The following is a 264,946-nucleotide window of genomic DNA, read 5'->3' on the forward strand; positions in this document are numbered from 1 at the left end:
TCCCATCATAACATGTAGGAAGCTGCACTGATATCCTCTTGATCGTTTTGATGCCTAATGATCGCATTTGATGCCTATAATGCCTAATGATCTCTTTTGAACGCAAATGATCACTTCCACAAATGTAACAAGCTGTGATGGCTTTTGAATGCTTTTAAGCATATTGATGGCCCCTGCAGTAGAAGAATCATGATGTTAATTGAGCGCTTAATTGACAAAGAGCACCGTTTTTGCAATCAAGACTCATTCCAAGTTACACCGTTTGATGTCAAACTGTTTGGAGTGCAATTGAATGCAGACTTGATGTCAAAATGTTCTGGTAGGAAAGGTGCTTGAGTGGGTGCAGAGAAATTTTACCAGAATGGTTCTCAGAATAGCAGTGAGGGGTGGGGGTGTGGGGTGTATGTGGTGGGGGGGTGGGGAGAGGAAGGCTTAGTTACAAGGTTAGGTTGGAAAGGCTGGGGATGTTCTCCTTGGAGCAAAGGAGATTGAGGGGAGATTTGATAGAGGTGTACAAGATTATGACAGGCAGGCAAGGAAAGATAAGGTAGACATAGGAAAACTCTTCCCATTAGGTGATGATACAAGGAGGAGAGGACACAGATTTAAGATTTTAGGCAAGAAATGCAGGGTGAATATGAGGAAGAAATTTTTTATGCAGCAGGTGGTAAGGACCTGGAACTTGCTGCCCACAGAGCGGTGAAAGCAAAAACAATCAATGATTTCAATAAGTAATTGGATTGTCACTTGAATAAATAAACTTGCAGGGCTGCAGGCTTCGAGTGGGGCTGACTGGATTGTTCCATGGAGAGCTATCATGGGCTTGATGAGCCAAATGGCCTCCTTTTGTGCTGTGATTGAATCTATGGACTGGATTTTTGCGGAGTTGGAAAGACTCCGCAGACTGTTAAAAACCCAGATGAGGAAGTCCCGCCTCCATTTCTGACAGGTCACATATTGCTGGCAGGGGGAAGCTAAGAGGAATGGGTGTGATTCACACTGGCGTAAACCCAAACTCAGCAGGGCCACTTGAAATTAGTGCTGAGACCTCATTTTGGCTATTGCAAGAGCCTTAACCCACAGTGTGAGAGTCACGAAGTGTTGGAGTAGACATAAATGATCTTGAAGGGTAGATAAGGTCTGGTTAAGTGTCATGATCTGAAGTTTTTCATGATCTGACTGCAACAGTCAGTGAGAGCTAAAAAGAAAACACTCTGTTAGACTGCTTTGATTGACAGGCCATCGGGTGTAGGTTAGAAAAAAGTACAACCTGGTCATCCAGTTTCAATGGAGTTCTTTGTTGACATTTCCTCAAGAACCATCATTATATCATTGGGAATATTTGGCTGTTTTTCAAAAGCGACAATTATCTCAGCAGGGGCTCTGAGTTCACAGTTTGATTGACAGTTTAAAGATGCTAGTAAAAGATCAACTGTCTTTGATATGGAGTCTGAACAGAAGTTGTTTTTATAAGAGATTAAACACTTGAGAGATTCAAGTGCTTTGAATGGAGTTCTTGAATGGGAGTTTTTTCACTATCGAGTGTGTATGGGTCAAAGTGGTATTAGATTATTGGAGGGTTTTTTTTCATCTCTACATGGCTCCTGAGGTCTGTCTGTGGTGGATACTGATTGAGTGGCTATGGAGGTGGCATAGGGATATGAGGGGTGGCTGGGGGCATGGTTTGATATGAAGGTGGCATGAAGGGTATGAGGGGGCATGGAGGATGGGTAGGGGATTTGGGGTTGAGGGGTAAGGGCTAGAGGGCCTAACAGCATCTAAAAGAATTGGAACAAAGTCCCAAAGAAATGGGGTGGGCCTTCGAAGCAGCCTTCATAAGCATTTGCCTGACCCCATGTCTGCATAGGATCTGTTTCCGAGGTCGGCTGGCCCGACTCTATCCTGGCCCTGCTTCCCGAGAGCAAAAATTGGACCTAATGCCAAACCAGAAACTACAGAAGTAGCTAAACAAAATGCATGAATTGGGCACAAATAGAAGATGAAACATAATGCAGACAAGTGGGGGTATTGCATGTCGGAAGGAAAAATGTGAAACACGCATACTTCTTTTCATTGAAATAGCTGTGGTTGAAGTCAAAAGAGATCTTGGGTTTTCGTAAACTCTATTTTCAACAAATGCTGAACTGGAATTAACAGCAATTAAAATGTTGAACGCCATAGTTAAAACAGTAGATGACAAATCGGAAGAAGCTGTGATCAAATTGTATTGTACTATGGTCAGGCCACATTTTAAGGACCATTTCAGGTTCTCATTGCCAGGAAACAGGAAGGCCTGAAGTGCTGGATGCAGTGCAGAAAACAGCCACGATGCTGATAACAGAAATAGCTCGCATATACATAGCTCCTTTCATGATCTTAGGGTGTGCCAAAGTGCTTCACAGTCAATGAAGTACTTCTGAAATGTAGACACTGTTTCAATGTAAGAAACATCTTAACCACAGTAGGATCCCACAACAGCAATGTGATAATGGCCAGATGATCTGTTTTAGTGACGTTAGTTGAGGAATAAATATTGGCCAAGATACCATGATTATTGATCCCTGAATTAAAAGGAAAGAACATAAGAAATAGGAGCAGGAACAGGCCGTACAACCCCTCAAGCCTGTTCCACCATTGAATGCTGACCTTCAGCTGCAACTCTGCTTTCTCACCTAATCCCCATATCTCTTGATTCCCTCAGGGTCCAAAAATCTATCAATCTCTGTTTTGAACATACTCAACAACAGAGCATCCAAAGTCCTCTGGGGTACAGAATTCCAAAAAATCACAAACCTCGAGAAGAAATTTCTCCTCATCTCTGTCCTAAATGGCCGACCTCTTATCCTGAGACTATGATCCATAGCTCTATACTCTCCAGCCAAGGGAAACAGTTTCACTGCATTTAATCTATCAAGTCGCCTCAGAATGTTATCTTTCAATGAGATTACCTTTCATTCTTCTAAACTCCAGAGAATATAGGCCTATTCTACTCAATTTTTCCTCATAGGACAATCCTCTCATCGCAGGAATCATTCTGGGCAATGGTACGCAATGTCAGATCGAATGATGGTTTTGTGCCACTGCCCAAGACAAGTTTCTACCTGCTGTGCCTTCCTCACAGCTTACTTTCCCATCCAGCTTTTATATTGTCAACAAACTTTGTCCTCAGTCCTTCGCCAGAGTCAACATAGATTGTAAGTGCTTGAAGCCCCAGCACTGATCTTTGCAGCATGTCACTAGCAACCACCTACCAATTTGAAAATTACCCATTCATTCTTATATTCTGCTTTCTGTTATGTAACCAATTCTCTATCCATGCTTATACATTACTACCAAAACTATGAGCCCTTCTCTTCTGTAACAAGCTGTTTGGCACCTTATCAAATGCCTTTTGAAAATCCAAATATACTATGTCCACTGGCTCCCCTTTATCTACCCTGCTACTTACATCCTCAGAAAACTCTAATTGATATTTCAAACAAGATTTCCCTTTCATAAAATCATTCTACTCCGCCTAACTATATTTTGTTTCTAAATGCGTTTTCTTTAGGGCTGTTTCAGGCTAACTGGCCTATGGTTCCCTATTTTCTCTCTCTCTCCTTTCTTGAATAGGCTTGTTACATTTGATAATTTCCAATCCGCTGGGACTGTTCCAGAATCCAGGAAATTATAGAAGGTCACAACCAGTGTAGCTGCCATCTTTGCAGTCACCTCTTTTAGAACTCTAAGATGTAGGCCATCATATCCAAGGGATTTGTCAGTGTCTAGTTCCATTAATTTCTGCAGTACTTGTTCATTACTAATATTAGTTACTTTGTTTCTCATTCTCTTTAGACCTTTGGTTCACCATTATTTCTGGTATGTTTTTTGTGTCTTCTAGCAGGAAGACAGATACAAAATATGCAATATTTCTGCTATTTCCTTAAACCTCCTTTTAATTTCTCCTGTCTCAGCCTCTGAGGGACTCACACTTATTTCTCTCTTGCTCTTTACATACCTGTAGGAGCTCTTACAGTATGTTTTTCACATGTCTTTCTATTTATTACTCTCATTATATTTTCTCCCTCTCTGTCAAGTTTTTGATCATCCTTTGTGAGTTTCTAAACTCTACCAATCTCCAGGTTCACTATTCTTCTTGGCAATAATATAAGCTTCTTCTTTTAATCTAATACCATTCTTAACTTCTTAGTTAGCTAAGGATGTGTCATTTTTCCTGTGAATTTTAATTTCTTAATGGAAAGTACATTTGTTGAAAATTATGAAATATTTATTTAAATGTTCACTATTACTTATCTAACACCAAACCTTTCAAGTTGATTTCCAAATCTATCTTACCCAAGTCACCTCTCATTCCTATGTAATTAGCTTTACTTAAGCTCAGTACTCTGGTTTCAGACATAAGTACATCACTCTCAAAGACAGTATGAAGTCCTATCATACTATGGTTATTCTTCGTCAGAAGGTTCCTTACTATGAGATCACTCATTAACCCTGTCTTATTACACAAGACAAGATTCAAAATAGACTTCCCTAGTTGGTTCCATAACATATTGTGCTACGAAACTTCGTAAATGCACTCCATGAGGTTTTTCTCCAAATTACTTTTGTCAATTTGATTTGTCCAGTCTAAAAATTAAAGTCATTTCAATTATTGGATTCTCTTTGTTACAAGCTCTTCTTATTTCTTGATTAAATACCATGTAGCTCCTGTTCGAGGGAGGGGAGCTATAAACTACCCCCATCAATGTTCTCTGCCCCTTGTAATTTCTTATTTTCTGCTAGACTGATTCTATTTTCTCATCTTCTGAGCCAAGATCTGTTTTCACCACTGTCCTTATGTCATCCTTTATTACCCTTCTCCTATTTTCATTTTGTCTATATTTTCAAAATGTACCCTGGAATATTTAGTTCCCACCCTTGGCAATATGCAACAATGTCTTTGTAATGGCAATTAAATTGAACCCATTTATTTCTATTTGTGCCATTAATTTGCCTATCTTGTTGCAAATATTTTTGCACTCGATGAAGTGTCTTTAATTTTAACTTCTAATCATTTTGCCTTCATTTAGCCGTATTCACTGCTAAAATCTCTGTCCCTCCCTGTCACACTCCACTTATCTTTACCCAAATCATTAAATGGCTCTATGGACTTGAATGTTCTCTTTAAATTCATAGATTTTCTCTCACCTGAGTCCTCCCCCAATTTTTTATTTTAATGCCCCGTAAAAGCTGAAGAGCTTTGGGCTTTTTATCCTGGAAACAAGGTGCCTGAGAGGTGACCATATTGTGGTATATAAGGATGAAAGTAGTATGGAAAAAGTTCAAATGGAATATTGCTTTAAATTACAAAGTGGCAGAAGGACAAGAGCTCACTGGCTTAAATTAATAAAAGGTAACTTTAGGACTAATAACAGGAAGTTCAACTTTATGTGGAGAATGATCAATAATTTGAATAGAGAATACTGAAGGTGAAAACCCTGGGATCATTTAAGAAACAACTTAGATGCAGCAATGGTGCAGTGTGGTGTTGCTTTGGATGATGTATTAAGATGAGTCAAATGGTGATCCTCATCTGTAAGCATCTTGTGAATGTTGCTAATCACTCTTATGTCAGGGTAACAAGGCCCCATGTTGCTCAGCCATATAGAATAAACCTTCTCTTTACTGGTAGATGCAACAATTTTACTAGCACTTTCTGGTATGGGGCCATCTTCCTAGGTTTTTTTGGAGGGAGGGGAAAAGTAGTTTTAAAAGGTGTCAGTCTTGTCTTCATTCAAAATCCACTCCAAAGACTTGACCTTGTAATCCTGGCTGACATTTAGTACAGGACTAAGGGGTTGCTACAATGTTGGAGGTGCTACACTTGGCCGGGGTATACTGCGCCTGTTGACGTTGAGCGTGTTCAGTGGTGTGAGCGGACAATATGGTGAGAAGGCCAAAGATTGGTTTCATGACATCATGAAACCAGTTTGTGATCGTCCGCTCAGCCTGCTGATGGCAGGCCTTGTTCCCTGTCATCGGATGTAGGGAACCTCATTGTAATACATCAGCACATCATTATAAGGCCAGCCTGCCGGACTCATTCCCCCACCTCGATTGGAGGGAAAACGCGCCAGTGCAGAACACTTCTTGACAACTGTGACATGCAAAAGCCAGGGCTTACTGCCAGGGCCTTGCTCACATCACGGACATCCGAGGAGCAGGAGATGCCGGAGCACGACAACAATGGGATCCTGGAGGAATGTCCACGGCATGCTAGGTGGATTCTCATGGACATAGCTCTGTCGTGAAGCAGCTCATGTAAGTTGGAAAGTCACCGTTGATGGTCAAGGGGGTGGGAGAGGAAGGTCTCGGATTGATTGGGTGAGGAAGCGGTGTTTGGGAGGGTGAGGTTGGAAGTGGGGAATGAAGGTGTCAGGGAGGTGAGGTTGGGGGTGGGGGGAACGAAGGTGTCGGGGGGGGTGAGGTTGGGAGGGGGGAGGGAGTACGGGGACTGGGGGGTAAAGGGGGAGAAAATGCGAACCGGGGAGGTAGGTGTACGGGGGTTGGAAGGTGTAAGGGAAGGTGTTTGGAAGGGGGAAGGAGTGTGGAGAGGGGAAGGAGTGCAGGAGCAGGAAGGAGTGTAGAGAGGCGGAGGGCTCCAGGGGGTGGAAGGAGTGTGGCAAGGGGAGGAAGTAAGGATGGAGGAAGAAGTAAGGGTGGAGGAAGGAGTCAGAAAGGGGAAGGAGTAAAGCTGGAGGAAGAAGTGAGGGTGTTTGAGGGAGTCAGGAAGGGGAAAGGAGTAAGGCTGGAGGAAGAAGTAAGACTGGAGGAAGAGGTAAGGCTGGAGGAAGAAGTTGGGAGGTGGGAAGGACTAAGGGTGGCGGAAGAAGTAAGGGTGTCTGAGGAAGTCAGAAAAATGGTAGGACTAAACAGGGGGGGGGAGGAGTCCGGAGGTGTGGGAGGACTAAGGGCTGGGGGGAAGGGCTTCCGGAGCGGAAGAGTTCTGGGGGAGGAAGGGGTTCGGAGGGGGGAAGGGGTTCAGAGGGGGGAATGGGTTCTGCGGGAGGGGAAAGAGGTCCAGAGGGAAGGGGAAGGGGTCCGGGGGAGGGAAAGGGGTCCAGAGGGAGGGGGAAGGGGTCCGGAGGGGGTGGTGGCGATGTCCAGGTGAATGTGCAAGGGAGGGGTCTGATGGGTCCATGTCTGTCTCCTGGGCAGCAAACTGAGAGTGGGCGTGGCATGACGGAGTGGTGAGAATGACTGAGGGCAGAGTGACACAGTAGGGTGGGAGGGTGACGGTTCGATTGTAATGGTAGAAGGGACAGCGAGAGTAGTTGGTGGGGACTTGGAGGCAGACACGGACTCTGGAGCTGGGAAGGAGGAGGTCGAGGAGGTGAATGTGGATGAGGTAGGATTTTCGGGAAGGAAGAGATTGTGCACGTTCACCTGGACATCCCCGAAGGAAAGGGGTTGTGGCTGGTGGGTCACGGAGGGGAGGTTGAAGGTGATGCCAGGGGGCTCAACTGTGATGGGGGAAAAGAAATTGGTGACTGGGGGAAGGGAACAGACGGGGGAGTGCATGAAAAACCGAATCGAGACCATGCTGTCCGAATCAAAAGTAAAACGACAGTTGTGGTGGGCGAGATCAGGTGCTGTGCAGGAGTGTGATCTTTGGGTGAAGATGCAGGTCAGCTCAGATAGACAACTGAAAGCGAACCCCAGCAGGCAGCATTCAAAATGCTCAGGACATTGAGGCGAGTGTGACACATGAAGGATCCACATGCATGGAAGAGTGCTTGCATGAGGCTCCAAAAGGCCCTGCCACACACACACACTTCTCCCTCCAGGATCACTCATTGGCCAGCTGCTCCCTCTGTGGTGACAGAGGATAAGGTTGAGGGGCTCACAGGCAAAGGGGACTCAGAGGACAGCTTCTGAGATTCCTGAGTGGATGACCCGGGGGTGTCTAGCTGCTGCACCTCCTCCCTTCAGGTGCCTGGGGGCCCTGGCCTGACTCCTTAAGGGGAAGGAGCACCTGGAGGGACATCAAGGTGTCCCATTTCTCCCTCATCTTGGCGTTCTGCTGGACCAGGATCTCCATGGAGTCCACCATGCTCCCCATGGAGACCTCCATAAGGGCACATGTGGGCACCACTTCATCAGAGGGCAGGCGGACACACTCCTCTGACTCGCATGTCACTTGAGGGCTTCCAACAGCTCTGCATGATATTCCCATACCTTCGACTGACTCTCCAGGATGAGTTGAAAGGCCGAATCTAGAGGCCGGTATCTAACTCGGACTTCACAGATGCCTGATCCCCAGCAGTCCTCTGAGTGCCGGGGAGCTCGGCTGAACCTGCCTTCTGCTGTTGCAGACATGCGTCTGTGTGGTGACCACCAAATTGTGAACCCAAGCCTGTTCTATTTCTAGGCCCCACCAAGGTGTATGTATCTGTGCTGACACAGGGTGTGGGTAAGCGCTGTGACAGGTCTTCCATGCTGCTTATTTCCAGCTCTTCAATGGAGGAGGTGTCTGCTTGGCTGGAGGTGAGGATGTGGATGGAGCTGAGGGAATGGCTGGCTGAGGGTGTCAGTCACTTGACAGAACTCCCTGTAAACCAAAGTACAGATAAGTTGTGCATGGCAGCAGAGTCAAAAGCAGGAGAGAGAGCGCTCACAGTTGCATTGAGAGCGGGATGATGTGGTGCAGGATCCTTACGAAAGTGTTCACTGCCGACTTCACCATCTCCACAAGAACGGTCCATGTCCTCACCATTCAGTGCAATGGCACACTCCTCAAACTGACTGAGTGGGTTAATGTGGGCCACTTCACCCCTGGTCTGGGACCTCTTCCTACTGATGTAAGCAGGCTTCTCCTGCATGAAAATAGATGGAGAGGGTGTAAGCAGGACACATGGCACTGCGTGGAATGTTTGTATGATAAGCAGAGCCATGGATAAGATGAGGACAAGAGCACGAGAGGGTATGAGCCTGATGGAGATGTGAGGGTGTGTGTGAGAGTTAGTGGTGTTGTCTCTTGAGGTGTGAGATCCCTGTGGATGTGTGATGGGTTTGTGAGTGTGTGAGTTGAGAGCGATGAGAAGAGTAAATTACCCTGGCGGAATGGATGAGACCATTCATGCTGTAACGGCACTGGGTGGCTGTCCTTTTTTGCAGGGCATTGGCACTGACCGCTGCTGCCACTGCCTCCCAAGCTGGATTAGTAAGGTTGTTGTCCATCCTGTGGCCAGAGGGGTGGGTACAGGACATCACGGCGAGCCTCCGCTGTGTCCAAAAGACACTCAAGGGTCGCATCATTGAACCCTGGGGGCTGCAGTCTTTTTTCCTTTCAGGGCCATGTCTTCCTTGCAGCAGCCATGGATTGGAAGCACTGAGAAGTGTGCGCGCAGCTGCACTTTAAATATGGCGCCCAGTGTGCTCAAGCGGCGAGGTGATGGCATGGCAGGCAAATGAGAGCTCACCCACCATGGAAACAGCTTGTTTCCTGGGAATGCATAATGAATGCGGCAGGTTTGGGACGATACGGTGTGAAAAGTCATTTTACCCGCTCGCTACTGCACTTAGTGCAAATCTGGGATGGTCCGTCCCTTAATTCGGATGAGTTGTTAAACCAGGGCTCTCTTTGCCCTATTGCGTAAAACTTGGAACTATTGTGAACTGTGTGGAGGACAGTGATAGATATCAAAAGGACATAGACAGGCTGGTGGAATGCGCAGACAAGTGGCAGATGCTGCAGAGAAATATAAGGTGATGCATTTTGGTAGGGCAAAAGAGGGGAGACAATATAAAATAAAGGATACAATTCTAAAGGAGTTGCAGGAGTAGAGAGACCTGGGGTGTATGTACACAAACCATTGAAGGTGATAGGGCAGGTTGAGAAAGTGATTAACAAGGCATATCCTGGTCTTTGTAAATACGAGGCATAAAGTACAAAAGCAAGAAAGTTATGGTGAACCTTGATAAGACATTAGTTCGGCCTCAACTGGAGTATTGTGTCCACATTTTGGCACCACACTTTAGGATGGATATCAATGCATTAGACAGACTGCTCTGTCTTTCTGATCTTTTGCATTAAAGTGGCATGAATGAGTCAACTGTCCTTCCACACCACTGTAATGATTGGGAGGCTTCAGTCTCTTGCTGAGCTTACATCTGGCTACTGGTTGACAGGTTTATCAACTTCAGTCTATTCTTGGTCACAGGTTACATACTCACTTGCATATAATCATGCATAGGCTGTGCTAATATCTCACAGCAGAACTTCACCTCCAATCGTCTTTGAATCCCCTTGCCATCGGACCATGGCCCCACTCTGCTGAGACCGTGTGGTAGTTGACATGCAATGCCCATTCCACTTTTAAAAAAATTACACATAGGCATCCTTCCCAAAAAAGGAGAGAGAGGATGCAGAAAAGATTTACGAGAATGGTTCCAGGGCTGAGGAACTTCAGTTATGTGGTTAAATGCAGAAGCTAGGCTGTTCTCCTTAGCGCAGTGCTTCCCATACTATTTTCCAATGTGACCCCATTTTAACATTTGAAAATTAATGTTACCCTGACATCAACAAAAGCAAAACAGCAATAAAGCAGCATAGTCACATTCAGTATATAATTATTAAAATTTGTGTATTATAGATCAGCATCTGAAAATCTGTGTATTTAAAGTACTTTGTAAAAATGTTATTATTTTATGTACTCAATAGTCCATTATCTCACTTGAGCTGCTCTAGCTAATGGATTTTGATGCGGAGTCAGCGAATGCTACTGACATTCACATTTACATTCAGCAGGCCATCTCGAAAGCACTGATTTTAATGTGAATCAAGTCAATAAACTTTTAATTTTGTGCTGAGAATTTCAAATGACACAAAATAATATTTATAGCCCCAGAGGCTGCAATTTTATTGTGGGTTCTGTTGCACACAATGCAGCTTTAAAATAAAATAGATTTAATTTACAAGGTAAGTGACTTAACTGAATGTGGAGCCATGCTCCTTCCAGTCTGGGGCTGGGCTTTATGAGGAAAGTGAGTGCTCTGAACAGGCATAGAACATAACATACACAGTTACTGGCCACTGAGGCTTCAGCCAAGCTCTCCACTTTCCCTGGTGACAGAAGACTCAGTGACGCCCCTCTCCTCTGCAGCCCCTGCACATTGTAATCAGCCCCTCTCCTCCCCACCCCACACACACACATACACACCCCACAACCACCTCCCCACCACACACACACATACACACACACACTGCAATCAACCCTTCTCTCTCTGCCCCCTGGCCCCCACATACCAACAGATCAGCCAGCTAGTGGCAGCCAGCAGAGAGGCACGGCAGCTCTGGTAGCCCAATCCCCAGCCCAAGCCCAAGCTCCTGTGTGCCCATTTTTAAATGCTTTTGAGAAGAAAAACTATCCTGAGACCGAGAGATGAGTGGGCAAGGGCAGGGCTGGATACCTTCTGGGCTTCAATGCAGGGCTGTCACGGAAAGGAGGAGCCTGTGACCCCAAACGCACTTTGCTTGACCTCAAATAGGGACGTGATGCAAAGTTTGGAACAAATGCCTTAGAGAACCTAGAACAAAAAAAAAGTTAAAACTGAGAAATAAGAATACTGGTCCGAACTGGTCTTGTATCCCTTAAAATGGAACACCAGTAAAAACTGAGAAATAAGATCCGAACTGGTTTTTTCCTTCTGGGAAGGTTGAGAGGAGCTCGATAGAACTGTTCAAAATCATGGGGTGGGGGTCTAGATACTACTGTGGAGAGCAGGGAGAAACTGTTCCCACTGGCAGAAGGGTCGATAACCAGAGGATTTAGGCTGATGGCAAAAAAACCAACCGTGATATGAGGAAAATCTTTTTAGGCAGTGAGTGGTTATGATGTGGAATGCACTGCCTGAGAGTGAGAGGCAGGTACAATGGTGAATTTCAAAAAGGAATTGGATAATAACTGAAGAGAAAAAAATTGCAGAGCTGCAGGAAAAAAGTAGAGAGTGGGACTAGCTGAACTGCTCCTGCACAGAGCTGGCACGGACACGCCAAGCCAAATGGCCTCCTTCTGTGCTGTAACCATTCTATGATTCTATAAAAGATACCCTGCACTATTCAAAGAGCCAGAGAATTCTCTTCATGTCCTATTTAGCAATTACTTTTCAAACAATACTACAAAAATAATTATCTGTTCAATACTTTATTGCTATTTGTGTGACCTCATTGCCTGCAAATTAGCTGCAGTGCTTCCTACATTAAATGTACTTAATTAGCTATGAAGCACTTTGAAATGTCCTGCGGTCATGAAAGGCACTATATAAATGCAATTTCTATCTTTAAAAGTTGTATACTTTGCTATTTAAAAAACATTTCAACTATTTATTTTCTCTCTGTATCCCTGAGGACTTGCAGCAGAGTCTGTAACTGCTCATCTAGTAGTCCAGGGAGAAGCAAGACTGCTTGGAAACTCTTTCGAGTTACCAACAGTCACAGATTGCAACTCGTTCGAGTACAATCACAGTTCTTGGTTTCCGGGAGTGGGACATGAACCCACAACCCTCTGATTCAAAGGCAAGGGTGCTATGAACTGAGCCACAGCTGACACCTCCAGACTGCTTGGAAAGGTGAACTGATGGCAGCTGCCTAAGTAGGTCACTTTTGAATTATACAGCAATTAATACCACACGCAAGGGAGGAAAAGGGAGATGCACTGCAGTAACTCACCAAGGCTCCTTAGACAGCACCTTCTAAATCCATGACTACGACCATCTAGAAGGACAAGGACAAGGGCACCACCACCTGGAAGTTCCCCTCCAAGCCTCTCACCATCCTGACTTGGAAATATATTGCTGTTCCTTCACTGTCGCTGGGTCAAAATGCTGGAACTTCCTCCCTAACACCACATGGACCGCATGGTTCAAGAAGGCAGCTCATCACAATCTTCTCAAGTGCATTTAGAGCTGGGCAATAAATGCTGGCTTAGCCAGTGAAGCCCACAATTTTTTTTATTTATTCATGGGATGTGGGTTGGGTTGATCCCCTGGCTAATGGTAGAGTGGGGGATATGCTGGGCCATGAGGTTACAGATTGTGTTTGAGTACAATTCTGCTGCTACTGATGGCCCACAGTGCATCATGGATGCCCAGTCTTCAGTTGCTAGATCTGTTCGAAATCTCTCCCATGTAGCACGGCGATAGTGCCAAACAACATGAAGGAGGGTATCCTCAATATGAAGACGGGACTTTGTCTCCACAATGACTGTGCGGTGGTCACTCATACCGATACTGTCATGGACAGATGCACCTGCGGCAGGTAGGTTGGTGAGGATGAGGTCAAGTATGTTTTCCCCTCTTATTGGTTCCCTCACCACCTGGCGCAGAACCAGTCTAGCGGCTATGTCCTTTAGGAGTCGGCCAGCTCGGTCAGTAGTGGTGCTATCGAGCCACTCTTGGTGGTGGATATTGAAGTCCCCCACCCAAAGTACATTCTGCGCCCTTGCCACCCTCAGTTCTTCCTTCAAGTGGTGTTCAACATGGAGGAGCACTGATTCATCGGCTGAGGGAGGGTGGTATGTGGTAATCAGCAGAAGGTTTCCTTGCCCATGTTTGATCTGATGCCTTGAGACTTCATGAGGTCCAGAGTCGATGTTGAGGACTCCCAGGGCAACTCCCTCCTGACTGTATACCACTGTGCCGCTACCTCTGTCTTGCTGGTTGGACAGGACATACCCAGGGATGGTGATTGTGCCTGGGACATTATCTGTAAGGTATGATCCCGTGAGGATGGCTATGTCAGGCTGTTGCTTGACCCATCCATGAGATAGCTCTCCCAATTTTGGCACTAGCCGCCAGATATTAGTAAGGAGGACTTTGTAAGGTCGACAGGACTGAGATTGCCGGTCAATGCCGGGTGGCCCGTCTGGTTTCATTCCTTTTTTGTGACTTTGTAGCGGTTTGTTACAACTGAGTGACTTGCTAGGCCATTTCAGAGGGCATTTAAGAGTCAACCACATTGCTGTGGGTCTGGAGTCACGTGTAGGCCAGACCAGACCTGCTGCAGATGCATCTATCCATGACAGTAGCGGTAGGAGTGACCACCGCATAGTCATTGTGGAGACAAAGTCCCGCCTTCACATTCAGGATTGTGTTGTGTGGCACTACCACCGTGCTAAATGGGATAGATCTAGCAACTCAAGACTGGGCATCCATGAGGTGCTGTGGGCCATCAGCAGCAGCAGAATTGTACTCGAACACAATCTGTAACCTCATGGCCCGGCATATCCCCACTCTACCATTAGCCGGGTTCAGTGAAGAGTGCAGGAGGGCATGCCAGGAGCAGCACCAGGCATGCCTAAAAGTGAGGTGTCAACCTACTGAAGCTATAACACAGGACTACTTGTGTGCCAAACAGCATAAGCAGCAAGTGATAGACAGGGCGATCACACAACCAACAGATCAGATCTAAGCTCTGCAGTCCTGCTGTATCTAGTCATGAATGGTGGTGGATAATTAAACAACTCACTGGAGGAGCAGGCTCTACAAATATCCCCATCCTCAATGTTGGAGGAGCCCAACACATCAATGCAAAAGATAAGGCTGAAGCATTTGCTACAATCTTCAGCCAGAAGTGCCAAGTAGATGATCCATCTCGGCCTCCTCCGGAGGTCCCCAGCATCACAGATACCAGTCTTCAGTCAATTTGATTCACTCCACGTGATAACAAGAAAAGGCTGAAGGCATTGAATACTGCAAAGACTATGGGCCCTGACAATATTCCAGCAATAGTACTGAAGACTTGTGCTCCAGAACTTGCTGCGCCCCTAGCCAAGCTGTTGCAGTACAGCTACAACACTGCCATCTACCCGGCTATGTGGAAAATTGCCCAGGTGTGTCCTGTACACAAAAAACAGGACAAATCCAACCCAGCCAATTACCACCCCATCAGTCTACTCTCCATCATCAGTTAAGTAATGGAAGGGGTCATCAACAGTGCTATCAAGCGGCACTTGCTTAGCAATAACCTGCTCACTGACACCCAGTTTGGGTTTTGCCAGGGCCACTCAGCTCTTGACCTCATTACAGCCTTGGTTGAAACATGGACAAAAGAGCTGAGCTCCCAAGGTGAGGTGAGAGTGACTGCCCTTGACATCAAGGCAGCATTTGACAGAGTTTGGCATCAAGGAGCCCGAGCAAAACTTCTGCAGGACAATGTGGGAAGCAGGGGGAAAACTCTCTGCTGGTTGGAGTCATACCTAGCACAAAGGAAGATGGCTGTGGTTGTTGGAGGTCAGTCATCTCAGCTCCAGGACATCACTACAGGAGTCCCTTAGAGTCCTCAGCTGGTTCATCAATGACCAGGTAAGGATGGCAGATTTCCTTCCCTAAAGGGCATTAGTGAACCAGATGGGTTTTTACAACAATTGACAATAGTTTCATGGTCATCAGATTTTTGTAGAATTCAAATTCCACTGTCTGCTGTGGTGGGATTTGAACCCAGGTCCCCAGAGCATTACCCTGGGCCTCTGAATCACTAGTCCAGTGACAATACCATTACACCATTGCCCATTCATCCTGTGAATGAATAAAAAAAACAGTAAAAATACAAATGGAGAAAGAAGAAATGGAGGAAGAAGAAACTTAAGAGGCCACCTTCACGGTATATAAAGCAAAGAGAACAATATTGCAACAGGAAAAAAACTGAAGTGCATGCCAGAACAGCCAGACACCTGAGGCATGTTTGAGTCAATAGACAGTAGCACTGAAGAATAACATAAAAAGAGACAAGATACACTTGTTTGAGCAAGGATGAAACTGAGATGAAGCTTAAGGAGCCTGTACAGGCCCAACATTGCCAGATTTGTTGTAATCGGGATAAGGAAACATGGAATTTATACTAGGGAAAGTGTGATAAAAATATATTTCTTGCCTCAAATTCAATTTTTTGACTGTACACACTCATAGCAGACATTTGTTTTTTGTTTGGGCCCACATTATTGGTTTACCATGTTAACCATTTATTTATACTATTGTCAGAGATAGACCACATTGTTCTGCACAAGTAGTTCATCATGCTGTTTGAGGTGTTGTTCTGTTCAATTTTCTCAGCGTGGCACTTAGCCAGACACGTAACGAGAAACACTTCTGTTCACAGTTTCAATCCACAGACTGGGGTATTGTCTTTGACAACTCACATAAATAAATTGGCAGCTCACAACCAGTTTAGAATGAGAGACAGCACTCAATTTTGGAACTCACAGTTAACAGCCAATAGGTTGTATTTTAAAAGCCCGAATCAGCTTTGCAAGGAAGAGTTCTGACAGAGGATGTTTACAAAAACTAGTTTGCTGTAGAGAAAAAGAAAGCTGTGTCTTTGTTGAATGGGATGTGGGGAAATACAGTCTCATTGTATTAACCTGTATACATATACCTCATATAAATAAACCACTTATTGGCTCAAAGCTTCAACAATAACAATTTGTTTTAGCATCTTTTGATTTAATAAAATGTCCCAAGGCACTTCACAGGAGCACAATGAAGTAATATTTGACATCAAGCCACATGAGGTGATATTAGGCAGCTGGCCAGAAGCTTGATCAAAGAGGTGGGTTTTAGGGAGTGCTTAAAGGAGAAAAGAGAGATAGAAAGGTGGAGCCTCATATGGAAGGAATTCGAGAGTTAAGGGCCCAGGCAACTGAAGTCCACCAATGATGGAGTAATTATCATCAGAGATGCTCAAGAGGCCAGAATTAGAGAAGCACAGATATCCTAGAGGATTGTAGGACTGGGGTTAATTACAGAGATAAAGAAGGGGTGAGGCCATGGTGGGATTTGAAAACAAGGGTAAGAATTTTTAAATTGAGGCATTGCTTCACCAGGAGCCAATATACATCAGCGAGAACAGGGGGGTGATGGGTGAACAGGTATGATGCAAGTAAAGTCATGGGCAACATGGTTTTGAATGACCTCAAGTTTACAGAGCTTTGAATGTTGGAGGCTGGCCAGGAGTGCATTGGAATAGTCAAGTCTAGACGTAACAAAGGCATGGATAAGGATTTCAGCAGAAGATGAACTGAGGCGAGGACAGAGTTAGGTAATGTTACAGAGATATAAATGGGCTGTCTTAGTGTTGGTGCTGATATGTGATTGGAAGCTCATCCTGAGGTCAAATATAACACCAAGTTTGTGAACAGTCTGGTTCAGTTTCTGAAATTTGCCAGGGAGAGGGATGCAGTCGGTAGCTAGGGAACAGAGTTGTGGCAGGGACTGAAGACAATAGTTTTGTCTTCCCAATGTTTAATAGGAGGAAATTTCTGCCATCCAGTGCTGGATGTCAGACAAAGAATCTGTTAAGTTAGTAACAGAGGAGGAATTGGGAAAGGTGACTGTGAGGTAGAGCTAAGTGTCATCAGCATACATGTGAAAATTACTGCTGTATTTTCAGATGATGTCATCAAGGAGCAGCATGTAGATAAAAAATAGGAGAAGGCCAAGGATAGATCCTTCAGGGACACGAGAGATAGCAGTGTGGCAGCAGGAAAGAAGGCATTGATGATATTCTGGCTATGATATAGATAGATAATAATGGAATCAGGTTGGTGCAGTCCCACCCAGCTGGACAACAGTGGAAAGACGTTTGAGGAAAATTATGTGGTCAACAATGTCAAAGCTGCAAGAGGTTGAGAAGGATGTGGAGGGAAAGTTTACCCCTGTGGCAGGGCAGAAACCTGATTGAAGGGATTCAAACATGAAGTTCCTGTAAAGATGGGCATGGATTTGGAAGGCAACAACACCTTCTCAAATTTTGGAGAGGGAAGGGAGGTTGGAGTTTGTAAGAACAGTGGGGTCAAGGGTTGGTTTATTGAGTAGAGGGGATAGCAGCTTTAACGGAGAGAGTGACAGCACTTTAAGAGAGAGAACCATTGAAATATCAGCTAAAATGGAGATTCACTGATGAGTGTGTATTCTGTACCACAATTTGAAAAAAGAGGAGAGCTCATGTAGCAGCACATGATAGATTTCACAAGGGTTTTCCCTTACAATACAATTGATTGGATCAACATGGGTGAACATTTATCCAAGCCGGGCCACCAGCCATGAACTTGAATGGATGACAAGAATCGGTGAAAATGGGCATGTAAGAATTTGGGAGGGGAAGCAACAGGTGCAGCAAAGTCAGACTTTTGGGCATGCTCCCAGCCCCCATTCATTGAGATTGACTGGTGGTGGAGAAATACAGAGCACTTCAAACCCCAGTACCACTAAGTCTAATCCTGGAGGAGGCTCAACGGGAAACTGAGAACTCTCGGATGCGTGCAACATGTTCTCTCCTTTTGCACAATAATTCAAATTAGGTTAAATGAACCAATTTAGCCTGAGATAGACAATAATTCTCTCCCATTCATCCATCTTTGACACCAAACAATATAACATTGCTGCTCGAGAACTGGAAGGCTCTGGTGTGCTGTGAACAACAAGTCAATTAAATGTTTATTTCCTAAGCCCAGCGGTATCACTCAAGGAAAACCCAATAAAGAATATGGTGGGTTAGGTGAAATAGAGGCATCTGTGACAGACTTGATCTTCTTTAGTATCATGGCTCAATAAGACAAAACAGCCAAGTTGAGATGCTACGCAAACTGGGAATTAACTCTTCTGTTCTTTCCTCAACACTGCATTGTAATTAGAAGCCACCAGTAATTCAGCCATACTGGCATGTTCTTCCTATGTTCACTGCTTGATAGCCTATTAAATGCTGAAATTTTGGTTTCCTGATGATGGTTTGAGTTTAAGGGATTAAGTCTACAGCGTTTCAGTGGTGGCTCAGGACTCATCCTGTCCGATGGTGGGAACTTCTTTTCCATACATTAGCATCGCATGAATACTTGTTAAATTACAACTTTTCTAAATTAAGTCCTACCTTCAAGATTGAGTCAGCAGTGAATGGGAAACTTGTGCCACCTGACTTACGACTGCTTAAAGGTGACATGCACCAGGTGAGGTGGTCCATTTGGATTTGAGGTGAGCAGTTGTCTTTGTTGAACTCTGCTGTAAAGGGGTTGAGCACAGGATAGTCATTGATCTGGACTGTTGACAGCAGCAAGGGCAAAGGGGGTGTTGCGGGTGAGATCAGGGCATGAAAGGGTGCAACATTGGTGCTTGTAAGGGCAGGAGTGGGTCAGGGCCTGAATGGGAGCAACATAAAGGCACTGGCATGTTGGGTAATGGGTGGGAGAACAAATGTTTAATTTAGTTTTGTAAAAAATCTCTATAGCCTTGGTGGACTTATTACTACTGAATTCAGGGCATGCATCGCGAAATAATATATAAATTGTTAAATCATTGTGACCACGTGATCAAGTTTCCCTCGTGGATTTGATCTGCCTGGCACACATCATCTGCTGCATCATAACAATGTTCCAATGCATCTGCTGCCCTTGTCCTTCTAGGTGGAAGAGGTCACAGGTTTGGGAGGTGCTGTTGAAGGAGCCTTGGTGAGTTGCTGCAGTGCATCTTGTAGCTGGTACACACTGTTGCTACTGTACATCATTGGTGGAGGGAGTGATTGTTAAAGGTGGTGAATGGGGTGCCAATCAAGCGGGCTCCATTGCCCTTATGGTGTCAAGCTTCTTGAGTGTTGTTGGAGCTGTATTCATCCAGGCAAGTGGAAAGTATTCCGTCACATTCCTGACTTGTGCCTTGTAGACGGTAGACAGGCTTTGGGGAGTCAGGAGGTGAGTTACCCTCTGCAGAATTCCCAGCCTCTGACCTGCTGTTGTGGCCACAGTATTTATATGGCTGATCTAGTTCAGTTTCTGGTCAATAGAAACCCCCAGGATGTTGATATTGTGGGACTCAGCAATGGTGATTTTTTTTTTTATTCATTCATGGGATGTGGGCATCATTGGCTATGCCAGCATTTATTGCCTATCCCCAATTGCCTTTGAGAAGGTAGTGGTGTGCTGCCTTCTTGAATCTTTGCAGCCCATGTGTTGTTGGAGCACCCATAATGCTGTTAGGAAAGGAGTTCCAGGATTTTGACCCAGCGACAGTGAAAAAACAGCGATATAATTCCAAGTCATGATGGTGTGACTTGGAGCAGAACTTCCGTTTAGTGGTGTTCCCATGCATCTGCTGCCCTTGTGCTTCTAGGTGGTAGAGGTCGTGGGTTTGGAAGGTTCTGTCGAAGGAGCCTTGGTGAGTTGTTGCAGTGCATCTTGTAGATGGTACATACTGTTGCCACTGTGCATCGGTGGTGGAGGGAGTGAATGTTGAAGGTGGTGCAAAGCAAGTGGACTGCTTTGTCCAGGATGGTGTCGAGCTTCTTGAGTATTGTTTGAGTGTCACTCATCCAGGCAAATGGAGAGTATTCCATCATGCTCTTTACTTGTGCCTTCTAGGTAGGTGGTGGACAGGCTTTGGAGAGTCAGGAGGTGAGTTACTCTCCACAGGATTCCAGCCTCTGACATGCTCTTGCAGCCACAGTATTTATGTGGCTGGTCCAGTTCAGTTTCTGGTCAATGGTAACCCAAGGATGTTGATAGTTGGGGATTCAGTGATGGTAATGCCATTGAACATAAAGGGGAGATGGTTAGATTCTCTCTTGTTGGAGATAGTCATTGCCTGGCACTTGTGTGGCGCGAATGTTACTTGCCACTTATCAGCTCAAGCCTGAATACTTTCCAGGTCTTGCTGCATATGGACACAGAGTGCTTCAGCATCTGAGGAGTTGCAAATAGTGCTGAACATTGTGCAATCATCTGTGAACATCCCCACTTCTGACCTTATGATGGAGGGTGAGTCATTGATGAAACAGCTGAAGATGGTTGGGCCTAGGACAATACCATGAGGAACTCCTGCAGTGATATCCCAGGGGTGAGATGACCTCCAACAACCACAACCATATTCTTTTCTGCGAGGTATGACTCCAACCAGTGGAGAGTTTTCCCCTTGATTCCTATTGACTTCAGTTTTGATAGGGCTCCTTGATGCCACACTCAGTGAAACGCTGCCTTGATGTTAAGGGCAGTCACTCTCACCTCACTTCTTTCATTCAGCTCTTTTGTCCATGTTTGAAACAAGGCTGTAATGAGATCAGGACCTCAGTAGCCCTGAAAGGACCCAAACTGAGCATCATTGAGCAGGTTATTGCTGAGTAAGTGCTGCGTGATGCACTGTTGATGACACTTTCTATCACTTGGCTGATGATTGAGAGTAGACTAATGGGCAGTAATTGGCCAGATTGGACCTGTCCTACTTATTGTGGACAGGATATACCAGGGCAATTTTCCACAATGCCGGGTAGATGCCAGTGTTGTGGCTATACTGCAACAGCTTGGCTAGGTGCACAGTTTGTTCTGGAGCAGAAGTCTACAGTACTATTGCCAGACTGTTATCAGGGCCCATATTGTTTGCAGTATCCAGTGCCTTCAGCTGTTTCTTGATATCGCATGGAGTGAATCGATTTGGCTGAAGACTGGCATCTGTAATGCTGGTTCATTCATCTTTTGTGGGACCAACCCAAAGGTGTGCCACAGCCCTCTGGAATTCAATTCAATTCTCCTCAGTGCTCCAGTTATTTCTCTGAGCTAAGATTCTATGGGGTCCTTCCATTAATCTTCTTGACTATGCGCCTCTCCACATTTTCTTTGACAGTCCTCATGACTGCGGATGCCTCAGTTCCTTGTTCGGGTTGCCGGCAGATACTTAGATGTCTTCACACAGCTTTCCAAGTTAATTCTGCCGACTGCTTTTTGCTACAAAAGTCAGTGAGGACCACTGTAGATTTCTTCCACAAGCTGCAAGCTACAGCAAATTTTCCAGCTGCTTTTCCCTCATGAAATTTATACTTAGAGCCCCACCCAGATTCCACGTGGTGAATTGGAAACCCTATTTCCAACACTGATCAGACAAAAAATGCACACTTACCTTCCTTCAATATTTCTCAGCGATCTTCCATGGAGGATCTTTCACATCCAACCTAGTGCAGCAAACCTCGTAGGGAGCAGCACAGAGAACCCTAGCAGAAGCCATGCCCCTTTTTATGGCAACAGTTGCCATATTCTGGTAAGTGAAGTGTTTAAATATACCAAAGCTGCTTTGAAAACATCTATGGATAGGAGGTAGTGTGTAAGGTAAATGGGTAAAGGGGTATGATGAGTGAGGTAAGTGAATAGGATGGTAGGTGGTTCGGGTGGCAGGTGGGTAGATGGGTAAGGTAGGCAAGGTGCAGGTAGGTGACGTGGGTATGGGGTGAGGTGGGTAGGATGGTGGGTGGGTGAGGTGGGTAGGTGGCAGGAGGGTATGGTGGAATATGGGTGAAGTGGATAGGGTGGCAGGTGGTGAGTGGGTAGGTGGGTCGGGGTGAGTCAGTTCAGGTCAAGGGCTAGTCAGGTAGGGTTGGGGGGAATCAGGGGTCAGTCAGGTGCTGGGTGCTAGTCAGGTCAAGTGGTGAGGGCTAGTCAGATCAGGTCAGAGGCTAGTCAGGTTGAATCGATGCGGGTGGAAATTGGATGATGGGGAGTAGTCAGGTCAGGTTGGCAGGGAGTTGGCAGGTCAGAAGGGTAGTCGGGGGTAGTCAGGCGGGACTGTGTGGATGATTGGGGGGAATCAGTTGTATAGTTACTCAGGTATCAGGCTGTTTTTTCTTGCCGAACATTTCCTAGGTAACTATCAAGGTAACAAAGTCAGAACTGTCTGAGGTCTCCAACTCTAACTCAGAATTGGAGATATTTTTGGAGGGTACCAGGGAGCTGGAGAATTGTCCATCAGAAGTTTAAACTTCCTGGGCAATTCCTATGGACTCATTGCATTGGGACTTCCAAGGGATCCCGCGGCATATCTTCTGGGGTACGTCCAGTCTCCAACTATCCAGAGACCAGAAGGCCTGGCTGCTTGAAGTGCAGGCCTAACTGACTAACATTTATTTTCTTTGGCTCTCCAACTCAGTTAGGTGCAGTCTACACAAGGCCAAATCTGCAAGTGCCTCTGTCTATCCCCAAACTGAACTGCTTGCTTTGTTCAGCAAACACAAACAGATAATTTAAACCATAGAATCTTCTAAACAAGGCTCCACCCTGAATCACTATTTCTATGGCAATGTGGCATGCTTTAGGATGGTTCAAACAGAAATGCAAATTAATTACTTTATATTCAATACAAACTTTTTGATTCTGTAACCCATATGAAGAATGTATATCTCTAATGGAGTTTTATGACCCTCCTTCCCAGAACTGCTAGCTTTTAGCTTCTTTAATGGAGATAATGATAGATGTAGTGGCTCTACTAAGAGATCCAGAAATGGATCACCCATTGTTTAAGTTTTATTTCATTATCAATGACCTTGTAAGATAAATACATGCTAATTAAAAATAGGTTTTTTGTTTGATTTATCAAGGAACTATCATATTTTTCCTAATATTATTGTGGGATACTTTAAAGCAGTCGTGTGTGTGTGTGTGTGTGTATGGTTCTGTGTGTGTGGCTAATTTAATTAAACTAGAGACGGTTAGACTGCAAGGTTTAAATTATCAAAGAAGTGAGGTATAAAACAGGCATTTGAAGTGGAGATGAGTAAGCTGGGTTGAGGTCTCAGCAGGTACAGTGTGAATGGAACTTGCATTTTTAAATAAGTGCGGAAGTGCTTGATTTTCAAAGGGACAGGGAAAATGTTTACATTTGGCAAGATAAATAAGGCAAGGTTATTATGTTCACAACAAAAACAAAAATACCTGGAAAAACTCAGTAGGTCTGGCAGCATCTACGGAGAGGAGCACAGTTAACGTTTTGAGTCCGAATGACCCTTCAACAGAACTAAGTAAAAATAGAAGAGAGGTGAAATATAAGCTGGTTTAAGGGAGGGGTGGGACAAGGAAGAGCTGGACAGAGGGCCATCGATAGGTGGAGATAACCAAAAGACGTCACAGACAAAAGGACAAGGAGGTTTTGAAGGTGGTGATATTATTTAAAGAATGTGCTAATTGAGGGTAGAAAGCAGGACAAGCAAGGTACAGATAGCCCTAATGGGGGTGGGGTGGGGGGGAAGGGATCGAAATAGGCTAAAAGGTAGAGATAAAACAATGGATGGAAATACACTTAAAAATAATGGAAGTAGGTGGGGAAAGAAAAATCTATATAAATTATTGGAAAAAACAAAAAGGAAGGGGAAAATCAGAAAGGGGGTGGGGATGGAGGAGAGAGTTCATGATCTAAAATTGTTGAACCCAATATTCAGTCTGGAAGGCTGTAAAGTGCCTAGTCGGAAGATGAGGTACTGTTCCTCCAGTTTGCGTTGAGCTTCACTGGAACAATGCAGCAAGCCAAGGACGGACATGTGGGCATGAGAGCAGGGTGGAGTGTTGAAATGGCAAGCGACAGGGAGGTCTGGGTAATGCTTGCGGACAGACCGAAGGTGTTCTGCAAAGCGGTCACCCAGTCAGCGTTTGGTCTCTCCAATGTAGAGGAGACCGCATTGGGAGCAACGAATGCAGTAGGCTAAGTTGAGGTAAGTGCAAGCGAAATGCTGCTTCACTTGAAAGGAGTGTTTGGGCCCTTGGATGGTGAGGAGAGAGGAAGTAAATGGGCAGGTGTTACACCTTCTGCGGTTGCATGGGAAGGTGCCGTGGGAGGGGGTTGAGGTGTACAGGGTGATGGAGGAGTGGACCAGGGTGTCCGAGAGGGAACGATCCCTGCGGAATGCCCCAGGGGTGGGGTGAAGGGAAGATGTGTTTGGTGGTGGCATCATGCTGGAGTTGGCGGAAATGGCGGAGGATGATCCTTTGAATGCGGAGGCTGGTGGGGTGATAAGTGAGGACAAGGGGAACCCTATCATGTATTTGGGAGGGAGAAGAAGGTATGAGGGTGGATGTGCGGGAGATGGGCTGGACACGGTTGAGGGCCCTGTCAACCATCGTGGGTGGAAGACCTCAGTTAAGGAAGAAGAAGGACATGTCAGAGGAACTGTTTTTGAAAGTGGCATCATCAGAACAGATGCGACGGAGGCCAAGGAATTGAGAGAATGGGATGGAGTCCTTACAGGAAGTGGAGTGTGAGGAGCTGTAGTCGAGGTAGCTGTGGGAGTCGGTAGGCTTGTAATGGATATTGGTGGACAGTCTATCACCAGAAATTGAGACAGAGAGGTCAAGGAAGGGAAGGGAAGTGTCAGAGATGGACCATGTGAAAATGATGGAGGGGTGGAGATTGGAAGCAAAATTAATAAATTTTTCCAGGTCCAGACGAGAACATGAAGCAGCACCGAAGTAATCATCGATGTACCGGAGAAAGAGTTGTGGGAGGGGGCCGGAGTAGGACTGAAACAACCAATGTTCTACATACCCCATAAAGAGACAGGCATAGCTGGGGCCCATGCGGGTACCCATAGCCACACCTTTTATTTGGAGGAAGTGAGAGGAGTTTAAGGAGAAATTGTTCAGTGTGAGAACAAGTTCAGCCAGACGGAGGAGAGTAGTGGTGGATGGGGATTGTTCAGGCCTCTGTTCGAGGAAGAAGCGGAGAGCCATCAGACCATCCCGGTGGGGGATGGAGGTGTAGAGGGATTGGACGTCCATGGTGAAGAGGAGGCGGTTGGGGCCAGGGAACTGGAAATTGTTGATGTGACGTAAGGTGTCAGAGGAATCACGGATGTAGGTGGGAAGGGACTGGACAAGGGGAGAGAGAAGGGAGTCAAGATAGCGAGAAATGAGTTCCGTGGGGCAGGAACAGGCTGACACGATCGGTCTGCCGGTACAGTCCTGTTTGTGGATTTTGGGTAGGAGGTAGAAGCGGGCTGTCCGAGGTTGGGAGACTATCAGGTTGGAAGCTGAGGAAGGAAGATCTCCAGAGGAGATGAGGTCAGTGACAGTCCTAGAAACAATGGCTTGATGTTCAGTGGTGGGGTCATGGTCCAGGGAGAGGTAGGAGGAAGTGTCTACGAGTTGATGATCAGCCTCTGCGAGGTAGAGGTCAGTGCGCCAGACAACAACAGCACCACCTTTGTCAGCGGGTTTGATGACAATGTCAGGATTGGACCTGAGAGAACGGAGTGCAGCAAGTTCAGAGGGAGACAAGTTAGAGTGGATGAGAGGAGCAGAGAAATTGAGACGACTAATGTCACGCCGACAGTTCTCAATGAAAAGATCAAGCGAAGGTAAGAATACAGAGGGAGGGGTCCAGGTGGAGGGAGAATATTGGAGGTGGGTAAAAGGATCCGTTGAACAGGGAGAGGACTCCTGCCCAAAGAAGTGAGCACGGAGACGAAGGCGGCGGAAGAAGAGTTCAGCATCATGCCGAGCCCAAAATTCATTGAGGTGAGGGCATAAGGGTATGAAACTAAGTCCTTTCCTGAGCACAAGGTTATTACGTTAATTTTTCCCAAAAGTGCTGGGCATAATGAGAATATGAAAGATTTTTATATTCTGGGAAAAGTAAGTTCTAAAGACAAGGGGAAACAATGGGATTTACAGATCAAAAAGGGAGAAATATATTTAAAGAAAGATGGTAAGCTGTGTGAGGGGTAGCCATGTGAGATGTTGAAAGGTGCATCATGTGAAACAGACTGGTGGGAAAAGCCGTTAGCCACCCTGAAGAAGTTTTCTGTTCCAGTAACCAAAGTTGTGTTAAAAGCCTTTGGAAGTCCATTGTCCAGTGGGTGCTTGTGGTAATATTGCTGGATGACTTTATAAATTTGTAATCTATTTGGACTGTTGCCTTAATGGGGGTGTGTAGTTGGGAGTCTGGTTAAGTAGAAATTTTGGAAACTGTTATAACTGTGTAACTGTAATCTTGAGTGTGTTCAAGTTTTTTTTTCTTTTAGTAATAAGTGTTTTAATTTAATCTTTAAAATCTCTAAAGGTGATAGCGGATTCATTACTTCTGACTACAGTGCACCAGCCTTCTCGTAATAAATACAAATTGCAAAATCATTGTGACAGTGTGGCCAAGTTTTCCTTGTGGATTTGGTCAGCCTGGAAAATACCACCTGCCATATCAAAACAAAACTGGAGGCTCTTTGCAGGATTTTTAAAACTCCTTGATTGGGTTGGATTTGTTGAATCTTAAGGCTACAAGTACGAGGAGAACATTGAACTCAAGTGTTGAGGGATTTTAAAGTGGTTAAACTGCAAATATGACTTTAACAATTGCTAAGACTTTTCTGGGAGTAGAAAATGTAATCCTGATTAAAAAGTAACTAAGGCACAGTTAATGGAATTGGCGGATAAATTGCAGTTAGCATTAACTGCAGGGACATAGAAAGTGGATACAATTGAAGTAATAGTGCAGCATTTGAAATTGGAAGGGTTACCTGAAACTAGTGAGTCACAGCTGGAGGTCGTGAGATTTCAGTTACAAAGGAAGAAGCTTGAACTTGAACAATCAATGGAAATGAAAAAAACTTGAATTAGGAGAAAAGGAAAAGGAAAAAGAGAGAGCATTTCAAAGAGAAATGGAAATGAGAAAACTTGACCTTCAGATAGGTGAATTAGCAATGGAGGAAAGAGAAAAGGAAGGGGAAAGAGAATATCAACTTAAAAGGCTGGAAGTTAAAAAAGAGACTTCAGATGATAAGGAAAGTTCTGATGTGGAAACCTAGAACTTAGTGGGAAGATGTTTAAATTTGAACAGCCTCTTCCGAAATTTGAGGAAAGGGATGTAGAGGTGTTCTTTATTTCATTTGAGAAGATAACTAAGCAAATGAAATGCCACAAGACATCTGGACATTGCTTTTGCAGGCTATGTAGGTAATTAGAGCTCATGAGGCATATACATCGCTGTCAGAAGAAGTATCAATAGATTATGAGGCAGTGAAAAAGGCTATTTTGAGTGCATATGATTGGTTCCTGAGGCATAAAAGCAGAAATTTCGGAATGTGAGGAAACAGCCTGGTCAGACTTATATTGAGTTTGAGAGAGTAAAACAAAGTTATTTTGACTAGTGGATATGGGCTTTAAAGGTAGAGATAACGTATGCAGCTTTTAGAGAAGTAATGCTTTTGGAAGAATTTAAAGATTCAATTCCTTTGGTGGTGAGAACTCATGTGGAAGAACAGAGGGTTAAAATGGCTAGGCAAGCAGCAGAGATAGCTGATGATTATGAACTAGTCCATAGATTTAAATCTTTTCTCCATCACCCTTGTAAATCTGAGAAGGATAGAAAGTGGGAAGGTGAAAGGAAGGCAGGTTGTCAGGGAAGAGAAGGAGCAGTTGGAAATTTTCAGGAAGTTTCTCCTCAGGCCAAAAAGGGAAGTGCTGAGGATAGAAATGACACTCAAAGACTTAAATGTTTTCACTGTAACAAGGTGGGACACACAAAGTCAATGTGTGGAGGTTACACAGAAAGCCTATTGCAGTGATTGGAAGCAGAAAAGTTCTGGAAATAGAAGTATTGTGGGTTCTGAGATCCAGAAGCAGAAAAAAAACAGTGGTTTATGTATAGGTGGAGCAGGAAGAATCAGTGATAGGTAAAGAAGTGGGAATGTGTTCACAATTTACCCAAGGGAGTTTAGAAGGGCAGGTTACAGAAATGTTTAAATATTTTGTGTGTGAAGGGAAAGTCTTTCCATATGTATAAGGTAGAGCAGGCAAAGATATTAAAATTTTAAGGGGCAGAGGGGCTGGTCAGTCCTTAATGTTATGGGATAGTGCTATTTGTTGTCCAGAGGGAGCATTGCAGAAAAGAGTGGTAATAAGTGAAATTCATGGAGATGCTAAACCTATTCCATCATGGAAGGTGAATTTAAAGAGTAAGTTGAAAACAGGTGAGGTGATTGTCAGAGTAGTGGAAAAATTGCCCATTGTGGGGGTTCAATTTATCTTAGGTAATGATATAGCTGGGTCACAGATGTTGACGATGCTTACTGTAATCGAGCAGCCTATGGAGATGCATTCAACAGAGCTGTTACAGAAAGAGTATCCTGGACTCTTTCCAGATTATGTAGTAATGAGATCACAAACTCAAAGGTTGAAACAGGAAGAGTAGGAATTTAAAAGGCAGGGGAGGGATGCTGACATCCAATTAACTGGGTCTGTCTTTGAAAACATTGTACAGGAAGAGTAGGTTGAAGAGAATGAGGCAGAAGTGATTAGCTCAGTGATATTGGTAGAGTTACAGCAGAAAGATCCACAAATAAAGAAGTTATATCAGATAGCTTATTCAGAAATAGAGGCAGAATGTGTTCCAGAATGTTATTACCTTAAAGGTAAGGTGTTAATGAGGAAATAGAGACCATCTATTATTCCAGCAAATGAGAATTGGGTGGTAGAACATCAAATAATATCATCTGGATACAGAAATGAAATATTGAGAGTAGCTCATGAAATTCCAATAGCTAGACATTTAGGAATTAGGAAAGCTCAGGCGAAAATACAAAAACATTTTTATTGGCCTGGATTGCAATTGGATATAGTCAAATTCTGTAGATCACGTCACACATGTCAGGTGACAGAGTAACCTTAATCAGTGATTAAAATTGCACCTTTAATTCCCATTCAAACATTTGAGGAACCTTTCACCAGGGTCCTGATTGATTGTGTAGGCCCCTCCCTAAGACCAAAAGTAGTACTTGCTGACAATCATGGATGTGTCTATAAGATTTCTGAAAACGATACCATTACGAAAGCAAAGAGAATTGTAGAGGAGTTGACCAAATTCTTTACAAGATATGGGTTACCAAAAGAAATACAGTTGGATCAGGGCTCAAATTTCATGTCACAGCTGTTTAAGGAAGTAATGAACAACCTGGGGGATAAAACAGTTTAAGTCATCAGCTTATCACCCTGAATCACAAGATGCTTTACAGAGGTGGCATCAAACTTTAAAAAGTATGATGAGAGCTAATAGTCAAAGCTACCACAGGACTGGGATTGGGGGATTCCATTCTTCTTATTTGCTATTAGGGATGCTCCTAATGAATCCACAGGATGTATTCCTTTTGAATTAGTCTATGGTCATGAAGTAAGGGGACGACTAAAGTCAATTCAGGAGAAACTAGTGGGTCAGAATTCAGAAACTACTCTCCTGGACTATATGACAAATTCAGAGAAAGATTAAACAGAGCATGTGAGTTAGCTAAGGAGCACTTAAAGATATCACAGCAGGTGATGAAGGCAAAGACAGATAAGAGGGCAAAAGCTCATAGTTTTGTTGCTGGGGAAGAGGTGTTAGTTTTGTTACCAGTGTCAGGTGAACCATTAAAGGCAAGGCTTAGTGGGCCTTATAGGATTGAAAAGAGACTGAGTGAAGTAAATTATTTAATAAATACTCCAGATAGAAAAAAGAAGCGGAGGTTGTGTCATGTAAATATGCTTATAAAGTACTTTGATAGGGAAAATAACCAAAAGAAGGTATTAGTAGTGGTAGATAAGGAGAAAAAAGTAGAAATGAAGGAGTCTGAAATTGACTTTCCTCTAATCAAATTGGACACTGAGCGGGTACTTAAAAAATTAGATGTAATATTGAGTTACCTTCCAGACAAGTGTCAAAGTGATTTGGAAAAGCTATTGCAGTCACACAAAGTTATTTGTGGGAATAAGCTGGGGAAAACAAATTTAGCTACAGATGTGGATGTGGGAGATTCAGTTTCAATAATGCAACATCCTTAAAGATTAAATCCAGTAAAATTGGCTCAAATGCAAAAAGAAATCAAATTCATGATTCAGAATGACATCATAGAGTCTAGTTGCAGTAACCTGAGTCTACCTATTGCGATGGTACCAAAACCAGAAAATTGCAAAATCATTGTGATAGTGTGGCCAAATTTCCCTTGTGGATTTGGTCAGCCTGGCAAATACTACCTGTCATATCGTAACAGATTTACTTTTACATTAGGGTTGTATATCAGTTTCTTAATCAGGCTTTTCCATTAATCTTACATTTTACACTTTAATCTTAAACCTAAAAACCATATTCTAAAACATATGAATTATGTCTAAGGCATGAGTCTGGGAAGAGTGTCCTCTGCAGTCACCATCGCCGTGAAGCAGTCTGGGAAGAGTGTCCTCTGCAGTCACTGTCGCCGTGAAGCAGTCTGAGAAGAGTGTCCTCTGCAGTCACCGTCGCCGTGAAGCAGTCTGAGAAGAGTGTCCTCTGCAGTCACTGTCGCCATGAAGCAGTCTGAGAAAAGTGTCCTCTGCAGTCACTGTCGCCGTGAAGCAGCCTGGGAAGAGTGTCCTCTGCAGTCACTGTCGCCGTGAAGCAGCCTGGGAAGAGTGTCCTCTGCAGTCACTGTTGCCGTGAAGCAGTCTGAGAAGACTGTCCTCTGCAGTCACTATCGCCGAGTGAAAAAAAAACAAAGAGTGAAATCACAAGAAAACCATAAGTTCATTGGTTGGTAAGTAACTGCTAGTTTGAACTACCTATTCTAAGTTGATTTCAAATTAAAGGTGACTACTGGGGCCCGGGATCGGAGGCCTAACACTTCAGTTTCAACTCAGCAGAGAGAGCGAGTTCCAATTGATTTTAAAAAGTGTATTTTGGATCTCTATTCTAACTTGCTTTCAGATTAAAGGTAAATAGGAGAAATATTTTACAGATTGATAAACTAAAGACCAGTAGGAACTTTAAAAACAAATTGAAAAACTAATTAAATAAAATAGAGATGCAGGGCCAGGCGATGTGTTGTAGCTGCATGATGTGAGAGCTGGTGGACCCCATTGTGGTTCCTAGTGACCACATCTGTAGCAAATGTTGGTTGCTTGAGCAACTCCGGCTCAGAGTTGATGAGCTGGAGTCTGAGCTTCGGACACTGCGACACATCAGGGAGGGGGAGAGTTACCTGGACGCTGTGTTTCAGGAGACAGTCACACCTCTTAGATTAACTACCTTAAATTTGGCCAGTGGTCAGGGACAGGAGGGTGTGGCTATGAGTGAGGCAGGTAGAGGGATCCAGGAAGTAGCACTACAGGAGCCTCAGCTCTTGCCCTTATCCAACAGGTACGAGATTCTTGCTCCCTGTGTGGACGACAGCGGGGACTGTAGGGAGGATGAGCAAACTGACCATAGCACCATGGTATAGGGAGCCATTCAAGTGGGGGGAGAAAAGGAGAAGGTAGTTGTAATCGGGGATAGTATAGTTAGGGGAATAGATACTGTTCTCTGTAGCCAGGATCAAGAGTCCCGAAGGCTGTGTTGCCTACCTGGTGCCAGGGTTAAGTATATTTCATCTGGGCTGCAGAGGAACTTGGAGTGGGAGGGGAAAGATCCAGTTGTCGTGGTCCACGTAGGTACCAACAATATAGGTAGAACGAGGAAAGAGGTTCTGCTGAGGGAACACAAGCAGCTAGGGACTAAATTAAAAAGCAGAACTAAAAAGGTAATAATCTCTGGATTACTATCCGAGCCACGAGCCAATTGGCACAGGGTCAATAAGATTAAAGAGGTAAATGCGTGGCTCAAAGATTGGTGTGGGAGAAATGGGTTCAAATTCATGGGACATTGGCACCAGTACTGGTGAAAGAGGGAGCTATTCCGTTCGGATGAGCTCCACTTGAATCAGGCTGGGACCAGTGCCCTGGTGAATTGCATAACTAGGGTTGTAGATAGGGCTTTAAACTAAATAGTGGGGCGGAGGTTTCAGTTGCATGGAAATATAAAAAATCAAAGTTTAAGGAGAAGGTGAGAGTGCGGGTTAGTGACGAGGCTGATTGTTACCAAAAAGTGAAAGGAAGGGACAGAGTGTGTGAACGCCATATTGCACCAAAGAATCATATAAGAGTAGGGAAAATTGACAATAAGGCAAACTTAAAGGCTTTGTATCTGAATGCGCGTAGCATTCGGAATAAAACTAATGAGTTAACAGCGCAAATAGAGATAAATAGGTATGATTTGGTGGCGATTACTGAGACGTGGTTACAGGGAGAACAGTTTTGGGAGCTGAATATCCAAGGGTACTCAGTGTTTCGGAAGGATAGGCAGGAAGGAAAAGGAGGTGGTGTAGCTTTGTTAGTAAAGCGAGAGATCAGTGCTATAGTGAGTAATGATATAGGCACTGGAGAGCAAGGCGTAGAGTCAGTCTGGGTAGAAATAAGAAATAGCAAGGGAAAGAAGTCCCTGGTGGGAGTAATCTATAGGTCCCCAAACAGTAGTTCAGCAGTAGTGCACAGTATAAACCAGGAAATACTGGGAGCATGTAAGAAAGGCACAGCAATAATCATGGGTGATTTTAATATGCATATAGACTGGACTAATCAAATTGGCAAGGGTAGCCTCAAGGGAGAGTTCATAGAGATTGTTTCTTGGAACAATATGTTGTGGAACCAACCAGGGAGCAGGTTATTCTGGATTTGGTTTTGTGTAATGAAATGGGATTATTTAATGATCTCATAGTAAAGGATCCTCTAAGGAAGAGTGATCATAGCATACTAGAATTTCAAGTTCAGTTTGAGAGCGAGAAACTTGAGTCCCACACTAGTGTTCTGGAGTTAAACAAAGGTAACTACATAGGCATGAGGGCAGATTTCGCCCCAGTGGACTGGGCAGGAAGACTGCAAGGTAGGACAGTTGATGATCAGTAGCAGATATTTAAGGAGATATTCAGTTCCTCCCAAGTAAAATATATTCCAAAGAGGAAGAAAGATGGTAAGAGGGGGAAAAAGCATCCATGGCTAAGCAAGGAAGTTAAAGATAACATAAAGGCAAAAACTAAGGCATACCAAATTGCAAAGGTCAGTGGCAGGCTGGAAGATTGGGAAACTTTTAAAGATCAACAAAGGGTTACTAAAAAAATAATAAAAAGAGCCAAGGTAAATTATAAAAGAAAACTAGCGCAAAATGTAAAAACTGATAGCAAAAGCTTCTAAAAGTATATAAAAGGAGAGTAGCTAAAGTGAACATTGATCCCTTGGAGGATGAGACTGGGGAGTTAATAGTGGGGAATGCAGAAATGGCAGAGACATTTAATTAATATTTTGCCTCAGTTTTCATGGTGGAGGACACTAGTACCACCCCAATAGTAACAGGTAGTGCAGAGGGTATAGAGAAAAAGGAACTTAGAACAATCACCATCACTAGAGAAAAAGTACTGAGCAAACTATTGGGATTAAAGGGTGACAAGTCCCCAGGACTTGATGGCCAACATCCCAGGGTCTTAAAGGAAATGGCAGCGGAGATAGTGGATGCATTGGCTATAATATTCCAAAATTCCCTGGATTCTGGAAAGGTTCCAGTGGATTGGAAAAATGCTAATATAATGCCCTTATTCAAAAAGGGGGAGAGGCAGAAAGTAGGAAACTATAGACCAGTTAGTTTAATGTCTGTTGTTGAGAAATTGTTGGAATCCATTATGAAGGAAGTAGTAACGGGGCATTTGGAAAGTCAAAATGCAATTCATCAGAGTCAGCATGGTTTTATGAAGAGTAAATCGTGTTTGACTAATTTGCTAGAGTTCTTTGAAGATGTGACAAGCAAAGTGGATAATGGGGATCCTGTAGATATAGTATATCTGGATTTCCAGAAGGCCTTTGATAAGGTGCCACACAAAAGATTAATACACGAGATAAGATCACATGGAATTAGGGGTAATACACTAGCTTGGATAGAGGATTGGCTAACCAAAAGAAAGCAGAGTCGGGATAAATGGGTCTTTTTCTGGATGGCAAGCTGTAATTAGTGGAGTGCCACAGGGTTCGGTCCTTGGGCCCCAACTATTTACAATCTAGATTAATGACTTGGATTCAAGCTAAATTTGCAGATGACATCAAAATAGGTGGGAAAGTAAGTTGCAATGAAGAAATAAGAAATTTACAAATGGATATGGACAGGTTAGGTGAATGGGCCAAAATCTGACAGATGGAGTTTAACGTGGTTAAGTGTGAGGTTATCCATTTTGGTCGGAAGAATAAAAAGGCGACTTATTATTTAAGTGGAGAGAAACTTCAGAATGCTTCAGTGCAGGGAGATCTGGGTGTCCTCATGCATGAATTGCTGAAAGCTAGTATGCAGGTACAGCAGGTAATAAGGAAGGCAAATGGAATTTTCACATTTATTGCTAAAGGAATAGAGTATAAAAATAGGGAAGTGTTGTTGCAACTGCACAAGGCATTGGTGAGACTGCACCTGGAGTACTGGGCAGTTTTGGTCCCCTTACTTGAGGAAGGATGTAGTTGTATTGGAGACGGTTCAGAGGAGGTTCACTAGATTAATTCCAGAGAAGGGGGGCTTGTCTTATGAAGAGAGATTAAGCAGTTTAGGCCTATACTCGCTAGAGTTTAGAAGGATGAGAGGAGATCTAATTGAGGTATATAAGATGCTAAAGGGGATAGACACAGTAGACGTGGAGCAGATGTTTCCCCTTGTGGGGCATTCTAGAATGAGAGGCCATAGTTTTAGGCTAAGGGATGGTAGATTTAAATCAGAGATGAGGAGGAATTACTTTTCTCAAAGGGTCGTGAATCTGTGGAATTCACTACCTCAGAGTGCAGTGGATGCCGGGACGCTGAATAAATTTGAGGAGATAGACAGATTTTTAATTAGTAACAGGTTGAAAGGTTATGGGGAGAGGGTGGGAAATTGGAGTTGAGGCCGAAATGAGATCAGCCATGATCGTATTGAATGGCGGGGCAGGCTCCAGGGACTGAATTGCTTACTCCTGCTCCTAGAACCATAGAACCATAGAAAAGTTACAGCACAGAAGGAGGCCATTCAGCCCATCTTGTCCATGCCAGCCCGAGGACACCCAGGTGCCCTTTCTAATCCCACCTTCCTGCACCTGGCCCATAGCCCTGCAGCTTACAGCACTTTAGGTGTAGATCCAGGTTCTTTTTAAAAGAGTTTAAAGTTTCTGCCTCTACCACCAACTTGGGCAGCGAATTCCAGACACCCACTACCCTCTGCGTAAAAAAGTTCTTCCTCATGTCCCCCCTACACCTTCTGCCACTTATCTTGAATCTATGTCCTCTGGTTCTAGAATTCTCCATCAAGGGAAACAATTTTATCCTGTCCACTCTATCTATTCCCCATATAATTGTGTACACCTCAATCAAGTCACCTCTCAGCCTTCTTTGTTCTCAGAAAATAACCCCAACCTATCCAATCTCTCCTTGTAGCTACACTTTTCTAACCCTGGCAACATTCTTGTAAACCTCCTCTGCACTCTCTCCAGAGCTATTACGTCCTTCCTGTAATGTGGTGACCAGAACTGCACACAATACTCAAGTTGTGGCCTCACCAGTGTTTGAAACAATTCCAACATTATATCATTACTTTTATATTCTATACCTCTGCCAATGAAGGAGAGCATTCCATATGCCTTCTTTACAACCTTGTCTACTTGAACTGCTGCCTTTAAGGACCTGTGTACTTGTACGCCAAGACCTCTCACTTCATCTACCCTCTTAGTATATTCCCATTTATTTTGTAATCCCTGTAACTGTTGGACCTCCCTAAATGTATGACCTCACACTTCTCTATGTTATAATCCATCTGCCACTTTACCGCCCACTCCGCCAACCCATCTATATCGTTTTGGAGATTATGGCTATCCTCTACACTATCCACTACTCGGCCAATCTTCGTGTCATCTGCAAATTTCCCCACGTTCACGTCCAAATCGTTAATATATAACACAAACAGCAAGGGCCCCAACACCGAGCCCTGTAGAAAACCACTTGAGACAACTTTCCATTCGCAAGGGCATCCATCAACCATTACCCTTTGTTTCCTGTTACAAAGCCAACCTTTTATCCAGTTTGCCACGTTACCCTGAATCCCATGGGCTTTTACTTTCCTGACCAATCTGCCATGTGGGACCTTGTCAAATGCCTTGCTAAAATCCATGTACACAACATCCACTGCACTACCTTCATCAACCCTTCTTGTCACTTCCTCAAAGAATTCAATCAAATTTGTGAGGCAAGACCTTCTTTTAACCATGCTGACCATCCCTGACTAGTCCATGCCTTTTGACATGACATTAATCCTATCTCTCAGGATTGATTCTACTAATTTGCTCACCACCGATGTAAGACTAACTGGCCTATAATTGTTTGGCATTTCCTTTTATCCCTTTTTAAACAATGGAACTACGTTTGCATTTCTCCAGTCCTCTGGTACCTCCCCTGTATCTAGTGAAGATTGGAAAATCATCCTCAGAGCATCTGCTATCTCCTCCCTGACTTCCTTCAGCAGCCTCGGAAACAATCCATCTGGCCCTGGTGACTTATCAACTTTCAAGGATTTCAACCCTTCGAGTACTTCCTCTCTCTTTATTTCTATCCCATCCAATATCTTGCAGTGTTCCTCCTGGACTACTATATCTACATCCTCCCTTTCCTTTGTAAACATGGAGACAAAATATTCGTTCAAAACCCTTCCCACAGCCTCTGCATCTACACACAAGTTTCCATCTTCATCTCTGATAGGTCCCACTTTTTCCTTAACTAACCTTTTAACATTAATGTATTGGTAAAACATCTTTGGGTTATCTTTAACTTTACTTGCTAATCTTTTTTCATGCCCTCTCTTTGATTTCCTTATTTCCTGTTTTACTTCGTCCCTGCACTTCCTATATTCATCAAGGCTATTTGCAGTGCTTAGTTCTTTGTGCCTATTGTACGCTTTCCTTTTCTGTTTGATCTTCCCCTGTATTCCTCTAGACAACCAGGGAGGTCTAGATTTGGCAGTACCACTCTTATCTTTGTAGGGGACATGTCTACTTTGTACAATTAGGATCTCGCTTTTTAGTGCTTCCCACTGGTTTTCCACTGTTTTATCCTCCAGCAGTGCTGTCCAGTCCACCTCAGCCAAGTCCCTTCTCATTTCTGCAAAATTTGTCTTCTTATGTTCTTATGAACTAGCTATTTTACAACACTTGCAATTTCAAGTACATTTTTATTTGTCTTATGGCATTTCAAGCATACCTGCCCTGCATGTGGCAGAGTTTGCAGATCACACATTGGATTTATTAGCCATCTCAGAACCCATCAAACCGGATTGGAAGTAAATCATCCATAATCCCAAGGGACTGTCTAAGAAAAGAAGGTGTCACCATTCCTTCATTGTCACTGAAATAAAGAACTTGCATTTATATAATGTCCTTAGCAAGCTTAGGATGTTCTGAAGCACTTCACAGCCAATGAAGTACTTTGGAAGTGTAATAGTTGTAGTGCAGGGAAATGCACTATCAGTATGCCAACAGCAAGACCAAGATTTGGAATTCATTATCTAACACCATCATAAAGATGTTTTTTACCCTGACCACTGTCTGAGCTTGAACCAGTCTGTTAGCAATCTCAGCATCCTATTTGACCCCGAGCTGAGCTTCTGATCCCAGCTGTCTCCATAACAAAGACCACCTACTTTCACATTTGTGATATTCCTGTGCAAAACCAAAAATACCTGGAAAAACTCAGCAGGTCTGACAGCATCTGCGGAGAGGAACACAGTTAACATTTCGAGTCTGTATGACTCTTCAACAGAACTAAGGAAAAATAGAGAAGAGGTGAAATATAAGCTGGTTTAAGGGGGGGTGGGACAGGTAGAGCTGGATAGAGGGCCAGTGATAGGTGGAGATAACCAAAAGATGTCATAGACAAAAAGACAAAGAGGTGTTGAAGGTGGTGATATTATCTAAGGAATGTGATAATAGGTGACAATAAGGGTAGAAAGCAGGACGAGCAAGGTACACATAGCCCTAGTGGGGGTGGGGTGGGGGGAAGGGATCGAAATAGGCTAAAAGGTAGAGATAAAACAATGGATGGAAATACATTTAAAAATAATGGAAATAGGTGGGAAAAGAAAAATCTATATAAATTATTGGAAAAAAGGGGAATCGGAAAGAGGGTGGGGATGGAGGACAGAGTTCATGATCTAAAATTGTTGAACTCAATATTCAGTCCGGAAGGCTGTAAAGTGCCTAGTCGGAAGATGAGGTGCTGTTCCTCCAGTTTGCGTTGAGCTTCACTGGAACAATGCAGCAGGCCAAGGACGGACATGTGGGCATTATTATTACGATATTCCTGTGTCTGCCCTTGCCTTAGCCTATCTACTGCTGAAACCTTCATCCATGCCTTTGTTACCTCCACACTCAACAATTCCAATGCATTCTTGGTTAGTATCAGGAAGATATAATAATTTCCATAATGTTATTAGATTTATTGTAAAATAGAGTAATAGTGGGATGTGTCTATGTGTGTGTCTATGTGTATGTGTGACTTAATTGAATTAGAGGCATATAATCTGTGTGCTTTGATGTAAGAAGAGAAGTTAGGTTTGAAATGTTAATTAGGTAAACATGGAGAAGTTTAAAAACATAGGTGTCAAGGGAACATTTGCATTTTTAAACAAACTATAGTGGCTTGAATTCAAAGGAAGGGGTGTAATGTATACATTGCCAGCAGAAGTAGTAAGAAATAGTGTGTTTATTTATTTTTCCCAAAGATAACTGGTGAAATTGGTACTAGGATAGATTTTTTATTAGTAGAGGTAAAATTCAAAAGACATAATGAAACAATGGGAATTTGCATTCAAATAGGAAAATATGTATCAAGGGGAGAAGACTGTAAGGAAGGCAGTTTAAGACCTTATCTTTGACCAAGCTTTTGATCACCTGTCCTTATTTCCTTATGTGGTTTGGTGTCAAATTGTATCTGTTACCACTCCTGTGAAATGCCTTGGGATGTTTTAACTACATTAAAATCACTATGTAAATACATTTTTAAAATTTCTTTCATGGGACTTAGCTAAACTAGGCCAACCTTTGTATTGCCCATCCCCTATTGCCCTTGACAGGCTGGTGGTAAGCTGCCTTCTTGAACTGCTGGAATCCATGTGGTGTAGGTACACTCACAGTGCTATTTGTTAGTTTATTTCTTGAAACATTGATGAAATTAACATTGATGAAACTTACCAGTTCCTCAAGGCAAAGCGTATTCAGATTATGTTAAGAATGTAAACTAACTTGAAACTAATCTGCACTTGTCCCTATCCCACCATTCTCAATCAGGAGTGCATGGCCCTCTATGGGTTCAGGGGCGACCAATGTGTACACAAAAATAATTATTTTTGCACCAATGAAAAATAGTGCCACCCATTCTGAAATTGGCACAGCCCCACAGTATGCAAGTGGTATAATGAGGTCACTAAAAAGTGGTGGTTGGAAGCTATCAGCGGCAGTACAATATTTAAAAGGTGAGCTGTGATAAAACAATACATGAAGGTGAAGGACACACCTGGAGATAGACAGTGGCATATAGGGATAGTCCTAGCAACTCACCTGGAGAAAGTAAGGCTACAACTTCTAGGAAAGTCTCAGTTCCCCTCTGGAAAGGATAATGTTGACAGTTAATTGGATGAGTTGCACTCTGGCTCTCCCGCCTTCCCTGCCCCTGTGGATCTGGCCTCTACCTCAGGCTGTATCTTCCCCTGTCAAGACTCTGGCCGTGCTATTTAGACATCTGCAGCCTGCTGATCTGATAATTTGTGAGGCAGGAGGCTGAGCTGGAAACTCATTGCACAGGTCATCCTTAGGGCTGGGAATTAATGTGATGCAGGTTCACAATATGACTTATCAAAGCATCCCCTTTGTAAGAAAGTTAAAAGCAAATTACTGAAAAAGTACACATACTGGAAAGCAGCAAGTCAGTCTGTAGTATAAGAGTACTTGGCATAGCAAAGGTTTATATGGGACTGGGAAACAGTACCACCCACAGTGTGAAGTAAAGAGACACATGACCTGAGACTAGGGGCAGAATTTTCTGGATGGCGGGGGGGTGGAGCGGGAGCGGACCTGATTGCCACTCACGATTGGGTCTGCGCCACCATTTTATGCTGATGGGCCAATTAAGGCCCGGCCAGCGTACTTCACGACTCCCATGCATAGGGGAAGTGGGCGAGGGTGCTCAGTCCGCCGGGTCCAATGGTGACCCGGCGGCCTGTATAAAGGAAAGCCTGGCAGCCTTGGAAAGGCTGCTCGCAATAGCTGGACGAAGGGCCCTGCAGAGGGGCAATGGAGGTTATGCAAGTCCAGAGGGTAGGCCATCAGGGCAGGCCAGGCCAGAGGGTAGGGTGTGGGGCCAGTGTGCCACCTCGTTTTTCCAATGATTGCCTTGCTCCCCTCCACGAGGAGGTGGCAGCACGGTGGGAGATACTGATTCCCCAGGACGAGAGGAGGAGGTCCCCCAACATGACGAAACGTGCCTGGGGGGGAGGTGGTGAGCTCCTGCGATGTGGTGCGGGCACACCTGGGTCCAGTGTCGCAAGTGCTTCTATGGCTTGTTGCGCTCTGGGTGAGGACAATGTTGGCATTGGTCACTTAACCCAGCAGGCAGGCTTTCCCCCCTGCTGCCCTCCCCGCCCCCAAGTCTGAGTGTAGTGACTGCATTGAATCATTGACGGCATGTGTCCTTTGTAGATACTGCCTATGCCGACGTCAGCCTGAGAGGGTGATGAAGAGATGGGTTCTGTGCCTGCAGCATGTGGTACAATGAGACCCACATGACTGTTTTGGGGGCAGCCTGGAGAAGCTGCACCTAGGCACTGTGCTTAAACTGCAGGACATGTCCAAGTCAAGGTGATGACATGCTGGGAGGGAAGCTTCAAGGTGGCAATCTGCTGCCCTCTGTGCTCCACATGCTTGTGCCTCCTTGCTATGGAAGGATATACTGTGTGATGCCTAATGTGATGTAGGCAGCATGTGGCCAAGGCGGGTGTGGGAGTGTGGGGAACAGGCCTAGCACCTTTGTGTGAGTGTTTGGCAGCAGCGGGGTGAGGAGGCACTGGAGCCCTGATATGTCCCACTCTGGTTGGGGTGGGCCGTGTGCGAAGCGAGTCCATGTGCAATTTTCACAAATCAATGCTCTTCTCTCATTTTCAGGAGAATAATGCTCATAACGCGGCAGAGTGTGCGAGGACTAGTGGCGGCCAGGTGCAGTTAGTCATTCTCAGCTGGTTTGAGCAGGAGACCCTGGATCTGGAGAGGCACCATGCGTCCAGATCCACTGGTGTCGGTGAGGCTGGGGTGCCACGGCCAAGTATGTATGCCCAGCAGTGAGGTCAGCATTGTTCTCCCAACAGCCATGGCAGTGCTGAATGTTAAGTGAATTAATTTTGCAACATGGCTTGACCATTGCTTATGGAAGGATGAGCGCATAATGATCCGGGGGACAGGGATGCACATTGTCATTGTCTCCACGTTAACTGATCCAATGTCCTTGTTCTTCCTTTCAGCATCAGCAGAGCAGGGCCGGGAGGAGGAGCAGGAGGGGACCCTCTCACACCTGAGGGCCTTGAAGTCTCACCAGCGTCACACCATCTCTGCCAGGCAGGCATCAGTGCAGATACTAGGTGGGAGTTAGAACATAGACTAGTGTCCCAGGGCACAGTGGTGAGGGCACTTCACAGTCGCTGGAGGAGCTGGCAGAGGCAGAGAGTGCCCATGGCGCCAGCAGTCGGAGGACTGCAGGGGACTAGGCACAAGCTCAGTCGGTGCCTGATGATGTGCCTCTGGGGTCATCTACAATGCAGCAGGGGCATGAAATGTGGCCAGGTGTGCGGGAGCATCTGGGGGAGATACATGAGGCTATGCTTGGCCTGGTCTCCATGGTGGAGGAGTCCACGTGGACGATTGCCGAAGTAATGAGCCACATGTCCGAGCATCATGCGTCCCCCATGGAGAGAGCGGCAACTCTTGTGGAGAGACTCCTCCAGGAGACCCATCAGGGCCTGGGGATGCGCTCCTATCAGCAAGCGCTCACATCGACATTGACCTCAGCTGGTCAGTGACAGTGTGGGAGATGGTGTGGGCACCAAGCTTCCCAGCTTGGTACCCATCCATCCACGGTGAGCAGGGAGATCCGAAGGGACCAGGCAGCAGCTGCATGTCGTCTCTGCGGGCACTTCTCAGGGCACTCCAGGTGAGGGCGGCAGCTTCTCTGCCCCTCTCCCGGTGACCGTAGCATCCGGTGAGGCTGCGATGGCTGGGGAACTAGCAGCTCCCTCCCAGGCGGGGCCAGCACAGGCTCCACAGGCCGGAGGTCGACCGCCAAGGTTATCAAGGCCAACAGGACAGCAGAGTCAGCAGGCTGTCTCAGATGCCACTCCCAGCGATGGGACAGCACCCAGACATCACACCCGGAAATGTAAGCATAAGGCACCTTAGGCACACCACAGGTTTATCACTGGTGCTTTTGTGTTGGTCCAAGATGAGGGCTTGATGATTTGCTTTGAATTAGAACACCCTTGTCATTTTGTTTCATTAAGTTTCTTTGCCTGTGATATTAAATTCAGACATGTGACCATTGCTGGGGGTGCCTCTTTTTTTCTGCATGTGTTTGGTTTCCAAAAATGTTAGGAATGCTTTGTGGGACAGTCAGCTTTATTTATAAGGCCCTTAGTTACTGTTCCTAATCTGACAGATTTTGAACTTAGGTGTCGAGTTTGGAGCCTACAGCCCAGGCTTGTCCTGGAGGTCCATCTGTGGTGTGCTAGCTGAAGGTTTGTTGGATTAAAGCCTCCCAGGTATCCCTGCCTCCCTGTAGTATGCCCAGGTCAACGTCTACCCCCTCAGCATTTCCCTGTGCATGCTTATCCTCGGACTCACTGCTGGGCTCATCGTGTGCAGCCGCAGCCACTGAGTCAACATCTTCATCATCCACAGTGTCCCCCCCTTTCCAGCACAAGATTGTGGAGAGCGCAGCATGCAACCACTATCAGCGACACACAATCTGGGGGGTACAGGAGTGCACTTCCTGAGCGGTCCAGGCATCGGAAGTGCATCTTGAGAAGATCAATGGTTCTCTCCACCACAGCCCTTGTGGAGGCATGGCTCCTATTGTACCGCTGCTCAGCTTCTGTTCTTGGATGGTGGAGAGGTGTCATGAGCCACCTTCTGAGGGGATAGCCCTTGTCACCCAGCAGCCATCCATCAAGCCGGGCCGGAGCACTGAAGAGCCCCAGCACCTGGGAGTGTCTGAGGATGTAGGCGTCGTGGGAGCTGCCTGAGTACCTTGCAGAGACTTGTAGAATCAGCATCCTGTGATCACACACTATCCACACGTTCATGGAGTGGAAGCCCTTACTGTTGACGAAGGCACCGGGCTCACCTGCTGGCGACTTGATGGCCACATGTGCGCAGTCTATTGCACCCTGGATGCTGGGGAAGCCAGCAATGGCCGCGAAGCCTCTGGATCGCTGTGTCTGACTTGCCTGGTCCCAATGGTAGTGGATGAAGGCCAATGCATGCCTAAACAGAGCATCTGTAACCTGCTTGACACAAGTGTGGACAGCTGATTGAGAGACACTGCAAAGATCACCCACCGAGCCCTGGAAGGAGCCAGAGGCATAGAAGTTGAGGGCAGCTGTGACCTTTAGAGCCACTGGCATGGGGTGTCCACCCACACAGTTAGCGGAGATCTCAGGCCCATCGTCTGACAGATATAGTTGACTGTCTCTCTTGAGAGACAGAGCCTCCTTCGGCACTGCACCTCAGACATATTGAGGTAGCTGCTTTGCCGCCTGTATACCCTGACAGCAGGATAGTGACGTCTTCTGCGGCCCCTTCTGTCTTGGTCTGCCTCTTGGTCCTGCGCCCCTTGTGCCTGCACTTGTCCTTCCAAAGGTGGCTCTCCTGGAGGCTGAATGTGCACTCCTGGCCTCCTCCCCTTTCTAGCCCTCCCTTCCTCCTCAGAGGAGGTGCCTCCAGTGGAGAGTTCAGCTCCCATTCCCAGGCTATGGGAAGGCTTCCTGAAACCTGCAGGCCCAAAAAAAAAATTCCTCAGTGCAGAGTGCTGACCTGAGGGTTAAGAGACCAGACAATGCAGCTGGTATGTGTTTTGAAGTATTGCAGATCACACAGGCAAGTTTCAAAAACTTTGAAAAATCAATACTTGAGAGAGCACACTCGTGACCCCAGTGAGCCCTCTTATCCTGCCCGTGGATGAGGTTTTATACAAATGTGTCCTACTTGCCTGCCCCTTGCGCTCATGCGCCAACCCGAAGGTTGCACGAGCGCCAAAAATTGGCGTCGATTGGTGAGTCAAGTGCCTTAAGTGGACCGTTAATTGATGGCAGGCGCGAAGTGGATATCATTGCGCGCCGCCCAACAAAATATGGTGATGGCGTGCGGTGATGTCGGGACGCTCGCCTGACATCGCTGCGCGTCATTTTACACATGGATGTGTGGGGCTCGCCCCCGCACGCCAATGGGAAAATTCTGCCCTCGAGAGAGTTGTGGACTGGACATAAACTTGTGTAGATGCAAGCATGGAGTTAGCTCATAGCTTGGGCTGTACCCTGTATTTATGTACATAGTTATGTGTTATCAATAAACAGTTAATGTTCAACCATACAAGACTCAGAACCTCTTCATAATTCCTGCTGAACGTACATTAACAGAAAGAGTTGGGATTTCTGATCCTTTGTACACACACCAGGGGTATCTGATACTTTGCTTGTCCATGTGGGGTTATCCGAATGATATGTTCGTCCACTTGAGATGTAATGTGCCTTATTCACCTTTTGGCTGAGGGCTGGGATATTTTTTAACAAATATTTTGATACCTGAGATGTGGGCAAGGCTGGTGTTCATGTCCAAACCTAATCGGTGTGGGTTTAATAAATATTGAAAACATAGAAATTAACATTTACGGTGTAATTGAGTTACTTTAGCGGAAGCAAGATAAGTTACAAAGAACTGGAAAAATTGTAAGCACACAAATTAAATATCGGATGTGGATACATTTCTAATTTGACCACCAACTTCAGAGAAACAAAACCCACAGAGCAATGATACAGAACTCCCTTCATCAAGTTTAACCTAAGGGTCTGAAGAACACTGAAGAGGTGGGGGTGTGAATAAACGTATAGCCACAATAACCCCGTAAAGTTAAGGAAATATGAAGATAGGTGTTTGAATTGTGTTTTTATCTATACTGGAAGTGGAGATATACCTCAACCACAGGGTGTAATTTGTCCAAAAGTAGTGTCCAACGAATCTTTGAAACCCTCCAAATTACAGAAACATTAAATGATCAACCATGAAACATATAAGGTCAAGCAAAATACTGTAACTGTTGGAAATCTGAAATAAATACAGAACTGGTCGTTGATCTGAAACGTTTCCCTCTCCACAGATGCTGTCAGACTGAATATTTTCAGCATTTTGTTTTTATTTAAGCTCAAGCAATGTTTGTTCTTGTAATTGTATAACTAATTTTCTATACAGAAGAAAAAATTACTTGTGTTACAGGGAATCTTGTGAATTTTGATAAGGCAGGAGGCTGAGCTTCTGATTGTCCTGTGACTGCCCCACACAAACTGACAGGGGTCGGCACCGTCAACTGGCCCTCGGGAGCTGAGGCAAAGTGAAGCATCCCTCTCATCGCCTGACAGATTAACGACCCCAAAACCTTGGATCTTCCCTACCTTAGTCACGGAGGCTGATTCGGAACTGAGCCGCCGAAGGTTTCCTCAGAACATTTTGTTGAAGACTGAGATCAACTGCAGCGGGTTTTGAATTCGCGATTTCCGCGCCGTTTGTCTCTCTCCCCGACCTGTCTGCCTGGGCCTGAAAGCCGGCGCGATGGATTCGGACAAAGAGCCGCCGGCTAAACCTCCTGCGTCGGCAGCAGCCGCCCCGGCCGAGCCGCCCCAAGCCGGAGAGGCGGTCGTGCCCCTGGCTTCCTCTGATGATGCGGCCGGACAGCCGGGGCCCAGCAGCGGGGAGACGGAAGCAGAGGCGGCGGAGGAGGAGGAGGAGGAGGATGAGAGACAGGACCCCCTCGGGGAGAAGGCGGCGGCGGAGCCGAGGGAAGGCGGCGCCGAGGATGAAGAAGATGAGGAAGGAGACGCTGTCCAACAGGCCAAGAGGCTGCGGGTGGAGCCGATCAGAGACAAAAAGGACAAGAAGCAGAAGGTGGACGAGGACGAAATCCAGAAGATGCAGTGAGTGCGCGCGGAACGGCCCCTAGCGACCGGCGCCCCAGAAACCAGGGCCCCTAGCGACCGGCGCCCCAGAAACCAGGGCCCCTAGCGACCGGCGCCCCAGAAACCAGGGCCCCTGGCGACCGGCGCCCCAGAAACCAGGGCCCCTGGCGACCGGCGCCCCAGAAACCAGGGCCCCTGGCGACCGGCGCCCCAGAAACCAGGGCCCCTGGCGACCGGCGCCCCAGAAAAGAGGGCCCCAGGCGACCGGCGCCCCGGTGACCCAGGGCCCCTGGCGACCGGCGCCCCGGTGACCCAGGGCCCCTGGCGACCGGCGCCCCGGTGACCCAGGGCCCCTGGCGACCGGCGCCCCGGTGACCCAGGGCCCCTGGCGACCGGCGCCCCGGTGACCCAGGGCCCCTGGCGACCGGCGCCCCGGTGACCCAGGGCCCCTGGCGACCGGCGCCCCGGTGACCCAGGGCCCCTGGCGACCGGCGCCCCGGTGACCCAGGGCCCCTGGCGACCGGCGCCCCGGTGACCCAGGGCCCCTGGCGACCGGCGCCCCGGTGACCCAGGGCCCCTGGCGACCGGCGCCCCGGTGACCCAGGGCCCCTGGCGACCGGTGCCTCAGGACCCAGGACCCTCGGAACCAGTGCTCTCAGCAGCCATAGTTGAGTTTCTGGATCCTGGGCAGTTTGAATGGATCAATCATTCCCAACCACCCACGTTGATGATGAGGAAATTTTATAACCTCTGAGCATCGTAGTCACTCAGTTACTCAAAAAATTAACTGAATTAATATCACAGGGACAAACCTTCACCAGAATCCCACCAAAATGTTAATGCCACTTTCTTTCTCTCACCCCTTTCTATTTTTTTTGACTCGTTACTACTGACTCTGTCCTAAATATACTTTTGGGGAGCAGGAACAGTGGGTCAGAAGATATGTACCGCTCCTGAGGATCCTATTCCACTTATCCAGTCGGCCTGCACCAAATCCATTTGAAAGCTGCTACAAATTGGGTTAGGGTAGGGAAGAGGATCAGAAATCACCTGGCATATCAAAGCCAATCACGATTCTCAAGCTGTACCTGCAGGAACCTTGGTCAATATTTCCCCTTCCTATTCCTCCAGGTACAAGTGTGTTAAATTATAATATGCACTTCCATGAAGCTTCGTCTTGATGGTGGTGTGAGCAATCAGTGTAATGGCATGTTATGTACTTGCACTACAATGTAGCATAGATAGTCCTTGAAATATTGACTCCATCACTATAATATTGGAGAACTCTAATGGATTGAATACAAACAGAATTAAAGAGAATGAAAGTCTCCACGGACAGTTTTAGTCTGCAGTGAAAATGTAAAAATATCCCTAATTCTTAACTACAGTAAAATAAAAAAACTCTTCAATGTTACAAAGTGCTAATAAAGTTGTAACTCAGGTTTCAAATGGCATCCATTAACAAGTTAAGTTTTAGTGCAATGTCATGAGATTTGATGGTCTCCAAACTTCTTTTTTTAATCTCAATAATTCAATACTTATCATTTTATCTAATCCAAATTTCTTCTTACTTCGTCATGGGAGGCTAGCACCATATTGCCTGACCATGACACTTTTGGGAACTATATTATCGGAGGAGTGGTCTACATATTCAGCAGAAAGTATGTTGACGCTTAATCTCAGGATTTGAATCAGTTTCCTCAGGCTTAGAATCAGCTACCAGAAATTGAACATAATGTAGTTGACTCACTGTTTAAATTGATGTTAATCAATAGAACTGAAGGATCCTGTAAGTGAAATTGAATGTCTGTTGCCTGCTAGCTCATTGTTGGCATTTAGTCATGCTAGAGAGGAAACATCTTCATGGCAGCACAACAAGAGATCCTGAATTCAACTTGGGGAATCTCATACATAAATTCTGTGCTGTGATAAAAACAAAAAGCTAAAAGCTACTGTGGATGCTGGAAATCCAAAACAAAAACAGAATTACCTGGAAAAACTCAGCAGGTCTGGCAGCATCGGTGGAGAAGAAATCAGTTAACGTTTCGAGTCTTCACGACCCTTCAGCAGAACTGAAGCATAGTTAGGAGAAAGGTGAAATATAAGCTGGTTTAAGGTGGGTTGGGGGGGGTGGGCGGAGAGAAGTGGAGGGTGTGGTGATTGTGGAGATAAGCAAGCAGTGATAGGAGCAGATAATCAAAAGATGTCACAGACAAAAGGATCAAAGAGGTGTTGAAGGTGGTGATATTGTCTAAGAAAAGTGCTAATTAAGAATGGAAGACAGGACACTCAAGGTACAGCTCTAGTGGGGGTGGGGTGTAAAGACTAACAAAGTTTTAGTTTTAGATTTAAAAATAATGGAAATAGGTGGGAAAAGAAGAATCTATATAAATTATTGAAAAAAAAGGGAGGGGGGAGAGACGGGGTGGTCCACTCCTCCATCACCCCCTACTCCTCAACCCCCACCTATGGCACCTCCCCATGCCCACGCAGAAGATGCAACACCTGCCCCTTCACTTCCTCTCTCCTCACCGTCCAAGGGCCCAAACACTCCTTTCAAGTGAAGCAGCATTTCACTTGCATTTCCCCTAACTTAGTCTACTGCATTCGTTGCTCCCAATGCGGTCTCCTCTACATTGGAGAGACCAAACGCAAACTGGGCGACCGCTTTGCAGAACACCTGCGGTCTGTCCGCAAGAAAGACCCAAACCTCCCTGTCGCTTGCCATTTTAACACTCCACCCTGTTCTCTTGCCCACATGTCTGTCCTTGGCTTGCTGCATTGTTCCAGTGAAGCCCAACGCAAACTGGAGGAACAGCACCTCATCTTCCGACTAGGCACTTTACAGCCTTCCGGGCTGAATATTGAATTCAACAACTTTAGATCTTAAACTCCCCCTCCCCCCATCCCCACCCCGTCTCTCCCCCCTCCCTTTTTTTTCAATAATTTATATAGATTGTTCTTTTTCCACCTATTTCCATTATTTTTAAATCTAAAACTAAAACTTTGTTAGTCTTTCCACCCCATCCCCACTAGAGCTGTACCTTGAGTGTCCTGTCTTCCATTCTTAATTAGCACTTTTCTTAGACAATATCACCACCTTCAACACCTCTTTGATCCTTTTGTCTGTGACATCTTTTGATTATCTGCTCCTATCACTGCTTGCTTATCTCCACAATCACCACACCCTCCACTTCTCTCTCTCCCCCACCCCCCCCGCCACCTTAAACCAGCTTATATTTCACCTTTCTCCTAACTATGCTTCAGTTCTGCCGAAGGGTTGTGAAGACTCGAAACGTTAACTGATTTCTTCTCCACCGATGCTGCCAGACCTGCTGAGTTTTTACAGTTAATTCTGTTTTAATTCTGTGCTGTAGTTCATTAAAGGGAGTACTGAGAAACTATTTACTCAGATGGCATCTAGAATGGGGATTTCTTGAAGCAGAATTCATAAATTCTTTCAAAGTAGAATTAATTCTTTTTCAAAAAGAGGACTGCTAAGTAATTTGTAGAGCGAGGAGGAGTGTGGATTTACATAGTACTACATAGAAATTACACTATGGAAGCAGCCTCTTTGGCCTCTCAAGTATTGTGAGGTATGTTGGTGTTACACAGGCAGTAGCCTTTGTCCAATGTGCTTGCCATATTCCCAGTTTCCTTTATTCTCCCTTTCTTTCCTTCAACCAACAATTTAACCTATTCTTAGATGTTTAGCAGATCTCTGCTTCAATCATTAACTCTTTCGGTGCACTTCACAGTTTTACAACCGTCTGCGTAAAAGAAAATTTTCTCCTGGCCTCTCTTCTAAATCTTACTGTTACTCCAGAATATTTACCCATCTTCATATCTATGTTCTACAAACTTTGTCCATTGCCCTAGCATTGCAAAAACTGTTAATATTTGACCATCTGAATTTATGCATACATATCTTTGAAGCTTAATTCCCATGGCTAACCAGAGCAGTTAATGGATATAAAATGCTATTGAAGCATGTTCCACAGATCCAGTACTATGAGGGGAAACATTCTTCTCATCTTCAGTGTCTTCTAATCTTAATGTTTCCTTCATATCTATCTGCGTTCTTTAGCTCTGCAGCCTCAGTCCAAGCCAGACAGTCTGTTTATATTTACTTCATTTGACCTTGCAACACGTAGCATTTGTTGGTTTTACAATGAGACATTATTTGGTGCTTAACATTTTGGTTGTGACTTGAAATTTTTCCGTTTCCCAAACAAATTTCAAATGGAGGTGGGACAAAGATTATCTGTCCCCCAGTAGAACTCCTGGTAATTCTGTTAAATGTAAAGAGTTCACTGAAGATGATGTGTATTTAAAGGATCTTATAAACATTTTATTTTACCAGGATCCTGGTTTCATCCTTTTCTGAGGAGCAGTTGAACCGCTATGAGATGTATCGGCGCTCTGCTTTTCCCAAAGCTGCTATTAAAAGGGTTGGTTACTCTTCATCATTCTATGTTTGTGGGGTTTTGCTTCAATAAATATTTTAATTTTAAAAAATCCATTCAAATTAAGCTGATAATTTAACTCTTTTTGGTTCCTTTTTTTTAAGAATTGGGGATACCAACAATACAAACTAAAGTTGTTAGTCTTCAGATTTTTTTTTTGATTGCAGCTAGTTTTTTGCTTCTTTAAACTAATCCATCTGAAATATCTGTATTTCTGTGTCAGTAGTGAACATTGCAAAAATCCCCGAAAGTGATTTTTTAAAAAAGTTTTTGTTAATAATCCTGCCCTGGGATTATCCCAGCTGTCCAATTGTACAAAATGCCTGGAATGTGCATTTTCCCAGATTTACTAATGGCCAAGGGAAGGTGCAGTTGTGTAAAGCAAAATGGATTAGCAAATTCTAGACTGGTTAATACACTGGCTAAGTACTCTACCCTTTCATCTGTGATGTGGATTCAGTTCTTGCCCAGATTTGTACAATAAAGGTGTACACAAAATGAATATTGGGTAATCTCAATCTAGTTTCTAGTGTAGATTCAGCATCTACAGCCTGATGAATTGGCACATACATGACAATGTCACTTGAGGCATTTACACTAAAATATCATGTATGTGAACTGGTTTTGCTTTACATTGATGTTATAATTATAATATAGAGTTGAATCCAGGGTCAGGCTTTGTTTTGTAGTTAGTTTAAACCTTAGTTTCTGATTTGCGCTCCGGTTTTAACATTAATGCCCAATGGATTTGGGTTTACACCAATGCTAAATGTTTGGAGTGTGAATATATTGTCAGAAGCCACAAGGAGAGAGATTTTGAGAGACAATTTGTTGACTCTCTTGCAGCTGTTACTTGTCTGCAGAATTATTTCCAGGGGTCAGGAAATAGGCCATGCACTGGTACTTGTCAGGTTGGAAATATATGGATGAGAATAACACATGGTGACAAAAATGTTCCTATATATTGTCACCAGACAAACCCTTTGTCATGATACAAAATATCTAATTCAGTTTACAGACAATTGAAAACTGCATTGTGGCCCCTTTTGAGTGTTATAAGACAAAAAGACCTAGACTAGTTTGCCTTCATTTCCAAACAAATTATTTGCTATTTTGAGTTTGTACATTATTGATAATTGTATAAATCAAATTACGAAGGTTTAGCATTTTTGATGGGATCAAAAGATGTTTTTGTTGCATTATTGATCTACAAGGTATAGTGCTACAGCTTAATTCACAATGAAATTTACTATGTATAAAAGTATTGTCCTTAGTTGAGGCACAAGAGTTCACCCACTACAGATTGGATTTTGTATCAGAATATGAAGCTGGTAGGGAACATACAAATTGGACAGTGAGTACTTATGATATTTCAAAAAGCATGCTGGAAGCAGTATTAGTTTTGTTAATGTTTGATGAAAATTAATACAACTTATCAAAAAGGCAATAATAGATGGTTCTTTACAGTGGATAATCTTAATTAGAGGACAAGAATTCTAAGAAAATGTTAGCTATCATGATGTATATGTCATGTATCCTAATCCAGTATTGGTGATTTTGTCCTGGTCTCTCTTCTAGCTGATCCAGTCAATCACAGGCTGCTCAGTATCTCAGAATGTGGTGATTGCCATGTCTGGTATTTCCAAAGTCTTTGTGGGTGAAGTGATGGAAGAAGGTGAGTTCAAATAGTACAATTTTTAAACAGCTAATTATCAAAAGCAGAAATGGGAAGCCAAATTCCAAAATTATGTTTTAGAAGTTTGATTCTTGATAGCCCATGTCAGAACACGGGTAAGAGATTCATGAGGTCAAAATTATTTTTGCTTTTAACTTTGTTAGTTATACTGTAAGGAACATATCTTTTTATTTCTGTTGGACTGTTGTAAAGAACATATCTTTTTATTTTCTGTTGGGTTGTGAATTAAAATGACAATGGCTGCAGTTTGAAAGACATGTCCACTGGAACAGGATGAGAGATATATACAATGTTGCAGTCCTGGAACAGAGTGTGCCATGAAAGACAGGATGGTGCTGGAAAGTACTCCTGGACCAAGGGAGCTGCCTGGCAACAACATTTTAATTGGCTTTTGACCAGGTGACCAGGTTTTGTGTGAGAAGCAATGCAGCTGAATAGCTCCTAGCCTGAAAGAAACAAGACCTAAAACCTCTTTCTGCTTTGTCTGGAAGATTCCAGTAATTCCACAATAATAGCTAGCTGGCTTTTCTCCTCATATCTCTATAACCTGCTCTCTCTCTGAAAACCCCTGTCAAGAGGCATATGGGAAAATTACTGTGTGAGAAATTGAAAGGCAAGTACTCAATCAGTGAACTAAATACTGAAAGTGCTGGAAGACTACGTTGTGTCATCAACAAGAACTGAAAGGAATTTGGAAGACATCGATCCAAATCAACCCATCGAATCCTGTACTCCGGAATTAGTGCTATTGAACTGTTTTATCCCACCCTTAAAATCCATGTTTTTGTGTGTCTTATGTGTGCGTATAGGGATTTAAGAAGACGTAGCGTTTAGGTTATAGAGTTAAAAATTAGCAGTTCTTATTTCTTTCTTTTGCCACTGGTTAATGACAGTTTGTTCAATAATCAGTTATTTACTTATGTTTACAAACCTGGCGCTCGTATTCTGTTAACCTAAATTAAACAGTTAGGTAGAATTGGGGAAATCTGGTGGTTTGATCAAACTTTTTCACAATTGTTGATGTTGGGGAACAGTGGGGTTGATATTACAGTGCACTATCCCCAATGAGTCATGACAAAGTTTGGGGGCTCGACTGAGATATTTTGGAACAAAGGACAATGACAATATGGGTGTAGATTTAGTAAGCAATAAAAACTAAAAGGAAACACCAGGATTGAGCTGTCAAAAATAAGATGGCACTGGAAACTGCTAAACCTTTCCTGCAAGTGGAAGAGATGTCCCTGAAGATTTTACAAGGGATCCCAAAAGCCAGGTTAATCGAACTGGCAAGTAAATTAACAGTAGGATTGCCTGCCAAGGCTAGGAAGGCAGAAATAATCAAAGAGATGGCACAGCATTTGAAATTGGAAGGAATACCCGAGAGACCGCTTCTCTAAGGGGCGGTTCATTGGAGTGGGCTCAAATTCAGTTGCAAATAAAAAAATTGAACTAGAGGCAGCAGAAAAATAAAGGGCAGAGAAAGAAAAAGAAAAGGAAAGAGGGCATTCCAAAGGGAACAGGCAGAAAGGGCAGAGAAAAAAGAGAGTAGAGCCTTTCAAAGGGAGTTAAAAATGGCGAAGTTAGAAAAGAAGGAAATAGAAAAGGAGAGAGAATTCCAGCTTAAAATATTGGCAGTTAAAAAAGAGACACCAGTAGGTGAGGCAGGACTTATTTCCAGCTCAGAACCCAGTGGGGAGATGTTCAAATTTGTACAAGCTTTTCCAAAATTTGAGGAAAGGGATGTTGAAGCATTCATTATTTCATTTGAGAAGATAGCTAAACAGATGAACTGGCCAAAGGAAAACTGGACATTGCCCATGCAGAGCAAATTGACAGGTAGAGCACAGGAAATTTATGCTTCACTGTCAGAGGAGGTTTCTAGGGATTATGCTGTGGTGAAAAAGGCCATTTTGAGTGCATATGAGTTGGTCCCTGAAGCATACAGACAAAAGTTTCAAAATTTAAGGAAAGCCTGGGCAAACTTATATTGAATTTGAAAGGATTAAGCAAAGTGGTTTTGACAAGTGGATACGAGCATTAGGAGAGATCATTTCCTTGGAAGAATTTAAAAACTCCCTCCCTTCTGTAATAAGAACCTATGTTGAAGACCAAAGGGTTGCAACTGCTAGACAGGCAGCAGTAATGGCTGATGATTAAGAGCTGATCCATAAAACTAAATCTTTTTTCTATTATCTCATAAATTTTGAAAAGGATAGAAAGTGGGAGAATGAAAGGAAGGCAAGTAGCCAGGGGTAAAGAATGGATAGCTGGGAATACCTTGAGACCTCCTCCCCAGATCAGGAAGGAAGGTACTGAGGGTGGAGGTGAAACTTAAAGGCCTAAGTATTTTCATTGTAATAAAGTGAGACACATTCGTTCAGAATGCTGGAAGTTGCGAGGGAAGCCCATGGGACTTATTGGAGTTCATAAGAGAGAGTCCGAAAAACGAACTCAAAAAGAAAATGCCATGGATCAAATTGTAGCTTTAACTACAAATAAGGGCCTAGAGGTAAACCCTGCTGTGAATGCAGGTGAAGTGAATCAGGTAGATGAGAGATACAAAGTGTTTTTGTTTAAAGGCAAGATAACCCCTTTTTCATCAAATGATGCAGCTAAACCCATTACTATATTAAGGGAAACAGGAGCTACTGAAATCCTTTTGCTGGAGAAAGACCTAGTTTTCCCTCCAGAGAGTTCAATGAAAGCTAAAGTATTGGTAAACGGGATAAGTGGAGAGTATATCCCGGCTCCATTGTACAAAGTGCAATTGGAGCGTGATTTGTTGTCTGGATTAGTGGTTGTAGGAGTGGTTAAGGAATTACCCATGGATGGAGTTGATTTACTCCTGGGGAATGATTTGACAGGAGTGAAGGTTATAGCTTCGCCCATAATTACAGAAAGTCCAAGAGAGGCTATAGTGACGGAGCAGTTACAAGAACAAGTTCCTGGTATCTTTCCATTGTGTGTGGTGACCAGAGCAATAGCTAAACAAAATCCATCACCAGAGGTCAAAGGAATACCATGAGCTGATTTTAGAGTAGCTGAAGCTTTCTTTAAGGATGAAGATAATTCAAAGGAAGTGTTTGGCAGGTCTTCATTAATTTAGGCTCAGAAAGCAGATCTAGAGTTAAACAAGCTAGCACAGTCAGCTCACACTAAAGCCAAGGCTGAAGGAGTTCCAGAGTGCTATTACCCTAAAAATGGAGTTCTGATGAGGAAGTGGAGACATCCTCTCAGACCTGTGGATGAGGAATGGACGGTTGTTCATCAGATAGTGGTACCGCCCAAATATTGTAAGGAGATATTGAGTAGCACATGGGCACATGAACTCCCTATGGCAAGACATGTAGGAATACGGAAAACCCAAGCATCGATAAACAGGCATTTTGCCTGGCCAAGACTTCATAAGGATGTAGTGCAATTTTGTAAAACGTGACATACATGTCAGGTAATAGGTAAACCTCAACATGTAATCATAGCAGCACCTTTAGTACCCATACCAGTTTTTGAAGAACCATTCAGTTGGGTATTAGTAGATTGTGTAGGACCATTATCCAAAATGGTCAGTGCAGACTCGATGGACTGAAGGGCCTCTTCTGCACTGTGATTCTGTGAAAGCAGGGCATCAGTATATCCTTACAATCATGGAAATGACAATCTGATTTCCAGAAGCTATTCCTTTAAGGACAATTACAGCCAAGGTGGTAGTGGAAAGGTTAACTCAGTTTTTCACTCGTTATGGCCTACCAATTAAAATACAATCTGAACAAGGTTCTAACTTCATGTCTAAAATTTTCCAGGACATAATCAGCAATTTGGGTATCAAACAACTAAAGTCTACCGCCTATCACCCACAGACTCACGGAGCTTTAGAGAGATACCATCAAACTGTCAAAACCATGATTAAGACCTATTGCCATGAATACCCAAAGGACTGGGACAAAGGATTAGATTTTTTACTGTTTGCTACCAGAGATTCTCCAAATGAATCTACTGGATTTAGTCCATTCGAATTGATCTACGGCCAAGAAATAAGAGGTCCATTAACAGTGATTAAGGAAAAGTTCCTAAGGCAGAAAGACGAATCCTCCATGTTGGATTACATGTCCATGTTTCTAGAAAGACTCACAGGAGCACGTAAGGTAGTACGAGAGCACTTAAAAATTTCCCAAGCCAAAGTGAAAGAATGGGCAGACAAACATGTTACAACTAGAACGTTCCAAGCAGGAGATGAAGTATTGGTATTATTACCTTTGCAGGGTGAACCCCTGAAAGTGAAATTCAGGGGCCCCTACAAGATAGTTAGAAGAGTTAGTAAAGTGACTTATCTGACAGATACTCCTGAGCGTAGGGAGAAGAAACGGTTATGTCACAACAACATGTTGAAGCAATATCATTGCAGAGAAAATAAGACAGAGCAAGTGTGCTAGGTGGTAGGAGTAGTGGAGGATGACAGAGCCAATAAGGGCAAGGTAGAAGGAGAAGTAGACAGTGCCCAAAGCGAACCTCCTACAATTCGACTAGCGAATACGACAATACTGGGACAGTTAGATACTGTGCTCTCATATTTAGAAGAAGGACCAAGGAAAGATCTAATAAGGTTACTTAGGAAGTATAAGGGAATTTGTTGGGATACACCTGGATGTACTACGTTACCTAAACATGACGTGGATGTAGGAGACTTACTGCCAATAAAACATTATTATCAGTTGAGCCAGAAATACAAGCTCAGTTAGAAACAGAGATCCAATATATGCTGAATAATCAATTGATTGAGCCGAGTCAAAGTGGCTGGAGCTCACCGGTCGTATTGGTTCCTAAGCCGGATGAATCCACTAGATTTTGTATAGACTACAGGAAAGTGAATGTAGTAATGAGAGCAGGTTCATACCCAATTCCTCGGTTAGAAGATTGCACTGACAGTGCCTCATTTCTTTCTAAAATTGATCTTTTGAAGGGGTACTGGCAAGTGCCATTAACATCAAGGGTTAAAGAAATATCCGCCTTTGTTACACCAAGTAGGTTGTATCAATGTCTAGTCATGCCGTCTGGATTTAAAAACACCCCAGCTACATTCCAGAGACTTATGAATCAAGTTGTAGCTGAAGTACCTAACTGTGTGGTTTATTTAGATGATGTCATGATATATAGTAATACATGGGAAGAACATGTAAAGCATTTAGAGGACCTCTTTAAACAATTGCAGTTGGCTGGCTTAGTCTGGCGAAAAGCGAATTTGCAAAACCAAGGGTAACTTACCTAGGTCACATTGTAGGACAAGGGCAAGTGTTGCCAAGAACAGTAAAAGTGAGCACTCTAATAGAAGTTCCCATTTCTAAAACTAAATGAGAAATCATGAGGTTTTCGGGGAATGTGTGGGTTTGAAAGGAAGTTTACACTTAACTTCAGCACAATAGCCGTACCTCTCGCCAATTTGTTAAGAAAACAGGTAAAAGTGGTATGGTCAGCAGAATGCTAAGCAGCCTTTGAAAAGCTGAAGGCAATCTTAATAAATGAACCAGTGTTGGCTGCCCCTGACGTCACCAAGGCTTTTAAAACGGCAACTGATGCTAGCGACTTCGGGGTAGGTGCAGTCCCATTACAAGATGATAAATTAGGGATAGAGATGCTGGTGGGGTATTTTTCCAAGAAACTAAATCAATATCAGAGGAAGTACTCTACAGTAGAAAAAAAAACTGTAGCATTGTTGTTATCACTTCAACACTTTGAAATTTATGTCCGACACGATAACAAAGAAACACTAATCTACACTGATCATAATCCGCTGGCGTTCATTGAAAAGTTTAAAACTCGAAATGTGAGACTGTTTAGATGGAGTCTATTGTTTCAACTATTCAGTGTAAAGATTGTTCACATTGCCGGCAAAGATAATGTGATCTCAGATGTATTAGCACGGGTGTAAAATACTAAAATAAGTTAAAGGGGTAAGAAATGTAAGTAAGTCTCGTTTTTTGTTGTCCATGTGTCACATACTGTGTGATGAAACACATTTTTGAAATGGCGTTTCATCTCTTTTAAGGGTGAAGGCATGTCAGGAACATATCTTTTTATTTCTGTTGGATTGTTGTAAAGAACATATCTTTTTTTTTCTGTTGGATTGTGGATTAAAATGACAATGGCTGCAGTTTGAAAGACATGTCCACTGGAACAGGATGAGAGATATATACAATGTTGCAGTCCTAGAACAGAGTGTGCCATCAAAGACAGGATGGTGCCGGAAAGGAATCTTGGACCAAGGGAGCTGCCTGGCAACAACATTTTAATTGGCTCCTGACCAACTGACCAGGTTTTATGTGAGAAGCAGTGCAGCTGAATAGCTCCTAGCTTGAAAGAAACAAGACCTCAAACCTCTTTCTCCTTTGTGTGGAAGATGCCAGTAATTTCACAATAATAGCTAGCTGGCTTTTCTCCTCATATCTCTACAACTTGCTTTCTCTCTCAAAACCCCTGTCAAGAGGTAAAGAGAAAAATCACTGTTAGAGACATTGAAAGGCAAGTGCTCAACCAGTGAACTAAATACTGAAAGTGCACCTCATGTCATCAACAAGAACTGAAAGGAATTTGGAAGACATCGATCCAAATCAACCCATCGAATCCTGTACTCCGGAATTGGTGCTAATGAACTATTTTATCCCACCCTTAAAATCCATGTTTTTGTGTGTCTTATGTGTCTTCTATGTGTGTGTATAGGGATTTAAGAAGGGGTAGAGTTTAAAATATTTCTTTCTTTTGCCACTGTTTAATTACAGTTTGTTCAATAAACAGTTATTTACTTATTATGTTTACAAACCTGGTGCTCGTATTCTGTTAACCTAAATTATACAGTTAGGTAGAATTGGGGCAACCTGGTGGTTTGATCAAACTTTTTCACATTTGTTATGGCTCGGGGAACAGTGAGGCTTGATATTACAGCGCACTATCCCCAGTGAGTCTTGACAATACTCTGCTACTGAATCTTGTAAAATAATGTGCTTATTTAGTCAGCTATGATTATTGAACTGAGAAAGATGTTTTTAAGATGACATCAGAGTATAGAAAACCATCTCGAGTATGTTTTTTAACAAGACATCAAACAGCAAAGTCAAAGTCACCATCCAAAATGAGGGATGTCTGCTGTGGAAGATACATCAGCACTGTGTCTGCTTTAGTTACTGGATCATGCTTAGTGTTTCTTGTTTGGCAGTTGCTTTAAGGTTGGAGTGTAGTTTGTCAGAGAAACGTGATAGCTATCTGCACCAGTTAACCGGAGGTTCAAGAAGTGATTTAGTCTCCTGAACATTGAGATTTTTCAGTGAAAGTAAAACAAAACTCATTTGTGAGCTTCACTACGGAAACGAATTTGCTTCTGTAAACTTATTACTTGGTAGTATTTGTAACCCTAATGACTGACTTAAGTCATGAGCAGTGCAAGGATGAAAAGTGTGGGAATCCTTTCAACTTAATTGAATCCGGTTATATCTCAAATTTGCCAGCCCTTTACTGTATTTAAAAAAAAAAACCTTCTTTCTCTCTTCCTTTGCCAACTTATATAGTTTCCCTATCTATCTAACTGCTGGGGAGAGTGGCTACCAGAAGATGGATGCATTTGTCATCTTTAGATGCTGCTCGTTCGATTGGTAGGATTTTCTTCTGGGCATGGAAGGGAAAGAACTCCAGGAAACTTCAGGTGCGCACAGTACTCACTCCTGGCAGCAGAGTGATGTATTCCCATTGCTGTGATGTATCCCTGCACCAACAATAAACTGGGATAGACCCCCATCTGGGACACTCTTCAAACCATGTCTTGATAAACTTTTTTTAAAAAAAGTCACTAAATAAATATTGAAATGAGATTCAAAGTGCCTTTCTCAGCCCTTTCCATAGGTAAATCTGCCTCTTACTGTGCATATACCCCTGGGAATTATGGCATCATAGTTATAAAGAGTCCCTCCACCACACTACATATGGAGACATCTACAGCAACAATTACTGAGCATTTTATTTTCAAAAGCCTTTCTTACAGCTCTAAGTTCTCAGAATTTACCTCTTCCATCACTTAGGCCAAGTGTCTGCTGCATGCTGCTAAGCAACGTACCTTTTTTTTCTGTAGTGTATGGTAATTTGTTTAAGGATACAAGCCCTTTAAGTTTTTCTTTTTTGCACAGCCACTCAGAGGGATTGATTTGTGAGCAGCCTGCGCGGGTTCCTGTGTAGCTTAGAGAGAATGTCTTTGATCACATCCAAGTCTGTTATTTCCTCTTGTGCACCAACTCCATTCCTTGGCCTCATTTTGTTTCCTTCCTCCTTCCCCAACACCCTACTTGAGCAAGTTTCTCACATGATTGCAAATTCCATCAGCTCTTGGATAAGCTGTGTTCATATGATGCTAGTACTTTGGCTGCCATCTTATCACATATCCTTAGCTTTCTGACAAGGGCAAGCAGTAGAAATTGAGTGCATCAGTAATGTTGGTGAGTGCCATCAGAGAGACATTAGGAAATATACAGAGTTGGGGGTGGAGGGAAGCGAAGATTGGAGGAAGGATGTTTATAGGAAGTATCTTACTGATACAAAACAAAGGACGAGAATGAAACTGAGCAAACTCCATGCCACAGGAGATAAATTAGTACCAAAAAATTTAATTGGAAACAGTGATGGGGAATTATGATGAACATCAGTTATGAGTTGAGGTTTCTGGTTTAGCAAGTGTTGGATTAATAAGTAATGAATTAATGTTTGCATATTATCTATGCTACTTAACTGGTGAAATGTTTAACTTTAAGCATCTGTGCTCCTGCTGGAATGCGGGATATCCTATGCAGCAGAATGTTTATTTCTTTTTAAAATCAAATTGTAATGACTTTCTCTTTCTTTTTAAAAACAAAATATTCATAAAGCTCTGGATGTCTGCGATAAATGGGGAGAAACTCCGCCCTTGCAGCCAAAGCACATGCGGGAAGCAGTGAGAAGACTTAAGCTGCGTGGACAAATCCCAAACACAAAATATAAGAAAGTTTCATTTCATTAAGAGGAGACCAGCAACAGTGAATGCTCAAATCTAAACCGAATTATGGGGATGTATATTGCATATTTTGATGTGTTTTGGGGCTCATACCATTTTTCCTTCTGGACTGCTTAACTTTAGGTACTGGGACTTGAAACAGGTTTTCAGTGTTTATTTTGACAAGGGTATTAGTACAAATTCAAAAGGAACGAGAAGAAATTTCTGGAAGAGTACAGTTTTCTGGAGTAGGAAATATTCAGGGAAACTGTTTAATTTTATTATATTAAATAACATCTCCAACCCCAGGTATTATGCTGGAGATTTTATGTCCAGTTACCAATGTTCTGCCACACTGGGGAAGAGGGCATTCTTACACTCCTTCATTACAAAAAGAGCCAAGGGGGAGAGATATACAATTAGCAGACTGCTTCATTTCTCATTCAATATATGGATGGCTGAAAATTTGTAAATGAAAACTAAAAACTGAATGTGTGATTGTAAATACAATCTGGACAGTTCAGGTTAGTTGTTGTTGTGAATACTATAATGTATTTTGGAGATCAGCTGAGTTCTTCAGTGTAGCATAAATATAGAAAGTAACATTAACAAGCAGATTGGTTTGATATTTGTTTAACCTACAAATCATGTGTATAGTTTTTCATTATTCCTAATAAAATGCAAACTTGTAAAGGCACTGTACAGAATATACTGAGAGAAAGACCCTTCTTAATAAAGTTCTTTGTGTAAAATTATCTGCAACAACTGTGATTTTTTAAAATCTACCATGTAAGGATACCAGTGGGGAATCCTATCTGTTGTCTTGGGTATGAATGAACTCGGCGGTTATAAATGGTTAAAAGAATGAAAATGGGGAGAAATTATGAATGTGAAAGGAAAAGCTCATGCCTTGCGTATAAGGAACAAAAGATTAGAAAAAGCTAGTCAATTTATCTTGGTATCACTATTCTAGACTGCAGTTACATTTTAAATGCTCCCTCATGTCCACCTCTACTATGTAAACTGGTCTGATTATTTTAAACACAAACTTTACTTTCAAAATATACTTTGGTATGACTAACCCTAGACTTCAAAGTAATAAAGCATTTATACCTAGAAATATTTTCTTTTTTTAACTTCTGTAACTGTTGCTGTGCATCAGTTTACTGAAGTTATAAATAATTGAGATGAGTGAACATAAATAGGAGTATGCCATTCAACCCCTCAAGCCTGCTGCACCTTTCAATTAGATCATGGCATCATCTGATTTTCCTTAACTCTAATTTCTTGTCTGTTTCCTATAACCCTTAACTCCCCTCTCATTCAAGAATCGACCTCAGCCTTGGATACATTCAATGACAGCCTCCGTTGCTCTCCAGGGTAGAGAATTCCAGAGATTCACCACCCTCAGCAGAAATTCCTCCTCAGCCATCTTAAGGGCAAGCAGTGGAAATTGAGTGCATTGTAATGTGCGTGAGTGCCATCAGAGAGACATGAGGAAATATACAGAGGTGGGGTGGCGGGAGGAGAAGATCAGAGGAAGGAGGCTTAAAGAAGTACCCTACAGATACGAAATAAAAGATGAGAGAAATTGAGCATTTGCTTAGCCTATGCCACAGGAGATAAATTAGCACCTATAAAATTTAATTGGAAACAGTGATGGAGAATCATGAGTTGTGATTTCTGGTTTCATGTGTTGGATTAATAAGTAATGAATTAATGTTTGCATATTATCTATGCTACTTGACTGGTGAATTGTTTAGCTTTAAGCATTTGTGCTTCTGGGATGCTGGACATCCTATTTTTTTTGTAAATGAAATTGTGCTGACTTTCTCTTTTTAAAAAAACAAAATGTATATAAAGCTCTGGATGTCTGCGATAAATGTGGAGAAACTCCACTCCCCATGTGGGAGGCAGTCTTAAACTGCGTGGACAGATTCCCAAATTTGTCAACCCCTTATTCTGAAACCATGTCCCTTAGTTCTAGGCTGGAATTTTGAGGTCATTGGTTGGGCGCATCGGGCAGGCCCGGAGTGGCTGGGAAACAGTCTGCCACCCACGATCAGGCCCTGACCGTGTGGCTCCACACTGGCCAGGAAGGGCCAAGCGGGGGCCTGTCGGCCACCAGGTCCAATGGTGACCTGGTGGCCGGTTTAAAAGCAGCCCAGGCAGCCCCTGGAAGGCTGCCATGGAAGGACATCTCCTGTACTCTCACTATGGATTCAAGTGCGGTTGGACATGGCAGGTTGGGTGGGCACTCGGCCCCCCGCTTTTCTGATGAGTGCCTCACCGTCCTCCTGGAGGAGGTGGCAGCCAGGAGGGAAACTCTTGTTCCCAGGGATGGGAGGAGGAGGCCACTGCACCTCACCAAGAGGGCATGGGAGGAGGCTGTAGCAATGGTGAGCAGCCATGATGTGGTACAGTGCACCTGGGTCCAGTGCCGGAAGCGCTTCAATGACCTGCCGTGCTCTGGAAGGATGAGTACCATGTTGACATGGGTCAGTATGCAGATGTGTTAAGGTGTGGCCATCCCCCTGTGAACCTCAGGGTTGCTCGAGTCGGAGAGCCAACTGTCAGTGACGCTGGAGCTAGCCAAGGGGGTGAGCTCTGGCTGCTTGGACTGAGTGCCTTGCGGCTTGAGGGCCATGACTTGGATGTGCCTTGCCAGGTGTCCCTCAGCTGGGGTTGGTCAGGCTGTAATGCTGCTGCAAGTAGAGTGAACTAATCAATGCTCCTCTGTTGTTTCAGGAGAAGATGCTCCACAACAATATTGAAAGGTCGCGGACTGGCGGCGGCCCGGCTAGCCTCCTAATCCTGTCCCGATACAAGCAAGGTGCCCTGGAGCTTGAGAGGCCTGTACAACTGGGGCATGGAGAGGCCAAGGTAAGAGTGCAATGCACAGAGGTGAGACTTCCGGCTTGTGCAACCATTCTAGTGTTGTCTCTTCAGTGACGTGAGCCTTGAACCTGGAGTACCCATTGATCATTGGAAGACGGTGGCACCATGATGCAGATCCCCAATGTCTCACCAGGGTGCCTGGCGTGCACAGTGACAGTGTGATGACTTTAACTAATGACATGTCCTTGTTCTCCCTTTTAGGTTTGCCAGCAGGTGTGCGCTCTGCGGACCCCCAAAGACCACCCCTGACACAGGAGGACCCCCGAGTTTCTTTTGCACCTGTGTCTAAAGCAGGCACCAGCACAGATACCAGCACCTCGGTGGGCATTAGTTTGGCGGCTAGTATCTCGGTGCACATTGATGAGGGCACTTCACACTCACTTGAGTTGCAGTCAGAGGCAGAGAGTATCCAGGGTGCTGGCAGTCGGAGGACTGCTGGGGACCAGGATGATGCTCAGTCGAAGGCAGATGATGTGCCTCTGGAGTCGTTCATTAGGTGGCAGATGCTGGATGTCCAGCGAGATGTGCGGGAGGATCTGGCGGAGATCTTTGAGGGTGTGTATGCCATGGTCTCCGTGATGGAGGAATCCATGCGAAGCATAAGCAATGCATTGACCGTCATGGCCAAGCACAATGCCTCCTCCATTGAGAGAGTGGCAACTCTTGTGGAAAGGCAGCTCCAGGAACAGAAGCAGAGGTTCTGTTGTGCTCAGATTTGCAAGCCTTCACACAGACACTGACCTCAAGTGGTCAGTGTCAGTGTGGGAGGTGGATGAGGTGCCCAGTATCCCAGCTAGGTGCCCATCCATCAATGATAAGCAGGGAGGTCCAGAGTGACCTGACGTTGGCACACAAGCTGCCTGTTGTCTCTACTTATGCTCCACTCAGGGCGCTCTGGATGAGGGCAGCAGCTCCTTTGCCCCTCTGCCAGTGACCATGGCATTTGATGAGGCTGCAGCAACTGGGGGATGCCAGCCGTGGCACTGGCTGCTCCCTCCCAGGTGGGGCCAGCACAGGCTCCACTGGCCATAGGACGACCGCCAAGCTCATCAAAGCCAACAAGACAGCAGAGTCAGCAAGCTGTCTCCAATGCAGGTGCCAGCCATGGGGAAGCACCAATACATAGCACTCACAAACATAAGTTAAAGGCACTATGAGCACAAGAGGGACAGGTCACAAGTGATTTTATGTTCATTTATGTTGACTTTATGTATACTGGTCTGGGGTTGAAGACCAGAAACGTTTATGTAAATATTACTGACCTGTCAGAATCAGATAAACTGTGTTTTTGTCGTCATGGCCTGAGTATGCTTCACCTTTTTATTTCATTGGTGTGAGGAACGCCAGTATGTAATGCTGGTCGTAGGTGGCTATGAACTTTATTGCACAGGTATTGAGTGTTCTTTGTGTTCAAATGAAAGGGTCCTTTCAGACATCTGGAATGGAGGTTGCAGCCCTGGCAGTTGAAGCTGATCTTTGGTAGCCCAGCTGAAGGAGTGTTGGATCAAAGTGTCCTGGGTGTCCCTGCCTCCCCTGCAGGTTACCGCGGACTGGTTCCATGCCCTCATTGTTAATCTCACCGTGCTCATCTTCAGACTCACTACTGGACTTGTCATCTGTGGCCTGTGCAGCAGCGTCAAGATCCTCTTCCTCCAGTGGGTCCCCCACTTACCAGTGCCAGATTGTGGAGAGTGCAGCATGCAACCACTATCAGTGACACCTGCTCAGCGGGGGTGGTGGTATTGTAGTGCACCCTCTGCACAGTCCAGACATTGGAAGCACATCTTGAGAAAACCTATGGTCCTCTCTACCACCGCTCTTGTGGAGGCATGACTCGTATTGTAAAGCTTCTCTGCCTATGTTCTTGGGTGGTGGAGAGGCATCATGAGCCATCTCTTCAATGGATAGCCCTTGTCACCCAGCAGCCATCCATCCAGTCAGGCTGGAGCACTGACGAGCCTCAGCACCTGGGAGTGTCTCGGGATGTATGTGTTATGGCAGCTGCCAGGGTACCTTGCACAGACTTACTGAATCTGCAGCTTGTGATCACACACTATCTGTACGTTCAAGGAGTGGAAGCCCTTCCTGTTGATGAAGGCACCCGGCTGATCTGCTGGCACCTTGATGGCCACATGTGTGCAGTCTATTGCACCCTGGACAACCCAGAGGGGAAACCAGAAAACGCTGCAAAGCCTCTGGCTCACTCAGCCTGGCTGGCCTCCTTCATATGCTAAAGGATAAAGGTCAGTACCCGTCTGAACAGAGCTTCTGTCACCAGCTTGATGCAACTGTGGACAGCTGATTGAGAGACTCCACACAGATCCCACACTGACCCCTGGAAAGAGCCAGAGGCATGGAAGTTGAGAGCCACTTTGACCTTCAGAGCCACTGGCAAGGGGGGTCCACCTACACAGTCGGAGCTGATCTCAGGCCCAATCCTCTGGTAAATGGAGGTGATGGTCTCCCTTGAGAGGCAGAGCCTCCTTTGGCATTGCATCTCAGATCTATTGAGGTAGCTGCATCGCTGCCTGTAAACCCTGGCAGCAAGATAGTTGTGTCTTCTGCGGCCCCTTCCAGCTTGGTCTTCCTGCTGGCCCTGCACCCCTTGTGCCTGCACCTCTCCTCCCACAGGTCCCTCCCCTGGAAGCTGTATTGGGACACCTGGCCTTCTCTCCCTTCTGCCCCTCTCATCATCATCAGAGGAGGTGCTTCCAGCAGAGACCACAATCCCCATTACCAGGGTAATGGAATGCTGTCTGATACCTGGAAGGGTCCACATGGTCTAAATCCCCCGAGGGACTTGGAGACAACAATAAGTCCTGAAATGAAGCCCAGAACAGAGTTGAAGCTGCCAAGTAGAAATAAGCAATCAGCTGCAAACTATCTCCAAAATTCCTCACTACTCACACTGGCAATGCTGCTGACCCTTTTTCTCCGCCCTTGGATAAGGTTTTTGAAAATGTCGGCTGGCTGCCTGCCTGTTTTGCCCATGCGACGAGCACGAAATCGCACAGGCAAGGAAAAATCGCCGTCAATTAGACTGTCAATGGCCTTAAGTGGCCTGTTAATTAATGGCGGGCTTGGCTCCGGCACTGCACATGCCCGCTGACTGAAATATCACACGAGTGCGTGATGACATTGGGACGCTCACCTGACGTTATCACGTGCTGTTTTACTCTTGAGTGTGTTGGCCATGCACCCACACATCGAGCAAAATATTCTGCCCCTAGATTCCCCCATGAAGGGAAATCTCCTCTCGGCATCGACCTGAGAAGCCCACTCAAAATCTTATGTTTCAATAAGGTCACCTATCATTCTTCTAAACCCCAACCTGCTTAGCCTTTCCCTGTAAGGCAACTCTTCACCCCAGGAATCAAACTTGCAAACCCTCTCTGAACTGCTTCCAGTGCAAGTATATTCCTCCCTGAATAAGCAGATCAAACTGTATGCACTATTCTAGGTATGGTCTCACCAATGCAACCTACATTTGGAGCAAGACTTTTGCTTTTATCCTCCATCCGCCTTGCAATAAAGGCTAGTATTCCATTTGCCTTCCTAATTACATGCTAACTTTGTGGTTCATGTAGGAGATGCCAAGAGCCCTCTGTACTGCAACATTCCGTAGTCGCTCTCCAGTTAAATATTCTGCTTTTCTATTCTTCATAACTCAAATTTTTCCACATAACACTCCATCTGGCAAATTTTGTCCCCCTCACTTAACCTATCAATATCCTTTTGCAGGCTCTCTATCCTCCTCACAACTTGCTTTCCCACTTTTGTATCGTCAGCAAATTTGGTTACAATGCACTCTGTATTGATTGTAAATAGCTGAGGCCCAGCACTGATCCCTGTGGTTCCCCACTAGTTGCAGCTTGCCAAGCTGAAAGTGACGTCTAACTTTTTTCTGTTAGTTAACCAATTCTCTATCTATCTGAATATATTATCACCAACTCCATGAGCTCTTATTGTGTGCAGTAACTGTCCATATGGCACCTCATCAAAGGCCTTTAGGAAATCTAAATAACACTAAATCTAGTGATCCCTTTTATCCATCCTGCTTGTTACATCCTCAAAGAACTCTAACAAATTAATCAAACGTGAATTCCCTTTCACAAAACCATGTTGACTCTTCCTGATTGTATTATGATTTTCTAAACGTCCTGCCATCACTTCTTTAATAATGGATTCCACCATTTTCCTAATTGATGTTGGGCTAACTGGCCTATGGTTTCCTGCTTTCTGTTTCCCTCCTTTCCTGACGAGAAGTGTTACATTTGCAGTTTTCCAATTCACTGGGACCTTTCCAGAATCTTGGAAATTTTGGAAGATTACGACCAATGTATTCACTATCTCTGCAGCCACTTCCTTTAAAACCCTAGGATTGCAGGCCATCAGGTCAAGGGGACGTATCAACCTTTAGTTCCATTAGTTTGCCTAGTACTTATTCTGTAGTAGTAGTAATTGTTTCAAGTTCCTTCCTCCCTTTTCTTCCTGAATTTATTCAATTATGGGGTGCTTTTAGTGTCTTCTAAATATTTGTCCAGTCTCTGCTATTTTCTTGTTTCTTATTAAAAATTCCCAGTCTTAACCACTGGGGGAACAATGTTCAGCTACTCTCTTTTTACATACTTTCAGAAGCTCTTAATGTCTGCTTTTATATTTCTTGCTAGTTTACTCTCAGTCACATCATAACACCGTCAAACTATTGGGTATATTTATCCAGACAGATCTGAATTGAGACATTAACGTCACATCTATTGTTAAATGAGCTAACAGCCATTTCAACACATGGATCAGAAGCTGAAATACCATTCCCTCTCAAACGATGATCCCGTAATATTTACATCTTTTATTTGCTCTGTGTTACAATATGGGGCACCTGAGCAGAATCACAAAGCAGCAAAGCTTAACTCCTGACTCTTATTACATAGTCCTCAGATGCCCTACATGATTGCGGTCTGAAGACACTTGAGAACATACACAATCAACTCTGCCCTTCTTTTACAAGATCGCTGCGAATCTTCACACTTCACTACTTGTTACCTGCAGACAAAGCTCAGCGGCTATCAGCTATGGAATTCAAAACAACTAACTGAATTAAGATCTAAAACGACAAGATTTAAGAATAGTCCAATGCCATATCTCAACCGCACAATGAACAAACTTTAATGACTTAAACTTTGAAACCAGATAACGTTAAAAACCCTAATCTGATGATCAGTACATTATTCTACTGTTCTTTCCACCATTTTTTTTGTATTTTATATTTTACTTGAAATGATTGATTGTAAAACTTACCTCAATTTGGCCACGATGGAAATAGATTTTTATATAAATAAAACTTTGATGAAATTAAACTTTGGCTGAAATTGATTTTCTCCTTTTACAATTTTGAGTCATCCTTTGCTGGTTTTTAATATTTTCCAAGTTGCCTGGCACACCACTAATCTTTACAACATCATATGCCTTTTCTTTTAATTTGCTGAGCACCACCATGGGTAAAAAGCAGGAGAGTAGGATGAACTGAGCTGCTCTTGCAGAGTGCCAGAATGTACACAATGGGCTGAATGGTCTCCTGCACTGTAACCATATCTATGATTCTATAATTTGATACCATCCTTAACTTCCTTGGTTAGCCAGTTAATTCATTCTTGTAGTGTTGCTTTCTTCATGGAATACATCTTTGTTGAGAATTCCAAAATATCTCAAATGCCTGTCACTGTTTATCTACCATCTTACCTTCTAAAACAAAAACAAAAATACCTGGAAAAACTCAGCAGGTCTGACAGCATCTGCAGAGAGGGATACGGTTGACGTTTCGAGTCCGTGTGACCCTTCATCAGAACTAAGACATATAGAAATGAGATGAAATATAAGCTGGTAGAGGGACAGGTAGAGCTCGATAGGGGGCCAATGATAGGTGAAGTCATAGACAAAAGGGCAGAGGGGTGTTGACGGTGGTGATATTATCTAAAGGATGTGCTAATGAGGACATTAAGAGTAGCAAGCAGGACAAGCTAGTGGCACATGGCCCTAGTGGGTGTGGGGTGGGGGGAAGGGATCGAAATGGGCTAAAGTGGAGATGAAACAATAGATTGAAATAAATTTAAAAATAAGAGGGAAAAGAAAAATATATTTTTTAAAAATTATAAATAATTGGAAAAGGGGGGATTGGAAAGGGGGTGGGGATGGAGGAGAGAGTTTATGATCTGAAATTTTTGAACTTCTGTTCACCTTGTAATCTATTTTCCTAGTCCGCTGTAGCCAACACTGTCCTCGTGCTGTTACAAACACGGTGAGAGAAAACTGCTAAAATCCCTGTCTCCTTCCCAACTGTCCATAATCAGTGAATGAGAGGAAGATGTGTATGTGTGTTTTTTAAACCCGAGTGTATGGACGATTTGAATAACCATCAGCAAGCTTTTTGTGGGTTTAAACAAAGAAAGGTGATTATTTCTTTAAGCACTCACCCTGAAATTGAACACTATGGCACCCACTCACACAATCACCCGCACAAAGACATTCAAGGAGAGTGCAGTTTGACACAACAGTGCACTTTTACAAGTTATAAAAGTTCATAATACACGTCTTCCTTCTGGAAAAGGTATGTTGCAGGCCTGATGGAAGGTCTTCTACACACCTGAAGTGCAGTTTAGATGAACTCAACAGCCAAGGTCATATATCAAAGTATTTTGCAGATTTTCTCGAAGCAATAGACTTTCTCGGTCACAAAGTCAGCTTCGTTTGAAGATCTTACAATGGTACAGCCTTCAGATCTTCTCAGCCACAGATATTATTGCCTTTTCTGTGTCTGCCTTTTCTGCAGACAGCAATTCTTATTTAAAGATTTAAAATGGACAAACATGGCTGCTCCACCAATTGTGACTCCTCACAACTGTGGTTTCTTTCCCAAATATGGTGGTGTTCTTAGATTAATGAGTCATATCTGCTTTATCGTTTTTGGATTACTGTCCCATTTTTAACACATCCACCTTGATGGGTTATAACAATTGCTTTCTTTTCAAAAAGACCCATTCAATTTAGGAATGCCTTCTGATGGTCTTTCAGGATATGTGTAATGAATATCATTTAGTTTGGAATGTACCTTTTGTCTTTCTTTAGCACATAGTCAGACTGTGGGCCAGCTCCCTGAATACACAGACCAGTCATCTAACCTCCAGCAGCTATTTTGGAGCACATTTATGTCAATTCAAAGATTCCATATTGAACAACATAGGAACAGAGGACCTAGGAGCAGGAATAGGATATTCGGCCCTTCGAGCCTGCTCCAGCATTCAGTTAGATTATGGCTGATTTGGTTGTGGTCTCAACTACCGCCCCCATTAACCTCGACTCCCTTGTCTATTAAAAATCTATCTAACTCAGCCTTAAATAAATTAAATGATGCAGCCTCCGCTTCTTCCTGGAGAACAGAACTCCATATACTAATGACCCACAGAGAAGATTTCTCATCCCCATCTTAAAAGGGAAACACTTATTCTTAAACTGTGTCCCTACTTCTAGTCTCCCCCACATCCTCCCAATATCTACCCTATCAAGTCTCCTCAGGATCTTATATGTTTCAATAAGATCACCTCTCATTCTTCTAAACTCCATTGGGTATCGGCTGAACCTGTTCAACCTATCCTCATAACATAAGCTCTTCATCCCAGGAATGAGTCAAGTCAACCTTCTCTCAACTGCTTCCAATGCAATTATTGACAGAATTTTCCAGCCCTGACACAAGGGAGCATCGTTGGGGGTTGTGGGGGAAAAGGGGCTGTGGCGGGAGAGACTTTGGAGAGCCATGACTTTTAACGGCTCTAAATTTTCCCATCCTGCCCACGACGATGCCTGCCGATGTCAGGGCTGGAAAATCCCACCCTACACTTTCTTTCAAAAAAGGAGACCAAAATTGTAAGCAGCAATCCAGATGTGCTCTCACCAAGACCCTGTACAGCTGCAGTAAAACTTCCCTACTTTTATAATCCATTTCCATTGCAAAAAAAGGCCAACATTCCATTTGCCTTCCTAACCACTTACTGTATCTGCTTACTAACATTTTGTGATTCATCTATCAGGACACTCAGGTTCCTCTATATGACCAAGTTCTGCAATCTCTCTCCATTTAAATGGTATACTGCAATTCTATTCTTCCTGCCAAAGTGGACAAGTTCATATTTTCCCACATTACACTTCAGCTGCCAGATTTCCCACTCACTTATCTAAATCCCTTTGCAGAGTCTACTGCCTCTTGACAACTTACTTTCCTACCTATCTTGGTGTCATTGGCAAATTTAGCTACCTTACATTTGGTCCCTTCATCCAAATTATTGATATAGATTGTAAAAAGTTGAGGCCCCAGCATTGATCCCTGAGGCACTCTGCTAGTTAAAGCTCAAACTCAAAAAAGACCCATTTATCTCTACTCTCTGTTTCGTATACTCTTGTATTTTAAAAGTTATACAAATGACATGCCTTCAATGGGCTTAAGAATACCATTGTAATTTCTCCTAATTAAGCTCAAGTTACTAGTTTTAGACCCAGGTTTCTCATATTGAAACTGAATTTGAAATTCGATGATTACTCTTCTCCAGAGTCTTTCCAAGAGAATGCTTTACTATGCGATCATTAATTAATCCTATCTCATTATACATTGCATATCTAAAATATACATTCACATGTAAAATAACCTGTTCCCTGGTTGGTTCCACAATGTATTGTTCTAAGACACAGCCCCAAATGCACTCTGAAACCGTCATCAAGGAAACCTTTGACAAATCTGATCAATGTGAAGATTAAAGGTACCCACAGTATTTGAGTATGTTTCTTACAAGCTCCCATTATTTCTTGACTTAACTCTATTATACAATGTTGCTATTAGGGGGCTTAGAGACTATTCCCACCATTGACTTGTTTGTCTTGCTATTTTTTAAAATCTCCATCAAAACTGGTTTTACATCTTAATCTTCCTAGCCAAGATCATTTCTCACAAACACACTATCTCATCCTCTACATGAAATAAACACAGGGTGGAGGAGGTAACATACTAGCATAAATAAAATATTTGTTGGCTAATAGGAAGCAGAGAATAGGGATAATGGGACTTTTTCGGGTTGACAAGCTCATATTTTCCCACATTACACTCCAGCTGCCAGATTTCCCACTCACTTAACTTATCTAAATTCCTTTGCAGAGTCTACTGCCTCTTGACAACTTACAATGAGTGCCACATGGATCAGTACCGGGGCATCACTATTTACAATCTGTATCAAAGACTTGGATGAAGGGTCTGAATTGTAGCTAAATTTGCCGATGACACCAAGATAGGAAGGAGAGCAGGTTTTCAAGAGGAGGTAGACTCTGCAAAGGGATTTAGGTAGGTTAAGTGAGTGGTCAAAAAATTGACAGATCACGGAATCACAAAATTTTAACGGCACAGAAGGAGGCCATTCGGCCCATCATGTCTGCACCGGCTCTCCAAATGAGCATTTTGACCTGGTGCCATTGCCCTGCCTTTTCCCCATACCCTTGCACATTTGTTTCTATTTAAATAATTATCTAATGCCCTCTTGAATGCCTCAATTGAACCTGCCTCCACCACACACACAGGCAGTGCATTCAAGGCCCAAAACTCTCATTGTGTGAAGTGAAGGAGTATAATGTGGGAAAATGTGAACTTGTTCAGTTTGGGGAAAAGCAGTTTACAATTTGAATGGAGAGAAATTGCAAACTTCGTGGTACAGATGGATCTAGGTGTCCTGGTGCATGAATCTCAAAATGTTAGTATGCAGGTACAGTAAGTGGTTAGGAAGGCAAATGGAATATTGGTGTTTATTGTAAGAGGAATGTAATATAAAAGTAGGAAAGTGTCACTGCAGCTGTACAGGGCCTTGGTGAGACCACATCTGGAGTACTGTGTACAGTTTTGGTCTCATTTTAATAAGAATATAATTGCATTAGCAGTTCAGCGGGGGTTCACTTAACTCATTCTTGGGATGAAGTGCTTATCTTTAAAAAAAATGGTTGAGCAGGTTGGGTCTGTGCCCATTGGAATTTAAAAGAATTTTATTGAAACATAGAAGATCCTGAGTGGACTTGATGGGGTGTATACCAGGAGGACGTTTCCTCTTGTGGGGCAGAAAAGAACAAGGGGACACAGTTTAAGAATAAGAGGTCTCCCTCTTAAAAGAGGCAAGGAGAAATTTTTTATGCACTGGGCGTTGTTAGTCTGTGTAATTTTCTTCCCCAGAAAGCAGTGGAGGCTGGATCATTGAATTTATTCAAGGCAGAGTTAGACAGATTTTTGATAAACAAGGGAGTTGAGGGTTACTGGGGATGGCGGGGGGGTGGGGGTGGGGGGTTGCGGGGGCAGGGAGCAGATTTGAGACCACAACCAGATCAGCCGTGATCTCAGAATGGCAGAGCAGGCTAGAAGGGCCGAATAGCCGACTCCTCTTTCCCGATGTATTAACAGAACCACTCCACCTCCATTGTCAAGTACCCATGAATATTTCGTTTCTAGCCTTGGTTGCCTTGCAACCATATCTCTACAATGGCCATCAGATCATATCATTTAGTTTTATTTGTGCCATCAATTCATCTATCGCAATGAATGTTGCGTGCATTCAGACGTCATCATTTTCCTTTACACTATTTGGTGGTACATTCTTATATTTATATGCACTATCCCTTCCTGTCACACTTTGGTTATTACCCATATTACTACCCTGCACTATTGACTTGTTTCTCTTCCTAAATTTCACAGTTGAAAGCTTTCTTCAGAGCAGGATCCTGGAGTAATAGTAGTTACAGGCCAAACTTTAAGGATTATATAAAAAAGTTGTTCCAGGTTATGGGGGGATGGAATAAAAATGTCTTATACACAATCCTCTGCATTGTAGCAACCTTACTTCTGATCCTATTGAATAGAATACTTGAATTTAATTCAACTTTTATTTCACAAAGTATTCATCATCTTTAGGAAACTGAAAAAAGCAACAGGGGCTGATTTGGCTGGATTGATGCAACTTATGTTTACCAAGACACCTTGAGCAGCAGAGCAAATATTTAATAGCACTTGTCAAACTTGCATCATATGCCTGTGGACATAAGGCGATAATGGACATTTTCTTTTTTACATATAAAACAGCATGGAATATGGACGATTTATGTTGACCCAAGATGGGATCCAGGGGGTTAGGTGACTTTGTGATTTCTGTACAGCTAGGAGCTAACTCATGCCTTTGGAAAGTCATTAAAATAAAAAGTCTGTGTGGAGGACCTTCCCTTGCAGAAATGTTCAGGATTGGAGATCACTTGTGGAATTTACAGCTCCTATTGTCTGGAAACTTACAAAAAACTCAAATACAATGGTCACGCCAGACTCGGTGTCTTCAAACTGAAAACCTAACAAAGGGGCGTGGAGAAACCATTTTATCACAAGCAAATGTGAATGGCCACCATTCACATCAATGACGGCTTATGACAACAGGTCACTGGTGTGGATCGTGGAAGTATTGAGTCTAGGGTCACATGGTCGAAACTGGCTCGAGATAACAAATCTTATTATTCCAAGGATAGGCTAGAGCAAGACAGTCTGGGACTACTTAGGACAGAGGGATCATCATCTCCCCAGCAAGAAAGGAATCCTGCCTAAATAGACAGTCAACTCAGGCAGTAAGCAGATGGGATAATTTGTTTTCACCTGCAAAATTATATTTCTTCTCTCCAGAAGCTTGTCTGCAACTATGTATGAAAACCCAGAAACTTCCAGCCTTCAGTTATCTTCAAAGAATGAGGAGAGAGAAACCCTTCAGAGCCCGGCAATGTTTTCATCTTAAACCATCGATTAAGGGCACTATTTATTTCTTGTTACTCTGTTAATAATCTAAGTGCATGTCATCTCTTTAAGTCATCTTTTCTTGTGCATGTGTGTCTGTATGTTTGAGGGAGTGGGTGTTTCATTGTGTTTACATTTCAGGTGTTGAGTAAATAAACATTTATCCTTTCTTTTGATTTAAACTTACCAGAAAGCCTTTTTCGTGTTTAAAATCACAACACTCAAAAATTTAAAATACTCCTTCTCAAAATCTGTGTCTTGTTGCAGTCAACTGATAGGTGAGGAAAAGGGGAAAAGTTATCCCACCACCTCTCCCTGTCCATTACACACTCAAGTATTCAAGCTGGAGTCAATGGATGCAACTTATGTGTTAAAGGCACGTTATTTTAGCAACAAACCAGAGACTCAAACTTTAGATGATGTTAATTTATTTCAAAAATATTTAACAATACTGATTCACAGAACCAGTCATCAACATGTGCCAGAGTGGCTCTAAAAGTGGAACTGGAAATACCACATCAGAATTTCAACATAAATGCCTCAAACACACGGTTTAAACCACTTAACTGGCTGTTTTACCACTGTGTTGCAATGGTCATGCATGCTTAACTGTACAGTACTAAAATATTTTTGAGCAAAAAGTTGGGTGTGCCTTTACTCAAGCATAACCAGTTTAAGTTTCAGCTACTTACATTACATTTAGTTGTGATTTCTAAAGACCTCTGCACCTCAGTTAAATTACTGGAATGAAACCTGGAATGGATTAAAGGAGTTTTCATATTACTCCTTTTATTATTTTATGTTACTATAGTTGACTTTTACTGTACTGAGGCATTTGATAAATTCAGTATTACAATGTTTGGCGAAATGCTGGCTTCTGACAGTGACAAAAAATGGGCATCAACATACAATGAGCCTTTCCACAACCATAAAAAAAGTGCACCAGAAAGGTCAAGGGGCAGCAGTAATACATGTTCTGTCAGCATTTTTACGAAAATATGGCACACGAATATTAATGCTGATAAGTTCAGGTCAAGAATAGATGCTGCGAGTGAAATAATTAATTCAGGGATTTGAAAAATTTACCTCAAATCCCATTTGAATTTAATGGTTTTTTTGGTTCAAATTTTTCCACATGCTCCGAGATAAGCACAGCTTAAGCATTTCGGTCACTGCTTTGGATTTATGCATTTTGGGACTGTTTGAAAGATTTAGCCTCAGTGAATGGTTAAACTCATGTTTGCACATATGCAGCCTATTTCCACAAAGCTGCTTTGGAAAGGAGTTTACCTTTTGTGCCTTGTTGAACTTTCTAGTGAAAGTGCTGGTTTGAAATCAACTGCACTTTTAAATATGAAACAAAGTATGGCACATTGTACGTATTACAGAAAGGATTAACCAGACAACAGAGTAATATGCAAGGTGCAGGCAAGAAGGGAAATCAGAATTTAATGGTTCAGATTACCAAAACAGTTGTGCTTTTGTATACATAGAGCATTACACAGCATTTGATTACAAAAGACGGTGGCAGTATTTAAAAAGATTCTGGTCGATTTTAGTATGTGCACACAAAAATATTTCATTAAGCAGTGGCATAGCTCAGTCCTGGTGTTGAGGGTGATTAGAAGAATTATGGCTGCCAGTGAATTATTATAATAATCCATATACCTTTAACAAATTAAGGCAGTGCAATATTATTAGTTCAAATGTATGGTGCCAAAGTATGCTGGTGCAGGGGTTATAATCACAGTCCTTCAATGCTGAGCTCTCATGGGGAAATTTCGTTCCAAATTGAGGGGGGGGCAGGGCTGGGGAAAAAAATGCAGTCATTCATGCCAATGAGAGAAAAGGTCTTGCTTCAACAGGCATTACATTGTTCAGCAAGAAGGGATTGGTAGATGGGCAGACGGCTGGGAGCAGAAGGGAGGAGGAGTTTAGATCAAAGTAACTAGGTTTTCAGGAAGGTATATTAATCACTTGAATCCAAGAACTTGTGCATATTTTGATTCTGGTTAAAAATATCCACAGACGAACACACTCGATAGGCGTTTATTGCGACATTCTGGAGTGCTTGCTGCAGAATGTCACAGAAGTAAATACATTACTGAAAAATAAAATATTAATTGATAACTTAGTGTTTAAAAGGGCAGATTCATTATTCCCGGTCAAAAAAATGAGAATGTCTCACTTCACACCAAGCACTGAATAGTTGATTAATAAGAGATCCATCAACACAACTTTGCCTCTCAAATTCCAGTCAAGTATACACTATCTGCAGGAAAGATAATACCAGTACGATTATATTTTAAACTAGCTTCCAAATACAGCAAGATGTCATTTGTCCCTGAAACAGAATGATTCTATCAAAATGTGTCACACAACTAAGTTGGGGGCCAGCATTCCAGAGCCATTATAGTTAATCAACAGAAGCATGTAACAACTTGAAAAGTTGCTCAAAACAAAATAATCAATTGTTCGAAGTTCATATGGCTCTGTTTCAGTTACAAGTGGAAAAAAAAGAAACAGGTAGGCTTCTGTTGAACGAAAAAAGTCACAGCCAGATGATTAATGTGTTCAAAGAGGTGAATTACCAAAATAGAGAGAGCAGTTGTATTCCACTTCTGGATTTAATCTATGTAACAAAACCAAGGATGGTTCAGTAATAAATCAAACTGAGCAAGATTACCTTATAACTTGTAAGACTTGGAAACAGTCAAATAAGCCATATACACACTCCTTCCTTACAATGTCATTATTTAAATATGCCATTGGGCAAATGTAAACTCAAGTGAAAAAAAAACAATTTTTCTGTCCAGTGTTAATGTAAAATCACTAGTTCAAACCAGAAGTTCCAACTAACTGAATTATGTTAATACTGCCAGTATGTTAGTTGTTTATTTAAACTACACACTGCAAGTGCAATTCCTAAAGCCAGCTATTTTGTCATCTTCAATTCCGACCCGATTACATAAATCCTGGCAGGCAACAATATCCATGCTTTCAGACTTACTTCAACATAACTCCTATGAAAAGCTGAACTTCTACAAAAAAAGACACAATGAAACCAATTCATAAGTCTATTCATAAAGTAATGAGTCCTCATAATGTCACAGATTCAGCTTGGTGGGTGTAGATGACAATCACTATTTCCACTTTCCTTAACAAATGACAGGGTGGAGAAGAGAATTGTGGTTTTCCCAGTCCAATATTCAGATGGGAAGCACATACACGGGTTGGGAGAAGAGGATGGAATTCAAATCAGAAATGAAAGAGCCAGGCAGAATTATGAGAATAGGCGACCCTCTAGTTAGAGATTTTTTTTCATCATTCACCCACACTGCAGCAATGGGAATGCTCAGTACTTGAGTAGTGAGCGCTCAGTTCGTCTCCAAGAACAGCAAGTTATTCAAGATTCCTCATCCCAACTATAAAATAAAAAGCTGAACTTTATGGAGGAGCACAACATCTCCAGAGAAAGGGCAACACAGTGTTAAATTCAATGTGGCCAACCTGAAATGCCTCGCTTCTAATCACGAGTGGTTGGAAACAGCAACCAAAAACATTTCCATTCCCGACCTCAGCTAGGGAAGAATGGAAGATTGGACAGTAGCAAAGAATATTCTAAATAAACCAAATATTTTGTTATGGTTCCAAAACAAGACAAAGGCAATGCCTTTGGGAAGAGGAAAAGAGATCTCAAGTGTTTTCTGCAGTGACAAAAGCAAAATTTGAATCTAGAATAGCTATTTTGCAATGTGTGGAAAATGGGAATGTGCACACAAATTCATGCCCAGCATAGTTACACAGGCACTGCATCCCTCCAGTACGCACCTAAGTGGCCATTCTTCACATGAGCCAGGACCATAACTGTCAATAGGTAATTCAGCTACACAGGGCATCACTGCCTGATCACCCAGAATTAACACACATGCATTTTCAGAGTCATGATGGATATGGAGCAGCAACTGTAGCTGATTTTTTTTCTGTCTTCCCTAGTGAAAGATATGAAGCTAATTCCGACATTCATCCTGCTACTTATGAGATTTGTTAATTCAATTTGGGTTACAAATTCTTTAACTCATTCTATTTTAAACATTGAAAATACTTTCTTCTTCCACCACCTTGGTGTAACAAAAATTAACCTGCAATGGCTATTACAGTCATACTCAGAATTGAGTCTGACCAAAAACTATTTTGACCTCATGCTTTAAAAACTAATCCTTGGCAAGCAAAAATTGTCACTGTCCCTTATAATCTAAAGCCTATTTTAACAGTTATTGACCACCTAGTGACTTTCCTCTTCTATTGCTCATCGGCTGAAAATTGACCAAAAATAGCCTGCTGGCATTTTAAAGAAAGATGAAATGCATTATAATTTAATGTCTACTGTTATAAAACTGACCAGTTTCAGATAAGGTATACATATAATAAACCTGACAATATCAAACACACACAATGTCATTAGCTACAGTAACAGGAAGTTCTGTTGTTCCAAACTCACTGGAAATAAGACCTGTTGATCCAAAGTATCTGTAAGCAGCCAACAGGCAATTACAACTGAGCAGGTGGGAGCACTTCTGGGCAATATCTGGCACTTCAGAAGCCAAGTATCATGCCTTCATCAACAAAAAAAGTTAGTCTCACTTTGATAAATAGGGGGCCATTCTTTGGCATCTCCCAATACATTTCAGTCTAGCTTTTAATCCAAGTATTGTCCATGTAAGAGCTTGAATAGCTCAGTTTACCCCGCACTCACTATGGGACAGCTTAATGTCTTCTTCAACTGTATGCAAGTAGAGAGACTCTATGGTGTTCTGATTCTCTGTACAGGGTGTAGGGATGCATTAGTTTTAGTGAGCCTCCACTGCCTAAAAGAAATTGAATCCTGGACAGTTTATTCAAGTTTAACAAGGACTGTATTGACACTCAGGATTTTATAAACAGCCAAAACCCAAAGGCTCCCAGCGGAAATTGAGGCTGGTGCTTTTTAAAAATTATTTGGGCGGCAATTAATTGCTGATTTTGGGGATTCATAGCCATTTCATACTGGACAAGGAACAAATCTGCAAGGTGCAGCTTTTACTTAGTTTTGAAACAGATGGGTTGGGATTCCAATATACAATGCACCGAGAACCCCATAGAAACAATTGAGCGATCTCATTGAGCTCCGTTCATAAGCTCTGTTTTAAGATTACAGAATCACAATTTAAGATGGCAACTTGTTTTGGGAAGAACTGTGCATGTCAACAAAAAAAATTCAACGACAGGAGCATGCACATTTCCCTGAATGAAGTCTCTGCTATAAATTGAGGCTTATATAAATCTAACTACAAAATTCAGAGAAGCATGCCAAGCTCAGCATCTGCTACTACAATTCATCCATTCACTCCCAAGCAACTAATGGGCAACAGCAGGTAAAAAGAATTTGCCTCCATGGAGGAAATTTAGGTAATGGCAGAGAAATTATAATTAGCATCCAGAGATTATAACACATTTTGCCAATGCTATATCAGCTGAAATTAATTGACCAAAACACAATATATAGTGCATACATTACCCCACTTAAAAATGACTCCCTACTTTAGTGTTCAAGTCACTCCCTTGTGTAAAGAAGGTAGCAACAACTGGACAAAGGTATGGCCTATAAACCAAACTGTGCACACAAAGTTTGTTCAGTCCTGTAAGGTTAAAATCAAGTTATGGACACTGTGGCTGGTGCTACTTTGCAAATGTCACAGCTAATTCTAACTCCACATTAACAGAATGTTGTGTTTTGCTTAGGGTTTTAGATTTAGCAGATGTTGAAAAATAAAATACAGAAACTCATCAGCACGAGACGCCTTTATGGGGAAAAGGGAGAAGGGGAAAGGAGGAAAACAAGAAAGCAACAGCTTGAGCTATGGACTACTCCAGAAACCTGATCACTTAATCTGCAACAAGCCAAGTTGCATAGAAAACAAAAACAGAATTACCTGGAAAAACTCAGCAGGTCTGGCAGCATCGGCGGAGAAGAAAAGAGTCGACGTTTCGAGTCCACATGACCCTTCTGTGTTCTGTTGAAGGGTCATGTGGACTCGAAACGTCGACTATTTTCTTCTCCGCCGATGCTGCCAGACCTGCTGAGTTTTTCCAGGTAATTCTGTTTTTGTTTTGGATTTCCAGCATCCGCAGTAGTTTTTTGTTTTTATCTTAGTTGCATAGAAGCTGATTTACCAAGATTTTCCACCCTCATTCCCACCCACAGTGAGTGTGTCATGATCATTAACTAGGTGACAGATTAGAAAGTCCTGCTGAAAATATGACTTGTCATCAATCAGTGCAAACCAACTTGCATGACAGATTACTCAGGAACTCAAACCTGCTGCCGTCTAGTCTGGAAGGAAGCTCTTCACGAGGAATTCTCACCAAGTTAGCTACATCAATAGTCGTTCATAACAAGGAAGACTGCAACATTCATGGGATTTTCAGGATGACTCCAGCAGAAGTTAGTTTAAACACGAAGGGACTTTGTAATGTTTTATCCTGGTTTTTCAACTCATTACCATTGACTATTTCTATTTTGCAGGCAGAGCTTGCAACAACAGCCTCAACTACTCAGGGAACAAGTTCACCAAAAACCATATTTGCATGACAGCTGCCCAAGGTGGCAAGTGGCTTCAAAGTACATGTTATAAATAAACTTTTATATGCAAGATGTGTAGCATATGTACACAAATGATAAATATTAGGGAGCACAAGGCTACTAAGAAGCACCTTTATTTGCAGGTCGAGCTGCTACATCAATCCAATATTATTCTGTTTGTATAAATGCTCCCAGTTGATCACGTGCACAGTACTCTTAACATTCCTCCCTGTCCTTCATCTAAATGTGCCAAACCAACTGCTGCTGCCAGAGGCCTCCTGCCATAATGGTTGCAAGCTACTTACTCCAGACTTTTTAAACAAGGGTGGTTACCAACTTAACTATCTGCAGTTACTATGCATCCCTATAACCATCATAATCACACTTCAAAAGTGCTACGTGCAAGAACCAAGATACTGTCATCTTGACACAAATTAATACAAAATATCATTGGAACATAAGTAAGGTCTCTTCTGTGCAGATTTGAAGACCTCACTCTTGTGCCTGTTGCTGCTGGGTTCACTTGGTGACTCTAGGTTTACGCTGATCTGCTTTTTCCAGTAATAAATCACCAGGTGAGGTTTGTTCCAATTAAATAGTGTTTGGGCTGTTGGCAGTGACAACAATATGCTGGGATGTAGTAACCATCAAAGCTTAAAGTCAGGATTCAGTTTCTTGATTTCTTGCAGCAATCTCTCTTGATCTTGGTTTGCCTTTGTCAAAGCTTCCTTCATGCTGGCAAGTTCCTGCCTAAGGAGCTCATTCTGCTCAAAACATTGGAGAGAGAGAGGGAGAGGGAGAGAGAGAGAAATAATGAGTATCATTAATCTCCTCAATAAAAAGTGTCAGAGTGATAAAAAGTGTGTTGAAACGTTGCTGGCACAGTGTTACAGCTCCATTACATTTTCGCAGAACAAACCTGTTGCTGAGGGAAGGCATTACTATAAGTTTGAAATCCAATTTCTTCTAGTTAGAAGGTTAAAAGTTTGAATTTTACTGATGAGTTATTATTGTAATAACAAAGCAGGCACACATGGTTTTACCAGCATTCAGTTTTGTTTTGCATGAAAGTGAATTTCTGGTGCAATAAGCCGACGAACAGCCATATTTACTCATTCACTTGCCACTAAATATTTACTATTTAAACACTTAATGAAGAAACATTTTTTTAAAAAAGTGTAGAGTTGTGATCTGGAATGGTGATGGAAGCAGATTCAATTGTAGCTTTCAAAGGAAATTGGATAAGCACTTGAAGAGAAAACATTTACAAGGCTATGAGAAAGAACAGGGGTTGGGACTAATTGAGTAGCTCGACCAAAGAGTCAGCATAGACTTAATGGGCTGAATGGCAGCCTCCGGTACTGTACCATTGTATGACTCTATTAATAAATGTAAAGATACGTAATTAACCGCTTCAACACAGGGACTAGTTTAAGTGAACAATTAAATCTTAAGGGAAGAGTCAGGACAATGGGTAATGAGGAGGTAGAGCAGTGGAATTAAACTTTGGAAAAGCCAGCAGATAAGACTTTTTAGAAATACTTCTTTCATACTACAAATGGCTTTGGTTGAAAATCTCTTATAAAAAGAGCCGGTTGACATTTGTGTACAAATTCACACTTTATCGATGTGGCTTGCCTCATAGGAACGCAGTAGCAAATAATAAATTCTTAAATACCAATAAAAAAAAATGAGACTTCATTGGGAGGTGTGTTTCCGCCTTGGGGAGCAGTTGTGAAGTGACAAAATGCATTAATACAGAGATTAAACAAGCATGTAGTTAAGGTAGAATGGTTTTAATCATAACACAAGGCAAGATCTAAAATAGGCTATTTTCCTCGGTTCCTAGATGATTTTTTGTTTCCTTTATTTTTTCATGGGGTGTTGGCATCACTGGCAAGACCAGCATTTGTTGCCCATCCTGAATTGCCCTTGAACTGAATGGTTTGCTAGGCCATTAGAGGGCAGTTAAGAGTCAACACATTTCTGAGTCTGAAGTCACTTGTAGGCCAGAGTGGTAAGGATGGCAGATTTCCTTCACAAAAGGACATGAGTGAACCAAATGGGTCTTTACAACAATTAATGACAGTTGGCTCACCATCACTAGCTTCATAGTCCATATTTATTAATTAAATTAAAATTCCACCAGCTGTCATGGTGGGATTTGAACCCATGTCCCCAGAGCATTAGCCCGAGCCTCTGGGTTACTGGTAGAGTGCCAATGCCACCGTCTCCACTGTGTATGTTGTGGAACCTGTCTCAAATGCATTCTGTAAATACTTCCTCCCGAACTACTTCAATTTAGGCAGTCCATACGAAGATTCAAATTGTCATCCTTTATCAGGGTTAAACCCCAATCCTAACTTTTCCATTTATCTGTCTTGTTGAAACATTGTATTGGAATCTTTAGCTCCCAAATTTTTTCCGCATGCAATTACATCCTTGTGTTAGTTATTAGGTCAACTCATTATGCCATTAATTAATCCATCTGGTTACAAATGCCTCATGCATTCAGATAAAACACCTTTAATTTTAACTTCTTAACCAATGATCCTTGATTTTTCCTTATTCATTGATACACTGTTCATGTTAAACTCTGTTCCTTCCTGACACAGGCTGCTTATTCTAATCCAAATCGCTACACTGATCTATGGCCTTGACATTCTTTTCAGATTTATCAATTCTCCCTTACCTGAACCCTGCTCCCACAAGGTGTTGAAAGCCTTCTCTTCAGCTCTAATTCGTCGATTCACCAGGAAACTGGTCTCAGTCTGATTCACCAGGAAACTGGTCTCAGTCTGATTCACCAGGAAACTGGTCTCAGTTTGGTCCAAGTGGAGCCCATCCCAACAGAATAGTTCCGTCTTTCTTCAGTACCAGTGTCAGTACCCCATGAATCCTGCCTACCACACCACCCTTTGAGCCACACATTCAACTCTGATCTGTTTAACGCTAAGCCAATTAACATATGGCTCAGGTGATAATCCAGGCATTACCACCTTGGAAGTTCCTGTTCATTTGGACCCTAGTTCCTCAAACCACCTCAGCAGAACCTCATTCCTAGGCCTACCTATGTTGTTGGTTCCTGTTGGACAATAGCAGGATCCTGCCCCTCCTGCTCTCCAGTAGCAAGCCGATGTTCTTAACCCTGGCCAAGCAGACAACAGTCAAGGGCATTTCTATTGTCCAATCCCCCACCAACAACTTGGGGTCACCACTGACCAGGAACTTAAGTGGAGCAGCCACATAAATGAAATGGCTACTGTGTATTGTGAGGGGAGTGACCACCTCCCAACTCCTCAAAGCCTTTTTACCACTCAAGGCATAAGTCAGGAGCGTGATGGAATACTCTCCAATTGTCTGGATGAATACAGCTCCAACAACACTCAATAAGCTCGACACCAAAGCAGCCTGCTTGAGCAGCATTTCAGGAGGATATGGTAATTTTTATAATACTATTGGAATTTATTGTAGAGTGTGTGTGCGTGCATGCATGCGTGACACACACATGGAGGGAACTTAACTGAATTAAAGGCAGCTGGTCTGAAGGCTTTGACGTAACAGAAGATAAGCTATGCTTGAAATGTTAAGTAGGTAAACATGGGGGATGTTTTAGAATGTAAGGTGTAAAGGGAACATTTGCATTTTTAAATAAACCAGACTAGATTGAATTCAAAGGAGGGGGTGAAATGTTTCACCTAGCCAGGAGAAGTTAAGAAACAGTGTGTTTATTTTTCCCAAAGAACACTGGTAAAATTGGTACTTTGATGGATTTTATTATTGAGAGGTAAAGTCCAAAGACATAGTGAAACAATGGGAATTTGCATTCAAAGGGAAAAATACGTTATAAAGGAGCAAAGGTTGTGTGTATGGGTAGGCATTCTAAGATCTAAAAAGTGCGAAAAGTCTCTAGCATCTAAGCCTCAAGCTGCTGTCTACATGGAACTGAAGCTGAGAAAAACTCACTTTGAATTCAACTGTTCAGGGTACTGTAAGTTACTTTGCCTAGGTCTTTTAATAACCTATATGTCTCACTACTGCCTTAACGGAGGTGTAACTGGGGTTTAAATTAATTAGGGGATTTAGAAGTTGGCATAGTAGTAATTTGATATGTAGGTGCTTAAAATCATTTCTTCTGTTAGTAAAGGTTTAATTTAGTTTTGTAAGAAACCTGTAAGACTTGGTGACCTTTTCGCTGAATTCAAAGCCTGCATCTTGAAATAAGTACAAATTGTAAAACAGATGTGGCAGCTGCTTCAAGTTTCCCTCTGGGATTTGGGCAGCTTAGCATTTACCATCTGCCTGCCATAACAGGCATCCCATCCATCACAAACATTGATTCCCTCCACCAGTTGTGCACAGTGGCTAGCACCTGTACCATCCACAAAATGCATGACGGCAATGTACCAAAGCCAGCAGGCTCATTGGAACATCATCATCTAAAAGTTCCCCTCCAAGTCACACCATCCTAAATTGGAAATGTATGACCATTCCTTCATTATGACTTGGTCAAAATTGTGGAACTCCCTCTGTAACAGTGCTGTAGGAAAACCTTCACCACACAAACTACATGGTTTAAGGCATTTGTTCACCAACATCTTCTCAAGGGCAATACGGGATGGGCAATAAATGTTGGCCTTGGGAGCAATGCCCACATCCTGTGAATTAATTTAAAAAAAAATTTGAATTTGCACACATACCATATCCTTGCTGGTGCTGATGCCCAGGTCTGATGAACTCTGACCTTCTAACAGTGACTGCATCTCTCCAGTTTTCATTGGTCCAAGTTTGATCTGATGCAATTCAGTTGTGACCAAATGATTCTCCTGTTTTTCCAAGACTGGTTCATTTTGACCTGTCTGCAAGGCTAATATAGAAAGGAAAATTAAAATAACAAAAAAAACTACAACATAAATTTAATAAAACCAGATTCCAGTGCACTTAATATGACTACTTCTCTAATCAAACATTTTTCTTTGGGCGGAAAAAGAAATGACGGGGGAGGATAGTAAGAGGGAAGGATGTTGACTCATTCATATTAAAGATTTTTGCAAGATGGTAAGGGGAGGAATAGCTAATAATGCCACCCATATGTGTTATGTGGTAGAGTTTCAATTATCAAGGATTACAATTATTCACTAATTTCTATTCAAATGAAGGATAGTGGAAATGTGAATAATTGAGAACTCCCCTTAAACACAGGGTGATTTTAGTTCTTAGATGTTGATTAATCTTTTCCCCATCATAAATAAGTTCCCCATTTTCCATTATAGAAATTGCTGACAGCCCAACTCAACTGTCTGGGAACTGGAGCCCTGATTTCTGCTGGCTTCCTCTCCTGAAACTAAATATCAGTTGCATGAGTAATAAATTTCACTATGTACTAGATCAAGTCCTTGTTATCTGTTCATGGTTTCCTCTTCTCAAGCAATTGACCACCACATCTCCAACATTTCCTCTCCAAAGTGCTTTATCATGTTGTTAGCCCCCAGAACTGTGCCCAGCTTTCCTGTGACTCCACTTGAATATCTCCAGTTTTCCACCCTTGCCACAGCACTAAAAATACAACAAAAGATCATAAAATTACATTTGACTAATGCAACAGTCCTCATCTTTCCTGAGGTTACGAACATAGTTGACCACAGCATCCTTTGACATCACTCCTATAATTATCAATCTGATTATCATCACTTGGTTCCACTCTTAACAATTTGATTATAGCAACATCATCTCTAGGAATAGCTTCTCTTCCCAAACCCATATTCATAACCCCTAGATTCTGCCAAGGCATAATCGTAATCTACATGTTGCCTGTTGGTGTTTATTCAGCAGACATACCTCTACATATATCCAGTTCTATTTCTCCATGGTTGTCCTTTATACTTCCATAATCTCATCTGTCAGGCTACTCATCTAACATTTGGTCTTAGATGATCAATTCCTTCCATTTAAATATTGCAAACACCAATGCCATAGCCTTCAGGCACTCACCACAAATTGTATACACTTTGGACTGATTCCATCCCTCTCCTTTGCTACTACTTCAAGGAGGACCAGACTTAAGTAACCGTAGCATTCCATTCCAAACCAAGTGAAGTTTCTTTTAAGTTTCTTATCCTTGTCAGGAAGATATAATAATGTAATTGGAATTTATTGTAAAATAGTGGTATCTGTGTCTATATGTGTGTGTGTGTGTGTGTGAGGCTTAATTGGATTAAAGACAGCTGGTCTGCAGGCTTTGATGTATTAGAAGATAAGTGAGCTTTGAAATGTTAAGTAGGTAAACATGGGGGAAATTTAGAATGTAAGGTGTAAAAGGATATTTGCATTTTTAAATAAACCAGACTAGATTGTTTTTAAAGGAGGGGTGAAATGTGTCACCTGGCCAGGTGAAGTTCAGAAACAGTGTGCTTATTTTTCTCAAAGATTACTGGTAAAATTGATTCTATGATACATTTTTATGATCAGGGAGGTATAGTCCAAAGACAATGAAACAATGGGAATTTTCATTCAAAGTGGGAAATACGTATGAAGGAGCAAAGGCTGTGTGTAAGGGTAGGCATCTTAAGATCTAACAAGTGTGAAACGCCTTCAGCATCTAAGCCTCAAGCTGCTGTCTAGAAAGAACTGAAGTTAAGGAAACTCACATTGAATTAGATTGTTCAGCGCATCATGTTTCTTTGCCTGGGTCTTTTAAAATCTGTGTGTCTTACTGTTGCTTTAATTGAGGTGTAACTGGGAGTCAGATTAGTTAGGGGATTTAGAAGTTATTACAGAAGTAATTTGTAGACACATGTATATACTTAAAATCATTTCTCTTATTAATTATTGTTTAATCTACTTTTGTAAAAAACCAAAAAGGCTTGGTGGTCTTATTACTACTAAATTCAAAGCCCACACCTCGAAACATACAAATTACAAAAATAGTTGTGGCAGTTGTCTCAAGTTTCCCTCCGGGATTTGAACTCAGCATTTACCATCGGCTGTGCCATAACAATCCTATTCATCATTAAGGTTGCCTACGTTCACCTCCATAAGATGACCTACCTCTGCCTTACTCGACCCATCAGTTGCTGAAACCTTCATTCATTCCTTAGTTGCCAGATTGAACTAACTGAAAATTCTCCTGGCCAATCTTCTACCCTCCGTAAACTTCAAACAAAACTTTGCTCCTATACCCTGTCCTACACATCAAGCTCAAGTTGCTAATCCTCACTGACTTAGATTGGTCCCCCATTACCTCAATTTTAAATTTCTCAGTTTCGTGTTTAAAACCCATCATGGTATCTCCTGCCAGCCTATTCCCAGCTCTAACCATTTTAGTTTTTCTAAATTAAAGTTGCTACCTAAATGTAAGTTGTAAGAACATGAGCACTCAATTAGTTTTGTATGCACAAGCTAAAATGCAAGTTTCGACTCCACTGGACATTCCTGTAGCTAATCTCAAGTGCGGATAATGAGGATGGAGATAAATAGTCGTTTGGTTGTACAGAACTTGATTATTGCTGAAAAAAGAGACATCTAAGCTTTTCATCATTGCCTTCTTATATATAAGTTTCCTGCGCTAGGGTATGGGAGTGTAATTTCAAAATTGTGGATGTTACCCACGATTACGCTGCCAAAATTTGTATGAAAGTAGACTTCAGAAGGACACAAGCACACACATGGCAGATAATATTTAATGTGGATAAGTGTGATGTGATGTACTCAGGGAGAAACAATAGGGCGAGGCAGTAAAATCTAAATGGTGCTATTTTGAGTGGTGTGAATTTTTGCAAATCTTTGAAGGTGCCAGGGAAGTTTTAAAAAGGTAATCATTAAAAATGCATGTGATACATGTCTTTATAAATAGGGGCATTAAATACAAAATCAAGGAAGTCGCACCGAACTTGTACTGGTTTCTCCTTAGCTGAAGTATTGTATACAGTCCTGGGGACCACAGTTTAGGAAGGCTGTCAAGGCTCTGGAGGGGATATGGAGGTGGTTTACCAGATTGATATCGGAGGAGGGAGCAGACAAGGTTAAGGGAGACCTAAGAGAGGTATTCAAAATTGAGAGGTTTTGATAGAGCAAGTAGGAATTTCCTCCACTTGTTCTGGCAAATGAGCTATTAACCAGAGGTCATAGAGTATTGCTAAAAAAAGAGACATGACTAAGCTTTTCGCCTTACACTCATCAGGACACTTCCCAAGAATACCAACATAAGGGGAAAACAACAATTTGTACTGTATGTGAAGAGAGTGCTGATTGGTTGGCAAATGGCATTGCCATGGAGAATGCACCACTGGTGGTGACCGACAGTTAACTGCCAAGCATCGTTTGAAATTGAAACCAGGCAGCTTGACCCTGATTGGTCAAAGCATTGCACTGAGGGCTGAGTCAGCTAATGCTTGTCACTTACTTTGTTTAGCTGAAACAGATGCAATGTGTGTACATGCTCCATCTGCAAAGAACAGAGTCCTGTGTATTAATATATGTAATTTCCAGTACACACAAGTGTGCCTCATTGCGAGCCCAACTGAATCTTAAATTGGCTGTCAGCATAATTCTTAGCACATTGAGGGTTATTTAGCAAATAAATCACGTCTAATGTTGGAAGCTGTGTTTTGAGCTTTGCAAGCAAAGGCTGGTTGGGTACGGTTTGTATCCTGCGAACAGCGGCTGAGACATGCTGTTTTATACAATCCGCTAGTCTTTGGGATGTGTGGCCTACATACCTAGCATCACACTGGCACTGAACTTCATACACCACATTACTCATTTGTGCGATAGGCAGACGTCTTTTTGGCTTAACAGCATTATCTTGTTAATGGCGAGTATCACTTGTGTTGCTACTGCACCTGTTGCTCAAATTTTCTTACATGTCTCAGTGGGCTCCATCGTATGCTCAAATTTACCTATGAAGTGGAGCAGTCAAATGAACTCCCCTTCCTTGACATAATAGTTGAGAAATCTGTCAGGGGTTCTCTACCACGACATACCGCAAGCCTATCTTCACTGGTCAATATGGGATTCTTACAGTTCCACACGGTCTAAGATTGGTCTTATCGCAATCTTGTAAATAGGACCTGAGCCATTTGCTCACCACGCAAGCTTGATGCTGAAATAGGGCGCATCAAAAGCATCCTGCATGATAATGGCTACTTTGATCAGATCATTTCACGCTGTATATCACGCTAACTCATGAACGGACCTAAGGCCGTCATTTTCAGCCCTGAAAAGTGCTGAGTCTATCTCAGAATACCCAGGAAGGGCGAGGTATCTCAAAAACTTGAGCAACTGATGAAGCTAGCTGTTTCACACTGCTATTATGCAATAGCAACACAAGTGGTACACAGAGCCCTGTTCTTTGCAGACAGAAAGAACATGTACACACTTTGCGCCTGTTTCAGCTAAACAAAATAAGTGACAGCCATTCGCTGACTCATTCTTCAGGGCAATCAGGGTCAAGCTGCCTAGTTTAAATTTCAAACAATGCTTGGCAGTTAAATGTCAGTCACCATCAGTGGTGCACTCCTCATGGCAACGCCACTTGCAAACCAATCAGCACTCTCTTCACATACAGTATAAACTGCTGTTTTCCCTCTTCAATTGGCATTCTTGCGAGTGTCCTGATGAGTGCAAGACGAAAAGCTTAGACAGGTCTCTTTTTTCAGGATGGAGACAGTGGAGATCCTGTTTGGACAGATTGTTCTCAAAATGCAACTACTTACCCCTTATACAAAATGTCCCGTCATCAACCCGCTGAACCATGAGGTGATCAACGTCAAGATTTATAGGTACAGGACCAGGGGATGTGGAATATAATCGTGGGCCATCATCCTTTAAGTAACAAGAGGTTAATGCAAAGAAGTGTTTCATTTCTAATAATCCTCACAGTTTAAATACACACAAGAACAGATTGGAGAACAGCACCCAGAACATTGGGGGAAAGCAGGGTAGCGGGTGTAAATACACCTAATCTGAAGTTGCATGTTCACAGACAAACACAGACTGCTCTCCAGCACATAGAGCTAACTGAATCACTGCTGGTGGTATTTTCCTGTCGAATTTCTCTATCTTTGTAAGTGTCTCCATTGGATTAAAAAACATCAGGATACGTACTATCACATAGTATTAGACCGTATTTATAACAGCATTCAACCCAGTGTTTATGCTTCACATGAACCTCCTCCTGCTCCTTTTCATCGAACCCCATCAACATAACCTTCTACTCCTTTCTCCCTCATTAACATATTTATCATGTCTTGTATTAAATACATCTATGCTCATCACCTCAACTATTCCTTGCAATAGTATGTCCTACATTCTAACGACACTCTGGGTCGAGAAGTTTCTCTTGAATTCTTTATTGGGTTTATCAGTGACTTTCTTATATCTATAGTAGCTCTGAGCTTGCCCCGCATGCAGAAACATCAAACTGTTCCATAATCTTACAGGGCTTCTCTTTTCTTTGAGAAAGGGGACCTAACCAGTTCAATTTTACTTGATGGGTATTCTCAATTCTGGTGTCAGCCTAGATCTTTTTTGCACCTTCTCCAATATCTCTATACCCATTTTATAATACGGAGACCAAAGCGGTTCACCATATTCCATGTGGTTGAATCAAAATTAGCTAAATGTTTAACAGAAATCTATCCCTTGAGAAATGAACTTTACGGGTTGCACCTGAACCAGAATGGGACCAACATCCTTGTGGGGAGGTTTGCTGTTTGGGAGAGTTTAAACTAACTTGGCAGGGGATGGGATCCTGAGAGGAGGTTCAGCAGGGGGAAATGCACAGCCAAAATTAGAAGAGAGAGCAAGTGAGTCTGGAAGGCATAGAAATTATAGGCCAGTTAAGGCACAAGGGAGTTTGGTAAGGTTGGGTGGTATTTATTTTAATGCAAGGAGTCCGACGAATAAGGCAGATGAGTTGAGGGCACAAATTAACACATGTAAATTATGATGTCATTGCTGTCACAGAGACATGGCTGAGAGAGGGGCAGGATTGGCAGCTCAATATTCCAGGATATAGGGTCTTCAGGTGAGACAGGGAAGGAGGTAAAAGAGGAGGGGGTATCGCAATATTGATCAAGGAATCAATTACAGCAGTAAGGAGGGATGACAGCTTAGAAGGCTCCTCAAATGAAGCCATATAGGTAGAACTGAAAAACAAAAAAGGAGCAGTCGCATTGCTGGGAGTGTACTATAGGCCCCAAACAGTCAGAGAGAAATAGAAGTGCAGATATGTAGGCAAATTTTAGAGAAGTGTAAAAATAATAGGGTAGTAATAGTGGGGGATTTCAACTTCCCCAATGTTAACTGGGTTAGTCATAGTGTGATAGGTTTAGAGGGAGTGGAATTCTTAAAATGCATCCAGGAGAGCTTTTTAAACCAGTACATAGAAGATCCTGGACTTAATTTTAGGGAATGATGGTGGGCAAGTGGTAGGGGTACATTTTACAGATAGTGATCATAACTCTGTTAGATTCAAGGTTGTTGTGGAAAAGGACGGGCCAGAAATCAGAGTTCTAAATTGGGGGAAGGCCGATTTTAATAAAATCAGATATGATTTGGCAGGAGTGCACTGGGAGCAGCTACTTTTAGGTAAATCTGTGTCAGAGCAGTGGGACTCATTCAAGAAAGAAATAGGGAGAGTACAGGGCCAACATATTTCAGTAAAGATAAAGGGTGGGACCAACAAATCCAGGGAACCCTGGATGTTGAGAGATATACAGGATTGGATAAAGAGAAAAAGCGGTGCTTATGGCAGATAGCGAGGGTTCAAAACAGCGGAAGCCCTAGAGGACTTTAGAATGTGTAGGGGGGAGCTTAAAAAGGAAATTAGGAGAGCAAAAAGGGGGCATGAGAAAACATCGGCAGGTAAAATAAAGGAAAATTCAAAGTTGTTTTACAAGTACATTAAGAGTAAAAGGATAACTAGGGAAAGAGTGGGGCCCATTAAGGATCATAGTGGTAATGTATGTGTGGAGCCGGAAGACGTAGGTAGGGTTCTAAATGAATACTTTGTGTCAGTGTTCACAAGTGAGAGGGACGACGTGGGTATGGAAATCAGGCAAAAGGACTGTGATATAATTAAAGAAATTAGCATAGAAAGGGAAGAGGTTCTAAGTGATCTGGCAGGCTTAAAAGTAGATAAATCTCCAGGCCCGGATGAAATGTATCCCAAGCTGTTGAGTGAGGCAAGGGAGGAGATTGCAGGAGCACTGGCAATAATTTTCAATACCTCTCTGGCCACAGGAGAGGTGCCAGAGGACTAGAGGACAGCCAATGTGGTACCGTTATTCAAGAAGAAAGGGAGGGATAAACCAGGGAACTACAGGCCAGTCAGTCTAACCTCAGTGGTGGGGGAACTATTGGAGGCAATTCTGAGGGACAGAATTAATCTACACTTGGAGAGGCAGGGATTAATCAAGCACAGTCAGCATGGTTTTGTCAAGGGGAGGTCATGTCTGACCAATTTGATTGAATTTTTCGAAGAGGTGACCAGGTGTGTAGATGAGGGCAATGCATTTAACGTAGTCTACTTGGACTTCAGCAAGGCTTTTGATAAGGTCCCGCATGGGAGACTGATAACAAAGGTAAGAGCCTATGGGATCCAAGGCAATTTGGCAAATTGGATCCAGAATTGGCTGAGTGGCAGGAAACAGAGGGTGACGGTCGGGGGGTGTTTTTATAACTGGATGCTTGTGTTCAGTGGGGTTCCACAGGGATCGGTGTTGGGTCCCTTGCTGTTTGTGGTATATTTAAACAATTTAGAGTTGAATGTAGGAGGGTTGATCAGTAAGTTCACCAACGACACGAAAATTGGTGGGGTGGCAAATAGTGAGGAGGATAGCCTTAGATTACAGGAGGATATAGACGGGTTGGTCAGATGGGCTGATCAGTGGCAAATGGAATTTAATCCGGATAAGTGTGAGGTGATGCACTTGGGCAGAACAAACAGGGCATGGGACGACACAATGAATGGTAGGACCCTGGGAAGTACTGAGGATCAGAAGGACATTGGTGTGCATGCCCACTGGTCTCTTAAGGTAGCGGGACAGATAGATAAGGTGGTTAAGATGAAAATGGGATACTTGCCTTTATTAGCCGAGGCACAGTATATAAGAGCAGGGAGGTTATGCTGGAACTGTATAAAACACTGGTTAGACCACAGCTAGAGTACTGCGTGCAGTTCTGGGATCTGCATCATAGGAAGGATGTGATTGCACTAGAGAGAGTGCTGAGGAGATTTACCAGGATGTTGCCTGGGCTGGAGAGTTTTAGTAATGAGGAGAGATTAGATAGACTAGGGTTATTTTCCCTGGAGCAGAAGGGATTGAGGGCGGGGGGGGGGAACGACATGATTGAGGCGTATAAAATTATGAGGGGCATAGATAGCATAGACAGGAAGGAACTTTTCCCTTGGTGGAGGGATCAATAACCAGGGGGCATAGATTTAAGGTAAGGGGCAGGAGGTTTAGATGGGATGAGAGGAAGAATTTTTTCACCCAGAGGGTGGTGGGAATCTGGAACTCAGTGCCTGAAAGGGTGGCAGAGGCAGAAACCCTCATAACATTTAAGTAGTATTTGGATGTGCACTTGCGATGCCATGGCATACAAGGCTATGGGGCCTAGTGATGGAAAATGGGATTAGAATAGTTAGGTATTTGTTTGACCGGCACAGATTCGATGGGCCAAAGGGCCTTTTTCTGTGCTGTAGACCTCTATAACTTTATGACTAACTCCAATTTTTTATTTTAAAAACGGCCTCATAGGATTGAGTCACAACTTGGTGATTTGTGTATCTGTACCCCTAGAGGCCTCGGTTCTTCTACCCAATTTAGACACTTATTTTCCAAGGTCTGTGTGGCCTCCTTGAACTCCTTACCATTGCACATTTAGTCATATTTAAGTTCATTTCCCAGTTAGACACATTCAGCAAGTTTAATGTCTTCCTGCATATTGCTGCAGTCTCCCTCTGTATCAACCACAATCCCCAATTTGGTGTAATTTGTATGTTTTGAAATTGTACTTGTCTGATCCCAGAGTCCAAATTATTTAGGTAAATGGTGTGCAACAGCGGTCCCAGTACAGTTCCCTGGGGAACACCAATTGCTACTCAAGTAGCCCCTACTCTGTTTGCTAGCCAACTTGCTATCTATTCTACTATTTATCCCCTGACTCCACATGTCTGATTGTAGTTATGAGTCGATTATGAGGTACTTTATTAAAGGTCTTATGGAAATCCAAATATATTACATTGCCTTCACTTACCCTTTGTTACTTTTATTTTAAAAAAGAACTCAAAATGGTTGGCAAAGCATGATCTTCCCTTTTGGAATCTGTGCTGCTTACTCTCGATATTTTCAGTTCCTAGATGATTTTCTATTAGATCTTTGAATAAGAATTCCATTACCTGTCCTATAAGATTAAGCTAGGCTTGTTCTAGCTCCCATTTAAACATAGAAATTATTTTACTGATAATTGTCTCATACCTTCAGAGTAATTCTACAGTTAAAAAGTTCTATCTTCATTGGAATCACTTCTGGGATGATTTCATCCTCCAAGAATGGGCCCAGGTTTGTAAGAGATGACATCAGCAGCTCTGCATTGTAATTATTGATGTGGAATTGCAGAAATCCGTTCTTTACAGCAAGTGGAGAGTGAACAGCTGAGTGCGGTCCAGATTCGAATCTCAAACACACCGCAGGTTGGGTTCTGCTTGACTCCAGTGCACAGGCCTTCTGAAAACCTGAATGTCAATCATTAAAAACAAGCAATCCTTTTAAAAAATCTTTCCATGTAAAAATAAATGCTTCAGAATTTCATTACATCCAAGAGCAATGTTTTAGGAGATGAAAACAACATGACCACTATAGTTCTTGTGGAACATGGAGCTTGTGAACAGAACCAAATACCTCAACCAATTTCTATAGTGCTTGATATTTGTTTTGCTTCTTGAGCTGTAAAAATCTAAAATAACTATAAACTAGAAAATTCTGCAATCATCAATTTTGCACATATTTTGAAGATGTTTGCTGTTTTGCAATGGAAAGAGCAAAGCCTTTTTTATTTACAGTCACTTTAAAAGGGGGCAAATTGTTCGCACCAACAGTGTGCTAATTTGCCAATTGCTTGCAATTCCAATCGTCAAATTTGACAATCTGAGCATAAAGTTTCAAATATTGAGTATTGCGTCCAGTTTTAATAACCATACTTTAGGAAGGACTGAGAGCCCTTGAAAGGGTGCAGAGGAAATTTACCAGAATGGTTCCAGGGATGGGCGATTTTGGCTACAAGGTTAGCTTGGTGAAGCCGGGGGTTGTTCTCTTTGGAGCAAAGGCAACTGAGGGAAGATTTGATGGAGGTGCACAAGACTAGGACAGTTTTAGACAAGGTGGTCAAGGAAAAACTATTCCCATTAGCCAATGGTACAAGGACTATTGAACACAGATTTAAGGTTTTGGGCAAGAGATACAGGGGAAATACGATTTTTTATGCAGTGGGTGGTAATGACTTCGAAAACTCTGCTCACTGGAATGGTGGAAGCAGAGGCCATCAATAATTTCAAAAGGAAATTGGATGGGCACTTGTGGGAAATTAAGTTGCAGAAGTATGAGGATAAAATGGTGGAATGGGACTGACGGAGTTGCTCCATGGAAAGCTGGCATAGACTCAATGGGCATCCTTCTGTGCTGTAAATGACGCTATTGAATAAAACCTATCAAAACTGGCCTCAGTGTATTAGTATTGAGTCTAGGGGTTACTAATATGGTTTATATATCTGTGTACTTTTAAATAGATTTACTCCCCATCTCTCCTGAAGGCATTGGCTGTTGCTAAATAATACCAAAGCGTGTGTCACAAGTCCAGTTAATGAGTGGAAAAGATATCCCATTATTTTTTCAAATGTGAAGCCAGGCATTAACTTCTTTAATTAATGGTTTAAAGTTTGTAATATTTTGTTACAGTAGCAATTTGACCTGAAAAAAGATGTGATAGCTAAACTACATGAAAGAAAGTGAAAATCACAATCATGGTCAATACACTACTTGAAAACATCCCCCTTCATTTATGTACATAATATATTCAAAAATAATTCCATCATAAACTTAATTAAGATAAATCAACTTCAAATTGAAATTATCACCAGCTTTCAGCCACAAGCTGAAATCCTAATGTAAATTAATTAATTGTATTGCATCAAGTAACGTAACCTAAAAAAAGGAAACAAAAACTTAATGCTATGTTGTCCTGCAATGATAGCTGGGCAGTTTCAGTGTCTAGGTACCTTTATGTCTGCGAGCCTCCCATGTAAAAATAATAATTAACACCAACGTGAAATCTCCTACACCTATAGCTAACAGAGTTTGCTCTATATGCATCATAAACATGCAAAATAACTATGAAGGTGCAAATTTTCACAGTTGCTTTAAAGGATTAAATATATCAGAGTTTGGGGTGTGACAGAGGGAGTGGTGGCAGGGGCAAAACTCATCAAGGTTTGGGATTTATTTAAAAGTCAGACATACTGGAGCCAACTATAGTCGAGAACAACAACCAGGTTGTGATCTTACCAGAGAATTCTAACCAAATGTTGAATATGTAATTGTCCATTTATGATTTTGTTTTGAAGTTGATAAATCAAATTTAATTTAGCTTTATTGAAAAAAATGAGCAGCATTACCAGGGCTGCAAAAAAGCTCCAAATCAGAAAAACAAATGGCAAATTGACCCTTTATTTAGTCAGCATCCTTTCACATCAGAACATCTCAAAGCACTTTACACAATTATTTGTTTGGTACGGTGATTTTATGAAGTATCACTGCTCTCAGCTCTCACAGCCAGTACCAGGAAGCGTGTCTAGCTCGCAATCTAATAGGGAGCTTCAGATGATATTTATAAGTCATCCCTGATCCGCTATTACGATCTATGATGCCATCTGCAACCCTCAGTGAGGTTACTCCGCATTCAAAGGATCATCCTCCGCCATTTCCGCCAACTCCAGCACGATCCCACCACCAAACACATCTTCCCTTCACCCCCCCGGCGGCATTCCGCAGGGATTGTTCCCTCCGGGACACCCTGATCCACTCCTCCATCACCCCCTACACCTCAAACCCCTCCCACAGCACCTTCCCATGCAATCGCAGAAGGTGCAACACCTGCCCCTTTACTTCCCCTCTCCTCACCATCCAAGGGCCCAAACGCTCCTTTCAAGTGAAGCAGCATTTCACTTGCACTTCCCTCAATTTAGTCTACTGCATTCGCTGCTCCCAATGCGGTTTCCTCTACATTGGAGAGATCAAACGCAGACTGGGTGACCGCTTTGCTGAACACCTTTGGTCTGTCTGCAAGCATGACCCAGTCCTCCCTGTCGCTTGTCATTTCAACACTCCACCATGCTCTCATGTCCACATGTCCGTCCTTGGCCTGCTGCAATGTTCCAGTGAAGCTCAATGCAAACTGGAGGAACAGCACCTCATCTTCCGACTAGGCACTTTACAGCCTTCCGGACTGAATATTGAGTTCAACAATTTTAGATCATGAACTCTCTCCTCCATCCCCACCCCCTTTCCGATCCCCCTTTTTTCCAATAATTTATATAGATTTTTATTTTCCCACCTATTTCCATTATTTTTAAATGTATTTCCATCCATTGTTTTATCTCTACCTTTTAGCCTATTTCGATCCCTTCCCCCCACCCCACCCCCACTAGGGCTATCTGTACCTTGCTCGCCCTGCTTTCTACCCTTAATGTCACCTATTAGCACATTCCTTAGATAACATCACCACCGTCAACACCTCTTTGTCCTTTTGTCTATGACATCATTTGGCTATCTCCACCTATCACTGGCCCTCTATCCAGCTCTACTTGTCCCACCCACCTCTTAAACCAGCTTATATTTCACCTCTCTTCTATTTTTCCTTAGTTCTGTTGAAGAGTCATACGGACTCGAAACGTTAACTGTGTTCCTCTCCACAGATGCTGTCAGATCTGCTGAGTTTTTCCAGGTCTTTTTATTTTTGTTTTTGATTTCCAGCATCCGCAGTTTTTTGCTTTTATCTTACTATGGAGTCTCTTCATTTCAATTGCAACAGCCTCTGCATTCTGGTCCATATGTGAACTGCATCTAGAATAAGCGAGAGCTTCGTCCAGTAAAAGCACTCCTACTGCTATAAGCAAGCAGGCTTCTCTGTCACAATCATTTCATGACATGAGCACCAGGTGAAATTGCAACCAAGTAGTCACTCTCGCTGAACCATTATTCCCTTTTCAATAAACTGAGGTTGTCTTCATTTGGATGAACCTTCAGGAAGCAATGTTGAAATTCTTTGCCTCCTTCTCTGCCGACTCCAACTCTGTTAAAACAACTGCAAATATGCCTTTCTTAACTTGTGCTTTATATGTATACGATCCAAGAACACCAGATTCTCTGAAATTTTTGCTCTTGCATTCTGGCATAAAAATCTATATAAGATGCTTTGTTTTTTACATAAAGCTTCTTTATTATGAATTATATCAGTTTGAAAAACATATTAGTTTGAAGGAGTGTTCATAAATCAATTGGTCACTTCAACTCAAATAGGAAGTATGTAAGAATGACTGATGTCCTTTCATGGTAGGAAGGGGTTTTTGGTGCTCAAGCTACAATATTAAATAGGCTTGGAAGATCAAAGGTGAACAGCTGACTTCCAGGAAAACCCTGGCAATTCTTTTCCTGTCTTACGAATGTATTGTAACTTTTAGGAAGGAACTCCAACTAAAATCATTAAAAGAACAAGTCACAGTAATAACCATTAATTGCATTCCTAACGGTGATTTTGCCTTCTGTTTCTCACCAGTTGTATGGCTGCTCAGAAACTGCTGCGCTCCCATGTTGCCCAACTGGTCAAGAATCACTTCCTTTGCCTGAACACCAATGGAAAGGTCATCACCTCTTATGTCAATCCCACAATTCAAATCAAATATCTTCAGCAACAACACGGAAGCCTGGGAAACAAAGCAGTAACTTAAATTTCAACATTTAAAGATATACATGAAAAATATGCACCATACTCCTTTCGAAAGCATCAAGGAATCCAATACTCATTTGACTGTCGAAAGGTGTTAAACATTCTGTCACAGTAGTAGCGGCATAGAATCGTACAAAGGAGGCGGCCATTTGGCTTGCCTATTAACAGCTATCCAATTAGACTCATGTTCCTGCTTTTTCCCCACGGTCTTGCAAAATTTGATCTTGTGGGTGGACTACCTTTAGCTACAAAAGCAAATGAACTGCTGAATTAGTTGCTGTCGCCCCACACCACTCCTCCCCGCCACCTCTCCAACACCATGCGAGTTACTTTGCTCCTCCAATATAAGCCACAGGTATTCTTTAGCTGAGAGAATGAGATCTTCTGAATTACACAGTTTTCAACACAACTTCACATATATGGATGGCTGGCAGAAGGCTTAGTCAAACAAGCAAGATGTACATCCAGTTTTACCTTCTGGCATCTTCATCTTGCGTACCAGTCGACAACAGCAAGAGCTTAAAGTCAGCTATTTAGGCTACCAAGTACAAAACTTGAAACACCAAGAAAGTTATCATTGAAGTAAACAAATCCTCACCTGCTCTGCATTAGAATCCTCCTCACTCTGAGTTGATGAGCTGGTGATGGTAGGTTTGTCAAAACCCTCTGCTCTATGTCCTCCATCTACACATTCCAGACTCGGATTACTGCCCATTCCACCTGCCATATTTATGCTGGTATCTGGAGGAAGAGATTCCTGTCCAGATTCTAAGAATTAGAGGTTCAAGAATCAATACTAGAGCTACCAAAAGAATGATTATTTAACCTGTTAGTCAAGCTTTCAATGCAAATAAAGAGCACAAATTATTAATAAGATGCGATGTTTAACATTTTAGGTTCAAAAAACTGTGGTGTTTTTACATGGCACCAAGGTTACAAAGGATCCAAATGGATGAGGATTGACCCGAGCCAGAAGGCGCCATCATCCTTTCAATTTGAACAGATTGATTTTCAATTAGTGAGTTTCCTAACATTCACTCCCCAAAGGCATGAAAAACTGGTGCCCTTTGGACATTAGGCAAAATTCCAAATCTCTCAACCAAGTTGAGAGGTTTTAAAAAAAGGATATTAGAAAAATCCTTCCAAAGAAATTGGATGTAGCTATGCATTATAAGTACCAAGACCAGCAAAGGTTTATGCAGCTGGCGAGCCAACATGAAGGAGTCAACAATTCCATTATAACTTTAGATCCTAAGAGCATAATTTTAACATTGCACTTAGTCCCATGAAGGGAAGAGTCCAGCCAGTGGAGATCCTTGGACACAATCGAGTAGCGCACAGATTTTGATGCCTTAACCAATTGTGGTTAACCAATTTAAAAATCATGGCAATAAATAATTATGGTGATGCGTGGTGATGGATAAAAAGCACTGGCCATTAGGCTCTCAAAGTGCCAGGTTACATCTATCGTTTGTGTATAGTTAATATCTCTCAGTCCTGACAGCATTTGGGGACATTATAGTTGACCTGGACACTCTGGACGAACAATTAAATAAAAAGTACAAAAAGAATCAGCCACAATATCCAATCCAATCTATCCAGTGATTTAACAGTGAACAACAGCATAAGGTTTAGTGGAATACCCAGCTTGGTTGTAGATCCTGCTGAGATTTACTATCTCGGCTCACACACTGGGAATGAGTCTAGTCTGGTAGGGCTGACAGAGGTTGTAAATTTAGCGTGGAAACCAGCTGAGAGATGGCCCACGTAGAGTGAAATGTAGTGTCAGCAACGTCCATGCAAACCTGCCCACTGAAAACCAATGGGAGATTTGGATTAACTTCATAGAAATAAAATTCAGATGCAAGACATTCGTCTGAATTGAGACTATTATTTATGGCAGAACTGAGATTGCCATTATATGTAAATAGAATACCAAGCACAGAAAGAGGTGTTTAGGCCAAAATGGTCTGTGTTGGTGTTTAATACTCCACACAAGTCTCCTTCCACTCTATCTACCTCATCTCAGTTTTACAGCATATCTTTCTGTTCGCTTTTATCTTATGTACTGTTCAGTTTCCCTTTGAAAAAAAAAATTTTTTAGTCATTCATGGGATGTTGGTATCATTGGCTAGGCCAGCATTTATCGCCCATCCCTAATTGCCCTTGAGAAGGTGGTGGTGAGCTGCCTTCTTGAACCGCTGCAGCCCATGTGGTGCAGGCACATCCATGGTGCTGTGAGGGAGGGAGTTCCAGGATTTTGACCCAGCAACAGTGAAGGAACGGCAATATAGTTCCAAGTCAGGATGGTGAGTGGCTTGGAGGGGAACTTCCAGGTGGTGGTGCTCCCATGTGTCTGCTGCCCTTGTCCTTCTACATCGTAGTGGTCTTGGGTTTCAAAGGTGCTGTCTAAGGAGCCTTGGTGAGTTCCTGCATTGCATCTTGTAGATGGTACACACTGCTGCCACTGTACGTCAGTGGTGGAGGGAGTGAATGTTTCTAGATGGGGTGCCAATCAAACAGGCTGCTTTGCCCTGGATGGTATCAAGCTTCTTGAATGTTGTTGGAGCTGCACTCATCCAGGCAAGTGGAGATTATTCTATCACACTCATGACTCGTGCCTTGTAGGTAGTGGACAAACTTTGGGGAGTCAGGTGGTGAGTTACTTGCCACAGGATTCCTAGCCTCTGACCTGCTCTTGTAGCCACAGTATTTATATGGCAAGTCCAGTTCAGTTTCTGGTCAATGGTAATCCCCAGGATTTTGATAGTGGGGAATTCAGCGATGGCAATGCCAATGTCAAAGGGAGATGGTTAGATTCCCTCTTGTTGGAGATAGTCATTGCCTGGCACTTGGGTGGTGCAAAATGTTACTTGCCATTTGTCAGCTCAAACCTGCATATTTTCCAGGTCTTGCTGCATTTGGACATGGGCTGCTTCAGTACCTGAGGAGTCGCAAATGGTGAACATTGTGCAATCAGCAGTGAGCAACCCATTTCTGACCTTATGATGGAAGGAAGGTCATTGATGAAGCATCTGAAGATGGTTGGGCTGAGGACACTGCCCTGAGGAACTCCTACAGTGATGTCCTGGAACTGAGATGATTGATCTCCAGCAACCACAACCATCTTCCTTTGTGCTAGATATGACTCCAACCAGTGGAAAGTTTTCCCCTGATTCCCAGTGGCTCCAGTTTTGCTAGGGCTCCTTGATGCCACACTCAGACAAATGCTGTCTTGATGTCAAGGGCAGTCACTCTCACCTCACCTCTGGAGTTCAGCTCTTTTGCCCATGTTTGAACCAAGGCTGTAATGAGGTCAGGAGCTGAGTGGCCCTGGCAGAAGCCAAACTGAGCTTCAGTGAGCAGGTTATTGCTAAGCAAATATCACTTGATAGTGCTGTTAATGACCTCTTCCATCACTTTACTGATTGGGAGTAGACTGATGGGGCGATAATTGGCCAGGTTGGATTTGTCCTGCATTTTGGGTGCAGGACATACCTGGGTAATTTTCCAATAGCCGGGTAGTTGCCAGTGTTGTAGCTGTATTGGAACAGCTTGGTGAGGGATACGGCAAGTTCTGGAGCACAAGTCTTCAGTACTTTTGCCGGACTGTCAGTGTCCATAGCTTTTGCAGTGTTCAGTGCCTTCAGCCATTTCTTGATATCACGTGGAGTGAATTTGAATTGGCTGAAGGCTGGCATCTGTGATGGAGACCTTTGGAGGAGGCCAAGATGTATCATCCACTTGGCATTTCTGGCTGAAGATTGTTGCAAATGCTTCAGCCTTACCTTTTGCACTGATGCGCTGGGCGCTCCCATCATTGTGGATTGGCATATTTGTGGAGCCTCCTCCTCCAGTGAGTTGTTTAAATGTCCACCACTATTCACGACTGGATCTGGCAGAGCTTAGATCTGATCTGCTGGTTGTGGAATCACTTGGCTTTGTCTGTCACTTGCTGCTTATGCTGTTTGGCATGCAAGTAGTCCTATGTTGTAGCTTTACCAGGTTGAGGCCTCATTTTTAGGTATGCCTGTTGCTGCTCCTGGCATGCCCTCCCGCACTCTTCATTGAACCAGCGTTCACCCTCTGGCTTGGTGGTGATGGTAGAATGGGGGATATGCCGGGCTATGAGGTTACAGATTGTGGTTGAGTACAATTCTGCTGCTGCTGCTCATGGTCCACAGCACCTCAGGATGCCCAGTCTTGAGCTGCCAAATCTGTTTGAAATCTATCCCATTTAGCATGGTGGTAGTGTCACACAACACAATGGAGGATAACCTCAGTGTGAAGACGGGACTTTGTCTCCACAAGGACTGTGCAGTGGTCACTCCTACCGATACTGTCATGGACAGATGCATCTGTGGTGAGGATGAGGTCAAGTATGTTTTTCGCTTTTGTTGACTCCCTCACCACCTGCTGCAGGCCCAGTCTTGCAGCTATGTCCTTTAGGACTTGACCAGCTCGGTCAGTAGTGGTGTTACCGAGCCACTCTTGGTGCTGGACATTGAAGTGCCCCACCCAGAGTACATTCTGCACCCTTGCCACCCTTAGTGCTTCCTTCATGTGCTGTTCAACATAAAGGAGTATTGATTCATCAGCTGAGGAGGCATGGCACACGGTAATCAGCAGGAGGCTCACTGCCCATGAGACTTCATGGGGTCAAGAGTCGATGTTGAGGACTACCAGGGCAAGTCTCTTCCAACTGTATACCACTGTGCTGCCACCTCTACTGCGTCTGTCCTGCCGATGGGACAGGACATACCCAGGGATGGTGATGGTGACATCTGGGGCATTGTCTGAAAGGTATGATTCGGTGGGGATGACTATGTCAGTCTGTTCCTTGACTAGTCTGAGAGACAGCTCTCCCAATTTTGGCACTGGCTCCCAGATCTTAGTATGGAAGTCTGCAGGGTCATCAGGGCTGAATTTGCCTTTGTCGTTTCCGATGCCTAGGCCAATGTCAGGTGGTCTGACCAGTTCCATTCCATTTAGAGTGTTTGATACAACTGAGTGGTTTGCTAGGCCATTTCAGAGAGCAATTAAAGAATCAACCACATTGCTGTGGGTTTGGAGTCACATGCGGGCCAGGCCGGGTAAAGACAGCCGATTTCCTCCCCTAAAGGACATTAATGAACTAAATGGGTTTTTAAGACAATCAACAATGGTTTCATGGTAAAACAAAAACAGAATTACCTGGAAAAACTCAGCAGGTCTGGCAGCATCGGTGGAGAAGAAAACAGTTGACGTTTCGAGTCCTCATGACTCTTCGGTAGAACTGAAGTATAGTTAGGAGAGAGGTGAAATATAAGCTGGTCTAAGGTGGGGGGCGGGGGGAGAGAGAAGTTGAGGGTGGGGTGGTTGTGGGGATAAGCAAGCAGTGATAGGAGCAGATAATCAAAAGATGTCACAGACAAAAGGATCAAAGAGGTGTTGAAGATGGTGATATTATCTAAGAAAAGTGCTAATTAAGAATGGATGGCAGGATACTCAAGGTACAGCTCTAGTGGGGGTAGGGTGGAAAGACTAACAAAGTATTAGTTGTAGATTTAAAAATAATGGAAATAGGTGGGAAAAAAAAATCTATATAAATTATTGAAAAAAAAGGGAGGGGGAAGAAATGGGGTGGGGATGGGGGGAGGGGGAGTTTAAGATCTAAAGTTGTGAATTCAATATTCAGCCCGGAAGGCTGTAAAGTGCCTAGTCGGAAGATGAGGTGCTGTTCCTCCAGTTTGCGTTGGGCTTCACTGGAACAATGCAGCAAGCCAAGGACAGACATGTGGGCAAGAGAACAGGGTGGAGTGTTAAAATGGCAAGCGACAGGGAGGTTTGGGTCTTTCTTGCGGACAGACTGCAGGTGTTCTGCAAAGCGGTCGCCCAGTTTGCGTTTGGTCTCTCCAATGTAGAGGAGACTGCATTGGGAGCAACGAATGCAGTAGACTAAGTTAGGGGAAATGCAAGTGAAATGCTGCTTCACTTGAAAGGAGTGTTTGGGCCCTTGGACGGTGAGGAGAGAGGAAGTGAAGGGGCAGGTGTTGCGTCTTCTGCGTGGGCATGGGGAGGTGCCATAGGTGGGGGTTGAGGAGTAGGGGGTGATGGAGGAGTAGACCAGGGTGTCCCGGAGGGAACGATCCCTACGGAATGCCGCCAGGGGGGGTGAAGGGAAGATGTGTTTGGTGGTGGCATCATGCTGGAGTTGGCGGAAATGGCGGAGGATGATCCTTTGAATGCGGAGGCTGGTGGGGTGATAAGTGAGGACAAGGGGGACCCTATCATGTTTCTGGGAGGGAGGAGAAGGCGTGAGGGCGGATGCGCGGGATATGGGCCGGACACGGTTGAGGGCCCTGTCAACCACTGTGGGTGGAAAACGTCGGTTAAGGAAGAAGGAGGACATGTCAGAGGAGCTGTTTTTGAAGGTAGCGTCATCAGAACAGATGCGACGGAGGCGAAGGAACTGAGAGAATGGGATGGAGTCCTTACAGGAAGCGGGGTGTGAGGAGCTGTAGTCGAGGTAGCTGTGGGAGTCGGTAGGCTTGTAATAGATATTGGTGGACAGTCTATCATCAGAAATTGAGACAGAGAGGTCAAGGAAGGGAAGAGAAGTGTCAGAGATGGACCATGTGAAAATGATGGAGGGGTGGAGATTGGAAGCAAAATTAATAAATTTTTCCAGGTCCTGACGAGAGCATGAAGCAGCACCGAAGTAATCATCGATGTACCGGAGAAAGAGTTGTGGGAGGGGGCCGGAGTAGGATTGGAACAAGGAATGTTCCACATACCCTATAAAGAGACAGGCATAGCTGGGGCCCATGCGGGTACCCATAGCCACACCTTTTATTTGGAGGAAGTGAGAGGAGTTAAAGGAGAAATTGTTCAGTGTGAGAACAAGTTCAGCCAGACGGAGGAGAGTAGTGGTGGATGGGGATTGTTCGGGCCTCTGTTCAAGGAAGAAGCTAAGGGCCCTCAGACCATCCTGGTGGGGGATGGAGGTGTAGAGGGATTGGACATCCATGGTGAAGAGGAAGCGGTTGGGGCCAGTGAACTGGAAATTGTTGATGTGACCTAAGGTTTCATGGTCATCATTAGACTTTTAATTCCAGATTTTTATTGAATTCTAATTTCCCCATCTGCTGTGGTGGAATTCAAACCCAGGTCCCCAGAGCATTACCCTGGATTACTATTTCAGCAACAATACCACTATGCCACCGCCTCTAAGCTATTTGCTTCAATCTCTTCTTGTTTCACATTCTAACCACTAACTAAATGCATTTCTCATATTCCTGTTGAATTCATTAGTAATTTACTCAGGGGATCGGAAATAATATTTTTAAAGGATTGAAGATTGGCCAGGAAATTTTCTTTTGTGGATGTCAGGATATAACTAGTGGAGTACTACAAAGATCAATGTTTGGCTCTCAGCTAATTATGTCACGTCCAAGTCTTCACTTAACTGTCCTGTCTGCAAGTTTTATCATTTCTTCTTGTATTATGTTGCATTCTTCTTGTTAGTAGTTTGTAATGATTGGTGAATTTTGATATGAGTTACTTGCTCTTTAGTCCAAATCATTAATGTAAATGAACAGCGGTCCCATCACTGATCCTTGTGGGACACTGCTTTCCACATTCCTCTAATCTGAATATCTAGCCTTGACCCCTGCTCTCTGCGTTCTATTTTTTCCAGCCCATTTGCTATCCATTCAGCGACTTGCCCTCCACATGCCCTGACCTACGTCATGAGTCTACCATGTGCTTTCTTATCAAAGCTGTTTGCAATGTAACATTAGAGGCATGGTACGCAAGACGACAAAAACATTGGCACTCATTGTAGCTCAACATTAACTGGCCACTTAGGATCTTCGCATATATCTCAAACATTTGATCCATAAAGTGACAAGAGTGTCATTACAAATATTTTTCTGCTTCTAACCAGAAATACTTCCAATACACTTGCTTTCATTTGGTTATCAAATAAGCCCTTAAGGCATTAATTCAACAATACTGCAAGTCACTTTCATTCAGACTTTCCATTCCAAAGTCAGTTAGTGCTGAAATCAAGAAAATTCACACAATATTTTTCTCTACATTTGCCGGGCAATGATTCTATGTAAACACAATATGTACCTGCTTCCAGGAGGATAACATACTTCTCACTGCTGTCACTGTCCACAGATATTCGATCTTCTGTCAGGCTGCCATCAAGTGATGTAGCATCCAGGGAATGCTGCGAATTGGTACGTTTCATGTTTAAAAATCGCAGTTTGGTGCTGGATAAGGAGGAGGATAAACTGTCTTCACCTTTAGACAGCTGTTCTCTTCAGAAAAAAAGGAAACTTGGATTTAATCAGGAGTAGTGGCAAAATATAGATATGCTGTAACAGGGCTCAATACGGAACAGTACTTAATTATGTTTAAGCTGTCTACAAATGAAAACTTTTGTTTCAGAACCATAGAGTGAAGAAGCATATCTGAAAAGCATTGTACATGCTGAATAAATCTCAGCCAACTAATCACAGTTTTGCTATCACTTAACTGACTCAGCCCCAAGACCAAACCTCCACCAAAACCTGGAACGAGGCTGGAATTTCCTATTTTCCACAGACTATTTGTGATGTGTTTTAGAACATGGTTTGAGTAAACTAGATTAAAGTCTGTCTACTTCATTCAGTGGGCTGTTGGAATACGGAATCTTTCATCTCAGGGAGAGGGAGATGATTGCAGAGGGAATAGTTTTTGTCCCTACCTCCTCTGTCACAACATATCCTGAAAACCTTCTCTGATCCAAGGAGAACAGCCCTAATCTTTCCAACCTCTCCTCATGACTCACACCCCTTATCCCTGGTAACAGTTTGGTAAAGCTCCTATCCATCTTTAAGGTCTTTCCACCTTTCCTGATGTGTGATACCCTTAACCGTCCACAATACTTCAACTGAGGCCTAACCAGTGACTTAAAGTTCCAATGACTGAAATGAAGTTCAGGGAAGTGTCTCTCAGTAGTACAAATCCCTTGGTAAACCAAACGTGATTACAAAGGTAAAGAAAGAAGTGGTTTGAAAAGTATAACCTTTCAGAAATAGCCAAATGAAATTAAAGATTTACTCAACAGCACCAAATTATAAAAAGGAGCTTGAAGGAAAAGTTTTCATTCACGTTGGCAGCCAAAAACAAAAGAAATCTTAAGGAAAGAGGAGTTTGGAGCATAAGAAAAAGGTAGCGCTGGCCTGATGTAAACAGCAACTTGCATTTATTGTACCATCAATGTAAAAATAAAAAATCCTAAGGCACGTCATATTGGTGTAATGAAGACACAGGATGTCAAGCCAAAAACATTAGGAGGTCCCCAACGATTGTTTGATCAAAGGTGTAGAACTTGTTTTGGGAGAGAGAAGTGGAGAGGCAGAGGGTTTTAGGGAGGAAATTCCAGACTGTAGGATGTAGGTAACTGAAGAAACAACCAAAAGTGAGGTAGATGGGGAAGAGAGGAGGGAAAAGAGATCCACGAGGCATTAATGGAGGAATACAGAGTTCTGAGTGGGGGATGATGGGAGTGGGGGAGGGCAGTGGTGGTGAAGACTGAACATTCCAGAATTAGCTGTTTCTCGAGCCAAGTTGTTCCAGTAGAGCTGTATCACTGGCATCTAACTGATAAGTTGGAAATTTGCAAAGCTATATCCTGTTCACAAAAAGCAGAACAAATCCAATCTGGTCAATTTCACCCAGTCTATCCCCAAAGTGATGGAAGGTGTTGCTGACACTGTTATTAGCTGACACTTAGCAATAAATGGCTCACCGATGCTAAATTTGGATTTCACCAGGACCACTCGGCTCCAAACTTCATCACAGATTTGACTCAAACATGGACAAGAGCTGAATTCAAGAAATGTTCTTGCAGAAAGCCATTACAGACATGATGGGCTGAATGGCCTCCTACTGTGCTGCAACCACTCTGATTCCGGTGAGAGTGACTGCCCTTGGCATCAAGTCAGCATTTCCTGAGTGTGGTGACAATAAACTGCTCACTGCAGCTCAGTTTGGGTTCTGCCAGGAACAATCAGCTCCTGACCCCATAACAGCTTTGGTCCAAACATGGACAAAAGAGCTGAACTCCAGAGGGGAAGTGAGAGTGACTGCCCTTGACATCAAGGCAGCATTTGACCGAGTGTGGCATCAAGGAGTCCGAGTAAAATTGGTAAAGTTTATGGGAATCAGGTGAAAACCTCTCTACTGGTTGGAGTCATACCTAGCACAAAGGACGATGATTGCGGTTGTTAGAGGCCATCTCATCCCCAGGACATAGCTGCACGGGTTCCTCAGAGCAGTGTCCTAGACCCAAGCATCTTCAGCTGCTTCATTAATGACCTTCCCTCCATCACATGGTCAGAAGTGAGGATGTTCATTGATGATTGCACAGTGTTCAGTTCCATTCACCCCAATTCGTTAATGAAGCAGTCTTTGCCTGCATACTGCAAAACCTGGACAAGATTTATGCTTGGGCTGAGAAGTGGCAAGTAATAACTGTGTCATGCAAGTGCCAGCAATGACCATCTCGAACAAGAGAAACCTAACCAACTCATGACATTCAGTTGCATTCTCCCTCTCTTCAGATACCATGCCCTGATAGGATGTTGGTGACCATGGATCTCCATGTTAATCTTGCTCTGGAAATGTGGACCAACTTCATTGGTGGTCCAGTCATCCAGTTTGCGAGGCTCTTTAGAAAGATCATTTTTCATCTACCTCGATCTCTTTTACCATTGATCTTTTCCATCAACATCAGACTTTCTAAATCTAGATTTATACATGCCCAAGAAATTCCAACCGTCTCTTCCTGATCTTGGTCAGCAGAGTTCTTTTAGACTCAGATTTTACTCGCACCTCTTCACTGGTAGTGTGACTTGCCCAAAATATCTTCATTATTTGCCTCAAAAACCATAACTCTAGCCTCAATTCTTCTGTACACTGCTTCACTGGTCGGCCAACGCTCACTTTCACGTCAAACTTGGTGTGATGTAGCATTCCAGGATTTTCACCTTTGTTTTCATGGTTAATTTTGAGCTGATCATAATCTTTTTCATTTTTTAAAAATGCATCTTTGGCCATTCCAATCCTTGGTCTTATTTCTTGGTCACACTTTCTAGCCGACGTTAACATACTTCCTCAGTAACAAAATTTATCTACCTGTGTGACCTTTTCATTCTTCACTGTGATCATACATTCTGGTCGGATTTTCTTTTTGGACATGACTGGGCATTTTGTTTTCTTACAATTTACGCTCAGCCCTTTCTTCTCGCTTTCATTCACTACCCTATCCAAAATCTTTTGCAGTTTCTCTTCAAAGTTGGCAATATGAACAATGTCATTGGCGTATCTTATATTATCATGGTTGTAACCTCCAACTAATAATCCAGGAATGTCTTCAATCTCTAAGAATATTTCCACTGTCGTTCTCAACTTTTTATAGCTAAAGTTTGGTCCCAATAAAGGTTTATCACTAAGGTCTTTGCCACCAAGGTCAAGAAACTCTAACACGCTCATCAGTTCTTCATGTTTCACCTTATCAAATGCTTTACTATAATCAAAACAGATGAATACATCTTTTTTAATCACTGTGGCTCTGATAGCATGCTACCATAAAGATAGCATTTCTCATTCCTCTATCTTCTACAAAACCATACTGAAGAGCTGAAATTTCTGACAATCTTGCTCCTGGCCCTATTCATCGGAGCTCAAAGGAGGATCTTAGATCTTAGCTGCATTACTATTGCCAAATTTCCCCCATCAGCAGGCTGGGAGGGTCATCATTGGCCAGAAATGGAACTGGATCAACCATTTAAATACTGTGGCTCTAAGGGCAGGTCAGAGGCTACATACGCTGCAGTAATCAACATCTCCTGACTGCCCAAAGCATGTGCACCATCTAAAAGATACAAGTCAAAAACGTGATAGGAACCCTTCACTTGTCTGGATGAGTGTAGCTCCAACAACACACCAGGACAAAGCAGCTTGCTGAATCGGCACCCATCCACCTCTTTAAACATCACTCCCTTCACAGAACACACTGTGGCTGCAATGTGCACTCTCCACAAGATGCACAACAACAACTTGTCAAGGCTTTTCAATTTCCTGCGCTGCAACCTCTACCACTTTGAAGGATAAGGGCAGCAGGTGCATGTGAACACCATGACCTGCAAACATCCGAAGTTACATACCATCCTGACCTGGAAATATATCGGCAATCCTTTATCATCGCTGGGTCAAAATCCTGGAACACACTACCTAACAATACCGTAGAAGTATGATCACTACAATGACTGGTGGCAGCTCACTACCACCTTCTCAAGGCCTATAAATGCTGACCTTTCCAACTATGTCCACATGCCATACAAACCTATGAACATACAAATTAGGAGCTGAAATGGGCCATTCAGTTCCTCAAGCCTGCTCCGCCATTTGATAAGATCATGGCTGATCTGATTGTGGCCGCAACTCCACTTTCCTGTCTCCCCCTCGTGCCCTTTGACTCCCTTGTCAATCAAGAATCTAATTCAGCCTTAAAAATATTCAATGACCTAGCTTCCACAGCTTTCTGGGAAAAAAAATTCCAGACTATACAGCCTGCTGAGAAAAACATTCTCACCTTAGTCTTAAATGGGAGGCCATTTTTTAAATTACACCCCTTTGTTCTAGTCTAACCCAATAAATAATAAGTAGCAGCAAGGGGTGAAATAGGTCAGATTACAATCATAAAACAATAGTACGACAAATGCTAGAAATCAGAAACAAGAAAACACTGGAAATGCTCAACACATCTAGCAGTACCTGCAGAGTTAACATTTCAAGTGGCTAACTAAGAGGAAACAGTAGGTATAAATGGATCTTTTTTTGGATGGCAAGATGAAATGAATGGTGTGTCACAGGGATCAGTGCAGGGGCCTCAACATTTTACGATTTATATAAATCACTTAGATGAAGGTATGGTTGCTAAATTTGCTGATGACGTAAAGATAGGTCGGAAAGTAATTTATGAAGAGGACATAAGGAGGTTACAAAGGGATATAAATAGGTTAAGTGAGTGGGCAAAGATCTGGCAAATGGAGTATAATGCGGGAAAATGTGAAACTGTCCATTTTGGAAGGAGAAATAAAAAAGCATAAAGGTCGAATATCCTTTATCCTTAAATCCAAAACTGAACACATCCAGAAATCACACTTTTTGTTGAACCTCACTGGCCTTTAGCATGGCAAGTCTAGTGGTTTGCCTTGCGATTTTTGTGGTGAACGTGTCAAAAAGAAATGTATTACAGGTACCCTGCATTTATTATCTACTTTTCTAGCCATTTTATTTACTTTAGAGTACAGCTAGCCTAGGCTTAGGCTATTGTAATGTAAGTTTATTTATATGTGGTATCCGAAAACCAAAGTTATCTGCAATTTAAAATGCCAATGGCCCGAGAGTTTCGGATAAAGGATGCTCAACCTGTACCTAAACGGTGAGAGATCGCAGAGCTCTGAGAGGCAGAGGAATCTGGGTGCCCTCGTGCATGAATCACAACAGGTAAGTATGCAGGTACAGCAATTAATTAGGAAAGCTAATAGAATGAGTTGGGAAGGTATGTGAGACCACATCTGGAGTACAGTATTGGTCTCCTTATTTAAGGATCTGAAATCATTAAGAGTTCAGAAAAGGTTTGTTAGGCTAATACCTGGAATAGGAGGTTGTCTTCTGAGGAAAGGTTGTACAGGATAGGCTTGTACCTGCTGGAGTTTAGAAGAGTAAGAGGTGATTTAATTGAAACATAAAATCCTGAGGGGTCTTGACAGGATGGATGTGGAAAGGATGTTTCCTTTTGTTGGAGAATCTAGAACTAGGTGTCACTGTGTGAAAGTAAGCGATCACCCATTTAAGATAGAGATGAGGAGAATTTTTTTGTTTCAGAGGCTCGTGAGTCTTTGGAACTCCTCAAAAGACAGTGGAAACAGAGTCTTTGAATATTTTTAAGGCAAAAGTAGATAGATTCTTGATAAGCAAGGGGGTGGAAGGTTATGGGAGTAGGCAGGAATGTGGAGCTGAGGTTACAGTCAGATCAGACATGATCTTATTGAATGGCAGAGACTCAAAGGGTTGAGTGGCCAACTCCTGCTCCTAATTCGTATCTTCGTGTGAACTTTCATCAGAATTTTGACCTAAATGTTACCTATGCTTCGATAGGTAATAGTGCAAGAAGAGGATAAGCCATTGCTGAAGATGCTCTAGCTGGGAATGGCGTTGTAAACTGTGAGGAGGATGGTGCAGAACTTCAAAAGGGCATAAACAAGTTGGTGGAACGGACAGACAAGTGGAAGATGCAGTTCAATGTGGGGAAATGTAAACTGATTCATTTTGGTAGGAGGGACACAGAGAGACAATTTAAAATAAAGGGTACAATTTTTCAAGTGGGTGCAGGAGCAGAGGGGCCTGGGTGCCAATGTGCATAAGTCATTTAAGGCTGCAGGACAGGTTGTGAGTGCGGTTAATCAAGCATACAGCATCCTGGGCTTCATCAAAAGTGGCACAGAGTAAAAAAGCTAGAAAGGTATGTGAAACCCATAAAAAAACAATTGTTTGACCTCAACTGGGGTACTGCGCCCAGTTCTGGGCACAACCCTTTAGGAAAGATATGAATGCATTACAGAGTGCAGAAAAGATTTGCGAGAATGGTTCTCGGGATGAGGAACTTTGTTACGTAGATAAATTGAAGAAGTTGGGACTGTTTTCCTTAGAGAAGGTTGAGAGGGGATTTAATAGAGATATTAAAAATCATGAGGGGTCTGCACAGAGTAGATAAGGAGATTCCCCAGCCAGCAGAAACAGCCTCTGTCATATTGGTGAAAGGATCGAGAACCAGAAGGCACAGATTTAAAGTAACCTGCAAAAGTAGTAATGGCAACACGAGGAAAATATTTTTCCATGCTGCAAGTGATTAGGATCTAGAATGTAATGCTTCAGAGTTTAGTGGAGGCAAGTTCAATTGAGGCATTCAAGAGGGAATTGGATTATTATCTGAAAAGAATGAATGTGCAGGGCTAAGGAAGAAGGCAGGGGAGCAGCTCTAGGTGAATTGCTCCTTCAGTGAGCCAGCACAGACACGATAGGCTGAATGGCCTCCTTCTGTGCTGTAAACATTCTAAGATTTTGTAAACCAACAGAAATAGTTTCTCTCTATCTACCCCATTGGTCACCTTACTACCTTGAAAATTTCAATCAAAACACTCCTTAATCTAATACTTCCCTAGTTTGTATAATCTCTCCGTGAAATTTAACCCTTGGAGTCCAGATATCATTTAGTAAATCTATGCAGCGCTCACCGAAGGCCAATATATCCCTTGAAATGTGATGTCCAGACCTGCTCGCAGTATTTCAGGTGTGGTCTAAGCAATCCTTGTACTGCTGCAGCACACTTGTAATCTAGTCTTCTATAAGGTCAGCATTTAATTAGCCTATTAGTTAATTATTATTTACTTATTATTATTTTTGTACTTCTGAAGATTCTGAAGGGGCTTGACAGGGTAGACAGAGGTTATTTCCACTGGCTGGGGAATCTAGAACATGGGGTCACAATCTCAGGATAAAGGGTCGATCAGTTAGGACAGAGATGATGAGAAGTTGCTTCAATCAAACTCAGAGGGTTGTGAATCTTTGGAATTTTCCACTCGAGGACTGTAGATGCTCCATCGTTGACTATATGGGCTCTTGGGGAATCAAGGGATATGGGGGTGGCACAGGAAAATACAGTTGAGGCACAAGATCAGCCATGATCATACTGAATGGCAGAGCAGGCTTGATGTGCCATGTAGTCTACTCTTGCTCTTATCTTGTGTTCTTGTGCACTTATCCAGAGGATTTTAGAATCCTAAGTCTCCACTGTTTCTTGTTTTCAATCATCTAGAATGTCTGCTGTCCTATCCTTTCTAGGTCTAAAGTGGATGACCTCACATTTGCCTACACTGAAATCTATTTGTCACAGTTTTGCCAATCTTTGTTCCATCAGCAAACCACATATGTGGCTATCCAATCATTTAAATCATGAATAAATATTGTGACTAATCGAGACCCTACAAATCCCTGTGACACACGAGTAATATTGTGCCCATTATTTCTACTCTAATTCCTGCTGCTCAGCCAATCTCCTCACCATCAATAATTTGCCCTCAATTCCATGAGCTTCACTACAGCTAACAATCTCTTACAAGGAATTTTTATCAAGTAGTTCTGCTAAACTTGTATTCAACACAGGTTTGACCATAACCTGTGTACAGTACAACAAAGAAATAGGGGCCATAAATGCAGATGACAACTAATAAACCCCCACCGGGACCGAAAATACCAAGCACACCTACTGTTAGAGAAAAAGCACTCAAAGTTGAGGGAAAATCACACTATAATTCAAGAAAATTTCCCTCTCGCAACATAATGCTGAACCAGAAGTTTGAAGGAGGAAGTGACATCAGCTGTTCAACTTGTCAAAAGCCCATCTCTTCAAAAAAAAAAATCACAAAAACTAAAACCATTGAACTTATTGGAGCCTTCCAGCTCTGAGTTCAGTGCTGTAGGATCACTGTCACTCAGTCAAATTCATTTGCCTCTCCCAAGAGATCACAGGAACATAGGACTTAGGAGCCGAAGTAGGCATTTGACCTTTCTAGCTTGCTCCACCATTCTAGAAGATCATGGCTGAACTCACTGGGGTCTCACCGTCACTTTTCTATCTGCCCTCCATTAAGTGACCGATGGGGATTATGGGTGGGGAAATGAGACTAGTAGCTGAGAGGTTATTTAATGATGAGGTCAGGTTTGCCACGTAAAATGGGACAGGTTTGATGGGGCAAATCATCACCTGTTGCCCTTTCATGTAGTTTTTCAGCCATCTTTAAACTGGATGTTTTGTGGGCCTGTACAGAACTATACTAAAGTTTGCGTACTGTGTTACTGTAATGTGAAATTGTTTTCTTTATCAGCTGCAATTTACTTACATGACTGCAGAGACTTGTATTCAAGTGGAAACTTTTGATTGTATTTAAATTAATTTCGAATATTAAATTTGGCTGGTTATTTTGCAATTTTTCTAAAATTTCAATGACATGTTTAGATTAGCAAAAAAGCAACGCACATACATCCACAACTTTTCCTTTGGAAGTCATACAAAGTGTGTACGGCTTAACAAGGCACTTGGGACAAGCAGTGCAGCTAAGAACTGAGTCAAATTCAGTTCCTGTCTAAATTGATTGGATGAGAGTCTCTCCACCAGCTTCAAAATGACAAAAGAAAAATATGGATGTCCATGGACGTCCAATCCCTCTACACCTCCATCCCCCACCGGGATAGTCTGAGGGCTCTCCGCTTCTTCCTCGAACAGAGACCCGAACAATCCCCATCCACCACTACTCTCTGTCTGGCTGAACTTGCTCTCTCACTGAACAATTTCTCCTTAAACTCGTCTCACTTCCTTCAAATAAAAGGTGTGGCTATGGGTACCCGCATAGGCCCCAGTTATGCCTGTCTCTTTATGGGGTATGTGGAACATTCCTTGTTCCAGTCCTACTCAGGCCCCCTCCCACAACTCTTTCTCCAGTACATCAATGATTGCTTCGGTGTTGCTTCTCGCTCTCGTCTGGATCTGGAAAAATTTATTAATTTTGCTTCCAATTTCCACCCCTCTATCAGTTTCACGTGGTCCATCACTGACACTTCCCTTCCCTTCCTTGACCTCTCCGTCTCAATTTCTGGTGATAGACTGTCTACCAATATTCATTATAAGCCTACCGACTCCCACAGCTACCTTGACTACAGCTCCTCACACCTCGCTTCCTGTAAGGACTCCATCCCATTCTCTCAGTTCCTTCGCCTCCATTGCATCTGTTCTGATGATGCCACTTTCAAAAACAGTTCCTCTGACTTGTCTTCCTTCTTCCTTAACCGAGGTTTTCCACCCACGGTGATTGACAGGGCCCTCAACCGTGTCCGGCCCATCTCCCGCGCATCCGCCCTCACACCTTCCTCTCCCTCCCAGAACCATGATAGGGTCCCCCTTGTCCTCACTTATCACCCCACCAGCCTCCGCATTCAAAGGATCATCCTCCGCCATTTCCGCCAACTCCAGCATGATGCCACCACCAAACACATCTTCCCTTCACCACCCTTGGCAGCATTCTGCAGGGATCGTTCCCTCCGGGACACCCTGGTCCACTCCTCCATCACCACCTACACCTCAACCCCCTCCCACGGCACCTTCCCATGCAACCGCACAAAGTGCAACACCTGCCCCTTTACTTCACCCCTCCTCACCGTCCAAGGGCCCAAACACTCCTTTAAAGTGAAGCAGCATTTCACTTGCACTTCCCTCAATTTTGTCTACTGCATTCGCTGCTCCCAATGTGGTTTCCTCTACATAGGAGAGACCAAATTCAGACTGGGTGACCGCTTTGCGGAACACCTCCAGTCTGTCCGTAAGCATGACCCAAACCTCCCTGTCGCTTGACATTTCAACACTCCACCCTGCTCTCATGCCCACATGTCTATCCTTGGCCTTCTGCAATGTTCCAGTGAAGCTCAACGCAAACTGGAGGAACAACACCTCATCTTCCAACTAGGCACTTTACAGCCTTCCGGTCCGAATATTGAGTTCAACAACTTTAGGTCATGAACTCTCTCCTTCCCCACCCCTTTTTTCCAATAATTTATATATATTTTTCTTTTCCCACCAATTTCCATTATTTTTAAATGTATTTCCATCCATTGTTTTATCTCTACCTTTTAGCCTATTTCAATTCCCCCCACCCCACCCCCATTAGGTCTATCTCTCTCTAGCTCATCCTGCTTTCCATCCTTAATGTCCCCGTTAGGACATTTCTTACCTAATATCACAACCATCAACACCTCTTTTTCCTTTTGTCTATGACATCTTTTGGCAATCTCCACCTATCACTGGCCCTCTATCCAGCTCTACCTGTCCCACCCCCCCCCACAAACCAGCTTATATTTCACCTCTTTTCTATTTTTCCTTAGTTCTGATGAAGAGTCATACGGACTCGAAACGTTAACTGTATTCCTCTCTGCAGATGTTGTCAGTCCTGCTGAGTTTTTCCAGGTATTTTTGTTTTTGTTCTAGATTTCCAGCATCCACAGTATTTTGCTTTTAGAAAAGAAAAATAAGTTTGGGTAGACTGAATCTAATTCTTAGTGGGCACGAGCCCACAATTCAAAGTTAGCAGAGACATTCAGAAAAGCAATGAGGTAAATGTGTTTTTGGTTACAACATACTTTTGGGGGCAGAATAGATGGGGCTTTATTGTGCATCAAATCAGTGCTGCCACCGACGGGGTTGCCTGACTGATGTGAGGTGACAAAAAATATACAGTTAACTAGTTCAACAGGAGTAAAGTACAGCGTTGAAGAACTGCACATAATCAGGACTTGACAATTTTTTAAGTTGTTCCTTGATATTACATAGAATGGCACAGAAATGGCCATTAAGCATTTATGCTTCACACAAGTCTTCTCACAATCTCTATTTCGTCCCTCCCTGAATATCCTTTTACACCTTTCTACCTTGTGCACTTAGCTAGTGTCCTTGTTTCCCCCTAATTGAATCAATGTAGACTTTAAAAATAGTTTAGAATCTCCTGCTTTCATCATAATCATCTGGACTATTATGGGAGACTGTATGCATTTATTCAAATTCAAAAGCATGGTCTGGAACACCTGCAATTAACCAATGTGCGTTTTTGGGTGAAAATGATCGCAATTCAATATTGACCACATGGTGGCACTGTCATTCTACTTGACAAAACTGAAGAGTACATCATCCAAGTTGTCAGCGTACACAGCCTCAGATCGTGGAGAGGTGGAGTGTTGTTTACAGTAGCATAGTTGTTCTAACAGCTGCTTATTCATTACTCAACTAAAGTGAAGCATTGGACCAGCTTTAAAAAGTATACGATTCCATGGTTTAAAGACGTTTTCAAAATGATACTTCATTGAGCTATGGCAAGAAGAGGCAACATCCAAGACACTGCTATCAGGGAGATACTGAGCAATAGTCAGGTGCTTCCCAAAGAGCATGGGGCAGACAAGCCAGCCACAGTTTTTGCCAACATAATGAGAAATTGAAAATGACTCATGCAACTGGGGTTCTGGTAAAGTTTGTTACCTTGGTTCCTCTACATTAATGGAAGGTGGGGAAACCTGTATCCCTGGCTTACCATGTAGATAGTGGCCTGTTAAAATAAATGCTTTGATTGCTTCTTCAGAGTGAGCGGGCCAATTTGGTAAGGAGAGAGGGCTATTATCTGGGACACTTATGCCAAAGCAGGGTCCATTTGCCAGACTGAAGTGAGAAGCTGAGTTTGATAACCAAGAGACTGTTCTGCTGCTTGGGAAAACAAACTTGGTTGATGTGTTTTACTCCCACTGCTTGAGGATAACATCTGCTGGATTATGAAAATTCTACTTTCCATTGTATTAGCCTAGATCAAAGTGGAGGGAGATATAACTGGGATTGATTTGGCTGCTGTCCGGTCTTATTCTGAGTTTATGGGCCAAAGATTAACAAAGAGGCTCCTCTACAAAAGTGCATCTCTTTGCAGACTTATGATTCAAAGATACTGAAGAGTCTGGAAGCTTCAAATGGCCTTAAATTACTGGGGGGGAATTCAAGTATTCTGTTACTGTCCTTTTCTGCAAATTAACCTTTGTTTCCTTGTATTTTTCCCTCTCCAACTTGTACATATAAACCCAAATTATACCCATTGTGTTACTTTCTGCAAATTAAGGAAAGTTCAGAAGTTATCCAATACCATTTCCAGTGCATCTAAAAATGGTAAATTGTTCACCTTTGACAGGCTTTGCCCTGGACACGGAGTGGAAGGTAAATCTTTTAGTTTATAGAATTCCATATAGTATATGGAAGTAGAAAATATCAGGACTCAAATCATTAAGTGATATCTGCTGCTTGTAACATCATGCGGAAGAATGAGATTCCCTTATTAGTTCTCAAATATTCTATTTGGATAACTGGTGGCTAAACCTAACTAAACAACGCTGAGCAAAAGTCACAGTGCCTCTGATTCAAGATTAAAAATCAAAATGATTCCAATTGTCAAAAATCCATCTGTGGCACTTGGAGTGACTGGAATGAGTCAGTATTAAATGTACCAATGAACTAACTTTTCCAAGAAAATCTTATTAAACATTCTGCAATTATATCCTACTGCATGCTACTGCTACTACAGTGCAGTACTGAAGCAATGCTGCATGGTCAGAGATGCCATTTCTTAGTTGAGATGCTAAACAGAGACCCCATCTGTCCCCTCAAGTGGGTGCAGAAAGATCCCATGGCATCTTTGTCAGTCAAGAACGACTAAGTTCTCCCCAGTGTTCTGGTCAATATTTAGCCCTCAATCAAAATCAGAGATTGTCACATTGCTGTTCGTGAGACTATGCAGAATTCAGCTACTGAATTTCCTACATTATAGCACCTGCAAAAAAAAAAAGAAAATTGGCTGTAAAGCACTTTGGGACTTCCCGAGATCAACAACAGCATTCTTTTGTTATTTCATAGGATACAGAATTAGATCAAGGCAAATGGCTCAATTTCAGAACAGATCTGCCAACTATTCAACCAATTTTAGCTAGAAGCGCAGATTCCTAGCATTGTGTTTATTCCACAGTAGCCCAAATGTGTTCTAGTTATAGGTGAGATTCACCTTGCCCAGTCAGATTTATAAATCTTGTACTTTTTGAGAAAAATTCAAAAATTGCCCGCCACTAATTCATGAAGCATTCAAAATTATTGAAAACACAGATTGCAGAATAAAGAATCAACTTTGTTATTGAGGAGTAAAAGTGCTCATTTTTAAAATGGTGTTAGTTTCGAGTGCATGTGTCAGAGAGGATTAAGGTCCCTTCTTGCTTCTCATATGAAGGAAGGAACAAAACTGTCCATTCAGCAATCAGGATCAGTATAATTATCTATACCCAATGGTGGCTAAGAATCTTTTGATCAGCAGTAGAGTTGTGTCAGAACAATGGACCTAGGTGCTTCACGGTTATCAATGCACCAACTATGCTTTGAGGCAATATGCTGGGCTGGTGTGAAAATTCAGACAAGCCAAGACGTTTAGCTTTGTCCTTCTTGTGCAATATCACACCTACACTTTAAATTTATATCATCCTTTAAAACATACAAGATTTCCTTATTTTGCCAGAGTAGCAGGCAAAGAACAGAACATTATGAAAGCTTGGGAGAAAAGATGGGTTACACACACTCAGGGATCTCAGACAGAGTTACAGAGTAGGATTTTGACAGGTTAAAGTTTTGTCACCTATATTAGGACAGAGGAAAAGTGAAAAATATCCAAGGCCAGAATGAGAAGAGTGAAAATTGGAAAAGGGAGAGCTGGGCTGGAGGGAACCACAAAAATTGAGTGGAGTGAGGCCATAGACAGGTTTGAAGACAAAGTTTTGGATTTTAAACAAGGAGCTGATGTAGGGCTGTTGGGTCTACTGAAGTCTTTCACTCGACTGTTGCCCATGCTATCAGCAACATAATCATCAGCACTCTCAAGTGTTAGATAAATTGAAATATCTGAGAATCCACTTTATTATTGCAGAATAAAATTGTACTGCTAGATGACTGATAGGTCAAATGGAGTCAAAATAATTTTACTTGCCCACTGCAAAGATTTTCAGTAAGTCTAATGGCAACATCCACCTGCCCGAACCCTCTAGCTGCTCACTGTCAGATTTGAGCTGTGCCCCTGAATGGTAGTGCTCAGCCAGCTTCCCTCTCGAACAAAGTGCATGTGGTAGCAAGTGGGCGCACACACACAAATACATGCAGCAATGTCCCTAAACTGTAGAGCCCTTCCTTGCAGTTGGCTTCAAGTGGAGTCATTCAAGGCTTGGGAGCAGGGCTCTGTGTACAAGATTAAGGATTAAATTCATTTTTACTCCATTCATTGTGAAAGCCAAGCTCTACACTAAGGTTTAGGTCAATTAATGGGAAAGTAATTGCTATCTGAAACTTTATTTTAGGGATGGGGGGGGGGGGAAAGAGAGGGGTAGATAGGGAAACCTAACAGGAGCCACTCCTGAGTGGCAATCAGACATCGAGTTGTAAGTGAATCAATCCATAACAGCAGGTAATAAAGAATCATATGACCTACTTTCCAAGAATAAAAAGGTATACAGGGGTCGTGGTGATTGGCCAGGGTGGGCAAGGAGAAAAAACCCCTGAAATTTAAGATGTTGGAGCATTTGTTTCAAATAGCGGATCCCCACAATTTGTAACATTTTGCCAGAAGATGGAAACGGAACAAAAATAAAAAATACTCAAAGATGACAACATTAACATCTGCTTGTTTCCTTGACTATGGGGACGGGAAGATGAGCCTTATGTGCAAAAAAAGCAATAAATGCTTTTCGTTTTACTCTTCGAGCAGCCTATGGAGATAATATTTATAGAAACCTTGAAGATATAATAATCACTGCTTGAAAAACATTTCAGCGTACCTAGAGGTTGACAGAGAAAGCATCTTTTGCATTGTGTTAGCCATCTTCTCTTTGCTGAGACAGAAAGCATCTTTTGTGAGACAAACAGCCTCCTTAGTTAAATCCACAGTTATGAGCAGAGCTTCTTTTGCAACATCCTTTGTTACACTCAATGGAGTTGAATCTACTTCGACATCCCCGAATGGAGCGAGATCAGTCTGGACATTGCCATCAGATGCTCTGCTCCTTTTCTGTGGGTCTAAAATCAAAGATGTGCTTGTGGCTAAAGTGGGGTTAGAGGTAGAGCGATCAATGACATCCTCAGGACGTTCAGCCTGCAGTGACTCCACTGCTTCATATGCTTCTTCTACAAGTCCTTTTTCAAGTGTTTGACTCGCCACCTCTTCAGTGTTAGAAACAGGAGCACTGCTCACAACCATATCATCTTGTAGCAAAACACCATGATCTAATGAGGTTCCAATACTCAAATCCCCATTGTGAAGCCCACTGTCATCCATAGAACTGATGGTATTGTTCAGCTGATCAGCTGTTGCTCTGTTCAAGGGCTTAACCTCCATAGTTAGGCTTTCTTTACTTTCAGAAGGTGAAAGTTCTGATTCAGCAAGGCTTGTGCTTTCAGACTCCTGTGATTTGGCATCAACATCTGTGGTTGGTATAGGATGAAGCAGTAATGCAATTTCTGCACTCTTTAACAACAGCCCTATGCAAATACTGCCAGGTTTAACTGGGCTTTTAGTCAACCTTTCAATATCCTGATATAGGTCCTCCTGTAGCTGAGTGAGACACTCCTTCAGTCTGAGTAGTACAAGGTAATGGTAGTGGTTCATGTGTGCTTTTACATGGGCAGTACTGTACACTAGAACATGTATGTCTGCCTCAGAATCATCCTTTGTGCTGGATTCTTTCAATTCTCTTTGCTGTCCAATCTCTTCAAAAGATTTCAGCATTTCTGTGCTCTTAAAATCCTGTTTTGCATTAGCTTGTAACCCATTTCCAAAGGACTCTGTGCAGCTGAGCAAATTCAATTCATGGCCCAAACAACGGTTGCAATCTTCTAAATCAGTGCGATATTCAGACGCTGAATGACAGGGTAATTCCTTAGCTTTCTGAAACTTAGTTGGTTGGGACACCCAAATAGAGAGGGGAAATGCATCCACAAAGTTCAAAGGCTTGCCCTTTGAACTCTCAATGCCGTCAAAGTCCAACCAGAGCAGGGAAAAATGGAGCGACCAAATATCTGCAGCTGACAATGCCTTTAATACATCATAGGCACAATTCTTTTGTGTGTGTATTCTGTCCAAATTGATTTGATGCTCAAAAGCATGATGGAAGAAAACATTTTGCAGCACATCAAAACTGTCTGCACATTTAGGGAACTCCTTATGTGACACGTGAAAGAATTCAAAGTCTTTGAAGGCTTTTAGCACCGTTTGAAGATCGGAGTGTGTGCAGTTTAGTGAGTGTCGGGTGTTGGTAACCACAACATCTGAAGTCTGAATGGTGAGGTACTGTGGTCTGTCTGGATGAGCCGTTACCTTCTTGTCCACTGGAATAATGAACTGAAAAATAAAGAGAAAGAAAAATCTCACTTATAACTGTTTTATGGGACAAATTATGAAACCAAGCAAATTCTAAGCAAGCATAAATGGGACACCTTTGATGGCCTTGTGGTATGGGAATCCACAAACACCAGCCTCTATTCTACCAATCCAGGCTGCACTGGCTTAATACACCAGTATACTGCAGGCTGCCTTTCATTCAATGCACTTAAAAATAATTATGCTTCAAGAACATGATACCTTAGTGGATTAACTTTTTAACCTTGAAACTTGGAGATTGAAGGGACAAAAACACTGCTTTCCGGTGGTTGAGATTCTAAGAATCCAACTATAACTCTTACAGAATGTGGATCAATAGTAACTGCTCATATAGCACAACATGGCCACAGTTATAAAAGAAAATGTTTACCCTACATTTATCCTATCTCATACCCAAGGCAGACAAAGCTCCAAGAGTGCTGTTCTGCAGCAGTGATGTGCAAAATGCAGAAAACCGTTCACCCACAAGTCAATTTTAATAATGATTAAAACATCTGGTCATAGGGATATATTCTTTAGGAACACGCTGCCTTCAAATTTTTAGTGTCCTAAGATTTATATGACTTTTCTAATCACTGATCTTATGCAGCTTTAATAGTACAGTTGCTAGCAGTTACATTAGATCATGGCAAAAAAAAAAGGGCACTACTTGGAATACAATACTTCAGCACTGAGTTACAAAATCATATTACACTGTCTCATGGCTGGTTCTAAATCTATTATCCGGTGGGTGTTTGTCATTTGTGGAGCATATATACTTCAACAATGTTCTGAAAGGATAAATTTAAGTGAAACTTTTTTGGTCTAAGATGGACCCATGTTAGACTGAGTTCTGCACTAAAATGCACTGCTCTATAACATGGTCCTAAGAAGATGGGTTGATATTGAATTATGGCGGACACAGTTGACCAGTGTTAAAATTAACATAAAAACTTGGTAATTAAATATTCACATTGAAGATCCACAAACATATGCACGTGTACATTAATTTTTAAAATTGAAATAGCAGCCTAGATATCAAACCTGCACTGATACCTTTACGAATCACGAAAGACAAAAATCTTAGACATTACAAGAAGCTGAAAATCATTGGCCAGATCAAGGAAGGTTCTACAAAAGCATCCATTTTGAAGGGTATGGGATTGCTGAATCAATGCTTCACTTTGATAAGAAAAGGGGTGAAAGGTTATCGGGGTAGGCTGGAATGAGGAGTAGAAGTTACAACCAGATCAACCATGATCTTATTGAATGGCGGAGCAGGTCCAAGGGGCTAAGTGGCCTACTCCTGCTCATTTTTGTATGTTCATAGATGGCTTAAACATGTTGAAAAGGGTGTCGATGGAAATGGATGAAGATGGCCGAGTAGAGAGAAAGCCCACATTGATCGCCCCTTGCATTTTGTTAATGGAAGTCTGTTTGTTGACATCATTTTAGATGGTTTAACTGTTTATGAGACCGCTTTAATCAGTTTATCTGTAGTTCTGCATGATTCTGGCTGCTTGTTTGGTGCTTTTGAAAATACCTTTTTTCCCTTTATTCTTTCACGGGATGTGGGTGTCGCTGACAAGGCCAGCATTTGCTGCCCCTCCCTAATTGCCCTTGAGCTGAGTGGCTTGCTAGGCCATTTCAGAGGGCATTTAAGAGTCAACCACATTGCTGTGGGGCTGGAGTCACATGTAGGCCAGTCCAGGTAAGGATGGGTTTTTACGACAAATTGTGATATATTCCAGATTTTACGAACAAAATTTAAATTCCACCAACTGCCGTGATGGTATTTGAATCCTTGACCCCATTAGCCTGGGTCCTTGGGTTACTAGTCTAGTGACATTACCACTGCACCACCATCTACCCCCTGAAAAGACCTCATAGTAACACTCTGATTTACAACAAGGTCTCGAGACATGAATGCCGTGAACTGCATTAAATTTTGCTGTTCACATCTCCTTCACTGAAGGTAGTACCTCCTATTGAGATACACAGAAGGATTGAGATTAAATGCTGTTTACAGACAGACATATATATTCCTGGCAGTAAAGGACAGAAATCTCAGCTGACCCTCTTGAGCCTGAGGGTTGACTTTCCCTTTCCTGTCTGCTCGGATTCTACTGATTTAAAACAGTCCCAATGCCCATTGGGCAGAAATCAGCTACCTCAGCACAGAACACAGAGGGACTGAACTGGAGTTCACCCTGACATGCATTAACTGATTGAGTCATGAGGGAAATTCTGAAGGGTAGTTTCCACACAAAATATCTTCTAACTAACACATCAAAACAAAGTTAAAGGAAAGTGTTTTATGCCTACAGTATGTTTTCAAAGACATTTCCTTCACTTTGATTGCTCTATATTTGAACAATGAACTGTAATGGGGACAAAAAGTAACCTCAACTATTTAACGGCTGCAGATTAAACACTAATGTGTTGCACTGATTAAAATGCAGAGAACGATCTGTCAAATAGTACATAATTAAAAATCGGTAAATTCTGCGCAAAGTTTTAAACATCTTTAAGTCACAACTGGAAAGCAATGGATTCTACATGTTTCCTTATGCTATCTCCCTCACCCGACCTCTCCACCCTCACTTGCCATATTAAATGCGAGGAGCTCTTGAACTTCTCTTTCATCGATCGAGACCATCTGATAAGCTGTCTCTGCTGTGTACCTCCCTTCCACTAGCCAACCTGGTCAAACTTCCTTGAGTGCTCCCCCCTCTGTCCTAGCCCTGAAATCCTAGCTTTCTCTCACCTCTTTCCCATCGCCTCTTGTGCCTTTTGAGCTCATCTTATGCAGGACAGCCACTTCCTGCTCCCTCGATCCTATTCTCACCAAACTACTGGCCACCCAACTTCTCTTCCTGGTTGTTAAGGTTCTCTTTTCAGGTACTCTCACTCTCCTCAATCTGCTGTCATCACACCTCTGCTTAAAAAAAAACAACCATTGACCTCACCGTCCTTGTAAATCATTGTTCCATCTATAACTTCCTTTGCTTCTCCAAAGTCCTTGAATATGTCACCTCCCAAATCCATTCCCATCTTTCCCTGAACTCCATGTTTGCTTTCCTTCAATCAGGTTTCCACAAATGAAACAGCTCTTAGCAAAGACACAAATGGCATCTTATATGACTGTGACAAAGATAAACTCTCCTCATCCTTCTTAACCTCCCTGCAGCCTTTGACACTATTGACCACACCACCCTCCTCCAATGCCTCTCCCCTGTCATCCAGCTGGGCAAGATTGCTCTCACCTGTTTCATTCTTACCAACCTAATCACATCCAGGGTATCACTTGGAATGGCTTCCATTCCTGCTCCTGCACTGGTACCCCATAGGCATCTATTCTTGGCCTCCTCCTATTTCTTATCCACATGCTGCCCCCTCAGTGACATCTGAAAGCACAGTTAGTCTTCGCATGTACGCTGGTGACACCCAGCTCTGCTGCACCACTACTTCTTGTGACTCCTCCACCGTTGCTAATTTATCAGACTGCTTATCCAACATCCAATACTGGATGAGCAGAAATTTTCTCCAATTAAATATTGGGAAGACTGAAGCCATTGTTTCCGGTCCTCATTCCAAAGTTTGTTCCCTAGCTACTGACTCCATCCCTCTCACTGACAACAGAATTAAGCCAAAACAAAAACAGAATTACCTGGAAAAACCCAGCAGGTCTGGCAGCATCGGCGGAGAAAAAAAGAGTTGACGTTTCGAGTCCTCATGACCCTTCAACAATTAAGCCAGTTTGTTTGAAACCTTGGTGTCACATTTGGCCCTGAGATGAACTTCCAACCTCATAACCATAATCACGAAGACCGACTATTTCTACCTATGTACCATCTCCTAACTTTGTCCTTGGCTCAGCTTATCGACTGCTGAAAATCTTGTTACCTCTCGACTTGATTATTTCAACCTACTTTTGGCTGCTCTCCCACATTCTACCCTCGATAAACTCGCAGTCATCCAAAACTCTTCAGTCCATGTCTTAACTTGCACCAAGTCCCATTCACCTATCAGTCCTTCGTTTGTTGACTTACATTGGCTCCTGGTCAAGCAACATCTTGATTTTAAAATTCACAGCTTTGTTTTCAAATCCCTCTATGGCCCCACACCTCCCTATCTCTCAAATCTGCTCCAGCCCCACTTCCCTCCAAGATACCTGCACTAATCCTGGCCTCTCGAGCATTGCCAATTTTAACGGTCCCACCATTGGTGGCCACCCCATCAGTTGCTTAGCTCTAAGCTCTGGAATTTCCTCCCTACACTTCTTTTACTCATTTTCCTTCTTGAAGCCTTTCTGGAAAAACCTCTCTTTGACTAAGCTTTTGGTCATCTGATCTATTATCTGCTTACATGGATTGGAGTCATTTTGTTTTATAATATTCCTGCGAGACACTATATACATCTAACTTTTGTTGTGTGTGTTCCAATTTTCACCTGTGATTTCCTAGTGATGATAATGTCCAGAGAAAATGTACATGCATTGAATATTTCAACATAGAAACATATAAAATAGGAGTAGGCCATTCTGCCCTTTGAGCTTGCTCCAACATTCATTATGATTATTCAACTCAATAGCCTGCTCCCGTTTTCTCCCCATATCCTTTGATCTCTTTCGCTCCAAGAGCTATATCTAACTCCTTCTTGAAAACATACAATGTTTTGGCCTCAACTACTTTGTGGTAACGAATTCCACAGGCTCACCACTCTCTGGGTGAAGAAATTTCTCCTCATCTCAGTCCTAAATGGTCTACCCCATATCCTCAAACTGTGACCCCTGGTTCTGGACTCCTCCACCATCGGGAACATCCTGCATCTATCCTGTCTAGTCCTGTTAGAATTTTAAAGGTTTCTATGAGATCCCCCCCTCATTCTTCTGAACTCCAGCGAATATAATCCTAACCGACTCAATCTCTCCTCATATGTCAGCCCCACCATCCCAGGAATCAGTCTGGTTAGCCTTTGCTGCACTCCCTCTATAGCAAGAACATCCTTCCTCAGATAAGGAGACCAAAACTGCACGCAATATTCCAAGTGTGGTCTCACCAAGGCCCTGTATAATTGCAGCAAAACATCCCTGCTCCTGTACTCGAATCCTCTCACTATGAAGGCCAACATAACATTTGCCTTCTTTACTGCTTGCTGCACCTGCATGCCTACCTTCAGCGACTGGTGTACGAGGACACCCAGGTCTCGTTGCACATTCCCCTCTCTCAATTTATAGCCAGATAATAATCTGCCTTCCTGTTTCTGCTACCAAAGTGGATAAGCTCACATTTATCCACATTATATTGCATCTACCATGCATTTGCCCATTCACTTAGCTTGTCCAAATCACACTGAAGCATCTCTGCATCCTCCTCACAGCTCACCCTCCCACCCAGCTTTGTGCCATCTGCAAATTTGGAGATATTACATTTAGCTCCCTCATCTAAATCATTAATATATATTGTGAGTAGCTGGGGTCCCAGCACCGATCCCTGCAGTACCCCACTAGTCACTGCCTGCCATTTGGAAAAAGACCTGTTTATTCCTACTCTTTGTTTCCTGTCTGCCAGTTTTCTATCCATCTCAATACACTAACCCCAATCCCATGTGCTTTAATTTTACACGCTAATCTCTTATGTGGGACTTTGTCGAAAGCCTCTGAAAGTCCAAATAAACCACATCCACTGGCTCCCCCCTCATCAACTCTACTAGGTACATTCTCGAAAAATTCCAGTAGATTTGTCAAGCAAGATTTCCCTTTCGTAAATCCATGCTGACTCTGTCCTATTCTGCCACTGTTTTCCAAGTGCTCAGCTATTAAATCTTTTATAATGGACTCTAGAATTTTCCCCACTACTGATGTCAGGTCTATAATTCCCCGTTTTCTCTCTACCTCCCTTTTTAAATACTGGGGTTACTTTAGGTACCCTCCAATCTGTAGGAACTGTTTCAGAGTCTATAGAATCTCGGAAAATGACCACCAATGCATCCACTATTTCTAGGGCCACTTCCTTAAGTACTTTGGGATGTAGGTCACCAGGCCCTGGGGATTTATCGGCCTTCAATCCTATCAATTTCTCCAACACCATTTCCCTACTAATACTGATTTCTTTCAGTTCCTCCCTCTCACGAAACCCTGTGTTCCCCAACATTTCTGGTATGTTATTTGTGTCCTCCTTTGTGAAGACAGAACCAAAGAATGTATTTAGTTGGTCAGCCATTTCTTTATTCCCCATTATAAATTCCCCTGTTTCAGACTGTAACGGGAAGTACAAACATTGATCAAATCAGAAAAATCAAAAATTAACTAAAATTAATTTTTATTTTTATATACACAGCAAAATCTCTGTACAGCAGTTCTCACAGTGAATTTGGTGATAATGTTTTTTTAAACATATAATGTACTAGATACTTTGCAGACCAGAGACTTGCAGATGGGGTTGGGAGGCTTCAAGCATAAACAACAGATGTTTTCAAACGTGACAAAAATAGAATATGTTACATGAAGTGTTTGTTTATACAAGTCTGATATATTAAATACACTGTGAAAAAATGTTGATAGAATTAGTGGAGCTGACCACAACAGAAGTGAGAACTAACTCTCTTTCAAAAGTGTCATCAGCCCCCATGTCAAACACAAATCTTATTCCTTCAGCTTTTCACAGCATATCTTTGATAAGTCTTGAATACATACTTTCTTAAAAATTATGACCTTAAACAGCGACTAACCTTCAACATGAGTCCATTCATACAAAAGTCAACATGTTCATCCACTTTCACAGAATTATTCAATTTATAGATGGCTTTGAACTGTTGTAGCGTCTGATACAAGTCTAAAGAGAATGAGTTCATCCACAGCATGCTGATTGGATCCAATGTAAATTGCAAGGCATTGAGTTTTACATAAAGATTAGGACAAGGCACTGTAAATGGTAAAAAAGAAAAATAAAAGTAAAGAAAGTAAAACATTGCTTCACACTGGCACAGTTAAAAAATGCAAAATTGTTTTTAGTCAATTAGTTAAAATTGTGTAGTCTACTGAAAATGAACAGTCACTTTTCAAATAAATTTGCATGGCACTTATTGTATTTGAATGGTTGGAATGTAATAAGTGGCTGAGTAGGGTAGCGTACTAGTGCAGTGACACCATCAAATGTGGTTAGATGAGGTGCCAACCTTTATGGACCAGTTAGGTATGCATCCTTGAGAACTATCCATAAAGTTTAAGATCAATGTCTCCCTTTGATTTCCACACATCACAAACTGCTGATATTACCTGATTCAATGTTCCTATTTTGGATTTTAATCTGTGAGACAACGGGGCTAAGACAGCCATTTCCAAACCATTCGGCTCACAAAACTCTACAATATATCCTAAACAGGTATTATGAGCACAAAGAGGACTAAATGTCGAGGTTGAGTGTCAGATTGAAGATTGGATTGTAGCATGTGGTCCTTATGGGACAGGCATGGCAGGATGTTAATAGTATGCCTTGTATTATCTACCTACTGCACCACCCTAAATATCATGGGTAATGAAGACACTTTCTGTTGGAATTCCACCTTTTGGTACAATAGGGACCACCATTTGTATTAGTCCTAATCCTAATAAAAAATGTTTAAAAATTAAAAAATTAGCATCATTCCCACTGCAGTCCTTTCTCCAGCTCTGTGACCATAGTAAACAGCAGTGTTACAAGCATTAAAAATATAGCAGTGGTACAGCAGACAAAGAACATTCTCAATAGCTGATCACATTCTTAAACCAAAGTTATTTCAATAGAAAAGTTCCATCTTCTTATGAAATATGCACTGGCTCGTAAAAAAAAATCCTCAAGAATTTAATTACTTGACCACATGCATAATCCTCAGGCTGGTTGTAAAATTGGATGACACTGATGTAATTGGAAGGCTGATGTAATTTACTGCAGAGAAGTTATAATCTGGAATGCACTGCCCAAAGGGATGCTGGAAATAAACTAATTAAATCATTTTCAAAAGGGAATTGGATTTATGCTTGTGAAGGACACATGTGCAGGGTTCCAGGGAAATGGTAGAGAAGTGGGACTAATTGGATAGTTCTTTCAAAGAGTCAGATCAGACATGATGGGCCAAATGTCACCCTGCGCTAGTTCATGATTCTACAAAATGCCTAGGAAATAAAAATTATTGGACAACAATTAATATTCTACAGTCTTCAGGTGAAGCAAGCAATGCTTAAAACATACCACTCCAGTGCAGTGCAATTATGAATCAGGGCATGTTGTACAAGGCGAATTATATCAAAATTAACTCAAGTCTGCCACATTCACCATGTATTTTGTAAAGTTACTTATCTATCAAAATCTTACCAGGAAATTCTTTACTGTCAGGAAAATAGTATTCAGTGAATTCAAGGTGAATTGCTGACATGCCAGCTGGAAGATGGTATGATGTCCTGTTGCAGGAAAGTAAGGTAGTGGGCTTCTTACTATGCTGACCTGCCTCTGAAACCTTAAATAAATGAAGTATTAATATTTTATTAACCAAAATCTTCAAGTGGTCCAATAAATTTATTTTCAAACTATTTCATTACAGAAACCTGGCCAAGATGGCTGTTAGATGTATCAGTAGTCAGTGACACAGATAATGTATGTTTATAGTCTACATTATGAACTTAAGGCATTTTGCCAGTTACTGCATACTAGAACATAAATTTTTTTTTTTAGAGACAGGCATTCAAAGTTAATTGATGCAGAGCACCATGGAATGGCAGGTTTGTGTTGAAAATGAAATTCTCATCACAATCTAATTAGCTCCAGCTAACCCCATCTCCCACTATCAAATCAAAGAGAGTGTAAAAAAAGGTGGCTGGGGGGCGGGGGGGAGGAGAGAAGAAACCAATAAAAGCTTATTTACATCTTTTAGACACCATCAATTATAGGTTCTCAGTTACACTTGGAAGATCCAGGATATCACTGACTACGTTGAGAAACACACCTAAGAGTGAGATAGTTACTCCCTCTCACCACCCAAAACTATAGGCAGGCACTGAAGCTAGTTTCACTGCTCCTTTTACCACAATACAGCCATTAAATGGTCAGGAGCCAGATATCAATACATGTGTGGTAGATGAGGATAGTAAAAAGATCAACTAAACCTTGAAGAAAAGTAACAAATTTAACCAGAAACTTGGATTAACACAGATTCAAAACTTCAAGCATAAATTCAAGGAGAAACATTAAAACCACAAAGAGAAAACAGGATGAAATGAGGGGGATAAACATTTAGAACCATGGTCCTAGACTTCAAATGGTGCTGAATCATCACCTGCAGTAAAGTACTGATGACATTACTTCATGTCATTCCCATTACATACCATTTTGACTGTCAGGTCTCAAGTGTAGAGGTAGGCAGCAAGACAGAATATTTGAGTGCCAAGTAGACCATGGAAGTTCAATCTATTGTCCACAAGAATCGCGTGCTTGCTGTGCGTGCTGTGTGCATGTGTGCCTTGTTAAACATAATCTCCGTATATACTTCAGCATCCAGGGAGGGAGAAGATGACAGAGCATTTTGACACAAAGTCTTTAAAATACTTCACACTGTCTAACTCTGATCATGTGTGCTTCCACAACTGCACATATAGGATATCTCCCTACTTTGATTATATGCAGAAGAGCTCAATAACTGAATGTGACATTCACAAAAAAAATGCAAGCTACAAGTCAGGAGAGGCAGAAAGTGAAGCAGTTTTCTATGTGAAGCCTAACATATATTTATTAGGACAAAACAGACCAAACCCATTACAGTTAAAATTCTTGCTTAATCAACTGCCATAGATATATGGATTGAAATAATGCATAAATAGAAGACAGGAACACTCATTCTTATGGGTCAAGGCCTTCTGGCAGCTCTGCTGCATCAATGTGCTTGCCATTTTTAAGACAATGCTCAGAGAAAGCATTCAAGCAATTCCACATAAACATTTGACAGATAGACTGCAAAGAAACACTCTCCAAGTTGGCCTTACAGCATGTCCACGTGGGAAGCAGCTGTAATTTCATCCACTCGTTCCTGATCAGCAACAAATATGAATATTGTGCAATCTATTTGCAAGTCTCTAGATTTGTGCCCTCAAAAAACCTAACTGCCTTAATCATTGCACATTGGATAACCGACAAAGGTAGCCAACACACTGCACAGATTAGGAGGATTTGACTATAAGTTGAAGCAAGTGCTCTTACAACTGCTCAGCCTACATGACAAACACCATGATTGGTTCTGATGTCCACGAGTCTTGAATGAGTTCTAATTAAACAATTAAAACAATATATGTCAAATATTCAGCAGGTCTGGTAACATCTGTAGAGAGAGGAATAGAGTTTTGTTTCAGGTCGATGATAAAACTTATAATGTTAACTCTCTCTCCACAGATACTGCCAGACCTGAGTATTTTCAGCATTTTCTGCTTTTATTTCACATTTCCAGCATCCACAGTATTTTGCTTTTGTGTTGAGCTCCAATTAAGGATGGGGATTAGACTTCCTAGGGCACTTTCATCAAATAAAATTTATGATGAGGCACATTTTTTATCATTTAGAGCAGGTTACACACAGAAAAAATTCAACGTCAGTAGGCAAGTGGATGTCAGTAACATTCAATGCGGATCTTCAAATCCGAGACTAGCATTGACCAGAGTATAGTGACTCAAAAAAAGGGTGACCCAAATACATGTAATAAGAACATGGCTTGATTGGTGAGTGACAATGACTTCAAAAGATTGGAGTCTTGCAAAGGCAAAGGGAGAAGTCTCAATTTGAGGATCAAACTCAAACACACGGGCAAAAGCCAGGCTTTTATTTTTGCATGGTTAGTTACGATGATTCCTGGCAACAGGAGGCTAGAAAGATTCAAGAAGTGGCTTAGTGAGCCCAAGTACATAAAATTAGGTAAAGAAGAATGAGCAAGACAAAAGTTATTTCACCATGAACAGAATGTTCTCCACTATGTAAAATGCATCCATTTGTGGAAACCGAATTGAGAAAGCAATCACTTTTTTGAAGCGTGTAATTAAAAACGATTTCCAATAAAATCACTTACTACATAAAATTTCTCTCATAAATTCTGGTCTTGGCTTGACAAATTGAAAGGTTTCATGCCCAACCCTTGCAAATTTTCTACTCCTAATATGAGACATTCATTTGCCGCTGAATTACACTTCTGATCTAGTATTCCTGCTAGTGATCTAAGCAAATGCTCGATAACAATCTTATGAGCATATAAATCTAAAGGATTGAAGACAGCAATGCTATTACCTTAAGATGGTTTTCACTTGGACTATATGAAATTTGGAAGCTGTAGCAATGATATTATGGCTAGAAACATTCCTTGCTGAAATTTGAAGGGAAACCAAATCGAATATTATATGGAGAAATCGTAGAGAGTTAAAGTTTTATATTACTCCAAAGACATCAGGCTTGGTAATATGCAGACATCAGTGCCAAGTAGTGATAGTGCAGCTTCTATTGCTGGAGGATGGCCTCAGCATCTGGGATATGTAATTTGCTGTAACTATAATTTTTATTTATTCAAGTTATTTAGCTTCAAAGCTAGGGTCGGATAAAAGGTTCCTTTGAAGCATTCATCACCTGGTACATAGCTGTGGTATAAAGAAAGAGCCTCAAGGACGACACTAAATCAGTTAAATAAATTCAAACTAGGGTGTAGTGCTACAACACTTAATTTATTAACTCTCAGACTGTTAAATGGCACCCCTGGCTTCCAATATGGCAACTTCTCAATTCGGACTGCATTAATTGGTGGAAGGGGAAGTAAACTACAGTTTACACTGAAAGGGCTGCAGCTGCATGCTGCTTTGTGTACTTGTTCATGGCTGCTTGTGCTTTGAGAGATCAGTAGAAGCCAAGCAGGTCAACCTCCTGTTCCAATTCCAACTTGGCAACAATGTGGTGGGCTAGAACTGTATTTCACAATCACCGATAGCTTCAGATTGGCATCGAGTTTCAAAGAATATGTGATCTCTACAGTCACATCCCAGTGTCCATAGACACTCTAGGTCCATTTGAAGTAAGATAATTTTTCTACCAGCTGGAGTTTGCTACTAACTTGAGTAACTAAACAAAATAGGGCTTAGAGCAATTAATATTTTCCACCACGAGTGTAATGAAGTAATGTTTTCTTAATTGGAAAGGTTTATGCAGCAATTCCCAAGCTTATTCGACCAATAAAAGCAGTAGAGTCAGCAGCCTAATAGGCAGAAAATGAACATCCAACACCCCCTCCTTACTTGATAAACATCCAAGTCATCAATGCGAACAACCACGCAGCTAGAGCGCAGCCTGCTCCATGGCGGTTGCCGAGAATCAGAAGTAGCAGCTGATGCCAACTGATCACTTGCACGTCTTTTGCCAGCAGTTACTTTTCGAGTTGGTGACCCTAGTGCAAAGAAAACAGGAGTGGGTATTTCAATAACCAGTATTCTTCCAGTGTTGAACAAGCACAACATCATTACTATGTAACATCTCCTGTGAACAAGATGCTCTCTTACAGCTTTATGCTAAGGTGCATAAATCAGAGGTTAACTATCAAAGCTGTCCTGGGTACAAGTCTCATTTGAATGGCATTCTTCTGCTACCCAACCAAGAATTAACATAAAACATTTACTACTTCATGCAAACTCACCATGACTTTAGAACTCAGCATACAGGGGTTTGGTGAGACCACACCTGGATTACTGCATGCAGTTTTGGTCTCCTCACTCAAGCAAGGATATACTTGCCTCAGAGGGTGTGCAATGAAGGTTCACTGGATTTATGCCTTGGGACGTGAGGGTGGTACAATGAGGAGAGATTGAATAGAATGGATCTACATTTTCTACATTTAGATGAATGAGAAGTGATCTCATTAAAATAATTTAAATTCTTACAGGGCTTGACAGTGTAGATGCCAAGAGGCTGTTTATCCTGGTTGGAGAGACTAGAACTAGGGAGTTAAAGTCTCAATATTAAAGGGGTCAGCCATTTCAGACTCCGACAAAGGGCAATTTCTCCACTCAGACAGTTGTCAATCTTTGGATTCTCTATTCCAGAGGGTTGTGGACGCTCAATCAACAACAATATACAAGACGAAGGTTGATGGGTAGCTGAAAGAATAGAATCACTAGGACAGGGAAGGGGAGTTGAGGTAAGAAGATTAACCAGGATCTCAACGAATGGCAAGCAGGCTCAAGGGTTTCTATGGCCCCTAAATTCTTATGTTATGACTCTTTGGGACAATTTAATTCCACAGGCCTTCTGGAACCTCAAAAAAGTGATTAAGTTATATTTTCATTTACATTGGAAAGCTACCCAAATGCAGTCAACATTAAAACGAAGCCATGGCCCATTCTCACCTAATTTCTACTCTTATTACCAGAAGGGGTTGCTGGATAGCAATGAGGAGTTGGGGCAAATCAAGGTAAACTCTGTACCACATCTCAGCCAACCTGCACAATAGAAATTCTGGAACCATGGATACGTGCTGGAGTCAAAGCAGAACTAAAAATTATTCCAATTGGCAAAGGTGGGTGTCATGTCCAGTGAAGGCATGTCATATTCGTAATTTCTACGATACAAATGTGGACTCTGAAATGAAACTTTTCTTTTCAAAATGAACAATGTGCGGCTGCAAAATTGGCCAAAAGGTCCAATGACCTGGATAGCAATTTCAGAAACTGCTGACTGTCTAACAGAGACAAAAGGGCACATTCCAGACAAAAAGCAGTCAACTACACTTATCCTGAGACCATCAGAAGACATTCATGAATTGAATGGGTCTTTTTGAAGTGACTGACTGTCTTAACCCCCTTCAGAATGAATGTCTTAAAACAATAAACCAGGATGTGGCCCATCAACCTAACACCACCACCATATTTGGTAAAGGGACCACAATGTGAGGAGTCAGATGGTAAGGCAGCCACATTTGTCCTATTTAATCTTCAAATGCTGTCTGCAGAAAGGGCAATAATATCTTAAGAACCGGAGGCTATAACATCATAAGACCGCCAAAACCTGTTCCTTTATAGACCCACTAAGAAAGCAAACTGACCTCCTGATACCAAGATTACAGGCAAATAGCTTCATGACCTGCAGAAAGAAAATGCTGAAAATGACTTCGGCATAAAACTTCAGCTGTTGACTTCACCCAAACTACACTTCAGGAGTGAAGATGCCTTTTCATCAGGCCTGCAATGCATGTTTTCCAGAACAAGACAATCAGGTGAATTATGAACTGTTCTTTTTGTTTATAAAAGTGCATTATTCTCTTTAACTGTACTTTCCTTTAGCATGTTTGTGTGTTTGTGAGAGTGGATGTTGAAGCGTTAGATTTCATGGTGAATGCTTAAATCATATCTTTTTGCTTAAGCCCATGGAAAGCTTATTGCTGGTTATTCAAACTGTCCACACAATCAGGAGTTTAAAACAAAAAAGACCACACACACCCAGTCCTCTCAAAAGATTACTGATTACTAACAGTTGAGAAGGGAACAGGGATTTCAGCAGTTCTCGCTCATCCTGTCCATAACATGTGTTATGAGCAATACAAGATGTTACACTTCACTTCCCAATCACGGGTGACCAATGCGTCTAGCATTGACATGAGATCCAATACAGTGCTTGATGCTACAGCTGTTAATAACTCCTTTAAATCTTTAACGCAGGCAACCATCTAGCTTTTCTCTTTATACATGTCCGTATCAGACCTTGAAGAACCCTCCTGACTCAACATGAATCCAAGTTTCAAAGGAAATAGCTCAGCATGAAAAGCAATGAGTAATTTCCCTGATTGAATCATGTGAAATTTTAAAATCATGCTTTTAATTGCTGGATTATTGTAAAAAATGCAGAAACAAAATTTCTAAGGCACTCAAAGGTCTCCTAAACTATCCCAGAAAATACAATTAATACCAGTAACCCTAGTCTCCCACAGGCCACTGATTATTTTACTGAACTTATCTAATGCTCACTGAATTAGAAAGTGGCACAATATGCAAAGTGTCACAGTAACTACATGAAATTACACAGTAATACACAGTTTGACAAGTTTGTGGATCTTGGAGATATTCTCTCTGGTGTGCCAGTTCTGATCATTCCCCTAAGCAGTCCACACATCTTAGTGAGGAGTGTAGTAATTACACAATAACAAGATCTAGGGAGTTTAACAATAGAACCTGCTTGTGATCTGAAATTGATGGAGTTTTGTGCACATGCCCTCATGTGGACTTACTTAATCTTTTTGATAGGAGAAATAGAGACACAAAATTTATACAGGAATAATTGTCTTAAGTAAAGCAGAATTATAACTAATCATGAATACCTGTCAAAGAAAATTATTTCACTCCTTACAAAGTGGTAAAAATTTATACCCCATGCATTTTCTGGATTTACTGAATTGTTTTTCCCATTACCCTTCTTTCTCAAAGTTGACAGGCTTCATTTTAGGTCTAGCTCTGGGCCCCCAGGCCTACAACTAGCAATGTTGTATTGTAAACATGCTCGTTGAGCCCTTTGCTGTGTTTGTCATTCCCTGCCTGACCTTGCCCTTTTCTCATTGGTTATTTGCCAAAAGGCTGATCAAAAATCTGCCAATGTCTCGCCCTCTTCATCCCTTCCACTTCACTTGTAGCATGGTTTTTTTTAAAAAAATCTCGTTCTCACAATTAATGGGATCTATCCTGGTTAATGTCCTTAGGCGAGTCAATTGATGTTCATTTTATCAAGTTGAGATAAGCTACGAGCTATGACAAATTCCTTGTTATGTGCACAAACTTGGAAACCACAGCAAGTAAGCAGCTCTTGCAACATTCCAGTTATAAAATCTCGTTTGGTTGCCAATTTGATTTAGAGCAAATTTTGTGACGCTTATAATCACAGTCAACTTTCCAGCACAAAATCAAACCAATAATGCAAATGTTTACACCATATTAACACACAGCCTCCTTGTGTCACTGAGAATCAGCCTCTTATAGTCGGCATTTTTTTGAATTCATTCATGGGATGCAGGCATCACTGGCTAAGCCAGCATTTTATTGCCCATTCCTAAGTGCCCTTGCACAGAGGGCAGTTAAGAGCCAACCACATTGCGGTGGGTCCGGAGTCACATGTAGGCCAGGCCAATTGAAGATGGCAGATTTTCTTCCCTAAAGGTGTTTTTTTTAAAATGACAATTGTTTCATGGTCATCATCAGATTTTTATTTCGGGTCCCCAGAGGATTACCCTAGGTCTCTGGAATTCTAGTCCAGTGACAATACCACAACACCACTGCCTCCCCATGAATTAGGAACATCCCCTGAGAATGCGAACTCTCGTTGAAAGATAACCACTTTCAGAAGATATCATAAATCATGGAGCAATCACATCATTGCAGGCAGAAATAGAACTGAACAGTATGGAAACCAACATTACAATGCCCAGAAAAACAGAACAATGTTGCTTATTTGCCTTTTCATACAAAAGCATGAAGTTTGTTCAGTTAGAGAAACAATTGTTGTCATTGATAAGAACATCTGAACTATAAGATTTGACAGTGTTATGACCTCGGTTGAGGTCAATAACATTTTTTTTTAAACACTAAATACTATCTTAGGTAACCACCAGATTCTAAATTCCAAAATCAATATAAGTTAAACATGAATTCCCTTTTCAATTAGGGGTATCAAAAAATACAAGCTTTGAAACCACAGATTCCGTCACAACTGAAGACTGGAAATTTACTGAATAGCTTCAGTCAATTAGCACCTCAAAAACTGAAGATACAGCTTCTCAAGAATGAAGTATTGTAGTCTGACATTAAATGCAGTATTAAGGGAGTGCTGCATTGTCGAAGGTACTGACTTTCAGATGAGGCATTAAAATTCGGGTTCCATCTGCCTATTCTATTGAATGAAAAAAATCTTATGGCACTATTTCAATTAAGTTCTCTCAGAATGCTGGCCAATATTTATCCTCAAACATTTTAACTCGTGATTTATGTAATTTGCTGTTTCTGGGACAACGTTGTGGATTCACTGACTGCTGCATTCTCTGACAGAAGAGTGATTTGCTGTCAAGTGCACCAAGGGTTCCTGAGAGTATGGAAGGCATGACAGTCTATGTCAGATAATTTGAAGTTTTCGTGCAGACAAGGATTGAATTATTTAGTCATTCAAAATAAGAAATCCAAGCAACACGAAAATAGGAATGTAATGCTAAAAGAAATTGAATTAGAGAATGTGAATTTTGTGCCTTTGAATTAGGTGTAGGCTGTGTACCGCTGCATTTTTCCCCCCTGTTGGCTTATTTATCCAAGGTAAAAAATCCAGCCCCTGAAACAATCTCTTGTAGCTTTTGAGAACTGTGGCTGGGTTATCCGATATTAACATCAGGACCTAGCAGCATCACACAAGATTCTTGCCCTGTCTCAGAATTCAGATTCATGAAATTCATAAGATCTGGTAGCACCTGCGCTTCAAGTTTTAATCAACCCAGAAACTAGGAGAGCAGCAACATCAGTTTATACCTGTCCAACTTCCTTCCAGTGGCTTGGCCTATATTTTCTTAAGTTAAGATACAGAATTAGCCATCATTTCTTAGAAGGGCCATTAGAACATGTAAAGTCACATCGTAGCTCTATGTTGTTGCTACTCTGAAAATTCTCCAAGTTTCTCTGCATAAAAGGTAAATCTTGTAACTCAAGTTCTCAATTCAGATGGTCTTTGTCATTTAAGAAAACATGAGTCCAGGGCTCAGCAATTTACCACCTACTGCGAAATTTTACAAGAATGGATGTTGCTTGTGATCTACTATCCAGTTGAAATTCTATCATATAATGCAGTTTTAATGAACTGCATACCCTTCCCTGCAACCTAACTTGGTGCATATTTTGCCTTTCGGACAAAAGGTTAGTAGCTCAAGCAGAATCTGATTCTTGTGATGGTGGTTTCCATCAGATGAGACCTTAAATTGTAGTCCAGTTTGTCTGTTCCAGCCCTTCAAATAGATGTTGTAGATCCCAAAGCACTACTCAACAGCAGGGAATTCAGTGCTCTGGGTAAAATTACTTCAATTTATACCAGGAAAAACAGAATTGATTAGTTATCTTATTTGTGGGATCTTGCTGGCAGAGAATGATTGCTGTGCTTACTTATTTCAAAAATAAACCTGACAAAAATGCTAACAGTTTTTTTCTGATGTGTATTTCAAATTTATAACTTCCAATGATCAAAATATAGCTAAATGATGGTTTGAAATCCAGTTTGCAATGTAAATTCCCTCTTTATGTAGTTAAGTTGTTCCATTTCCAATATTGTATTCAATATGCAACACAGTGATAGGCATTTTTTGATCAACTTGTAATTCACAAGTATTCATTGATTTAAGTTAGACTGTTGGAAGTAAAGGTGTTCATTGACCTTGAGTTTTTTTTCCATATTTCTTATTTAAGACAAGTGCAAAACAGGGTGCAATTAAATGAATTTGAATTGTAGATTCCTTTTACAGTTGCAGCAAATCAAAAAAAAGACTTGCATTTATATTGTGTCTTTCATGACCACAGGATGTTCCAAAATGCTTTAAAGCCAATAAGTATTTCAAAGCCCAGTCACTGTTTGGAAATGAGGCAGCCAATTTGGTTCCAGCAAGGCCCCACCAACAGCAATGGTGATAACAACCAAATAATATGGTTTTTGAGAGAGAAATATTGGCCACAACAACAGGACAACCTCCCCTCTCTTCTGGAAAACTCTGCTATAGGATCTTTATGTCCACCTGAGATGGCAGAAACAGAGCCTCGATTTAACATCTCATCCAAAAGATGGCACCACTAGTATTGCAGCACTCTCTCAGTGCTACACTGGTGTGCTAGTGTTGATTTTTGTTCTCAAGTTCAGGAGTGGGAATTGAACCCACACCCTTTTGACTCAAAAGGGTGTGGTCGCCAATTGAGCCATGGCTGACACAGGAAATGCACCTTGGGTATGGGTTTTAGAACTCTTGATCTTCTATCAATGCAACAATTTTTACTGAAATTATCAAACTTTAACCTCTGAAAGATGAGAACAGCAAATAGGTTCTAAAGATAATGAAACAATTATTGTGCCAGGTTCACAGGCAGTGATAATCCTATTGACTGGTTAAGGGCCAGTTTAGTTTGGAGCAATTAGGCAGCTCATGCTCAAAAATGCTCTATCTTACAAGCTACAGGCAGAAGGTGAATGCACCTCAAAATCCAGGGAGCATGAAAAATTAAAACTAGAAAGATCCAGAGCAAGGACATCATTATCTGTTTGCTTAGATAGGCACACAGCAAAGTTACATTAACTTTAGAATCTTATTATGCAAAGAACAGAATGTAATACATAACAGACTTCAAATCAGATAAACAAGTAGACCAGCATGACAATACATTTTGGAGGGGCAGAATGAGAAAAGATAAAACAAGTTAAATGGTACAATTTTAAGGGAGTGCAAGCACAGCAAGACCTAATGCTCTTTCTGCACAAACCTTTGAAGGTAGCAGGACATGTTAACAAAGCAGTTAAAGCATATGGGATCCTGAGTTTTTTATCAATAGTGTACAAAAGCAAGGGAATTACACTAACCAAGATAAAAGCACAAATTCTGCTCCAGCTGAAGTACTGTGCCAATCTGGGCAACACTCTTTTGGAAAAACATGAAGGCTTTGGAGACGGTATAGAGAGTTAATAGTGTGATTTCAGGGATGAGGGATTAAGGTTACATGATTAGGATAGAGAATCTGGGGTTGTGCTGCTGAGAGAAGAGAAGACTAAGACAAAATTATGAATGGATTAGATAGAGTTTCCAATGCTTCAAGCGTCAATAACCAAGGGTCACAGATTTAAGGTAACTGGCAAAAGAACCAAAGGGGAGATGGGAAAGCAATGAGTGGTTAGGATTTGGAATTCATTGCCTGACAGGGTGCAGTTTGAGGGAATTGAGTAAACATGGAGAAAAAAGTTCATGGCTATAGGGAGTTTGACCAGCTGGACAGCTCGACACAAAACAAAAAATGCTGATGCAGACCCGATAGATCGAATGGACTCCTTTTTGGCCATTAATATTCTCATGATACCACAACATCAGAATAGTGACCTTAAAAAAAAACGTGCATGGTATGGTCAGCACAGAAAGTCAGTTTTGGTTATAATGTACAGCGTGCTAAAATAGCACAGGACTGTCATAATAATCTAACTATAACATAATCCAATAAAATGCTCAGTGCTGAAAAAAATCACTTGCATACACTAAATATTCTTTAAATTATCAACTTCTGGACAAGGCTGCTAGACACACTTAATCTGTACATTTCCTGGATTTATCGGATAGGTGGCCTGGACAATCTTCATCCCTTACTCAACCATAACTAAAAAAAAATTGATCACATTTCTGTTTGTGGAGCTTCCTGCTTGTGAATTGGCTGGCATGTTTCATACACCACAACAGTGACTTCGCTTTACAACTACCTCATTGGCTACAAAGTGCTTTATGACAGCCTGAGATCATGAAAACTGTCAGAACTGCAAGTCGTCATCATCAACATATTCTTGGCTTACATAAATATTTTCTAAGTATAACTTGTATCCAAACTAAAAGCAAATTACTACAGATGCTGGACATTAGAAGTAAAAACAGACAGTGCTGGAAAAACTCAGCAAGTCTGACAACATCTGTGGAGAGAGAAGCCAAGCTAACATTTCAAGTCCAACATGACTCTTCTGAAGAAAAACCAGGAAGTGTTTATCGCTCAACAGATGCTGCCAGACCATTATTTTTCCAGCAATTTGTTTTGATTTCATCCAAGCTCTATTTGAACCAGCTTTTCTGTGGGACCATGAAACAAAAAAAAAGTAGCTAATTCACCAGGAGTAGAAAAGTGGCACAGGGTGGGCAGGTGGTGGTCAGGAGAAAATCAACAGTAAGAGATCATTGGACTAAAATTGCTTGTGAAATTGGGAATAAAAACTCAGATTTCTCTATATCCCTCTATTCAATTGAGGAGTTATGGGTTTATAAAATTAGGATTTTTCTGAATTCCAGACCATTTAAGAAAGAAATCTAGCTGCAAGAACACATACCTTTTCTTTTGCCAGGAGATTCTTTTGTTGGTGATCTTACAGCTGTTGTGTCTTCATGATGATCTATTATTGTTTGCACTTTGGACTGAAACTCTTGAAGCAGGTCTTGGGCCCAGCGTGTTCTAGCTTCCATTGTTTCACAGTGTCTAACCCAATGTTTGCAACTATCATCTACAAGCAGAGCAGAGTCATTAAGAGCAATAAATTAATGATAACCTCATAGTGAAGGATGAAGTCTGAAACCCCTTCGAGTGGCTCTCAATATGTCATAACCTAATCCCCATGATATCACCTTGTAGCAGTGACAACTTCAGTGAAGAGTATGTCCATTGCTTGAAACCCAACCTACAAGATAGTACCATAATAAAGCCAGTTTTGATACTGAAGGTCCTTCAACCATGCTTGGCTAAACTAAGCCTGTGTGACCACTTGGCTCTGGCAATCTGATCCTCAAACCCTAAGCATTCAGTTGTGTGCTAATATTTCTCATTCTGTAGTTTGTCCAGTTCTAATTTTGATGGTTCAAGGGCTTGGGAAGAGCTAGTCTTAGAATAGTTAACCAGTGGATAAATTCTACAACAACTGGTATGAGCAGTTTGGGATCGCTCCAAATTAATAGGAAACTAATTCAAATTTTACACATGGTCTCCTCCCCAACTCAAGGAGCCAATATGCCCACAGAAATGAGTCTGAGCTACTTCCTATCTTTAACAGTATGAAGAACAAAGTAAAGACTTCAATAATTTATTCAAAGTTTGTTAATTTTTCTTTCCATTTTTGAGGTTCTCTCCTTCTATCCTGTACTACTCCTGGATGATGAGTTTATAGCTCAAGAAGCCAACTGTTAAGTATCTAATTACTTCCATTTTGCATCCCGTCCTTTTGGCAACAGAACTCACTCACTTGCCCAGTGGAAGGGGTAGTAATCCAGGCTCAAATTTCTGAATGTTAACTGTATAGCGCCGCCAGCTACTCGATGCTTGGATCCTCCTACATGGAAAAACAAAATGTTACATAAAGAACTACAGCAGGGATGGAAACCTGTTTGGACAGACTGAAACAAAGACTAGCATGAAAGATGGGCATGATTCTGGGAGGAACCTTGCACTTCCCGCATCTACAGCTTTTCCTTTCTTACCTCATCTCATACATTTGTTTACAACTGCATAATACCACCACCCTGCCACCCACAAATGACATTCAGAGGCTGAAAATAGCTCTTGGAAATTACAAAACATCTTTGGCCAAAGTAGGGATTTTTTTTCTGAAACAAAAGAAGCATTTACCCTACCATCCTCCAGAAAGTGTCATTTCATAGCACTCCCACAACATTACCAAGCACACAAATTTACTTGTAATGTTTAGCATTCTTGGATGAAAACCTGCTCTCTCCGCAAAAACTTAATCAGTATCTAGCTTTTTCATTTTACATGTATTCTCAGAATAACTTTGGGTGTGCATAAATTACAATGAAATACAAACTTGGTCAGTTGCAGCATCGAGAATGCTAGTACCTTGTTCCAGCGAGAAACCATCATCACATATGTGCAAATCCAGCCGCGAGATATGACTGTGATAGGATGATTCTTTCACATCATACATTTCAAAGTACTGGCTAATGCTGTTCGAACTGTTAGTTGAGGAAGTTGGTTGTGTTCGCGCCTGATGAGTACTAGGCATTGATCCACTTGTCTATAAAAGATAGCATTCACAAAGATCATTTGAAAAGGTGCAGTCAGCTACAGGCAAATGGCAATGAACCTCAAGTACAGCCAGGCTGTCCAACTGCCCAATGATCTTAAGTCAATAGCTTGAGGTCAGACCTATGAAAAAATCCAGTGAAGTGTGTTGTTATTCCACACCTCACCCAAACAAATCTTTTTTTCTTGCCTTCATTTTCCCCTAAGAATACATTATCACATATATTATCTGTATGTTGCATAATTAGGAGACACACATGGTCCCAAAGTCTGCTGCTGAAGTAATGATGAGGTTAAAAGCACTCATTGTTCATTACGCACAAATGCCATGCACACTCAGACAAGGCCAGATAGGCAATTAAATGCAGAAATCAAAAAGTTGTCAGAGATGCGCTGCTGGCATCTTGCTCTCTGGCTCCCTGTTCAAAAGCATTGACCAGTGTTAAGTTTTTGCACTTGCACGATAGATGCAGAGAAAAGTCAAATTGTCATTTTAAGCTCGAGTATCCTTTTAACAACATGCTAAATATTAATTATGCCAAATCAACCTCTCCAGGACAGAAAGCTAATAAATGCAGAGTCTCATTCCTTCTGGTTTTAATTGTGGGATTTTAAAAAAAGTTAACTTTCTTTTACTTCTTCTATCTTAATCCAACCACTCTTTCCCTCTCTGAACCTGTTTTGACATGAAGTTCACAATTTTAAATTATAATTCCTTATCAGTGGTTGCACTGGAAATTTCCTAATGCTTCAATCTGATTGGTTGAGGTGATACTCAGCTGCTTTACTGAGATCCCAGCTACCCTGCAGAAGGCACCAAACTGATCATATCATATGCTTGCCATGAACAGCATCGTCAACACTGAACCTAGAAAGGGCAAATTTAACAACAGGCATCATTCATTGCCGTTAAGAAAAATTTTGGACCATTATATTTAGGTGCCCAGTAGAAAACATGGTGACTCCAGAAATTTCTCAGACTTCACTTTTGTAACATTAACTACCGTCAATTTGAAACATTCAACAATTCAACTTGTGGGAATTTGCATAACTGTGAAAATAAAGGTAGTTTTTCATTCACTCCAACAGAAAACTCAAGTCATCTCTTTCACATAATTCTGGTATCTGGTAGTTCTGGTCTTCACATAGTGGTTTTAAACACATCCAAAGCCTCTGATTATTTTGCTTTTCATTCCAGTTATGGCAATTCAACTACACGGGAGTGGGTCAACTCAATATATCTTATATCGCAACATTACGTTAGCGTATTTCACCCATTCGAATTATGCCACTGGAACAAGAGCAATGGTAAGGCTGGCCTCAATCAAAAAAAAGTGTGGATTCAAGGCTCCAGCACAATCTAGGTTGACATTTCAGTGCAGGAGAGTATGCTACACTGTCAGTTGTAGAGTCTGAGGGAATGATGGCTCACATTGCCTGCATACTTCAAAGCCCTAAGTGGTTTGTGCGATCAGCACAGAGTTAAAACAGATTTCTGATTAATTTGGGGTACATTGTTTAAGTGGGCCTCAGGTAAGGGTTTCTCCTTCAGATTAAGGAGCTAATGGAATGCGAGAGTAATTTATTATACATGCCTGACTGTCTGGGGCCCAGAGTTTATTCAGGGTACAAATCTCAAGAGGCTTTGTACATTATTGTTGATTTTGCCCACCCCATGATGACCATTTCCAGCTTGGCTATCTACAGAGCATTATGGGAATATCCCAGCATGACAAAATCACAAATGCAGCAGTCCTCTCAAAGGCAGAGCTCCCAAGTTTGATAGCACTCGGAGGAGGCTTCGTTGGCCCAAGCACATCTGCAGGATGGTTACCCCAGGAACTTCTGAATGGTGAGGCAGCCAGAACCGGGCAACCAGTCAAACTCCCAAAACTCCGCTTCAAGGATACTTGCAAGCTCGACAGAGGGTCCCTAACCAACAATTATCACACCTGGAGGTGAGGGGGGGAAAATGACAACACCTCTGGTGGGCTGGCGTACACCACCATGATGACCAGTGACTACAGTGACTTGGCAAAAGACACCAATTCCATAAACAACCACCCTCAATGACACCTGGTAGCTTCATGTGCGGTGCTTGTGACAGAACCTCCCTCTCAAGGACTAGCCTCTTCAGCCATCAGTAGACACCCCATCTGATATGGATGGTTTGCTGTGTGTCCATAATTTTTTGTAGATGGAGGGGCAGACAACAACATTGATGGTCTGGGAGATGTTGGTAATATTACCGGTATTCAAAGTAATAAAATGAAGTGGGCAATAGAGCCATGGTAACACAATAATTGAGATTAAAAGCCAAGTGCATCTTGTTATTCTGATGTCACTTTTATCCATCTTTGATGCAGTGATTTAACAGTAGTATGCAGGGAATGTAAGACCCAGGGTAGACATTGTGCAAGAGCTGAGAGTGACCCACTGTATACTGGAATCATGGAGCATGGTATGCCTGAATGCTCATGTTGGGTCATGGGATGAGCACTCATTAAGGACCTATGTACACATAGTAGAATTTTCTAGTGTGATCAATCTGAAACCACAAACCGGATTATTTCATGTGGCCTCTGTAATGAAATCCATCATTGCATGTTATGTAAGCTTCTAGTCTGTGGAGATTGCTGCAACATTTAAGGTGGAGGATGTTCCACTGCTCATTACATTTGTTCCTGCTCAGCAACAAGAGTGGGGCCCTCTTGAAGTGTAGTGATAAGTCAAGGGTCAGTGAACAGCACTTCTTGGGGAGCCAGTTTTCAGTCAGTCAATTTAAATAAGAAAAGTGTCCCAGGGACAAGGACAGGAAGAGATCCAAGTTAAGTTAAAAAGCATGAAAAGGGCAGCAGTTAGCAGACTAAGTGAAGTGGGCTCGAGAGAAGCCCAGAATATCCACAAAGGTAGCCGAAGGTTGGTGACTCTGTGCTGTGGGCCATTGGGGCAGAAGTACCCCTTTGCAGCAATGGTGTTCTGTTTGGCACACCCGAAGAGCTGAAATTGTGCTTGTGAGCTAGTGTTTCAGTGTACTTGGAAATCCGGGGGAAGTAATCTCGGAAGGAGAAATCGAAACCCTGTGAAGTGGGCCATCGTTGAAGCTGTCAGAATTGGAACAACCTTTGGAGAATTCCAAGGCGAGATCTTCGAACGTGAAGACTGGAATCCCTTGACAGAGAGACGGAGTTTCAGTGAGATTAGCTGGCTTAGTGTGACTAACATCTGGGTGGGTTGTTGAGAAATCCATGGAACCTGTTTTGGTCTCATCTGTCATTTATTGTGTAGTGTGGCATGTCAGACCACAGTTTGCCTGTTAATTTGCCTCTACCTCTGTTACCTCGAATGTTAGAGTATAAGATAGATATTATAAATTGTTAGATCTTCCTGTAAAGTTTATTTTTGTTTGTTCAAAATCTGTGGAATCTTAGTAAGCGTCTTGAATCTCAAACTTTATCTACTTTAATAAAAACATTTTTGGTTCCTAACCGGATCCCCCGCCAACCCCCACTTCGGGGTCTGGCCAAGGATCGTAACATATCTCATTAAAGCTCTGATGCTATATTGTTAAAACTGATGCCCTGTACTCGACTGTTTAAACTAACCAAACAAATAAGCAAGCAGTCCAACAGGGTCTTTAAGGAATGTTGGATCATTTGCCTTTTCAGCTGGATGTAAACAAAATCCATGGTACTACTGAAGGGTAGACAGTTCTTGTGCCCTGGCCAATATTCAACCCTCAACTACTATCACCAAAACATATGAACTGACCACTAATATGATTTGTTATTTGTAGGACCTTACTGTGTGAAAATCACCTACTGATCTTTCCCACATACACTTGCTTCTAATTTAATTGAACAGATTTTGAAAAATCAATTGTAGATCCTGATTTCTAGATTAAATCATTCCAAGCTCCTTCAGGAGACTCCTTCGATCCTGTGATGTGTCATTAATTGGATTTTAAACAATAAACAATTCTTTATCTTGGCCCTTGGCACAGCTGAAGTAGAGACCAATCTGGATCCTGAACAAGATAATTCAACACAATGTACATTGCAAGACAGCTTATACATTGGGATATGTTTGCCATATAAAAATATACATAACTTCTAATAAGGTGCATTGATTTATATTTTAACAGCTTAGTCAAATATCACTTTGCATACAAACACCCACTATAAATATGTATCTATATTAAAAATCTTTAGGTCCATGCAAGGTGCTTTCCTGCTATGTTGTGTCACAATATCAACTTTTTCCTCCATAATAAGTTCCATCTTATAATAGGGTTCATTAATGTTAGTTAGCAGTTAGTTTCCACAAATATACAATACCCTTCCATTTTTTTCCAGTTGCTTCTGCTCCAATATCTCACCACACACCGGTTAAAACTAACAAAACTGACCCTCAAGAGAAGGTCAAAGCAAAAACATCAATCAAAAGCTGACGTCAAAGTCAACTTGGGGAACCAGCGCACCCAGTTTTATGTGCACACATCATCACAAATGAAAATCATTGGCTGCTCCTGTAAATTTCTCAACAACTGGCTGAACAGTGTGATTCCTTTAAAGTCACTCAGTTATAGGTGGCATGCAGATCAAAAGCATATTTTTGGGGATGCAGAAAAAGGAGGAAAAATGGCAAGATTAAAACGTATCTCTTTCCGATTTGTCCCCGGTGCTGTCATAATATTTGTTAAAAATGCAATAATTGAGCTAAATGTGGCTCTTAAAACATTAAATTCAGACAAATTTATGGCTTGGGGGGTTGGGGTGCACCTAAGTAATTAACAAGAGTGATAGAATCAGCATGCTAAATACATCAACAGATAACTAACATTCTTATGATCATTCACATACACTGCCGCTGAGACAACTCAATCTATGAGAATTCAATGGGGTCATCACTAAGTTAGGCCGGAGGTTTCTACTCTTGGGTACGTTTTAAAGGCTGACATTGCAGTGAGGCTAATTTGAGAAAACAAAGTGGACTAAAGAAGCGCTGAAGACCAAAATACTAGTTCTCAGTTTTTCTTCATTTAAATTGTGCAGAAATATGAAATTTTTATATTCTTTATATACTGGAAGTGAAGTCCTGTGACAGAGATTTTTGATTTTGGCTAATATTTAATATGCTGAAGTGCTGTTAAATAAAGAAGCCCAACGATTCACAGGTGGCCTTGTGTCACAAAATGTTCCTGTCCGTCCGGTCCATCTTTGAGGAGATTAAAGTGGTGCACATGTTGAAAACCCAAAACAATGGTTTCATGTCACAAGAGGGCACTCTTGTCACATTCCCTGGTTGCATAATTGTGGAAGTCGATTTTGGACAGTGGAAGTCAACTCCCAAAGAAAGATGCTCAGACAGACACTGAACCCAAAGTTTCTGCAGCAGGCCCTAATTTGTCAGTCAGACTGCGAAAAAAAATACATTACTCAGATTGTTCCAGCTCAAATATTAAAGGCTACAAAGTTGAACACCATCAAAAACATTTTTTGCAATTAATTACAATGCATGTTGCCACTACAAGTTTACTGCAATTTTGTTTACAAGCTTTCCAGAGCAATAACCCGGACAGATGGTTGAGTGATAGCCTAAAGCATATGGGCACTGCAAATTAATCAAGATAATATTTGACTGTGATGAAACCATATCAACATTTCACTTCCTTGATACTCCATAATGCCCGCATAAAAAAAAAGTTTTAATAAGCTATTCGAAAAATGCCAAGACACAAACAATCCAGAAAGCTGCAAACAGCTCACAACTAATGTCAGTTATTAGCCATCCTGTGCTTATACTCTGCGTAATCAAAGCAATTTACTAAGTCAATTCTGCTTCTGTGAAGCCAACTCAAGACCAACCCAAACCCATCAGATCAGTAGGAACATGTATGGCAATGATCAACTGGAAAGTCTATCACAATGTTTGTCTCACAACAAGAATTCTTTAACCAATCTCCTTGACAACACAACAGGAAAAGAAGGTGGTCCTCATGGCTTTGCAAACATCTAGAGGACAAAGACGGAGTTCTACCAACATTGATCAAATTACACACTGATCAGATGATACCCAATTTAAACTGAAAACAGAAGAATGTTGATAAAATTTGGATTTACTGCAACTGAAAAACCTGCATCACACAGGTCAGTTGTTACTAGGAAAATTTAACTAATCAAGCTGCTGAATCTCATTTGCACTCACCCCTGCAGTTTCTGGAGCCATTCTCTTGCGCTGCTTGGCTGAATTTTCCATAGCCTCACTGAGTGACTGTGCATATTCAATCATTGCTTTCAGCTGGGAGTCAGTCAGAACCCACAGCAAATCATCCAACAGGAACATTAACTTTGAGCCCACCACATTGCAATCTTTCACCTGGTATAAAAGAAAGGTATTATGTTGAGTATTCTTAAAACATGTGTGGAACATTTTTCATTCCAATTCCCCACAAGACTTTTTTTTTAAAAATACAAAATTGTAGAAAACCCAATTATGGTTTTTAGATGAGAAAATTAGTTGAGTTTTTAAAAAAAATGAAGTTCCACTTCATCTTCCACTAGGCCTCTATTTTCTTACAAAATTCACTAGAACAGTAGAAACAAATATAATACGACATCACAGGACTACTGTACACATTCTAACTAGCATCAAGTTGCTTTTATCTATCACTCTTGCATTTGTCGACTTACATTGTCTCCCAGTCCAGCAATACTTAGATTTTAAGTTTCTCATCCTTGTTTTCAAATCCCTCCATGGCCTTGCCTCTTCCTGTCTCTAATTTCCTCAAGTCTTTAGAGATCATTGCACTCCTCCAATTCTGGTCTCTTCCACATCCCCGATTTTAAACGTGCCACCACAGGCAATGCCTTCAACTGCTTAGGCAATAAGATGGAAAATTCCATCCCTCAAGTCCTCCATCTCAAGATGCTCCTGAAAATCTTTTATCTGTCCTAATACCTCCTTAGGTAGCTCCATGTTGAATTTTGTTTAATAATCCTCCTGTGAAGCACCTTAGGATGTTTTACTATGTTAAAGGCACTATAAATAAATGGAAGCAGTTGTTTTTAATTCCTGTAATGCATTGCAACAAGTGCACATATGCCTAGCATAATATATGGATGAGGTAGCTCTTTTTACTCATTTACATGATCAAATTAACATGTTTCATGGCCATTATACCAGAATCTATGCAGTTAAGTTGTTAAGTCAATTGGGGTCAATCTACCCGAAGTCAAATGCATTTACATTACAACTACTGCTGATTCTCCCTCTGACTAGAATTATGCTCTATAAGGAATACAGTCAAAATGCAACAAAACATGCACAGAAAATTGGACTGGACTGCTAATCAATGATGATGCATTTTAATGTTCATCTATTTAGGGCAAGATGGCATAGAACAAGACTTCTGTAAAGATTATGAAATATTGCATGCAGCTTAGCTGACCAAACTGTAGAGCACCTTAGCAACTAAATGAAAATGTGGTTTTCCAGTTTAATTGGCAACATTGTTCTCCCTAATTGTAATATTTACAGTCGAAGTAAGCATTAAAAATAAAGTCACCTTGTAGGTTTATTGAATGCAGTAAAACAGTCAGAGGGTCATGTGTTTGAATGTCAGCTTCAAACACCATGCCAATTCTTCCCTCCATTTACTTTCAGTATTTCAAGTGTTTCTGATGGTATCAAACAATTAAATGACAAGTACAACTTACTGACTTTCTACACGGTCAAGTATTGTAGGTGGAGACCAGGTGGTACAATGGCCTTTTATCACTGGGACCTGGGCTTAAATGGAGCCCAGAATGAGGGGCAAGAAATTCCAATGTTTGTTCACCCTTATTCCTTGGTTTTATGTCTATCCGCCAACAGGCCAGGAAAGACCAGCAAAGATGACACGAAGCAGGGTGATGTGTTTCGAGATTGGGTAAATAGTTAAAAGGCAAGCCAGTAAATAAGCAGTGGCAGTCATTTAAAGAGATATTTCGTAACTCCCAAAGATATACTCCATTGATTTTATTGAAACACAAGATGAGAGGGCTTGACAGGATAAACGATAAGAGGATGTTTCCCTCCTTGTGGGGATCTCTCGATCTAGGGGCACAATTTCAAAATAAGGGGTCTCCCTTTTCACACAAAGATAGGCAAGAATTTTTTCTCTCAGAAGGTTGGTATTTTTGGAATTCTCTTCCCAGATAGGAGTGGAGACTGGGGCATTGAATATATTCAAGGTTGAAAGATACAGATTTTTGATTGACAAGGAGTCAAAGGTTTTGAGGGGCAGGCAGGAAAATGGAATTAAGGCCACAATCAGGTCAACCATGATCTTACTGAACAGCACAGGTGGTTCAAGGAGCTGAATGGCCTAATCCTGCTCCTATTTCTTATGGTCAATCAAAATGCCAGTTTCCCAGCTGATTGCAGCCAGCACTAAAGGCAGCAGTGCAAAGGCATCTCCTTTTCTAATATTTAACATTAGGTACAGTTCGGTGGAATATCTGCATTGTAAGCTACTGTTGATTTATGAATGGCATAACCAAAAGTATGAAAGTTGGTGGGCTGTACATACCCTTCTCTTAAGTACAAGTTTGATTTTTGACTGGTTGGTGATGAGTCTTAGCGGCGTACTGATAATGCTCTGATCACCTGGGATAGCATCAGCTTCGATACGGAGTGTCTGCCAGTTTATTTCCTTAAAAGTCAAAACCTGTCAAAAATACATAGAATTCAAACTATAAACCTCTCAAACCATAAAAAGTTCAGCAATTCGAGTTAGTTGCTGTTACTTTGTTTTTATATTTTGTGAATAATGAAACAATACACGCAAATGGCTCAAGGCCCATACATTTATGACACAGTGGTGCAGACAGACCACAATAAAACTAAAATTCACATTACATTGGGGCCAAGCAACTAAAATATTTCGTATGCTGGGACACACCATAATGCGTTCCTCAGGGAGCGTATTTTGAGAGCACGTTATTTCACAGCTTGCCTTTATTAGCCGAGGCATAGAATATAAGAGCAGGGAGGTTATACTGGAACTATATAAAACGCTGGTTAGACCACAGCTAGAGTATTGTGTGTCGTTCTGGAATCCGCATTATAGGAAGGACATGATTGCACTAGAGAGTGCAGAGGAGATTTACCAGGATGTTGTCTGGGCTGGAGAGTTTTAGTTATGAGGAGAGATTGGATAGATTGGGGTTATTTTCCCTGGAGCAGAGGAGATTGAGGGGGGACATGATTGAGGCATATAAAATTATGAGGGGCATAGATAGGGTAGACGGGAAGGAACTTTTCCCCTTGGTGGAGGGATCAATAACCAGGGGGCATAGATTTAAGGTAAGAGGCAGGAGGTTTAGAGGGGATGAGAGGAAGAATTTTTTCACCCAGAGGGTGGTGGGAATCTGGAACTCTGCCTGAAAGGGTGGTACAGGTAGAAACCCTCATAATGTTTAAGAAGTATTTGCATATGCACTTGCGATGCCATGGCATACAAGGCTATGGGCCTGTGTGCTGGAAAACGGGATTAAAATAGTTGGATACTTGTTTGACCAGTGCAGACTCGGTGGGCCGAAGGACCTTCTTCTGTGCTGTAGCCCTCTATGGCTTCTGCTGGTGTCTAGCACTCAGGCTTGATCCCACTCTTGCCAGGGTCAATATTGCGTGCATTATCCTAGAGTTTCCAACCTCCATGCTTTAAAATAAATGAATTAAATGAATGCTATATAAAGTCAAACAAAGAATTAAATGACTGATTTTTAAAAAATTTGAAGTGGGTGGTGAAAGAAGCTTACAGCCACGTTTGTAGAATGAAAACAGGGTGTGTCATGGACTCCAAAATTGAGTTCCACATATTTTTTTGCGGATTCTCTCAAAGAGGAATGCAACTCAGGCAGCAACTTCCTGATCAATTTACTCTAATAACAGTGAGCACAGATAGCTTCATTATTTTAACAGTAAATCTGGCTGAATACAAAGAACGGGCTCATTAAGGGTAAAATTTGGTGACAGTTTTAAAACTGCAGTATGTATTCCATGCTCCTTAAATCCCCCTCCCCTATGAAGGCACTTCCCAAATTCCAACACTTATCAGCAATCTCCACTACTCCAAAAGTCACGCTTTGGTCTTACTGGGCCAAAATTTGTTCCCCACAACTCCTAGATCCTGTGACCTCACTATCACTGCTTACAAACATATAGCATTTCCAGCGCTCCCAATGTTGTGAACATTCTCTTTAATGTCCCCAAATCTCATCACTGCATCTAGTTACAACCCAAGGATTGGCTCAAATTTTTCTAAAACCTTCCTCTCCTATGTTCCCAGATGCTGGTCAAAACAACAAAACTCTCAGACTTACCTCACTGATGCTGGTTCCAGGTCAGAGCCAGTCCTAATGATTTTATGTATTCATTCATGGGATGTGGGCTTCACTGGCTGGGCCAGCATTTATTGCCCATCCCTAGTTACCCTGGAGAAGGTGGTGAGCTGCCTTCTTGAACCACTGCAGTCCATGTGTTGTAGGTACATCCACAGTGCTGTTAGGAAGGGAGTTCCAGGATTTTGACCCAGCGACAGTGAAGGAGCAGTGATATATTTCCAAGTCAGGATGGTGAGCGACTTGGAGGGGAACTTCCAGGTAGTGGTGTTCCCATCTATCTGCTGCCCTTGTCCTTCTAGATGGTTGTGGGTTTGGAAGATGCTGTCGAAGGAGTCTTGTGAATTCCTGCAGTGCATCTTGTAGATGGTACATACTGCTGCTACTGTGCGTCAGTGGTGGAGGGAGTGAATGTTTGTGGATATGGTGCCAATCAAGTGGGCTGCTGTGTCCTGGACTGTGTCAAGCTTGTTGAGTGTTGTGGGAGCTGCACTCATCCAGGCAAGTGGACAGTATTCCATCACACTCCTGTCTTGTGCCTTGTAGGTGGTGGACAGGCTTTGGGGAGTCAGGACATGGGTTACTTGTCGCACAATTCTTAGCCTCTGACCTGCTCTTGTAGCCACAGTATTTATATGGCTAGTCCAGTTCAGTTTCTGGTCATTGTGTTTGGTATTACTATTTTGTCTAACAGCCCTGTTTTTATAAACCGCTGACTCATCATGGACAATTCTATGATAGAATAAATGAATCAAAGAGATTACTCTATTTAAAAAGGCAAGGGTAATGCGATAGGAAAAAGAACTAGGTTTTTTTGATTACAACCGTAGAACATCTTATAAGTAAAACTTTTTTTCTAAATGTGGTTGCAGAAAGTATGTATAATGCTGAATGCTCAAAACTCAAAATGTAATCTCAATTAAATTTGCAATGTGTTTGATACTTCAGACTCTCACAAAGGAATTTTACTGTACAGCAAACAGTTCACTCAACAGCTTTCTCAGCCACAAAATCATAGATTTTGCTAACATAGGAAATAATTTGGTTTTCCGCAGTTCTAAGAGTTCTTGGCCTACTTAAATGCGGAAAGATTAGTGACCAAGCATGCGGTTTATAACAAACAAACCATTTAAAATGAGAATATAAACACCAATGTGAACAGAGGCATTCAAGAATTATTCAGTTGATGACTAAACAAGCTGTGCATTATGTTCATTGTTGTCAAGCTTGTTTCAGCGATATGATTTTATCTTTGTGATGGAGCACTGATAAAAAAAAACTACCAGGACACATTTTTCCTTGGATGGATCTTTAATACATGAAGCTTATCCTCAAATGTATTCACCATCATTGTACAGTATGGTTACGAAGTTCAATGCTTCAAGCACATTGTTTAAGCGTAATTGAGAAGTCAATTATTTTGAAGCAACACAAGCATTGAGACGACAACATTTTCGAACAGTTCAATTGGGTGTAGTGGCTGCATACTCTTGTGCTTTTCTAGGAGTGTTTACATTTCCTCTACAAATGTAATTCAGGAAACATTAAGTCTTTTTGTGCCATGTCAATTCTATGATTGGTCAGACACCTGGCAGCTTGTTTACCTCCACTAAATTCTATCTTTGGAGAAGAACACTACAACTTTTCTTTGCTGATCACATACCCACATGCACGGTGGTTAAATTGTTAGATAATATGGCTTGCAAACCAAAAATGTTCATGCTAAGTAGGGATCATGCATAACCACCTGTTAACAAAATTTTGAACATCTTACTAAAGGGATTTTCATGAGAAAGCTTTTATTTAAAGATTGCGAGTGATTCAACTTGAAAAATGCTGTTCCTTCTACAACACATCAGTTACATTTGCTTCCGTTTTTGCCATTGCTAAAACTATAGCTGTTACATACATTAAGGCCCTAATTGGATCCCTGTAGTGCCTATTCAATCGACCTCCTTAGTGGAAGATATAGATTTTGTCTGCTTATAGGGGGCAGTGCATTCACAGATTACCACACTGCTTAATGGTCCAGTTCAAACCAGTGCATCGACTTAGCAGAGGTGTTATATCAATTGATACTTTAAGTGATTTGAACTCTTACCTCCCCTCGCTCTGGATCTGTAATTCTCGTGAATCGGAGATCACTTTGCTGCCACTTGGGATTAACACTATAGCCTTGAAGTTGCCACAGCTCAAAGGAAGTATTGAAGGCTTTTGCTTCAATTTTAACTACAATGGAATTCACCACAATGGACATTCCTTCTACCACCTTTTCAGCAAAGCCATATTCACTGCAGGCCAAGAACAAATATTTCAGGATCATGTAACTGAATGTTGCAGCTTAACTTAGATTTTATAAGCAGACACAAAAGAATTGAGAAATATTGTATGCATCACAGCATGACTGCAAAAGACACTTGTAGATTTCACAGGCATGAAAAGCAAAGTGAAGTGCAGCTTATACACGATTTTATAGCGAGCGAAGTGAGTGAAATGATTTGATTTGTCAGTTTAACACGTACTGCTAAATGTGCTCATGAACTTTGCAAGATTACTTGTCATCTGTTTCAAGGTTTAAAACAAAATCAAGCAAATGGTGAAACTTTTTTGAAAAAAAAGTAATTCACGAATGTTGAGAAAGCTAAGATAGAAAAATATACAAGAATTAAATTGGAAAGAAAACAGAAAAGAAACCATGAAGAAATAGAAACAGAAAATGCTGGAAATCCTCAGCAGGATTAGAGCCATGAAGAGACACAGAATGAGCATTTCAGGTTGATGACCCTTTGTCAAAATCATCTTGAAGCGTCTCCGACCTGAAACGTCAACTCTATTTCTGTATTCACAGGTATTATCAGGCCTGAGTATTTCCAGAATTTTCTGTTTTTATTTCAGATTACAGCATTCACAGCTTTTTACTCATGAAGAAAACAAGGGAATTGTTTGAAGCAGACTTGGCAGCGATGTCATAATTGGTGGCAGGTAAATATGGTGAGGTGAAGTATATAACAATGTGATATTTACTCCGGGTTCTAACCACTGACAAAATTAACTGCATTCCCATTGCAGTAGCTGGTCGATTTTGTAAATTCATGAGTGCCTTTCATGTACTCAGGATGTCCTACAATACTTCTCAGCCAAATACTTACTTTTAAAGTATTTCCCATTATATAAACTATGACGGTAATCAATTGGTGCAGATCAATGCTGCGCTAATAAAAACAAGTTAGTCTGTATTTGGTGGTATTGATTGAGGAATAAATGTTGGCAGAATTATGCTGTTATTCAAATACTGTAATGGGATCTCCTACTAAACAAATAAAGCCTTGAATTACAATTGTATCAAAATACAGCGCAACTCTGACATAGCAGCACTCTCCAAATTCTACACTGAACTCAGTTATGCACTTGTACTAACGTCAGCCATGGCTTCACGAGCAGCACACTTGTCTCTGAATAAGGAGTTTCTGAATTCAATTCTCACTCCATGGCATGAGCACAAAAATCAAGGCTCCCAGTCATTGCTAAAATTACACTTAACATTACCTGTATCAAAACTTCATTGACGTAACTTTATCCGCTTCAAATCAATCAAGAATAAAAAAGTCAGTTCTATTTCCTACATCTTCTCTTCTCTGCCTCCTCCCCTTCCATTCCACTTTTGATATCGTAACTACGCTTCTAATATCTTTTCTTCCTTCTTCCACATGTCTTGTATACATTTCCTTTAAGTCCAAGTCATTTGGCTGACTCAACTTGCTACCAGGTGAAATGGATAGATGTGATAGGGACTCCCCACTCCTCTCCCATTGGACATGAGTATCTGGCAGGTTCTCAATGCAGCATCTAAATAGGGAAAACGCAATCCCACTGGCTGGGGCCATTTCTAATATGACTGTACATGAATTTTTGAAATTTTACATGACAAGTAATTTGTGTACACAATATATTGCAAAAGTCCAACCACAGCTAGTTTCAAGATCAGTTGCAGCAATGTCATGAGAACAATAAAATTGCGGTGTAGCTATGAATTGAATGCACCAGACCCTTTAACCCAAAAGTATTTCATTACCAATGTGAGAAACAGCTGGCCCACATATCCTTTCCTCTTACCTAATCACTAGTGAAGACTTTAACGTTCACAAATAATTTTAGACAAGATAAGTGCCTGGATCTGCATTTTAAAAATCCTGTCTTATTCTAAGCCTGAGAATCACTTTGAAATTTAGGTGAAGTTCATTGTTGCCTTTGATCATGGGGTTTCCTCCATAATTAATGTGGCTACTAGTTCATGAGTCATGAAATAACTGAAAGGTCAGGTATAATTACAGTAATTGCAATATTTTGCACTCATTAGAATACTAGAATATTGAGGATCTCAGCTGGCGATTACTTAAAATGCTTGCCTTTCACAGAGATTTCTGTAGCATAATTATTGGGTTTTTAAAAAAGGGAGACAGATTGCAGCAATGTTTTTAAAGAGACGGTCTGGGTGAAATTTAAGAATTTGAACTCAGTTCCTTTCTTTGTGACAAGAACTGAGAAAACTAACCCAAACTGACTTGACTGAAAGGACTAATTACTGAAACTGCAGCAATGCCAACGCTTTAGGCGGCTAAACTGAAATGATAGCAAATTACTGAAGCCAAAACAATTTATATGGGGTGAGGAAAGAAATATTAAAACAATCAACTATTTGAATAACTGTGGCCTTCAGTTGGGTTGCGGAGGGATGAAAACAGCCCACCCATTCCTGCTACTCCATGCTGGTGCTCCGGTGTGTCACATTGCTAAGTAAATCAGATTAATAAACAGCACCTCTGAGACCAATGAAAACAGGGAGAGGTTTTCGATAGTTCCAAAACTTTAAATGAAAGGCAGATTTCTGGGGCAATTGGTTGCAAAAGTTTTTATTTCTAAGGAAATTAGTAAAAGGTTTTACTGAATCAGATCAATCCTCAAGTGAGGGGTTTAATCTTGCAATTAACATACATGGACACAGATCTGTACATATTTTGGATAGCCTGTTCTCAGAGAGTAGGAAATAAGAGCTGGAGCACAGTGCTTGCCAACAGAAAGGAAAAATAGCTGAGCAGTTGACTTTTGTTGTTCTGCTCAGAAATTTCACCACAATACAGAAGATGACTTGCACATTTTTATTACAACTTCTGACCTGTCTTAAGCTGAACAATATTCTTGCTGTTCACAGCATGGCATAACAGAAAGCAAACCAAGTTCCCAGTGAGATATTTAATCACTTCTTTATTAATCAGTTAGGCCCATTTGTTCATATCTGAGTACTAACTGCATGCATGTGTGTCGAGTGAGTCAGAGGTACATAATGCTCGAAACAATAAGCCCAAGATTGCTCTAATAGCAGATAGAGTTCATTAATGTTCAACCAAAATAATCTAATTCCCTTTTGAATGCTATCTTAAGAGGAAGAATGTGCAAGGTTGTGGGCAGAAGGCAGGAGAATGGCACTAAGTGAACTGCTCATTTGGAGAGCCAATGTAGAAACATGGGATGAATTGCTACCTTCTGCGCTGTAATGTTTTAAGTCAAATATTGATATGTTGACACTCCCTCCCTTACAGTACTGGAATGCTGGACCTCTGAGAAAATTGTATGTAAATGTAGATGAGAGAACACACTGACAGGATACATTTCTTCTATCAAGCACACACCTAGCCTACAGCTCATACCACATACTACTTAAGGGCTGGGATCAAGTACAAGATCAGTATTGTTCCATAAAATTAATTTACCTATTTGTCTCAACAGTTCTGTTAACTGCTGTGGAATAAAAGGTTTTTCCATTACAGATGAGATTTTTTAATGCCTCTCAACAAAAATCATATTATACAAAAGATTTACAAAAATCAGACTACTTGGTTTTTGTCTCTCCTGTTTGGAAGGTGCCAATTCTCATTTAGACAGGATTCTCTGGCGTCAATTTACATTTGAGTCTTTACTTTTAATCTAGGCAGACTGCTCATTGAGGAGCAGGGTATCACTACCAAGTCTAATTCCATCTCTAACACAGCATCATGCTTATTTGAAAAGCTAGCATGAACCTTGGGTGCTTCTCCTCACTTCCCCGCACAGAGATGTTGAAGCCAATTAATTTATACTCTGGCAGTGAATAGCTAATTTAGCACAAATTAGTGGTCAAATTTTGAATTGTACACTTGCACTCAAAGCAGCGCATTTTCAAACTGAACCATTATACTAAGTCGGGTGTCCCATGACATTTTTCCCTTCTTGTAAAATAAGCTGCAAAGCTTCCAGTCGTACAGTCTTAATTTCTTAGAATTTATTTTTTGATTGGCAAGATTGTTTTTCTCAGCTAAACTCAGGTGATAGTACACTCAGGCCCTAAAATGCAAGCTGATAGTCTAGGTTAAAAAATCTTGGCAGTACTCAGGAAGAATTCATTGTCAGAGGTATCATCTTCCCGTTGAGACGTTAGACAGTTTGTTTGAGTGAATGTTAAAGATGCACTATTTTAAAAGCAACAGACTGCTCTGCTGGGGCCTGAGCTCACAAAAACAATGCAATAATCTAGATTAATTGATCGCTCATCTCATTACTCCTGATGCGAGCTCACTGAGCACAGCATGTCTGTGTGTTTGCCTACAGAAAAATTAGCATACTTCAAAGTAATTTGCTGTATGTTAAATGCTCCAAGGTATTTGAGATGTGATGAGGCATTGTGCAAATCTGCCTTTTCCAGTCTGTTGATCTGGAGTCTCTCTCAAACATGTTCTACCTAAAATGAGAATAACTGCTTCAGAAAGATGGTTTGCCATATTAGTTGCTGTCCCTGCACTCAATTATGTAGCCACACTATTTAGTTTGCCTCATGCTTATTTTCCACTTGTGTACATTCAATAGCTTGTTACAATTATGAGGTTTATGAGACTCTCATATTCTGAGACTGCAGCTTTAAATTTAGGGTAAATGAATGGGCCATGTGACTGTCAGGCTGACTGCAGAACAGTCATGTGATCTGTTCTCCAGTCTGCCTGGAAGTAAGCCTGGGTGATTTGGTTGTTGGAGATCAAAGGAAGGCTCAGATTGTTTTACTGAAAGGGTGGTGCAAGGAGATAATGGCAGCAGTCTGAGTTCACAATGGGTAGACCTGGAAGCTCACAAAGTTCCAGAAAAAAAGGTTGAAGGTACAGGGTTGTAAACAGTTAAGTGCAAACTGTCCATAACTTCTCAGGTGAAAGGGAGTTGGAGTCAAGGAGAGCTAATTAGTATTTCCACCTGAATGCAAAGGTTAATGTGTTTCACTATGTCGTGGGGAAGAGCCCAGAGGAAGCCATTTTTGAGATCAGGTCAGAGGCTTTCCTACAAATCAATAAATCTCTCACACAAGCAGCAGTTCTGTGTCGTCAGCAGAGAGAAAAGTCTGTTTTGGCTGTTTGCGAGCTACCAAAGCTGGATGTGGGGAGGAGATGGTCTCTAATCAAAGAGACGCATCCTGCAGCCAATTAAGGATTCTGGAATTCCTCTTGGCATGGCCAGAGGGAGAAAGAATCATCTGAACAGGCTTTACAGCTGGTAGTAGATTTGAGATACTCTCCAAAAACTGAAGTAAGCACTTGGAGACAGTCACAAAGTTACTACTCAGCGAAGCAGGGATACAGAAACCCATTGGAGCCTGGGAGCAACTCTGGGCTGTGCTATGAGGACTGTAATTCTGTAGAGAGTGGAATGTAAGTATAGAAGGGCAATATATTTTAAATTGCAGAGAGGTATAATTTGCCCACAGAAAAACAATGTTGTGTTTAGTCAATAGTTCTTTTAGTCATTTATTGCAGTAAATGTTTTAAAACATGAAATCATGTCATTCTTTCAGCTAATAACTTCTGAAGAGATTTGAACTTCCAGTTATCGGTCTCTACAGAGATAAAGATTTTTTTTACAGAAGTGAATTTACCATTACTCAATAGTAAATGACAATAACATACTGACCTTTGACCTGCTGTAATTGCAATTGGAGATGGTCCATTTGGGGGTCGAGGTTCCTCACAGGTCCTCATTTCCACCTCGACTTTATCGAGGAACTAGGGGTAGAGGATTGGCGGGGGGTGCAGTGTGGAGGAGAAATATGCTTAAAAATGTTAAATTCCAAGTGAATGGCAATTGACAGCTTTTACCCTAAAAGTTCACAGGAATAATTTCTGGAGCTAAAATGCTACATGAATCTATACTAATCTATTTTAAGACACAGTTTATACACAAGAGTCAGATGAGACCTTTTCTTGGTTTATTGATTCCAAGTAATAGAAACTGCTGGCTCGGACACTGCATTGTTCCTTTTGGAATCAAGTGGATTACTGTAGGAATATTTCATTGTGCCATGACTTTTATCTTTCCTAGCTGAACAAAATCTAAAATGACTGAAACCTTATTTCTAAAACTCAGATTCACACTACCTTAAATTTTCTTTGTTGGATCTAGCTGATCCTTCTGTCCCCCTTACTCTGGGGAATATTTCTTAATGTAATTGCTGAATATATTTGATGATCGATTTACATATCATTCAGTTCATTTTTAAATATTCTGCTGCCATAAAAAAGTAATACATCTCTAAGGAACAGGACTTGAAGATTCACAGCATTACTAAAGTTAATGTTCAATTTATTCAAACTTTATTTCACCTGTTTTACACTGCCACTATGCTCAACATACCGACATGCTACTTCAGAAACCAACCAGTGCTATTCTTAAAGATCAAGGGATGGGGGAAAGAGTAGCAAACAAATCATGTAAGACATTTTATGTGACATTGTTCAAGTCCAATCCAACCCATATCAAAATTTATAATCAAAAACTGAACAGAGGTGCAGTTAATGTAAAACAGTAGAGCATTTATTAATCATACAGACTAGAGATAAATAAATTAATAGTGGACAAGAGAAACATTTCTTAAAATTTGATAATCTATCTTACCAGGCAAATGGGGTGCGTCTTGAGCTTTGTCCATTGTATCTGAATAAAAGAGCAATGATCAACAATTGCTTATTAGACAAATCACAATGAGGACCTGCTGCCTGTGTGTGATATCAAAAACATGATTAATATTAGATTACTTGTCAAGCTACAGTCCATTTAATCCAAGACCAATTTTTTAAAGCAATTCCATGAGACGAAATTATACTCAGCAATGCGACAAGGTTCAAGCACCAAGCGCACCTATTTGGCTAGTGCAAATAAAATGTGTTTTTTATGACCCTAAAAACCAAGTGGATTGGCCTATTGACCTGTTTCATTGTTATGAATGTTAAGTTAGATGGGGATTATTTTTAGTCATACTGTAATAATTTATTGCAAGGAAACTTTACATTTGCAGCATATTAATATTTATCCCCTTACTAGCCAGAGGTTTGTTGACCAGCTATGTAAGCTTCCAAAGCTTTATGTGAAGCATGATAACATTGCTTATACAAGAATGGCCACAGGAGAGACCTCTTTCTCATAGGCCTCTCCTTGCTTTATTATTATATATTCTTTACATTACTGGCAACTTTGGATTATATGCCCATTAACTGCAGCAAAAAGTGGTGAAGGCAAGTCTATTCCATCCAACAGTACCTGTCACAAGAGGTAAGCTGTTACAGTGAACTGGAGAATTCAGATGATGAAGTGCTACAGGATCACTTATGCCATCATCATAACATTATGGGCAGCAACTTCCAACTAGTGTTGGAAGGAGATGGCCTGCAGCAATTAGAAGAAATAAATACATATATACTTACCTGCCCTTGAAAATTGTGCTGACACTTGTGTTCGCTGAAGCTGCTTGGGGCCTGCATTGAAAAACTCCTCGCAGGCCCCAATGAAGTGCAGCTCTGGCAGATTCAACTAGGTCACGCCCCTTTATTACAGCACTAGCTGCCATAAAGCAGATGGGGGGGTTTCGGGTGGTGAGTGGGGAGGTGGTCGGAGGGGTGGAGGATGGAAGGAGTCTTGTGGGGTGTGTTAGTATGGGTTTTGACAATAGTTACCCAGAAGTTAGAAGAGGTTTTAATTCTTCTAACTTTTTCTGATTTAACTATTGGTCTAACCCTGGCAGAACCATTCAAAGTTGGCAATTTCAACCGCATTTCCCAGAGCAGGGCAATCGTCCAAAGGAAGTGTGTACTTCTGGGCAATTGCCATGCAAACCCTTACCTGGCGACTTACAAGAGGAATTCCCGAGTGCATCTTTGGGATACTCCTCAAAGCTGATGCTGGGGAGCTCAGAGGTTACAGGCCTATGAGACAATCTTCCAGCAGGTAATGCTTTTAGCTTGGCCACACTGCGCACACCAGTGGTCTAGAGTGCAGCCCACTAACTTGAACACTGTTTTATGTCCATGTGAAACCAAATGTCAATCAGGTTGGTTGATGTTCTGAGTAACTTTTTGTTTCTCTGCAGTACAACTGGAATGAGTCAAGATTTTTTGACAACGGTATCACATTGAAAATCACCTCCTTAACTCCCACTACTCTGCAAAAAAAAAAATTGTTGGAGCATGTTCTTAGGAGCACTCAAATTGTTGTCACATGACAGTACTTACACCCAGATAAGTAAAGTAAAGGCCTGAATATGCTCTACTTACCCTAATGGCTGCCTTGTTGCAGTATACCCTGGTTATGGCCAGCCAAGTGGGTAGATCCAGCACATTCTGCAGCACTTCCTCATCCAGTTCCAGATTCGTCAGTTGGCCCTCCCCTTTAAGCGTACTCACATTGATTTTGTCAGGAGAGAGATTCTTTGTAAATCTGAAATGTGAATTCAATAAATGGGTCATATGTTTATTATTTTAATGGCATTGGGCACCCTAAATATTGTTGTCTATTATTTAAAATCTCCACTTCCAAAATGACATGGTCAACATTTATATGGCACTGTTACAGTTGGAAACATGCCAAGAAAATTCACTTGGGAGAGGGGAATGAAGAGAAGGAAAGAGCAAAAAAAGAGTAACAATGAAGAAACAACTTTTAGGCATGGTGAAATAGCCAGGGGAAATGACTGAACGATGTTCCCAAAGACGGGCTTTGAGAATGTTTTTCTAAATGTGGACAGAGAAACTGGGAGTAAGCAGGAACAAACTCCATCCAACTTGATCCCATTTGAAGGCTCACCAAACAAGGCTGGGAAGAGAAAAAAAAGTCACTGTCAGAAAGACCAAGTGATGGTCGAGTGGAATTCAGTGGAGCCTGCTGGAGTTTCAGCTAGTTAGGAGTATATAGAGGGTGGAGATTGAAAGACTGCAAGAAGGACATTGGATAGAATCTAAACGTGACCAAAACAAGGATAAGACTGCAGCAATGTTATGAGCCAGGATTGAGGTGGAAATAAGCAGCTGTGAGGCCTTTGCTTCAGCTCCCTAATCATTTCGAGAAAACACTGACCACATAAAAATGACTTGAAATGAACTTAGAACACACAGTATAACCCACATTGTTAATTCCAGAGTTGAATATTGTTTCCAATTTTGATAGTTCTTTTTGTCTCTTGCAGCATTAACAGCTAAATCAGTCTTAAACCATAATCTACAACACAGCTTGTAAATTGTTTGATGCAACTTGCGAACTAAAAACATGATACGCAGGTAACAAAAATGTAAAAATAACTTTTTAAAACAACATTGGTAATTGTTCAACTGGATTTAAGAATTTTTGCAGCATTAAACATTCTACACAATCAGGTTCCTACATTCCAAGAGCTTAATGCTAATTAATCTAGAAGAATGCATTCCCTGTTTACTCTGTACCCAGTACAGCATTTTGAAAGACAAGAAACTTTTGTCAACTGTGCATGTGATTCCTTGGGTGTTAGTCATAAATCTGTCCAGTAACCACCTTCATTTCAAATAAATACTAATTATTGAGCAACTAGTTCTAGTCAGATTCCTTTCCGTCATAAAAGCTGGCATGCCTTCATTCAATCTTCACTCACGGCACATCAATGCTGAAATCCTCCCCTATGACATCACGTTCTGTCTTTTAACTATTTTTATTGCTCACCAAAAGACAATACTTTCACAGACATCTTAATTTGATAGGTGGCCTTGAGATTCAACGCATCTTGCATCCAATTTGCTGAACTGTCCAACATTTAAAAAAAGAAAAGCATGCATGGATTTTTATGTTGACATGGAGCCAGAGATTTCCAAGCAAACCTCCTTCACCAAACAGGATTTAAATTCTGACTCATCTTAGTGCTTTGTAAGGAGTAATTGATTAGTTTTCTTAAAAGGGACAGGATAGATGAACAGCTAAATATCGAAAATGTTCCAGGATCTGGACTACCTACAGGCAACTGACATAAAAAACAAGTTATCCTACTTATTGTCTCCAAAGATGGATGGATGCCAATGGACTGCACCCAAGGTGTCATTTCTGTATTGAATATAGTCTGTTGCAGCTGTAGAAGCAGATTCGTGAGTGGCAGTCCCTACTACAGTTGACACGCCCGAGGTCAACTGATGTTTTTTTCCGGTGGGTTCTCTTTTCCACCATCTGGTCATTTCTTTCGCCCTCTGCTTTTTCCACACCCTTCCTAACTGCTTGCCTCCAGTCAGAAAGAGTTCTTCCCATGCAATGACTCTGATTCCGGTCAACTTGAAGTCTCAGATGCAGACATCCTTGTACCACAGACGTGGGAGACCTGTTGGTCTCATGCCAATAGCAAGCTCATCATAGAGCATGTCTTTAGAGATGTGAGCTGAGTGGATGACACATAACATTGACTCAATGTGGTAAACAGGCTGGGGATCCCTGTGCGGTGAACTTTCACATTCGACATAGCCTTACCAGGAGATGCCCAATAATCTTCTGAGGCAGTAGAGGTGGAAGTTATTCAGCTGCTTTTCTCGGCTTGTGCAAGTTGCCCATGCCTTGCCACTGTAAATGAGGATGCTGAGAACACAAGCCTAGCACACATGGAGCTTTGTAATTTCAATGAATTTGCTGTTAGTCCACACTCAACTTCTCAACTTTGAGATGATAGCTGTGGCCTTGGCAATCCTGGTGTTGATTTCAGCATCAAGGGACAGGTTGCTGGCAATTGTTGATCCAAGCTATGTGAAGCTGTTGACGGTCTCCATGGTGAGGTTGTCGATGTTAATGGAAATTGGAGTCTCTACTTCCTGGCCCATAACTTTGGACTAACAATCAGCATCAGGAAGATTAAACTCCTTGCAGGCCTTGGAGAAACAATCTACAAGCTGGTGCAAGTGAACTTCAGTATGGGATGCCAGTGCTGCATCATCAGCAAACAGCAACTCACGAACTAGGACATTATGCACTTTGGTCTTGGTGCACAATCTTGCCAAGTTGAGCAGCTTGCCATTGGCTCTATTCTTGCCTCATTTGATACCATCATTTGAGTTGCTGAAAGCATACACTAGCAGGTTGGAGAAAAATATGCCAAAGAGAGTTGTCTCCAGGACGCAGCTCTGCTTTACCCTGATCCTGAAAGCCTCTCATGATGCTCCTTTGTAACTGACGAAACTGCGCACGTTCTCATGGAAAGAAGAAATGACACCCAAGAGTCCAGGTGGGCAGCCCATTTTCTGCAATAGTTTGTTGGGCCTGCCTCTGCTGACAAGGTAGTGAGGTCCATGAAATGAAGTGGTCTGTGCTCAACCTGGCTTGAATACACACAGGCTAGCACAGCTACCAGTGACAGACCCACTACCAAATGTCATTACGATTAATATCCAACCAGAACAATCATTCATGGAGCCAATTATAAACCCGCAGTTTAAACAGTTGTAACAAACTTGATAAAATTGCTTCTGAAGATTAAGACACTGACCAGAAAGGATCTGAACAGTTCTAACAATTTATTCAAGATAGTTCAGCAACACAAAATTCAAATTGTTGCAGGAAGCCAATCTCACGAACTGTTCATTTCCAAGCTTTAATTCTCAAATATGCAACCATCTTGGTTATTAGTACTTGATTGGCTGTGAAAATCCTGGATGGTATGGAAGACGTTATATTAATTCAAGTTTTTCTTCTGCACATAACCTCATCTACCAAACAGATCAACATGCTCCTAAACTGAGCAAAATACATCAGGGTATATCAAACCCAAATATGTTTTCATTACAAAAACCTAAGAAATACAGCTCCCTCCGGAAATTTGTCAGCTGCTTGGAACTGTGGCCCACAGACCAATTCCTCACTTCCATTCACATAACACAACCTATCATTTTTGTGACATTAGAGCTTGAATATTTAGACACCACAGTTTGGCCAGTTATTGCTTGACTTAAAATCTGGCATGGTAGTTACACGTAAGCACATTTATTTATTTATTTATTTTTCAAAGTCCTTCAAACCTAAGCATCAAAAGATTTGGTATACAGGTTAACCCTAGGTTCGAGTTAGGATTGTTATCTGCACAAATTATCATAGGGCCTATGCAGCCACTTTACCATAGCAAAGCCTCATGTCTAATATTGTTAAATACTTATGAAGGTAAACAGAAAGCTTTGAATAAACTAATCTGTCCACATCAGGCTAAAACAGACATGCACCTTCCCCAGGCCTAAATCAATCACCAACAGAAACTATTGTATTGAATACAGTTGGGACAGGTAGGATTAAAATCAGTGAAGAGCAATTGCACATGGGGAATATCAAATGAGCCAAGGTTGAGGATGAAATAGAGTTAATGGTCTGATGAAGAATGGGTGACCGCTTTGCGGAACACCTTCGGTCTGTCCGCAAGCATGACCCATCGTTTGCCATTTCAACACATCATCCTGCTCTCATGCCCACATGTCTGTCCTTAGCCTCCTGCAATGTTCCAGTGAAGCCCAACGCAAACTGGAGGAACAGCACGTCATCTTCCGATTAGGCACTTTATAGCCTTCCAGACTTAACATTAAGTTCTATAACTTCAGGCCATGAGCTCTCTCCGCCATCCTCACCCTTTTTATCCCCTTTCTTCAATATTCATTTTTATTTCACAGTTTCTTTATTTTTTTAATTCACTTATTTTTATTTATTTTCAATTTTTATTCATAGTTTTATCCCCATCTTTTATCCTATTTTCGAACTTTTTTCCCACCACCCTACCCCCACTAGAGCCATCTGTCACTTGGTCATGTTGTTCTTTCCAGAGTGCTTACCCTTGTCCTGCTATTTTCACATTCCACTTTCTTACCTTAATGCTACCATCAGCACCTCCTTTAGCCAGTACCACTACCATTAACACCCCTATGTCCTTTTGTTCACGACATCTTTGTCAATCTCTCTTTTGCCTCACCTATCACTGGCCTTCTATCAAGTTTCACCTGCTCCACCCCCCTTAAATAACATAAATTTCATCACATTTTTACTTCTCTTTAGCTCTGTCGAAGTCATATGGACTTGAAACGTTAACTCCGTTTTTCTCTCCACAGATGCTGTTAGACCTGTAAGTTTTACCAGCATTTTCTGTTTTTGTTTCAGATTTCCAGCATCCACCATATTTTGCTTTTATCTTGAGGATGAAATATCCCAGTTCAAAGACTTCAAAAAAGGGGTTGGTCGCTATAATAGTTAAGCAAGACACCATTCATGGCTATTAAACCACACTGAAGGTCTTCGTGTACATGGTGAAAGGGATTGGTGTACATTTGGAAGGCAATGACAAAAATGAGGCCAAAAGTATTGAAATCACATGGCAGTTTGAGAATGGGTGGTCAAAAATCAGGCTTTATAACAAGGATCACACCATTGAGATTTTATATAAAGGGTGGGGTGAACCTAGTTTTGGTCAAGCTATTATTTCCCTACATTACAGCCAGATTACATTGGTTGTTAAGCACTTAGGAATTTCTGGAGGCCATGAAATAAGTTATCTTAATGCAAGTTCCCTTTTATCTAGTTTAAAAAACTTACATTGGCACACACGCCTTTGTCAGCTCTTTCCATTATAAATTCATATGTTCACATGTAGCGAAACCCACCTACACAACGTGTCAATCTTATTACACCCAATTGTCAGGAACTGGGAAAGGAGGTTTGTTAGTAAATATTTTATTGGATGGCAGCATGGACACTTGCATAGATAGGGGACAGCAAGAGGTTGCAGTCTGATATGGGACATTGAGAGCTGTTGCATGTTTTTTTCAGTCCATTGTGGAGTTTTACTTGGAGCTGGTGCACTTGGTCACCACCTTTGTCCCTTCTGACATGGCGTGCTTGGCCAGTTCTCTGGGCAGCAGCAGGCACACGGCGGTCTGGATCTCCCAGGAGCTGATGGCACTACGCTTGTTGTAATAGGCCAGGTGGGAAGCCTCACCCGTGATGCTCATGGCCTTGGAGGAGATGCTGGTGTCGGGGCGAACCTGCTTCATCACTTCGTAGGTGTAGGTGGAGTAACTCTCCTTCCTCGACCTTCACTGCTTCTTGCCGCCCTTTACTGATGGTTTCTTGAAGGCTTTCTTGGCTCCCTTCTTGGGAGCTGATTTCTTCTCGTCAACCATCTTCAGTTGCCGAATGGCGAGCATTCCCAAATCTCAGTCTTAATCTAGGGCTGGCAGCCAGCCGCTTTGCAGGTCTACTCCCATGCCTTCATTTAGTTCAAATCTGCCTTCATCTCTCCTCACAGGCTGACTGACTACTGGGCTTTTTCTAGTGTCTCTCCCCCAACCCACAACCCTTGACCTGTGAATTTGGAGCGCTCTCACCCTCTGAAACTCAGTCTATTGCAGGATTCAGAGGCCTTGATTGGCCCCTCACTTTCCAACCTTGTCATTCTAGGACACACCTGCTCCCCCCTCCAGTTCGACTGTGTCCAATCAAAGCTACACCTTTTGAGCTCTTGCTTCTCCTCTAATCAGATTCCCTCCCTCCTGCATTCAAAACTCCTCCAATCACAGCTGCATTTTTCCCTGCTCGTTGTCTAGCTGCTTATGCTTTTGCAATTAGGGTTTAATGCTCAGCCCAGTCTCTCCCAGCTCGAGCTTGTGATCGTGTGCGGCCCATTTATTACAGCATATGGGACATGACAGATAGCTGCACAACCTTAGAGGGAACATTCATTATTTTACATGAATGCCCTCTGTAGTATCAACTGCTAATACAAAACCAGAGATGGCAGAAGCCATATCTCAAGTTGATAGAAGTTCAACAAATTTAAAACTAACCATTTATAAAGGTTTTTTTTAAAAAAAGCTCTTACCGACAGAAGCTTCTGAATATTTCCACAGATGTGAGAAAGGTTAAAATGCATACAAAGCATAGTCAATTAAATAGAAATTCAGATGACATCTTTGAAATCTAACTAGCTTAACTAAATTATGACATATTGGCAGAATAAAGGCTTGTGATTCAATGTGGGAGGACCAAAGGTTCAACATGCTCCAGTGTACCACATTGGCTTGCTCCTGGAATTTTAAGAGATTTAGAGTTTAGTACTAGTTGTCAGGCATTTTCCCCAGAAAGGAAATGAACTGAAATGAAGGGATTTTGGATTGAAATAGAAAATGCTGAGCACCCTGGTGGCAGTGGGGAAATGTATTGGCAATATTGCTAACTCATGATATTAGATCAGCAAGATCTCAAATTCTAAACCTCTTCAGTTGCTAGTCAACAGATATCAGGGCAGCACTGGGACGCTGTAATTGGTTTCTGTGTTCCTGAGCCAAGGAAAGAAAAAATGAAGTTCGGATCTAATTATTTTGCTCTCCACAGATTAATAACCTGCAAAATATTCGTTGTTTGGGTTCATGTGGATTTTCCCTGACAACAGTTAGATTTGACCTGATTCAGCCATCTTTGCCCCCAGCTGCCATGTGCGATTTGACCTCTGTGACCTTGTATATATGGAATGCAGAATATACCATATAGTATCTCGTATCCAAGTTATCATGACAGTAGGTACAACCACCACTTGGGTTAGGCTTAAGACCATCATTTTTAGGAAAACGGAAGAAGAAAAAAAGTAACAACTTCCATTGCAAAAACTGGAAAAACAATTTCAGAAACTCTCAATAGCGGAAGGCAAAGAGCAGGCTATTCAATGTTGCTAAGCAAAGATAATCAATTTTTACCCTGTTAAATATTTTAGCTGTGACTTAACGAAGGTAAGCAGCTCTGCATCTCCAGTGAGCATTTCACATAATTTGTTTAGATAAATTATATTCAAACTACCAGTTTCATTAGAGACAAAGATATATGAGCATACAGATATTGAGATGTGGCTTAATACTTAAACCATGAAGTGTGTAACCTGTGATTTGTTTGTTTATAGGGTTGAGTTGAAAATGCACTATCAGCATTTGAATCCCAAGCTGGAAAGAGAAAAAAAAATGGAAATAAGACATTCTTTCAAGTCTGGCACATTCTCGGTTAAACACGCATGCCTAACAGATTATATTCCACATGTGCTCCACCCTATAATGTGAGAGACTCAGTCAGCTGAGGAAAAAGTTCTTCCAACTTAAAAGTAAATGCAATTTGGAGTCACTGTGCTGGAACATCTTGCTCCCAAAAAACATGTACAAATCAATATATAAAGAAATATTCAGTGAGATATCATTGCTCCTGTCAGCTGGGAAACATTAGTGCAGCCAACTGTTAACAGTATTTCTGAAAAACTTTTAAAAGATTTTACCTTTAAAATGGCCCTGAGTATTTCTATGAACAGAACATATGATGTTATATAAATTAAATATATTGTAGGCCTCAAATTCTGAGCACACCAAAAGAATTCCGACACAGTTAAGATTTGACTGGATTAGGGTTTGGGGTAATTCCTCTAATACTGGTAAAGAGTCTGGCAATAAATGGACTTTGCATAAACAAATCGCAAAGGAAGATGTTGTGAGATACTTCTCGTCAAAGTTGAATATTCCAGTTATTAAGTGCCCTAATTGGCACCTGGTGAAAGCACTGACCAAACTCAGAATGGAGGCTGAATGTTTTAGCTGGCAAGCAACTCTAATATGGGATCTAAGATGCAAGTTAACTTAATCTTGTAGCTGTGACAGAACAAAATATTAATTTGATTGTTCAAAATGGCCATTGGGCTTTCCCAATTACTTTCAAGAGGATGATCAGGCAATCCTCTTAACCCCCAGCTGGGTTTTCTCCTTCATTATGTTCTTCAATTCTCTCCTTCCCCCCACCCTCTCACTAGTTTGCAGTACTACAGCATTTTTTCTTCTTTCAATACCCGAGGAACATAACCTGGTCATGCATTCGTTCACTGTTGAGAATTGACTCTACCCAAATTGACTTGTGTTTGCATAACTAATTATGACTACACTTCAAAAGCAATCCATCAATTTATATGTACCAAGGATGTATCATAGCTTTGCATTCATTCACTGTTAAGGAGAATTGACTCTACCCAAATTAACTTGTGTTTGAATAACTAATAATGACTACACTTCAAAAGCAATCCACCAATTAATATGTACCAAGGACGTATCATAGCTTGCCATAAGTTTAACAAAAATGTAAAATACTCCAACTGAACAAAAACAAAACTACTGCTAAAACTCGGCAAGTTAGGCAGCAGCTGCAACAAAAGGGGAGATGTTGATATTTCAGGCTTCATCAGTTCAAAAGCTAACATGTGAAGTCTGGTTACTTCATCTATTAATGTTTGCAAAGCAAATTAGCTTACCATCTGTTTACATTAGATACGCAGAACTTTGTAGTTATCCCTAATTTACAGACTTCAATTCAGTGTACCTTTGCCGCAATTACCAATGTCACCTCATTACAGTGTATTTTAATTCTAAGTGTCAGGCTCCGTAATTGCATAAACTTTTCATTTCAATCATGAACCATTTACTGCCTTGACATTATAGCTTTACTTGCAAATGTTTAAAACAAATATGGACAATTGAAAAATGTGAATATTTTAAAGTAGGTCTGCAGAATTAGAAAATCAATGGCTTTCAAGTTGTGCATTTTAAAAAGTTGTTTCATTAAAGGCTTAGCTCACTGAAAATTAAAATAGACCTTTTTTTGTGTTGTTCCTTCTCCAGCTTGTCAATCCAACATCAATGTTCAAAATTGAGCGACTTTTTCTCACCACATCCAAAGGGCATCTTAATTGCCTGAAAATATTATCCAGTGAGTTTCACCACCTTCCTACCTTCTGCATTTTGTAAATATGTGACATCATTCATGCCAGAAATATGTCCATAAACTTAATGTTCCTGTTGTAAAATAGCTGTTTATTGCTGTCAATTTAAGTTCCTAATGGCTTCACAAATTACAGCCAAAGTCAACATATTCTTAGACCATCCCATTTCACCTGAGCAAGAGAAAAAAAATCAAGATGGTATAAGCCCATCAAAAAAAACTGCCAATTTTTTTAAACTAACCTCAGTTTACATAAAGTATATCTTTACACATTATATATCCAGAAGCGCCTTCTCAGTGATATAAGTTTCTTCTAAACTGTTAGGTAATTTAATAGCTGAAGAAAACATTGGGAGTTAGCATCAAACTATATTTTGAACCTATCAGAATTGAACCATAAGAGGCATTGGTTTTGATAGATTAAATGTTTTATCCGCCCCATCCCTAAATTTTCATAAGGGATAAGAAAGAAAAGTCCAACAGGGCCATGGGGAAAGAGTAGGAGAGTGGGACTATTTGGATAGCTATTTCAAAAAGCTGACACAAATGTGCTGAATCAAATAGCAAGTCTCATGTCGGGGAGGCGAAGGCATAGTGGTATTGTCGCTTGACTGGTAATCCAGAGACCCAGGGTTAAACTCTAGGGACCCGCCATGGCAGATGGTGGCATTTGAATTCCATAAAAATCTGGAATCAAAAGTCTAATGATGACCATGAAAGCATTGTTGATTGTTGTAAAAACCCATCTGGTTCACTAAGGAAATCTGCCATCCTTATCTGGTCTGGCCTACAAGCGACTCCAGACCCACACAATGTGGATGACTCTACACAGACAGCCACTCAGTCGTACCAAAACCCAACAAAGTCCCAGTGGGCAGACCACGCCGCATTGCCCTAGGCACTGGAAATGGAGGTGGCGGCACAAGTGATATACAGTGGGGAGGGAGTTATCCTGGGAGTCCTCAGCATCGGCTCTGGCCCCCATGAAGTCTCATGGCATCTGCAGTCCAGATTACCATGTACTGCCCTCCCTCAGTTGATGAATCAGTGCTCCCCCATGTTGAACACCACTGAGGGTGGCGCAGAATGTACTCTGGGTGGGGGACTTCAATGTCAATCACCAAAATTGACTCAGTAGCACCACAACTGACCAAGCTGGAGATTCAGAGCTGCTTTTCCTTACAGTTTCCAACAGAAACTACTATATCACAGCGAGTGGGGGTAGGAGAGATGTGTACACACCACACACGGCAACCATATTACACGGGCAGCCTGCCCAACTGAAATGGATCATATGCAACAACAGTGCTACAATCCCTGTGGGAGAATCGTAAATCAAAGTAACCAAATTTACCACACAAACCCCAAACGAAGAAATTATCAACAAAATTTCAGTTTTTGTGACTTGTACTTCAACATGAATCAGAATCATTGAATTGAAAATTACGGTTGGCAAAAACTATAAATTACACATGCAAAGAATATCGAGATAAGGATTCACATCACTCCCACACAAATATGGCACTACATGTAATCTCAGTCTTTCCAACTCAGCCTACAGTATGTCAGATCACTCCCTTTTCAAACTCAATGGATTTAATCCTCGAGTCACCTACAACAGTCACTCCACTCCTTCAGAGTTCCCCAGAGACAATCATCACACAAAAGGCACAGATCTGCAGAACCTCCTTCACAAGATCATGAGAGTCTTGGTGACACAGATTCCCCAAGGTTAATAAACCTCATTAAAATAGCCTGGTCGGTTCTGGCAAAACTGAAGCATTGCAGGAGAACTGCCTAATTCACAATCCCTGATCTAACCCGGTCTTCCGTTTTCTGTATCAATTGTATTGCACAGCTCCTTGTAAATGTGCTGTGTTCTTACCATGCTGCAGCACTCTAGACAGGTAACTTTGTAATATGTTTATTCACTGGTGCTTTTAAGCAATAAATGCCATGAACAACATGTTCCCCTTTAAACTAATGCTCACAAAACAAAAGCAACACCATTATCAATCTCTATTCTAAACAAGCTATGGATTGAGAACATACCTAGTGTAATTTTTTGTTGTTATGCAAACTGTACAATGCAATTCCTGCACTTCATGATTGACTGACGTACTTCTATCAGTAATTTTAAGTGCAGTATAAATCACAAATGCCATTAAGTAATCTAACATCACAGCAGTTTATTCTAGGATAGGAATAATATAAACAAGCTGTTACAGCCTGGTCTCTCTTAGATCCCTTCTGAAGGTCCAGAAACAGAGAATGGAATGAGGAAAATAAACTGTTAGGAAAACAAAAAATTCAAAAATGCAGCTGTAACTTATCAAAACAGCAAACCAATTATATCCATTTTATCATAATCTTTAAAATAGCCACTTTATTAAATCTTATTTATTACCCTTGCTGCCAATCCTTTGAGTTCCTCCAATGCTCCATTTCTAAATGAATCCTTGCTTCTACAAACAAAATTGTACATGCAAGGTCAAACTTACAGGATATTGCTGCCTATTGGTTCAACCGAAACCCAAGTTACTGTAGGCCCAAGTTCTCATGATCTCCTGAACTTCAAAAAGAAACAGGTCAGACTGTCTTTTAGCCAACAAGCTAATTAAACAGCTTTATTAAGAATTGACAGCAGTTGCAAAAGGAATAACGGCAGCTGACATTATTCAAGCTTCCGGAACTTGCTGTCTCCACAGGTTTAAAAAAAAGTGCAGTACTCAACTACGGATACCAACTTGGACTAGAATCTGCACTGTAACTCAAACAATGCGGAGGCTTGCAATGGCCCAGAACTCTAAGAGCTAACCCGACATGAGCTGCAGTACACGAATAGGACTGCCCAATGCTGCATGCCACTAAAAGATATCCTGCTTATACGCTTCCAATTAGAAAAGCGACATTTAGGAAAGCAGAAAAACCTGCCGTGTCATTGGATCTCACTTACTGAATTAATACAATGGCTTCCTGAACTCCTTTCCATCCCAGCACCTCTGGTGCAAAACTCAGCCATTGGCATGAATAAGTGATAATTCATTTAATCTGAGAAACTTCAGGAGAAACCAAGCAATATTTGTTGCCCGATTCATACTTGCTTTGCAATCAATAGAGCTGTGACTAGAAAGTGATATCTGGCATACCAAATATTGAAGCACAATCTTTCCCTGCCAGGTAACTAGTTAGGAGTAACAGAATACAAACTTTACTGTGACATGTCAGTTAATAAAAATATAACCTTAATATCGGGCAAATAAGGCAACTGTTGCAATGTAAGTGACAAATCCCATTATTCTTCATCTTTTGGAATGAAATACAGAACTTTCTTGGAGAGTAGGCAAAAACTTCTGAAGTTGTTACCAACCCAGTTCAACAAGGAGCTACACCGATGATAGAGTTCATTCTCCTTCAGTGAGATTACTACAGCGTCTCTACAATAAACCAGAAGTTAGATATACTTCATGCAAGTCAATTGCGGTTATATGGAGATTGCAGTCTACCAGAGGTAAGTACTACATTAACATACAGGCTGCATTTAGAGAAAAACTACATTGGAGGTGCAACTGATTCTCTTCCCTCTGGGGTGGGTGGGAGGGTCGAGTATAGGAACACACATTATTTGTGTCAATCCAAGACAGGGACTTGCTACCCATTTTGCCCTATAATTTTCAACTACAGAACATCTGTGCATTTTCAAATGGATGAAAAATGGGTCAAGAATTTAAAGCGCCTGGTACACTTCTTTACTAAGTTAATTCTAACCAACAAGCAACTGAATGACTATTTGCAAAAGTTTTTCTGAATTGGAGACAAGCCGAAACACACAAGATGGGAGGCTGTAAAATTGTACTGAAACTAATTGTATGGATTTGCTACTAAAAACAAAAAGGGGAAGGGTCACAATTAATCTCTATTTTTTGTATGGCTGGGGAAGCAATTATAGTTCGATGTCAAGGTTAACAACCCATTCAACAGCTTTAGCTGGTGCAGTATGAATGGTTGTGATGCCACAGGAATGGATCTCTCAGGGGTAGATGTTCAGTATATGGGTGATGGTCTGACTTGGATGGCCAAAGTCACAACTGGAGCTGTTTCTCATGTCCCACTTAGAATAATGGGCCTGGAAAGAGAATAAAACAATTCGGAGAAAGACATCACATCCTTCAAAATGGTTACCCTGTAGAATTTGTGCATCAAATTTCAAGTGTCACACAATCAAGACATAGGAGATCAGAAACTGTTTAAAATCAAAACTTACTTTTTCACTTATTTAAAAAGTGGACTTTGCTGAACCAAAGGATGGGCTACAGGTCACATGATTCACAAGTTGGCTACAGTTTCTGGAAATTTCTAACAGCAGTTACAGGACAAGCGCTCAACTCTCATACTTGTGGAATCTCACACCTCTCATTGTGGGGACACATTACAAGCAATTAAACCAGGGACTAGCAATCTCTCCCCCCAGCCTGGTCCAATAATGAAGGGAGATCCATTGGAACTCTTTATATCTGCAGAGGCGCTAATAGCCACCATCTATCTCCTAAAATGAACAATGGATTTTGACCAGAGGCATAAAAACTCCTTGCTGGTCTGCAACTGACTCATTAATGGGCAACATCACATGACCTAAGCTTCTGGCCTTTGGAAAGTTTTAATACTATACTACTAGACTCGCAACTCAGTCTGCGGTTTAACATCCAAAGCACCACAGCAGGACTCCAGGCTGACTAACAGCTTGCATCAAGTCTCAGCTTCTTCAAAACCCGTTTCTCTGGAAGATTTCTACCATCACCTGCTGAACAGACCAAGTCTCTGTATACCAAACTCATCTCGCTGCATCATCATAATTCTGTAGCTCCTGCTTCAGCTAGCTGAACCTGCCTGAACAGTAATTCCTCTATGAAGGAATCCTCACTGGATTCTAACTTTCTGGACTCAATTGATATCCATAACAATTAATATCCATAACAATTGATATGCATATCTGCAGTTCTTCTTCTTCAGTTATTCATGATTGTAAAAACTCATCTTTCAATCTTGTGTATGCATGTGTATGTGTGTGTGTGTGCAAGAAGTTGTGGCTAACCCCTGGGTTTGAATGTAGGAATAAACAATACTTTTGATTTAACTTGCTGCAAGTCACTTTAAGAATTGATTGAACAAACTAAAGGGTTGGGGGGGAATATGACAGAGCTCATTCCAAAAATTAAAACATCTCTGCTTACAAACAGACAGTGAGAAAATAAAGCAATTCAGGTTTGCTTCTCTCCCCTGTCCATAACACAAGTGAAATTTGGCAGACATTCCAGCCTTCAAGGGAAAAGAGGTGTGCACAAATCTTTCAAAGGACGCATAAAAAACCTAACATTTTAAATATTCTGAGAAACTTCCTTTAATGATCAACATACAGTTCATTACATTTGTCCTTCATACGTGAAGAACATTTTGATAGTGGCTTGCATCCACGCACATCAACTTTGCGACCCTTTGTGCAGTGGTTAACTGTTCGCCACATATTTTACGATGCTCGTTACGTGCTGGTACAGAAGTGTTGTTTCCCTGTTTGTTGTGCCACTTTGTTTGAAAAGATGTTTGCCTGCAAATAGCAAGGCACATGGGGAGCTTTATTGGAAGTCAGCCAGCCTCCAATATGCCAGAGATTGGCAGATTTATGACCCTGGGAAATAAATAAGAAGACAGGAAGAAAACAGAAGTCAACTACAAGCACATGCACAGAAAACAAAAACTTGAAGCAGTTGATATTTAAATGGTATCCATCTCGAGTGTTAAAAGTTAATACAGATTCTACTTTCAAGTGAGAAAGTGGGTTGATACTTGTGAAAGAAAATGCAACAGGATTTGGGAGAAGGACAAGATGGGTAGGTGAGCACCAGCACAAGTTCAATAGACCAAATAGCAGTAAACTGTTATGATTCTACAAATGATTTTGCCAACTTGCATCCAAGTTTTGTGTACAGGTAAGTGAGCTGTACAGACAAAGACAGACTTGCATTATTAGTGTTTTGTCAAGCCTTGCAGAAACATCTTCAAATTTACATAGCATAATCACTCATTTTGGAAGGAGGCCCAGAAGGGGGCCACAGAATGGAAGGGAAATCTCTCTTGACTCTCCAAGTCACTCACCATTCTGACTTGGAAATATATTGCCGTTCCTTCACTGTCACTGGGTCAAAATCCTGGAACTCTTCCTAACAGCACTATGGATGTACCTACACCACATGGACTGCAATGGTTCAAGGCGGCAGCTCACTACCACCTTCTCAAGGACAACTAGGGGTGGGCAATAAATACTGGCCCAGCCTGCAAATCCCACAGCCCATGAATGAATAATAAAAAAAAATAGGCAGAACGGAATTAAAAAATGGACCCAAAAAAGCAATTGGAGAAACATCTTCAGGAGGCTTTTGAAACAGGGATGTTGGATGCAAGGTGGAAGGATTTTGCAATGATAATCCAGAAGGCAGGGGTGTAATGTTGAAAGAGCAGCTCCAATGCAACTTTTCACAGCTTTTAATATGTTTGAAACCAAGGTGTCGAATCTTGCATCGAGCTCCTTAAGAATGAATAAAGCTTCCCCCCACCCGCACTAAACTTCAATCATTATTCACCTTTGTTGTAAATTCATCCTGTTTGCCTAATTAAAGTTGGTTTGCTTTCCTCTCTCAAGCTGCCTTACAACCTGCTCACCACCATGCTGCCAGCTTTCCATGACACCACTTCTGCCAACATCTCCGGGAATATGTCTAGCTAGAGTTAGCAACCCCAAATTGGCCTTTAAAATGCGATGAGCCATCTCCTTGAGCCACTGCAGTCCATATGAAACAACTGCCAGAGTGCTGTTACTTAAGGTTTTCCAAGTTTGGCCTAGTGATTATGAAATAACAGTGATATTTATCCAGGTTGGGATGGCATGTGGCTTGTACATGATTGTGTCCAATGCGCCTACTACCCTCATCTTTCTAGAAGGTGTCCAGAATGCTCCTGTTAAAGATTCTTGTGAAAAAAGCAAAAATGAAAATAAGTTGCAGCACTTTTTATTCCACAAGAAAGTCTTATGAGCTTTCAGTTTAACAATGTTTTTAAACTTTGTTTCTATAAAAACTGAAATGTAGAAAACTAGTTCGAGTCAGCTGTGCATTGCTGCAATGTGATTTGACATGCCAAATCTCTTAAATTGTTAATTACTGCAGTTCACATATCACACTTAAATGTCAATGTACAAGTTGAGAAAAAAAGGATGTGTGCAGCTTGACAGAATGTTCCAGTTCTCTTGGACTGTACACCTTGTGTTATCAACTCAATGTGCTAAGTATTAGTAACATGCAGCATCTACTTGAGGTTTAAGTCTCAAAGTAATAACTGAAGGCCAATTTAATAGAAGCTAATTAGTCGAGTAGTGACCTGTGAATACCAAAGTTAAATTGACAATCATTTTAGATTTTATTTAATTCTTTGCTAGTGATTTTACTTTTAAATGTATTCACCATGTATTCTTTGTGCAATGTGATCCATTTACAGTGCCACGGTTGAAATATAAACAAAATGCCGGAAATACTCAGCAGGTCAGGCAGCATCTGTGGAGAGGAAGTCGTGTTAACATTTCAGGTAATCCTCCCTCTTCCATCAATTTAAGAATTTCTGCTGCAGCATCGTGTTAAACATGGGTTTTATTCCCCTCCAAGTTATTAACCTAACAATCTTAAAAATACTTCCAAGACTTCCACTTTCACCTGACTCCAACTTCTCCCCACAATTATTTTTGTCCCAACATTGCTAATTGTGATTCATAGAGCCCATGCACTGGTTTACACTGGACCTCATCATCTTGTTCACACTAAGCCACCATGCACTCACTGCTAGAAATACATGCATGTCAATACCAGCTCTGGATTCTTAAGGTATGCACCCTACAGTTGCCAGCACTGTCAAGATTCTAATGAAAAATGGTAATCTAGCAAGGCACAGAAGAGTTGCTCTGCTCAAGGAAACTTTTCTCACCAGAAGTTTGAACTTTGGAAAGGACAAGTTAAAAAGAGAATTTAATGGAATTTGCAGAAAGCCACTTTAAAACCACATTACACATGAAATATTAATTTAGATTGAAATTCTCAACTCTGTTAAACTGTAATCAGACTCCGACAAAAGTGAGGAAAGTCAAGTGCAACATTTGATTCCAACTTCATGACACAAACTATTGCTGTAGCACAACAACATCAACAGAGGGAGAAAAGCATTGACCTGAAACACTAACTTTGTTTCTCTCTCCACTGATCTTGCCAGGCCAGAACATTTCCAGCACTTTTTTGTTTTTATTTCAACTTTCCAGATTGACTTGGCAAATTTTTTCACACTGATATGACTGAAAACAGCTGCCATATTCCGGAAACAGCAGGTAGAAAGCCTCACTCACCAGTATGAAACTGAAGGTTGTACTTTCAAACCAGATGATGGTCTTGGTGGTGGGGAGTAGTTTGATCCACGGATCAAAGACTGACAACTAAGTAGGTCACCAAAGTGGTGTTGATGAGTGTGTGAAAACCTGAAACTTTAATAGGATTACTTTATCCTGCTCAGAAGCAAATACTGGGTCAGAACTATAAGCTTTCACGTTTGTGGTTTGCACAAGTGCTTATTCATGGTACCTCAGAAGCGAAAGTGTGAGCTGGATTTAACTGTCAATTCAAACCAAAAAAAAACCAGGCAATGAGCAGTAGCCACATATGGTCCTAGGATGAAAGGTTGGATACTTGTCTTTTGGAGTTTAAATTTTCTATTGTGCAATTATCTACACACTCCAATCTGTGTGTCAAACTGGTATATGGTATTTGAAAATTTTGCAGGTACCAATAATAATTTGCATATTGTTAAGCATTCAATCCAGTAAAGATAGAGCTGTCAAGATAGAGATTTAAGTTGCATAACCTATTAAAATCTTAATAAGTTGAACATTTAGCAACTGTGAAGAGCTGCTGACGTATACACTTCCTTGGTTAATATCCATCTGCATTAAGTGTGGGATATCATCTGTTTGCTTAATAGGCGTGTATTGCTTTTTAAAAAATGTTCGTCTTTGACAGAATTGACCTAGTATGTGTATGTTGTTGCACTATAAAAGCAGGTATAAAAGTTTTAAATAGCCACAGTGGATGGTTAAATTCTTAGATGATAATTTTGACAGGGTCTTTTTTTTCTTTATTCTTTCATGGGATATGGGTGTACCTGACAAGGCCAGCATTTGTTGCCCATCCCCAATTGCCCTTGAACTGAGTGGCTTGCTAAGCCATTTCAGAGAGCAGCTAAGAGTCAGCCACATAACTGTGGATCAGGAGTCACATGTCGGCCAGACCAGCTACGGATGACAGATTTCCTTCCTTAAAAGGGCATGAGTGAACCAGATGAGTTTTTAAAAACAATCAATCGACAGCTTCACAGTCACCATTACTGAGGGTAGCTTAATATTCCAGATTTATTAACTGACTTCAAATTCCACCAGCTGTTGTGGTGATATTTGAACCTGTGTCCCCAGAAAATTAGGCTGTGCCTCTGGATTACTAGTCCAGTGAAATTACAACTACACCACCGTCTCACCATACTTTTGAGACATGGGGAAATTATTGTACTTCTAAGATGGGGGGAGAATGAGAAAAAAGCAGCAAGATCAGAAGTTATCCCACCTTTCAAAGTGTCCCTCCTGCTAATCAACGCCTAAACAATAATTACAAAGCTGAGCATGTAGAACAAGCCTAACTGGGTCATCCAATCCCCATTAATAACACCCCTGCCTTTCCACTCAACCCCGCCCCCTCACGCACAACACCCCCATCAACTCTCAGACACCTCCACTCCCGCCCCACTCAGACAGATTTAGGTTTAGGAGCATTATTGAAATGCCAACATTTTGGAGAAATTGGCATTTTTGGCCAATGTTCTGTGATGCTGGGAAAAAAGGAAATTTGTTGCCGCCTGGAAACTGTTGTGGGTATTATACCCATTTGTACTGCTGGGGCCAGCAACATCAGCAGTTGAGAAGCCTCAAAAGATACTGGCCATGGCACCAAAAGGACCTCCAAGTACTGAGCTAGGGTGTCAATGTCAACTTGTGTTTCATGCCAAGTCCCTGGAAATCCAGGTCTGGTCTTAGGAACTGTTTGGAAAGGAGATCTCATGGCCAAGGAGCAATGGCTGGTTCTGAGGATCCCAAGCATTGCGAATATCATCTAGGAATTTGTTAACTCCCTGAGGCATAGAATCTCAGAGTGGGGGAGAAAGGTGCCCTGGGGTTGAGGCTTCTTAAATGATTTGAGATGGCTTCTCAGTTCGGTCAACCCCCCAGGACCCCTACCAATTCATACCAAGTAATGCATTTTATTCCTTTTAGAATTAAATTGCTTCTAGCTGTTATGATCCTCCAGAGATAAATACGTTTTAAAAAACGATCAATTGCCTAGTGACCGATAGAAAGAACCGCAGGTCAAGATTTCAAGTTTTAAGACTTTTACTTTAACAAACTAAAATCAAGATAGATGAAAAACATTACTTAACAGGCAACTAACATACGAACAAAGAAAAAGCACTTCTTCACGAGCCAACACAACCAAGATATGTCTTATGCACCATTTTTACTTTACGCTATACTTCTGGAGATATGTAGCCAGAAAGATCAAGTCCCATTTTGCTCCCAGTTTTCCAGCAGGCTCACATCTCCCTGCCACACCAGGCTGAATATTAGTGTTCTTAGAAAAAGTTCCACCCAGACTGAACCAACTTTCACAAGCAGTCCACCTCAGCGACTCCTTGTTCATTAAATCTCCAGAAATCCCATCAGTCCTGCCCCCTTCCTTTTGAATAGAAAGCCATTCTTTACAAGCATTCAGGTTAGTTATTGACAAAAAATAGTTCATCCTGCTGCTGTTTCTCTATACAGCACTAATTCCTTTGTGTCCGTGTCTCCAAAAAACAGCTGTCCCTTCTTCAATGTCAAGGCATGAACATTGTCAATTGATTTTCAATAGTTTTGGTTTGGTTTGTTCCCCTATGACAAGCATAAGACAAGGGACTGTCTCCAGGCTGAAGTTTACCATCTCCCTATCCAGAACATTGTTTCACCTTCAAGTAAAGGAGACATTTTAAAACATCCTTGCTAAATCCAGCATTCGTAAAACAGCTACAAGTTAAATAATACTTTACAGTGAGAAGATGGTTTAAAAGATCAGCTAGGTCATTGTCATCGAGTTGTGGGATTGTGAAAAGGGGAGGCAGTGGTGTCGTGCAATGTCACTGGACTAGCAATCTGAGAGGCCCAGGCTATTGCTCTGGGGAATATGGGTTCAAATCCCACCATGGCAGCCGGTGGAATCTAAATTCAATTAATAAATCTGGCATTAAAAGCTAGTCAATGGTGCCCATAAAACTATTGTCAATTGTAAAAACCCATCTGGTTCACCAACATCCTTTAGGGAAGGAAATCTGCCATCCTTACCTGGTCTGGCCTACATGTGACACCACAGCAATGTGGTTGACTCTTAAATGCCCTCTGAAATAGCCTAGCAAACCTCAGTAATATCAAGTCTACAAAAAGGAATCAAACTGGATGGACATCCCGCCATCTGCCTCAGCACCAGAAGCATCAACAGCAAACCCAGCTGTGTCAACCTGGCCAAGGCCTCTTGATGAATATCCAGGAAATTGTGCCAAAATTGGGGGAGATATCCAAAAGACTAGTGAAGCAAGAGCCCAACAGTCATGCTCACCAAATAATAACCTTACAAAATCCCAGACATCGCCAACCCTGGGTGGGTCCTGTCCAAACGGCAGGACAGACCCACCAGAGGTGGCGGCACAGTGGTTTCTAGTTGGGAAGGAGTTACTTTTGGAGTCCTCAACATTGACTCCAGGCCTCGAAGTCTTGTGGCATCAAGCCAAAGATGGGCAATGGAAACCTCCTGCTGATTACCACCTACCGCCCATTCTCAGCTGATTAAATCAGAACTCCTCCACGGTGAACACCACTTGGAAGAAACACTGAGGGCAGCAACGGCACACAATGTTCTCTGGTTGGGGGCCTTCAATCTCCATCATAAGAGTGCCTCAATAGCACCGCTATTGATCAAGCCTTCAAGGACATGGCTCCCTGCCACAAACCCAGTCTAGTAGCTAAGAGGGAAAAACCTACCTGACCTCGTCCTCACCAAACCTACCTGGTGCAGATGTATTTGTCTGCGACAGTATTGGTAGGAGTGACAACTGCACAGTCCTAGTCTAAAGTCCCATCTTCACATTGAGGATATCCTCCTTTTTATTGTGTGCCACTCCCACTGTGCTAAATGGGATAGATTTCAAACAGACGTAGCAACTCAAAATTGGGCAACGAAGAGGCACTGTGGCTCATCAGCAGCAGTAAAACCGTATTCAGTCACAATGTGTCACCACATGGCCTGTATGTCCCCCAATCTACCACTGCCATCAAGGCAGGGGTCAAGCTTGGTTCATTGAGGAGTGCAGGAGGGCATGAGTGGAGCTGTACCAGGCGTATCTGAAAATGAGGTGTCAGCCTGCTGAAGCTACAACACAGGACTATTTGCAATCCAAATAGTGGAAGTAGCAGGTGACAGACAAAGCTAAAATATCCCACAATCGTGAATGGTGGTGGACAATTAAACAACCAACAGGAGAAGAAGGTTCCACAAATATTCCCATCCTCAATGATGGGGGAACCCAGAACAGTGCAAAAGACAAGGCTGAAGCTTTTGCAGGTGCCGAGGGGATGATCCTCCACGGCCTCTTCTTGAGGTCCCCAGGATCACAGATGCCAGTCCTCAGCCAATTTAATTCATTCCATGTGATATAAAGAAACAGCAAAAGGCACTGGATACTGCTATGGGCCCTGACAACATTCCGGCAATAGTACTGAAGACTTGTGCTCCGGAACTAGGTGCGCTCTTAGCCAAGCTGTTCCAGTAAATCTACAACACTGGCTTCTACCCGGGAATGTGGAAAATTGCCCAGGTATGTGATGTCCTCAAAAAGCAAGAAAAATCCAACCAGGCCTATTACTGGCACATCAGTCTACTCTTGGTCAGAGCGATGGAAGGGATTATCAACTGGCTATTGAGTGGCACTTACTCAGCAAAAACCTGCTCACTGATGCATAGTTTGGGTTCCGCCAGAGCCACTCAGCTCCTGACTTCATTACAGTCTTGGTCCAAACATGAACAAAAAAGGAGTGGAACTTCAGATAGGGGGTGAGTGTATTTGCCCTTGACATCAAGGCAGCATTTGACAGTGTGGCATGAAAGGAACCCTAGCAAAACTAAAGCTAATGTGAGTCAAGGGGAAAACCTTCCACTAGCTGGGGTCATACCTAGCACAAGATGATGGTTGTCGGAGGCCAATCACCCTCAGTCCCAGGATATTGCTGCAGGAGTTCCTCAGGGTAGTGTCCTCAGCCTAATGATCTTCCCTCTATCATAAAGGGTCAGGAATTGGTATGTTTGCTTATGATTCCATAATGTTCAGCACCATCCGCGAATCCTCGGATGCTAAGTAGTCTGTGCCCATATGCAACATGACCTGGACAACATTCAGGTTTGCGCTAGGTGACAAGTAACATTCTCACAACACAAGTGCCAGGTAATGACCATCTCCAACAAGAGAGAATCTAACCATCTCCCTTTGATATTTAATGGCATTACCACCACTGAATCCCTCACTGGGGGTTAGCAACATCCTGGGGGTTACCATTGACCAGAAACTGAACTGGACCAGCCATATAAGTAAAAGCAAAAAACTGTGGATGCTGGAAATCCGAAACAAAAACAAAAATACCTGGAAAAACTCGGCAGGTCTGACAGCATCTGTGGAGAGGAATACAGTTAATGTTTTGAGTCCGTATGACTCTTCACCAGAACTCTTCAGCCATATAAATGTTGTGGCTACAATAGCAGGTCAGAGGCTAGAAATTCTACAGTGTGTAACTCACCTGACTCCCACAAACCTGTCCACCATCTACAAGGCACAAGTCAGGAATCTGATGCAAGACTCTCCACTTACCTGGATGAGTGCAACTCCAACAACACAAGAAGCTTGACACCATCCAGGACAAAGCAGACTGCTTGATTGGCACCCCCTCCACAAGCATTCACTCCCTCCATCACCGACACACAGTGGCAGCTGTGTGTACTATCTACAAGTTGCACTGTAGCAACTCACCAAGGCTACTTAAACAGCACCTTCCAAACCCACAACCTCTACCATCTAGAAGGACAAGGGCAGCAGACACACGGGAACACCAGCACCTGCACATTCCCCTCCAAGCCACACACCATTGTGACTTGCAACTATATTGCCATTCATTCACTGACACTGGGTCAAAATCTGAGAACTCCCTTCCTAACAGCACTGTGTGTATACCAACACCACAGACTGCAGCAGTTCAGGAAGGCGGCTTACCACCACCTTCTCAAGTGCAATTAAGGATGGACATTAAATGCTGGCCTAGCCAGCGACACCCAAATCCTGTGAACGGATAAATAAAAACGACAGACAAGCCAGCAGTCAGGGCCAAATGCTCAATGTCCCTTTGCATTAATGTAGTGTAACTACTCAATGGATCGCTGGATACAATAACCAACTGAGTTTGGCAAGGCAGATGCAACTAGTGGTTGCGGCCTTTTAAATAGTTCAAATGTTTTCAGATAAACTAGCAACCAGAAGTAAATTGCTCATCAGCTCTGACAGAAAAGGTAGTGTATTCAACAGGTACTAATAGGAGTGGAAGACTTGAGTGATTTAGACTGTCCACCTTGGTCAGTAATATAAATCAGGCCATTAGCATACTCAAGACATTCCGTGCTTTCCACAAAATGAGCAATAGAAAGATGACAAGAAAATATAAGCTTCATGACAGATAAGTTGGCAAACTACAATGTACTACATTTTTAAAAATACAGCAAGTAAGCAAAATAATTTGTCGATGTCTGTACTTTTGCCAAAAGGAAACGTTCAGAGCAACAGAACTATCGTTGTAGCAATTAATCAGGATACAAAGGTCATAGTTTTTTTTTTAGAAAAGCACATAGAAGCTAGAGAAATAATGAACATTATAGAGACAATAGAAAGTGCTACTTACATGGCAGTCAAGCCAAAGAGACGTTTCTTTTTAATCTGTGAAGCAGAAATCAGCTCTTCGTTCAGTCCAATCCAGCAAATGAATTTAAAACCATTTGCCAAGCAACAGCCAGGTTTCTGCTGCAAGGACTTTGCACTCAGGGTCATTGGGTTTGTTACAGAATAAAAAGGTCCAGACACTCTTCAGGAGAATGAAAGACTTCAATTCATCATGACTTTATAACCAAGGGGCCAATTGCACCTGTTTGTAACAAAGAATCTGCTGTACCATGCTTCATCAACATCATATAGGCCCTGACATTTGTCTTCCCAAGGCTGATGGTCAAATCAAATCTTTCTAGTTGTGAATGCATCTGTCTATTTGCTGTTGAAGGTGTTCTTCAGTGTGGAATGCTAGTGCAGCAATACCTGCATTGAACAACTCTGATAAGTACTTGGTTGATACATGGTGGCATGGCAACAATGAGATGCTGGAGGTCATTAGCTTCACATATCGAAGCACTACAATCACAAACGATCTGTCATTTGATGCTGAAGTCAACACAGGGATCTCAAAAGCTGCAGTTAAGTCCAAGCAGAATGAGAAATTGTGGAACAGCAGCAACCTGACTGAGAACATCAAATTGCGAGTCTACCAAGTCTGCGCCCTTAGAACATTCCTCTAGTGGTCAGAGCTAGAGAAATGCTAGGCAGGAGAAAAGGCCGATTGAAATGTCTTATCACATTACAACATCAAGTGTGGTTAATTAAATGCAAGGAAGCCATGCATCATAATTCATTGTAATTAAAATGCCGAGTGACAATATTAATGTACAAATAATTCTTCTTTAAGGAATTATCACGCTACCAATGAAATGGATTTGACAAAAAAAATACAATCTAGCATAGGATGCAAAAAATACCAAGAAAAACCCACTAGAAGTGATGGCAGGAGGAACCAACTGCACAAAATTGTAAAAGGCACAAGTGATAGATTTAGCTAACGTTGTTGCTGAACAGTCTGCAATTCTGTAGCACTTGTTCTTTTTCCTGCAAGGGTCAAGCGGTGGAGCAACAATGCGATATTTAAATCGCAGTGCAACTCTAGGTTAAAGGATTCCACTTAATTTACCTTTTGGACTAGCCACACAAGTCAGCGTGGCTTTTCATTTTTCTTTAAATCTGAAATTATTTCAAAGTGAGTATTCAATACTTAAAATCATGAAAAAGAGAAAGAAATTCCCTATCAGAGACACTGAACCTAAACATAAGCATGAAGGTACAATAATTGTGTAGTGCTTCAACAATCACACTTCAGCTGCAGTTAGTTTGACAAAACAAAAATGAGTCAGATGAATCAACTCCACCCACATTAGTTGCTGAGATCATCAGTATTCAGTTTAAACAAAATTATTCAAAAAACAGACTGCGCAAATTTATTTAAAAGCTCATCCAGGTCAGAACCAGCTTCCTTTGTGCCTCTGAGAATATCAGTGGGCTCTTCATCATTTGATCCTCAAATGGAACCCAGACTCCAAAATAAACCCTAAACAAAAAAATCTCCTTGCAACAAGGAATTGAGATTGGACTGAAGTCTTATTTTATAACCAACATAAAAACAAAGTGTATGACAGATACACACAAGAGACACAAGAAGCCAGCAGTAGCAGACCCAAAATGCACTTATAATTTACAAATTGAGAACTTCTAAAATATAATTTAGAAATCACTAACTGGTGTTGACATTGCTCGATAAAAACCAATATTTAGTCACATTTTATAGATAGATATAAATAAAACTAAACTTGCCCTTGCAATCCAATTGCCTGCTGGCCATTATTCAAGCTCACACAAAACCATAACCATGCTCCAGCATAAAGATCAGAAATAATTCAGAAAATTTACTATGGTTAACTGTCAAACCAGAGTGAAGTATTGTACCAATTACTATGAACCTCTTGGCATGTTTCATCAATTTCTCACTTTTTCACTTCCTTGTCCACGGCCCCAAACATATCCTTATTCTACAAGTCAAATCAAAACATGCATGCTTTAACACAATAGCTGATAGTTCGACATCAGTGACAGGAACTTCACCATCCTCCTTGGTGAGAAGTTAAAATTTACTTCCAATTTTAATCAAAGTTGTTCAGTACCTGCTTGAAGGAAAAACATCTCAATAACCCCTCCAATTCCAGGGAGCAGCTCTCCAGCTTACGTTTTGTTATTCCAGCATCATTAGGAACTATAATAAATACATATGCGTGTAGATCTAAATATCCAGAGTGCACTACAATCAGTGTATCGATCCAACAATCAGTCTGAAGCACATGGAGTGATCTGAGAAATAAAACTCATTCAAAGAACCTCCAGCATTAAGTGTGATTATTTCAAATTGCTGGGAACCACAAGACATAACAAGGTGACAGCAGGTGTCTGTGAGAAAAGCCCAAACATTTTAAGTGGATTTAATACTGAATTAGACTGAGAAAAATCAACTCAAATTAATGCCAGAGAGAAAAAGAGAGAAAAAAACTAACAAAATGGCTGCTGCTACAACTATGAATGCACAGCTCCAGCTCATGGTGAAATTGAAGGGTGATGACAATGTGGAGACATTTCCTGAGTTTAAACAGAACTGCAGACTGACATTCAGTTTTCGAACAGGCTCCAGCAAAGAGAAAAGCGTCAGCTACGTTTGTTTTATGCAGGAGAGAAAAAATTAGATTTGTTTAAAAGCTGCAAGGTAATTGAGGATGGCAATAAAAATCTAGACAAAATTTGGGAAACTCAGTCCACATCTCCAGCCAAAGTCAAGCCTTGGCACCTATATGAAGTTCAAAGCTGGAGGCAGAAACCAGGTGAGCCTGTTGACAATTTCCTAACAAGATTGAGAAATAAAGCCAACAAGTGCAAATTCAAAGAAACAGATGAAATGCTGATAGATCAGCTCACTGGGGCTCTACACATCCCATGTATAAAAAGCTCTGATTAGACAGGTCAAAGACACAATATCACAGGCTGTACAAAGTGCTAGAGTACATGAAGTCACGCAGAGACAGATAAAGACATAAACTACATGTTCTACATCCCTGAAATAGGTGGTTCTGCTAACCTGGGGTTCAACAGTTGCCAAGAGCTGCAGCTGATCTCAATGAGATGAAGGAGGCATCACAGAACATTAAAAGGTAGCACATCCATTGAAAAGCATCCGCCAATCAGAAGCAAGAAAGAACTAGTCCAAATGTATCCAGAAAGTGTTTCAATGATACAGTTGGATACTTTGAAGATTAAGTAACATGTCACTATAAATCCAGAGGAGAAACCAGTGATTCATCCTGCATGTACAAGTACCAACAGAACTGCAAGGAAAGCTTTAAGGAGAGCTCCAAGAGATGGAAGAAAGCGATTGCCAGAGTTAGAGCCGAGAGATTGGGCAAACTCTATTGTTGTTGAGAGAAGCACCAAATGGATGGCTACAAAACTGCTTGGATCCCAAAGATCTTAATTCAGCAATAAAGATGAAAATCCACTCTATTCTAACACTTGGAGAGATCACACCAGCACTGGCAAGGCCGCAAGTTCTCAGCAAGCTTGATGCTAGAAATGGCTGCTGGAACATGATGCTTGATGAGGAATCTTGGCTGTTGACAACACTCAACACAACCTTTTGACAGTGCAAATTCCCTTGGCCTTAAAGTGAGCCAGGTTGTGTTCCAGCAGAAAGTAGAAAAGACAGACAAGGAATTCAAAGCAGCAGTTGGCATAGCTGAAGATATCCAGATCTATGGTGTAGATGAAAAAGATCATGACTGTATGAAGCCATGCGGGGAATAGGGAAAGTTAGGATCAAGCTAAACACGTAATTGAATTGTGAAGGTGTCAGAATGCTGGTTCTTCAAAATATTGTACACACCTGGAGTCAAGCAGGGTCCTGAAAAAAATAACCACAGCTATCACTGAGATAGAAGCTCCAAGAGAGAGCAGAGAGGTTTCCTTGGTTTGATCCACTACATGAGTTCTTTCATACCTCATGTCAAAACACACAGCAAACCTATAAGAGCAGATGAGAGGGGGTGTTGTCAGTGGTCAAAGTCACATGAGGAGCTCCAGCAAACTCGAAGTAGTATGCAAGGAGACAAGTCTGTCATACAACAGAGAGAAACCCATTATTCTACAAGTGTGTCAACACAAGAATTGGGAGCGGCTCTGGTACAAGAGGGAGATCTGATAGCATTTGCATCTGAAATTATATCAGCTGAGGAAAGATATGCCAACATACAAAGAGGGGTTTGGCAGTCATGTATGAAGTGAGAAATTCCATACATATCACTATGAGAGAAAATTCACAGTGGAGAGTGATCACTTTCCACTGAAGTAGATCTACAAGAAAAGTGTGTGTAGAGAACCAGCAAGACCACAGAGGTTATTCCAGGAGGTTTCAGAGTTACAATTTCATTCTGGAATACAAGCCAGTAAGAGAAAAGTGCTGGCAGATGCCCTCTCTCATCTGTCACCACATGAGATAAAAAAAATCTAAGTGTAAAGGATCCATCTAGTGAAAAGAACACCACCAAAACTGAGTCAAATTAGAGATGAGACCAGTAAAGACGAACGGTTACAGATGCTCTCTCACCAAGTTATCCAAGATGGCCTGATAGGTTACATGAAATATCACTAGAAGATGGTATTCTGCTGACTGGATCCAGAATAATCATACCCAGAATGATGCAGTAAGAACTTCTTTAGAAGTTACATGAAGGCCACATGGGAATCGATAAATTAAGTGTAAGCTCAGAGCAAGATCAGCTTTACACTGGATAAGCATAGGCAGACACATTGAAAGAATGGTATCTGTTGCTGGTATAGATTTGATGAACTTGCAGTTATCATACTGCAATCGCTAATCCTTCAGTGAGGGCATGATGACCAACAGCATGGGATAATCATTAATTGGAAAGCAGAGTACTGCAAATGCTTGAAATCTGAAACAAAATCAGAAAAAACTGGAAATACACCGGACAGCATCTGTGGAGAGAGAAACAAAGAGTAATATTTCAGGTCGATGACCTTTCATCAGAACTGGGAAAAGTTAGGCATGTAATGGGATTTGAGCAAGGGGTGGGTGAGATAAGGACAGAAGAATGAAGATACTGTGATGGGATGGAAGACAAGAGAGGTTTGAATGACAGAAATGTTAGTCCTCCAGGGGCATAAAAAATAGCGATGGGACAAGAAAAGTAACAAAAGATATGCCTCAAGCAAGTGTGCTACTGCCTGAATGCAACAGAGGAAAACTGAAACAGGCAAAGAAAAGGAAACCCGTGTGGGTGGGTGAGGGTCAAAGTTCACTGTCTGAAATTGAAGGTGGATGGAGGTAATGTTTTCACCTGTTAAACATATTGAACTGGGAAAAGTTAGGCATGTAATGGGATTTGAGCAAGGGGTGGGTGGGATAAGGACAGAAGAATGAAGATACTGTGATGGGGTGGAAGACAGGAGAGGTTTGAATGACAGAAATGTTAGTCCTCCAGGGGCATAAAAAATAGCGATGGGACAAGAAAAGTAACAAAAGATATGCCTCAAGCAAGTGTGCTACTGCCTGAATGCAATAGAGGAAAACTGAAACAGGCAAAGAAAAGGAAACCCGTGTGGGTGGGTGGGGGTCAGAGTTCACTGTCTGAAATTGAAGGTGGTTGGAGGTAATGTTTTCACCTGTTAAACATATTGTTTACAGACAAACGCACAAAAAAAACTAATGAACAAATTTCTCAACGGAACCTGGTACACAGGCTAAGGCCCAAGGAAGAACTGATTAGTTTTTGCCAAAGATGCACATTTGGATCCTGGAATTTAATATTTTTTTTTTAAAAAAGGATCTGTTTACATTGGGAAATAGGGCGAACTGACCAACAGACCAACAATTTTGAGTGGTTTGATTTAGAATGCTGTTGGTTGGTTTGGATTGTTTCAGCTGCCGTCAGAGCAGATTGTTGGATGTGGACTGGGCTGAAGCCTCAAGTTAAGATGGAAGCTCTTAAGAAAAATATTTCTTTTTACAGCTTTGTAGTTCAAGACATGAATCAAGCAGCAAAAGCCTTAAGGGCAGCATAATTGGAATAACATTGAATTAACACAGCATGGCAGAGGTACGTGCTCTACTGAGTGCCCTCTTCACTTGTTTCATATGAGGTCCAGATTAATTTTACAAGTTATTGATTTTTTTCCCTTTGAATTTCTTGATCCAGTTACGAACTGATATTCATCATTTCTCTCTTGTACTGAAACCATTCCTTCAGGTTCCAATACAGAGCAAGGTGCCAGGTGTCCCGCCAAGATAGCACAAAGAAATAAAATCTGAAAGAAATTTGTTTCTCTCCATATTCTTTTACTTAAATTTGTTTTTTAAAAATGGACAGATGGCTGGACAGATAAAATAGCCACCGCTGACCACATGATGGTAGTTCTGAAAGTTTGATCAGTTCAGAAAGGACAAAGGCTAACATTTCAAAACCCTGAAATGTAAACTTTCCAGCCAAGCCAACACGAAGGATAGTAGACGAGACATCTGCACCAGCTGGCTGTGGACAAAAGCAGAGCTATTTGCAACTCATCTTCAACCTTGTGCTAATGGTTCTACAGTTAACTGCTCAAAACACAATGGGTTTTAATTTTTTATTCTGGTCTTTGCCCTGAACCCCTTTCTTTCCCTTATCCCCTTTTTATTGTACGAATGCAAAAAGGGGCAGATGTTGCGAAACCCCTTCCTGCGTGTCATGAAGCTATTAATGTATATAATATTATTGGAAAATATTTTTCTTTTAAAATAGAGGTTTAGTCTGTGGATGTGTCTTAACTGGATTAAAGCCAGCTAGTCTGGGTGCTTTGATGTGTACTAGTTTTGATATGTAAGAAAGATAGCGTGCATTTGCACTTTTTGAATAGAGCATTCAAGTAGGGTGAAAACTGACACCTATCTAGCAGATACCAAGCCCTATGTTTATATTACTAATAAAATTGGTACTATAAGAACTAGGAGCGGGAGTAAGCAATTCAGCCCCTTGAGCCTGCCCCGCCATTCAATACGATCATGGCTGATCTCATTTCGGCCTCAACTCCAAATTCCCGCCCTCTCCCCATAACCTTTCAATCCGTTACTAATTAAAAATCTGTCTATCTCATTAACTTTATTCAGCGTCTCGGCATCCACTGCACTCTGAGGTAGTGTCTATTTTGTCTATCCCCTTTAGCATCTTACATACCTCAATTAGATCTCCTCTCATCCTTCTAAACTCTAGCGAGTATTGGCCTAAGCTGCTCAATCTCTTCTCATAAGACAAGCCCCCCTTCTCTGGAATCAATCCAGTGAACCTACTCTGAACCGCCTCCAATACAACTACATCCTTCCTCAATTAAGGGGACCAAAACTGTATACAGTACTCCAGGTGCGGTTTCACCAATGCCTTGTACAGTTGCAACAACAATTCCCTATGTTTATGCTCTATTCCTTTAGCAATAAATGCCGAAATTCCATTTGCCTTCCTTATTACCTGCTGTACCTGCATACTAGCTTTCAGTGATTCATGCATGAGGACACCCAGATCCCTCTGCACTGAAGCTTCTCTCCATTTAAATAATAAGTCGCCTTTTTATTCTTCCGACCAAAATGGATAACTTCACACTTATCCACGTTAAACTCCATCTGTCAAATTTTGGCCCATTCACCTAACCTGTCCATATCTATTTGTAAATTTCTTATTTCTTCATTGCAACTTACTTTCCCACCTATTTTGGTGTCATCTACAAATTTAGCTATAGTACCTTCTTTCCTTGAATCCAAGTCATTAATATAGATTGTAAATAGTTGGGGCCCAAGGACCGAACCCTGTGGCACTCCACTAGTTACAGCTTGCTATCCAGAAAAAGACCCATTTATCCCAACTCTCTGCTTTCTTTTGGTTAGCCAATCCTCTATCCAAACTAATGTATTACCCCTAAACTCCGTGTGATCTTATCTTGTGTATTAATCTTTTGTGCGGCACCTTTTCAAAGGCCTTCTGGAAGTCCAGATATACTACATCTACAGGATCCCCATTATCCACTTTGCTTGTCACATCTTCAAAGAACTCTAGCAAATTAGTCAAACACAATTTACTCTTCATAAAACCATACTGACTCTGATGGATTGCACTTTGACTTTCCAAATGCCCCGTTACTACTTCCTTCATAATGGATTCCAACAATTTCCCAACGACAGACTTTAAACTAACTGGTCCATAGTTTCCTACTTTCTGCCTCCTCCCCTTTTTGAATAAGGGCATTATATTAGCATTTTTCCAATCCACTGGAACCTTTCCAGAATCCAGGGAATTTTGGAATATTATAACCAATGCATCCACTATCTCTGCTGCCACTTCCTTTAAGACCCTGGGATGTAGGCCATCAGGTCCTGGGGACTTGTCACCCTTTAATCCCAATAGTTTGCTCAGTACTTTTTCTCTAGTGATGGTGATTGTTCTAAGTTCCTTTTTCTCTATACCCTCTGCACTACCTGTTACTATTGGGGTGGTACTAGTGTCCTCCACCATGAAAACTGAGGCAAAATATTAATTAAACATTTCTGCCATTTCTGCATTCCCCACTATTAACTCCCCAGTCTCATCCTCCAAGGGACCAATGTTCACTTTAGCTACTCTCTTTCCTTTTATGTACTTGTAGAAACTTCTGCTATCAGTTTTTACATTTTGCGCTAGTTTTCTTTCATGATTTACCTTTGGTCTTTTTATTATTTTTTTCATATCCCTCTGTTGATCTTTAAAAGTTTCCAAATCTTCCAGCCTGCCACTGATCTTTGCGATTTGGTATGCCTTAGTTTTTGCCTTTATGTTATCTTTAACTTTCTTGCTTAGCCATGGATGCTTTTCCCCCCTCTTACCATCTTTCTTCCTCTTTGGAATATATTTTACTTGGGAGGAATTGAATATCTCCTTAAATATCTGCCACTGTTCATCAACCGTCCTACTTTGTAGTCTTCCTGCCCAGTCCACTGGGACCAAATCTGCCCTAATTCCTATGTAGTTACCTTTGTTTAACTCCAGAACACTAGTGTGGGACTCAAGTTTCTCGCTCTCAAACTGAACTTGAAATTCTAGCATGCTATAGTCACTCTTCCCTAGAGGATCCTTTACTATGAGATCATTAATTAATCCCATCGCATTACACAAAACCAAACCCAGAATAGTTTGCTCCCTAGTTGGTTCCACAACATATTGCTCCCAGAAACAATCTCTAATACACACTATGAAATTTCCCTCGAGGCTACCCTTGCCAATTTGATTAGTCCAGTCTATATGCATATTAAAATCACCCATGAGTATTGCCGTGTCTTTTTTACACACTCCCAGTACTTCCTGGTTCAAACTGTGCCCTACTGCTGAACTACTGTTTGGGGACCTATAGATTACTCCCACCAGGGACTTCTTTCTCTTGCTATTTCTTATTTCTACCCAGACTGACTCTACGTCTTGCTCTCCAGTACCTATATCATTCCTCACTATAGCACTGATCTCTTCCTTTACTATCAAAGCTACACCACCTCCTTTTCCTCCCTGCCTATCCTTCCAAAACACTGAGCACCCTTGGATATTCAACTCCCAAACCTGTTCTCCCTGTAACCACATCTCAGTAACGCCACCAAATCATATCTATTTATCTCTATTTGTGCTGTTAACTCATTAGTTTTATTCCGAATGCTACGCGCAAATACAAAGCCTTTAAGTTTGCCCTGTTGTCAATTTTCTTTACGCTTATATGATTCTTTAGTGCAATATGGCATTCACACACTATGTCCCTTCCTTTCACTTTTTTGTAACAATTAGACTCGTCACTAACCTGCACTCTTACCATCTCAAACTTTGATTTTTTTATATTTCCATGCAACTGAACCCTCCCGCCGCCTATTTAGTTTAAAGCCCTATCTACAACCCGAGTTATGCGATTCGCCAGGGCACTGGTCCCAGAATAATTCAAGTGGAGCCCGTCCGAACGGAATAGCTCCCTCTTTCCCCAGTACTGGTGCCAATGTCCCATGAATTCAAACCCATTTCTCCCACACCAATCTTTGAGCCACGCATTTACCTCTTTAATCTTATTGACCCTGTGCCAATTAGCTTGTGGCTCAGGTAGTAATCCAGAGGTTTTACCTTTTTGGTTCTGCTTTTTAATTTAGCCCCTAGCTGCTTGTGTTCCCTCAGCAGACCCTCTTTCCTCATTCTACCGATATCGTTGGTACCTACATGGACGACAACTGGATCTTTCCCCTCCAAGTTGCTGTGCAGCCCAGATGAGATATACTTAACCCTGGCACCAGGTAGGCAACACTATTGTTAGAAGAGGCTAGTGATACAATGAGAATTTACATTCAATGGGTGGTGGTAGGTATAACTTCAGCACGTTTTGGGTATGCAGAGCAGAAGCTATTTTCTTTTTATTATCTTTTCCCACCTATTTCCATTATCTTTAAATGTATTTCCATCCATTGTTTCAGCTCTACCTTTTAGCCTATTTCGATTCCTTCACCCCACCCCACCCCACCCCCACTAGGGCTATCTGTACCTTGCTTGTCCTGCTTTTTACCCTTAATTAGCACATTCTTTAGATAATATCACCACCTTCTACACCTTTGTCCTTTTGGCTATCTCCACCTATCACTGCCCCTCTATCCAGCTCTACCCTCCCCCCCCCCTCCCCTTAAACCAGCTTATATTTCACCTCTTTTCTATTTTTACTTAGTTCTGTTGAAGAGTCATACGGACTTGAAACGTTAACTGTGTTCCTCTCCGCAGATGCTGCCACACCTACTGAGTTTTTCCAGGTATTTTTATTTTTGTTTTGGATTTCCAGCATCCGCAGTTTTTTGCTTTTAAATTCATGAAATGTTTCATTTAGTGTAATGTAAAACCTTGAGAACTGATGGTCTGATTCTTGAATTTAAGAGTCACATCTCAAACATAACACTTATCATAGGTTATGAAAGTTTCCCTCTGGGATTTTTAAATAACTCAGCCGTACCAACTGCATTGGACCATAACACTGCATTTTGTGTGCACGTAAAATAAACTACTCCTCTTATTTTAGTTTATCTCATGTTGGCTGTGGGGTTCTTGATTGAGGATTGCATCACTCCAAAACTGAAGGGTTGATGAAAGTACGCCACCACTTAAAGGGATAAATCAAAAATAGCTCTGTTTTTACGGAGGAGTAGTGAGTGGAGGAATCAGGGCTGTTCTAATTTAAACGCCCTCCTGTCCGTATCACAACAAACGGAGCTAGTTATAATATTTAACATCTTTAAAGCAGAAAAACATCTGGAATCAAAAAAAATCAACATGGAATTTTTCCTCCAATTTTTAAACCTCCAATTAAAAGCACACTGTTCAGAAGGGTGGAGGTGGGTGAGTGGTCACACATATTGATAGGTGATGGAAGAAATTTTCTTCAAAGTGAAGCTATTAAAAACCTTAAAAAATTGCAATACTTTCACCAAACAACCATATTTTTCATAATATTATTATGGACTTATGGGTGAGAGTGGTTCTGTGTAATTGATTTAATTAGGCTAGAGACACTTAGACTACAAGATTGGAATTTTTAAAAGGAGGTGCAAAACAAACTTTTGAAACTGAGATGTATAAGCTAGGATGAGGGTTCCACAGATAGGATGTGAAGGAAATGTGCATTTTTAGATAAGTGAAGAGGCTGTGCATTTTTAGTTAAGTGTAGGGATTGTTTGATTTTCAAAGGGATGATGTAATGCTTGCAACTAACAAGATAAGTGAGGCAAAGCAATATGTTTATTTTCCCCCCCAAAGTGCTGACCATAATGGTGGCATGAAAGATTTTTATATTATGGGAAAAGTAAATTTCCAAAGGCATGTATAACAATGGTATGTTGCACATCAAAAAGAGAGAGAAACATATATAAAGAAGTATGGAAGGCTATGTAGGCGTGTGGCCGTGTAAAATCTTGAAAGGTACACTGGGTGAAACAGCCTTGCTGGGGGTGGGGGGCGGGGGAAACCTCTTGCCACTCTGAAGAAGTAGTGCTGCTCCAGTAACTAAAGGTGTGCTAAAAACCACTTGGAATTCTACTGTCGAGTGGGTGCTGTGGTGACCTGGCTGGATTGCCCATTTAAATTTTAAATCTATTTTGGAGTGTTGTCTTAAGGGAGAGTCAGGTTAATTAGGAATTTTGGGATTTGTTATAATATTAACTAATCTTTTGTCTGTGTTTGAATTTCTTGTTAATAAATGTTTTAATTTTAAAATCTCTAAAGGTGTTAGTGGGCTCATTACTTCTGAATGCTGTGCACAAATCTACTCGTAGTAAATACAAATTGCAAACCTATTGTGATAGCATAGCCAAGTTTCCCTTATGCACCATGCAGACCAAATCCACATCACCTGCCACATCATAAAATCTAATTTCATAATTCATCTCATGTTGAAATCACACGATTCTCAACTTTCAAAATGAAAACTCAGACAACAAAATTTCCCCAGTTTATTTTCTTCAGACACTAACCAGTTGCCAGAAGATGCAAGCTAAATGCAACAGATAATTTTGGAAGGGTGGAAGGAGAAACAATTATTCCTTTCACTGTCTTCACAAATCCAATAATTTTCCTAGCAACAGCATACCAGTTACCTGGTTTACCCAAAAGATCATTAAATTAGAACCCTCCTTTGTAATACTGCTGTACCACAGTAACAATACACAAAAATAACAAGCTCAGCTCATTTGTATTTATTAGGACGTCTTAATGTGTGGAAAGTAACAAATAAATCTACATTATAGCGTGAGAACTACTCAAAACTCATTAAAAGGACCTTTCAACCTATGATGTTCTGCCCATGGCACCTTGACTCAAGTATTCATTACAAAAAGTAAATTTATTTTGGATTTCATATCCAAAACCAACTTTAAAAGCTAAAAATTGGTTGGACCTCCCTAAATGTAAATGCAATATAAAAAATGCCAGAAGCTTGTGAGAAATCAGTACACCCATGCATCCCAGTTCTCCTCTTCCTCACCATTCTTGAGACAGTCAGCTGAAATGGTAGCTAGATGATGAGCAGCAGCATAATTTCAGATAAACCAGTTGCATTGAGAAAGATAGAATTTTGTTTCACTTCGAATACACGTGGCCCAGCAGTTCAGACAATACCTTTTCTTCAATTTTCCCAAAGGTATGCACCAAGTACTTCAAGATTTCAGTTTGGCATATGCTTGAGAATCTCATCTCATCCAAATGAAGAAGTGAAGCACAATGAAGCATGGCCAACTTCAACTCCTGGCTCAAAGCTCCAAACATCTGAATGTTCAGACCGTTGGATCAATATAAAATCTATTATCAGTCAAACGGTCGAGCAGAACTGCAAATCAGAAACGACTGTAGGTTTTCAAAATGTACAGAAATAGCACTGAAAAGACTGCAGTTGAAAAAAGTCTATACTTTTAGCCACCAAAGACTTGGCAGATTCTGCTCCCAAAATGAAATGCAATTTTTTCTTCAACAGGATTCCCTCTACGTTGTCAAACATCCAGATGATTTCAACAGTTGGTAACATTATGCAGTCTGCAGCATGGTGGTGTTGGGCTGACTCCTCAGTGTGGGATCCTTAAGGGGAGGAGTGAGACAATCAAAGCATTCTGCAACCATTCATGGTGACACTCAAAATCTCAATTTCCCATTTGGCCAGTCAAACCTTGTACAAAAGGTCAACTCAGTTTCAAATTGTCCAGCAAGATAAGGATACTCTTGGAACAATTTCAACTCACTTGCCTTCCTCTCCCCACGCAGAAGACGGTCAAGAGTAGGTGATTGTATGTAGAAGAACACCTTGGGCGTTAGCTTAGCTCATTAGCCCTCTCCCCTCTAAATCAGAAGGTTGCAGGTTCAAGCCCCACTCCAAAATGAGACCACACGATGCAGGGCTGCACTGAAGTAATGTTGCATTGCTGGAGTGACATATTTTTCATAAATGATGAAATCATGGGCCCATCTGCTTATTTATGAGATATAGAGATTCTATTATACAATTCCAAGACCAGTTTTGGCCAACATTCCCCTCTCAACCTGAAATATATTAACTGGTTATCCATCTCATTCGCTTTCATGAGATCTTACTGTGCAATGAGCTTGTTGTATTTTCCCATTTCTTCAGCTGTGAAGCACTTTGGGATCTCCTGAGGATGCAAACAGACCCATTTATATACAAATATGCTCTCTCCTTTAGCAAGCAGATGGCATGCAAATGTTACAGATGGCATAAGTATATACCAACAATTCCCTATGTGGATGGTTTTAGATTTCAGCTATGCTATCACAGTAGAACTGTGTGACTGACACACCGACAGCTGACATGTTCCATTAATTCAGAATATCATGATTAGATAACCACTATCGAATACATTCAAATTTTGTCAGACTGGTTAAAAAAAAACATAAATATACACTGACTTTGAGAGTTCTTTACAGCTGAACCACAATAGCACAGCTGCTTGTGGTCCAGTGTTGGTAGTTTGCTTTTATAAAAATAATTTGTACTTCACCGAAACAACAATCCAAGTTAGCTTTCGCTTCCTGCAGCACGATGCTTGAGAATTTTATTATTACGTCCGTGTTTGTAGAAGACAAAACCACTCTACTAATTAAAATTTTAAATTTTAGATTTGTTGACTTCGAGTAACAATAGCTGATCAAATTGTACTTTGGGGATATAGCACAATGGTTCCAGTTTTAAACAGGCAACAGAACACCATTATTCAAACCTCTTGAATAGACGTTACTTTCAGATGTTGCACAATAGTCATCACAACATAAAGTCCACCATTACACTTGTATGTTTTCAAAACTTTGTGACACATACATATGTAATAATTTCCTCCCCACATCACCAAAATTACAGCTAAAGGAGGTAGAATTAGCCATCAGTTATGCTCAGTATTTAAAGCTCCCCTCCAAGATTTGAGTACATAATCTAGGGTGACCATTCAGTGCTGAACGAAAGAACTGCTATACTTGCAGAGGTGCTTTCAGAAGAGGCATTAAGCAGGTTTATTTCCTGCTGGTTCAGTTGTCCAGATGGACTGTTAGAATCTAGTCTTCTGCAGGCACTTAAGATGATGCCCAATACAAAAGTCAGCTTTTACAGGAAAACCCACACTTTCTATGAACTCAAGCACAAAGTAACCTGGGATAGCATACAAACAACAGATCTGTTCTTCATTATCAGATTCTATCCAAGGTACACGATAGTGGGTTAGGAAGGGACAGTGACATTAGTAAAAAGGGCAACAGCGGCCAATACGGAATTAGTCACCAAGATAACAAGGGAAAAACTGGAAAAATGTCAAAGCAAAAGATATATCAAATAGGAGAAGCTTTCACAACGAATTGCATGAATTAATAGCACAGGTAGAAATTCATAGGTTTAATCTAATAGCCATTTCAGACATGTGGTTGCAAAGTGACCAAGGTTGAGTACTAAATATTTCAGGATACTTAACTTTTAGAAGAGATAGGCCAAACTTTTGAAGAGTTTCAGGATAATGTAAAAGCCAACTCTCGATGGGGTCTTTCACGCTCCCCAGGGGGTTTGAACGTCTGTTCCTTCTCATCCCATTTGGGTGGAATGCAAGTTTGTACATTACAGCTGGCTAGCAGTTCTCCATTGTCTTTGCAGAATGAAAGTTTATCATTTTCTTTAAAATCCAGCCAGAAAAAGAATTAGAAATTGTACATTTTCTTTTTAAAAAAAGCACATCCTCATCATAATATATATAATTAACTTGGAGTAGGTGATGGAGTGGGTTAGTTTTGTTTTAAAGTTCATTGTGTTTTAATTTCATAGTTACTGGAAAACATGTTAAGGTTTCACTGTCATGGAAACCAGGCTAGAGGAAACATTCTTAGATAAGACTAGCTAGTTTGAACAAAATGCCACAGTTGGAAAAGATAATAAGTGGTATGAAATTGTTTTTATTTAAAAACTTAACTTTGTTTAATTAGGATGCTTGCTAAAATAAATGTATCCAGTAGAATGTGGAAACATCACATGACTGCAATAAACGAAAGCCCAGTTCACCAGTCTGTTAAGGGGCAAGAACAATCTAACTGATAGTGGGGTGCTTTGGGAGAATGAAACTAGTTTGGGAAAGACGCTTGAGAGGCGATAAAGAAAAGATGAGTTAAGAATATCATATGATGCATGCAAAGGTCAAGTGCAATGGCAGATCATCGACATGAATAAGTGGAACATTTAGCCCAAAGTTTAGACAAAGAATTTGACCCCCCCCACATGGCGTTTTGAAATAAAGTAATCTTAATGGAGGACAGGTCAATCATCCATCCAGGCATCCACCCGTGAAAAAGGGTATAAATAGAGAGGCTTTTGGGAAGGTTCTTTGCATTAGGTGGTAGAAAAGGACTCTGAAGGAAGACTCCAGTCAAACCTTCCTGAAGGGTTTCAGAAGTCCAGATTATCTGAGCACCAACAAGAGCAGTGAAGAGACAAAGTGTATGCCAGCTGTCCTGCCCTATCTGAACTGGTATTTGCCATTTGTCATGGCTGTATATTTTTGCTGTGTAATTAGCAATGTTATATCCAGTCTTAAAGTCTCATTAAAACCCAGTATCCCACCATATCGGTTGCACTTGAATCCTGACTGGTTGATTGACTGGTCGTAATAAACTTTAAAAGTTACTCGAAAGATAACTCAGTTCATGGGTTAAAATTTTTACAAGACGAAAGTTTGCTGGGGTGGGGATTATGAAAAAGAATGAAAGCAAACGGTGAAGGGAAATGAAAAAGAGAGAGACATAATGAGACATGCAGACACAGACTGGAGACGATACTTGGGGCCAGATTTTCATGATAGACCCAGGATTCACAGGGCAAGCCATTTCCCAACGTCTTATTCTCAAGCTCTGAATTAACCCGCAGGCACATGGAGCTCAAAATGGTCAACACCCATTTAAACTCCCTTTGAACAAACTATTCACTCCTTTTAAGTGCTTGTAAGTCTGTCAAAATAAACAAACAGCCTTTCAAAAATGTATTTGAAACACTATAATTACATTGACTGCTCATAAAACTGTCAAAGTGTTCAGTACCATTCACAGCCCAGTAAATAACCCCTGTGGACATAAATCCATTAGAGGGGTTGGAACTCAGCCAAGCATTCATAATGAGATTTCATTGCATAAAGTGTATAAACAAATCTCCAGAGTTCAATACAATGGAGCCATTGAAGATGGCTAGTCACCTGTTCATTTTTTTCAAAAGTTCAATAGATCAGGTGCACTGCTACAGAGTGGAGTTGCTGCAGGTTTGGTGAGAAGGGAGTGAAATTTTAAATTCTAAGGGTTAATCTTTTATAAAATCTAGTACTTACTGCTTGCAAGTCAGCATTTAACTAAATTTGCTGTTTAAGTTTTTAAGTTTCTTAGAGGCTTGGGCAGGGCTAATCAAGCAAATCAAACCCCCTGCTGGAGAACAGATGAGTTCAGAAAATTAAGGAACCGGCCTAATCTGATTCTCTAACTGCCAGATAGGAGATTCATTTTAATCTCAGTAGGATAATTGAGGGAGATTTAAGTGCCCCATCACCGAGTGAACTAGTAGAGTGGAATTGCTGCGAGTTTGGTGAGAAGGGAGTTCAGTGAGGAGGGGAGGGAGGTGCTCTTTTCTTTCTCAGTCTGCAGGGGACCAGGGGTTGAAAAGCTGCACGAAGGGGCTGATTTTTGAAAACATCCAAGAGTGACATCACAAGAGGAACACAAATTAATCAGTTGGTGAGAAACTGCTGTGAGGGAGGGTCTTCAAGTAGCTGACTCCAGGATGGTATGTTGCCTCCCTGGTGCCAGGGTCAAGGATGTCACAGAGCAACTGCAGGACATTCTTCTGGGGGAAGGTGATCAGCCAGAGGCTGTAGTCCACATTGGTACCAATGACTTAGGTAGAAAAGGGGATGAGGTCCTGAAAACAGATTTCAGGGAGCAAGGAAGGTGATTGAGAAGCAGGACCTCTAAAGCAGCAATCTCAGGGTTACTCCCAGTCCCACATGCAAGTGAGTATAAAAATAGGATAGAGCAATTGAACACGTGGCTGGAAAGCTGGTGTAGGAGATAGGGCATCAGATTTCTGAGGCATTGGGACTGGTTCCAGGGAAGGTGGGACCTGTGCAAGGCAGAGAGTCTACATCTGAACAAGACTGGGACGAATATCCTCGCAAGGAGATTTGCTTGTGCCGTGATCTTATAGAATGGCGGGGCAGGCTTTAGGGGTTGAATGGCCTACTCCTGCTCCTATTTCTTATGTTCTTAGAAAAGCAAACATGTAGGCAAATTTCTGAGTTCAAAAACAATAGGGCAGTAATAGTTGGAGACTTCAACTACCCTAATATCAATTGGGAAATGAACAGTTTGAAGGGCACAGAAGGCAAAAAATTCTTCAACAGCATTCAAGAGAACTTTTTCAACCAGCACGTGACAAGCCCAACAAGAGGGGGCGCAATTCTAGATTTAATCTTGGGGCATGAAGCTGGGCAAGTGGATGAAGTAGCATTGGGGGACCATTTGAGATAATGATAATATAGTTAGATTTAGCGTCTTTATGGAAAAAGACAAAGAACAGGAGTAAAAGTTCTAAATTGGGGGAAGACAAATTTTACGAAGTTGAGAGGTGAACTGGCGGAAGTGAATTGGATACAGCTACTAGAAGGGAAAGAGTGTCAAATCAGTGGAAGGTATTCAAAAGCAAGATTCTACTGGCACAGTGTAAACATATCCCCACAAAGAAAAGAGTTGTACTGCCAAATCTCGAGTGTCCTAGTTATCCAGAAGCACACAGTGTACTAAAGCAGAGAGAGAGCTTATGACAGTCACAAAAAGCTTAATATTGTAGAAAGCCTAAAGGAGTATAGAAAGTACAGGGGTGAAGTAAAAAAGGAAATTAGGAAAGGAAAGAGCTTACGAAAAAATATTGGCAGGTAAAATCAAAGAAAACCCAAAGATGTTTTAACAGCACATTAAGAGCAAGAGGATAACTTAGGAAATGGTAGGGCCTGTCAGAGATATACATGCTAACTTGTGCGTTGATACAGAAGATATGGGCAGGGTTCTCAATGAGTACTTTGTCTCTGTCTTCACTAAGAAGAGGGATGATGCAGACATTCTAGTTAAAGAGATAGAGTGCGAAATATTTGGTAGAATAAGCATAATGAGAGAGTAAGTTCTGAAGGGACTGGCCTCCTTGAAGGTGGATCAATCACAAGGGCCGGATGGGTTGTATCCCAGCTTATTAAAAGAAGCCAGGGAGGAAACAGCAGATGCTCTGAGCATCATTTTCCAATCCTCACTAGATGCAGGCAAGGTGCCAAAGGATTGGAGGTCTGCAAACATTGCACCAATATTTAAAAAGGGTGCAAAGAATAGGCCAGAAAATTATAGGCCTGTCAATCTGACTTCAGTGGTGGGCAAATTATTGGAATCAATTCTGAGAGGCAAGATAAACCATCACTTAGAAAGGCATGGATTGATCAGGAAGCATAGTTTTGTTATGGGGAGATTACATCTTACTAACTTAATCAAATTTTTTAAGGAGGTATTAAGGAGGATTGACGAGGGTAGTTCAGTGGATGTTGTCTACGTGGATTTTAATGAGGCATTTGACAAGGTCCCACATGGCGGATTGGTCAGAAAGGTGAGATCCCATGGTGTACAGGGGAAGGTGACAAGTGGGTCCAAAATTGGCTCAGTGACAGGAAACAAAGGATAATGGTTGATGGGTGTTTTTGCGCATGTTGAGCGATTTCCAGTGGCGTTCCACAGAGCTGTGTTGGGGCCTTTGCTGTTTGTTGTATAAATTAATGATTTAGACTTAAAATGTGGGAGGTGTGATTGGGAAACTTGCAGATGATACAAAAATCGACCATGTAGTTGATAGTGAAAAGGAGAGCGGTTGTCTCCAGCATTTTCTCAATGATTTAGTTGAGTGGGTGGGAAAGCGGCAAATGGAATTCAATCCAGAGAAGTGCGAGGTAATGTATTTGGGGAGGGCAAACAAAGCAAGGGAATATTCAATAAATGGAAATATATTGAGAAGGGTTGAGGAAGTGACAGACCTTGGAGTGCATGTCCACAGATCCTTGAAGGTGGCAGGACAGGTGAATAAGAAAGCACATGGAATACTTTCCTTTATTGGATGAAGTATTGAATACAAAAGCAGGGATGTAATGCTGGAACTGTATAAAATGCTTGTTAGGCCATAGCTGGAATTTGATGTACAGTTCTGGTCACCACATTACAGGAAAGACATAATTGTTCTGGAGATAGTACAGAGGAGATTTAAAAGAATGTTGTCAGGGCTTGAAAATTGCAGTTATGAAGAAAGATTGGACAGGCGAGGATTGTTTTCCTTAGAACAGAGGAGGCTGAGGAACGACCTAATTGAGGTGCATAAAATAAAATTGAGGGGCCTGGATAGGGTAGACAGGAAAGGCCTGTTTCCCCCAGCTGAGGAGTCAATTACCAGGGAGGCAAAGATTTAAGGTGATTAGTACAAGGATTAAGGGAGACATGAGGAAAAATGTTTTCACCCAGAGGGTGGTGGGCATCTGGAATTCACTGCCTAAATTGGTGGCTGAGGCCGAAATGCTCAATCCATTTAAAAGGTGCCTGGATATGCACCCGAAGTGCTGTCACCTGCAAGGCTATGGACCAGGTGCTGGAATGTGGGATTAAAAATGAACGGCTAGCCTCTTTTTTCTCTTATTATAGTCAGAGCAGACAAGATTAACTGAATGGCCTCTTTCTGCACCATAACTTTTCCATGGTTGTATGAGCTTGCATTAAAAGTCAGGCATCTATTTAGCTGTTTAAAGGCTCAACAGATTTCTGAATTTTAAATCATTAAAAATCAAACTACTGGGTGCAGGTGACATATGAAAATCAGATCCTCAATACTAAATGAATAAAAATTCTTTATTCACTTAAGTATTTGAATGCATCTGAACACTTACACAATGCTGATCAATTCCATCGTCACTTACCTTTTAAGGACAGAGCCCCAAGTTCAATCACTGCATTAAAAACATTTATAATTAGACGGTGTTTGATAAGTTGACAACAACTTTTAAACTTACCTGTCAAAATGTTGCCGACTCTACAACAGTCTTCTCCCTAGGCTCACGAGCTGACTGACATGACAAGTTTCACAAAGCCTTCAGGAACCCATCTGTCTTGCTGAAAATACCAAACTCAGAAATTCAAAATTGAGGCCAGCATTTAAAAGGCTGAACCTGACATTACTTTTAGTTTGCATCAGGTCATGACCCGCCAAAATTCTGTTGTGCAAGTTTATCTGGGAGGGGGTCCATAAGCATGTACTAAAGATGAGGTATGCTTGGGTTATGAAGAGGAAGATGGGGCTTGCGATCTACAAGTAGTATAAACAGTGTCACCATCTGGCAGTTGTGTGGGGAGCTGCAAAATGTGGTAGTGGTGAGAGGATGAAAGACAGCACAAACTGAAGTTGCAGACTTCAGCTGCAGCAAACTTGATTTTATGGCTTGGGAACAATCGAGGGTGCTGTTGGATATGACAATAATAAAAGACCCGCAGGGGCCTCAAAACGTTGCTTGGGTGACCAGATATTTTTGGCAGTTCCAGGATGTAGGGGCCCTGGCTGCTCCATGCAGACAGATCCCAGGGCTGCCTTCTCATTGATATTCGAGACTTGAATCCCAACCTCTCAATGCTTCAAAGACACTATGGCCCCCATTTGTACAGCCAGCTTCCACTTATCTACTGCTGCTGGGCTGAGGCAAGCGCCCCGCTACCCCTCCTTACCCAGGATTTTGGCATCTGCCAGTAGATGATTTTTTGAAATTAAAACAGCATTACCTGGGGTCAAGAGGCAATGCAGAGAAATTAGGTCCCAGGGTCTGACAGCATGAGGCCCAGTGAGCCAAGGTGTGAAAGCACTCAGAAGGCGGTCTTGGGGTGTTAGCTTAAAACAGCCATGCAGATCAACACCACACCATCTCATCCCATGTACATCCATCATTACAGAATCCTCAATCTAACGTGCTGCGCAACAGAGGGATGAACAGCTGGCACTGAGAAGGAGGGACAATGAGAGAAGAGGGGAGACCCAGGTGGTGGATGGAAAGATGAGACTGGCAGAGATATGGCAATTTCAGAGGAAAAACTTTGCCTCCGATTTAAAAGCAACCTTCATTCTTCCAAAGCCCCACTCCCTCTATCCCCTTCAAAAGTTCCTTCAACCCCTCCAACCACATACCCACTATGCTCTCAAATTCAAACTCTCCTTTTGCTTTCCCTTATACACTTCATTTCATTTTTTCCACGGTAACCACATCTCAAATCCTGCTTCTCGACATCAAGAGTTAGGTAATCAGTGCTTGGCAAGGTTGGGGGGGTGGGGTGACGAAATAGGGCATGTAGCACTGAAGGGAACAGCCTTACTGGAATGCAGGGCAGTTGCTATATCCAAGACCAGACAGTGGGAGACACAGGAAAGGCATAAACCCACAGGGCATAGTGGAAACTACTGGGAGGGGAGCTGCTCAGGTACATCTAGAAACCTCTGTTAATTAGCAGAAACTAGTGAGGTCCAAGGACTAATGGTTCAATGGAGCAAAAAGGTACATTAAAGTTTAAAAATTAAATAAACCTGCCTATGGGATGTAAAAACTTGAAAACAGTCCTTACAGTGCCAACTTGGCTGGAAATGGACAATCAAGGTCTTAAAGTAGATATTGCAAGAATGAACAAGAAAGATTTGAACAAGAGGCTAGGAATATGTGGTATACATATAATTTTAAAAACCAAAATACTTAGTCCTAGACAATGCATGTAAGAGTTTACTGAGAATTCTTTGAGAGAAGCTGTACATGGTCAACCAGCCCCTTCCATAATCATTGTGGCTCTAGACAATGTCCTGTTTCTTGAAGAAATTAGTTTAAGTTGAGCTGCACATGGCTGACGGGCCTCATATCCCTCCAGTCTATATTCATGACCTTATCTTCCTCGACCTTCTTAGGTTGAAAAGCCAATGTCATGCCTTCAGGCTCCAAATGCAAGGGTTGGGCTTGTACTGATTACAAGACCAGAGCAAATATAGGTAATTGCAAGAGGTCTGGTAGTACAAGTAAAACTACAGAGAAGAGGGGAATACCGTCTGGGTTTCAACACTACTCAAGGAGGAAAAGGGAGAATATTTTGTTCTTATAACAATCAGTCAAACATTGTAATTGTCTAAATTTGCCACTATTCATCAAGTGCCAGTCAAATTTATTACAGTATGCAACAATAACACTACCTTTGAGACCAAGCATGGAGGACTCAATCAACGGGGAAACGTTAGCAAGATAAACAACAAACAAAATAGAGAGAGAGTGAGACAGTCTTATCAAAATTCATTTATATGAAGTACATTATACATAAACCTTCTAATGGAGTCAACGTATCCTGCTTGGCATTGCTCACAATGAATTTGCTGCTATGCAAAAGCATTATGCTTGATCTACGCTCCGAAATGTGCTATAAATATTAGCACTCTCCCTCAATATTGTTCATAGGAAGTCAACTCGTATGCTATTTGTTAATGATAGTCATAATTGTAATGTATTATTTTGCTAAAGCAAAGCTGTGTCTCTTCTTGGTAAAAACAAATCAAAATTTAAGAGCTGGTTAGTCAGAAAACAGCAATGTGTGTTAGTTTCAGGCCGCAGCACAGAAGCATATGTTAAAATATTTAGCACATGGGGTATTTGGAATGCAACAACCATGCATGCTAGATATACAAGAAGAAATGTATTAGCAAAAGATTTCTAATGCCACAGCTGGCAACAAGTGAGATCATACTACCTTAAGATTTGTGCAATACACGGTAATGCAGAACACATTATTCTGCAAATAGTTCCCCTTTAAAGTCTTATTATGTAAAAACTAGCCGAATGCATCAAGTCGAACTGGCTCTAGGTCAAAATGGGACTGATCAAGTTAATACAGACTCTTCATTTCCAATATTTTCCTATTACATATGAGCTTCTCTGTATATATAAACGCCAAAATTCAATTGCAAGTAGACAGGAAATGTTAGACGTATTATTTTTAAACTATTAAGGCAGATCTCATTGTGAGAAAGACCAAATGACATGTTAGATAAAGGGTCATGTCTACATACCACAAAATGAATTATCAGGGTCACTATTAGACATGGCCAATAAATCAAATTTCTTGCTCCGATATGGTATTCTGAAACTTTCACTCGCATTTTGAAAATCAAATTCTTTCAAAACACAATACTCTCTATGACCACCTTAACAGAGATGTTGCTCACAACACAGCTTTTGGAAAAGGTCATGAGTTACCAGTCTGAGTTGAATCTTTCAAGATAAAAGCAAAATACTGCAGATACTGGAAATCTGAAATAAAAACAGGAAGCGCTGGAAAAACTTAGCAGGTCTGACAGCATCTGTGGAGGGAGAAATAGAGTTAACGTTTCGAGTCTTCAAGGTTGGTTGATGAATGCTCCCCTATAGATATCGTCTATCTGGGTTTTTAAAATGATAGAGACAAGGTACCACACAATAGGTTATTGTACAAGATGGAGTCCTCTGTCATTGGAGGGCGCACCCTGGGTTGCCATTAAAACAGTGATTCTGCATGGAGACCAATTGTCACTGGCTTCCCACAAAAACAGTCTTCGGTCACTGACACTTCACAATCGATATCAAAAATCTAAAGATAGGCACCAATGTATGGCCCACAAGTTTTCACATGATTTATGCAACTGTCAGAACCTCAAGAAAGAGATAATAGCTGGACATGGATACAACAGGAAAATGTAGGATCACACACATCGTAGGGTTAATGCCAAGCATGCGCAAGTCACGTAGGATTCCGAATGAATGCATTAAGCAGGAAAGAGAGCTAGGTGTTGTCGTGTACTGACTCAACAGTTTTGCTTTCTCCATAGCCATTCAGCATTGCAAGCAATGCTCAGATGTGCCTTCTGTTCAAGGCCTTAGTTAGGGCCAATCTACAACTGTCCACTTTCGATCCCCTCACGTGGTGGGAGAGGTCATGGAAAAGTATAGAAGAGGGACTAAATTAATACCTAGTTTAAAAACCCATGGTTATCACAACAGTTTAGTTTTCTGCTTCAGAAAACCATATTTTCATTATTTTAAATGAAGGTACTAGATAGTGTTCAGCTCAAAGGATAATTTGAATATCAACATATTGGACAACATACCATAGCTTAAAGGTGAATAAACAGTGGTTTGCCATGCTGGAAAAGCTGCAGGTCATGGGATTTAGGAACAGTCCTGAGATTTTGTCTTAGAGTGACTGGGGTGGGGGAGGTAGGTCTGTTACTGAGGCTTAGCAATACAGGAAATTAGGTCTTGGGTTTAGAGGTAATGGGTGGGGGAATGGAAAGAAATGAAAAAAGAATTAAAAACTTAGTTGATATATTAAGCAACCCTGGGACAGCCTTTGTTATCAAGGTAACATTTTATAAAGTACCAATATTCAACATTTCATGTTCTACGCTATTGCCATGTGGTCATTGTTTAAATTGAAATGTGGAAAAATGGCAGCAAAGCACATATGATCTTAATCTAAAAGACCATTAGGTTCAGTTAGATTTGCATGTCTGTCTAATGGTTCCCCATTTCAAGTTGTATTGCACACCACTAAAAGGGAGTAGTAAGTACATCTTAAGCTATAATTCCCACAGCGCAAATTCTTGATCGCAGATATGCAACTGAGATGAAGTAATGAATATATACTTGCTAAAGTAAGATGAAGCAGAAGAAAGGGGCATAAGACAGGCGTCAAGTTGGTAATACAAGTGAGAACTAGGCTTAAGATAGAAAATTCCGTGGGGAAATAAAAAGGGAAATTATGTGTCAAGAGAGTATAAGAATAGACTAGCAGCTAACAAAGTGTAATCCAAACATCATCTACAGACATAGAAATAGTAAAGAGTCATAAGGGGGAGGGAATTAATTAGGAATTTAAAAAGGGGGATGTACGCAAAGAGCCAGAATGCACAGCTGAGGTACTAAACAAGTATGAGGACTTTGCATCTGCCTTTCATATCAAAGTCACAAATAAATGGAGGCATTTGAGATACAGGATGAGCTAAAAATTGAAGGGAGGCACTGGAAATACTAGCTGCACTTAAAGTTGACAAATCACCAGGTACTGATGTGATGCATCCGAGGCTGCTGACAAAAAAAAAAATCAGATAGTAGCTATAATATTCCAATCCTTCATCAATAGGGGGAGGGTGGGTCTGGGGAACAGGAGAATTGAGAATGTTGCACCCATGTTCAAAAAGACCTTTTATTCCATGTGCTTCAACTTTGCTGACAAGCCGACTATGTGGTACTTGATCAACCTCCTTTTGGTAGCCATATACACGATGTCAACCATATAACCCTCCAGGTTAGTTAAAAACAATTTGCTTTTAATGAATTAGTAAGCTTTCTTTAATTGAACCACACTTGTCCAAGCGACTGTTAATGAGGGACTAAATTATAATTTCTAAAAGCTTGCCTACACCAAGGTTAAACTGACTGGCCCGTAGTTGCTGGGCTTATCTTTGCACTCTTTTAGAACAAGGGTGTAACATTTGCAGTTCTCCAGTCCTCTGGCCCCAGCCCTGTAACGATGGAGGATTGGAAGATTATGACCAATGCCTCTGCAATTTCCACTCTCGCTTCCCTCAGTATCCTTGGAGGCATCTCATCCAGTCCTGGTGACTTATCAGGTACAGCCAGCCTTTGTGCTACTTCCACTTTATCAATTTTTAGCCCATCCAATATCTCAACTATCTTGTCAGTGGATATTACCAATGAACAAGATGCTGTCAATGTCAGATGCAAAGTAGCTTTGTACCCCAGTCATGACTTCTACCTCGCTGCAGAAAACCCCTTTAGCCCCCAATCGGCTTTATTCCTTTTATCTCCCTTTCACTATTTATCTGCCTGTAGAAGACAGGGTTCCCTTTTATTAATAGGACATTATTTTAACAGTTGCACAAGATACAATTTGGAAGTGCAGTGAACAGTGAGGAGGGTGGTGATAGACTTCAAGAGGACAGACAGGTTCATGGAATGGACTGGCATGTGGCAGATGAAACTTAAAGCTAAGTGTGAAGTATTTCCTTTTTTTTCCTACCAAACTGTAAGGCAACAGAAACTAAAAGGCACAGTTCTAAAAGGGGTGCAAGAACATTAAAATGTACACAAATTGTTGAAGGTTGCAGGGCACGTAGAGAAAGCAGTTTATAAAACAATACAGAATCCTGGACTTTTTAAATAGAGACAGAGTACAAAAGCAAGGAACCTTTGTACAACACTGGTACAGCCATAAGTAGAGTACTGGTGTCCAATTCTGGGCACCACAACTTAGGATGGATATGAAAGCCTTGAAGGAGGTGCATAGCAGACTTACTACAACAGTTCTAGGGCTGAGGGCTTCAGTTACGTGGAAAGACTGGAGAGGTCCAAGTTGTTCTCTTTGTAGGAGATGGAGAGGAGAGATTTCGTAGAGGTGTTCAATATCATGCAGGGTTTAGATATAGCATATCATAATGTTCCCATTGGCTGAAGGGTTGAGAATCAGGACACAATCTTAAGTTGATTGGCGAAAACAACCAAAGGCAACATGAGGAAAAATCTTTTTAATGCAGCAAATGGTTACAATCTGGAATGTACTGAGTGTGTGTGGTGGAGGCCGATTCAATCGCAGCTTTCAAAAGAAATTGGATCGTTATCTAAAGATAAAAAATTTTGCAGGGCTGCAGTGAAAAGGTAAGGTAGTGGGACTAGCTCTTATAGTGTGCTGGGTGGACTTGACAGAGCCAAATGGCCTCCTCCTGTGCTCTACCTATTACATGATTCTAACTTGCAATTGTGTTTCAAGATCAGCATTTTAGCTGATGTTTGATGGGAACTTTTTTTTGACGGGGTGGCGGTAGTGAGAAAGGAACAGTTGCAGACCCAAAAACAAAATTAAGCTCCACAATATCATAGTAAACATGATTACACAGTCCATGGAAGCAGTATCTATGGTGTGAGGAAGAGTTAACATTTCAAGTTATTGGCTTGTCAGAACAAACCCATTTTCTCTCTCCACAGATGCTGCCTAAATTGCTGTTATTTCCAGAATTTTTGGTTTTAGTTCAGATTTCAAGCATCCATGTTATTTTGTTTTTGTCCTGCATCAATTACACACAACTGTGCAATGCTCGAGGTTGCTGGCAAAAAGAAACGTAACTCAATGAAGAATGAAACCAAATTCGAAAGGAATAATGAAGAATGAGACACCAGATAGCACATGCCAGGCTGCAATCTAATCTCGCTGTTCACAGATACAAGCTGTTCAACTCTTGTTGTCATTTGAGATATCACCCAAATTCTCAACTTAATTGCAGCCTCAAAATCAACTCCTTGTAAGCATCATCCATTTTTTTGCAAAACAATGACAAGAACGTCAGGAGCCACCCCAAGTATTTAACAGCAGGGCAGAGCATCAGGACTGACCGAGTATTTAAAACACAGCACCGCAGAGCAACAGGAGAGAAGGAAAACAAAACAAAGTGAGAGAATTTGCAAAATTCATGTCACAAACAAAGTAGCAGAGGAGCTCAAAGCAAGTTAATTTAGTTTACATACTAATTTGAATTGCAGTTGCTTGTCACTGATCGCAAAAAATATCTGACTTAAAAAGGTCAAATAGAGTAATAATCGTAGAAATCGCACACAGAAAACTCTCAAATTGAAGAGGTAGCTCAGGCCATTGCCTGAAATTCCTGTGTCATGTGGAAATCGAGGTGACTGTGTGTATGTGAAGTGCCGCCAGCAACTTGAGCTCAGGGTTTCTGTGCTTGAGCAGCACTGCAGGATAAGCAGAAGGTTGAAAATTTCTTGGCTTGAATGTCCCAGAAAGTGGTCACCCCATAGCCACAGAAAGCTCAGGACACCTGACAGGGTAGAAACAATGCAGGAATCATCCTGGGACTTGACATTCACTACCCGATTTCAATATTGAATACCAGAGGGGATGAATTCACCTCAAAGGACTGTAGTCTGTGAGCCAAAGCCCTGCTCAGGGAGGCACAGTAAAGTTCAGAAATGCTGCTGTAATAGGGACTTCAAAAGAGGGAAGGCAGGCATTTCTGTAACCACTTACATGAGACCCACAAGGTGTGTTGCATCTCTGGTACCAGGGTAAAAGGGCATCACCGTACAGTGCAAAAAAAATAGGAGCAGGGGGAAGGGGAAAAAGGGAAAGCCAGAAGTTGCGGCTTCTGTAGAAACTAATGACAGAAAGGAGAAGGATTTAGGCGCTGCAATAAGAATTTCAGGAGCTAGGGCAGGAAGACAAAAGCAGGACATCAAAAAAGATAGTAATCTATGAGACTAGTTCTGGGAAAAGAGGGATCTTTTGAAGATGAACAGGATGCATCTCAGCGCTGGGATCAATGTCTTTGTGGTCATTTTAATTAATGCTGTGGAGGAGGGTGGGGGGGCGCTGGTGGCGGGAAAGAATAAACTAATTTGGCAAGGCGATGGACACAAGGATGAAACATTTGAGGGGAAAAACAAGGTACACATGAAGACTGGGGAAACAAATACCCCAAGAGTAAATAACAGTTCAAAAATAGATAGCAGGCAAATGTGAGGCAGTCCAAAATGGAATACGAGTCCATGAGTGTAATTGCACGTAGCATACTGATTAAGGTTAGCGAGCTGTACGCACAAGTTGTCAGACTTGATGTCACAATTTGTCAGAGACCTGGTTCGAAGAAGGGGAGAATTGGAAATGTAATATTCAGTGCGAAAGGTATTCAGGAAAGATGGGGATACTCCAGCTGGGTGAGGCAGCTCTCAGCTAATTCCATGCCTAATAATCATAGTCAGCAAATCACTTCCAGTGGCTTCTCGTTCTGCTCCCACACCATTACCTCTTGTATCCCCCACGGATCGATCCTTGGCCCCCTCCTATTTCTCATGTACATGCTGCCCCTTGGCAATATCAAGGCACAGCCTTAGTTTTCACATGCACACAGATGACACCCAGCTCTACCTCACCACCACTTCTCTCGACTCCTCCACTGTTGCTAAATTATCAGACTGCTTACCAGATGCCGGTAAAAAAATGAGAAATTTCATCCAATTAAATACCGGGAAGACTGAAGCCATTGTTTTTGCTCCAAACTCTGTTCCCCAGCCACTGACTCCATCCCTCTCCCTGGCAAGCCTGAGATCCAGTCTGTTCGCAATCTTGGTATCACATTTGTTCCTGAGTCGAGCTCCTGACCTCATAGTCCTGCCATCAGTAAGAGTGCCTATTTCCACCTCTGTAACATTGCTCTGGCTCAGCTCATGTGCTGCTGAAACCCTCAAACTATGCCTTTGATACCTCGAGATTTGATTATTCCAAAGAGCTCCTGGCTGATATCTTACATTCAATCCTCCTTAAGCTTGAGGTCATCCAAAACTCTGCTGCTCATGTCTCAACTCGCAGCAAGTCCTGCCCCCCCTATCAATCCTCTGCTCACTGACCTACATTGGTTCCAAGTCAAGCAATGTCTTGATTTTACAATTCTCATCCTCGTTTATAAATCCCTCCATGGCCCTGCCCCTCCCTATCTCTAATCTTCTCTAGCCTCACAACCCTCTCAGATCTGTGCTCCTCTAATTTTGGCCTCTTGTGCATTCCCAATTTTAATTGCTCCACCATTGGTAGCAGTGCCTTCAGTTGGCTAGATCCTAAGCTTCCCTTCCTGCAACTCTCCATGTTTCTATCTCACTTTCCTCCTTTAAGGCCTCCTTAAAATCTACCTCTTTGTCCAAGCTTCTGGTTATCTGACCTATCACCTTCTCATGTGGCTCAGTGTCTTTGTTTTATAATGCTCCTGTAATGCAGCTTAGGGCGTTTCATTATGCTACTTTTGCTATATTTATACAAGTTGTTGAAAAGAGAGGGATTGATCAAAGAAACTATTGTAGCACAGGAAAGGATGAAAGGGATGAGTTTTGACTCAGTAGGCAGTGCCCCTGCTTCTGAGCCAGAAGCTCCAGGTTCAAGTCTCACTCCAGGACATGTAGGCAACAGAAAGGTGCGTTTATGATGCAGTTCCACAAGTTGATTAGCAGCCTGCTCATCCTTCCTATACTTCACCACTCTTTTCCAAAGGGAAAGAAATGTGTGTGAAGATACAAAACAAACAAGCTAGGAAGGATTGAAGTAAATGAGCAATCAAAGACAGAATATATTTGGTTTGAATTAAGGAGCAATTACACTTGAGGGTGTATACTAAAGTCCATCAAATAATAGGAAGGAGGTAGAGAAACAAATGTACAGACTAATTACAGAAAGATGCAAGACCTTGTTCTTCTAGATGGTAGCAATCATGGGTTTGGAAGGTGCTGTCGAAGGAGCGTTGATGAGTTCCTGCAGTGCATCTTGTAATGGTACACACTGCTGCTACTGTGCTTTGGTGGTGGAGGGAGTGAATGTTTGTGGATGGGGTGCCAATCAAGCTGGATGCTTTGTTCTGGACTGTGTCAAGCTTCTTGAGTGTTGTTGGAGCTGCACTCATCCAGGCAAGTGGAGAGTATTCCATCACACTCCTGACTTGCGCCTTGTAGATGGTGGAGGGACTTTGGGGAATCAGGTAGTGAGTTATGCGTCGCAGGATTTCTAGCCTATGACCTGCTCTTGTAGCCACAGTATTATATGGCTAGTCCAGTTCAGTTTCTGGTCAATGGTAACTCCAATGTTGTTGACAATGGGGGATTCAGTGATGGTAATGCTTTTGAATGTCATGGGGCTATGGTCAGATTCTCTCTTGACAGAGATGGTCATTGCCTGGCATGTATGTTATGTGCCACTTGTCAGTCCAAGCCTGGGTATTATCTAGGTCTTGCTGCATTTGGACATGGACTGCTTCAGTATCTGAGGAGTCACAAATGCTGAACATTGTGCAATCATCAGCCAACATCCCCACTTCTGACCTTATGATGGAAGGAAGGTCATTGATGAAGCAGCTGAAGATGGTTGGGCCTAGGATACTATCCTGATGAACTCCTGCAGTGATGTCCTGTGAGCTGAGATGACTAACCTCCAACAGCCACAACCATCTTCCTTTGTGCTAGTTATGAGTGCTAGGTGAGTGAGTTGGCCAGCAGAGAGATGGTAATGTTGTCACTCAACGAAATAAGTTTTAAGTTTTTGCTGATTGTGCCCCACTGCCACCCCCCCCCCCCCACCCCCCCACCCACCCCACGATTATGGCGTTTGGACCCCTCCTCTTCCTCATGGTCACCAGCACCCCACCAACCTGGTCACATAGTCAAAGTGTCCCTTATATTATTTCATAAGAGTTGGTCACCCTGACGTAAGGAGATACTTCATAGCACTCAAAGGTACATTCCAGTGAGAAAGAAAAACTATGAGAAGGATGCGTCATCCATGACTAAGTTAAAGATAGTATCAAGTTGAAAGAAAAAACGTACAATTCTGCGAAGATTAGTGCTAGATCAGAAGGCTGAACAGAACTTAAAAACCAGCAAAGAATGACTAAAAAATGAGGGAGTATGAGAGAAAGCTAACTAGATATACAAGAACAGATAATAAGAGTTTCTGCAAGTGTTTACAAAGGAAAAAGAGAGTACTGAAAGGGACCGTTGGTCCTCTGGTGAGAATGGGGAATAAGGAAATGATGGAGGCATTGAAAAAATATTTGTCTTCACTATAGAAGACACAATTAACACCCCAGAAATACTTGTAAATCAAGAGATGAAATGGAGGGAGGAACTCAAAACAATTACAATCACCAGGGAAAGGATACTGAGAAAACTATTAGAACTAAAGAGTGGCTGCAGAGATAATACATCTATTGGCTGCATTTTTCCAAAATTCCCCAGATTTTGGAAAGGTCACATCAGATTGGAAAATAATGAATGTAACTCTTCTATTCACGGAAGGAGGAAGAAAAAGCAGGAAACTACAGGCAAGTTAGCCTAACATCTGTCATAGGGAAAATGCTAGAATCTATTATTAAGGCTGTTATAGCTGGGTACATGGAAAATCTCAGTGTAACCAGGCAGAGTCAACATGGATTGGGAAAGGGAAATTATGCTTGACCAACCAATTAGAATTGTTTGAGGAAATAACAACGTAAATAAAGGAGAACCTGTAGATGTGGTGTACTTTATAAGATGTCACATCAAAGGTTATGACACAAAATAAGAGCTCATGGTGTAGGGGGTAACATATTAGCATGGATAGAGGATTGGTTCGCTAACAGGAAGCAGCGAGGAAGGATAAATGGATGATTTTCAAGTTGGCAATCTGTAACTAGTGGAGTGCACAGGGATTAATGATAGCACCTCAATCATTTACAATCCATATCATTGACTTGGATAAAGGGACTGAGTGCATGGTTGTTAAATTTGCTGATAACACAAGGATAGGTACGAGAGTAGGTCGTGAAGAGGACACAAGGAATCAGCAAACGGATATAGACAGATTAAGCGAGTGGGCAAAAATTTGGCAGATGGAATACAATGGGAGAAAACGTGAACTTGTCCACTTTTACAGGAATAGAAAAGCAATATATTATTTGAGAGAGATTGCAGAACTATACGAACAGAGGGATCCAGGTGCTCTGGTACGTAAATCACAAAAGCTGGTATGCAGGTACTGCAAGTGATTAGGAAGGCAAATGGAATGTTGCCATTTATTGCAAGGGGAATCAAGTGTAAAAGTAGTGAAGCTTTGTTACAGTTATAGACAGCGTTGGTGAGACCATATCTGGAGTATCGTGCACAATTTTGGTCTCCTTAAGAAAGGGTATAATTGTATTAAAATCCGTTCAGAGAAGGTTCACTTGACTGATTCCTGGGATGAAGGGGTTATCTTATGAGGAAAGGGTGGACAGGCTGGACCTGTATCCACTGGAGCTTAGAAGAATGAGAGGTGATCTTATTGAAACATATAAGATCCTGAGGGGAATTGACAGGGTGGATGCCGAGAGGATGTTTCCCTTTGTGGGAAAGACTAGAACTAGGAAACAGTTTAAAAATAAGGGGTTTTCCATTTAAAACAGATGAGGAGAATCTTTTTCTCTCAGAGGGTCATTAGGAAGTGGAATTATCTTCCCCAGAGAACAGTGGAGCAGGGTCGTTGAATACTTTTTAAGGCTGAGTGACACTGACTCCCTTGTTAATCAAGAATTTAAGGTTAAAGGGGGTAGATAGCAAAGAAGAGTTGAGGCCACAATCACATCAGCCATGATCTTACCAAATGGCGGAGCAGGCTCAAGGAACTGAATGGCCTACTCTTGCTCCTAATTCTATGCAGAAACTGCTTCCAGTGGCGGGGGGTTAAGAAAACTGGCAAAAGAAATCTAGGTGTTACAAGGAAAAAAAATTACTGCAGTGATTTTCTGTGATCTGAAAGTATTGCCTGAAAGGATGGAGGAAACAAATTGAAAAGTAACTTCAAAACAGAATCAGATGAATACTTGAAAGGAAAAAAATATATACAGGGCAATGGAGAGAAGGAAGAGAGCAGAAGAAATTGGATAGTTCTAAGAACTGGAACAGACATGATGGGCTGAATAGTCTCTTTTCATATCATCATGTCCTTAATATGTAGATGTAATTGATTTGCAAATTTGGGTTTTAAAACTCCAAGATTATAGGAGTTAAAAAGCACTGAATTAATTGCAGAAGTTGAGGATAGTAAGCAAGTAGGAATTAGATTGTATCATGAGTCTTCATACTTCACAGTGTAATTCATGCATTTTTGACAAGTAACTAATATGAATGCTTTCTCCCCACTAAAATAGAGTATGTCACTCTTGACTCCTGATAACTCACTTCCTGACCCCAGTAATTGACACGGTGTCACATTATTGCCTTTCGGTACTACTAGTGTTTCGGTTAGTCAGCTGCACCATTGCACCAGAATCTGAGGGTGTTTGCACTTGAAACTGCAGAAGTACCAGCTGCCGAAGACATACAGCCTCCTCAGTGTGACAAAACAGAAACCAAATTGAGGAAATACTGCCAAACAGTGCTCAGAAACAAAAAAATGTGTTCACATGCCAGAAGGAATCTGAACTAAACTTACAGCTTGAGCGAAAACAGATCCAACATTTCTGCAGCAGCTACCATCATGAGTGACATTCTATTACAGCCTTTCAGTACCCATTTCTTGCTAAAATACTAGTGAACATGGCGAAGTAAAACAATGCATGCTGTAAACTAGTTATCCCACACTCATCCAGAACGCTGCTAAATTTTCTCTCCTTTTCTCATTAAGGTGCAAACATGTAAGTAACACCTCTGCACATCATCCAACTGCACATCCTTCATTTATGAACCTGAACAGAGTGATGACTGGCGAATCAACCAAGAAGGGCACTGCCATCACCATGTTCCACCATTTCCAGTCATGATTTCAGCTGCCTAGGCTCCAAGCTCTGGAGTTCCCCCACTAAACCTCTCCACCTCTTCACTTCCTTCCTCTCCTCCAAGACTGAAAATTCTACATCTTCAGCCAAACTTTCGGTACCCTGTTCTAATATCGCTCAACATTAGATTTTGTTTCGCCAAAGCTGTGAAATGACTCCGGACATTTCCCTACATTAAAGATACACAAGTTGCCTTTGTACACAACACCTGAAAAAGATGCCAGAGAACAAGTTTGATTCCTATCCGTTTATCCTATCTGGAAACTCCAGGTGTGCATGGAAAGTTACAGCAGTTGTGATGCAGCTATGATACACCACTGGTTTCAATCCAGTTCCTTCTTGCGGCTTCGAGGCACAAAATAGATTAAATGGCAAAACAGAATTCCAACATGACAGACTGACAATAACACTGAAGTACAAAACATTCTCAGCTTTCTTCCTGTATGAGGCCATTATTGAAAAGACACAGGAGATATCTGAAAAACAAAAATAGCAACTACTATTCCTCCTTCTCGCTCACTACTATTCAACTTTCTCACTTATCCTTCTGAAGGTAATAACAACCAACCCTAGAATAAACTTAGGATGTTATTTGGCCAAACTGCACATCACAGGCAACCCAATTTACCCTTGTCTAATATCAACAGATATATACTTTCCAAGTGCCATTGGATGGCAATCAAGAGAAAAACTTGGCTCATATTTTCCTCCCGAGGCCAAATCCAATCCACTGGCTGAAATTAACAGTCTCAGCCAAGCTGACTGACTAAGTTCAAGATCTTTCTGGCCTGTATGTCTCAAATGTTTGCTGAATGATTGTCAAGATGATATAATAATGTCTACAATGTTACTGGAAATTATTTTAAAATAGAATTCTAGTGGTGACTGTGTGTATCTTTTTTGGATTAAAGCCAGCTGATCTAGAGGCTTTGGTGTATAGAAAAGTAGATTTGAAATGGTAATTAGGTAAACATAGGAAAGTTACAAGGTGAAGTGTAAAGGGGGCAATTTGCATTTTTTAAATAAACCACTCAAAAGAATGGGTGAAATCTTACACCTAGTCAGAAGACATCAAACAATTTGTTTACTTTTTCCAAAGCTTACCAATAAAACTGGTGTTATGAAGGGGTTTTATTGTTAGAAAATGTAAAGTTCAAAAAACCTAGTGATACAATGAAATTTGCATTCAAAGAGAAAAATATGTATAAAAGGGAAGACTGTTGATAAAAGAGCAGGGATTCTAAGATCTAACGGCTCCAGCCTGTAAGCCTCAAGCCACTGTCTGCAAGGACCCAGAGCTGAAAGAAGCTCATTTTGAATGTGACTGTCCAGAGTGTGCTTTGCCAGGGGTCTGTTTAAATCTGTGTGTTTTACTGTTGCCTTAACGGAGGTGTAACTGAGAGTCAGATTAATTAGGGGATTTTTTTTTTTAAGAAGTTATCATTGTAATTTGGAGATATATGTATGTGCTTACAATCTTTTAATTAATAAATGTTTAATTTAGTTTTTAAAAAATTTAAGAACCGGTGGTCTTATTATAACTGAATTCAAAGACTGCATCTGGAAACATACAAATTGCAAAAATTGGTTATGACAGTTATTTCAAGTTTCCCTCTGGCATTTGAACAACTCAGCATTCACCGTCGGCTGTGTCATAATACTGCTATTGTTTAAACTCAGTTTGCTTGGTATTTATGCTGATAAATTCTTGATCATCTTAAAAATGATTTTAAATTTCTCAGTCATTTAAAAATTATTCTGAGCACAAAGTTTCAGTGAAAAACGCCTTGAATCAAACAGTTATAGTTAATCAGAGAAACCTTTAATACCTTATGTTAACATATCAGAATCTGCTGAACCTAAGACCATAAGAAATAGAAAGAGTAGACCATTCAGTCCCTCAAGCCTGCTCCACCATTCAATAAGATCATTGCTTCTTGTGTTTCAGATTCAACATTCCCATCTACCCCTGATAACTTTTGATTCCCTTGCTGAACAAGAATCTATCCATCCCTGCCTTAAAACATTCAATGACCCTGCCTCCACTGTCTTCTGAGGCAGAGAGTTCCAAAGTCTCACAACCCTCAGAAAAACATTCTCCTAATCTCTCTCCTAAAAGATAACCCCTAATTTTAAAACAGTGTCCCCTAGTTCTGGACTCATCCACAAGATTAAACATCCTTTCCACGTCCACCTTGTCAATGTTCTTCAGGATCTTATACACAATCAAATCACCCCTCAGTCTTCTGAACTCCAGTGGAAACAAGCCCAGTCCGAACAACCTTTCCTCATAAGACAACCCACTCATTCCAGGTATCAATCTGGTAAATCTCCTCTAAACCGGCTCCAATGCATTTACATTTTTCCCTAAATAAGGAGGCCAAAACTGCATACAGTATTCGAGGTGCGTTCGCACCAATGCCCTGTATAACTGAAACATAACATCCTGACTTTTATGTCCAATCTCTCTTGAAATAAAGGATAACATCCATTAGCTTTCTTAATTACTTGCTGGACCTGCATACTAACGTTTTGTGACTCATATACTAGAACACCTAGATCCCTCTGCACTTCAGAATTATGCAGCCGTCCTCCATTTAATACTCTGCTTTATTGTTCTTCTGCCAAAGTGAACAACTTCCCATTTTCTCACATTATGCTCCATTTGCTGGATCTTTGCCCACTCACTCAACCTATCTATATCTATCTGCAACCTCCTCATACCCTCTTCACAACATACTTTCCTACCTATTTTGTGTCATCCGCAAATTTAGCTACCATGCCTTCACTCCCCTCATCTGAGTCATTGATGTAAATCGTAAAAAGTTGAGGCCCCAGCAAAGGTTATTACGGGACTCCACTCATCACATCCTGCCAATCAGAAAAAAACATTTGTTCATACTCTCTGCTTTCTGCCAGCCAGCCAATCTTCTATCCATGCTAATATGTTACCCACCACACCATGCGCTTTTATTTTCCATAATAACCTTTGATGTGGCACCTTATCAAATGTCTTCTGGAAATCCAAGTCAAGTACAGGCTCTCCTTTATCCACTGCACACGTTACTCCTTCAAAAAACTGCAATAAATTGGTTAAACATGATTTTCCTTTCACAAAACCATGCAACTTCCAGATTGCCTTGAGCTCTTCCTAGTGCCCAGCTATAACCTCCTTAATGATCGATTCTAACAACTTCCCCACCACAGATGTCAAGCTCACTGGCCAATATTTCCTGTTTTCTGCCTCCCTCCCTTCTTGAATAGAAGAGTTATATTTGCTACTTTCCAATCTGATGGAACCTTTCCAGAATCTAGCAAATTTTGGAAAATTAACACCAGCGCATTGGCTACCTCATTAGCCACCTCTTAAGACCCTAGGATGTAGTCCATCAGGACCTGGAGACTTCCAGCCTGCAGCTCCATCAATTTGCTCAGTACCGTTTCCTCGTGATTTCAATTTCACCAAGTTTCTCTCTCCCATTCACCACCTGTTTGCAGCTATTACTGGAATGTTTTTTGCATCTTCCATAGTGAACACAGAAGCAAAATATTTGTTCATTTTTTCCGTCATTCCCTTATTATCTAGTATTAACTCCCCACCATCACTCTCTAGAGGACCAACACTCACTTGACTTACTCTTTTCCTTTTTAAATACCTGTAGAAACTCTTGCTTTTCCCCAGTACTGATGTCAGTGCCCCATAAATAGGAACCAACATCTCCCACACCAGTCTTTGAGCCACACATTTGTCTCTCTAATCTCATTTGCCCTAAACCAATTTGCATGTGGCTCAGGTAATAATCCAGAGATTATTACCTTTGAGGTTCTGCTTCTTAATTTGGTACCTAGCTCCTCATACTGACTTTGCAGAACCTCTTTCCTAGTTCTACCCATGTCATTGGTGCCTACATGGACCACGACAACTGGCTCCTCCCCCTCCCACTGCAAATTCCTCTCCAGCCCTAAGCATGTGTCCCAAACCCTGGCACCAGACAGGCAACATTGTCTTGTGGACTTTTGCTCTTCGCTGCAGAGAACAGTATCAATACCCCTCACTATGCTATCCCCTACTACCACTATATTCCTTTTTGCTCCCCTGCTTGAACAGCTTCTTGTATGATGGTGCCATGGCCAGTCAGCTCATCCACCTTGCAGACCTTGCTTTCATCCACACAGGTTGTGAGCACTTCAAACCTGTTTGACAATTGCAAAGTCTAAGGCTCCTCCACTACTGTCTGCTAGGTCCCATTACCTGCCTCACTGACAGTCACATTCTCCTGTCCCTCACTGCTGACCAAAACAAATGACCCTATTCCGAGAGGTGTGACTATCTTCTGGATGCACAAATGACGGAAATAAAAACCTAGACATGAACACTACAGAAACTTTGCTAACTGTCCACAATTATGTATGAGATCCTTAAAACATGTTGCTGTTATTAGATTCAATTGAAATGCACTCTGTGAAAATGGTCTATATAGCATACTACTATAGAGCCAGTTTATCTCGGTGACAGTTTAACCTTATGTGAAGCCGCCGCACACATTCACGACCTCCCGCCGACTCGGCCTTTTAAAACTGGTAAAAGGGGAGAATCATTTGCCGTTAAATTTATCTGTGACAGAGGTTACAAAATGTTCATTGGAAAAGCATTTGAACGTGGAGTCATTGTGTAAAACTCCGAATCACGTGCAAATCAATTATACCAGATTTAATGCAGCTTAAGGCGACACCACTGACGGTGCCGCTGTTCCCCGTTCACCTCAACACCAACAGCGACATTTCAGCGCTGTCTCGACGGCCCAGAGCCGGCTCCACGGCTGGAGTCCCCCCGGCCCCCAGCGGACTGCCTGACCGGTCCCCCTGACCCCAGCGGACTGCCTGACCGGTCCCCCTGACCCCAGCGGACTGGCTGACCGGTCCCCCTGTCCCCAGCCGTCTGGCTGACCGGTCCCCCTGTCCCCCGCGGACAGGCTGACCCATCCCCACCCGGACTGGCGGGCCGGGGTCTGACAGGTCTCCTTCTCCCTCCTCCCGGTCTGTCTGACTGAGCGGCCGCTCCAGTCCCGCCTCCTACCTGGACAGGTGTTTGAGGATTTGCTTCTTGATGAGCCCGGCCATGCTGGACTCGCTTCAGGAAGCCTCAGGCGGCCAGTCAGGCTTTCAAGCAGTGTCCGTCCACTCCAGCCATGTCTCTCCCCCACCCCCCGCGACGCCCGTTAGCTTCTCCGGCTGTCGTGCAGCCACCACTCCGCCTCCTCCCCTCAATCCGCCGCGGCCGCCGCTAAAAGACCGCCCATCCCGGGCAAGAGGGGCCGGCGGCAGAGCAGGGGGCCGAGGAACAGCACTGCTCCGCCTGGTGGCCAGCGCTCCAAACACACGCTTGTGCATTGAAAGAAAACACATGGATTCCCTTAACATTAAACCTCCCCGTACCTGGGCTCAGGCACAGGGGTGTTTGACGTAATTTACTGCTATTGGGGGGATTTGCTTTCTTTAAAAAATACTTGAATTTGATCCCTCCCATATCAATCTTCTTCTCATACTCTGAAGTTCACACATTCTCTGCATATCATTCTAAGGACACTGGCTCCCTCCAGTGTTTCAAACAAACATCATTTTTCATATGTGTCATGAGAGAAAAGAAAGTGCCTACAGGTGTCTAAGCATCAAAAAGGGCAACGTTGCCCTTGACCTCACTGAATGTCCACACGTAGGAGTCACAGGATAGTGATCAGAAGCAGGAACTGTGATTGATATTCCCTGTTGTAGGGGTGTCTAAGTTGCTCTGCAAACACTTTTTGGGTGGAAACATTAAGTTTGTTTGCAATATACTCAGCAGCAATGTTACATTGTACTTCAACTCCATCTCTGTCTCCACACTGAATGCTGAGGTAGCCCATGCTATTCTCCTATTGGTTACTACAGAGCATGTGACCTTCCTAAACAAGTGTTATTCTTAAAGGTACATTACACACTAAATAAAACAATAGTTACGGCATTCCTCGCCCTTTAATTCGGATAGACATATATTTACAAGTACATATTTTTCAAGACAACATAATATTTACGCTGGGTAAGGAAGTTCAGTCTTTCAGGTGGTTTTTTCTGTTAAATCCTTTTTTATCCTCATCGCCAGTTTGTTGTAAGGGTGGCCGAGTTGCTACTATTAATGATAGAGTTAATCTGTAGATACTTCTTGGGTGGAAACATTAAGTTTATTTACAACATGCTTAGTAGCAACTACATGTATGCTTTCACCTCCAACTCTATCTCTACACTAACTGCTGAAGCAGCCCACGCTACTCTTCTATTGATTACTACAGAACATATGATCTTCCTTAACAAGTATTATTCTTAAAAGTACATTACACGCTAAATAAAACCATAATTACTACACCCCCTTCCCTAGATTAAGTTAATTCTCCATCAACCAACAGAGATCAGCTAATTGTGCAACTTCACAGAGTAGGTTCACTCTTCCTGTTGCTGAATTCCTGACTTCAATGTGTGATGGTGCTGAGGGAAGTCAGGGACTTTTGTGCAGGAATTGTTGTAGTACTTTTGGAGAAAGGAAAAGTAGAGAGTAAAATATCACCAGGCTAATTGTGATTTAAGTGGACTCATACCAGGCATTGATCGAAGCTTTGAGCAGGTCATTGACCCTTTAAAGCCCAGGAGATAGTGTTGTGACAACACTTGAAGAAAATATGTAAATGAGTAAGTAACCTAGATGTAAAGCAGCATGTGATCAGCAACTAGTAGTGGGTGTAGGAATTTGCAGTTGTGCTAGCCCTGTGAGTAATGGTCTGGTTGACCAACTCTTGTGGAGAACATGAAGGGACACTCTGGCACTGGGGTCCGTTAGTGGGGAAGGAGTGGCCTGCTGCCAGGGCTGTGAGAGCATGCAAACAAGAAGAGAGCAGGTATTGCATATGCCTGAGATTTAAAGGACTAAATTATGGGGAAAAACTGCAACCTGGCAGCATTTGATCTGAGACTCTGGACAGTGGCCTCAAATATGGGATAATCTCATAAAATAAGCGACATTTGGTTACACTGGTTATGGTTGCTGAATCCATAAAGTAGGTCCGTCTGCTGAGTCATCCTGTAGTGTATCTTCAAATAAACCAAACCTAACCAGTCCTCGTATGACATTAGTGAGTTTGTGTAAAGCAGACACAGAAACACAACATGATGGCAGTGATATGAATTTGAAGACCACAGGAGGAGCCATAGCCAGAATTTGGTGCTTTACAAAGGCTGTATCTGAATTGAAACCCCAGGAGGCAGAATCCCTCTACAGATCATGCTTTGCAGAACAGTGAGTACCTGATTTGTGGAATAGCTGGATCAGTGGTTAATGGGAGCAACAAGTCGGCTTTGAATCAGGTAGTGAAAGCTGGTAGGCCATTGCGACATCCTTGTGTGCCATTCCTGCACAAAAGAAAAAAGCACATTAAACGGGGAAAAGCCTGAACTGCAGCCAATAAAAAAGGGAAGAGAATAAATAAAAGAATGCAGCAGCTGCAAATTCCCCAGCAAGAATTGGAAGGCCACAGGTGTCCTACCCGAATCTAGGCTTTTCAGACAAAGGATAGAACTATGCTTTTTGGATTTATCAGTCACAGAACTGGATAAACAAGTGGTGAAAATAATGTTAGGCATTGGAAATGAGGGGTTGCACAGAGTCAACACTTCTGGCCTGTCTGAGGAGGATCAGCAGGACCCTGTTAAGATATGGAACATGCTGGAGGATGTAAAAGTGAACTTCAGGATTCACCGTTTGGAGCTGATGGCTTCCAGACAGCAGCCACCAAGAATCAATTGATCAGTTTGTCAGGAGTGCTGTGATAAGGGCAAGGACCGCAATATTTCGGAAGCTGAGCTGCCTGAAGGATAATGGGGCTGGTTATAGCTTCAACGCCGATTGAAGCCTTCCGAAAAGACTGATCTTTTGGAGAAGAAAGGTCACAATATTGACACACTGCTAAAAGGTGGCAGAAAATGTGAAGCCAGTGTGGCGAGACAACGACCTCTGTGAGCATTAGATGCAGTTTACCAGTATTGGCGCGATAGCTAGGATAGAAAAAGCAAGCCGTGTGGGAAGTGTGGTCTATTGCACCCATCGTGAAGCTGTCCTGTGTTCCAAGATCTTTGCAAATTATGTGGTGTAAAAGGACATTTGGCTCACCTATGTCAGAAATCTGGTTCTGGAGGTGTGACCAGAGGTTGCAATAAGATACAATGAAACAAAAAGTATGTGCAGCATGCTGGTAACAATAACTGGGAGTGTGCCAGAGACCCGCATTAGCACAAGCACATACTCGAGGTTGGCGGCCAGACGGACCAGATTCAGAGTGGAAAAATCTTCAACTGGAAAGCGAACAAGCTTTCCACATTGTGAATGTGATACAATGTGTGGATGAAGTCAAACGGTTAGAATCTTTTGCTACTATCAGCACCATATGGCCGAAGAAAAGTGCAAACACATGGTCACAGCCAAAGTTGACACAAGAGTGAGTGTGAATATCCTGCCAGTCAGAATCCTGAAGGATTTGTATCTAGATCATTGGAAGTCAATGATACAACCTATGACAGACACACTAACCGTGTACAATGGGTCACCCATTCATTGCATAGGTACATTGACATTTAAATACAGCTACGGCAGGTCTGCTTGGAAACCACAAGTATGTTACCTGGTGGAAGCAAGCAGACTAGCAATAGCAGGGAGTTGATGGCGTGTACCGAAGTCAACATTATGATCATACACGAGGTCACCAAGGTACAAATGGCAGTAGAAGATGCCAAGAATAATCACATTGTGTCAGTGCATGACCTATAGCAGGTGTACCCAGACAGGTATGACACCAAAGGGAACTTCAGAGGTGATGCTGTATTATACCTCAGAGAAGATGGCATTCCATCAATCGACCCTCCTAGAAAGTGCACATACAGGAGAAACTTAAGAGTGATTTGGATGACATGGAGCACAATGGCATTATCCATCGTGTGCATCAGCACACCAACTGGTGCAGTTCGATCACGTGCATACTGAAAAAGGATAGCACAATCCATGAATGCTTGGATTCAAGTCTTGTTCCAAAGAAATGCCCACACAAGGTTACAGCATTCAAGGAATTGAATCCCAAATTCACAGGAGCAAAGTTTTTCTTCAAGTTGGATGCCAAATACAAATATTGGTCAGTTCATTTGGCAGAAGGATCCGAAGAAATCACTACTTTTAGGATACTGCTTGGAAGATACTGCTTCCAGAGGTTACCTTTTGGTTTATCCATCTGTTAGGATCTGTTCCAGCAGCAAATGGATGGAATTACAGAAAATATTCCTTGATGCGTATGTATTGCCAATGATATTGTGGTGATATGTAAAGCCAAAGAAGAGCATGACAAAAATCTACACTCACTGATGGCAGCAGCTCATCATGAAGGATACATCTTCAACAGCAAGAATTTGTAGGTCAGCTTGGCATTTTCAGCTCTAGTAATTCAAGTTCTATGATCTGACCTGACCCAGATAAACTCGAAGATTTTTATTTTTATTCACTCAATCATGAGATGTGGACCTCGCTGGCTAGGCCGGCATTTATTGCCCATCCCTAATTGCCCTTGAAAAGGTGGCAGTGAGCTACCTTCTTCAACTGCTGCAGTCCATATGGTGTAGGTACACCCACAGTGCTGTTAAGGAGAGAGTTTCCAGCATCTTGACCCAGTGACAGTGAAGGAACAGTGGTAAATTTTCAAGTCAGGATGGTGAGTGACTTGGAGGGGAACTTCCAGGTGGTGGTGTTCCCATCTATCTGCTGCCCTTGTCCTTCTAAATGGTAGCAGTCGTGGGTTTGGAAGGTGCTGTTGAAGGAACCTTGGTGAGTTCCTGCAGTGCATCTTGTAGATGGTACACACTGCTGCTATTGTGTGTTGGTGGTGGAGGGAGTGAATGTTTGTGAGTGTGGTGCCAATCAAGCGGCTGCTTTGTCCTGGATGGTGTCAAGCTTCTTGAATGTTGTAGGAGCTGCACCCATCCAGGCAAGTGGGGAGTATTCCATCACACTCCTGACTTGTGCCTTGTAGATGGTGGACAGGCTCTGGGGAGTCAGGAGGTGAGTTACTCGCCGCAGGATTCCTAGCCCTTGACCTGCTCTTGCAGCCACAGTATTTATATGGCTAGTCCAGTTCAGTTTTTGGTCAATGGTAACCCCCAGGATGTTGATGGTGGGGGATTCAGTGATGGTAATGCCATTGAATGTCAAGGGGCAATGGTTATATTCTCTTTTGTTGGAGATGGTCATTGCCTGGCACATGTGTAGCTTGAATGTGACTTGCCACTTGTCAGCCCAAACCTGGATATTGTTAGCTCTGAAGAAGAGTCATACGGGCTTGAAATGTTAACTCTTTTTCCCTCTCCACAGATGCTGCAGACCTGCTGAGCTTTTCCAGCATTTTATGTTTTTATTTTGCTTTCATCTGGATATTGTCCAGGTCTTGTGCCATTTGGACATGGACTGCTCCGGTATCTGAGAGTCACAAATGGTGCTGAACATCGTGCAATCATCAGCGAACATCCCCACTTCTGACCTTATGATGGAAGGAAGATCATTGATGAAGCAGCTGAAGATGGTTGGTCCTAGGATACGACCCTGAAGAACTCCTGCAGGGATGTCCTGGAACTGAGATGACTGACATCCAACAACCACAACCATCTTCCTTTGTACTAGGTATGACTCCAACCAGCAGAGATTTTTCCCCCGATTCCCATTTTACTAGGGCCCCTGATGTCATACTCAGTCAAATGCTGCCTTGGTGTCAAGGGCAGTCATTCTCACCTCACCTCAGGAGTTCAGCTCTTTTATCCATTTTTGAACCGGTAATTGGCCGGGTTGGATTTGTCCTGCTTTTTGTGTACAGGACATACCTGGGCAATTTTCCACTTAACTGGGTAGATGCCAGTGTTGTAGCTGTACTGGAACAGCTTGGCTAGGGGCGCGGCAAGTTCTGGAGCATATATCTTCAGTACTATTGCTGGAAAGTTCTCAGGGTCCATAGCCTTTACCGTATCCAGTGCTTTCAGCCACTTCTTGATATCACGTGGAGTGAATCAAATTGGCTGACGACTGGCATCTGTGATGTTGGGGGCCTCTGGAGGAGGCTGAGGAATTCACCCACTCGGCACTTGTGGATGAAGATTGTTGCAAATGCTTCTGCCTTATCTTTTGCACTGATGTGCTGGTCTACCCCATCTTTGAGGATGGGGTTATTTGTGGGTTGTTTAATTGTCCACCACCATTCACGACTGGATGTGGCGGGAATGCAGAGCTGAGATCTGATCCATTGGTTGTGGAATCACTTATCACTGTCTATCACTTGCTGCTTATGCTGTTTGGCATGCTGTGTTGTTGCTTCACCAGGTTGACACCTCATTTTTAGGTATGCCTGGTGCTGCTTCTGGCATGCCCTCCTGCACTCTTCATTGAACCAGGGTTGATCCCCTAGCTTGATGGTAATGGTAGAGTTGGGGATATGCCAGGCCATGAGGTTACAGATTGTGTTCAAGTACAATTCTGCTGTTGCTGATGGCCCACAGCGCCTCATGGCTGCCCAGTCTTGAGCTGCTACATCTGCTTGAAATACATCTAGCAAATTGGTAGTGCCACACAACACAATGGAGGATATCCTCAATGTGAAGACGTGATTTTGTCTCCACAAGTGCTGTGCGGTGGTTGTTCCTATCGATACTGTCATGGACAGATGCATCTGTGACAGGCAGGTTGGTGAGGATGAGGTCAGGTATGTTTTTCCCTCTTATTGGTTCCCTCACCACCTGCTGCAGAGCCAGTCTAGCAGCTATGTCCTTTAGGACTCGACCAGCTCGGTCAGTGGTGGTGCTACCAAGCCACTCTTGGTGATGGACATTGAAGTCCCCCATCCAGAGTACATTCTGCATCCTTGCCACCCTCAGTGCTTCCTCCAAGTTGTGTTTCACATGGAGGGGTACTGATTCATCAGCTGAGGGAGGGTGGTACGTAGTAACCAGCAGGAGCTTTCCTTGCCCATGTTCGACCTGATACCATGAGAGCTCATGGGGTCTGGAGTCGATGTTGAGGACTCCCAGGGCAACTCTCTCCAGACTGTCTACCACTGTGCCACCACCTCTGCTAGGTCTGTTCTCCCGGTGGACATACCCAGCGATAGTGGTGCTGGTGTCTGGGACATTATCTGTACAGCACGATTCCATGAGGATGAATATATCAGGCTGCAGCTCTCCCAGTTTTGGCACTAGCCACCAAATGTTAGTAAGGAGGACTTTGCAGGGTCGACAGGGCTGAGATTGCCGTTATCTTTTCCGGTGCCTAGGTCGTCCTCTGGTTTCATTCCTTTTTTGTGACTTTGTAGCATTTTGTTAAAACTGAGTGGCTTGGTAGGCCCTTTAAGAGTCAACCACATTGTTGCAGGTCTGGAGACATGTGCAGGCCAGACTAGGTAAGGACATTAGTGAACCAAATGGGTTTTTACAACAATCAACAATGGTTCCATAGTCTTCCTTAGACTTTTAATTCCAGAGTTTTTATTTGATTCAAATTCCACCATTTGCCATGGCGGGATTCAAACCCGGGTGCACAGAGCATTACCCTGGGTCTCTAGATTATTAGTCCAGCGACAATACCACTATGCCATCACCTCGCCATCAGTTATTCTGATGCTTCCCTGGCTGACCTCCTATCTTCCACCCTGCATAAAATTAAGCTCATCTAAAACTCTATTGTCCATGTCCTATCTCTGGTCAAGACCTATTCATCCATCAGCCCTTTGCTCACTGACCTACATTGGCATCCAGTCCAGTAACAGCTCGATATTAAAATTCTTATCAATATTTTCAAATTGTGATGAAACCAAAAAGGTAAAAAAAGAAACTTATCTTTTAAATTGGAGATTGGGCCTTCAAAGTTCAGGAACTACAGTTCCCAACAGGCCTTAGAACTTCTGCACATGTGCAGGTGGTACCATTTTACGATCTTGAAGTTCTGTGCATATGCCTCTGGTGTCATGAAGAGATATTAATGTCTATAATGTTCTTGGAAATTATTGTTGAATTGGAATTGTATTAAGGTCTGTGTCTATGTGTGTGCCGATGCGTGTGCCTATATGCGTGTTTATGTGTGTCTTAGCTGGATTAAAGCCAACTAGCCTGGGTGCTTTGATGTTTAGTAGTTTGAGATGTTAATTAGATAAATGTAAGGAGGAGAAGGTAAAGTGTACATTTGCATTTGTTGAAATACCATTCAAAAGAATGGGTAAAATTTTGTACCTAGCTGGGAGATGCCAAGCAATGTGTTTATATTACTAATAAAATTGGTGGAATGAAAGGATTATTGTTAGGAGAGGTAAAATTAAAAAATCTAGTAATACAATGGAAAATTTACAATCAATGGGGAAGCTAGGTATAAACAGAAAGGAGTTTGTATGTGTAAGTCAGAGGCATTTAAGATCTAACCAGCCTGTAAGCCTACAACTGTGTCTGCAAAGGAACAAAACTGCAAGGAACCTCATTTTGAATTCGTAACATCAAATGTGTTTTGCCTGGTGTCTGTTTAAAGTCTGAGTTATTGTTGTCTTGATGAAGATTTACCTGGGGGAGTGATTAATTTGGTGATTTGTTTAAAAGTTATTATGGTAGTAATTTATAGACATGTGCATGCATTTCATTTGTTGTTAAATTAATAAATGTTTAATTTAATTTTATATAAAAAACCTTTCAAGGCTCAGTGGTCTCATTCCTGAACTCAGAGCTGCATCTGAAACTTACCAATTGAAAATATAGGTTATGACAGTTGTTCAAGTTTTCCTCTGGGATTTAAATAACTCAGCTTTTACTAATTGCTGTGTCATAACACTGGAGAATGCCGCACTTGCGCAGTTGATCCGATTTCTCTTTGTTAAGCTGGTAAATTGCCTTGCGCATATGTGTAGTTCATCTTTTGTTCTTTCTTTAGGCTGGGAGCCAGCCCTGCGCCTATGCAGAAAGGAAACAAGGACAAAGGTGAAACAGCATGAGAACGTCAGGTGACCTAGAAGAGAGCGCCATTCCACAGAAAGTGTCAGGAGAGGCAGGAAGGGAGCTGCAGGGAGCAGGTCCCAAAGGAAAGAAGAAAGTCCCAAAACCAGGGATTGGGACAGAAAGAGGTCCCAGGAAGACAGTCAAGGGACAAGAACAGGAATCTGAAACAGATCCTGTTCAGTGGAATTGAAAGTGAGGAGCTGAAGAAAAGACTCAGAATTAAAGACACAGAGCTGCAGGGAGTAGACTTAAAGCAAAGTGGACTTGAGAGAAGCCAGAAGATCTGAGGAGATAGCCGAAGGTTGGTGACTCCTTACTATGGGCCTTTGGAGCACTGGTGTTCTGCATGGCACGCTGAATATCTGAGAGAGTGCGTTTGGATGGTGAAACTTGAATGCACGAAGAGAAAGACAGGGGTGGAATCGTCCCAAATTTGCATGAAGTGCAGTAGCGGGCGGGAAACCCCAGCTGCAATGGTGTCTTCTCATGCCATACCATCCCAAACCTGTCGTATTAATTATGCATTCCCAGGAAACAAGCCATTTCCATGGCGGGTGGCCATGTCTTCACCTCGCTGCTTCATCACGGCGGGTACCATATTTCAAGTTTATCTACACGCACACCTCTCCGTGCTTCCAGCCCAGGACTGCTACACGGAAGACATGGCCCCAAAAGGCAAGAAGACTGCAGTCCCCAGGTGTCCTCGTGCATGAATCACAAAAGGCTACTATGCAAGTACAGCAAGTAATTAGGAAAGCAAATAGAATGTTATCATTTATTGCGAGGAGAATTGAATACGAAATTAGGGAGGTTATGCTTCAGTTATACAGGGCATTGGTGAGACCGCATTTGAAATACTGTGTACAGCATTGGCCACCTATTTAAGGAAGGATGTAAATGAGTTGGAAGCAGTTCAGAGAAGGTTTACCAGACTAATACCTGGAATGGGTGGGTTGTCTTATGAGGAAAGGTTGGACAGACTAGACTTGTATCCGCTGGAGTTTAGAAGAGTAAGAGGTGACTTGATTGAAATATATAAGATCCTGAGGGGCCTTGACAGAGTGGATGTGGAGTGGATGTTTCCTCTTGTGGGAGAATCGAGAACTAGGAGTCACTGTTTAAAAATAAGGGGTTATCATTTAAAACAGAGATGAGGCAAAATTTTTTCACTCAGAGGGTCGTGAGTATTTGAAAGTTTCTTCCTGAAAAGGTGGTGGAAGCAGAGTCTTTGAATATTTTTAAGGCAGAGCTGGATAGTTTCTTGGTAAGCAAAAGGGTAATAGGTTATTGGCGGTAGGCGGGATGCAGATTTCACGTTACTGTCAGATCAGCCATGATCTTATTAAATAGAAGAGCAGGCTCGAGAGGCTGAATGGCCTACTCTTGCTCCTTGTTCATATGTTCGTATGTTCATACAGCTAGGCTCCATACTCCTGATGTACTCCTCCTGTCGGATGAAAGTGAGAGAAGCGTGGGTTAATTTGGGTATACTAAGAACGTCTCTTGGTTAGGTCTGAAGGCCTCTTAACGCATCGCAGAGAATGCTGGCCACCACTTGGATGGCCAGAGTTTAGTGTGCTGCATGGCTGCCCGAAACCCCAACCACCTCTGTCCCACTCCACCTGACCGATTGGCGGCAGCCTTGCCCACTGGACTGCATGCTGTGCCCTCAGCTCAGGTGCAGGCATTCTCCTAACCCATACTGCAAGGCTGTGCTGTTAGCTTGAACCATGGGGGAGACTGGTCCAAACTGGGATGATAACATTGCAAGGGCTGTCAACATCTCCATCAGTGATTGCTCCACAGCCAGCTTTAGCAAGGAGATTGTACAACATGCCTAGTTGTTCAACTGTCCTGCATTCCACTAAAACGCTCATTAGCTTGCAGTCTGTGCCCAAGTGGTGAAAAGCCCTGGAGTGCTTGGTGGCACTTTCGTGCCTCTGTGTTGCTTGAGTAGGCAGATAAGCTAGGGGCCTGACTCCATGCATGTCAATGTGGTTGCATCTGAACTGTCTCAGCTGCAGAAGAATGGTCACTTTATACAAAGCTTCCCTAATGCATGGCCGCTTCCCCCTCCCCACCCCAAATGTGCTTGTGCACTATCTTCAACCGCAGTCCTTGTGCCCTCCCCCAAGTTGCCTCAACCACAGGGCAGCCCTTGCCCGCCCCCCCCTCACAAGTTGCCTCAACCAAAGGGTAGCCCTTGGCCCCACTTCCAAGTCACCTCAACTTCAGGGCAGCCCTTTCCCTCCCTCCCTCCCAACACGTCTTAATCTTGAAGTCCAACAGGTGACCCAGGCGAGCGCTGTACAACGTTACTGTGCACTCACCTCTGAGTTCCCCTCAAAGTGCAGCCCACCAATTGCACGCCTTATATATGCTGTTGTGAAACATGTTGGCGTGCAATCATGCCGACGTGGGTGGACCATCCAGTGGCGAGGGGTGAGTCTGGCGGGCTGGCATTGTAATGATATGCAGATGTATTACAATGAGGTTCCCGACGTCTGATGGTGGGGAATGCGGCCAGCCATCCACTACTTAACAATGTTGTGAAACCGATTTCTGGCCTTACATAGAAGCATAGAAAATAAGATCAGGAGTAGGTCATTCAACCCTTCCACCATTCAATATGACCATGGCTGATTCCCTAACTCAGCGTTGTACTCACACGCTCTCTCCATACCCCTTGATGCCTTTAGAGTCCAGAAATCTATCTATTTCCTTCCATATTCAGTGACTTGGCCTCCACACCCTCCTGTGGTAGAGAATTCCATAAGTTCACCACCATCTGAGTGAAGTAGTTTCTCCTCATCTCAGTCCATATCCTGAGACTGTGACCCCTTGTTCTAGACCCCCCAACCAGAGGAAATATCATCCCTGCATCCAGCCTGTCCAGTCCTGTCAGGATTTTATACCTTTCAATGAGATCTCCTCTCACTCTGCTAAACTCCAGTGAATACAGGCCTAGTCAGCCTAACTTCTCCTCATACACCAATCCTGCCATCTCAGGAATCAGCCTGGTGAACCTTCACTGTACTCCCTCTATGGCAAGTATATCCTTTCTTATGTAAGGAAACCAAAACTACACACAATAATCCAAATGTGGTCTCACCAAGGCCCTGTACAGCTGCAATAAGACATCCTTTCTGCTGTACCCAAGTCCTCTTGCAATGACAACCAACATACCATTTGCTGTCTTAACTGCTTGCTGCACCTGCATGCTTGCTTTCAATGATTCGTGTACAAGGACACCCAGGTCCCTTTGTACATCAACATTTCCCAACCTATCACCATTTAAATAATACTCTGCCATTCTGTTTTTCCTACCAAAGTGGATAACTTCACACATAACCAGCTTATAGTGCATCTGCCATGTATTTGCCCACTCACTCAGCCTGTCTAAATCATCTTGAAGCCTCTTAACACCCTTGTCATTGCTCACATTCCCACCAAGTTTTGTGTCATCAGCAAACTTGGAAATGTTACATTTGGTTCCTTCATCCAAATCATTGATATATATCATGCATAGCTGGGGCCCAAGCACTGATCCCTGCAGTACCCCACTAGTCACCACCTGCCACTCTGAAAAAGACCCATTTATTCTTACCCTCTGTTTCCTGTCCGCGAACCAATTCTCAATCCTTGCCAATATATTACCCCAATCCCATGTGCTTTAATTTAACACACTAACCTCTTATATGGGACTTTATCAAAAGCTTTCTGAAAATCCAAATACACCACATCCACTGGCTCTCCCTTATCTATTCTGCTAGTTACATCATCAAAAAACCCCAGTAGATTTGTCAAACATGATTTTCCTTTCATAAATCCATGTTGACTTTGTCTAATCTCGTCGATATTTTATAAGTGTCCTGTTATCCTTTATAATAGATTTGAGCATTTTCCCTATTACTGATGTTCAGCTAACTGATCTGTAATTCGCTATTTTCTCCCTCCCTCCTTTTTTAAATATTGAGGTTACGTTTGCCACCCTCCAATCTGCTAGGGTTGTTTCAGAACCTCCAGAATTTTGGAAGATGACAATTCACTATTTCCATGGCCACCTCCTTTAGTACCCTGGGATGTAGATTATCAGGCCCTGGGGATTTATCAGCTTTCAGTCCCATTAATTTCTCCAGTACGATCATTTTAGTAATACTAATTTCCTTCAATTCCTCTTTCTCTCTAGATCCTGGTTCCATTGTATTTCCGGGAAGTTATTTGTGTCTCCCTGCATAAAGACAGAGCTAAAGTTGTTGCTTAATTGCTCTGCCATTTCCTTGTTCTCTATTATAAATTCTCCCATTTCAGACTGTAAGGGACCTACATTTGTCTTCACCAATTATTTCCTTTTTACATACTTCTAGGAGCTTTTACGGTCCACTTTTATGTTCTTTGCAAGTTTACTCTCATATTCTATTTTTCCCCTCTTAATCAACCTCTTGGTCCTCCTTTGTTGAATTCTAAACTGCTTCCAAGTCTCAGGCTTGCTACTTTTTCTAGTAACTGTATGTGACTCCTCTTTGGATCGAATACTATCCTTAATTTCTTTTGCTAGTCATGGTTGGGCTGCTTTTCCTGTTGTGTTTTTGTGCCAGAAAGGAATGTATAACTGTTGCAATGCATACATTCATTCCTTAAATATTAGCCATTGCCTATCCACTGTCATGCCTTTTAATGTAGCTCTCCAATCTATCTTAGCTAACTCACGCCTCATACCGTCATAGTTTACTTTGTTAAGATTTAGGACCCTGGTTTCAGATCGGACTACTTCACTTTCCAACCTAAAGAAGAATTCTATCATGTTATGGTCACTGTTCCCTAAAGGACACCGCACAACAAGATTATTAATTAACCCCTTCTCATTGCACAATACCAAATCCAGGATAGCCTGCTCCCTAGTCAGTTCCTTGACATACTGGTCTAAAAAAACCATCTCGTAGACAATCCAGGAATTCATCTGCCACAGTATTGCTAATTTGGTTTGCCCGGTTTATATGTAAATTAAAGTCACTCATGATCACTTTCGCACCCTTGTTACATGCACCTCTAATTTCCTGTTTAATGCTGCCCCTACCTTTTCACTACTGTTTGGAGGCCTACAGACAACTCCCACCAATGTTTTCCACCCCTTGTTGCTTCTTAGCCCCACCCAGACTGACTCTACGTCTAGATTTTCTGTGCCAATATCCTCTCTCACTTTTGCACTGATTTCATCCTTAACTAATAACGCCTTGCCACCTCCTTTTCGTTTTTGCCTGACCATCCTAAATATTGAGCACCCTTGAATATTCAATTCCCAGCCTTGGTCACCCTGCAGCCATGTGTCCGTAATTGCAATCATATCATTAATTCATCTACCTATTGCGAATGCTCCGTGCATTCAGATACAGTGCCTTTAGACTTGACTTTTTAACATTTTTACACATCTTTTTTAGTACTATGGCCCTATTTGCTGCTAGCTCTTGTTTCCTCTGCCTTCCACTTTTGCTTTCTACTTTTCTGTCTTTCATTGCTATCTTTGTTTCCCTCACTTGTGTCTCCCCACTCAGGTTCCCATCCCCCTGCCAATCTAGTTTAAACCCTGCCCCACAGTACTAATGAATACCCTTGTGAGGGTATTGGTCCTGGTCCTGCTGGGGTGCAACTTGTCCAGCTTGTACAAGTCCCATCTTCCCCAAAATTGGTCCCAAAGCCTCAGGAATCTAAATCCCTCCCTCCTACGCCATCTCTCCAGCCATGCATTCATCTGGTCTCTTCTCCTATTCCTGATCTCGCTAGCACGTGGCACTGGGAGTAATCCTGAGATTACTACCTTTGATATCGTGCTTTTTAACTTATTTCCTCGTGCCCTATATTCTGCTTTCAGGACCTCATCCCTCTTTTTACCTATGTTGTTGGTACCGATATGGATCATGATCTCTGGCTGTTCACACTTCCCCTTCAGAATATCCTGCAGAAACTCAGTGACATCCTTGACACTGGCACCAGGGAGGCAACATACCAGCTTGGTGTCATATCTGCAGCTGCAGAAACATCTATCTGTCCCCCTTACAATAGAATCTCCTATCACTATTGCTCTCCCATTCTGTGCAGCTGAGACACTTATGGTGCCACAGACTTGGCTCTTGCTGGATTCCCCTGAGAAACCATCTTCCCCAGCAGTAGCCAAAACAGAAGTTCTGATGGAGAGGGAGAAGAACTCAGGGGAGTCCTGCATTACCTGCCTAGTCCTTTTACTCTGTCTGGCGGTCACCCATTCCCCTTCTGCATGTGCACTCTTCACCTGCAGCGTGACCACCTCACTGTATGTGCTATCCACGAAGATATCATCCTTACGGATGCTCCACAGTGACTACAAGTGCAGCTCCAGCTCCGAAACACGGAGTTTGAGTAGCTGCAGCTGGAGACACTTCCTGCACACATGGTCGCCCTGTACACTCGAAGTATCCCTGACTTCCCATATCGCACAGGAGGAGTATTCCACTTGGCCGAGCTGCCCTGCCATGACTTACCCTTAAATTACTCTTTTTACTTTCACTTCCTCGAGTTTAGAGAATACTAAAGACAGAAGAAATACTTACCAGGTCCTACTTACCAAGGCAGCTGCTCTTCTTACTCTTAGAAGATGAAAGTATCACCTTCCTTCTTCAGCAAACTCCCTGTCTCACCAAACTCCAACTGAAGCACTCTAATGTAGCCCAAAGCAGCACTCCAGTGCAGAGAAAATAAGCACTGTAGAAGGCTTGCTTTTATGCAATATGGCCTTCTTGCCATATTGTCCGCTCACACTGCCGAGCATGTCAGACACGCGTAACTCGCCTCCTGATTCCCCAAAATCCATCCACCATGTAGAAGGCACAAGTCATGGAATACTCTCAACTTGCCTGGATGAATGCAGCTTCAACAACATTCAAGAAGCTCAACACCATCCAGGACAAAGTAGCCCACTTGACTGTCACCTTACCCACCACCTTAAACACTCAGTCCCTCCACCACCAACACACAGTGGCAGCAGTGTGTACTATCTACAAGTTGCCCTGCAGCAACTTACCAAGGCTCCTTTGACAGCACCTTCCAAACCCACAACCTCTACCACCCAGAAGGACCAGGGTAGCAAATGCATGGGAACATCACCACCTGCAAGTTCCCCCAAGTCACTGACCATCCTGACTTGGAGTTATGTTGCTGTTCTTTCACTGTCGCTGGGTCAAAATCCTGGAACTCCCTTCCTAACAGCACTGTGGGTGTATATACACCACATGGACTCAAGAAGGTGGCTCACCACTAACTTCTTGAGGACAATTAGGGCTGGGCAATAAACTGTTGCCCACATCCTGTGAAAGAATACATTTTTAAAATGCCCTGCAACCAGGGGTCTGTGAACTTCTTCGACTGTGGAGTCTTGGTCATTTCCAATTTTCATTACTCCGTCATTGGCAACTCCACCTTCAGCTGTCATGCACAAATCTCTTGAGCTCTGTCCCTAAGCCCCTCTGTATCTCTACCTCAAACCTACTCCTCTAAACCTTTGACCATGCTTTTGGTCAACTGTCTTACCAAAAAAAAAGTGACACCTGCCATTGAAAGAGTTATGCTTATGTGCCTGAGTATCATTTTTTTTTGAAAATGCTCCTGTGAAGCATCTTGGGATGGTTTCCTACTTTAAAGATGCTACATACCTGCTGAAAGCTCCTGTTAATTGTGTTATAAATTCAGATCTGCTGCAGACATCTACTTGGGTTCAGTGATGTCAGTTTTTCCCTTAAGTTTTCAGGCTTCCTGCTTCTCCTGGGATGTGACTTAAGCAGTCCTATAATTACTAGTGTTATAGCGGGAATTGGAAGTTTAGCAACTCCCATCTGTGCTGGACTAGGTCTTTATGACTGTACTCCTTCAATCTCTCTGAAGGCAGACAAAATGGAATCTAAATTAAATGACATTTGCTTTCAATTCAGAGACTACTTTATTCCACAGAACACTAAACATTAAGTACTGTGGAGACGCTTGATACAATTAGTACAATTTTGGTTCACATATGATAACAAAAAAAATCACATTCGCTCAGTGTGATGGGCCCTTTTTATTTCCAAAAATATGTTTTATTTCATTAAATTTGTATTGGTACATTATAATACAATTCAAACATGGCTGTACATGAAGTGCATCATAGATCAATTGGTTAAATACAGTACATGGCACTTGAGGATGATTCACTCCAATTATACTTCCCGTAAAAGCGCAAGCTCTCTGACCAGGGCAAGGATTCTCCCCTTGCAACCTACTGCTGCCAGACTGACCGTTCGGAGTTTGTATCCTAATTTTTAAAGCCTTTCTCCCTAACTTAGAGATCAGAAGAGTTGTTAACTCTAAGATGTTTTCCTCAATGATCAGACATTGAAAATTAATTGACCAATGTTGAGGATATATGTTTAACAAATACCTCTCGCCTGCCTAAACATCCACCATTCAATTTGGGCAGTCGGAAAAGTTATTATTTTTAGATAAACTTTACTCAAAATAAAACACATATTAATAACCACCTGTGTCCACATATTTTCAGTGGAAAATGTCTAAAAAACCCTAACTGACCTACATGTGGCTTCGCACACCATGTAGTGGAATCTTAATGCCCTCAAAGTCCCCAGGGGCATATAGTGTGACTTGTCATTGTTAATGACAACCCAAGAAGGAACAAATACAAAAATACAGGGATATTAGGAATGGGAGTAGGCCATTTAGATCCTTGAGCCTGTGTCATCATGTAATTAGATCATGGCCTATTGGTTCATTTTCTCTTTGAAGAATGAGCACCCAGAGGGACAAAGTTACCATTGGAACTGGCCCCCCCGCAAATTATTATCTATGTGGTAGAAGGGAAAAAACAGTGAGAAAAAGGAACAGAAGTAGAAAGTATTGGCAGAGTGAAGAAGGATTATTATGTTGGAATAAAGAAAAAAATGTGAGTTTTTTCTATATGGTTTAGTATTAGAACAACAAAAGGTGTCAACCTTGGTCTTGACTCTTGACAGCATTGACTCTTGTCTCTGTCAGAAGGCTGTGGGTTCAGATCCCACTCCAAGAACGTAGGCACATAACGTCAGCAACTTTCCCAATAACACACAGTGATTTCTTCAGCAAAATGCAGTGAGTGAAGCATAGTTGCAGAATATAAATTATGTGTTAAAAACAAAAAACTGCAGATGCTGGAAATCCAAAACAAAAACAGAAATACCTGGAAAAACTCAGCAGGTCTGGCAGCATCGGCGGAGAAGAACAAAGTTGACGTTTCAAGTCCTCATGACCCTTCAACATGAGGACTCGAAACGTCAACTTTGTTCTTCTCCGCTGATGCTGCCAGACCTGCTGAGTTTTTCCAGGTATTTCTGTTTTTGTTATAAATTATGCGTATCAGATCGATCCCAGACACTTACAACAGGGCAGTCTCCAGATGCGGTTGACAGAAGAATCTTCTTCAGGAATAATGGTGTTACTATATACAGCCTTTTTAAAATGTAATTGCTGTTGTAATGTTGGAAATATGGCAGCCATACACTGGAGTGCAAGGTCCCACAACAGTAATGTAATATTGAGCAGATAATCATTTTTTAGCGGATGCCAGCTAAGGGACAGATATTGTTTTAAGGAAAAAACTGGGCATAAGAAAAATTTTAAAAATGACATTAAAAATGCACATTAAAAAATAAAGTGCATTTATTCATTTGGTTTTAGTTGTTGAAAAAAGAAAAATAACGTTCATATTATCAGGGTACCCCAAAGCACTTTGAATAAACTTGCAGAATGGACAAATGAATTTCAATATCGATAAGTGTGAGATGTTACATTTCAGTTGGAAGATAAGCTAGCCACATACTCTGTGGAAATTAAGATTCTAAGTGGTGTCAAAGAGCAAAGGAACCTGGAGGTACAGATACACCAATCACTAAAAGTAGCAACACAAGTTAATGAGGCCATAAAGAAGAAATTTCTTGAGGTATAAAACTGAAAAGTAGACAAGTTATGTTAAACTTGAATGGAACCTTAGTTACCATTTTGACTACAGTGAACAGTTCTGGTCACCATATTATTAAAAGAACACAGAGACACTAGAGAAGGTACAAAAAGGATTTACTTGGCTGATACCAGGAATCCAAGATTTTACCTAGCAGGAAAGATTGAACAGGCTGGGGCTGTTTTTGCTAGAAAAGGGGAGATTGAGGAGTGAGCTGATTGGGGTTTTTAAGATTATGAAATGGTTTACACAGAATGACTAAATTACATCGAATACACAACATACGAGCAGGCCATTCTGCAGAACCAGTCCGTGCCAATCTCCTCCTGTCTTTCTTCATCGAACTCGATCAGTATAACCCTCTATTTTCTTCTCCCTCACACACATATCTAGCCTCCCCTTAAATGCATCCATACTATTCGTTCCAACCAACGAGAAATAAATCTATTTTAAATCTGGTATTGTGCAAAGACACAAGTTTAATTAGTAATCTCATCGTAAAAATCTTCTGGGAAAAGTAATTATACAATTGAATTCTATATTAAGTTTGAAAATGACATACTCCAGTCCCAAACAAGAATCAACTTAAACAAAAAGCCAATTACATAGGTCTGAGGGAAGAGCTGGCTAAGATTGACTGGGTAAATAGGCTAAAAGGAATGGTAATAATTAAACAGCGGGAAACATTTATAAAAACAGTTCAAAATGTTCAGCAAAAATACATTACATTAAAAAAAACAAAAGCGCAACAAGAAAACTCCATCCGTGTCTTACTAGGCAAGTTAAGGATGGTATTAGATTAAAAGAAGAGGATTGGAATTTTGTACAGAATGGTAGTCAGCCTAAGGATTGGAAATGTTTTAGAAACCAGCAAAGGGCAACCATAAAGTTGATAAAAAGGGAAGAAATAGATTTTGAGAGTAAACTATCCAGGAATATAAAACCAGTTAGTCAGAGCTTTTACAAATCTACAACAAAGGAGAATAGCTAAATTAAACATTAGTCCCTTAGAAGAGGCAGGCAAAATTATCATGTAAAATGAGGAAATAGAGAGATACTGAACAAATTTTTTGGGTTGGATTTTCAATTGATGGTGGGAATGAGCATAGAGTGAGTGAGCATTGAATATCTCATTGCCAGAGGGCATCACTGGATTCCAACACCTCTGGAACATGACATAATTTTTAAAGGGAGGGTAGGAAGCGGGTGTTGGGTGCCCACACACCTCCAATTAACTGATTGTTCAGCTGATTGGTGAACTCATTAACAGGCCTCAGAGGAAGAGTTTTAAATTTTCAATCAGGAGGCACAAGGAACATGCAATTTCCAGGACATGTCAGAGTGCAGCTGTTGGGAACACAACAAGGAACCATGAGAACTAATAGATGCGCTGGTCAACATACTTAAAAGGCAGAGAATAATGCTCAGCTGTTCAATTAGTGGCATAGAGTTGCCATAACTGGAGTTGAGAGGCTTACATTTGTTAACAGTAAGTGGTGGAACATCTCACAGGGATATGAGGCTACTGGCATTACATGGACACCAGAGGAAGCCCTGCTGAACCAATGAGCGCCAGGTGAAGGAGTTGAAATGGGAGCAGGTTACTCTGGCATTGGATAGAGTAGTGAGGAAGAACATCAGCAGATGCATTCTCCTGGTAAGGAAAAGGCTGCTGAGCACAGCAGGAGGCTGCAAGGGGAAGCAGACACCACTCAAGACATCAGGTTCATCACCCAAGAGTCAGTTCCCTGAAAAAAACAGTGTGCCTCTAAGACTACACCAATTCAGGCAATTGGTTTTGGATGATTGTGCTCTGGTCCACAATGACCTGAAGCTCGTGGTCCACATGGCAACCCCTGACCTGCAGCTGTCAAGGTCACCGTCACCTTGAATTTGTATGCTTCCATGTCGTCCCAAGGGTCAGCTGCAGACCCCATTGGCATCTCGCAGCTGGCACTCATCATGTCATCAGGCAGGTTACAGATGCCCTAACAGGAAGATGAGAGACCACGTCCATTTTGAGACAGATTGCATAGCACGGGCAAAGAGGGCATTGGGGTTTGATGCCTTCAATGGATTTCCTCATGTCTGGGCGTTCATTGATTGCACCCACGTAGCCATCATGATCTGCCAGATTCCTGAACAGAAAAGGCTTCCGTTCATTGAATGTGCAGCTGGTTTGTAACCATGCGAAGTGCATCTTGCAGGTGTGCGGCTGGTTCCCAGGCAGCTGTGATGATTCCATTATCCGTCGAGAATTCCCAAGTACGGCACCTCTTAAGGCCAACATCCAGGTGCCATGGGTGGCTGCTGGAGGATAAGGGTTATTCCCTGGTAAGGTAGTAGCTCGTAATGCCCGCCTGGTACCCAAACATGGTTAGAGAAAGGCGCTACAGAACCAAAGCAATCTCCTAACATGAAAATGCATTGAACTGACCATTAGCATCTTGAAACTCTTTCGAGTTACCAACAGTCACAGATTGCAACTCTCTTTCGAGTACAATCACAGTTCTTGGTTTCCGGGAGTGGGACATGAACCCACAACCCTCTGATTCAAAGGCGAGGGTGCTATGAACTGAGCCACAGCTAACACCTCATCTTGAAGATGCACTCCTGTTGCCTTGTCTGGATGGGTGATGCTCTCCACCATATGCCAGCCAGGGTATCTCATATGGTGGTCATCTGTTGCGCAATACGCAACATGACAGTCCAAGGAGGACTGGATGGAGAAGAGGACTGGGAAAGCCACTCTTCCTTGGAGGGGGACAGGAAGGAGGAAGAAAAGGAGGATGATGGGAGCACTGCAGATGTGCCCGCCACCCAGGCATTGAAAGAAAACCACCAAAGCACCCTGAGGCCTCATGGCAATCAGCAGATTGGCATGGCCACAAGGGCTAGGCTTATTCAGCAACATTTCATTTGAGTGGCTCTCAGCCTTGCTGACAGAAGATTGTGTAACTCACCTTTCATCAGAGAGAGAAATTATCCAGCAAGCACACACGTGAAGAATCGCACTGTCACCCAAAAGCATTGAGAATGGGGTCTTCACTGCAAACATTCTCTGACACCACAGGCTACAGAGCCGCACCTGAGCCAGGCCTCCCCAGAACCGCCACACACCCACCCCCTCAACCTGTATTTCACTTTTGACATTAAGCATTAACAACAGATAAGTCTGGCTGAGATCTTAATCAATTATTATTATTAAAAGGCATGGACAACCAAATTGTGATAACTTTGCCCAGATGACCCCAGCGGAACTAATACTGTTGGGCCTTGCGTTTTACACCCATTTCTATGGGCTACTCCCCTGTGGCTCAGGATGAGGTTGAGGTAACCTGCTCCACTGTTTTTGTATCCTGCTGAGATGCCTGTGGTGTCCGTCCTTGTTGTGAAGACACCCACGGGGACTCCTGTACACGGGGACACAGGCTGCACCTGTGTCATTTCAGAGGCATCATCTGCCACAGAGCCTTGTGGCAGGGATGGTTCCTAAGTTGGAGGGGCCAAGGAACGATCCAGTGTCCTTTGGTGTGGCCTCATCAGCCTCTTAGACTACCTCAACCTTTTTTTTGTTCATTCATGGGATGGGGGCATTGCTGGTTAGGCCAGGATTTATTGCTAATCCCTAATTGCCCTTGAAAGGGTGGGAGTGAGCTGCTTTCTTGAACCACTGCAGTCTGTACGATGTAGGTATACCCACAGTGCTGTTAGGGAGGGAGTTCCAGGATTTTGACCCAGCAACAGTGAAGAAACGATGATATATTTCCAATTCAGGATGGTGAGTGGCTTGGAGGGGAACTTCCAGGTGATGGTGTTCCCATCTACCTGCCGCCCTTGTCCTTCTAGATGGTAGGATCGTGGGTTTGGAAGGTGCTGCCTAAGGAGCCTTGGTGAGTTCCTGCAGTGCATCTTTTGAATAGTACACACTGCTGCTACTGTGCGTCGGTGATGGAGGGAGTGAATGTTTGTGGAAGGGGTGCCAATCAAGTGGGCTGCTTTGTTGTGGATGGTGTCAAGCTTCTTGTGTGTTATTGGAGCTGCACTCATCCAGGCAAGTGGAGAGTACACCATTACACTTTTGCATGCTGGACGAGGCCACCGGCTGGGAGGCCAGCTGGTATGTACTTCAAACATCTTTGCACCTTCAGTTATGCTGAAAGGTCAATGTAACAGAGAGCCTCATTTTTTCTGTGCACGCTGCTCCTGCATCCACTCAGAGTGGTGTTGCATATCGTTCTCCAACAGGCAGGTCAATCTCAGTGAAAGAGTACATGCACTCAAATCCCCGAGTGATAACAAAGCAGATGTGCTGCATGGACTCTTCCATTGTCTACTCAAAGCTCCACAATGCCTCAGAGAGCTCCGATATTCGGAAACTCATCTGCCTCTGAAGTTCTAAAAGGACCCTTGTGTGTGACATCCTCCCTAATCGTTGCCTCTCCCCAAGTTGTATGCTGTCTTTTCCTTTCAAGGAAAGAAACCTGAGTGTTACGAGTGTTAGAAATGGCTTGTCTGAAGTGGAGGGAAGGACAACATTTGTGGAGGGTAATTTGGAGGAATGGGTGTGAGAGGACAATAGGATGGGGATAAGTGTGAATGTTGCCCGTCCATTTGAGGATGGGAGGGGGTGCCTGGAGAGAGAGGAATGAGTGCAGCTGCAAAGTGTGTTGTTTTGAGGAGTGTTATGCAGGGCAATGCTGGGAAAGTCTGTGTTTGGAAGTGTTATGTCACTCACCTTTCCCACCCTGCTGAGGTTCATGGTCCTCTTAGTGGTCTGTCTCCAGGTTGGAGAGACCACACTCCTGTTGCTGACTCCCTTGATCTTTTCCATGCATGCCTGTTGCTTTCAGAGACTGGCCTCTTCCTGCCATCCTTGGGAAACATCACCACTCTGCAGCCCCCTCAGAACCTACAGCAGGACCTTCATGTAAAAGTGAGAGACCTGGGTGTACAGCCTTCCCATGTCTCCTTTCCATTCCTGTGGTTGCTAGCCTCAGAAATCCATGTCCAGTAGAGCCTTTCTGACCCCTGCAGAGGTCCTTTTAATTTGAAATCCTGCCTTTGACAGATTTGACACGTCATCCCACCACCTCCAGCAGTACATCAGGGGTGGCATCATTAATGTGGCACATAGCCTTTGAGCATCCTAAGTCCATTGTCACACCTTGTTTCTTCAAACTCCAGCTCCCATTCTTGCATTTTAAGTATTGAAGCTGAAAACTCATCATGCTTACTGTTGTGCAATTGACACTAAATCCAGAAAAAAAAACTTTCTGCTGTGTTAAAATACCACTAATAGAGGTGCTTAACTTACTTCTGGGTTTCACACACTATATCAGACCAACCTCCTACCCCCAATCTGAACCAGCCTCTGAATTAATATTGGGCCCTGAATGTTCTTTGTATAGTTGCCTTTCTTTGTTGCTGGTGTATGTTCCAGTATAAGGAGAGAACACAATGATGGTGTTATTTTCACCCAGGTGCCTGCATCTATCCCATAAATATAATATTTGCAGGTTCAGGCTCCCAGGACTAGCACAGTCCCCTAATAGCAGATAATAATAATTTAGATTGTAGTGTGAAGTTAACAAGTTGTATTTGGAGTCCAAAAGTTTTGGTGAGCTATGTAGATTTTCTTTCATGCTGTAATGGACACAAAAAGAATATGATCCAAAATTTGGGTGGGGAATGCTTCAGCTCCATCATTGTTACAAGATGTGCATGGGGAATAGTGCCTCCACTTATGTTAGCCAACCTTGTGAAGTTGTGAAATCTCTGCCCTATATGGCAATCTGTATGTAGTGGAGGTTGCACTGACTTGCTTCATAAGCCTTGGATGAACCTCTTGAGGTTCCAGCCCTGTCAGGGAGTTCATCTCTTAAAGCTTTTACAACTGAGTTTAATGTGACAGGGCCCAGTGACTGTTTACAGCGTGGAGTCTGTGGTCATATGCTATTTATTGAGAGGGCTTGGCTCTAATTAGCTTTGGAATCTGACAATATTGATTAATTGGCACGATTGTGTCATTGATAAAGAACTTATATTAAAGGCTCCTTAGTACTTTTCTTTCCACCAACCTGGCGAGCAAAGGTGCAATCATTAAATAAAGCCTTCTCTGTTATAATATACCAGTAATAATCCACATAAATTTTCAGGAACTCAAGTCTTTTGCAAGCTCAGAGTGATACAGTACATGCAAAGACAATGTGATCTTAGTTATCAAAGGAATACTTGAATTGGGTAAAAACCTAATCCTACAGGGACACACTAATCAAGTGTCTCCACTTACAGGGTTGACACTACTAATGGTTAGGAAAGTGCCTGTCCAAATTGATTTTTAATAAAATATTATGTAAATTAATTTAAATTTCAATGGTAAAATCAGGAACAACTCTTGAGCTTCAAAGGCACATGATTGATGTGTCCCTTTAGGATTAGGCTTTTATGCAATTCAGCATCGTTGTTTATACTGTGCCACTCCGAGTTTTCAAGAGGCGAGAGACCTATAATTTTACATGTATAATTACCTGCCTAATATAACAGAGACAGCATTATTTATTGCACAGCACTTATGCCAGCCAGGTGCACGTACCAAACAGCAAATTAAAAGACTCAGGACCGGATTTTCGCGGAATCTTCCTGATTCCGCGGGCTTTTAAAAACGGTGGGCGGGATTCGGTAGGCGAAATGTGGCCCTCAATATCAATTGACAATAGTTTCCTTTGAACCAGTCGAGGGACTGAATTTACAACAGTGGGAAACTTTAACACCTGTTTCAACATATGTCATGGTAGGCATTAGATTCTGAGGCTTTGTGTCTGCTCCAGCTGTTATCCTGCAGCCTGCAGAATTTTGGTGCTGTGACTTAGTTGGCCTTTAAACAGGAGATTCTGTGTTCAAGTCCCACAGGTGTCTGCTGGTTGTGACAACCTTGTAAAGTGAATGGCGCTCTTGAAATTGTGTCACCTCAAAGGACCTTTTTCTTGGCGGCAGATTATGCAGCCAAAATAAAGCAACATTCGGTGGCTCCATAACTGCAACTTTTACATCAGTGAGAAAAAAACAATGAATAATAGCTTCCAGTGAAGTAGAATGCTGTTTCGTTCATCAACGTTTTGAGCCTCAGTAATTTGTTCAAGCTGGTACTCTTGATGCTAGCAGAAAAGGTCAAAAAAGGAGAATGAACAACAACAACTTGCTTAGGTATTAGCATCTTTAAGACAGTAAAATAGTTATAAAGCATTTCATAGGAGTGTTATCAAACAAAATTTTGGCATAAAGCTACATAAGGGGCAGAATTTTGCCCTCGTCGGGCGGGCTCAGCGGGGGCGGTTGGGGAGCTGACCGCCACCCGCGAACGGGGCCGGACTGCGATTTCATGCTGACGGGCCAATTAAGGCCTGCCCAGCGTGAAACATGGCTCGTCACGGGCCGGGGAGGGCCAAACAGGGGCGGGGGATTGTCGACCGCCAGGTCTAATGACGGCCCATTTTAAAACCAGCCCAGGCAGCCCCAGAAAGGCTGCCAGGGAAGGGCGCCTGTCTTGGGTGGCAGAAAGGCGTCATGAGCCACCTTTTCAAGGAATAGCCCTTGTCACCCAGCAACCATCCATCCAGTTGGGCTGGAGCACTGAAGAGCTTTGGCACCTGTGCCCCCCACGTTCACGTCCAAATAGTTAATATATAAACACAAACAGCAAGGGTCCCAACACCGAGCCCTGTGGAACACCACTTGAAACAACTTTCCATTCGCAAGGGCATCCATCGACCATTACCCTTTGTTTTCTGTTACAAAGCCAACCTTTTATCCAGTTTGCCACATTACCCTGAATCCCATGGGCTTTTACTTTCCTGACCAATCTGCCATGTGGAACCTTGTCAAATGCCTTGCTAAAATCCATGTACACAACATCAACTGCACTACCTTCATCAACTCTTGTCACTTCCTCAAAGAATTCAATCAAATTTGTGAGGCAAGACCTTCCTTTAACAAATCCATGCTGACCATCCCTGACTAGTCCATGCCTTTCGACATGACAGTTAATCCTATCTCTCAGGATTGATTCTACTAATTTGCTCACCACCGATGTAAGACTAACTGGCCTATAATTGTTTGGCATTTCCTTTGATCCCTTTTGAAACAATGGAACTACGTTTACATTTCTCCAGTCCTCCGGTACCTCCCCTGTATCTAGTGAAGATTGGAAAATCATCCTCAGAGCATCTGCTATCTCCTCCCTGACTTCCTTCAGCAGCCTCGGAAATAATCCATCTGGTCCTGATGACTTATCAACTTTCAAGGATTTCAGCCCTTCGAGTACTTCCTCTCTCTTTATGACTATCCCATCCAATATCTCGCCGTGTTCCTCCTGGATTACATCCTCCCTTTCCTTTGTAAACACGGAGACAAAGTATTCATTCAAAACCCTTCCCACAGCCTCTGCATCTACACACAAGTTTCCATCTTTATCTCTGATAGGTCCCACTTTTTTCTTAACTAACCTTTTAGCATTAATGTATTGGTAAAACATCTTTGGGTTATCTTTAACTTTACTTGCTAATCTTTTTTCATGCCCTCTCTTTGACTTCCTTATTTCCTTTTTTACTTCGTCCCTGCACTTCCTATATTTGTCTAGGCTATCTGCAGTGCTTAATTCTTCATGCCTATCGTACGCTTTCTTTATCTGTTTGATCTTCCCCTGTATTCCTCTAGACAACCAGGGAGGTCTAGATTTGGCAGTACCACTCTTATTTTTGTAGGGGACATGTCTACTTTGTACAATTAGGATCTCGCTTTTTAGTGCTTCCCACTGGTTTTCCACTGTTTTATCCTCCAGCAGTGCTGTCCAGTCCACCTCAGCCAAGTCCCTTCTCATTTCTGCAAAATTTGCCTTCCCCTAGTTTCAGACTTTTACTCCTGCCTTATCTCTGTCCTTTTCCATGGTAATGCTAAATCTAACTGAATTGTGATCACTGTCCCTGATATGATCGCCAACTGTCACTTCACCCACTTGCCCTTCTTCGGTCCCCAAGACTAGGTCTAGAATTGCATCTCCTCTCGTTGGGTTTGTCACTAACTGGTTGAAAAGATTTTCCTGGACACACTGCATGAATTTTTCTCCCTCAGTGCCCCTTATATTGTTTGAATCCCAGTTGATATTAGGATAGTTGAAGTCTCCTTCTATTATTGCCCTCTTGTTCTTACAAGCAGAGATTTGCCTACATATTTGTTCTTCTATCTCCCTTTCACTATTTGGGGTTCTGTAGATTACTCCCAGTAGTGTGACTGCCCCTTTTTTTATTTCTAAGCCCAATCCATAAAGCCTCGTTTGTTGAACCATTTA

General features: G+C 41.9%; 2 protein-coding genes across 3 annotated transcripts; one reads left to right on the top strand and one right to left on the bottom strand.

Annotated features, from left to right (window-relative positions):
- Positions 1–46,173: 46,173 nt before the first annotated feature.
- On the top strand, positions 46,174–62,745 carry taf11 (TAF11 RNA polymerase II, TATA box binding protein (TBP)-associated factor). Its single transcript, XM_078546731.1, has 4 exons — positions 46,174–46,845; positions 51,191–51,278; positions 52,872–52,968; positions 61,887–62,745. Exons 1-4 carry the CDS (start codon positions 46,484–46,486, stop codon positions 62,015–62,017), a joined length of 678 nt encoding a protein of 225 aa, XP_078402857.1. The 5' UTR covers positions 46,174–46,483; the 3' UTR covers positions 62,018–62,745.
- Positions 62,746–83,471: 20,726 nt separating this feature from the next.
- Positions 83,472–236,768, bottom strand: bltp3a (bridge-like lipid transfer protein family member 3A). Of its 2 annotated transcripts, XM_078546733.1 has the most exons (21): positions 236,590–236,768; positions 171,293–171,455; positions 169,641–169,679; positions 168,660–168,751; positions 162,778–162,967; positions 158,864–159,001; positions 156,499–156,669; positions 150,106–150,283; positions 149,495–149,581; positions 148,592–148,762; positions 139,768–139,916; positions 135,830–135,971; positions 134,208–134,401; positions 125,899–127,457; positions 110,476–110,666; positions 102,956–103,125; positions 102,184–102,334; positions 97,836–98,092; positions 93,066–93,174; positions 88,053–88,219; positions 83,472–84,116 (listed from the first exon to the last, which is right to left on the bottom strand). In XM_078546733.1, the coding sequence occupies exons 1-21, from the start codon at positions 236,631–236,633 to the stop codon at positions 84,000–84,002; spliced, it is 4,479 nt and encodes a 1,492-aa protein (XP_078402859.1). In that variant the 5' UTR covers positions 236,634–236,768; the 3' UTR covers positions 83,472–83,999. The 2 variants fall into 2 exon arrangements, with proteins under 2 accessions (XP_078402859.1, XP_078402858.1); XM_078546732.1 differs by lacking the exons at positions 169,641–169,679; positions 171,293–171,455; positions 236,590–236,768 and having other exon boundaries at positions 149,495–149,578; positions 168,660–168,830.
- Positions 236,769–264,946: the final 28,178 nt, after the last annotated feature.

Source organism: Cetorhinus maximus, chromosome 8, assembly GCF_964194155.1.
Source record: "Cetorhinus maximus chromosome 8, sCetMax3.hap1.1, whole genome shotgun sequence".
Lineage (NCBI taxonomy): Eukaryota > Metazoa > Chordata > Chondrichthyes > Lamniformes > Cetorhinidae > Cetorhinus > Cetorhinus maximus.

Excerpts from the sequence above, each read along its gene's own strand:
- taf11 (XM_078546731.1), top strand. The coding sequence starts at position 46,484 with ATGGATTCGGACAAAGAGCCGCCGGCTAAACCTCCTGCGTCGGCAGCA. Across the intron at positions 51,279-52,871 it reads CCAAAGCTGCTATTAAAAGG|CTGATCCAGTCAATCACAGG; the intron begins GTTGGTTACTCT and ends TCTCTCTTCTAG. Across the intron at positions 52,969-61,886 it reads GGGTGAAGTGATGGAAGAAG|CTCTGGATGTCTGCGATAAA; the intron begins GTGAGTTCAAAT and ends ATATTCATAAAG.
- bltp3a (XM_078546733.1), bottom strand. The coding sequence starts at position 236,633 with ATGGCCGGGCTCATCAAGAAGCAAATCCTCAAACACCTGTCCAG. Across the intron at positions 168,752-169,640 it reads AGACGCACCCCATTTGCCTG|TTCCTCGATAAAGTCGAGGT; the intron begins GTAAGATAGATT and ends CTCTACCCCTAG. Across the intron at positions 102,335-102,955 it reads AGGATTCTAATGCAGAGCAG|GCTTCCGTGTTGTTGCTGAA; the intron begins GTGAGGATTTGT and ends TTTGTTTCCCAG.